The sequence below is a fragment of the Bos mutus genome, chromosome 6, assembly GCF_027580195.1.
Source record: "Bos mutus isolate GX-2022 chromosome 6, NWIPB_WYAK_1.1, whole genome shotgun sequence".
NCBI classification, from domain to species: Eukaryota; Metazoa; Chordata; class Mammalia; order Artiodactyla; family Bovidae; genus Bos; species Bos mutus.
The window spans coordinates 83,539,276-83,759,742 of record NC_091622.1 but is presented as its reverse complement, the minus strand read 5'-3'; the positions used below and the strand labels follow the sequence as shown (position 1 = coordinate 83,759,742).

At 37.9% G+C, this 220,467-nt stretch overlaps 3 protein-coding genes across 3 annotated transcripts; all 3 read left to right on the top strand.

Annotated features, from left to right (window-relative positions):
* Window positions 1-13,777: 13,777 nt before the first annotated feature.
* Window positions 13,778-59,949, top strand: LOC102279830 (transmembrane protease serine 11G). Its single transcript, XM_070371890.1, has 11 exons — window positions 13,778-13,848; window positions 22,013-22,044; window positions 39,427-39,585; window positions 40,218-40,336; window positions 41,622-41,689; window positions 42,315-42,475; window positions 49,847-49,885; window positions 50,810-50,981; window positions 51,959-52,218; window positions 56,961-57,103; window positions 59,276-59,949. Exons 1-11 carry the CDS (start codon window positions 13,778-13,780, stop codon window positions 59,435-59,437), a joined length of 1,386 nt encoding a protein of 461 aa, XP_070227991.1. The 3' UTR covers window positions 59,438-59,949.
* Window positions 59,950-71,029: 11,080 nt separating this feature from the next.
* On the top strand, window positions 71,030-134,168 carry TMPRSS11A (transmembrane serine protease 11A). Its single transcript, XM_070372957.1, has 9 exons — window positions 71,030-71,135; window positions 83,891-84,012; window positions 85,861-85,979; window positions 104,502-104,569; window positions 106,507-106,667; window positions 113,761-113,932; window positions 126,269-126,528; window positions 130,975-131,117; window positions 132,995-134,168. The coding sequence occupies exons 1-9, from the start codon at window positions 71,128-71,130 to the stop codon at window positions 133,154-133,156; spliced, it is 1,215 nt and encodes a 404-aa protein (XP_070229058.1). The 5' UTR covers window positions 71,030-71,127; the 3' UTR covers window positions 133,157-134,168.
* Window positions 134,169-152,461: 18,293 nt separating this feature from the next.
* TMPRSS11D (transmembrane serine protease 11D) lies at window positions 152,462-212,639 on the top strand. Its single transcript, XM_070372956.1, has 10 exons — window positions 152,462-152,563; window positions 175,707-175,828; window positions 177,796-177,914; window positions 193,053-193,120; window positions 197,477-197,631; window positions 200,766-200,804; window positions 204,148-204,325; window positions 207,612-207,871; window positions 209,014-209,156; window positions 211,159-212,639. Exons 1-10 carry the CDS (start codon window positions 152,556-152,558, stop codon window positions 211,318-211,320), a joined length of 1,254 nt encoding a protein of 417 aa, XP_070229057.1. The 5' UTR covers window positions 152,462-152,555; the 3' UTR covers window positions 211,321-212,639.
* The last annotated feature ends 7,828 nt before the right edge of the window (window positions 212,640-220,467 follow it).

Below are 220,467 nucleotides of genomic sequence, written 5' to 3'. Positions count from 1 at the left end.
CATTGAAGATGGGAACATCATTTTCCACAGGATATGAAGTGCTGCCAGGGCTCTCAAAATCTTACCTCATATAGTACCTGGAGCACTTGGGATTCATCTAACAAAATATGAAACAGCAACCATCCTTGAGGATTCAGGGCTCCAGTATTCTAGGACTGATTACTGGACCTTCAATGGCTTGAATGGAGTGTGTGAGATTTGCAATATAACTTGAATTCTAACCTGGGTTTACAAATAATAATACAGAATAAATAATAAATACAGAATAAATACAAAATAATACAGAATAAATAAATAATAAACCATGAGAATTGCCATGTAAAAGGTGTTTAAATATATCTGAACTTGCTATTAACATTGGGTTATACACATCAGTACTAACTTCAGGATGCATGTTGTATTGTTAATAAGCATTTCTGCTTTATTCTTTAACAGCATCTTTCCATTCACACATCATTTGAAGCTAGACTGAAAAGGAGACAACTCCTGGGAGCAATTTTTCATGGGTATAAGGAGGATAAAAAGAACTAATGGAACCTAGGCCATCAGAGATGTTTCAAATGATTACTAACAAAACAAGCACTCTTTAGATTTTTGGTGGAATGAAACATCCAATTATCATTTAGATATACCTATGTCATATACAGTGCTTTTATAAGTCTTCAGTTCTCTGACAAGTCAGATGTCTACTAGAATGTCAGGTTAGGAAATCTGATTTGTGAAAAGTACTTGGCACAGTGTCTGGCATATATTATACACTATATAAAAGTTTGTTATAATGGGAAGGAATGCCTTTATGAATTTTAAAGTTAATGAACTTGTTTAATGAGTGAATGACCTGGGGCTTAAAACAGCCCCAGGTCTAGTAGGAGAGAGCACAGGCTTAGAACCAGACCACTTGAGCTTGAATGTTGACTCTGACATGGGTAAACTATGGGTCCTTAACATCTCTGCATTAGCACTTTCATCTCTACAGTGAGAATAAAAATGATACCTACCTCATATCATTATGAGGATTAAATGCATTCATACAGGTAAATTACTTGGAACAGGATCTTTATACAACAGGCTCTCAATATGGAATATGTGTCATGCCATGCGTGCATGCTCAGTTGTATCTATCTCTGTGACCCCATGGACTGAAGCCCACCAGGCTCCTCTGTCCATGGAATTTTCCAGGCAAGAATACTGGAATGGGTTGTTGTTTCTTATTCCAGGGGGATCTTCCTGACCCAGGGATCGAACCCATGTCTCCTGCACTGACAGGTTGGTTCTTTACCACTGAGCCACCTGGGAAGCACATATATGGATTAGCTGCTATGAATTATTATTAATGTGCTTTGGACTCAATAAAACAATATACTTTTTAAAAATTGTACTTTGCTTCTTTAAAATCATGTAATTGATTTCAGAATAGTTTAAATTACATTGTAAAAAATTAGGTGAATTACTAGGTTTTCAAAATCAGTTTTGTATGCCTCAGTAATGTATGTCTAACCAAGTTTGCTTATACACAAGTAGTCGTAAGATGCTTGGTCATCTGTCATCAAGGCTGTGGCCACAGAGGTGCAGCTGGATTCACACTCAGGTCCCAAACATGAGGTCTCAAATTCTAGACTTGTTGCTCTGATTTATCTAAGAAAAATCTAGCCTCTTAGTTTCTTTAATGACCAAAACTTTAAATTTGCATGTATGTGTGTTATATGTAATATATATGTAAACAAGATAAATGTAACTAAACAACTCCTAGTCATTTAATGTAAATGTTAAGATATAATAGTCACAAAATGGTTATTCATATATACTTCCTTTTTGAAAACAAAAGATCACCAAATTTCTGATCTGATGACTCCTAGCAACTAAATATCAACAGAAAAAGCAGAATAAAAATTTAAATCCTTATGCTTCCTTTTATATGTAGAGATACAGCCAAAGCTTTTTGGAAAATATTTAACATATTCAAAATGTGTTTGATTGATGATGTAAGTTCTTTATATTAAACCCTAACACAGCCTTTGGTAGACACAAGAAAACAAATCTGTCTAGATTGGATGGATATGTGCTTTTGTGTACCTATATTTTTATTTCAGAAGACTGTGGCTACTCTTTGCATATAAATATCTGTGAAACTACATATACTTATTTAAATTATAATACAGTTAATTTAATTCAGCCCAATGACATTTTGACACATATGAGAGGAATAAATGCAATAGACTATAAAAATCTAAGAAATGGAAAAGCAGATTTAAAAAATAGATTTATATATACTATTTCTAGTTTGATTCTGATCTGTTGTGTGGTGATATGAGGATCATGCAATAGCTTCCTCATGTTTTCCATCTACTATTTGGGACATTGGGTGATCTAGCACATGGCATTGTTGTAAAGCTTTCTTGTAAAATAATAGAGTTGAAAAAATCAAAGAATGTTTAAAGCCTGCTCAAAAAATGCAAAGTATATTACTTCAAACTGATATTAGTACAGATGATGCTGTAAATGCATTAAAATTACACAGAAGTGGGTTTTTTTACAGTGTTATTTTTATTTATCAATAGTATTGCTTTGTGAATTTTGCAGATGTTTTGTGGTTAAAAAAAAAACAAAAAGCCTGGGCTGTGTCTTGTATGCTGTGAATACTATAATAACACACACATCTTTTCATAGAAAAAAAAATAACAACTCTACAATTTGTCTGACTCATTGTTTTTAAAAAGACAGGTCAAAGCCATTTTAGTTGACAGTAAATTATGACAGCACATAATTCCTGTAGAATCTTGGTAGAATTTGGGGTGCCATGTGGATGAAAGGGTTAATTTTTAATGCTAGAACAAGATTGAAACAAAAATTTTGCAATGTCTAACCACCTCTCAGGAAAATCTTCATGATTCAATAACACTAAGAGCAAAAATACATTAATAGCAATCATCCAGTGAACTTGATGCTTTGCTCATATATTTATTTGACAGAGATGGGATGTGTGCAAGGCATTCATTCATGTCATCATGGAAGTGAAAAATGAACCTGTTACAAATTATTGAAATTAATGCTGGAGTTATAGCTGTTAGAGCTAGACAGGACCAAAGAGATTATCTATATGAAACTTCTTTTTCAAGAATTCAAAGCCAAGAGAATTTCCCCAGGAAACACAGTAGATGATAATCAGTAGAGGAAAAGAATGCAGGAACTCATTCATCCAATTCAGTCATGAGTTATGCATGTTCACTAGACAGGGATATTGTGGTTCTAGAAGTCACTGGAATGAAATGATTATTGCTAGACCAGTGTTTCTCCTAGGAAAAAAGTTCAACTCATATCGTGTTTGGCAAAGTATGTCATTTAATCTAACCAGCTTTATGGTTAAGATAAACAATACCACTTAAAACTATATCCAACTATACCTATGGAAATGAAGGATGATTTTAATGTAGGTGAAGTTGTAGAGCTACTTAAATTAGCAGGTCAGAATAATCCATGGAAAGTTTCCCCTACAAATATACACAATATCCCTTCTCTTTCTCATCCCTCTACACTAAACTTTCTAATTAAAGCCTTTATGTGGTGTAAATTAAGAATCTATACCATATTTTAAAATGAGGAGCAGCAAAAGATTTCAGATCTTGCTAAAACAAAGTGTTTGCTTTGAACAGGGAAATGGCAACCCACTCCAGTATTCTTGCCTGGAAAATCCCATGGACGGAGGAGCCTGATGGGCTACAAGTCCAAGGGGTCGCAAGGAGTCGGACACGACTGAGAGACTTCACTTTCACTTTCACTTTGCTCTTTTTAAACTCTGAACTTCTCTAGTGGCTCAGAGGGTAAAGCGTCTGCCTGCAGTGCAGGTAGACCTGGGTTCGATCCCTGGGTCCAGAAGACCCTCTGGAGGAGGAAACGGCAACCCACTCCAGTACCTTTGCCCGGAAAATCCCATGGACGGAGGAGCCTGGTAGGCTATAGTCCATGGGGTCGCAAAGAGTCGGACATGACTGAGCGATTTCATTTTGCTCTTTTTAATGCCTCATTAGAAGATCTGTTTTATAAACTAAACTACAGGAAGTGCACTAAAATGCAGCAAACTAGAAGTTTTGATTAAGATGATTTTGTGAATGCTTAAAATGAACATTCTTTTACATGTTTCAGTATTTTTCTTGCTTGAAAATTTTAACTATGGCTAATAAGAAATGAGAGAAATGTAATCATGTCAGGCAATTAAGAGAAATATATCTTTGCTCCCAATTGCCCTTAACTTTTTAAATGGAACGTTAACCTACCTACCTCACAATGTTGTGAGATTTTCTTCTTGAATGAGAGAGTCCAAATTCAGAGAACGTTTCAAACTGCTTGAAAAGTGCCAAGTATATTATTATAAACATAACAGCACAGCTGATGCTGCACATGCACTAAGATTTCATTAAGTTTTTTTACAGTCTTAGCATTTGTGTTTATCATTAGTATTGCTTTATGTATTTTTCAAATACCACTGTTTTGTTGAAATTATAGTTATCATTTTCTTGAAGAGAAACAATATATAATATAGCTCATACTGGTTGTTCAGTCACTTAGTTGTGTCCAACTCTTTTTGACCCCATGGACTGCAGCATGCCAAGCCTCCCTGTCCTTCACCATCTCCTGGAGTTTGCTCAAATTCATGTCCATCAAGTCAGTGATGCCATCCAACCATCTCGTCCTCTGTCATCCCCTTCTCCTCCTGCCCTCAATCTTTCCCAGATCAGGGTCTTTTCCAATGAGTGGACCCTTCTCATCAGATGGCCAAAGGATTGGAACTTCAGCTTCAGCATCAGTACTTCTTATGAATATTCAGGTTTGATTTACTTTAGGATTGACTGGTTTGATCTTCTTACTATCCAAGAGACTCTCAAGAGTCTTCTCTAGCACCACTGATTCGAAGGCATCAGTTCTCTGGGGCTCGCTCTTTTTTATTGTCCAGCTCTCACATCTGTGCATGACTACTGGAAAAATCATAGCTTTGACTACATGGTCCTTTGTCAGCAAAGTAATGTCTCTGCTTTAATACACTGTCTAGGTTTGTCATAGCTTTTCTTCCAAGGAGTAAGCATCTTTTAACTTCATGGCTAGAGTTACCGTCCACAGTGATTTTGGAGCCCAAGAAAATCAAGACTGTCACTGTTTCCATTGTTTCCCCAATTATTTGCCATGAAGTGGTGGGACCAGATGCCATGATCTTTATATTTTGAATGTTGTTTTAAGCCAGCTTTTTAACTCTTCTCTTTCACCTTTATTAAGAGGCTCCTTAACTCCACAGCTCATATGAGTAATATTAATTTATCTTGAAAAGTACCGGGCAAATCAAATTGTTGTTCACTTGATAGCTTTAAGGATGAATACAGTCCCAATTCATTTTATTTACAGCATATTTTGGGCTTCCCTGGTGGTTCAATAGTAAAGAATCTGCCTGCTAATGCAGGAGACACAGATTTAATGCCTGGGTTGGGAACAACCCTTGGAGAAGGAAATGACAACCCACTCCAGTATTCTTGCCTGGGAAATCCCATGGACAGAGAAGCCTGGTGAGCTATAGTCCACAGGGTCACAAAAAAGTTGGACATGACTTAGCAAACTAAACAACATATTTTACCATAACATGTTGGAGAACTTTATAATCAATCAACTGGGAATATTGTTAAAGCTACCTTATAACTGACAGTGGAAAATATCAAAATCACTCCAAAGTCATAATTTAACAAAGTATATTTCAAGTACTCTGCTTAGTACTGCATTCTGAACCATTTAAGATTCTTTAACTTAAGTCACTGCTGCTGCTGCTAAGTCACTTCAGTCATGTCCGACTGTGTGACCCCATAGACGGCAGCCCACCAGGCTCCCCCATCCCTGGGATTCTCCAGGCAAGAACACTGGAGTGGGTTGCCATTTCCTTCTCCAAAGCATGAAAGTGAAAAGTGAAAGTGAGGTCTCTCAGTCATGTTCGACTCTTGGCGACCCCATGGACTGCAGCCTACCAGGCCCCTCCATCCATGGGATTTTCCAGGCAAAAGTACTGGAGTGGGGTACCATTGCCTTCTCCGAACTTAAGTCACAGAGCTATGTAATTGTGAATATGCTATCCAGATGTTAAAGTTTTCCTGCGAAGTTCTACTTGTATACATTTTGTTCCATTGTCAGAATCTATGTCCCAACTTTTATTAAAATTTAGTTTTGGAGATGAGGAGGGCATTGTTAGATCTTTCTTCCCTTTCTACTCCCAAACATCAGTACTCTCCATAAAAGTTGTTCAGATATACCCCTATTAAGTATTTTCAGGAGGACAAATTTCAGAAATACATAGGATTACCTTCCTAATGGTTTCAGCTACCCTTCATCTGTATTCAAAACAAGTGCCTTCTTATGAACATCAAACTCATACCTTCCTGCTTAGATCTAGGTGGAGATTAGTGAATGCTTGGGAAATTTTTAACAATCCTGTAGTGTTTGTCCTATAAGTAGTAATCCTTAGGGAAAGAGGATTAGGAAATTAATGCTTGGTTGAAATCCACAATGAAGAAAAGAAGAATTTAAAAGTGGAGAGGAGAAATAAATAGAACCTCAAAGGGAAAAGGAAACCATTGGAAAGACAAATACATTAAACGAAAGCCACTTTATAGAATTGTCATAGAAAAAAAAAAGTAGGCTACAGAATAAAAGCTTTTCTTTTTTTCATTACAGGAAATGAATGATTTATTTATTCCTTTAGAAAAACCTACAGGAATATTATAATTAATACTTTTTGAGAGGATGAGGGCACACAATTGTATCGACTTATAACTATTTTTATCTTCCTATTTTTGTATATATGCATACATGTATTTAATGAAATTGAAAAAGTAGCATTTTTAAAATTATTTATTTCTCCATCTAAGACAATATATTTTTCAATGACCACATGTTAGGATACTCGTCATTTTTAATGGCTACCTTTGAGTTGATACATAGATCCTTACACCACATAGATCTTACCCAGAACATCAGGCTAGCCTGCTATCAGCTAAATTTTATACCAGGGTCATGAGTCATAAAGCATGGCATCCTCTCCTTCCTCACTCCATGAACTCTCTTTTACTGCATGAAGGAAGACCCCTAATACTCACCTATCTTTCCCTCTACGTTGCTTCTCTTTCATAAGACCTGTGGTTTCTTCTCCTCATACAGTTCTTTGCCTTACCCATGGGCTTAACACCTCACTACTACCCCTTTTCTCAGCTGATTCTGCTTAATCTTTCTTGTTTTTTTTAAAACCAAAAATATTCCTATACCTTCAATGTTTCACAGAATGTTTCCTCATCCTCTTACTTGAGTCTGGATGTCTCTAACACATGCCTTCACTGTAACCCTCTCAAGTGATTGCTCTTTCTCTCTGGTTCTCATACTAAGTCAAGATTCTTCCAACTCCCCATTAAAAGCTTCCAAATATTTGTGTTCATCCAACAATTACTGTTGCACAATAGCATAAACATATAAACTAGTATTTTTAGTACTTAGGCTCATACCTCTAGCTATACCACATATTGTCCCTCTTAATATTCTAGGCTCTGGACACCCCCCCACATTAGCTGAGGTACTAGGCATCTGCTCAAAATAGACCTCTCTGTCTGACTCTTAATTTCACTCTGGTCAATTTCAACATCCAAATGGATAATCCACACCTAGCCTCAATTCTTTGAACTCATAAATTCAAATGACCTTAATTTCTTCTCCACTTCTGTCACTTCTGAATTATTGGAAGAACTTCAAAATGATCTTTTCCCAAACTTGCAGTCCTCTATTTCATGCTCCTGCACCTCTAATTTCAAACACCTATAGTTTCTCCAACTCCTATAAGAAGTACTGAATCTAGAGCACAACAACTTAGATAGGAAAAATAAAATCGTCTTTTTTTATTTTTTGAATTTATTTTTCATTGAAGGGTAATTGACTTACAGAATTTTGTTGTTTTCTGTCAAACCTCAACATGAATCAGCCATAGGTATACATATATTCTCTCCCATCTCCCTCCCCATCCCACTCTTCTAGGTTCATATAGAGCCCCTGTTTGAGTTTCCTAAGCCATACAGCAAATTTCTGTTGGCTATCTATTTTACATATGGTAATGTAAGTTTCCATGTTACTGTTTCCATACATCTCACCCTCTCCTCCCCTCTTCCTGTGTCCATAAGTCTATTCTCTATACCTGTTTCTCCATTGTTGCACTGTAAAGATTCTTTATTACCAATTTTCTAGATTTTGTATATATGCGTTAGTATGGCACCCCACTCCAGTATTCTTGCCTGGAGAATCCTGTGGATGGAGGAGCCTGGTGGGCTGCTGTCCATGGGGTCACACAGAGTCGGACATGACTGAAGTGACTTAGCAAACAATATATATCTTTCTCTTTCTGACTTACTTCACTCTGTATAATATAGTGTGTAGGTTCATCCACCTCATCAGAACTGACTCAAATGCATTCCTTTTTATGGCTGAGTAATATACCTTCGTGTATATGTAACACAACTTTTGTATCCATTCATCTGTTGATGGACATCTAGGTTGCTTCCATATTCTAGCCATTGTAAATAGTGCTGCAATGAACAATTGGATACATGTGTCTTTTTCAATTTTGGTTTCCCCAGGGTATATGCATAGGAGTGGGATTGCTGAGTCATACGGTGGTTTTATTCCTAATTTTTTAAGGAATCGCCATACCATCTTCCATAGTGGCTGTATTAATTTACATTCCCACCAATAGTGCAAAAGTGTACCCTTTTCTTCACACCCTCTCCAGCATTTTTTTTTTCTTGTAGACTTTTTGCTGATGGCCATTCTGACCAGTGTATGGTGATATATCATTGGAGTTTTGATTTGCATTTCTCTAACGCTGAAGAGGAGAAGGCAATGGCACCCCACTCCAGTACTCTTGCCTAGAAAATCCCATGGATGGAGGATCCTGGTAGGCTGCAGTAGATGGGGTCGTTAGAGTTGGACACGACTGAGCGAATTCACTTTCCCTTTTCACTTTCATACATTGGAGAAGGAAATGGCAACCCATTCCAGTGTTCTTGCCTGGAGAATCACAGGGATGGCAGAGCCTGGTGGGCTGCCATCTATGGAGTCGCACAGAGTCAGACACGACTGAAGTGACTTAGCAGCAGTAGCAGCAGCAATGCTGAAGAAGCTGAAGTTTAACGATTCTATGAAGACCTCAAGACCTTTTAGAACTAACACCCAAAAAAGATGTCCTTTTCATTATAGGGGACTGGGATGCAAAAGTAGGAAGTCAAGAAACACCTGGAGTAACAGGCAAATTTGGCCTTGGAATATGGAATGAAGCAGGGCAAAGACTAATAGAGTTTTGCCAAGAAAATACACTGGTCATAATAAACACCCTCTTCAAACAACACAAGAGAAGACTCTATACATGGACACCACCAGATGGTCAACACTGAAATCAGATTGATTATATTCTTTGCAGCCAAAGATGGAGAAGCTCTATACAGTCAGCAAAAACAAGACCAGGAGCTGACTGTGGCTCAGATCATGAACTCCTTATTGCCAAATTCAGACTGAAATTGAAGAAAGTAGGAAAAACCACTAGACCATTCAGGTATGACCTAAATCAAATCCCTTATGATTATACAGTGGAAGTGAGAAATGGATTTAAGGGCCTAGATCTGGTAGATAGAGTGCCTGATGAACTATGGACTGAGGTTCGTGACATTGTATAGGAGACAGGGATCAAGACCATCCCCGTGGAAAAGAAATGCGAAAAAGCAAAATGGCTGTCTGGGGAGGCCTTACAAATAGCTGTGAAAAGAAGAGAAGCGAAAAGCAAAGGAGAAAAGGAAAGATATAAGCATCTGAATGCAGAGTTCCAAAGAATAGCAAGAAGAGATAAGAAAGCCTTCTTCAGCAATCAATGCAAAGATAGATGGAAACAACAGAATGGGAAAGACTAGAGATCTCTTCAAGAAAATTAGAGATACCAAGGGAACATTTCATGCAAAGATGGGCACAATAAAGGATAGAAATGGTATGGACCTAACAGAAGCAGAAGATATTAAGAAGAGGTGGCAAGAATACACAGAAGAACTATACAAAAAAGAGCTTCACGACCCAGATAATCACGATGGTGTGATCACTGACCTAGAGCCAGACATCCTGGTATGTGAAGTCAAGTGGGCCTTAGAAAGCATCACTATGAACAAAGCTAGTGGAGGTGATGGAATTGCAGTTGAGCTATTTCAAATCCTGAAAGATGATGCTGTGAAAGTGCTGCACTCAATATGCCAGCAAATCTGGAAAACTCAGCAGTGGCCACAGGACTGGAAAAGGTCAGTTTTCATTCCAATCTCAAAGAAAGGCAATGCCAAAGAATACTCAAACTACCGCACAATTGCATTCATCTCACATGCTAGTAAAGTAATGCTCAAAATTCTCCAAGCCAGGCTTCAGCAATATGTGAACTGTGAACTTCCTGATGTTCAAGCTAGTTTTAGAAAAGGCAGAGGAACCAGAGATCAAATTGCCAACATCCGCTGGATCATGGAAAAAGCAAGAGAGTTCCAGAAAAGCATCTATTTCTGCTTTATGACTATGCCAAAGCCTTTGACTGTGTGGATCACAATAAACTGTGGAAAATTCTGAAAGAGATGGGAATACCAGAGCACCTGACCTGCCTCTTGAGAAACCTGTATGCAGGTCAGGAAGCAACAGTTAGAACTGGACATGGAACAACAGACTGGTTCCAAATAGGAAAAGGAGTTCGTCAAGGCTGTATATTGTCACTCTGCTTATTTAACTTATATACAGAGTACGTCATGAGAAACGCTGGACTGGAAGAAGCACAAGGTGGAATCAAGATTGCTGGGAGAAATATCAATAGCCTCAAATATGCAGATGACACCACCCTTATGGCAGAAAGTGATGAGGAACTCAAAAGCCTCTTGATGAAAGTGAAAGTGGAGAGTGAAAAAGTTGGCTTAAATCTCAACCTTCAGAAAACGAAGATCATGGCATCTGGTCCCATCACTTCATGGGAAGTCGATGGGGAAACAGTGGAAACAGTATCAGACTTTATTTTGGGGGGCTCCAAAATCACTGCAGATGGTGACTGCAGCCGTGAAATTAAAAGACGCTTACTCCTTGGAAGGAAGGTTATGACCAACCTAGATAGCATATTGAAAAGCAGAGACATTACAACAAAGGTTCATCTAGTCAAGGCTATGGTTTTTCCAGTCTTCATGTATGGATGTGAGAGTTGGACTGTGAAAAAGGCTGAGCACCAAAGAATTGATGCTTTGTACTGTGGTGTTGAAGAATACTCTTGAAAGTCCCTTGGACTGCAAGGAGATCCAACCAGTCCATTCTGAAGGAGATCAGCCCTGGGATTTCTTTGGAAGGAATGATGCTAAAGCTGAAACTCCAGTACTTTGGCCACCTCATGCAAAGAGTTGGCTCATTGGAAAAGACTCTGATGCTGGGAGGGATTGGGGGCAGGAGGAGAAGGGGACGACAAAGGATGAGATGGCTGGATGGCATCACTGACTCGATGGACGTGAGTCTGGGTGAACTCCGGGAGTTGGTGATGGACGGGGAGGCCTGCGTGCTGTGATTTATGGGGTCGCAAAGAGTCGGACACGACTGAGTGAGTGAACTGAACTGACTGAACTGAACAATGAGAGATGTTGAGCATCTTTTCATGTGTTTGTTAGCCATCTGTATGTCTTCTTTAGAGAAACGTCTGTTTAGGTCTTTTTGCCACTTTTTGATTGGGTTGTTTGTTTTTTTAGTATTAAGTTGTATGAGATGCTTGTATATTTTGGAAATTAATTCTTTGTCAGTTGTTTCATTTGTTAGTTTCTCCCATTGTGAGGGCTGTCTTTTCACCTTGCTTATAGTTTCCTTTGCTGTGCAGAAGCTTTTAAGTTTAATCAGCTCCCAGTTGTTTACTTTTTATTTCCATTACTCTAGGAGGTGAGTCATAGAGGATCTTGCTTTGCCTTATGTCATCGAGTGCTCTTCCTATGTTTTCCTCTAAGAGTTTTATAGTTTATGGTCTTATATTTACGTCTTTAATCCATTTTGAGTTTATCTTTGTGTATGGTGTTAGGAATTGTTCTAATTTCATTCTTTTTCATGTAGCTGTCCAGTTTTCCCAGCACCATTTATTGAAGAGGCTGTCTTTGCCCCATTGTATATTCTTACCCCTTTGTCAAAAATAAGGTACCCATAGGTGCATGGGTTTATTTCTGGGCTTTTTAATCTTGTTCCATTGGTCTATATTTCTGTTTTTGTGTCAGTACCACACTGTCTTGATGACTGTAGCTTTGTAGTATAATCTGAAGTCAGGAAGGTTGATTCCTCCAGCTCCATTCTTCTTTCTCAAGACTGCTTTGGCTATTCAGGGTCTTTTGTGTTTGTATATGAATTGTGAATTTTTTTGTTCTAATTCTGTTAAAAATGTTATTGGTAATTTGATAGGGATTACATTGGATCTGTAGATTGCATTTGATAGTATAGTCATTTTCACAATATTGATTCTTCCTACCCAGGAACATGGAATATCTCTCCATCTGTTTATGTAGTCTTTAATTTCTTTCATTAGTGTCTTATCATTTTCTGTGTACAGTTCTTTTATCTCCTTAGGTAAGTTTGTTCCCAGATATTTAATTCTTTTTTTGCAACGGTGAATGGGATTGATTCTTTAATTTCTCTTTCTGATTTTTCAGTTAGTATATAGAAATGCAAGTGATTTCTGTGTATTGATTTTGTATCCTGCAACTTTGCTAAATTCACTGATTAGTTCTAGTTATTTTCTGATACTATCTTTAGGGTTTTCTACGTAGAGTATCATGACATCTGCAAACAGTGAGAGCTTTATTTCTTTTCTGATCCAGATCAGAAAGCTTTTTTGCTTCTCCGAAAAGCTTTAATTTCTCCATTAATTTTGAATGAGATCCTTGCTGGATACAGTAATCTTGGTTGTAGGTTTTCCCTTTCAATACTTTAAATATATCCTATCATTCCCTGCTGGCCTGCAAAGTTTCTGCTGAAAGATCAGCTGTGAAGAACATGGGGTTTCCCTTGTATGTTAATTGTTGTTTCTCCCTTGCTGCTTTTAATATTCTTTCTTTGTGTTTAGTCTTTGTTAGTTTGATTAGTATGTGTCTTGGCATGTTTCTCCTTAGGTTTATCCTGTATGGGACTCTTTGTGCCTCTTGGACTTGATTGACTATTTCCTTTTCATGTTGGGGAAATTTTCAATTATAACCTCTTGAAAATTTTTCTCATACCCTTTCTTTTTCTCTTCTTCTGCTGCTGCTGCTGCTAAGTCACTTCAGTTGTGTCTGACCCTGTGCGATCCCATAAACAGCAGCCCACTAGGCTCCCCGTCCCTGGGATTCTCCAGGCAAGAACACTGGAGTGGGTTGCCATTTCCTTCTCCAATGCATGAAAGTGAAAAGTAAAAGTGAAGTCGCTCAGTCGTGTCCGACCCTCAGCGACCCCATGGACTGCAGCCTACCAGGCTCCTCCATCCATGGGATTTTCCAGGCAAAAGTACTGGAGTGGGGTGCCATTGTCTTCTCTGATTGGACTTCATAGTGCCGATAAAACCAACAACTACAATAGAGGTGGAAAAAGGGGGGGGGTGATTAAAAAAGAATCTACAGAACAAGTTAAAACATAAGAATAAGAAACGTTTTCTTGAGTCATTGCTGTCAGAGTCCTTTCCCTAGCTGGGAGTCACAGTCCACCTTAATTCCCTAGGATGCCCTCCATCACTGTGTTGATCTCTGGACCTGCACTGGGGGCAGCTGATTCTAATCTGGTCCTGCTCCTGTATGTCCTTGCCTCCAATGTCCACAGCTATCAGAACTAGTGTGTTTTATTTTGTGGGCACTCTCCCATGACCTTTTATATATTCCATAGACACAGAGTCTGCCTAGTTGATCATGTGGATTTAACCTGTAGCTTGTACAGCTGGTGGGAAGATTTTGGGTCTTCTTCCTGAGCCACACTGCCCCTGGGTTTCAACTGTGGTTTTATTTCCACCTCTACATGTGGGTTGTCCACTGGGGTTTGCTCCTGAGGCTGCCATGGAGGACTTGGGTTTGCCCCTGTGAGGGCCAGGTGTGGAGGTGGTGTAGCTGCTTGGGTCACAGGGGTTCTGGCAGCACCAGGTACTCAGGGGAGTTGACGGCTAGGGCCACAGGAAATATAGTGGTCTAGAAGGGTATGGTAACCAGTATGGGCCAATAGGCTCCAGTATTCTTGCCTGGAGAACCCCCCTCCCTGACAGTGAAGCTTGGCAGGCCACAGTCTACGGGGTCGCAAAGAGTCGACACGACCAAAGCGACCCTTCATCCATAGACGAAAGATTTTTTTTGCCTGTGGCAGCTCTGCCCCAGTAAGAGTTGAGCGTGAAGGTGGCACAGCTGATTGGCTTTCAGGGACCCTAATGGGACCAAGTGTGCAGGGACACAGATTGCCTATGCCACAGGAATTATGACTCTATCAGAGTCTTTTTTTGAACTTCTTGTAGCTGGTGCTCAGAAGGCCTTTTTGGCTAGTCTTTCTCCATAGCTCCACCCATTCAGGCACTTAGAGGGCTCCCTTGCCTGGGGTCCTTCTCTGTTGTTTGGCACATCAGGCTTATAGAGGGGTCCCCTTGGCTGGGGTCCTACTCTGTAGTTCCGTGTGTCAGGTGTCTGATGGGCCAGACTCTTTATTGTTCAGCTGCCGATGCTTGCTGGTGGGGAAAGAGAGGCTATGGTGATGGCTCCACCGGCTATGTGTGACTCAGCAGTATCACCTTGCTTTCATGGCTGCCAGGCTTTCTTCCACCAGCATGTGCCACCACGATCTCCTCCCTCACATCCCCTCACTCCATCTCCCCACAGTCAACAGCAGCCCTCGCCCTGGGATTGCTTCACAATCCCTAAACTCCAGGCCCCAGCCACTGTGCCTTCCAGGGGACCAGCGTTCCTGTCCAGGATATATATGACTATGGCAAGGACTGTCTGATTCTCACTCCATTTAGGCTGCCTCAGATTAGCTGTTTCACTCTCAGCCTTAAATGTGTCTCCTCTGACTCAGACAATTGCCCCAATGTGGGGATCAGACCGCTGCTTCAGTTTCCCCACCCACCGAGGGCAGGTCCTGTCCTACTAACACTCCTGCTTTTTCCCCTAATGCCTTCGTCCTACTGAGTTTTTCATGGTTCTATATATTCTTTTCCAGTGGTCAGGTATTCTTGTCCACTGTCAGCTGGTGTTCTGCATGCACTTCTGTGTCTGAAGGTGTATTCCTTATGTATCCATGGAGAGAGATGTACTCCACATCCACCTACACCTCCTCCATCTTTTTACTTTTAAAATCATCTTTATATTTATTAACTTTTAACAGAAGCTTACTATTTCTTCCCATTACAAAATAGGCCAAAAAAACAAACAAACAAAAAGAAACCCTCCACAACCCTGTAACATAAGCTGTATCAGTGACTTTTTCACCAAGAGAAATCATAGATATTTTCATTTCATTTCATAGTTGTTAGATATGCATCAAAATATATTTATACTCATTACAGCTTTGAAATTATTTTATTAGACTCATTGCTATATCCCATTATCTAACATTTTAAAACAGAAGCATATTTACTTATATTAAAAATTGTAATGGACACATATATAGGTATGGCTGAGGCCCTTCTCTGTTCACCTGAAACTATCACAACATTGTTAATTGGCTATACCCCAATACAAAATGGTTTTGGTATTTAAAAAATTTAAATAAAATTTAAAAAAATAAAAATAAAAAATTTTTGATAACTACGTTGCTCTATACTGTTTTTTATATAACCCTATGTATTTTATCTTATGCATCTAAAAACATTATTATGAGAAGGGGTCCATAGTCTTGACCAGAGAGCCAAAGATGACAATGGATATGGCACAAAAAAGAAGTAAAGAGCCTTTAACCTATAGGGTAAAGACAAAATATAGTTTCAAGACATACAAAAATTTAATGATTATCCTCTTCCTATTTTCCATTTTAATCTCTCATCTTGGCTCTTTCCTTTTGCTCCTATCCTTAATTTTCATTTTTTTAAAGGTATTTTAGTGCTGTGAACACACTATAATGTTACATGCACACATGATTCCCTTTGCATAGAATTTCTTTCTTCCTCATCACTTCAGCAAGTTTGCATTCTTGAAAGGGATATACCAACTGACCATACCCTTAGAGTATGTGAATGTTAAATTTTTACTAAATATCCACTATTGTTAAACATATAGTTTAAAAGATAGAAAACAATGCTTTTTTTATATTATTGTGCTAGGCAGGATTCTAAAATAGTCCTCCAAGATCTTCTGCCCTAATCTTACTGCAAATACAGTGAGATATCATAGCCATGCTTATGCTACTGCTGCTGCTGCTGCTAAGTCGCTTCAGTTGTGTCCGACTCTGTGGAACCCCATAGATGGCAGCCCACCAGGCTTCCCCATCCCTGGGATTCTCCAGGCAAGAATACTGGAGTGGGTTGCCATTTCCTTCTCCAATACATAAAAGTGAAAAGTGAAAGTGAAGTCACTCAGTCATGTCCAACTCTTAACGACCTCATGGACTACAGCCTACCAAGCTCCTCCATCCATGGGATTTTCCAGACAAGAGTACTGGAGTGGGGTGCTTATGGTACATCACTTGGCAAAAGGCATTTTGTAGATATGATTCATATTACTAATCTCTTGACTTTGAGTTAATAAAAGAAGGAGATTTTTCCAGGTGGGTTGAAGTCCAAGCCTTTAGAAGTAGATTTCCTTAGAAATAGAGAATGTTCTCTTCTGAACAGCAGAAAAATCAAACAGATTCCAAGTGTGAGAAGATGCACCACTGCTGGCTTGCAGACAGAGGGGACCATTTATCAAGGGATGCAGATAGCCTCTAGAAACTGAAGGCAGCCCAAGCTGACAGGCAGCAAAGAAACCAGGACCTTAGTCCTTCTGCAATGAACTTAATTCTACCATCAGACTAAATGAGCTGGCAAGTGATTCTTTACCACAGCCTCCAGATAGGAGCCCAGCAGAGCCCTCACCATGCTTTTAGTCTTTAAACACTAAGCAGGGAACAACAATGAACTCACCTGGACCTCTGTCCAACAGAGTGAAAAACAGATAATAAATGGCTATTGTTTTAAGTGGTTATGTTTGTAGCAATTTGTTATACATGAACAAAAAGTGGACAAAGGCATAGAATTTTTAATTTATTAGCCAATATGTTCATTTATTCATTGCAATTATATGTGCCTGCTTTGCCAAAAACTTCTTTTCAAAGCAAAAAGGAACTTGAAATATGAATTCAAATGTTGATTTCCAAATCCACTAAAAGAAAGATTGAGTAAATGTTGAATATCAAAGTGTTTGCAGAAGTGCTGAAAATTCCATTCATTCATAGACATCACAATTTCTGGCCTCAAATCTTTCATTATCTAGCAGAAGGAATATTTTGAAAATAATCAAAACTAAAACTAGATGCCTGCTTGAGGGGAAAACATGGGTCAAGGGCTATTTAGAGGAAATTAGAGGAAAACATCCTGGGGGGAACACAGGCTCTCAAAGTCTAGGGACCCTGTGTAGTCAGATTCTAATTAAATGACTTGAATCTTACAGTGAGGTGGGTTTTTAGCTGAGAACTATACTACAAAGAGGGGAAACAATATTTTAGGTATATGGGCAAAGACACAGTGGGGAAAAAAAGGATCTGATCTACAGAAAACAAAGCTCTAAGTCAGAATGTAGGTGCTGATGTTGTTGTTTAGCCGTGACTGACCCTTTTGTGACACCATGGACTGTAGTCCACCAGGCTTCTCTGTCCAGGAGATTTTCCAGGCAAGAATACTGGAGTGGGTAGAATAGAAGGTCTTCTTGACCAAAGGATCAAACCCACATCTCCTGCATTTCAGGCAGTTTCTTTACCACTGAGCTATCTAGGAAGCCCAGGTGCTATTTTAGCTACAAAGAAAATCACAAGATGAGTTGGGAGAGCCCTTGAAAATGGCAATTGGCACAAACATCAATATATTTTCACTTTCCCATCTTAAAGTTAGATCTCTCTTTAAGCAGACACCAAAGAATTACTGGGCCAGATCCAGACATGTCTCAGACTATTGCACTAACAAAATCAAGTGAACAACTATCCAACCTTTTATGAAAAAGGTTGATCTTGCTCAAAGGTTGATCTGATCGTGTTTCACACCTGTCTCTAAAAGGGAAAAGGGCAGGGCCTGAAGACCAGACTGTCCTGACTCAGAACAAAGAGTACCATCTCTTGAAAGACAAACACAAAACTGCTCCAAGTATTAAGGGTGTTGCTTAGGTTTTGAACACAATATTTTCTCATTTAATTAGCCAGAACCAGGAAATTCTTACTTGCTATGACAAAGGTTATCAAGTGATTCTTCACCTCAAATCACACTATTGGTTAAAGTTTACCCATCCCAACTTGTTCAACTAGTTTATTTTAAATCCTTTAAGTATCCTTTCTTTAGTCAGCTGAAAGAATGCCCAGAGTGCTACTCATTTGACGAGAAATCACAAAGCAGCACAGAGGTGGAAGAGTTTGCATTCTTGACAGTGGATGATGTATCAGTAAGTTTAATTTTATTTCATGTTTAAAAGATATGTTTCATATTTGTGGCTTCCAATTCAGGAATTATTCTGATTTGTGAATTTAATAGTTTTTTTTCCCTCTACTATTGGAGAAAATAGTAACATAGTAATATTAAAACTCTTTATTTCAGGAAACCATGCTAACAATTTTTTTTTTAATCTGAAAATTCCACATGTTGGATTTTAATAGGGAAATTTAAATTTAATGTGAAAATGACATAATAACAGAGAAAGGGAGGAAAAACACAGAGCCTGAGGTAAAATTGTGTACGTTTTCAGCATGGAAAGATAGAGTAAGTAATAAAGTGTTTTCTCATCCCAGCTTAGAATGCTGTTTGTGATCTTTCTAAATTATGCATTTTTTTTTTTTTTACAAGTTAGATACTTTTTATTCTTAGAGGTTTATATGTATTTCCCAACATACCATTATTAAAACACAATGAAAAATGCAACTAAAACTCAGTTTCAGTGCCAGAGGACATTAGAGTGTAGTGGGACTGTAGCAAACTATCCTCTGGGGGTGCTCACTACTAGCTTGGGCCAACTCTTGCCGTCCAAATGAACTTTAATAGATACACTGAAAATAGAAGAAGTATATAAGTCGTATGTGTGTGTGTGTTAGTTGCTTAGTCGTGTCTGACTCTTTGCAACCCCATAGACTGTAGCCCACTAGGCCCCTCTGTCCATGGGATTTTCCAGGCAGGAGTACTGGAGTGGGTTGCTATTTCCTTCTCCAAAAGGAACTATAGAAAGAAATAAAGTGAAGTCACTCAGTATGTCCAGCTCTTTGCAACACCATGGACTGTAGCCTACCAGGCTTCTCCATCCATGGAATTTTCCAGGAAGGAGTACTGGAATGGGTTGCCATTTCCTTCTTCATATAAGTCATATGGGAAGTATCATGTTATAGCCCTTCTTCTGAAAATGATAATTATTATTAAAACTTCAAAAAGCAAATAAGAACTTTAATGTCCTTTGATAAATTCTTTCTTTTAAAATAAAAAATTAAATAACAATATAAGAATAATTTATACATATGACTATAAAAAGTGAAAAGCAAAAAATAGTGAGAAGTGAATAAATCTAAGATTTTGTTCTTTAATAGATTTGGAAGGAAATCTACAGAAAATAAAGCTTAAATGTTTTAACCTCCATTTCCCTGTCCTATCTATTCTTCATTTTTCTACATTTTCCAAATGTTTCATTTGGAACATTAATTCTTCTTACATAAATATGATGTCAATAAGTACAAACTGCTCAAGGTAATAAAAGAATTACAGATGTCTTTTCTAATGACTTTTAACTGGAGTTGCACTCTTGTCTTCATTGGTAATAATAGAATATTGTCTATAAAATTCAAAATACATGGATTTCTGGACCACAATCCCCCCCCAACAAACTCTTTACAATCACTCAAAATGTTCCCCTTTCTCCTTGCTCACCTTAGAGACACAAATTAAGGTTTAAGTGGTTAAAAAAAAAAAACAAAAAAACTTTTCACACTTGACCTTATTTCTAGAACAGGCACACGCTAGCAATTTTCTTTTCAAATGGACAGTAATAGAAACATAATGATGATACTATTACCAGTATTTTTATTTTTACTTCAAAGTATTTCTAATCTGTAGGGGAAATATGATGATTTTATACTAATAATGATAATTCAATTAATCAAATTATTTTTTGCCCTTCAGTATATTTAACTGTCATGTATTTATGCAAGACCTATTTGCTATGTACCAGTCACCATTTTTTGATATTGAAATGCTATGCTAAGTCACTTCAGTCGTGTCTGACTCTGTGCGACCCCATAGATGGCAGCCCACCAGGCTCCCCCGTCCCTGGGATTCTCCAGGCAAGAACACTGGAATGGGTTGCCATTTCCTTCTCCGATGCATGAAAGGGAAAAGAGTCAGTCGTGTCTGACTCTTAGCGACCCCATGGACTGCAGCCTAACAGGCTCCTCCTTCTCTGTGATATTGAAAAGATGGGAATAAATAAACATAAAGTTTTTAAATTTTTACTTATTTTTTAATTGAAGGATAATCGCTTTACAGTATTTTGTTGTTTTCTGTCACACCTCAACATGAATCAGCCATAGGTATACATATATCCCCTCCCTTTTGAACCTCCCTCCCATCTCCCTCCCCATCCCACCCCTCTAGGTTGATACAGAGCCCCTGTTTGACTTTCCTGAGACATACAGTAAATGCCCATTGACTATTTTATATATGGCAATGTAATTTTCCATGTTACTCTTTCCATACATCTCACCCTCTCCTCCCCTCTCCCCATGTCCATAAGTCTGTTCTCTACTTCTGTTTCTCCATTGCTGCCCTGAAAATAAATTCTTCAGTACCATTTTTCTAGGTTTTGTATATATGTGTTAGTATACAATATATATCTTTCTCTTTCTGACTTACTTCACTTTGTATAACAGGCTCTAGGTTCATCCACCTCATTAGAACTGACTCAAATGTTTTCCTTTTTATGGCTGAGTAATGCTTCATGGTGTATATGTACCACAAGTTCTGTATCCATTCATCTGTTGATGGACATCTAGGTTGCTTCCATATTCTAGCCATTGTAAATAGTTCTGCAATGAAAAATTGGATACATGTGTGTTTTTCAATTTTGGTTTCCTCAGGGTATATGCCTAGGAGTGGGATTGCTGGGTCATATGGTGATTTTATTCCTAGTTTTTTAAGGAATTGCCATACTATCTTCCATAGTGGCTGTATCAGTTTACATTCCCACCAACAGTGCAAAAGTGTTGCCTTTTCTTCACACCCTCTCCAGCATTTATTTTTTGTAGACTTTTTGATGATGGCCATTCTAACTAATGTAAAGTGATATATCATTGTAGTTTTCATTTGCATTTCTCTAATAATAAGTGATGTTGAGCATCTTTCCATGTGTTTGTTAGCCATCTGTATGTCTTCTTTAGAGAAATGTCTGTTTAGGTCTTTTTCCCACTTTTTAATTGGGTTGTTTGTTTTTCTGGTATTGAGTTGTATGAGCTGCTTGTATATTTTGGAAATTAATCCTTTGTCAGTTGTTTCATTTGTTATTATTTTCTCCCATTCTGAGGGTTGTCTTTTCACCTTACTTATAGTTTCCTTTGCTGTGCAAAAGCTTTTAATCAGCTCCCACTTGTTTACTTTTTATTTTATTTCCTTTACTCTAAGAGGTGGGTCATAGAGGATCTTGCTTGGTTTGTGTCATTGAGTGTGTCATTGAGTGTTCTGGCTATGTTTTCCTCTAAGAGTTAAACCTACAGTTTTAATTCAGCTTCTTTTAGGATTTATGTAAATTTCAATTCTGGTTAAATGTTACAGCTGGTTAATGGAAAATGAAATCTACCAGAAAGGTAAGGAGAGAAATAAAAGTGATATAAAGAGACAAAAAAAAAAAAATTGAAGTAAAAATCAAAGAAAAGCAAGAGACCTACATCTGGTTAACAGACTAACAAACCATTTAGATCTCTCCATTCTTATTACTGTCCATTCTCAAGGTTTTCAAATTTTTCACCTCCAGGACCAAAATTCTTAAAACCTTGACAGTCCCATCCACTATTCAGATAAGTCGTATGCCTACTTTACGTATTTTTGCCATATTAGCCTTGGCTTTCTTTGGCTTTGTGCCTCACAGGAGTAGTAAAGGATGAGGGTGCTGGAAAGAGTTGGAAGAGGTGTTGTTGAAAAGCTGTCTCTACTCTTTCCATTGATGATCCACGCCCCAGAGTAATTAAGTCTCAGAGGATTTTTTCCATTTGGAATATCCAAACATTTAGTAATTCGTTTTTGTCACCCATGGCCAATATGGAGAAAACATATCTTATTCCTCATTGTGCATGCCAATACCAAGTAGAATGCTTGAGACATGTTAGTTGAACCACTATTCATTCTTCAAATTTATTTGGGACCAATTTCCAACTAACAACTCATCAACTACTGGTTGTTTGAATATTCTCTGTTATCTTAATATCCACGTAGTTAGATTTCATACTATTTTTAAAGACTCCTTTCTATAGAGAAATATTTTGTTTACTTGTCTAGTGAGCCATTCTGTATTTAGATATAGTAACATACGTGCTGTGCTTAGTTGCTCAGTTGTGTCCAACTCCACGACCCCATGAACTGAAGCCCGCCAGGCTCCTCTCTCTGGGGATTCTCCAGGCAAGAATACTGGGGTGGGTTACCTTGCCCTCCTCCAGGGAATCTTCCCAACCCAGGGATTGAACCAAGGTCTCCGGCATTGCAGGCAGATCCTTTACCACTGAGCTACCAGGGAAGCCCATGAATACTGGAGTGGGTAGCCTATCCATTCTCCAAGGGATCTTCTCAATCCAGGAATTGAAACAGTGTCTCTACCAGGGAAGCCCCATGTATGTATGTATGTATGTATATATATATATATATATACATATATATATATAGAGAGAGAGAGAGAGGCATAAATATATTTCTAATATTTAGTCCTTTTTTCTTTCCTGAAAATGAATATCTATGAACTAGATTCCCTGGATTATTGCATTCTTACAGTGAAGTTCTGAGTAATATTACATTATTCTTTACCCCACACAGAAATATTGCAGTCTTTTTCCATTTTTAAAAAAAATTAAGATACAGTTGACATATAACCTTACAGTTTCAGGTGTATGACATAATGATGTAATATTAGTATTAATATATCTTGTGACCACCACAGTGACCACCACAGTGACCACCACAATGATCACCACAATGATCACCACAATGTTTAGTTAACATCTGTCATCATACATAGTTACATTTTTTTCTTGTGATGAAAACTTTTAAGGTGTACTTCAGTAATTTTCAGATACAAAATATGTTATTATTAATTATGCTGTACATTACATCCTCATAACATTTATTTTATAAAAGTTTGTACCTTTTGATCCCCTTCACCCATTTCACCCATCCCCACCCCTACTTCTGGCAGCCACCTAGAATCTCTTTTCACGTAGTAACACCCATCAGTGAATTTTACGTCCCACAATGATTGTTTAAATGAGGTTTATGTTTTATACCAATAGGCATAAAAGAACTCTGTCAAGTGAAAACATATCAATGTAGAAATCAGGGACTAATGATTTTAATTTAAAAACCAAACTTGCTTTTAAATGAGAGTCTTTCCTCAGCTTCAGTAATAGTACCTTATGTCCTAGGAGTTCAGCATTATCAGTGGAGTACTAGGAATAGATATCAAAAAGGTGAGATGACTGATGGCCCCCAAAATGAATAATTAATATCTCTGATGCTTCTAGTTCAAAAATGCACTTAAAACTTTACCAGAACATAGACACATATAATACATATATATATATGTATTGTCTTTTTATAATATATATTTTTAAAAATAAGAGTTAAGATACAAACATATCTATTTTATCTATCATGTATTTTTTACAGGAAAATATCATGATAGATTATCCATAATTTAAAACTCTTCTGTTTAAAACGTTTTTAATCTTGGAATAATTGATACCCATTTTATAAGAAACACCACAATAATGAACAACCCTCTGGCTAATTTTTGCATGCATTCAAAATTATTTCCTTAGAATAAGTTATTTTCTGCACTTGCACAATTTCTGGAGTACCATCCCATAATTACCAAATTGCTCCATGTCCCAAATAATTTTTTTCTCTGAATATTGCCTATGTCCCTGTAAAACTGAAATATAATCGTTCCTCAGGACACAGCATTGTTTACAGCCCTCTCAAGTAAGAGCTTATTATTGAAGATTTTGCCTTGTCCTCACTTTTTAATGCCACCTCAGATCATTCCTTTCCACATTCCTGTAAACCTCCTTATTCCTTTGAGGCTCACACAGTTCTGCTCGTACCCTTTTCCTTCCTCATCTTTGTCCTCATGGATCCATGATAATGCCTTTTACGTATTAAAGGCTGACACTTGCTTCCCTATATCATTCTTTACTCCAAGTCCTACATTTACCCTAAGTAGCCTCAGTGCTCATGCTGATTGACCTTGAAATCCTACTCATTCATTTCCTTGTCTCATCACTACAACCTTCTCTTCAAATATTACTCTCATCCCACACCCTAGACTTTGTCATGATTCTCTGAATCATACTTTTGGACAGCTATCACTATCTTAACCTTCCTTCTTACAGTCTCAGTTACTTCTAATGTATAAGTCATCCACTTTTTAAAAATTATTATTCATTGGTTTTTCCAGTCTATGAATTCTTCCTATCCTTCAGCTTTCCACCTCCACCAAACATATACCACACACACATACATACACTCCTCTTGGTTTCTCTTGTGATCCTTAAATTCATCAATGGAACAAATTTTTCAATGTCTCAAACTCCACTAAATTCTCTTGCTGCATATTTTCCTTCATCATTTATACCTGGATAAATTCTAGAGAGAACGTACCTCTGAACAATGGTTCACCTCTGCCAAGACAGAACTCTGGGAATGCAACAAGCATGTATGACGTGCCTGTTCATCTGAGCCCTCAGCCCTAATCATTACATCCCCTTATTCTATGCTCTCATTTTCTATAATTAGTATTTTCAATTTCTCTAGCCTCCTCAAACTGCCATTTCTCACCACCTGTCCTCTCATGTTTCTAAGATATATTTTGATGATCAGTTAGACGAGAATTCCTTCGGCTTCCTTACCTCAAACCAACAAACCTACCTATATCCATTCATACTCTCAAGAGGATGCTGCAGTTTATTCAAGTTCTCCAATCTATTAGATTGAACCATATGAAGCTGTCAACATATCACCAGTTTTGTCCTACACAAATGGCAATTTTATATGTGTGAACTTAATAGTTTAGAATTCATGATCCTTCAGCTGTGCTCTCAACTCAGTCCTCCTCCAAACTTCAGCTTCTCTACAAGTTCCCTCGTGGCTCAAATGATAAAGGATATGCCTGTAATTCAGGAGACCTGAGTCTGATCCCTGTGTCCAGAAGATCCCCTGGGGAAGAGAATGGCTACCCACTCCAGTATTCTTGCCTGGAAAATTGCATGGACAGAAGAGCCTGATGGGCTACAATCTATGTGATCCCAAAGAGTTGGACGTGACTAAGCAACTAATATTTTGACTTTCACTTTTCAAGTATACTCAAAACTTACATATTCTTACGAAAAAAAAAAAAAATCTTCCATCAACCCCATAACTTCTCTCTCTTCTAATCTATAATTCAACTCATAAAAAAATTGTTGATATCCACTGTTTCATCTCGTTTCTTCCAGTTATTCCTCAAACCCTTGACATTTGGGTTGTAACTTTGGTTTGCTACTCTGTTCCTTCACCTGTTGTGGTCACCGTGATCCACTATTATTTAATCCACTAGTTATTCTAAACTTTTGTCAAGTTTGATTTCCTAACCACACTGGACATTTTGGATCAATCTCTCCTTGAATATCTTTTATCCTTTATTATCATATCACACATGTTTTCATTAGAGAGTGAAGAGGAACTAAAGAGTCTCTAGATGAGGGTGAAGGAGGAGAGTGAAAAACCTGACTTAAAACTCAACGTTCAAAAATCTAAAACTATGGCATCTTGTCCCATCACTTCACAGAAAAGAGAAGGGGAAAAAGTGGAAACAATGACAGATTTTCTTTTCTTGAGCTCCAAAATCACTGTGGGTGGTGGCTGCAGCCATGAAATTAAAAGACGTTTGCTCCTTGGAAGGAAAGTTCTGACGAATCTAGATAGCATATTAAAAAGCAGGAATATCACCTTACCAAAAAAAATCTGCATAGTCAAGAAACTATGGTTTTTCCAGTGGTCATGTATGGATGTGAGTTCAGTAAGTTCAGTTCAGTCGCTCAGTCATGTCCAACTCTTTGCGACCCCAGGAACCGCAGCACGCCAGGCCTTCCTGTCCATCACCAACTCCCAGAGTCCACCCAAACTCACGTCCATTGAGTTGGTGATGCAATTCAGCTGTCTAATCCTCTGTCGTCCCCTTCTCCTCCTGCCCTCAATCTTTCCCAGCATCAAGGTCTTTTCAAATGAGTCAGTTCTTCGCATCAGGTGTCCAAAGTATTGGAGTTTCAGCTTCAACATCAGTCCTTCCAATGAACACCCAGGACTGATCTCCTTTAGGATGGACTGGTTGGATCTCCTTGCAGTCCAAGGGACTCTCAAGAGTCTTCTCCAACACCACAGTTCAAAAGCATCAATTCTTCAGTGCTCAGCTTTATTTACAGTCCAACTCTCACATCCATACATGACCACTGGAAAAACTGTAGCCTTGACAAGATGGACCTTCATTGACAAGGTAATGTCTCTGCTTTTTAATATGCTGTCTAGGTTGGTTATAACTTCCTTTCAAGGAGTAAGCGTCTTTAAATTTCATGGCTGCAGTCACCATCTGCAGTGATTTTGGAGCCCAGAAAAATAGTCAGCCACTGTTTCCACTATTTCCCCATCTATTTGCCATGAAGTGATGGGACGAGATGCCATGATCTTAGTTTTCTGAATGTTGAGCTTTAAGCCAACTTTTTCACTCTCCTCTTTCACTCTTATCAAGAGGCTTTTTACTTCCTCTTTACTTTCTGCCATAAGGGTGGTGTCATCTGCATATCTGAGGTTATTGATATTTCTCCCAGCAATCTTGATTCCAGCTTGTGCTTCCTCCAGCCCAGCATTTCTCATGATGTACTCTGCATATAAGCTAAATAAGCAGGGTGACAATATACAGCCTTGACGTACTCCTTTTCCTATTTGGAATCAGTCTGTTGTTCCATGTCCAGTTCTAACTGTTGCTTCCTGACCTGCATACAGATTTCTCGAGAGGCAGGTCGGGTGGTCCGGTATTCCCATCTCTTTCAGAATTTTCCACAGTTATTGTGATCCACACAGTCAAAGGCTTTGGTTTAGATGGATATGGGAGTTTGACCATAAAGAAGGCTGCTAACTGCTGCTAAGTCACTTCAGTTGTGTCCGACTCTGTGCAACCCCATAGACAGCAGCCCATCAGGCTCCACCATCCCTGGGACTCTTCAGGCAAGAACACTGGAGTGGGTTGCCATTTCCTTCTCCAATGCATGAAAGTGAAAAGTGAAAGTGAAGTCGTTCAGTCTTGTCTGACTCTTAGCGACCCCACAGACTGCAGCCTGCCAGGCTCCTCCGTCCATGGGATTTTCCAGGCAGGAGTAGGGTGCCAAAGAATTGATGCCTTCAAATTGTGGTGCTGGAGAAGACTCTTGAGAGTCCCTTGGACAACAAGGAGATCAACCCTCAATATTCACTGGAAGGACTGATGTCTGAAGCTGCAATACTTTGGCCCCCTGATGTTAAGAGCTGACTCATTGGAAAAGACCCTGATGCTGGGAAAGACCAAAAGCAAAAGGAGAATAGGGTGGCAGAGGATGAGATGGTTTAGATAGCATCACCAACTCAATGGAAATGATCTGAGCAAACTCCAGGAGACAGTGAAGGACAGGGAAGCCTGGTGTGCTGCAGTCCGTGTGGTCACAAAGAGTTGGACACAACTTAGTGACTGAACAGCAACAATAAGATTTATGGTAGGTTAGAGACCAATGTCAACAGGAGAGTGACAGTGAAAAGATGGTAGGTTCTGTGGCTTATAAATCTCAGTAGGATTAAAGTCAGGGTACTAAGGCGGTAAACTAGAAGGATATGTCATGACAATTGAAGAGTTTGATGACTAAATTAACATTTAGTTTATGGAGAAATAGAAGCTTTTGGTAATGACAAGATATAGAGTTTGAGTATGAAGGTGGGCAGCTAAGGTAAAGAGAAGGACAACGTCACTGGCACAAACAGCCAGAATATAAAATAGGACATGATCACTATAACAAAATAGACAGCAACAAAGCAGGATAGGCAGCGTCAAGGTAGCTGTTAACTGGAGTGGGATAGCTGTGAATAGATCAATGGTTTTGGCCCTTAGAGAAGGCTTTAGAGCAGCACACTGAAAGGTTTTCAGAAATGGAAACACCAGGGATTTCCCAGGAGGCTCAGTGATTAAGACTTCAGCTTCCAATGCAGGGGCTGTGGGGTCAATCCCTGGTCAGGGAGCTAAGATTGCACATACCTCGGGGCAAAAAAAAAAAAAAAAAAAAAAACAGAAGTAATATTGTAACAAATTAAATAAAAACTTTAAAATTGGTCATCAAAATATTTTTTTTTTAATTGAAAAAGAAATAAACAAATGGAAATGTCAGCCACTGGAGAAAAGGAGGTTAGAAACACAGAGGGAGAGAGGATATTTTAGGTAGAGCGGTGCTGTGAGTGGAACAGGGGTGGGTGGCTGTAAGAAAGAGAATAGCACATGTGAAGGGAAGTGCCATACATTAAGAACCCAAAAGTGAATTAGACACAGCAAATGAAAGACATTTTTTTAAACAAAATGTAAAGTATATCAACATCCCTCCCATATTACTGCCCACTGGGTTCCTATAGACCCTCAGAATTAATAACACCTTGCCATGGGCTTCAGGGACCCCATGATTTGGTCCTCGCTTGTCTCTCTAGCTGAACCTTTTCTACATTTCCCTGGGCCCACTGTGATCCAACACATTATGTTCATTTCTTCCTGGGACTCAACAAACTCACTCCTGTTCCAGCTCTAGGAACTTGTTACCACTGGGTTGCTCTTTGCCCAGTTCTTCTAGATGTTTCCTCACTATTTACCACTTAGCTCAAAGGGCATCTCTTTGGGGATGATTCATTAAATACCCTCTCCCCCTGGCTTCCAGTCACTCTTTATTCATCAATGTGTTTAACTTTCATGAGCTGAATCTTACTTTTTGGCTTGTTTAAGTATTTCTTGAATGAATGAATGAATATTAATCTAAAGAGTACAGTCTATGTAATGATAAACATCTGAGAGTTTTTATACAAGGGTATCACATTAATAGAGCTATATATTTAGAATATAGTTCTCACTGGTACACTGTAGAATGTAAATATTTTATAGGAAATCATCTGGAGATAAAGAGATCTATTAATGGCCACTCTACTTGTTCAGATAAGACATAATGAATGCCTAAGTTTGGATGGTATTAAGCAAATGGGAAAAAAGACAAATAAGAAAGACAATTCAGCAGTGACTGATGAGGTAAAGGAGTTGTTGAGAGGAAGATGTCTGTGATTTCAGGTTTCAGAGAATGGGTAATCTAGAAAACTGCAAATAATATTGTTAATACATATATTTGCTTTCTTTATTTGATTAAAAGTTAAAAGGAAGTAAAAGGTGATGGGAATAAGAAATGAACAGACTCAAGTGGAAAAAGAGTGATATAATAAGAATGAGTCAGAAGAAACTAGAAGATAGAAAAGACAAAAACCACTGTGCTGTGCTGTGCTTAGTCACTCAGTTGTGTCTGACCGTCTGTGACCTCATGAACTGTGGCCCTCCAGGCTCCTCTGCCTATGGCTCTGTCTATGTCTTCTCCAAACAAGAATACAGGAGTGGGTTGCCATGCTCTTCTCCAGGGGCTCTTCCCAACCTAGGGATCGAACCCAGGCCTCCGGCATTGAAGGTGGATTCTTTACCATCTGAGCCACCAGGGAAGCTCAAAAACCACTACAGCACAGCAAAGAAAAAAAGATTAGTTGAAGATGTGGAGAAATTATAATATTTTTAGATTGTCAGTGGGAATGTAAAATGCATAGACACTTTGGAAAAGTTTAGCAGTTCCTCTAAATGTTAAACATAGATTTAGCACATGACCATATTCAACTCTTTGATATGTATGCATAGAAATGAAAACACGTACATACAAACTTTGAACATTAATGTTCACAGAACCACTATTTATAATAGCCAAAAGTAGAAACAATTCAAATGCCCATCAGCTGATGAATACATAAATAAATCATAGTATATCCATAAAATGGAATATTATTTTACAATAAAAAGAAATGAAGCTTTACCTTTCATTATGGAAAACCATATGGAGGTGATACATGCTACCACACTGATGAATTTTGAAAATACTACATTAAGTGAAAGAAGACAGATAGCAATCACTTCATATGATTTTATTTATATGAAATATCCTTAATAAACAAATCCACAGAGACAGAAAGTAGATTAGTGGTTGTCTACAGTGAAGGGCTAGGGGAAAACAGAGAATGACTATTAATGGGTATGGAGTTTCTGTTTGGGGTGATGAAATGTTTGAAAATTGATTGTGATGATGGTTGCACAACTTTTGTGAACACACTGAGAACAACTGAATTGCATACTTTAAGTGAGTGAAATGTATGGTATGTGAATTACATCTCAAGAAAGTTGTTAAAGAAATAAAGGAAGGAAAGAGACAAAAAGAAAGAAGAAGGAGGGAAGACACCAAAAAGTTCAAAAGCTCAGAAGGGTGTTTTCATTAAATATGAAAGCTCCTGAAGGCTATTGTTCACTGAAGCTGCCAGTTGCCTGCCTCTCACCATCCCTCCAATTTGGCATTCATGAGACCTCTACATCAGTATCAAACAGTTCCTTCAGTAATTCTTTCTGACTCAAGAAAATCCTCAGTTAATTGTCTTTTCATGTTTTAAACTTTATTTTTTCAAATAACTATCTCCCAATGCTCAGATATAGCGACCGAACTCTTTCGTTAGGAAGGATTTGTAGCTAACACATTAGGACATGTTTCAATGTTCAGAGAAGGCCTGAGTCCTTGTGGAAGTCAAAATTTGTTGGTAAATATCAGTAGGAAGAGACATGATTAAAGATAAATGATGCTTAATTGAAAACATTAGTAGGAAATCAGGAAAAATTGAAGCCAAAGTGGGTGGGAAGTACTGCTCCAGCTATCTTCTTCAACAGCCCAGGTCAATGGCATATGCCCTCTTTTTGGTTTTCATCAGGCTTTAATGACCTCAGTGTTCTAAAATTCCCTTCAAAGAACAGCTTCTCATAGAGATTCACCATGTAAATTTGCATTAATGAGCAGAGCTCTGAAGAGTAACACTCTCTGACCTTGTTTATTTCCTTTTGAACTCTTATCAACTAAAACACTAATTATTTTAATCACATTTTAATTATGACATCCATCAACTTTTTATCTATGAAACATTATATCTTTCTTATTTGCATTATGTGGGGTTATGTAAATAATACACACAGCTTGTCAGAACACGAAGCATAAAAAAAAGCACAAATCACTTAATCTTTTACACAACTTTGAATAAGTCTATCCACATTATAGATTTAATGAAAGTCTCATAATGTCTGGTGGTACAATTGAAATGATGATGATTATCATTGTTCAGCCACTGTTATTATGAGTAATAACACCAGCGCCTAAGGATATTTGCATAACAACTTTCTTCCAGAGTTATTCCGTCTTCCTCAGGTGATGAATTAAAACCCCAGCTAGATGATTCATCTGTATTATTTTGCCTTGAATTTTCCCATACCCATTATTTTTGCCCAGTAATTCTTTCCTCATGGATGCTCACTATGTGAGCATCAAAATGTGTTCACCACATAATGTCTACTTCTGAATCCTGTGATTTCTCTTGAAGGCTCTAAAGTCCTTCCTAAACCCAGATAGAATGATTCTATCTGCTGGAACTCTCCGCGGGGAAAATCGGGGCTTTGCTAGTCTCCCAAGCTGCTTCCCTATCTCTGTGTATTTTGTGCCTAGTGTCGTCACTCAGATTCTGAAGTACTGGACACCAGTTCTCGCTTTTTTCTTTCATGAACAGAACATCCAATATCTAGTATAAACTTTCCACCAGCTCACTCTACTCCATTTATGTACAAACTCCTTGCTGACATTTTCAGTTGCTTTCAATAATAAAAATAAGACAATAATCCAAACTCCTAAGTCCTCACCTTGTTTTAGATACAGTTCTAAATGCCTTTTCATACATTAACTCATTTAATGTTTTCAATAAATCCCACAAGGTGGGTATTATTACTTTCATCTTACCATAAGGCAGCTGAGGCACAAAGAAGTTGAATGGCACAAAGACTGTCCAGGGTCCTGCAGTGGGAAGTCAGGATAAAAACTCAGGTAGGCTGGCTGCAGAAACTACACTCTTAACTGCTCTGCTGGGTACCCTCTTTCAGAGACCAGAAGCCCTTCAAATCATGTGGTGGCTGCTGTGCAGAAAAATCACTTTATTCCTCATATTTGAATTATTGGGCTTCCCACATGGTACAAGTGGTAAAGAACCCACCTACCAATGCAGGAGACATAAGAGAAATGGGTTCAAACCCTGCATCAGGAAGATCGCCTGGAGGAGGGCATGGCAACCACTCCAGTACTTTTGCCTAGAGAATCCCATGGACAGAGGAGCCTGGACACTTACAGTCTATGGGGTCACAAAGAGTAGGACACAACTGAAGTGACTTAGCATGCATGCACATTGATTCACTGACTGACAACATTTTGATTAAATAAAGCATTTGAAAAAGCTCCAGAAAAAAATAATAGATGCTCAGAGAGCCATGTAAGGTGAAATAACCTGAAGATGTACCTTGGTAAATGTTGTAACATTGAAAGAGAATGGTTGGTAATGAAAAGAGAAGGATAAGTTCTTTCTATACTGAGGTTTGGTTGAATACCTCTGCATGAGCTGGTCTGGATAATGTGTCTGTGAGTGCTCAGTCACAGCTGACTCTTTGCGACCCTGTGGACTATAGCCCACCAGGCTCCCCTGTCCATGGGATTTCCCAGGCAATAATTTTGGAGTGAGTTGCCATTTCCTCCTCCAGAGGATCTTCGTGACCCAGGGATCAAACCTGTCTCTCCTGAATTAGTAGGCAGATTCTTTACCACTAGAGTCACCTGGGAAGCCAGTCTGGATGATAAGCCCCCTCAGAATTTAAACAAAAGTAGAGAACGTCAAAAGATGAGATGGCTGGACAGCATCACCGATGTAATGAACATGAACTTGGGCAAACTCTGGGAGGTGATGAAGGACAGGAAGGCCTGGCATGCTACAGTTCATGTGTTGCAAAGAGTTGGACATGACTGGACTACTGAACAACAACAACAAGAGGAGGGATTAAAAGGCTGACATAATCAATGACTATAGTAAAGTTGCAGGATATAAAATCAACACACAGAAATCCCTTGCATTCCTATACACTAATAATGAGAAAACAGAAAGAGAAATTAAGGAAACAATTCCATTCACCATTGCAACGGAAAGAATAAAATACTTAGGAATATATCTACCTAAAGAAACTAAAGACCTATATATAGAAAACTATAAAACACTGGTGAAAGAAATCAAAGAGGACACTAATAGATGGAGAAATATACCATGTTCATGGATTGGAAGAATCAATATAGTGAAAATGAGTATACTACCCAAAGCAATATATAGATTCAACGCAACCCCTATCAAGCTACCAACAGTATTCTTCACAGAGCTAGAACAAATAATTTCACAATTTGTATTGAAATACAAAAAACCTCGAATAGCCAAAGCGATCTTGAGAAAGAAGAATGGAACTGGAGGAATCAACCTACCTGACTTCAGGCTCTACTACAAAGCCACAGTTATCAAGACAGTATGGTACTGGCACAAAGACAGAAATATTGATCAATGGAATAAAATAGAAAGCCCAGAGATAAATCCACGCACATATGGACACCTTATCTTTGACAAAGGAGGCAAGAATATACAATGGATTAAAGACAATCTCTTTAACAAGTGGTGCTGGGAAATCTGGTCAACCACTTGTAAAAGAATGAAACTCGAACATTTTCTAACACCATACACAAAAATAAACTCAAAATGGATTAAAGATCTAAACGTAAGACCAGAAACTATAAAACTCCTAGAGGAGAACATAGGCAAAACACTCTCCGACATACATCACAGCAGGATTCTCTATGGCCCACCTCCCAGAATATTGGAAATAAAAGCAAAAATAAACAAATGGGACCTAATTAACCTTAAAAGCTTCTGCACATCAAAGGAAACTATTAGCAAGGTGAAAAGACAGCCTTCAGAATGGGAGAAAATAATAGCAAATGAAGCAACCGACAAACAACTAATCTCAAAAATATACAAGCAACTCCTACAGCTCAACTCCAGAAAAATAAACGACCCAATCAAAAAATGGGCCAAAGAACTAAATAGACATTTCTCCAAAGAAGACTTACAGATGGCTAACAAACACATGAAAAGATGCTCAACATCACTCATTATCAGAGAAATGCAAATCAAAACCACTATGAGGTACCATTTCATGCCAGTCAGAATGGCTGCGATCCAAAAGTCTACAAATAATAAATGCTGGAGAGGGTGTGGAGAAAAGGGAACCCTCTTACACTGTTGGTGGGAATGCAAACTAGTACAGCCACTATGGAGAACAGTGTGGAGATTCCTTAAAAACTGGAAATAGAACTGCCTTATGATCCAGCAATCCCACTACTGGGCATACACACTGAGGAAACCAGAAGGGAAAGAGACACGTGTACCCCAATGTTCATCGCACTGTTTATAATAGCCAGGACATGGAAGCAACCTAGATGTCCATCAGCAGATGAATGGATAAGAAAGCAGTGGTACATATACACAATGGAGTATTACTCAGCCATTAAAAAGAATACATTTGAATCAGTTCTAATGAGGTGGATGAAACTGGAGCCTATTATACAGAGTGAAATAAGCCAGAAGGAAAAACATAAATACAGTATACTAACGCATATATATGGAATTTAGAAAGATGGTAACAATAACCCTGTGTACGAGACAGCAAAAGAGACACTGATGTATAGAACAGTCTTATGGACTCTGTGGGAGAGGGAGAGGATGGGAAGATTTGGGAGAATGGCATTGAAACATGTAAAATATCATGTAAGAAACGAGTTGCCAGTCCAGGTTCGATGCACGATACTGGATGCTTGGGGCTAGTGCACTGGGACGACCCAGAGGGATGGTATGGGGAGGGAGGAGGGAGGAGGGTTCAGGATGGGGAACACATGTATACCTGTGGCGGATTCATTTTGATATTTGGCAAAACTAATACAATTATGTAAAGTTTAAAAATAAAATAAAATTAGAAAAAAAATAAAAGGCTGACACTTTTTAAAAATACTTTGACTCTTTGTGAAAGGCTTTCTAAAGCCTGCTGAAATGACAACTTTTGTCACTGCTCATCTTCACTTTGATGTGAATGCCTCAAAGGTGAGGTCACTTAAATTTTTATTTTGTTTGGATGGCAAAGGCTTTTCTAAGGCTGGATTTTCCTAATTACAGTGAACTTGTTTAGTCATCTTACTGGAACAGTCTGACCAAAATTAAATTCTTTGTATCTGAAGGGTTGGGGGAAGGAGAAACCAAGAAGGGAAGAGGAGAAAGCTGCCCATTAGCAGTTTTTAAGTACAAAATGTACAATTGTATCTTGATTCCAAGTAAGTGCTTAATCTGATTTTTTCCCCTGCCATGTTTGAAGTGATTCATCTCTAGCAAAACTCTCTACTAAAAATAGTTTTTCTGTTGCAAGTAGTTTAGGGTCGCTTCTAACTTATAACACAATATTTTCTTTAGTAAACAAATATCTACCAAGAACCTATGAGGTATAATCTCTACCAATATCAAACAACCACTGAAATTAGTCATTGAAATTAGTCAGTGTTTAAGATAAAATTGGGTTAGAACTAAAATAAATCAGGAATAAAGCATTGTTTTATTTAAAACAAAAACATATATTGGTAAATATTTGAGGGCATGTCAGCATGGTTTCCTGGTAGCTCAGACAGTAAAGAATCTGCTTGCAATGAGGGAAACCCAGGTTTGATCCCTAGGTTGGGAAGATTCCCTGGAGAAGAGAATGGCAACCCACTCAAGTGTTCTTGCCTGGAGCATTCCATGAACAGAGGAGCCTGGTGGGCTACAGTCCACAGGGTCACAAAGAATCAGATGCAACTGATTCTTTCACTTTCTGCATGGTTAAGGAAACAAACAATTTTTAACTACGATCCTTACATAAAATGGTAAGTAAGTCACAGTGATTTTCTGGAGTTCAAAGAGTTCAACAAGAAACCCCATCATTTTGATGATGAGAATTTTGTTGCAAAACAATTTCCCTCTTCATGAATGGTTTTCTATATCTGATACAGAGGGGAAAAGAATGAGAAGCGGATCTAGCATTTTCAAGTTTTAAAAAAGTATTATTATTTTTCAGCCATTATTTCCTCCAAGGAGAAATTGTGAGTTCTCTGAAACTCCATTAGAAATGCTCTGCAAATCTGGTACAATGTGTTACACTATGCTCCTCCTTTAAAATACTATAAGTTAAAGTTCCTGGAGGGGAACATTGAAGATTCTTTTCTATGTTCCCCTGCATTTCATACATATGTAAATAAGTGCTAGTCACTCAGTCATGTCTGACTCTTTGCAACCCCATGGACTATAGACCTCCAGGCTCCTCTGTCCATGGGATTTCCCAGGCTAGAATACAGGAATGGGTAGCCATTTCCATACATAGTACTGCTCAATAAATATCCACCAAGCTAACTAATTGCTCCCTGTTAATTAACTTCACCTCCATTCTCATTTATGACCTCTTTTATGACTTTCTCAAGTATGTTCTTGAGACATTCTTGTCCTTATCTCATATCACCTTAATTTATACTATTCCCTCTGCCTGTGATACATCCATTCTTGCCAGCCTTCCTTCTCAGCTTTCAAGAAGCAGTTCACAAGACAACTTCTCTAAGGCAAAACCATGTGCCCACTCAGCTTCCATAGCATACCAGGCATAATTCCATCATGACATTTATCACTTCTATTACAGTAGTTACTTAATATGTTTCTAGATCACACATTCTTTTAAGATGGGAACCTATATATTATTCAGTTTTGAGTCTTAAGCAGAAAGTGGCACACAGAAGGAACTCAGCAAATCTCAACTGAGTTCATGATTGCCCATGATCTTCTATTAATAAATGTGATGAATACATTCACCAGCACTTGCCTGGGCCCAAGCAGGATCCCAGCCCTTTTATAGACTTCAAATGTTTGCAGATGTAATACTCTTCCCAAAGAGTATTACTCTGTCCTTCAACCAAAGAGTAGAAGGCCAGAGTAACTTTAACTTTAGATCTTTCCAGAAACACAGAAGAACTCAGATTTGGTGCTACCTGAGATACATATAAGAGGTCAGGTTAATGGTTCTGAGTGGGGAAACTGCTTCTATCTTCTTGCCCAGATACAAAGATGCATTGTTGCTATTGTTTTTCAGTCACTAAGTCTTGTCCAACTCTTTACAAACTCATAGACCGCAGCCCACCAGCCTCCTCTGTCCTAAACTATCTCCTGGAGTTTGCACAAATTCATGACCTTGAGTCGGTGATGCTATCTAACCATCTTATCCTCTGCCACCCCCTTTTCCTGCCCTCAGTCTTTCCTAGCATCAGGGTCTTTTCCGGTAAGTCAGCTCTTCACATCAGGTGGTCAAAATTTTGGAGCTTCAGCTTCAGCACCAGTCCTTCCAGTGAATATTCAGGGTTGATTTCCTTTAGGATTGACTGGTTTGATCTCCTTGTAGTCCAAGGGACTCTCAAGAGACTTCCAGCACCACAGTTCAGAAGCATCAAGGATCCCTAATCCTTCTAGATCGCTGATGCCAAAAGGCACATCTCAGTTAATATCTTTAATTTTTTAGCTGGAGCCTATTTTCCACCATCTACCAACTCCAGGGAAGAAAATTCCTTATTCTTTTTTTCCATGTGTAATTTTTAACAGAACAAGAACTGGTACCTTTAACTTTGTAAAGGATATTCCTGTTCAGTTCTCCCATAGATTAGATCCTCCCAGACCATGCATGTTCATCACAACCCTGTCATTGTTCAGTTAGTCCTTAGACTCTGGGCCCTGACATTAGGATGGAGACAGGCTTTGCCACATTTTCCCCCTTCCACAAAATTTTCCCAAATATCAGTCATTTGCATTCCACTTTCATTCTTTCCATTATATTTTCAATATATTTCAATATATTACTGTCTTAGTATTTTTCTTTAAATCTATTATTTATTCAAAAAAATCTCTCCTTATCCTGTGCAACATCACCTATAAAAGTCACAAGTTTAAAATCTCATCATCTTATGAAATAGATGTTTATTATATAACACCAGTGGTTCTCACACCACATAATTCCTTGGTCCAAAATGCCAAGCTATCACTATTTATTGGTTTATCATATTAACGATATCATTTTGGTTCACATATTATTTTTTTCCTTATAGTTCCATTCTGTTTTCTTTTCTTCAACCTGTCCTATTTCAGATGCTCTTCGTATGCATTATAGATTACTTGTCTTATAAATAGGGATTATGAGTTTAAGAAGTGTGAAAGAGTCCCAGAATCCATGTCCTAGTGCCAATTCCTCCAATATCCAATTTGAGGATTTAGTGATCTCTCTGAGTCTGACTATTTATGCTAGAACGAGAGGAGTGTCCCAGAAGCCCTCACTCTTTGAGGCTCATATGATTTGAGGCACATAAACCAAATATAAAGTATTAGTCCATTTATAAAAACAAAAATATTTCAGAACATCTAGTATCATGAACCAGAAACAAAAGAAATAGTAGTCAACTATAGTACAATTCTGAATTTTTTAAATAGAAATGTAAAGTCAAATGCCAGTGAGACCTTTAATGGTACTTTTTCTAATTTTTTATAGAAAAAATATATTCAAATGTTAGTAAGTGCAGTAAGGGCTAACTATGAATTCCAGAAAAAAAAATTCTATACCAAAGCTATGTGAAATTGAGATTCTAGTGTTTAAGTTCTATTTGTTTGTAACATACCACTCTTTCTCAAAAGGCCATCAATTCTTGGTAGAAGAACACATTCATTGAAACCATGGATGATTGCCCTTATTATTACAGCTGTTGTGTTGGTTCTAGCAGTAATCATCGGTCTCCCTGTTTATTTTTTGGTATTTGGTAAGAATCTGATTGCATTATTTTGAAAATTTAAAGATCTAGACAATTGGTTTTAAAATCTTAATATTTTAGAAACCCTTTTCTAATATTTTCAAATGTAATTTTCATTGCAATAATAGTTTATATAGATGTATATATACTTTGTATAATTAGATATTTATTTGCATAAATTTATCTACATTTGGGAAATATAAACATTTATGTGTAAAAATTACTTCTAGCATTTAAAATTTTGCTTGGTTCATATAATATTTTCTCTCAAACAGTGCAGTAGAGTCATAACATATGTTATTGTATGGTTTAATAATATTTAATGTACTGAGAGCAAAATATTATTTTAGTAGCAATTCTAACTTTGAGGTCAGCTTTTTTAATATAATACAGTCTACTATTATTATTTAATTAACAACTTAAATTTATAAGTTACCACTAACAGGTGGTAATTGTGTCAGGATACAACTGACAACCATGTGACTATGAGAAGGTATGATCTTAATAAAGAGTTAAAGGAAGTGTTAGCTACAGCTGTTGTGTTTAATTCCCAACAACTTGTCAGTTACAGGAGTTTTCTGCATATCATTCCTTCTGATAGTTACAGAACTCAAAGGATCCATTTCTGTTTTCCTTTCCAGATCAGAAGGTTCATTATTACCAAACTTCCTTCCAGATCCCTAGTATTGAATATAATCTTGATTTTTCAGTGGAACATTCAAAAAATAGGACAGACCTGAAACAAAAAATCAGTAGTGAGGTAAGTCTGAGCTTCTCTGCTATCATTCCTACCTTGATAATATTATTATGAGGGAGTTTAAATTATAATAAGAGGCAATTTGAGAACATACCAAATTGCAGTTATGTTAGGGTTGCCAGAAAAACAAAGAATGCCCAGTTAGATTTTAATTTCAGATTCTCCTGAGTATATATTTCATGCTTATACTAAAAAAATAATTGTTTATCTGAAATTAAAGCTTAACTACATTTTTATTTGCTAATCCTGGCAATTCTAACTGTCTCAGGAAGATTGGAACAATACATTGGAGAAAGGATAATTGTACCATATGCTGAACAACATAAGCCCAAGAGATAAATGGGTAGCTCAAATACACACACACAAAAATATATTAGATTTATCTGGAGACATAACTTAGTTAGGTACAAACATTACCACACACTATATAGTAAGCTCTTACTGTGTGCATGACCTGATACATTTCCCATTAGGCAACTTATACTGAACATTTTAGTCCTGAAAATATACCACAGAAACACACACACTAGCTCTTTCACTGAAGACTTCAGTTTATACACAGATTCTACAGAATATAGCACTGACCAAAAACGGCAGATCTTTGCCACGTTTAGAAATACTTCTTTCGATCTTTCCCAACCAAAAGCAGAAGCTGATGAGATGAGTCGAAGGATGCAACTGAGCGGGATTGGTGTGCCTTTCCAAAAATACATCCTAAGAAAATACTTAGGCGGAAAGAAAAATTGGTGCAGAATATATACTATTTTGTTATATGATTCTAGGTAAAGATTTGATGCTTTTTTCTTGATAAGTAAATTAATTTTTAAAAAGTGTTCCCCAAAATACACATTTTCCTCCTCTTCCCCATTTACCACAGTTTCAAAACACAGCCTATAAATTTTTACCAAAGCCTAAAAAGTTTATTTTTAATCACACTCATGGGGATGATAATTATGTTTGAATGATAGTGGTTGTTAAGTCCATTCATAGCAAGTTTTCAATGAAATTCCGTCTCTGTACTGGCTGTTGAAATATGTGACTTCATACGACACTTTATCATTCATCTTTGACCAGGTGATAATTTATTCAAATACCAACATTCAGTTACAGAGATGACCTTTATGATGAGATTATGCCCAAATGAGCTTTCTGGGCATAGCTGTAAACAAACTTAGAAGTAAATGCTATTTGAATCACTGTACATTTTATACAAGCATTTTTGTAATATACTGAAATGTGCAAAATTCATATTTAACAAAGTTCTACACTTCTTTTTTTCTTTTCTCAGATAGATGAGATATTTCAAAGATCCAGTTTAAATCATCATTACATCAAGTCTCATGTTTTCAATGTTAGGTAATTATAGCTAATTACTTTGATGAAAAGGCAACTTTGTATTATTTAGTTTTTCTTAATTATTTGCTTTCTGGATATGATGTAAAAAATTAAAATATACTGAGAGTAAAAATAATTTAATATTATTACATTTAATTGTTATTTCTCATTTACAGAGTACATTTAGGGAGAGAGTGCTGTAACTTGGGTAGTGATGAAATATATTCTACTGGTTGTCCTTTTAAAGTGTTTTGTATTTCAGTTAAAGATTCTTACAATCATTAAAACCTCCTCTCAATTTTACTTACATTTTAAAAAATAAACAAATATAATGGATTTTTTAAATCAAGAATAAAATACAAGTTTGATTAATTTAACAAGTGCTTTTATTTGTCCAGAAAAAAAAAAAAAGATTTTACCATTTTCAGATACTCTCCCCTCCCTAAATATGATCAAGTTTTACAAACCAGGAGTAATTCAGGTATTAACACCTATATGATACATAAAGGGAAAACATCCATGACAACGAAGAGTATAAAATATTTATGTTGTATTTTCTTGAATATATAACTATATTTATGTAATAAGTTATAGTAATTACTATGCTACATCCTCACTCATTTATTCTGATATTTTTGTTTTTCAGGCCAAGTAATAATGGTTTGAAAATAAACGTATTGCTCAAATTTCAGTTTACCTCTAACAATGCAGACACAATAAAAAGAGAAGCTGATAGCATTTTGCATCAGAAGTTGAAATTAAATGAAAGCTTCTTGAAGATAGATACTTCATTGCCCTATCTTAAAGGCAAGAAATACCATTTTTCTTTCTTTGTTACAGTTTATCATTTTAACAGTCTTCTCAGCTACAGAGAAATCTTTATTTAACCATAAAATTAAATCACTTTTATTTGTAAGTCTCTTATTTACTTGATAATAAACAAATCTCCACACAATCAACACTTCCTTTGGTTAGTATGGACACAATTGTAAAACAAGGATAACATGATAATCCAAATAGAGTAGTATGTCTTACTCTTTAAAAAATATTTTAGTGGAATTTTTTCGACTAATTAACCATTGTTGTTTTTGTTCAGCTGCTAAGTCTTGTCCAACTCTCTGTGACCCCATGAACTGCAGCATGCCAGTCTTCCTTGTCCTTCACTATCTTCCAGAGTTTATTCAAATCCATATCCATTGAGTCTGTGATGCCATCCAACCATCTAATACTCTGCTGCCCACTTGTCCTCCTGCCCTTAATCTTTCCCAGCATCAAGGTCTTTTCCAATGAGGTGGCTCTTCACATCAGGTGGCCAAAACATTGGAGTTTCAGCTTTAGAACCAGTCCTTCCAGTGAATATTTACAATTGATTTCCTTTAGGATTGACTGGTTTGATCTCCTTACTGTCCAAGGGATCTCAAGAGTCTTCTTCAACACAATTCAAAAGGATCAATTCTTTGGCACTCAGCCTTCTTTATGTTCCAACTCTCACATCTGTATGTGACTACTGGAAAAACAGCTTTGACTATATGGACCTTTGTTGGCAAAGTGATGTCTCTGCTTTTTAATATGCTGTCTAGGTTTGCCATAGCTTTCCATCCAAGGAGCAAGTATCTTTTAATTTAGTGGCTGCAGTCACTATCCACAGTGATTTTGGAGCCCAAGAAAATACAATCAGTCACTGTTTTTACTTTCCCCCATCTATCTGCCATGAAGTGAAGGGACCTGATGCCATGATCTTAGTGTTTTGAATATTGAGTTTTAAACCAGCTTTTTCATGCTCCTCTTTCACCCTCATCAAGAGGCTCTTTAGTTCCTTTTCACTTTCTGCCACTAGAGTTGTATCATCTGCATATCTGAGGTTGTTAATATTTCTCTCAGCAATCTTGATTCCAGCTTGTGAATCATCCAGCCTGGCATTTCACATACTCTGCATAGAAGTTAAACAATCAGGGTGACAATATATAGCCTTGACATATTCCTTTCCCAATTTTGAACCAGTCTGTTGTTCCATATCTGGTTCTAACTGTTGCTTCTTGTCCTGCATACAGGTTTCTCAGGAGACAGGTAAAATGGTCTGGTATTCTCATCTCTTGAAGAATTTACCAGTTTGTTTTATCCACATAGCCATAGGCTTTAATGTAATCAATGAAGCAGAAATAGTTATGCATGTGATAAAAATCTACTCTCTCCTACTAATATAGTAATACTTAATGCTTGGGTCTTTTTGATGCAATACTCTCTCCAATCTGAATTCAAAATGTAAGAATGGTCTGCACACAGATATCACAGTATGTGAGGTATAGCATGATTTGGCTCCAGTGAAAAGAAGTCTGATATTTTTTCTTGTACTCCCATAACCTTTTCTAGGCATGTAGGATAGGACTGGCCTAGGGAATAAAAGGAAAAGAAAAATGACACACCCTGATAGTACCTGTCTCAGGCATAAAGACACCATCTCATTTACAACAGACATATTTCTAGGTGATGAATGTTTGGGGCCTGAGATTAAACAAACCTTATTATAATTTGAAGACTACTCTTCAGTTCAGTTCAGTTCAGTCGCTCAGTCGTGTCTGACTCTTTTCGACCCCATGAATCGCAGCACGCCAGGCCTCCCTGTCCATTACCAACTCCCGGAGTTCACCCAGACTCACGTCCATCGAGTCAGTGATGCCATCCAGCCATCTCATCCTCTGTTGTCCCCTTCTCCTCCTGCCCCCAATCCCTCCCAGCATCAGAGTCTTTTCCAATGAGTCAACTCTTCGCATGAGGTGGCCCAAGTACTGGAGTTTCAGCTTTAGCATCATTCCTTCCAAAGAAATCCCAGGGCTGATCTCCTTCAGAATGGACTGTTTGGATCTCCTTGCAGTCCAAGGGACTCTCAAGAGTCTTCTCCAACACCACAGTTCAAAGGCATCAATTCTTCCGTGCTCAGCCTTCTTCACAGTCCAACTCACATCCATACATGACCACTGGAAAAACCATAGCCTTGACTAGAACGAACCTTTGTTGGCAAAGTAATGTCTCTGCTTTTGAATATGCTATTTAGGTTGGTCATAACCTTCCTTCCAAGGAGTAAGCGTCTTTTAATTTCATGGCTGCAGTCACCATCTGCAGCGATTTTGGAGCCCCAAAAAATAAAGTCTGACACTGTTTCCACCATTTCCCCATCTATTTCCCATGAAGTGATGGGACCAGATGCCACGATCTTCATTTTCTGAATGCTGAGCTTTAAGCCAACTTTTTCACTCTCCTCTTTCACTTTCATCAAGAGGCTTTTTAGTTCCTCTTCACTTTCTGCCATAAGGGTGGTGTCATCTGCATATTTGAGGTTATTGATATTTCTCCCAGCAATCTTGATTCCAGCTTGTGGTTCTTCCAGTCCAGCGTTTCTCATGATGTACTCTGCATATAAGTTAAATAAGCAGAGTGACAATATACAGCCTTGACGTACTCCTTTTCCTATTCGGAACCAGTCTGTTGTTCCATGTCCAGTTCTAACTGTTGCTCCCTGACCTGCATACAAATTTCTCAAGAGGCAGGTCAGGTGGTCTGATATTCCCATCTCTTCAAGAATTTTCCACAGTTTATTGTGATCCACACAGTCAAAGGCTTTGGCATAGTCAATAAAGCAGAAATAGATGTTTTTCTGGAACTCTCTTGCTTTTTCAATGATCCAGCGGATGTTGGCAATTTGATCTCTGGTTCCTCTGCCTTTTCTAAAACGAGCTTGAACATCAGGAAGTTCACGGTTCACATATTGCTGAAGCCTGGCTTGGAGAATTTTGAGCGTTACTTTACTAGCGTGTGAGATGAGTGCAATTGTGTGGTAGTTTGAGCATTCTTTGGCATTGCCTTTCTTTGGGATTGGAATGAACACTGACCTTTTCCAGTCCTGTGGCCACTGCTGAGTTTTCCAGATTTGCTGGCTGGCATATTGAGTGCAGCACTTTCACAGCATCATCTTTCAGGATTTGAAATAGCTCAACTGGAATTCCATCACCTCCACTAGCTTTGTTCGTAGTGATGCTTTCGAAGGCCCATTTGACCTCACATTCCAGGATGTCTGGCTCTAGGTCAGTGATCACACCATCATGATTATCTGGGTCATGAAGATCTTTTTGCACAGTTCTTCTGTGTATTCTTGTCACCTCTTCTTAATATCTTCTGCTTCTGTTAGGTCCATACCATTTCTGTCCTTTATTGTGCCCATCTTTGCATGAAATGTTTCCTTGGTATCTCTAACTTTCTTGAAGAGATCTCTAGTCTTCCCATTCTGTTGTTTTCCTTTATTTCTTTGCATTGATCGCTGAAGAAGGCTTTCTTGTCTGTTAGCCTTCTAAAAATTAACTTTGAAATGTTCATATTTTACCAGACTAAGGTGTGAAATGAGATTAATAAGCTGACAAGTTACCAATAAGTCTTCTCTTGGTACTTTTTTTCCCCAAATTGTTTAGAGGGCTAGAACAGATATATTATAATATGTTGAAGAGGAGAAAAGCATTGTGGATTTGACTAAAGAAGAAAAACAGCTTGAAGATAAAGACATGAAGTCTCTGTAAGTGATGTTCAGCATTCAGTTCTGCTAGTCGTGCAAATAGAACAGGGTAGATTCTGAATTCAGTGCATTGGGTTTAGACAGCAAAACAAGATTTTCTGAAAGAAACATTTTGTTAAAGAGGTGGAGGTATGTACAAAATTTTAATTTCAAAAAATTTAGATTTTGGCCTCCCATTAAGACAACTGTTAGAAACTGAAACTGCCTCATTTCTGTGTCTGTCCCCCCCAGTCTTACCCCCACTCTGTGATGTTAGTGGATTTAAGTTGTATACAGAGTTGCTGGATCAGGGCTGGGGGACTGGTCCATGCAGGCATCTGCTGGTGATCCATCCATCCAAAGATTTTCAGTTGCCTGTCTAAGCAAGTTACTGTTAAGACATTCCTCATTCCCATGGGAAGGTCTCCTAAGATTCATAATTTATCCTGAGACACTTCTGTCCTTATCAGGGTGCTTGAAAATTAATTCATATATTATTTTTAAAAATTTACTTCTCTGCAAAAGAGTGGTAAGTCCTTGAATACAGGAAATGTGTCTTCTGTAGATGTAATCACCTTCAGAAGATTAGCACAGAACTCAGTACAGGACAGGAACAGAGTATTTGCAAAACACTGTCTTTAACTCTGTAAACTAACTCAAGGTTTCAAAAAGTAAGCATGAAACAAAAGTAGTGTTTTAACATTAACGGATACCACAGAACACTGAGGAACCTGGAATCCTTCCTTTTCTCACCTAAGAGTTTTACAACTATGCTTTAGAAAGTAAGAGGTTATATATATATAATTTAAAAACCAAAAGTCGCATTTTATAGGGTAAGAGAACTCATTTAAATACATATAATATAAAGACAAATGCATGGAATGCACACTAGGAAGGACTGTAGGTGGTAGTGAAAAGAAACCAAGACTTGAAACCAGAAGACCTATGCCCTAGCAGCAAAAGTTGTAGCCTTCGATAAATTGTCGGACCTCTGTGTCTCGATTCCTGTTTCGCAAAATGAAAATAATAAGTGAAACTTATTCTTTAGGAAAACGTAAACATTTTGAAATGTACAAGAACAAGCAAATTAATGTAAAGTATCATTAAATGGATTTTCTTTGATATCTTTAACAATGTTGATCCTGAGAAGTTGGAGAATTGATTAACTTGTCTTTTTAAAAAAAAGAGAGCTTGGAAACTAAACACACAAATGGCTCCAAAACATAAATATTGAAAGAGTTATCTGAGAATATCTTGAGTCCAGCAGAAATCTGTTAAGCTTAGTCTTTTAAAGGTATTTTTTCCAGGATTATGATAAAGCTCAAGGAGAAGCTTTGAGTTTAGCCTTCAACTAAATTTTGTTTTGGGTAATGAATATTTAGTTATAATAGGAAAGGAATGACAACAAATCAAAAAATTATCTAAATATCATGTAATTCAGAAAAAAGAATGCTTTTTAAAAATCAATTTTAATTGGAGGATAATTGCTTTACAATGCTCTGTTTATTTCTGCCATGTAACAACATGAATCAGCCATAAGTATACATATGTTCCCTCTCTCCTGAACTTCCCTCCCACCCCTCACCCTATCCCATCCCTCTAGGTTGTCACAGAGCACCAGGTTAAGCTCCTTGTGTTACACAACAACTTCCCACAGCTATCTATTTTAATATGATAATGCATATGTTTCCATGCTACTCATTCAATTTGTCCCACCCTCTCCCCTTACTGTGTCTACAAGTCTGTTCTCTATGTCTGAGTCTCTATTCTTGCCCTGCAAATAGGTTCATCAGAATCATTTTTCTAGATTCCATATATATGCGTTAATATATGATATTTGCCTTTCTCTTTCTGACTTACTTCACTCTGTATAACAGGCTCTGTGTTCATCCACATCAGTTCAGCTGATTCAAATTCATTCCTTCATTCCTGGCTGAGTAATCATTGTATATGTGCATTGCAACTTCTTTATCCATCCGTCTGTTGTTTGTTTGTTTGTTTTTAAGGAATGTCCATACTGTTCTCCATAGTGGCTATGTTCATTTATATTACCACCAACAGTGCAAGAGTTTCCTTTTCCCCACATACTCTACAGCATTAACTGTTTATAGATTTTTTGATGATGGTCATTCTGACTGGTGGGAGATGATACCTCATTGTAGTTTTTATTTCCATTTCTCTAATAATAAGCAATGTTGAGTATCTTTTCATGTGTTTATTGGCCATCTGTATGTCTTCTTTGGAAAAATGTCTTTTTAGGGCTTCAGTACATTATTTGCTGGGCTGTTTAAAAACATCCTTTTTTTATTTGTTAGTTACTTCATGTTTCTCTGTAATATCTTACTATTTTTCCCTTATCTCTTTTTTTTTGCTGTACACTCTTCAAACATCAAAATTTTTATATTATTTTCTACAGAAAAAAGAGAAAGATAATTCAGACTTTCTACCAGCATGTTTGATAGGCTTTTAAATTATTATTTTGAAATAATTATAGATTTACATGAGGTTGCAAAGAAATTAATAGAGAAATCTCATGCACTTGCACCCTTCCCCCAGCCTTCCTTAATGCAGTACATTAAAACCAAGAAATTCAAATGGATACAATGCACAGAATTTATTCAGATTCCACAATAATATATGAACTAATGTGTGTGTGGATTTGTATGTACAGCTCTAGGCAATTTTATCACATATTGTATAACTACCATCAGCATCAATATATTCAACTGTACAATGTCAAGGATCTCTAGTGTTACTTCTTTAATGCCACACCTATTTCCTCTATCTATACCTAGCCCAACTACCACTAATCCATTTTTCATCTCTGTAGTTACATTATTTTATAGATTTCACATAAATAGAATTATATACTTGGTATCCTTTTGAGATTGACAATTTTTGTTCAACATATTTTGCTTGAGGTTCATCCTTCTTATTGTATCAATAGTTTGTTCCTTGTTATTGCTAGGCAGTTTTCATAGCATTCCGGTTTGTTTAACCACTCCTCTGCTGAAGAGCTTTTGGGTAGTTTCAAGTTTTTGGCTTCTACAATGAAGCTGCTATAAACATTCATGTCCAAGTTTTTTCATGAAAATGTCTTAATTCTTTGGGATAAATGTCTAAGAGTACAACTGCAGTTGATAAAAACATTTTTAGTTTTGAAAGGAACTACTAAACTATTTCTAAGAGTGGCTGTACCATTTTGCATTTCCTATTATATGAGTTACCCAATTTCTCTTCATCTTTGCCAAAATTTGGTGTTATCACTATTTTTCATTTTAGCCTTCCTGATAGGTGTGTAGTGATATCTACCTACACCCTCTTCTGTTTAACTTATATTTTAATAAATTGATGTGGGATTAATTAATTAGATGTAGTCATCCATTATGGCAAACAATATCCTTCCCCACGCCGATGATTTTATAATTATGAACAGGATTTTCCCAGAGGCTACATATAGTCAGAAGAAGAGTTTAATCTATGTCTAGGCCTCTACTTTTTGTAGAATTTTATTTAAATTAAGAATTTATTGACTCTTCAATTCCTCCGAAATAGAAACATTCATGTCGTGTAGACAGAGTATTTAAATTATAATTGTTCCACTGCTGACCAATTATCTTGTTTTTTTTTTTCCACAGCTATGAATAATGTACAAGCAGAGCACATCCTGAACAGCTGTAAGTTCAACATTATTATTGAGATGTACATAAATCAAATGCTTGCACATGTGCTCAGTCGTGTCCGACTCTTTATGACCCCATGGACTGTAGCACCAGTCTCCTCTGTCCATGGGATTTTCCAGGCAACAATATTGAAGTGGGTTGCCATTTCCTCCTCCAGAGTATCTTCCCGACCCAGGGATCTAACCCACATCTGCTGCATTGGCAGGCAGATTCCTTACCACTGAGCCACCTGGGAAGCCCACATAAATCAAATAATATAACCCAAAACACTTTTGGAATATCACTATTCCCATATAAACTTTTTCCTGGAAGTATATAACATCTTTTAATGGATACATAATTTAACTCTCCCCAAGGGGAAAAATTACTAATAATTGGAAATGTCTATATGGACATACTTGCTCTACTGCAAAGAAAATTTTGCTGATGACTTTTTTTTAACAATCCCTTTTAATTTTATCTTGTTTTTATTTGACACATTTTGTTAAAGCAGAAGATTTTGCTTAGAATTTAATGACATCCACTAACTTTAAATATGTGAACTTTGACATTTATGCTATTGTAGTGTAATGATTTTTTGTAACACTAGAGAAGTATTTTAGAAGAGTAAAAATGGTATTTTTCTGCTATAAGTACTGTACATTTCACACTCAAAATTGTAAAAAATCACTCGGGTAAATTTCTGCCTATAAAAATGTGATTCAGAAAATATGAAAAAATATTTAAAATGAAATTGCTGTAAGATGTATCAAATACTTTTTTAAGTTAATCCTTTTTTCAGTGTGAATAATTATTATTCTGTCATGCAGTTTTGATTAATTTTTAAGGTAAGGCAAGGTTACATTTCTGTCTTAATGTGCCAAGCATACTCACACACATTTATAACTCTGGAAATAACCGTCTAATTCCCTCTGACAGGTTGCGGTTTAGGGAGGGAGTTCCCATCCATGGAAAGAATTGCTTATGGTAATGTTGCAAAGAAAGCTGATTGGCCTTGGCAAGCCAGCCTGCAAGTTGATGGCATCCATTTCTGTGGAGCCACTTTGATTAGTAAAGTGTGGCTTCTGACTGCTGCTCATTGCTTTGATTCGTAAGTCCTCACCTGTACCAAACTCTCCATATATAACAGATCACCAATTTCATCTCCTCACCTTCACATCCTGTAATTATTATCCCCTTTTCATTGGTCATCTTAGACCTTAAAATGGTATACATAATTGTTCAGCAGACTTAGAAGAAGTAATAATTACTGCAGAATAGGAAAAACTTAGAATATTTTCAATTCCATCTGAATATAGATTCTCCAACAACCTCAACTTTAAAAACAAGTTAACATCACCAAAAGTTAAACACATACACACACACCAGTTTTCCTGAAATATACTGTACATTTCTTAAAATAAAACTCAGATAATAGTATCCCAACCCTCAAACTTACATCTAATTTTCCCACATGAATATCTGGTGCTGTGCTTTTATTATTGTATGCTTTTTGGTGACTTAACATACTGAACACTTGGGGATACTAAAGAGGTACAATAAACCTATTGAAATTCATATAAAATGGGAAAATATTCTGGATAAAATGTTTACTGAAAAGGAAGGATGTGAAAACAATATGAAAGTGGCTCCATCTCTCTCTCCTTCCCTCTCTCTTTTCTCTCTCCATAGATATACATACATTTATGTGCACAGATATGAGTACTTATGTGTGTGTACATGTGGGTACATAGGTCTAATTTTTATTTACTCGTATACTCATCAACTAATCTGAATTACTTTTACAACCAAAACGGTGATAATAAAGTTTCTTTTAAAAAAAATACAAACTTTCCCTCAAGGAGAGTGATTTTAAGCTATTTTAGAATGGGGAAGGGTTATTAGCAAAATGAAACAAAGCAGTCCCAGGGAGAAGCCACAGATAAAGAAAGTGGGAGGATCCCAAGCAACTACCACTTTAAACAATTTGCCCTTCCCCACCGTTATGTCCATGCTCGTTCAGAGTCCTGGGCAACTTCTGATCAGAAATGATCTAAACCAACCATAATCCTTTTAATCTGTGATCAGGTACAAAAACCCCAAACGCTGGACAGCTAGCTTTGGAACAACTCTAAGCCCCGCACTAATGAGACAAGAGGTGCAGTCGGTTGTCATTCATGAAGACTATGCTTCCCATAAGCATGATGATGACATCGCTCTGGTGAAGCTCTCCGCCCCTGTCATATTTTCGGATGAGGTGCACAGAGTCTGTCTCCCGGATGCTACTTTTGAAGCCTTGCCTGAGAGCAAAGTGTTTGTCACTGGATGGGGAGCTCTAAAAGCAAATGGTGAGTATCTCAGTAAAAACGTACAAATGAAAAAAGAAAACTCATCCTCCATTGGAATGCATGCGTGCATGCTAAATCGCTTCAGTCATGTCCAACTCTTTGTGACCCTCTGAACCATAGCCTGCCAGGCTCCTCTGTCCATGGGATTCTCCAGGCAAGAATACTGGAGTGGGTTCCCATTCCCTCCTCCAGAGGATCTTCTCCCCCATTGGAAGAGATATAAGATACAAAATCAAAATATAGAAAATAGATGAAATCAAGATGTCACATGAAAAATATGGCTGAAACAAGATATAAACCCTTGGTGATGGACAGGGAAGCCTGGCATGCTGCAGTCCATGGGGTCACAAAGAGTCGAACATGACTGAGTGACTAAACTAATGGTAAATTATTAAAACTACTATTAAACAGTGCCTGCATGTATTATCTTCTTTATGGGGTATTTTGGAATCTATGTAGCTATAGCTTTCCTTTAAAAAAAAAATGGTAACCTACTCCAATATTCTTGCCTGAGAAACCCCATGGACAGAGGAGCCTAGTAGGCTACCCTAGTAGCCTGGGGTGTCAGAAGAGTCAGACACAACTTAGTGACTAAACACAACTTTCCATATAATGTTATTCTTTCTTTTGTTGCCTTTTGTACACAGAGATTGTTATGGTTGATGATTCTTAAAGTATGTAATTTGTGAGCAGTAATAATGACAAGGTTTCTGTACTGTACACAAATACAGTTAAACAGAAATACCTTAGGCAAGCAATTTGAATGGTGTTCTTGATGCTAAACATTAAAGGAGCCCTTTGTATCCATGTCGGACACAACTGAGTGACTGAACTGAACTTGTATCCATGTGTCTATGAAAGAGTTTTTGAGCCTGAGACTTTATAAATTTGACAGACATAACATTTTTCTACACTTAATAATATACAATAAACTACAAAGAGAGAACTTTAGAGCCTGATTTTAGTTTCCAGGTCCCATGTCTCTTGGTTGGCTTTATTACATATAATTTAATCTGCTTTTGAATTTCTGACTCTTATAGGCTTCCCTGGGGGCTCAGTGTTAAAGAATTTGCCTGCCAATGCAGGAGACACAAGTTCCAACCCTGGGTTGGGAATATCCAATGGAGAAGGAAATGACAACCTAATCCTGTATTCTTGCTAGAAAATCTAATGGACAGAAAAACCTGGTGGGCTCTAGTACATAGGGTCGCAAAAGAATCAGACAAGAGTAAAATACGAGCAGCAATATAGACTCTTATAATGGCATTACAGTCTTGTTTGTGTCCTTGCTCAAGGTATAGCTTTTATCTGAGTCTTTATCAAGTAGCAGTTAGTATTTTCCATCAATAAGATTTTTAAATTAACATGTATATATATACATACACACATATATATATTTAGACATAATGCTATTGCACACTTACTATCAGTGCAGTTCAGTTCAGGTGCTCAGTCGTGTTTGACTCTTTGCGACTTCATGAATCGCAGCATGCCAGGCCTCCCTCTACATCACCAACTCCCGGAGTTCACCCAAATTCATGTGCATCGAATCGGTGATGCCATCCAGTCATCTCATCCTCTGTCATCCCCTTCTCCTCCTGTGCCCAATCCCTCCAAGCATCAGGGTCTTTTTCAATGAGTCAACTCTTCATATGAGGTGGCCAAAGTATTGGAGATTCAGCCTCAGCATCATTCCTTCCAATGAACACCCAGGACTGGTCTCCTTTAGGATGGACTGGCTGGATCTCCTTGCACCACAAGGGACTCGCAAGAGTCTTCTCCAACACCACAGTTCAAAAGCATCAGTTCTTCGGCACTCAGCTTTCTTCACAGTCCAACTCTCACATCCACACATGACCACTGGAAAAACCATAGCCTTGACTAGATGGACCTTTGTTGGCAAAGTAATATCTCTGCTTTTCAATATGCTATCTAGGTTGGTCATAACTTTCCTTCCCAGGAGTAACCATCTTTTAATTTCATGGCCTCAATCACCATCTGCAGTGATTTTGGAGCCCAAATAAATAAAGTCAGACACTGTTTCCACTGTTTGCCCATCTATTTGCCATGAAGTGATGGGACCAGATGCCACGATCTTCATTTTCTGAATGTTGAGCTTTAAGCCAACTTTTTCACTCTCCTCTTTCACTTTCATCAAGAGGCTTTTTAGTTCCTCTTCACTTTCTGCCATAAGGGTGGTGTCATCTGCATATCTGAGGTTATTGATATTTCTCCCAGCAATCTTGATTCCAGCTTGTGCTTCTTCCAGCCCAGCATTTCTCATGATGTACTCTGCATATAAGTTAAATAAGCAGGGTGACAATATACAGCCTTGACGTACTCCTTTTCCTATTTGGAACCAGTCTGTTGTTGCATGTCCAGTTCTAACTGTTGCTTCTGACCTGCATACAGGTTTCTCAAGAGGCAGGTCAGGTGGTCTGGTATTCCCATCTCTTTCAGAATTTCCCACAGTTTATTGTGATCCACACAGTCAAAGGCTTTGGCATAGTCAATAAAGCAGAAATAGATGTTTTTCTGGAACTCTCTTGCTTTTTCCATGATCCAGCAGATGTTGGCATTTGATCACTGGTTCCTCTGCCTTTTCTGAAATCAGCTTGAACATCTGGAAGTTCACCGTTCATGTATTGCTAAAGCCTGGCTTGGAGAATTTTGAGCATTACTTTACTAGCATGTGAGATGAGTGCAATTGTGCAGTAGTTTGAGCATTCTTTGGCATTGCCTTTCTTTGGGATTGGAATGAACACTGACCTTTTCCAGTCCTGTGGCCACTGCTGAGTTTTCCAGATTTGCTGGCTGGCATATTGAGTGCAGCACTTTCACAGCATCATCTTTCAGGATTTGAAATAGCTCGACTGCAATTCCATCACCTCCACTAGCTTTGTTCATAGTGATGCTTTCTAAGGCCCACTTCACTTGACATTCCAGGATGTCTGGCTCTAGGTGAGTGATCACACCATCGTGATTATCTGGGTTGTGAAGATCTTTTTTGTACAGTTCTTCTGTGTATTCTTGTCACCTCTTCTTAATATCTTCTGCTTCTGTTAGGTCCATACCATTTCTGTCCTTTATCGAGCCCATCTTTGCATGAAATGTTCCCTTGGTATCTCTAATTTTCTTGAAGAGATCTCTAGTCTTTCCCATTCTGTTGTTTTCCTCTATTTCTTTGCATTGATTGCTGAGGAAGGCTTTCTTATCTCTCCTTGCTATTCCTTGGAACTCTGCATTCAAATGGGAATATCTTTCCTTTTCTCCTTTGCTTTTCGCTTCTCTTCTTTTCACAGCTATTTGTAAGGCCTCCCCAGACAGCCACTTTGCCTTTTTTGCATTTCTTTTCCATAGGGATGGTCTTGATCCCTGTCTCCTGTACAATGTCATGAACCTCAGTCCATAGTTCATCAGGCACTTTATCAGATCTAATCCCTTAAATCTATTTCTCACTTCCACTGTATAATCATAAGGGATTTGATTTAGGTAATACCTGAATGGTCTAGTGGTTTTTCCTACTTTCTTCAATTTAAGTCTGAATTTGGCAATAAGGAGTTCACGATCTGAGCCACGGTCAGCTCCCGGTCTTGTTTTTGCTGACTGTATAGAGCTTCTCCATCTTTGGCTGCAAAGAATATAATCAATCTGATTTCAGTATTGACCATCTGGTGATGTCCATGTGCAGAGTCTTCTCTTGTCTTGTTGGAAGAGGGTGTTTGCTATGACCAGTGCATTCTCCTGGCAAAACTCTATTAGCCTTTGCCCTGCTTCATTCCGTATTCCAAGACCAAATTTGCCTGTTACTCCAGGTGTGTCTTAACTTCTTACTTTTGCATTCCAGTCCCCTATAATGAAAAGGACATCTTTTTGAGGTGTTAGTTCTCAAAGGTCTTGTAGGTCTTCACAGAACTGTTCAACTTCAGCTTCTTCAGCGTTACTGGTTGGGGCATAGGCTTGGATCACCGTGATATTGAATGGTTTGCCTTGGAAACTAACAGAGATCATTCTGTTGTTTTTGAGACTTCATCCAAGTACTGCATTTCAGACTCTTTTGTTGGCCATGATGGTTACTCCATTTCTTCCTAGGGATTCCTGCCCACAGTAGTAGATATAATGGTCATCTGAGTTAAATTCACCCATTCCAGTGTTTACACTATACACTTACTATAGTATAGTGTAAACATTACTTTTCATATGTACTGTAAAGTAAAAAATATTTGTATGACTGGCTGTATTGAGATATTAGCTTCAGTGTGGTGGTCTGGAACCAAACTTGCAATGTCTCTGAGATATGCTTGTATAGCTGTGTGGTTTGTCAAATGATGAGGCAGATTTTCAGATAAGGTAAGGTAAACTGTCACAGATTATCCCAGGTGGTGAGGAATCCCCTGAGTTTAAATAACATTATCCTTCATGTAACTATGTGATCACAGCTAAGACTCAAAACCAGGTGAGCTTTGGTTTCCTCATCTGAAAAAAAGAACATTCACATCTATCTTTGATGATGGTAGCTAAGATTAAATAAAATAGTAGGAGTCAGTTTGCCAAGCATGGTACCTAGCACATAGGAGATACCCTAGAAATAAAACTTGAATCTGAACACTGTCATCGAGTCCAGAGTTATATTACCTCTAGAAATATGTTTTATCACTGGTTCATCATTGGCAAGAAACAACAATTAACTATCATAAGCAATAATATGGAAATTCTTCATCTGTTTATTTTTTTCTCTTTAGGTCCCTTTCCCAATACTCTGAGAGAAGTTGAAGTAGAGATCATAAGTAATGATATATGTAATCAAATTCATGTATATGGTGGAGCTGTATCATCAGGAATGATATGTGCTGGATTCTTGAAAGGAAAACTAGATGCCTGTGAAGTAAGAATATATTCACATCTACAAAATGAATCTGTTACTAGAGATGACTTGACTGAACATAGACTAATGTCACTTTATGTGACTCTATGAAATTAAATTTGTGGAGGAGAGAGAATAGCAGAGTATACAGAGTTACATTAAAACAGATAACCAACAAGGACATACCATATAGCACAGGGGATTCTGCTCAATATTCTGTAATAATGTAAATGGGAAAAGAATTTGAAAAACCATAGATACATGTATATGCATAACTGAATCACTTTCTTGTACATCTGAAGTTAACACAACATTGTTAATCAACTATACTCCTATATAAAATTGAAATTTAAAAAACTTGAATAAAATTTTAAAAAACAGGCATGATTAGAAATTTTTTAAAAAAGTTACAGGGACCAAAAGAGCAATAAGAAATCGTCCTCGTTTCCTATTGTCTAGTGCTGTGCTTAGTCGCTCAGTCGTGTCCAACTCTTTGCAACCCTGCGGACTGTAACCCACCAGGCTCTTCTGTCTGTGGGGATTCTCAAGGCTAGAACACTGGAGTGGGTTGCTGTGCCCTCCTCCAGGGGATCTTCCCAATGCAGGCATTGAACCCAGGTCTCCCGCATTGCAGGTGGATTCTTTACCATTTGAGCCACCAGGGAAGCCCAGAGCCATGTGTAAAGAATAATCACCAGCTGCAAACTGGTGGGCTCTGATTAAAGAAAAGCACTTCTTGTAGAAGAGAGATATATAATCATTGCTTCAAGCCATAGTCAGACTCTCTAGTTAGGTATCTTATCCCTCTAATTGCAAGGCGCTGTGGCCTGGGACCTGCAGATGTCTCCACAGCCAGTAGAGCATCATCCCACCAGTGCTTGAACCTTTGAACTTAAACAGTGTACATCACATAGAATTATACTACTTAAGTGAGAAATATCTATATATTCATTTTAAAGTGTTATCTCACAAATCATGTACTAATTAAATAAATTACATTTCCCTCAATCTTACAGAGCATTAATTTTAATCATTAAGCATTTAAAGAAAACACATTGTAAAGTATGGCTATTTCAAGGACTGAAAATAAATAATTAAACCTCCTGCCTATAGCATTGGAAACTGAATCCAACGGTTTAGCGATTCAATGTTTGAAATAGATTCAGCTCCACAAAAAAAGGAATCTGTTGAATAGAGACTTGTATCTGAGTTTATTTCGTAAGAGAGCAGATGTTCTCATTCTGTTGGTTCATGCTCCCTTGCTTCCTTCACCTCTTGTATACTAAGAACCTAAATTAGGATTTAGGACTTTGGGAAAGAAGATCAGGATGATTGCTTTTGGTACACCAGCAGGATTGCTTTTGGTAGACCAGAGTTCTTACTCTCTGTCCACTGGGCATGAGAGCGTACTAAGAAGTATGTGATGGGAAGAGAGTTTAAAGGCACAAGACTCTAAGAACCCTGCCTTCTTCAAACAGAATCAGCTCTCTTTTTTAAAAGAAACATCTGGAAGGAGTTTCCACATAATATTTCTTTTACATGAATAAACTCATTGCTAAAAGATAAAGTTAAAAATCATTTGTGAAAGGGTTAAATACATCAGGGAAGCCTTCTTGATTCCTACACTCAAACCAGTTCACTTGGGAGCAAAACTCTGTGTGTAATCAACGATGCACATTTATTTGGAATGTCCTTTGCCTATCTTTCTCCTCTCAAACCTATTGCTACACAGTGATACAGTGCCTCAGACACTTTCCTATCAACTGGTGGAGCAAGCTGGGGATTCAGATTCAAAGCATGAGATTATTCCTACCTAACAGATTTAGGAGAGGCTTCATGGCAGAAGTGACACTTGAGGTCACGTTTATGTAAGAAACTGATGCTTAGACCTAGGTTCAACTTGTGCTGTCTGCTGAGACCAAGCAAAACTAAAAACTATACAAGGATAAAACTGAAACCTCAACTTTAGTCACACTACCTTCCAGAAAGAGACATTAATAGAGATAAACAGAGATAATCAGATAACAGATAATAAGAACCTCAACTATTAAATTAATGGTGAGTAAAACAGAACTTGTCTTTCATATTTCAACTTAAAATGTTATTTATTAGACATTCAGATTCTGATTAACTTGTATTTCTGACACCCCTTTATTTATCACATTGATCTTTTTTTTCCTTCCCACTTGCCAGGGTGATTCTGGAGGACCTCTGGTTATACCACGTGATGGAAACATCTGGTATCTTATCGGAATAGTAAGCTGGGGAATGGACTGTGGGAAAGAAAACAAGCCTGGAGTCTATACCAAAGTGACTCGTTATCGGGACTGGATTAAGTCTAAAACTGACATCTAATGTAATAATCACCTCTACATCCAAAATGTAAATGCCATGTGTGGCCTCTGGCAATATCATGTGCTGCTATGTATATTGTCAAGATGCAAATAAGCCTGTTCTGACAACTCTCCTCTAACATGTGAGGAAAGAAGGCTTTCTTTCACATCACCTGAAGTGTCTCACTGACCATAGTGTTAACTCCAGTAAGATCTGCCATTGCTGCTAAGTGTCTCTGATTGCCTCCTGGCTCATCTTTTGGTTTCTACTACACACTTTCCATTTTAGAAAAATCCAGCAGTTTAATCAGATGAGTACCAGCTGGCTAAGTATTCCTTATTTTTTTCCTGCACAGCATACTGCCCTTCCCTGACTTCATAGTTTTTAGCTTCCTCCTCAAATAATCCTCATTCAGGATCTGTAGGTTCACTGCACCAGACAAATCCAGGTGATTCATTTTGGCTGACATTAATGCAAACGATGAAGAGGCATTAGACATGAAACCAGGACTCAAGAGATGGCACTGCAAGAGTCCTTTCCCCTTTGCCCTCAGATGTTCATTTAACCTCTTTCTGAAACTTGAAAAATCTTGACATTTAAATTTACACCCAACAATGCACATTTTAAACTCTTTAAACAACTACAATAATGTTCACTTTAGAACAATGAATAAATCTTTGGATCAGATAGTAGGAGAACTGGAAATATTGCCAAGGACAGGATTTGTTTCAAACTATGTAAAAATGACTTTTGATATTCAGGAAATAAAAGCAGTTCCTTGGCCTTTTCGTCAGGTGGGGAATGAGAAGAGGCAAGGACTTAGTGAGAGAAGTTACTTTCCAGCTCTAAAAAATGGAAAATGTTCTGGTTCTGGTGTAACTGTACTTTTTACTTCTGTTTAATTACTTACTAATGCAGTTTATTTCTTAAACCATTTTATTTTCAACTTCAGAACACTTAAGGGACCCACAGAATGAGATGCCAGTATAAATTATACATTCATAAATATATGAGAAATCAACAGAAAATTAGAAATTCATTTAGTTTGATATGAGTTTGGGAAAGACTTTATTGTATAATATTTAAATTTACTTTTACAAATGGTAGTCATTCTTTGCAGAATTGTATTTATAAAGAATATTCAAATAAGAAAGCATCTTTGGAATGGTTTAGTAATGATATAGTCATTTTATATGTATTTAAATGCATATTTTGTGGCACTGTACATGACTAGTGTTCAGCAAAACTCAAACTTTTCTTGTGCATCTGAACTTTATTTGGCTCCCCCTCCTGTTACAATTAATTTAGTTGATGAAATAACTGCCACGTGAAGACATTTTGAGTTTTATATCAAGTAAGAGTCTTTCTTCTCCCACATAATATTATATTGTAAATTAAAATGTGTTTATAATGATAAATTCAGACTCATTATCTTTGAATCATCACTACAGGGCAGGGTTTCTCAACCTTGGTACCATTGACATTGTGTCAGGTAATTCTTTCTTGGGGCCGAGGCGGAGGCGGGGGAGGTTTGAGGGGCGGCAGAATCTTCTACAGTGTAGAATGATTAGCAGCTTTCTTTCCCTCTGTACCCTAGGTGCCAGTGGTAACTCTATCAAGTTGTAACAAATAAAAATGTACCCAGACATTGTCAAATGTCCCCCAAGGAGCAAAATCACCCCCCAGGGGAGAACCACTGCCATGGAATCAATAGAGAAAAAGAGTCATTGTTAAAAATCTTGCACCCACAATTGCCTTACATGAGTTTGAAAATATCTTTCTTCTCATCCTTTATATAATGTTGATACACTGAGAATGCCAAAATGCCATTTATCATGATGGTATTTAGACACTCATATCTAAACAATCCAAGCCAAATTAAGATCATTTGGGAATTGAAACTAGTTGGATAAAGGAGGCAGTTTGAAGACTGAGTTGCTACAAGCAAATAATTCATCTCTAGTTGGGCAGATGGGTGGATGGATGGATGGATGGTTGGATGGATAGATATAGACCTAAATAGATAAATCTATTTATCTAGAGATATAGAGAGATTATATAGATATTGATATAAATATTTATCTAGAGGCATAAATGTCAAATAACTAAATCCTGAGTAATTTTTATCTATTAAGTATCCTTGCAATATATAAACAGATACCATTTGAAAGAGTATTACATAATGAGTTGAGGCAGAATGTTTCAGACCATCATTCACTAACACTGTAGACTGAAGAATAGAGAATCATGTAGCATTACTATGCACTAAAATCTGGATTGTCTAATATAGTTGACACTAGCCAGTTGAGGCTATTTAGATATAAATTAATTTAAATTAATACAATTAAAATTTATTTCTTCAGTCATACAAATCACATTGTTTTCAACAATTAAGGTCATTTCCTTTTTTCTAAACAAAAAATTGAACAAGAACCATATTTCAAATCCCTTTTCTGCTGGAACCAGAAAGATGTAGATACAAATATGTTTTAAAGCATTACCCTGAACACTTTTACACTCATGTAATTTAACTTCATAAAAATCAGAGTATAAAACACATATGTAATCTAAATATTCTTAAGCCCCAAGTGAAACTGCATAAATGTTAGTATTCATCAGCTACATAAACAAATCACAATTTAAACACAAAATCACTACCTGTGACTAGCGGCTACCAGATTGGGTAGCACAGATATACATCATTTTCATTGCAGAAAGTTTTATTGGACATCACTGACCTAGCATATTTGATGCAACTACTTACATAATAACTTATTCATCTAACAAACATTTCTTAAATCTCTATGCTTTAGACATTGGGTATTCTAGACAATGGGTACACCGTTGTATATAAACCTGAGTCCTATGCTCAAGACCACTTAAAGAACAAAAAGTATTTTTTTAAACTGCTGTTGAAAGTAGCAGACCCTTTGGAGAGTATGGTTAGGCAGGCAAAGCATGACCACTTTTGGCCTCTCGTTCCTCTGGAGCTGCTGACCCACTAGTGGAGAGGGGATCTGTATGATCTACAGCAGGTCCACAGGGACCCACAGGTAGAAATGGGGCCTTCCAATTTCCCTTAGATAAAGATCCTAGAACTTCCTCAATTAGTAGCGTATTAAAGAATCAAAGAGAGGTGTTTTTTTTGGTTACTTTTTAAATCAATAGGGAATTTCTTGTAAACACAAAAGCTATGTTAAAGGCAACCAAACAAGAGTAGCAAATAATGAGGTGTATGAGAGTGACTTAGTCACACAGAAAAGAAATATCAAATTACAGGTTAAGCAAGAAGTCAACCCAAGAAAACAAGGATTGGATTGTGCAATCTGTTAATGTAGATTTATTATAGATGAATCTATAAAATATGAAAACAACAAATCACTGTGACCCACACCTATGTTTATTCAAACGTTGCAAGGACCTAAGAAACTTAGGAAACCTAAGAAACTTAGACCAAATGTTACTATGCTGCCATCTCCTGGTTCATATTATTTTAAAATATATTTTATTGTTGTTTCATTTCAAGATATGAAATTACAGGAGCTGTTTGCTAAACATAAAGCAGTACAGAGATAACTCTGGCAATACCTCTCCAATTTTTTCCTAAGATAACCAAGTTTAAAGTTCTATATATGTTTCTATTGGGCTGGACAATAAGTTCGTTCAGGTTTTTCTGTTACAGCATATGGAAAAATCCGTACAAATTTCTTGGTCAACCGATTATGTTGTTTTCTATAATATAAATGAACATATAATATATACGAACATATCTATTCACTTATAAATAACTTACCCACCTTTTCCCCCCAAAATGATATTATTTTGGCCTATCTTGAACCAGAGTATGTAGGAGGGTGGGCCACTGAAGCCTAGAATGTAATGAGCAAATAGTTGAAAGAAGTTTTTTTAAGTTTTACTCAGTCCCCCAGGACCCTGCCTTGCCCTATACTACCTTGAGACAACGTTCACCTGTTTTTCATACCAGTCTAGACTCAGCAACCCAAACCACCAATTTTGGAAGTATCAGGGAAAATTCATACAAAGGAGAGAAACTTCTGGAAAAGATAGCAAATGATCAGCTGCTTTCAGGTCTTCTTTTCCTCACCCTCCCTCCTCCAGCCTTCCAGCACTGGTGAACTGAAGTCTAAGAACAATATGACGTCTCCTGAGTGCTGCTTCACTCTGAGAACCCAGATCTGTAGCTATTAGTATCATGGTCAGCCTTCACCTGCAGAGGAGCGCCAACACTGAACTTCTTAACTATGCTCAAGCCCCTCCCACCAGCTCAGTTTTGGTAAGCGGCATGGGCCTGACCATGGTACATATCCACCGGTGGGTCTCCTGGTTTCATATAATACCTGTTCCAGAATGGCCATTTTCCTTGGCCTTTTTATTTCTTTCTCCAGTATCTGCCCGGCCAACTAGGGAATTTCTGCTTCAGTCAGTCTTAATTGTGCTTCTTCCAGTCTGTTAAGATCTACTCTTCTAAGTGTGCCTAATCTCCTTGATCCTTGCCAGGATGTTAAATTCCCTACCTCAAGAAGGTCAATGGATTCTTAGTTATCCCATCTTCAGTTCAGCCCTCCTTCATCAGGCAACTTCAGAACCCAATGCCAGGAACAGGAATACTCCTCTGCCAGCACATACTCACTAATTCTTATAACTTCTTCAGTGCATAGTCTCCTTACCTCCTTCTCAGGCCCAGCACATTCTTAGCTGAGTTAATGGTATGGTTGTCAATAGAGGAGGGGGGCTATCTCTTGAGGAGCCATTGGTTGCCAGGTGAGGGAAAGGGCTCTGCAGCTCTTCCAGCATGGGAGAAGTGTTGGCTCCTAAAAGGAACAAGGGGCTGAGGTTCAGGAAATCTGCAGGACTAATACCAATATCTTTCCACCTGTCTCCATCTTACATTTCAAGATTCCAGGTTTTCTTTGTGTGTGTGTTAGTTACTCAGTCGTATCTGACTCTTTGAGATCCCACAGACTATAGCCCACGAGGCTCCTCTGTCCATGGGATTCTCCAGGCAAAAATACTGGAATGGGTTGCCTTGCCCTCCTCCAGGGAATCTTTCTGACCCAGGGATTAAACCTGCATCTCTTACGTCTCCTGCATTGGCAGGTATGCTTAACCTTTAACTGATTTTAAACAACCTTCAATTTCTCCTTATCTCTCTGCAGGGCAATGATACAATTTAACAGTAACCAGCCAATTCCACTATCTTTGTAGGCATTCTTCCTTCTCATCCCTTAATTGCTGAACCATCACCCCTACAATCATGTCCCCTCCACCAGGAAGTTTTCCGAGATCACTGTTGGCGAAATCTTTAGCAAATTAGATGTCACCTCCTGCCACGGATTATCTGTGCCTCACATGCCACTCAGAATGTCCTCTTTACCAATAGGTGGGGAAATAAGTTTTTTGATCTTCAATTTTCTGAAATCACTCAATCATACCCCATAGTTGGATTTAAGGCACAAGAGATTTATAGGGGTAAATTTCTGTGAAAAAAGTGGGACATATGTTGGAAGAGGAAAAGAGACCCTTCAAGATGCAGTTCAGGTCCAAAATTTGTGTAGTAAAGGGGAAAAGAAGAGTTTGGGAAAAAAGTATCACTTGGCAGTGCGGGTGCAAGAAAATTTGGCCAAGCCTATGGGGAGTCTTCAAATTAAAGTCAACCATCAGAGAAGTTCCACATTTTCTAAGAATATGCTTGCCTTAATACGCCTGCTGTGTGCTTGTATACTGCTTCTATTAGGTAAATAACACCATGGATAGAATGGAAAAAAGATATTTAAAGTGTTTAAAATTGAACAGGTAGTGATGTCTTTAGCAAAATATAAAATACTCTTGCAAATCAACAAAGAAAGGAACAACCATATTAGAAATATGGACAAATGATATGAAATGGCAATTTATAAAAAAGAAGCAAGCATATAAAACAAATGCTTAAAGAATTAGTATTCAGATTATTCAAATACAGTTAAAGCAAATGTAAGGCAGGGCTTTATACCTAATAAGCAAGTAGAATAATAGCAAGTGCAAGGAAGGATGTAAACCTTCATGAACTACTGATATTTGCATCAGTTTTAGTTAAATTATGTATACACTTGTCCTGCTGCTGCTGCTAAGTCACTTCAGTCGTGTCTGACTCTGTGTGACCCCATAGACGGCAGCCCATCAGGCTCCCCTGTCCCTGGAATTCTCCAGGCAAGAACACTGGAGTGGGTTGCCATTTCCTTCTCCAATGCATGAAAGTGAAAAGTGAAAGTGAAGTCGCTCAGTCGTGTCCGATCCTCAGCGACCCCATGGACTGCAGCCTACCAGGCTCCTCCATCCATGGAATTTTCCAGACAGGAGTACTGGAGTGGGGTGCCATTGCCTTCTCCAATACACTTGTCCTATGACCCCCAAATTCTAAAATATATCATATCATGCACAAAGTCAATTTCAAATTGTTTCCTTCTACATTTTCTTCAGATCAGATAACTTGGAAAAGTTTTAATTTTCTCATATAATTTCATGTTCAAGCTAAACATCAAGAACACAGGAAATCTTCATTTAACAACAGTTTAGCTATGAGAGTAGAAGACTTATGACAGAAAGAAAAGCATGCATTCTCAAGTAATGCTGTTAGCCTTCACAGTCTTGAGAATTGATGACCCATCTCTATTGTTGAAGGAAGGAGAGAGTGTTTTCTCACTTTGAATAAATTTCCCTAGGCTGTTAGAGTAAGCAGTAAATGATGACCCTGGCATTCTATGCAAAATAAATGACATATTTTCATCTTTCAGAGATGCAAGGAGTAGAGGGAAGGTTTTGAACATTAATCTTTAATTTTAATAGATTCTTATATTTATAACTAATACCTGTAACTGCATTAACTCACAATTTTGATTGAAATTAATACATTATCAAATTTTCTTCCTTTTTTCTACTTAATGTAAGATGTAAACAGTATGATATCCATGCCAATGATATTCCTAGATTATAATGCAAGCCACGTTCTTTCTTTTGCACAGAACAGGGTAAACAGGCTTCTGAAACCTCTAGGGCAATAGCTTTCATGGGGACCATCTCTCAGGAGACAGAGATGCTAAGTAAGTGGGATTCCAGTTTTGTCCTGCTCAACTCAACCAGAACTACTTCAGTGTGATTTGCTCATGTATTTAACTTCAGCATAAAACTCATTTAGAGTAAATGGTTCCATTACTTCATCTCCCCCACCCCCAAATAACTGTTGTAATTCATCATTTTAGGAGGATGTTTGTTAATATTTTGTGACTTAGTGGAGGTGGGGTATAGATTCTTATGTTAATGAGAAGGAGATTTTGAAGAGAATAAATGCAAGTCATTACAATTTAATAGATGTAGAAGACCCGAGAATGGATGAAGGGAAATTGGAGAACAATATCTTGTTTGGGCATTTTAAATTTGAGATATCAGAAACAATACCATATAGAACTATTCCAGAAAACAGAACTTTAAATCAGAAGAATTATAATAAATATTTAAAGAGATTTGTGGGTCAGATGCTTATAGATGATATCTGTGGCAGTGGATTAGAAAGTATGGAAGACAAATTTCATGATATGAATTTGGCAGTAATTTCTTAGACATGACACCAAAAGAACAGGCAACAAAAGAAAACAATGGATAAACTGGACTATGTCAAAATTTAAAACTAGATGTCCATCAGCAGATGAATGGATAAGAAAGCTGTGGTACATATACACAATGGAGTATTACTCAGCCATTAAAAAGAATACATTTGAGTCAGTTCTAATGAGGTGGATGAAACTGGAGCCTATTATACAGAGTGAAGTAAGCCAGAAAGAAAAACACCAATACAGGATACTAATGCATATATATGGAATTTAGAAAGATGGTAACAATAACCCTGTGTACGAGACAGCAAAAGAGACACTGATGTATAGAACAGTTTTTTGGACTCTGTGGGAGAGGGAGAGGGTGGGAAGATTTGGGAGAATGGCATTGAAACATGTAAAATATCATGTATGAAACGAGATGCCAGTCCAGGTTCGATGCACGATACTGGATGCTTGGGGTTAGTGCACTGGGATGACCCAGAGGGATGGTATGGGGAGGGAGGAGGGAGAAGGGTTCAGGATGGGGAACACATGTATACCTGTGGTGGATTCATTTTGATATTTGGCAAAACTAATACAATTATGTAAAGTTTAAAAATAAAATAAAATTTTAAAAAATAATAAATAAAATAAAATAAAAAAAAAACTTTGTACATCAGTGGACACTATCAACAGAGTGAAAAGGCAACCCATGGAATGAAAGTACATATTTGAAAATCAAATAAGGGGTTAATAGCCAGAAATATCAGAGAAGGCAATGGCACCCCACTCCAGTACTCTTGCCTGGAAAATCCCATGGACAGAGGAGACTGGTAGGTTGCAGTCCATGGGGTCGCTAAGAGTCAGACACGACTGAGCGACTTCACTTGCACTTTTCACTTTCATGCATTGGAGAAGGAAATGGCAACCCACTCCAGTGTTCTTGCCTGGAGAATCCCAGGGACAGGGGAGCCTGGTGGGCTGCTGTCTCTGGAGTCACAGAGTTGGACACAACTGAAGTGACTTAGCAGCAGCAGCATCAGCAGCAGCCAGAAATATATAAAGAAACTCTATGACTCAGCAACTAAAAATCAACCAACCAAATTCAAAACTGGGCAAAAAACTTAAACAGTATTTCTCTAAATATACACAAATGGCAATAGGCATATGATGTGTTGCTTCCCTGGTAGCTCAGCTGGTAAAGAATCCGCCTGCAATGCAGGAGACCCTGGTTTGATTCCTGGATCAGGAAGATCTGGAGAAGGGATAGGCTACCCACTCCAGTTTTCTTGGGCTTCCCTGATGACTCAGTCAGTAAAGAATCCACCTGCAATGCAGGAGACCTTGGTGTGATCCCTAGGTTGGAAAGATCCCCTGGCAATCCACATCAGTATTCTCACCTGGAGAATCCCCATGGACAGAGGAGCCTGGCAGGCTGCAGTCTATGGGGTCACAAAGAGTTGGACATGACTGAGCAACTAAGCACCCACACGTGTTGCTCAATATCACTATCATTAGGGAAATTCAGATCAAAACCACAGTGAGATACCACTTCACATCCATCAGGATACAAAAAAAAAAAAAAAAAAACATAAAATAGCAAATGTTGGCAAAGATATGAAGAAATTAGAATACATGTTCATTATTGGTAGAATATAAAATGATATAACTGTTATGGAAGGTGGTATGACATGTCTTAGTTCTTTCTGGCTGCTATAACAAAAATAGCATGGAGTGGGTAGCTTACTAATAAACATTTGTTCCTCACAGTATGGAGGCTGGGAAGTTCAAGGTCAAAGTGCTGGCAAATCCATGACTGTTGAAAGTTTGCTTCGTGGTTTTTAGATAGCCATCTTCTTGCTGTGATCTGACATGGCAGAAGAAGAAACAGAGTTCTTTGGAGTTTCTTTTATCAGGGTTCTAATCTCATTCATGATGACTCTACCCTCATGACCTCATCACCTGTGGAAGGCCCTACTTCCTTTATCATCACATGGGGGTTAGTATTTCTACATATGAATTTTGAGAAGACACAAATAGTCCATAACCAGTAGCTCCTCAAAAAATGAAACAGAGAATTTCCATATGAACAGTGATTCTATTTCTGGGTATATATCCAAAAGAAATGAAAACAAGGACTGATATGTGTATACCCATATCCACAGCATCATTATTCTCAATAACCAAAAAGTGGAAGTAACTCGTTACTCAAGTACATCAACAGATGAATAAACAAAATATGATATGTATGTATACAATGGGATATAATTACAGTTTTAAGAGGAAGGAAATCCTGACACACGCTATAATATGGATGGACCTTGAGGATGTTAAGTGAAGTAAGTCAGTCACAAAAAGACCTACTATATGATTATACTAATATGAAGTAGTTTTAAAGTCCTTAGAGTCATCAAATTAATAGAGACAGAAAATAGTATAGCGGTTGACAGAGTCTAGGGGAAGTGGGAAATTAGAAATTAGTGTATAATGGGTACAAAGTTTCAGTTTGGAAAAATGAAAAAGTTCTAGAGATGGATGATGATGATGGTTGCAGAACATGTGGGTTCAATCCCCGGTCAGGGAGTTAAGATCCCACACATCCCAGAGCCAAAAAATCAAAATATAAAACAGAAATAATATTGTAACACATTCAATACTTAAAAATCATCCACATCAAAAAATCTTTAATAAAATAAATAAAATGGTAAATTTTGTGATCTGTATATTTTATCACATTAAAAAAGAGAGACAGGAAAGGAGGGAGCACAAAGAGAACAAAGAAATCCATGTCAAGACTAAAACAGAGATTGGAGATTTTTAGATACAAGCCAAGGAATTCCTGGAGCCACCAGGACTAGAGGAGGCAAGGAAGGGCTCCCTTAACCTTTGGAGGGAGTGCAGCTCTGATGACACCTTAATTTCAGACTTCTGTCTCCTGAGCTGTGAGAGATTAAATTTTTGTGTTTGTTGTAATTTGTGACAGCAGCTTCTGCAACCTAACATAATCATGTAGGAAGCAAAGTCATCAGCTAATAGTGAGAAGTGAAGGGATTTGAGTAAAGAAGAGAGGTGAAAAATTGCTGTTCAGGAGTGTGAGAAAAGGAAAGGCTGTGAACTATAAATTGACTACCTGCAGCACTAGGAGCCACTTTAGGATGACAGAAATTTAAAATTGGATCTATCAGTTTGTGTGTTTTTCTACAGGTTTGTATATCTGCATAAGTTACAGGTGTAGAATCATAAAAAGTTGGATTTATCTAAGGTTATAAGTGAGAGAGAAGTTGGCAGCATATGAAAGTGAAGTGAAGTGAAAGTCACTCAGTCGTGCCCAACTCTTTGCAACCCCAAGGACTATACAGTCCATGGAATTCTCCAGGCCAGAATACTGGAGTGGGTAGCCTTTCCTTTCTGCAGGAGATCTTCCCAACCCAGGGATTGAATCCAAGTCTCCCACATTGCAGGCCAATTCTTTACCAACTGAGCCACAAGGGAAGCCTGAGAATTCTGAAGTGGGTAGCCTATCCCTTCTCCAGTGGATCTTTCTGACCCAGGAATCAAACCATGGTCTCCTACATTGCAGGTGGATTCTTTACCAACTGAGCTATCAGGGAAGCCCCAGCATACGGAAGGAGGCAATTTTTTGCTCAACAAAAATTTAACAGCATTTCCTGAGTCATATTATAAATCTAGGCTTTAAGAATAGCTGATTGTTTTTATTGAGAGCTTTTTATGTGAAGGTTTCTTTAAGATATTTGTATACCTACCAATAATCTTCTTTAAACTCTTAATCCTAGTGCATTCCTAAGGTATTTCTCATGCAAATCCCTGTAACCAGTTTCTTCTACCTTAATAAAATTAGTCAATATCCAAAAAAAAAGAAAGAAAGAAATATTGCTTTCTTGTTGGGACTGTGCTCTCTCTGGGCTCTTTTCTTCAAGCTGTTCTATGGGTTGAGGCTTCTCTGTTCAGACTTGTCAAACTAGTTTCATTTCAAGTGCTTGTAATTCGTTTCCTTATTTCTTCCAGCCTTAGACCTCTAATATATCTAGAGATGTCATATAGTTGATTAGAAGGTCAGATTGAGTGGGTGCACACCTTGAGATCATATTCTTCCTCCTACAGATAATGTATCGGTAAGTTCAGTTTTGTTTAGTAATGGCTTGTTTGTCTACTCTCTGTCAATGGCTAGATTCTAGGTGTATCCGGAGGACTGCCTTGAGGTGTCCTCAGAGGATTCACTCTGCACTGGATGTTGTAAGATTTCAGAAATTATTATAGCAGCTGGATTAATTATTCTTTATAGTTAAAATGAATATTTTTGTATTAAAATTATTATTAGCTTTATTTCATGTTGCCAAATTCAATAGTTGGGATTTTAGAAGAAGTTAATGAAAAAGTATATTAAGTTGTGTCCTGATTGCTTCTGATTTTGGAGGGGATGGAAGAAGGTGTTAATCTGACTTAAGAAAAGCCTCCTTTCAGCAATCTGATTAAACTTATCTTCTGTAACACTTTACCTTCACCTGCTTTTTCTTGCACCTTATAGTCAGACACTGGGAACTAATGCAGATTGGGAGGTCAAAAGCTGCCAAGACACTTACCTTTATCTGGAAATGTTAGGACTTCTTGATGAGAGAAAGAAGATGAATTAAGTTTGGGGAAAATATGTTTACTCTTTAAAATTTTTCCTATTAAATATTAAAGATAAAAGAAAACTAAATGATTTCAAGGTTTTTATTCATAGTAAGGTTTGCTTACTGGCATAACCTTTGATAAAATTAAAATAGTGGTTTTAAACATCCATGATGACAATAATATTTCACCATTGCTTATATGTATGCCATTTCCAAAACATTTTTACATATATTATTTCATTTATATGTATGTGACTATATTTCATAATAGTCAGGACAACCTTGTAAAATCAGCAGAACAGAAATCAACTACCATTTTAAAATGAGGAATCTGAGGAAAACAGATGTTAAGGGCTATGATACCAGAATCAGAGCACTGCAACCCACAAATCCTTAAGTCTGGTCTTCCTGGACTCTTGCAGCCTCTCTAGGTGGCAAGGATTCCACCTGGGGAATTTCAAAGATGAGAGCTTGACACAAGATCAGCCGCTAAGCCCAGTGAATTTCACTGGGTTTCCTTCCTCACTAATAAAATACACATTTAGATCAGTACTTTAGTGAGCAAATAGTAGCTGTCAGAGGGTCTCTGAGATCCTTAGATGGGGTCTACAATGCTTCACACAAAATTGGCACTCCACAAATATTTGTTGAACAAATTCATGAATAAACAAATGCAAATGTCTAGCATTAGTGTTTTGTTTATTAAAATTCTTTGAATTTGAAAATATATATTCCATGCCTATAGAAATCATGATATTGTAAAGCAGTAGTTCCAACCTTTCCTATTTCACATTTTCCAAAGTATTCTTTTAAAAATATCAAGTTTCATGATTATAAACACCAAAAATCCTCTTTTTTTTAATGAATATGTGTTTAGAGGAATGTTTTCAGTTTAAAGGAAGTAAATTATAAGAGTAATATGGGGAATCAGTGCTATTATTTAGAACCTCCATGACAAAGGGAACAGTGAGAAACACTGAATTTTTATGGTTTCTTTAAGATAAACTCAAGGAACATTAATCCAGGATTTGGAGGAATTGCAGGAGTTGGCCAGTCAGGCTTAAAGATTGAGGCAAAGCAAATGCTTAATAATTACTATGACGCCCTATGTCTCACCTACACAAATTCTACAACACGCTCTAGAGTCGTGCTGACCATCCTTACTTCTCTGCTAACAAGAAACTCAATGTGGAAACTGTGTCAAAGCATACTTGATTCGTATCATCGCCATTTCTGTCTGTTAAATCTTGGACTTTTTTGGGGGGGTTTTGTGACCTTCTTCTTGACCTTTCAGAGGTAGTCCTTAGTGTTCCAACTTTGCAATGAATATCCACTTGCATTTGCTTTTAGCGATATCCTTACCCCTACTCTTTCCTATAAATTTATTAGTTGGGTGATGCATTCACTTAAAATCTCAATTATTTCTCTTATAAAAGATAAAATATCAAATGACTTCTTCATCTGAGATTTCTGTCCTTTACCCAGACAACTGGCATCTCTCTCTTCCTGGGCTTCCCTCACAGCTCAGTTGATAAAGAATCCACCTGAAATGAAGGAGACCCCAGTTCAGTTCCTGGGTTGGAAAGATCTGCTGGAGAAGGGTAGGCTACCCACTCCAGTATTCTTGGGCTTCCCTTGTAGCTCAGCTGGTAAAGGATCCGCATGCAGTGTAGGAGACCTATGTTTCATCCCTGGATTGGGAAGATCCCCTGAAAAGGGAAAGGCTACCCACTCCAGTATTCTGGCCTGGAAAATTCCATGGACTGTATAGTCCATGGGACCCCAAAGATTGGACATGACTGAGCGACTTTCTCTCTTCCTATCACTTCATAAATGCAAAAATTAGATTTCTCCTTGTCATTATCCTCATTTAGAGAAAAAGTCCTGGAAAAGTCTTTGCAAGCATTCATGTTTTACACTTTAATTCAATTTTGAACACTCATTTTAATCAGCTTGTTAATTTGCCAAGTTCTTTCTCTAATATTGGGTTTCTTTAGTGGCTCAGAGGGTAAAGCACCTGTCCTCAGTGCGGGAGACCCAGGTTTGATCCCTGGGTTGGGAAGATCCCCTGGAGAAGGAAATAGCAACCCACTCCAGTACTCTTGCCTGGAAAATTCCATGGACCGAGGAGCCTGGTGGGCTACAGTCCATGGGGGTTACAAAGAGTCGGACACAACTGAGAGACTTCACTTCACTTTCTCTAATATACTCAAAAACTGTATCTTCAGAGTTAAAGTCAAAATACAGGCTAAAATTTCCATGTTACTTACTGATCACTAAATTTGTATAAATTATCAATTAAATTTTACTGTCTTGTTAGATTTTAGCAAATTCATAGTGCTTGCTAGGTGCTGCATATGCACTACATTATATTAGCTCATTTAATTATCACAACAATTCTTTGATCAAGCAGTATTATTATCTCTATTTTATAGAGGAAAAAGTGACTAGCCCTACATCACAGGCTAATGAGTAGAAGAGTTGGGATTTGAACAATGTAGAGCCAGTACATGTGGGTTCAATCATGTTGCGTTAATGAAAACATGTGACTCTGTTCTACCTCTAATCTGAAATCTAAATTCAACGCCATTTATTTAGACTTTGTGCTAAACTACCACAATAAAACTCCCTGTTTTGCTTATATATGAAGGTTGAGAGAATTAAATGCCAGTCATTTAAAAAAAAAAAAAATCCCAGTCATTTCTCAGATTAAGGCTAGAGAAATCCCCCTTACTGAAACAGGACAGGGAAATCTAGAAGGGACTCATTAGGGCTGGGTAGATGGTAGAGGAAAGACAGAGCTGCCAGGATTCAGAGCAAATCCAGCCCAGCAGGAAGATATGATAAGCAGTGAGTAACTGTCTATGCCAGGAAGAGGCAGGGGTGGGAGGATCCCTCCAAGAGGATGATTACATCCATAGCGATTCCAGGAAAGGTGTTCTTAATCCCCTTTAGTTCACGTTTTCTTCTTCCAGACTCAAATGTTCAGTTTTGTTCCTTTTTGGTCAGTGCGATCATTTTTTTTTTTTGGACCCAGGGGAAGGTATTTCCCCAAATAGGTGAAGAAGTAGGGTCTTGTCTCTTCTGGTGTTCTATTTTCTTTTTCTGAGTCACCTGAATTCAGTTCAGCTTGAATCTCTTCATTATTTTCTATAGACAATCTTCTTTGGTCTGAAATCACAGTGATGTTTTATTCAATTTTGCCCCTCCTTCTTTGTCACAACCCTCACTTCATTCATAGCTGAAAATTAAATACAGAAGGAATATTAGAAGTTTTCTTTGTTTCTTCTTTTGTTGTTAACCTTCTGACAATGAAGCATTGCATGGAGTAGCTGCTGCTGCTGCTGCTGCTAAGTCACTTCAGTCGTGTCCAACTCTGTGCGACTCCAGAGACGGCAGCTCACCAGGCTCCTCGGTCCCTGGGATTCTCCAGGCAAGAACACTGGAGTGGGTTGCTATTTCCTTCTTCAATGCAGGAAAGTGAAAAGTGAAAGTGAAGTCGCTCAGTCATGTCCAACTCTTAGCAACCCCGTGGACTGCAGCCTCCCAGGCTCCTCCGTTCATGTGATTTTCCAGGCAAGAGTACTGGAGGCGTGGAATAGCACATTGGTGTAAATACATCTGTTGTTGTTGTTTAGTCTCTAAGTCATGTCTGACTCTTTTGCAACCTCATGGACTGTAGCCTGCCAGGCTCCTCTGTCCATGGGATTTGTCAGGCAAGAATACTGGAGTGTGCAGCCATTCCTTTCTCCGGAGGATCTTTCTGACTCAGGGATCAAATCCAGGTCTCAAGCATTACAGACAGATTCTTCAGCATCTGAGCCCAGATAAGCCCAAATGTGATTATTAATTCTCCTCATACATACCTGCTTTTACAGCCTTCTTTCATTCCTCTTCCTCCCCTCTAGATGACCTCTGCTACTGTCTAGAGAAAGAAAAGCCAATATTATACTATAGTATAGTTTGAGAGTTCTATACCCACTATACTCTGAGAGTTCACAAGCATTTAAAGTCAGTAGAAAGGAAGAAGATGTGCAAGCAAAAACAAATTCAAGGCTTGACCACAAAGGAGATGGGTCGTTCCTCTGACCAGTAAAACACCCTCTGCCTTCACTTTATAAAAACTTCACAACACTTCATAGAAAGTGTTGATTTTATCCTCCAAACATTCTTGTCAGACTCCTCCCCAAAAAGTTGGGCCAGAGGTAGGTACTATCTCTGCAACTGGCTGCATGATTTGAGCAAACCGTAACTGGCTGCATGAGTTGAGCAAACCGTTCACCTATAAAATGAAGATAAATAATTCTACTAACAAGAGCATTTGGAGGATAAAATCAACGCTTTCTATGAAGACAGCAGTTGCCAAATAGTAGCGCTTGATCTTATCACCTTTAGTACTCAGTGTCATTCTAAAATAGTCACAGAGTACCAGACAGATACTCACATATCAGGGCCTATTCGGTCACCATGAAGGGTTGCTTTTCTGTAACAAATGACTGAGTTCAGCTGCTCAAAGGGAATGATGATTTTTATTGATGGAAGGAGAGTTTGGCACTTTGGTTTATAAGAATGTTCCTCCAGGGATGGGTGCCAGGCTAGGAAAAGAAGAGCAAAGTTTTCTATACTAATTGGCTCCCAGGAATTCAATGCATTTAGCACCTTTGACAATTATGTTATGAGTTAAGTAGACTATAGTTTGGCCTGGGAAGCTAACCAATAATCAAAAGGTTAGCAATAATAAACCTTTTCAAATCATTTAGTGTATCTTAAACCTCAGAAAATTGTCTCTATGAAGATTTATGGGAATATTGCTGCTGCTGCTGCTGCTGCTGCTGCTGCTAAGTCGCTTCAGTCGTGCCCGACTCTGTGCGACTCCATAGACAGCAGCCCACCAGGCTCTTCTGTCCATGGGATTCTCCAGGCAAGAACACTGGAGTGGGTTGCCATTTCCTTCTCCAATGCATGCATGCATACTAAGTCGCTTCAGTCGTGTCCGACTCTGTGCGACTCTATGGACAGCAGCCCACCAGGCCCCTCTGTCCATGGGAATATTACCTGCCTGTAAATTGGCACTTGTATAATGATCACATGTATCTAGACTTTTATAATGATAACATGCAACTACAAGAAAGCAGAAAACTAATGCTAAAAAGTAAAGATTTAGAACTTGTAGATAAAATGACAAAGGGCATGTAGTTGACTATGGAGTAAACCAAAGTGACTGCCTTCAGGGGAGGTCTTTTTAGGAAGGGAAAAGTGAAAGTGAAGTTGCTCAGTTGTGTCCGACTCTTTGCGACCCCATGGACTGTAGCCTACCAGGTTCCACCATCCATGGGATTTTCCGGGCAAGAATACTGGAGTGGGTTGCCATTTCCTTGAGGAGGATCTTAATGGAGGAGGGGATCCATGATGTCTTTTGCTAACTCAAGTCAACTTTGAACTCACATATTTAAAAGTCATCAGCTTAGAGTTTGGTTACTGAGAAAATGAACATCCCAACTCTGATCATTAACAATTCACTCTGCTTTGTATATTCTTCAAGGTGTATATCCTTCAGTCTTCAGATTTGCAGAAAGCAAAGTTACAAAATTATTCATATTATCACCATGTTTTTATTGATAACATCTTTGGAAAAATCATACCATAAATAAACTCTTTTAAACAATGAATAATCAAACTTAATGAAGGTAATGGATAAACTGGATTTCACACAGATTATAGGTTACATTAGTCTAAATAAATGTCTTCTGTACTTGTGCTTTCTTTAAAGGAATGCAACGTGCTAATTAGGTCATGACTAGGGATTACTTTCAGCTCTTTTCCTACTTTATTAGAGTTCACTTTGTATTCTCCCAAGTTGTTACTTGAATAAAATAGTCTTATAATTGTATCATTAAAATAGAATTCCCTTTTAATAGTCTTCTCCCAACTCCACAAAAATTACAGAATATTTTATATCTCACTAAGGCTACAGATTTCTGCCCCTTTTTATGAAAGTTACATTTTCCATTGCAAAAAAAAATTCTAAGATCCTCCAAGATTCCCATATGTCTGTGTATGCATTCTTTCACATTTAAACACTAACCTAGGTGCTGTTGTGAGAGGATTTTGTAGATATAAGGAAGATCTTAAATCACTTTTTTTTTGGTAATATTTATTTGATTGCATCTGGTCTTAGGTGGTTGTGGCATGCAGGATTTTCATAGCGTCATTCAGGATTTTTCCTTTGCAGTGGATGGACTCTCTGGTTGTCGCATGTGTGCTCCAGAGCACACCAGTTCAGTAGTTGAGACACACAGTCCTAGTTGCTTTGTGGTATGTGGGATCTTAGTCTTCCAGCCAGGGATTGCACCCACATTCCTTGCATTGCAAGGTGAATTCTTAACCACTGGACCACCAGGGAATTCCCAATCAGTTGACTTTTAAATGGAGAGATGACAATTAGTAAACCTAACCTAATCAGATGACACCTTTGAAAAGAACAAGACTCTACCTAGAGAAAGATTCAGAATGTGAGAGATTTGATGGGAGGAAGATTCCCCATAGCTGGCTTTGAAGATGGAGCGGGCTACATGACAAAAACGTGGGTAACCTCTAGGAGCCAAGAGAGGCCTCTGACTATACAGTCAGCAAGGGAATAGGAATCCTGGTTCAGTGTCAAGGAACTGAGCTCTGCCTAAAACCTAAGTGAGCTTGGAGGAGGGTCACAAATGTTAGATGAGACTGCAGTACCAAACAACAGCTTGATTTCACCTTCATGAGATCCTGAGCAGAGAACTCAGCCATGCCATGTACTGAACTGTGAGTGAATAAGTGACTGTTGTTTTAAGTTGCTAACTTTACGGTAATTGTTACAGCAACAGAAAATTAATACACCAGTGTTTGTTTAATGGGTGCAGGTAAAAAAACATGCTTAAGCATCTCTACTTACAAACAGGCTAGATTCCAAAAGGCTTTATGAAATATATTTCTTTTCAAATCTGAAATGATATCATGCAAACCACTAGCAGAACCTCTTCATAATGGGTGGTTGATGATGTATATTTGCTTTCATGCATTTCTTGTTCATATTCATCAAAGTCGATATTGAGTTGAAGTTTATTCATATAGGATTAAGTAGCTATGGCTTTAACCTATGAATCCTGCAACTTTTGCAGTTTGGCATTGTGCACCCAATACATAGCCCAAAGGTTTTCTGAAAAAGGAGACATGCTCTAGATGATAATGTATCACCCCTGTCTGTTGGCTACCATTTGCCCCTCAGTGTTCACAGCTCCTTGTACGGGATTTGTGGACGTGACTGCCAGGGCACTTGAAGAAGCATGTCAATGAGTGTTGAACATTTTCCTGCCTACTGTCTCATAGTCTGTAATAGTGTGAGTCTGCATAACTCTTGATGGCAGGGATGCGATCTTGCTGTGTCTACTTTCTCCATTTGTACTACTCAGAGGAACTATGTCATGATGGGAAGATAAACTTGAAAGTTTGTGAATCTCCGTGAGATCTAGCCTTTCTCTTTGGCCTATTTTTAGTCTTGAATGAAGATACACTGATAAGATTCTCTAGGAAAATAAATGATCATATATGATCATAAATGAAGAATGAACTGACTCTTTGTGACCTTCTCCAGGGGATCTTCCCCATTCGGGGATCAAACCTGGGTCTCCTGCATTGCAGGCAGATTCTTTACCATCTGATCCACTGGGGAAGTCTGATATGATTACATATATAATAATAATCTAGTTAAGCATTAAATGTAATCAGCATGGTGGGGGGGGGGGGTTGTTACTCTGGCACTGAGAAAAAAATAGTGTACCTGAAGTTAGAAGACATGAGTTTGAGATGATTGCTAGTTCTTCTATATTGAAGAAGTCACTTAATCATCTGTAGGCCTCAGCTTCCTTAACTGGAAAATGTGCTGCATTGTACTAAATAGTCTATAAGTTCATCCTTCATTTCTGAATTTAGATTTTATCCTTCATTTCTGAATTTAGATTTTAAGTCAATTAAGAGGCTAAGTAATTTAATATCTCATGAAGCTTCTATCTGTTGCTTTTATGTTCTGGCATCTTAGCTCTTGTGGAAAGAGCTTTCCACAGAGAATTGTCTAGATTCTTTTTAATCAGTCAAATGTGCATTGTCAGTATTTTCCATAACCAACAGAATTCAGGTCTCTCAAATTCTACTAAGTTTATTGGCTAAATGTAATTTTTATGCCCAAACTATCACCTTAACTATTTAGATCCAAATAGTTTGTATAAAGCCGGCATTTATATATGAAAATATTTTAAAAGACTTCCTGTAAATCAATTAATATTTGTTTAAAAGTCTATTAGAGTGGCCTTCCTTGGTGGCTCAATGGTAAAGAGTCTGCTTGCAATGCTGGAGACTCGAGTTTGATTGCTAGGTTGGGAAGATCCCCTGAAGAAGGAAATGGCAAACCACTCCAGTATTCTTGCCTGGAAAATCCCAAGGACAGAGGAGCTGGCTGGACACAGTCCATGGGGTTGCAAAGAGTTGGATATGGCTTAGAGATTAAACAACATCTACTACTTAGAGTAAATCAATGCACTAAATTTTGTAAAACATGAAAAATAGCTTCTGCCCCCAAAGAATTTAGGTTATCAGTACACACACACACAAAAGATAAATTCTAATGAAAGGGATAAATTGACTACAATGGCAAATGGCAGAGAAGGAACACTAGAAAATGAGTTACATGTCCTTTCAAGACTCTTGACTCTAACAAATACCATATCCTCTCTCTCAGCCTCACTTAATTCATATGTAAGGCTGATGTAATACCTGCCTGATTCTCATGGATTTATAAAATTTTCACTTTGTACTAGATATGTTATTAGATCTTAATAATAAAAAAAAATGAATAAGACTAGTTTAACTCATTGAGGAAAGTGTTAGCTACTCTGCAACTAACACACAGAAAGTGTATCCGACTCTGCAACCCCACTGACTGTAGCCCACCAGACTCCTCTGTCCATGGAATTCCCCAGGCAAGAATATTGGAGTGGATAGTCCTTCCCTTCTCCAGGAGATCTTCCCCACCCAGGGATCAAACCTGGGTTTCCTGCATTGCAGGCAAATTCTTTTCTTTTTTTTTTTTTTAATATATTTTATTTTATTTTTTAACTTTACAATATTGTATTGGTTTTGCCATATATCAACATGAATCTGCCACTGGTATACACGTGTTTCCCATCCTGAACCCTCCTCTCTCCTCCCTTCCCCTACCATCCCTCTGGGTCGTCCCAGTGCACCAGCCCCAAGCATCCAGTATCGTGCATCGAACCTGGACTGGTGACTCGTTTCATATCTGATATTATACATGTTTCAATGCCATTCTCCCAAGTCATCCCACCCTCTCCCTCTCCCACAGAGTCCAAAAGACTGTTCTATACATCTGTGTCTCTTTTGCTGTCTCGTATACAGGGTTATTGTTAGCATCTTTCTAAATTCCATATATATGCATTAGTATACTGTATTGGTATTTTTCTTTCTGGCTTAGTTCACTCTGTATAATAGGCTCCAGTTTCATCCACCTCATTAGAACTGATTCAAATGTATTCTTTTTAATGGCTGAGTAATACTCCATTGTGTATATGTACCACTGCTTTCTTATCCATTCATCTGCTGATGGACATCTAGGTTGCTTCCATGTACTGGCTATTATAAACAGTGCTGAGATGAACACTGGGGTGCACGTGTCTCTTTCCCTTCTGGTTTCCTCGGTGTGTATGCCCAGCAGTGGGATTGCTGGATCATAAGGCAGTTCTATTTCCAGTTTTTTAAGGAATCTCCACACTGTTCTCCATAGTGGCTATATTAGTTTGCATTCCCACCAACAGTGTAAAAGGGTTCCCTTTTCTCCACACCCTTTCCAGCATTTAATGCTTGTAGACTTTTGGATCCCAGGCAGGCAGATTCTTTACCATCCAAGCCACCAGGGAAGCCCAATACATTTAGGAGTTCACAGGTAAGTATAGGTTAATATACATGAAAATAAAGTTAATACAATGTGATTAGCACTATTCTTGAGCATATCTAGAGGAATAGCAAAGGTTTACTTTTTTCCTCCTAAACTGTGGTAATTTCCTCTAATCCAGAGGTGATGCAATATAAAATACACAGTATCACTTTTGAAATATTTTGCCAAATGAATTTAAATCTAATCAAGTATTTTAGATCTAAATTTAAATTCACAAGAAATGACAAATTAAATGAGATCAGAGATCACATGAAAACATTCATACAAATTCAGAAGCTGGTCATTCTAAAGGAAAATTGGCTTGATCTCTTCAACAAGTCAATGTCATTAAAAATTAAAAACTGATCAATACTCAAATATTAAAAAAGACTTAAAAGACATAACAACCATGCTACTATGAGGTCCTTGATTTGTACAAAACATTTCTAAATATAATAGGGACAAAAAAGGAAACCAGACCATGGATTTGGAAAAAATTATGATTTCCTATTTTACATTAAAATACAGAAGAAAAAAATGAGTAAAGCCATTATAGCAAAATGTTAACAACTGATAAAATGATGTGATGAATATAGGGATGTTCTAGTATAATATTTTTTCTAAATTTCTGTATCTGAAAATTTTTATAATAGTTAAACATGAAAGATAAAACAATAGATTTGAAATCACTTTGTAAACTTTAAAACTATAGATAGATAAAGAGATTTTTAAAAAGACTATTGGAGAAAGAAGGAATAGTTCTTTCTCAAGCACAGGTACCACTTTGTACCACATGCTAAGACTGGCCACCACAGCAATCCATCCAGTGCCCCTAGAAATAGAAGCTAGGAGCACTAGCATGGATTCTCAGATCCTGATCTTCTTAATACCTCCCTTAATGTCAATGTGACCTTGAAAAGTGCTCAGTCACTCAGTCGTGTCCAACTCTTTATGGCCCTATGGACTGTAGCCCACCAGGCTCCTCTGTCCATGGAATTTTCCAGGCAAGAATACTGGCGTGGGTTGCCATTTCCTGCTCTAGGGTATCTTTCTGACCCAGGAATCAAACCCACCTCTCTTACATCTCCTGCATTAGCAGACAGATTCTTTACCACTATCACAACCTGGGAAACCCCAATCCTGACATAAATCCAAGACAACTGTCTTCTTGCTGCGGTCAGTTAGTTCAGTCGCTTAGTCATGTCCGACTCTTTGCAACCCCATGAATCACAGCACACCAGACCTCCCTGTCCATCACCAACTCCCAGAGTTTACTCAGACTCACGTCCATCGAGTCAGTGATGCCATCCAGCCATCTCATCCTCTGTCGTCCCCTTCTCCTCCTGCCCCCAATCCCTCCCAGCATCTGAGTCTTTTCCAATGAGTCAACTCTTCGCATGAGGTGGCCCAAGTACTGGAGTTTCAGCTTCAGCATCATTCCCTCCAAAGAAATCCCAGGGCTGATCTCCTTCAGAATGGACTGGTTGGATCTCCTTGCAGTCCAAGGGACTCTCAAGAGTCTTCTCCAACACCACAGTTCAAAAGCATCAATTTTTTGGCGCTTAGCTTTCTTTACAGTCCAACTCTCACATCCATATATGACCACTGGAAAAACCGTACCCTTGACTAGAGAGACCTTTGTTGGCAAAGTCATGTCTCTGCTTTTCAATATGCTATCTAGGTTGGTCATAACTCTTCTTCCAAGGAGTAAGCATCTTTTAATTTCATGGCTGCAGTCCCCATCTGCAGTGATTTTGGAGCCCAAAAAAATAAAGTCTGACACTGTTTCCACTGTTTCCCCATCTATTTCCCATGAAGTGATGGGACCAGATGCCATGATTTTTGTTTTCTGAATGCTGAGTTTTAAGCCAACTTTTTCACTCTCCTCTTTCACTTTCATCAAGAGGCTTTTTAGTTCCTCTTCACTTTCTGCCATAAGGATGGTGTCATCTGCATATCTGAGGTTATTGATATTTCTCCCAGCAATCTTGATTCCAGCTTGTGCTTTTTCCAGCCCAGCGTTTCTCGTGATGTATTCTGCATACAAGTTAAATAAGCAGGGTGACAATATACAGCCTTAACGTACTCCTTTTCCTGTTTGGAACCAATCTGTTGTTCCATGTCCTGTTCTAACTGTTGCTTCCTGACCTGCATACAAATTTCTCAAGAGGCAGGTCAGGTAGGCTAAAGCAATATATGCTTATCCAAGGACAACCAGAAAGCCTGTAACCATTGCAACATGAGAGTAACTAGTGAGTTTTCCTTTTTGCAGAGCAGCAGTATTTGATACCCGAAGCAGAGGTTTGAAACCATGGATGATTGCCCTTCTCATTGTATTGTTACTGACAGTGGTGGCTGTGGCTATCGGTCTTCTGGTTCACTTCTTAGTCTCTGGTAGGTAAAATTATGGATTTCGCTCAGTTTGATTCATTTTTTCTGTAAAGCTTCATTTTTACATATGTAAATTTAATTCCATCCAAAAACAATGTACTTTCACTAGTAAATGTACACATTTTGAACTGTTTAATTTATTCAATCATTTCATCACCTACTGTCTAGTATGTCCGAGTATTTTTCAGGGCACCAAGAAACAGCATTAAGCAAAGTAGATAAATTTCTCACCTCCTTGGAGGTCACAATCTAGTATTCTTTTGAGAGTCTACACAAAAGATCAAAATATTAATTGTCTAAAATTTACCAATAATCATAATAAACTCTAATCATTTATGTATATGCAAGTGAAAATTTTTGATGAATTAGTGATTAAAATTGGATTTTTTACTCAGCATTTTATATTAGCATTTCTAGAGGAAAAAAAATACATGTCCAATGAGATAATGAATTTTGAAGTGATTAATAAACTACAAGTATGGTGTAATATGATTACTAATTTTTACAGAAAAAAATTTACCCTTTCAAAAAGAATATTCAGGGATTATTTTTCTATTACCTGATATATTTATAATTCCACAAAAATTCATTTCAGAATTCTCTTTATATTTCATTACTCGGCAGAATGCAAAACATTTTGGATAAATGCCCACAATGTCAATCTCACACAGATGTATGTGATAAAAACAACTAGTTTTTACTGGAATGGACTTATCTGTTGTCATCTTCCCCAGACTTGGTGGAACAGTGAAGATTCTTTTAGGAACTTTACAAGGCTTCTAAAAACATAGTTCTGGGCCCCATATAATATCTGTAGTTTACACCAATGGCAAAAGATTCTCAAGTCAGTTTATTTAACACATAGAAGCCCCTTTACTATGAGTATAATGTTCAGTTATAATATGGACCATATAGATTAGCTATTGGAGGGGCCAATAAAATTGCTACTGAGTCCAGAGATGTCCCTCTGAGACAGACCATCCTGAGGTTCCCTTTCTTAACTAGATCCATGGCTTCCTAAGGAGAGAGGTAGTTCTGTGGTTGCTCCATTCTCTATCTTTAACTCTGTAGATTTCTTGCCCACTAGTACCATACTCCTAAGATTATCACATTCCGCAGGAGTCTTCACCGCTCTGTTTTCTTACCTTTCCTGAGAGACAAGCAGAGATCTGATTGATTCATTCCTATTACACACTGTTCTCACCTCCAGCCTCAGACAATCTTTTCCTTGCCTTTTTTTTCACATCTTTCTTAGTGTCCCTGGTTCTTCCACTACAAATCAAAATTTACAAAAATACTTATTTACCTCTCCTTTCGGTAGGGTATAAGGTGGTATACATTTCACTCAGCAAGAAGCAATATAGTAATTAAATATGCCACCTCTAGAGCTACACTTGTCTGGGTTTAAACTTGGATAGCCACTCACTAGTTGTATAGCTCAGAGCAAGATATTCAATGTCTCATGCCTCACTTTCTTCATCTGTAAAATGAAGGTGATGCCAATCTTAGATTTGGTGATTGAACAACAACAACTATTATTAACATAGAGCATTAATCATTATTTTTATTGTATTTACTATTAAACTAAAGTATGATGTATGGCAAAACCAATACAATATTGTAAAGTAATTGGCCTCCAATTAAAATAAATAAATTTAAGTTAAAAAAATAAATAAATAAAACCAGTCCAAAAAAAAAAAAAGAAAGAAAGTCTGGACTAAAAGCTGCTGAAAAAAAAAAAATCTCAGATATATATTCAAGACTTCATATTGGCCCTATCATAGTTGAGCCTTAGATCCCAAAATCTTTCCTCAAAACCTCTTAATTTCATGACTTTTCTTTTCATCACAGACCAGAAAATGGAGTATTATCATGCCACTTTTAAAATTTCAGATCTACGAGGCAACGGTAATTCTAGACAAAACAGCCCATATCGGTTTATGGAATTACGGGAGATTAGTGAAAACCTGGTAAGTCAGATAAAATTCTATCACAAAATAATGCAGGTGGAAGGAATTTTTGTTAGCTGTTTCCCCTACTATTTCTTAAAACATGATTTTAAGACCACTTGCAGCATTATCATCTTGTAGATTCCAAGGCCCCACTCCAGACCCTCTGAGTCGGTGTCTGATAGGATGGATGGGTGGGGATAGGGGACTAAGGGGGTCTACAATCTGGCAAATTCGTGATTCTGATAAATCACTCTTTATAGAACTCAACCACCTCACTTAAAAGTGAGAGAACAGAAGCCAAGGTATCCCATTCCATCACTCCTCCATTCTACCACAATATTACCCAAATGAAAAGCTTAATCATACCAGAAGTGGTTATATGTAAAACCACATGCTTTTTTTAGACCACATTTAAAGATTTAAACTATTTTTTAAGAATGAAAAAAGGAAAGAGGATTATAAATGTTCATTTTATCTCATAAACATGCTAATTAAGATAGAAATCATAGACATATTGTGAAATACTGAAATGTAATGCCAACAACTTTGTTAAAATTGAAATACAGGACAGCCTTTACATCCCCCCAAAAGTAACCTCATTCGCGTAATAGCTCTGCTCATGATGTGTGTGAACCCTTACTCAAAAACTAAGGTCAAGTTAACTTCCTTGACAAGGAGCCACAGAGCATAGAGTTATTTTAAAAGAGTGGAAATGTCACGTATGTTGGTTTGTTTTAGTCAAAGAATCTTTTTTTATTCAAGATTTCCTTTCTTTCTCAAACCAATTTCATTTTTTTATATCACTATTTGATCTTTGTCCATGTGGATACCCAGTTGCAACATATTTACAGTAATATTACTGATGCAGTTTATAAGTTATATTTTCAATTCTCATTAAGTTATTCACATATGTTCTATCTTGCAGTCTCATTTCCCCAAATCAATAATTACATTTATAGACTGATATATACCCTCCATTCTTCTATATTCAGAGTACCTTAAAAATTAGCTTTAGCAATCATTTCCTGAGGAATGCCAGAAAAAACTTGGTTATATTACCCCAGTACCCCTTTTCTTCTTCTGACCCTGAGTGACTCCACAAAACCTCCTCAATGTGAAAGTACTAATAATTAATTAATCTTAGTTAAAAACACGCATAATTTCTTTGAACATTGAGAAATATTTATAATTTATCAGGAAAATTTTAAATTTATGTTTTACAGCCAACATTGTTGGTGTTGCTTTAGGCTGACATTGTTTCTACTGAAGTAAATGGAGAGGAATGCAGTAGATCTTTTCAAAGAAAGTGAAAGAAATGCACTTATAGAGGTTCATCTATAAGTGTTAGAAAGTGGACTTTGAAGCTTCAGTAAAGCATACATTTGTAGATGTGAAAGAACTTCAGATACAAATGTTAGGTGATAACACATTACCATCATGAGAGCATGCAAGTCCCTTATCTAGTTGTTTTTTTTTTTGTTTGTTTGCGTGTGTGTTCAGTCAAGTCTGACTCTGCAGCCCCATGGACTGTGGCCCTCCAGGTTCCTCTGTCCATGGGATTTTCCAGGCAAGCATTTCCTTCCCAGGTGATCTTCCCGACCTCAAGGTTGAACTCACGTCTCCTGTATTAGGAAGCCCTCCTTCTCCAGTTGCTACTATTTATTTCTTCTCCTTTATTCTCATTCACCTCCCCCTGCAGGCAACCATAATATATTTCACATATATTCTTTTGTTTGTAATAGTTCTTACAAAAGTACAGTTTTTGTTTTGTGTATAGCTCATGTTCTTACTTTATTCTTTGTGTTATAAATTCCTTGTTTTAGTCAGTTTGGACTGCTATTAAAAAGCACCATAGTTTGAGTGGCTTACAAACAACAGAAATTTATTTCTCACAGTAATGGAGGCTGTGAGAAGACTGAAGTCCGGACACTAACATGCTCAGGTACTGGAAAGGACTATCTTGCAGATTGCAGACTTCAGACTTCTTGGTATATCCTTACATGGTGGAGAGCAGGGAGGCTAGAGGTCTCTGGGATATCTTCTAAAAGGCACTAATCCAACTCATGACCTAATCACCTCCTAAAGGCCCCACGTCCTATGAAAGTGTTAGTTGCTCAGTCGTGTCCAACTCTATGTGACCCCATGAATTGTAGCCTACCAGGCTCCTCTGTTCATGGCATTCTCCAGACAAGAATGCTAGAGTGGGTTGCCATTCCCTTCTCCAGGGGATCTTCCTGACCCAGGGATCGAATCCTGGTTTTCTGCATTTCAGGCTGACTCTTTACTATCTGAATCACCAGAGAGAAAGCCATCTCCTGTACATGGTCTTTATTATGTTAAGTTCCCTCTATGCCCACTATCTGGAGAGGTTTTTTGTTTTTTGGTTTTTTTTAATATGCTATCTAGGTTGGTCATAGCTTTTCTTCCAAGGAACAAACATCTTTTAATTTCATGGCTGCATGAAATAATGGTGTATGATCCTTTTAATATATTCTTAGATTCAATTTGCTAGCATTTTGTTGAGGATTTCTGTATCTATATTCATCAGTGATGATAGTCTGTAATTTTTTTTTTTAATTTATCTTTGGTTCTAGTATCAGGATGATGCTAGTCTCAAAGAATGAGTTTGGGAGTATTCATTCCTCTGCAAATTTTGGAATAGTTTCAGAAGAATAAGTGTTAAATCTTCTCTAAACATTTGACAAAATTCAACAATAAAGTCATCTGGTCCTGGACTTTGTTTGTTGGGAGTTTTTTAATCATAGTTTCAATTTCAGTACTTGTGATTAGTCTGTTCATATTTTCTTTTTCTTTCTGGTTTAGTCTTATAAAGCTGTACCTTTCTCAGTATTTGTCCATTTCTTCTAGGTTGTCCATTTTATTGGCATATAGTTGCTTGTAGTAGTCTCTTTATGATCCTTTGTATTTCTGTGTCTGTGTAACTTCTTTTATATTTCTAGTTTTATTGATTTAAACCCTCTCCTTTTTTGTCTTGAAAAGTCTGGCTAAAGGTTATTCAGTTACTTCTGTCTTTTCAAAGGGCAAGCTTTTAGTTTCATTGATCTTTTCTGCTTTCTTCTTCTCTATTTATTTCTACTCTGATTTTTATGATTTCTTTCCTTCTACTGACTTTGGGTTTTGCTTATTCTTCTTTCTCCAGTTGCCTTGGTGTAGAGTTAGGTTGTTTGAGATTCTTATTTCCTGAGGTAATATTGTATTGAACTTCCCCAATATGTTTAGGAACATATTGTTTAGCCTCCATGTGTTTATAATATTTAGTTTTTTTCTTATGTGTATGCTAAGTCACTTCAGTCATGTCTGACTCTTTGCAACACTATGAACCATAGCCCACCAGACTCCTCTGTCCATGGGATTCTCCAGGCAAGAATACTGGAGTGGGTTGCCATGATCTATTTCTAATCTCATACTGTTGTGGTTGGAAATGATACTTGATGTGATTTCAATCTTCTTAAATTTACCAAAGCTTGCCTTGTGACCCAGCATGTGATTTATCCTGGAAAATGGTCCATGTGCACCTGAGAAGCATGTGTATTCTGCTGTTTTCAGACAGAATGCTCTATAAACATCATTTAAGTCCATTTGTCCTAATGCATCATTTAAGACCTGTGCTTCCTTATTGATTTTCAGCCTGGATGCTCTGTCCACTGATGTAAGTGGGGTATAAAAGTCCCCCACCATCATTGTGTTACTGTCAATCTTTAGATGTGGCTGGGGGCTCTGGAAAGCTTTAGGAAGCCCATCTATTGATGGATGGGGCTGTGATCCCACCCTGTTGGTTGTTTGGTCTGAAGTATTCCAGCACTGGAGTCTACAGGCTGTTGGGTGGGGCCAGGTCTCCATACAAAAATGGCCACCCCTGGAGCACACACCAAGGAATATTCCTTAGGGCCTCCATCATCAAAGTCCTTGCCCTGCCAGTGGGCCACACCTGATCCTTGGCTCCCCAGGAGACTCTGTAAGACTTGCAGGTAGATCTATGGGCTCCTATGGAGTCACTGCTTTGCTCTGGGTCCCAGTGCATATGAAAATTTGTGTGAACTGTCCCAGAGTAGAGTCTGTATTTCCTCAAGTCCTGCGGAGACCCTGCACTCAAGCCCTGCTGACCTTCAAAGACAAATGCTCTGGGGCCTCCCCCTCTCAATGCCAGAACCCCAGAGCCTAATGTGGGACTCAAAACTTTCACTCCTATTGGAGAACTTCTGCAATGTATTTATTTTTCAGTTTGTGAGAGGCCCACCGAGCCAGTATTGGGTTTGATTATTAGTAATTGTGCTCCTTCTAGCATCTCATGATATGCTTTCTTTGTCTTTGCATGTAGAATATTTTTTCTGATAGATTCTACTCTTTTTGTGGATGCCTATTCAGCAGTTAGTTGTGATTTTGGTGTTTTTGTGAGAGAAGGTGAACTCACATCATTCTATTCTGCCATCTTTTCTCCAATCTCACTTACTGGCCCCACCTTCTAAGACATTCACGTTGCGGGTTAGAACTTCAACATATAAATTGAAAAGTGAAAGTGAAGTCGCTCAGTCATGTCTGACTCTTTGCAACCCCATAGACTATACCTGCCAGGTTCCTCCATCCATGGGATTTTCCAGGCAAGATTACTGAAGTGGGTTGCCATTTCCTTCTCCAGGGGATCTTGCCAACCTAGGGATTGAACCCAGGTCTCCTGCATTGTAAGCAGAACTCTTTACCATCTGAGCCACAAGGGGGCTTCTATGAATTGGGCAGGAAGCAAATATTTGACCATTGCGTCTATTTTTATTTAATAATTTTTTACCCAGATCTGTTTTTTTAACTCTATCCATATTGATAAATGTACATTTAAATCATTTCTATTAACTCCTATATAATGAGTTATAGTGTATATCTTGGAGAAGAAAATGGTAATCCACTCCAGTATTTCGTCTGGTAAATCCCCATGGACAGAGGAGCCTGGCGGGCTACAGTCAATGGGATTGCAAAGAATCAGACATGACCTAGTGACTAAACAACAACACCAATAAAACCTTGTTTTCTTTGGAATCCGAACTCTATAATTACAGTCACTAAAATCCACAATGGAGGAAATGTGGGTTCGATCTTTGAGTCAGGAAGATCTTCTGAAGAAGGAAATGGCAACCTACTCCAGTACTCTTGACTGGGAAAAAATTCCATGGAGATTGAAGTCTGGTGGGCTACAGTCCATGGGGTTGCAAAAAGTCAGACATGACTTAGAAACTAAACAAGTGTATATCTGCAATACTGATCTCTTGTCTATCATCTCAAGAAAGACTGTACTAAACATGCTCCTACTTATCCTTTTATGGATCCATTCCAGTTCTTCTGGAAGCAGAATTACTGGCTCATTGGGTGTGCATACACTTAATCCAACTAATTGATGCTGGATTGCTCTTTAAAATGGCTGAATTAGTGTGCACTCCCATCTGTAGTGCATGAGGATTCCTATGTCCCCTTATCTTGGTCAACACTTGGTAACGTTTGGCTTTCTAATTACTACCAGTGTAATAGGCATTAAAAGTGTATATTATTCATAGTTTAATTTGCATTTTTCTATTGCATATTTCAATTGTGCATCACTGCCATATACTTGTCAGCTTTTCAGACTTCTGTTTCTAAAAACTGCCAGTTCTTCGAATTTGAATCAGTTCTAGTAAGGTGGATGAACCTAGAGCTAGTTATACAGAGTGAAGTTACTCAGAAAGAGACAAATATCATATATTAATACATATATTTGGCATCTAGAAAATGGCATGGATAAACCTATTCACAGGGCAGGAATAGAGACTCATATATAAAGAATAGACTTATGGACACAGCAGGGGAAGGAGAAGGTGGGATAAATTGAGAGAGTAGCATTGAAATACATACATTACCATGTGGAAAATAGATAGCTAATGGAAAGTTGCTAATGAGCAGGGAGCTAAGCCTGGTTCTCTGTGACAACATAGAGGGGTGGGTTATGGTGGGAGATGGGAGGGAGGTTCAAGAGGGAGAGGACATATGTATACCTATGGCTGATTCATGTTGATGTATGGCAGAAACCAAGAAAACATTGTAAAGCAAGTGTCCTCCAATTAAAAATACATTTTTAAAACTGTTCTTATTGTTTGCCTATTTTTCTATTATAGCTGTTTTATTAGATTATTAAAATCTTGCTTTGCAAGATTTTACGTTTTGTACATGGGAACAGTTTTTTGTAGTAGACATTGCACTTATCCATTCCATTTTTTATTAATTTGAGCCATACTGTCCTTCAGAAAACAGAAGTCCATATTTACCAGTTTTGTCTGCCCATAAGTTTTTAAAAGAATTTATTTCCTCTTTTTAAGTCATAAAATTATTTTACCATATTTTCATTCTATTAAACTTATACTTTTACCTTTAACAGAAGGTTTTTAAATGCATCTTAAGTCTACCTTTGAATGTGATGTTAGATAGGAACCCAGGTAGTGAGCTAGTTTTTCCAATGTAACTAACTAAACAATCTATGAAATATATGATTATTCAGCTCATGACAATTCTTAGCTCCTGAGTCTTACAGTAAAGGAAACACAATCCACCTCTTCAAACTCCTTTCCATCTCTTTGGAGTGATGACAGTAACACACATTAAACTGAACAGCATGACATGATATAATTAAGGACTAAATTGTACATTGAGGACAATAAGTGCAGAAGAACTTCAAAGAAGAGGATCAATTAGGGTTCACATGGTTAAGAAAGGCTGTGTATTATTTTAGCCCTGTTTAAGTTAGATGGTGTCCCTTTCTTTCCACTCCCCATGAATTTACCTTTAGGAGAATTCCAGGAAGTGTTCAGGCCCCATCCAGAGCCACCCCTGTGTATTGTTGCTAACTCCCAATGAATAAACCAGATTTTTCTCTCTGATCTATGTGAGTGCTAATTAGACAGCCAAGAAAGACAGGTTGTAGATCTTGTTCTTCCTCATATTTGGGGATTTACTGATTTGAATGGAAATGGAGATGCAAAACTGAAATGAGTTCATGCTCAGATTCTACTAAAATCCATTCCAGTTACTAGATAGCAGCAAGGACATATCTCATCTTTCATATTATTCTTCAGATAAGACTCCAGTAACCAGACACTATGATCTTCCCAAATAAGTAGGTCTTTTTCATTATTATTATAAATTTGAGTAGGATCACTGATTAAGGGAGCACTTCCTTTGAAGAAATATATTTCATAAATATTTTTAAAGTATAGCATCATTACAAATGTGAAAATCAAAAACTTGTAACATTCTAACAATAATATTAGTTAACATGTATTAAATGCCAAGCTCTCAATTAGCTTAGCACCTTAACCACTGTATCTGTATTATTTTAGTTAATCCTCAAAAACAAACTTATTAAGTAAGTACAATTATTATCACAGTTTTATAGATGAGGAAATCAAGGTATCAAAGTTAATTTACCCAAGATCATTCAGCTAGTAAGAAATGTAGTTAGGATTTGATATTACACTTTCTTAATAAATTTTTGTCATCTGTAAGAATCATCTGCATACTTTTATTTCGTATCTACCATCCCACAAAACACCAGAAATCAAGTAATTATCTGTGTTATATTTTTCTCTTTCAATTACCGTTGACCCTTGAACAACATGGGTTTGAACTGCACAGGCCCACTTATATGCAGATTTTTAAAATAAATACATGCTATAGTGCTGCATGATTAGTCCTTGGTTGAATTCACAGATGCAGAACCAGGGATACAGAGGACCAACTATGAGCTATATGCATATTTTTGCCCTAACTATGTGACCACCATCTGAATTGACAACGGTACTGGTTAGAAACTTTCTTAGGGTTGTCTCCAAAAAAAACAAATGACTCCTGTATCCAAAGTAGTTCTAAATTTTATCTTCTTTGTTCCCAGGAACACCAGAAACAGGACCTAAAATGATTCTCAAACTATCCTTGAGATTATGTGTCTAGAGTTGCAGAGACAAAGAACTTGGAAACAGAAAGTGATGTAAGGAGATAATATAGTTTAGGAACACTCTATAAAGGATTTGAAGAACCAGTGAGAGACTTGGCTCACTGAAGCAGGATGCTCTCCTCTTGAGAAAAGGCAACTGGGTCAAAGTAAAAAATTTCGCAAAGGTATTAGACTATCTAAAGTTTGGAGTTGCTTAAGGTAATAGGAGTAAGAGGCCCAATCCCTGGTGTAGGGCTATGGTCCTCTTCTGAAAGGAGTGATTGAACTTGAAAGTCTAGAGAAGAAAATAAGCAGCGAGTATTTAAAAACAAGAACAAGAACAACAACAAAAGCTTTGTGTTCAGAGGGTCAGAAAAATTGGATGAAGAATGTAACTGAATTCTTACTTGGGAGCTCAAACTCACATTCATTTTGTAATTGAAGATTAGGAATGACTAATAGAGGAAAAGTGTATCACAACCTCTGCCTTCAGTGTGTTTAATTTGAATTCTGAAAGAAAAAAGGTAATTGTATATTTCATGTCTGATCTTCAATAAAACATTGCAAAGGAGGCATTGTTATTCACACTTTATGATAAGAGAATTAAGCTCCTGAAGCTAAAGTCCATAGTTTGTAAATCATGTAGGTGAGATTTGGAGCATATAGGTTAACTCTAACATGTGCTCTGTCCAATAAATTTTTCTACTTGTCAGGAAGGGACTCAACTATAATAGAAAGTTCAATTCTACATCAGTTCTTCTCCCATTTAATTTTTAAATCCATATATATTATAAATCTACGTGTTGTATTAGATCACTTTTACTCAGCCAACACATTGGGATGACATTACTAATTATATAAAGATGTCTTCATCTTTAGTTTCTTCATTTTCTTGTATCAATTTTTTCAGCTTTCTTAAGATATAATTGACATATAACATTGTGTAAGTTTAAGTTGTGAAATTTGATGATATGATACACTTACATTGCAAAATGATTACCACTGTAACATCTCCATCATATCACATAATTATTTCCTTTTTTGGGTGAGAACATTTAAGATCTACTCTCTTAGCAGCTTTAGGATATATAACACAATGTTGTTAAGTATAATCACTACAATGTACATGAGATCCCAGAGCATATTCATTTTATAACCAGAAGTTTTCAATATTTCCATATTTTCCCCATCCTCTAGCCTTGGTAACTACCGTTCTGCTACCTGTTTCTTTGAGTTCAACTTTTTAGATTCCAGATGTAAGTAACATAGTAAAGTATTTGTCTTTGTTTGACTTATTTCACATAGCATAATGCCCTTAAAATCCATCCATGTTGTCATAAATGGCAGAATTTCATTCTTTCTCATGGCTATAGAGTGTACAGCTGACCTTTGAACAATGCAGGACTGATTTGCAAGGGCCCACTTATATGCAGATTTTTTTTCATTAGTAAATTCAGTAGGATTACATGATTCAACCATAGTTGGTGGAATCCATTGATGCAGAGCCATGATTAGAAAGAAAACATTTATATGGGAACTGTGGATATGTAGGGCGAACTATTTGTTTTATGGGGACTTTCAATTGCACAGAGGTTCAGCACCCCTAGCCCCAACATTTTTCAAGGGTCAACTATATCTTTAACCATTTATTTTTTCATGAACAGTTAGGCTGTTTCCATATCTTAGCTATTGTAAATAATGCTGTGAGAAACATGGGAGTGCAAATATCTCTTTGAGATCCTGTTTTAATTTCCTTTGAATGTATATCCAGAAGTTGATCCAACCAGCCCATCCTAAATGAGATCAGTCCTGAGTGTTCATTGGAAGGATTGATGTTAAAGCTGAAACTCCAATACTTTGGCCACCTGATGTGAAGAGGTGACTCATTGGAAAAGACCCTGATGCTAGGAAAGATTGAAGGCAGGAGGAGAAGGGGACAACAGAGGATGAGATAGTTGGATGGCATCAGCAACTCAGTGGACATGAGTTTGGGTAAACTCCAGGAGTTGGTGATGGACAGGGAGGCCTGGCATGCTGTGGTCCATGGGGTTGCAGAGTCAGACACGACTGAGTGACTGAACTGAACTGAACTGAGGATTGCTGGCTCATATGGTAGTTTATTTTTAATTTTTTGAGGAATGTCCATGCTTTTTTCCAGAGTGGCTATATCAATTTACATTCCCAAAAAGAGTATGTAAGGGTTCCTTTCACCAAAGTCTTGCAGTTTTAGTGTTAAGATCTTTCACCTCCTCGGTTAAATTTATCCCAAGGTATTTTATTGTTTTTGATGCTATTATGAATGAGACTGCTTTATTTATTCTACAGATATTTTGTTGTTAGTGTATAGAAACAAAACTGATTTCTATATGTGAATTCTATATGTTTTATTTCTCCATTGATATATATGCAACTTTGTGGAATTCACTGAGCAGTTCCAACAGCTTCTCAGTGGCATCTTTAAGATTTTCTATGTAAAATTATATTATCTGCAAATAAGGCAATTCTACTTCTTCTTTTCTGGTTTTTATGCTTTTGTTATTTTTCTTGCCTGTTTCCTCTGGCTAGAACTCCTAGTACCACAGTGAATAGGAGTAGTGAGAATGGGCACCATTCTTGTCTAGCTCCTGATCATAGAGGGAAAGTTTTCAGTCTTTTATGGTTGAGTTTGGTGTAAGCTGTGCCTTTGTCATATATGGCCTTTATTGTGTTATGTTCCTTCTACATGTGGTTTGTTTAGTGTTTTTATCTTAAAAGAACCTTGCATTTTTTCAAATGCTTTTTCTGCATCTACTGAGATGATCATATGATTTTCACCTTTCATCCTATTGATGTGTTATGTCACATTTATTGTTTTTTGCATATGTTGAACCAACCTTGCATCCCAAAGATTGTTGTTGTTAAGTCACTAAATCATGTCCAACCCTTTGTGACCCCATGGACTACAGTATGCCAGGCTTTCCTGTCTCTCACCATTTCCTAGAATTCATCCAAGTTCATGTCCATTGACTAGATGATGCTATGCAACCATCTCATCCTCTGCCACCCTCTTCTCCTTTTGCTCTCAATCTTTCCTAGCATCAGGGTCTTTTCCAATGAATCGGTTGCTCGCATCAGGTGGCCAAAGTACTAGAGCTTCAGCTTCACCATCAGTCCTTCCAATCAGTATTCAGGGTTGCTTTCCCTTAGGATTGACTGTTTAATCAATTTTTCTCAGAGATAAGTCTCACTTAATTATGGTGTATTATCCTGCCAATATGCTGTTGAATTTTGTTTAATACATCACTGAGAATTTTTGCACCAGGAATATTTGTAGTTTTCTTTTCTCGTAGTATCCTTACTGGCTTTGATACCAAGGTAAAGGCTGGCCACTCAATTTGAGTTTGGGAGTGTTCCTTCTTCTCTGATTTTTTGGAAGAGTTTGAGAAGGAATGTCATCAATTCTTATTTAAATGATTGGTAAAATTCACCAGTGAAACCATCAGGTCCTGGACTTTTCCTTTTGAAAAAGGCTTTTCCTTTTTTATTACTGCTTTATCTCCTTATTCATCATTGGTCTCAGATTTTTTATTTCTTCATGATTCAGTCTTCACTGTATTTTTCGAGAAATGTATCCATTTCTTCTAGATTATCCAATTTGCTGGTGTATAACTGTTCACAATGGAAAATTCTTAAAGAGATGGGAATACCAGACCACTTGACCTGCCTCCTGAGAAATCTGTATGCAGGTCAAGAAGCAACAGTTAGAACTGGATGTGGACCAACAGACTGGTTCCAAATAGGAAAAGGAGTATGTCAAGGCTGTATAGTGTCACCCTGCTTATTTAACTTGATACAGAGTACATCATACGAAATGCCAGGCTGGATGAAGCACAAGCTGGAATCAAGATTACTGGGAGAAATATCAATAACCTCAGTTATGCAGATGCACCACCGTTATGGCAGAAAGTGAAGAAGAACTAAATAGCCTCTTGATGAAAGTAACAGAGGAGAGTGAAAAGTTGGCTTAAAGCTCAACATTCAGAAAATGAAGATCATGGCATCTGGTCAGATCACTTCATGGCAAATAGATGGGGTAAAAATGGAAACAGTGACAGACTTTATTTTGGGGGGCTCCAAAATCACTGCAGATGGTGACTTCAGCCATGAAATTAAAAGACGCTTGCCCCTCGGAAGAAAAGCTATGACCAACCTAGATAGCATATTACAAAGCAGAGACATTACTTTGCCAACAAAGGTCCATCTAGTCAAAGCTATGGCTTTAGTAGTCATGTATGGATGTGAGAAATGGACTATAAAGAAAGCTGAGCACTGAAGAATTGATGCTTTTGAACTGTGGTGTTGGAGAAGACTCTTGAGAGTCCCTTGGACTGCAAGGAGATCCAACCAGTCCATCCTAAAGGAAATCAGTCCTGAATATTCATTGGAAGGACTGATGCTGAAGCTGAAACTCCAATACTTTGGCCACCTGATGCAAAGAACTGACTCACTGGAAAAGACCCTGATGCTGGGAAAGATTGAAGGTGGGAGGAGAAGGGGATGACAGTGGATGAGATGGTTGGATGGCATCACCGGCTCACTAGACATCAGTTTGAATAAGCTCCAGGAGTTGGTGATGGACAAGGAAGGCTGGTGTGCTGCAGTCTATGGAGTCACAAAGAGTCGGACACAACTGAATGGCTGAACTGAACTGAACTGTTCATAGTAGTCTTTATGATCCTTTGTATTTCTGTGTTATAACATCTACTCTTTCATTAGCTTTTCAATTTTTTTATCCTTTCAAAAACACAGCTTAGTTCTGCTGATCTTTTCTATTGTTTTTATGATCTTTATTTTATTTATTTCTGTTCTGATTTTTGATACTTCTTTCCTTCTGCTATCCTTGAGATTAATTTGTTCTTTTTCTAGTTCCTTGAGGGCTAAAGAGACAAGGAGACCAATAAGTCTCTAAAATCCTGTGAGCACCACCTGTGCTCAAGTTGGCCATGTTGCATATAGGCTTAAGATAATCATTCACCGTTCTTAAATCTTGGATTTTGAAAAAGTCTGGATTTTATATAGATAGTTTAGCAACCTTAAAGGATTTCAATAAGGACTATCAAGATTATCATCCTTATTTTTAAAGGGCAAAGAATATAGACTGCCTTTGGAGAGGGGTAATTATTACACATTGCTTGTACACTTCAGGAATCAAATTACTGAAAAAGTCAACTAGGAGAAAAAATTCCTCTCAAATATTCATGGGCAGTTTTATTTTTTCTCTAGAAGTATTGATCTCAATCTGGCTAAATCTCATTAAAAATGCTAATAAAAACTTCTTGGTAAATAAATGCAAGCAATATTGTTGTTTAGTTGCTAGGTCGTCTCTGACTCTTTTGTGACCCCATGGACTGTAGCCCACCAGGCTCCTTTGCCCATGGAATTTTCCAGGCAAGAATACTGGAGTGGGTTGCCATTTCCTTCTCCAGGGGATCTTTCCAACCCAGGGACTGAATCCGCAATTGAATCTACAGATTCACCTGCTTTGCAGGCAGATTCTTACCACTGAGCCACCAGGTTTGATCCAAATGCAAGGTAAATGCAAGGCTTTCTAATAAATTTTCACTTTCTTTTATTAATTCATTCAAAAAACCATGCTACATTCCTACATATTGTAGAGTATGAAAAGACTGATTGTCCCTATCCATAAGGAGTTTGCAGTTTAGTAGAGGTCTTCCCTTGTGGCTCAGCTAGTAAAAAATTTGCCTGCAAGCAGGAGACCTGGGTTTGATCCCTGGGTTGGGAAAATCTCCTGGATAAGGGAAAGCCTACCCACTCCAGTATTCTGGCCTGGAGAATTCCGTGCACTGTATAGTCCATGAGGTTGAAAGAGTTGGACACGACTGAGTGATTTTCACCTTCAGAGGAGATAATGTATTTGCGTAAGCAACTATATTAAAAGATATAAGAGGGATAAGAACAATTAAGAGAGAAAAAGGAAAGATTACTTTAAGGTTTAAGGAATTAACCCAAAGCAGGTCTTATCTGAAATAGACCTTGAAGGAGATTCAGAAAAGCAGAGCTAGCAGGATGAGAGAGAGAGCCACAGACCAAAGGAATAATCTGAGAAAGGCAAGCATACAGTGAAGCAAGAGCCATGCCTGAGAACAGTGCTCCCAAGCATGAAAGATAATGGTGGTGCTGATGGGTGGCAGGGGGGATCAATGCAGATGGTGAAAGCATCTAAAATGAAAGACAGGCTACATGTGTGAACAGAGTTAGTTTGGGAATGAGAGCTCAATGGCTGGGTGTGTCTATTTGTTTGAGTTGAAAGCCTCTCCCTAACTCTTTCATTAAACACACAACTAAACTTCAATTGCCCTCTTATAACTTAATCTCAGTTCAACTTCCAGTATTTCAAAATCAGCATACATAAACAGGTACTACCCTGAAAGAGGGTCTTTTGTTCAATGTTAGGAGACTAACTCCAATCACAAAACTGCAAATGCCCCCAAAAGGGAGAAAGATAGATTTATAAATCACTAAATCTATTAAATTATGCAAATAATAAATTTATAACAAGTTGGCACACAGCTTTAAAAAAAAGTGTCCTTTGAAACTTCTGAGAATTCAGAATTAGAATGCCAAAGTATTGGCAGATTATTTGATGAAAGAGGCCTTAATCTGCCAGGGAAACATTTTTAGGGGATCTCTAGAAAGCAGATTCATATATAAACTCTATTCAGCAATAAAGTTTACATTCATGTTTTCTCTGATTTCCCCTGTTTTAAATTCCTTTGGCGTAGGAACTTCTTAGCCAGTCTCTGTGCCCCAGTATTTCTCAAACTGTTTTCCTGGCTACATGGATCACCTTAAGATTTTGGGCTTCACACCAGACCAGGCTATATGGATCACATAAAATTCTGGGCTTCACCCCAGACCCAACCAATGAGACTTTACAGGGACAGGTCCTGGAATTTGAACTATAGAGAAGAAACTTCTATATTTCTGTGATTACAAAAGTTACTTCTACCTAGATTCTTCCTGTGTTATTCTTTTATTGCTTACCTTCCCAGACACCTGAACTATTCAAAGATGGAATGGATGCTGGGGATGGATGTTCTTCTCAGCAGGCGCTTTGCCAGATGAATGATGTCATCTGGAGTCAAAAACTTAATCCAATACTTTTACCGACAAGTCACAAACAGCCAAGGGATCTACTGTGGGTAGAATTTCAGAGGATAACTACAAACCAGACTTCTTTAAATGCCTAAAGAAATTTACTTTTATTCCTTTTAATATTGATCAATTTTCTCCCCTTTGTTTTTGGTTAGCCTTTTCTTTTCTTTTGTATTTCCCCCAGATATTGAGTAACAGGACTGGCTCTGAGTACCACAAATGAAATGATTAAAATAATATCGTTCTTACGAAAACATATCTTACCAAACAAGTTCATTTCTAACATATGAACCCCACATTTCTTCAGCCCATTTAAACTTTTCTTATTTAAAGTCAAATAAGTGTATATTCTGGATACAAGCAATTTCTCTGTTTTCTAAATACTGCCTTGGATAGAAAGTGTAAAAAATATATTACCAAATATATCTTTACAAGTTTTACACTTTAAGTCAATCAACTGTTTATGCTATAACTTATTGTCATATGTTCTTTGATAGAAATTCAAGTAAAATGTATATTATATGTAACAAGGAGGTTGTGTGATTGATAAGAGATGAATGTAAAGACAGAAACCTACATTTAAATCCCAGTTTATTAATCCACATGATGCTAGGGAAATTCACACAATGTCTCCAGGTGTCAGTTCTGTCTTCAAATGAAATAAGAATCAAAAAATTTCTTATTTCATAGTTATTATAAGGAGTAAAGAGTTGGCTTAAAGCTCAACATTCAGAAAACTAAGATCATGGCATCTGGTCCCATCGCTTCATGGGAAATAGATGGGGAAACAGTGTCAGACTTTATTTTGGGGGGCTCCAAAATCACTGCAGATGGTGACTGCAGCCATGAAATTAAAAGACGCTTACTCCTTGGAAGAAAAGTTATGACCAACCTAGATAGCATATTCAAAAGCAGAGACATTACTTTGCCAACAAAGGTCCGTCTAGTCAAGGCTATGGTTTTTCCAGTGGTCATGTATGGATGCGAGAGTTGGACTGTGAAGAAGGCTGAGCACTGAAGAATTGATGCCTTTGAACTGTGGTGTTGAAGAAGACTCTTGAGAATCCCTTGGACTGCAAGGAGATCCAAACAGTCCATTCTAAAAGAGATCAGCCCTGGGTGTTCTTTGGAAGGAATGATGCTAAAGCTGAAACTCCAGTACTTTGGCCACCTCATGCGAAGAGTTGACTCACTGGAAAAGACTCTGATGCTGGGAGGGATTGGGGGCAGGGAGAAGGGGACAACAGAGGATGAAATGGCTGGATGGCATCACCGACTCGATGGATGTGAGTTTGAGTGAACTCCAGGAGTTGGTGATGGACAAGGAGGCCTGACGTGCTGCAACTCATGGGGTCACAAAGAATCAGACACGACTGAGCGACTGAACTGAACTGAACTGACTGAAGGGAGATCATGTATATTTTGTTTCCTAATTAAGCTTTTTATGAATGCCTGATAGTGCTAAGAAAGTCATAACTTATTCCTTGATCTCTGAAACAGTCTTCTTTTTATTTTCATTGAGTTAAACTTTCCCTGTCTCCTCCTTAAGGATTTAGGATGTAGTTTTTTCACATTTGGCTCATCAATCAAATATGAAAATCAGTACCTGGATTCAGATGACACTGGTCACTAGGGGATACTGCAAGCCAAAATCTACATGTGATAAGTCACAGCATCATGGTGCCTTGTTGCTGTTGTTCAGTTGCTAAGTAGTGCCCTATTGTTTGTAACTCTATGGACTGTAGCACACCAGGCTCCTCTGTCCTCCACCAACTCCTAGAGTTTGCTGAAATTTATGTCCACTGAGTCAGCGATAGATCTAATCACTTCATCCTCTGCCGTCTCTTTCGTTTGCCTTCAATCTTGCCCAGCATCAGGGTCTTTTCCAATGACTCGGCACTTCATATCAAGTAGCCAAAGTATTGGAACTTCAGCTTCATCATTAGTCCTTCCAATGAATATTCAATGTTGATTTCCTTTAGGATTGTCTGGTTTGATCTCTGCAGTCCAAGGGACTCTCAAAAGTCTCCTGCAGCACCACCATTTGAAAGCATCAATTCTTTGGTGCTCAACCTTCATATGAACCAACTTTCACATCTGTTCACAAATACTAGAAAAACCATAGGTTTCACTGTACGGACCTTTGTCAGCAAAGTGATGTCGCTGCTTTTTAATACGCTGTCTGCGTTTGTCATGGCTTATCTTCCAAGGAGCAAACATCTTTTAATTTCATGGCTGCAGTCACAGTCTGCAGTGATTTTGGAGCCCAAGAAAATAAAATCTATCACTGCTTCCACTTTTTTCCCTTCTATTTGCCATGAAAGTGATGGAACTGGATGCAATGATCTTAGGTTTTTGAATGTTGAGTTTTAAGGGACATTTTTCACTCTCCTCTTTCACTCTCATCAAGAGACTCTTTAGTTCCTCTTCATTTTCTGCGATCAGAGTGATGTCACCTGCATATCTGAAAATGAACGTGAAAGTGAAGTTGCACAGTCGTGTCCAGCTCTTTGTGACCCCATGGACTGTAGCCAACCAGGCTCCTCCATCCATGGGATTTTCCAGACAAGAATACTGAAGTGGGTTGCCATTTCCTTCTTCAAGGTCTACTTCCCTGTTGACATAAACTGAATAACACAACTTTGACCTAAACCTGCAAGACCACCTTACTCTTTCTTCCCCCCTTGCCCACTCTAGGGCTCACAGTCAACAACAATTAAAAGATCGTTGCCTTTCCTAAATCTCTAATACTTCTTCCCTGTACTCACAATCCAAAGACCTGCAAAGAAATCTGAGACCTGCAATGCCAGGATGGGGGTTAACCTGATCCACCAACAGGCTACTATCAAAATGTACCCAGCATTTTATATGTGTTTAATCTTTACAATCCTATGAGTGAGCATATTAACATCTTTGTTTTAGATGTTAGGATACTGAGGCTCAAATTGGCTCAGTAACTTTCCCACAGTCACCCAGTTCAAGAGTAGCAGAAAAGGTTGGCTTCAAACCCAGTACTAAGCCAGGATTCTCTCCACCACCTCTCCAGGACTCCCTCGATATCCCATCTCTGCTCTGCATCTTTCTGCTTCACTTTCTATGGAATTTTAGGAACATAATGTCTACCCCAAACACCTGCATCAACATATTAGAGTCATCTGGGAGACTTTTACAACTACAAATGCCTAGGTTTCCTCAGGGTCATTTATAACCAAAACTCTGGCAGAGGCACCAGCATCTTTAAGTCTTTTTTCTTTTTTCTGCAAATGATTCTGTTGCACTGTTAGATTTGAGAACCAGTGGTTTAAATAATGATATTACTCATGTTAAACATTTTTACTTTGCTTTAACATTTAATCAGTGGTATGTTCTTATTATAAAATATCTTATTAACACATAGTTTCTCTTTATTGTCATAACAGGTGGATGAGACATTTATAGATTCGGCCTTGAACAAGCATTATATCAAGAACCAAGTAGTGAAACTGACGTACGTATGCTTGGGCAAAGGTGACTTCACAGTCTAGAATGACCAAAAGCACGAGAGACAGGAACCTTTATACACTGTTGCCTCTATGAGACTGGCTTTTGGCCAGGATTTCTTATTAATATGATTGCAACAACATTTACCATCATTTTATAAATGCAAAAACTGAGACTTTGGGAAGTTATGTGAAATGTTCAAAATTCCTCAAGTGACAGAACAGGATTCAAATCCTATCAAGTGATGGTAAGGCCTGAGACTACCAGAAACCAGGGCCTTGAGAAAACCCAGCAGCATGTCACTGCATGCACCAAATGGTATTCTTTCAATACATATGTCATTTCAAAAATATTAAGGAGCCAAAGTTGACTACAAAATGAGGTCACAAGTCTTTCCTGTATTGAACCCCTAGTGACAGGAGGCATGCCCAAACACAAAGAAATAAATTTGAAATAAATGTTGAAATAAATTTCCATTTGTGGAGATGGAGGAAGAGACTCATATAGTCTGAGAAATTACTCAGAGGTTTCAGTTGTCTTATTTGGAAAGTTCATAGCAGAACATGTATGTAACATACAAACATATGGGCCTGTGTGACTCATCTTCTTAAAAAAAATGAGAATATCCAGATGGATATATTTGAAGGAAATAATGATCAGTTTTATTACCTATAGGCTAATGCCCTATTGGCAGAATGACTCCAAGTTTCTTACACCTTTACCGAGTAACTAGTGACCTCCAGAAGGATTTTACAATATAAATTTGATACATTTTATGATATCTAGGAGAGGAAAAGCATGTTTTTGCTGAAACTTTCTAGATTTCATGCCCTCCATTTTCAAATTCTGACTTGCCATAACATCCTAGCAAAATTATCATAGCCTTATGCACTCTTTTGAATGTGTAGTCATTATCATTTTGTAAGTTTTTGTGTGGGTGCATTCCACCTAGTAAACCATGTTTTCCCTCTGATTTAAGAAGAGGGAATATTTGCCAATTTGACATAAAATTCTGATTATTTATATCTTCACATTCCAGAGCCTAAATGAACCACAGTATATAAAATCCCTTCAAATCGATACCATTTCCTCTTTTTTTAAAGTCAAGGGATTCAGGAAAATAGGGCTTTCATGCTTTTATAGCTTCGATCGTTTGAAGTGTAAAAATAAGAGATGTGGCAGATCAACATATAGGTTTCCATTTTTTAAAAGACCTTTAACTGTTTGATTTTCATATGTTAAGTATATATGAAAATTCAGCCCCTCAAGTGAAGGGGCTTAAATGTGTTTATATGGAAAAAGTTCAAGGAATTGGATATACTTAATTTGGAGAATACTCAGAGACCAAAAATATCACTGTCTTCAAATATTACACATGGAAGAGAGGACTGATGTTGTATGTATGTCCCAACTGGTAGACATAAGCCTACGGAATGGAAGCTTTAGGGAGATATGTTCAACTCCAAGTGAAGAACTCTCTTAAAATCAAAGCTGACCAAACAGAAATAGCCTCTTTATGGAAGTAAATTTCTCATTATTTTAATTACTTGCTGGGATGAGATGACCACTTATCATGGAAGCTTAGAGCTAACGAAGGTATCACATGAGTGATAGATCAAAGACACCACTGAAGTTTTTTCCAATATTCAGGGTTTATGATTTTGCTGACAACATTTTAGTGTCTGAGTCTTATACAAATGCTATAACAAGCCTTCAAATTAATGGCAAAATTCACTTAAAGCAAAAAAGAGAACATGAAGAGAGAATATATGAAACAATCTTGAGTCAGAGTGACATAAATGAGTAGCAATGTGAGATAATCAGCTGCTGACACTTTCAATTGAGGCATAATTCAAGGGAATAAAATACAGAAAAAAAAAAAAAGAGTGTAGGATAATACTGGATGTATTCTTTGAACAAGTACCTTTCTATTCTGTGTCACAGTCCAGAGGAAGATGGGACGACAGTAGATGTCATTATGGTATTCCAGTTCCCCTCTGCTGAGTCAAGTGCAGTGAGAAATAGGAAAATCCGCAGCATCTTAGATGAGAAGATAAGGAACACCAGAGCCTTGTCAATAAACACCTCATCAGTTGAAGTTAATGGTAAGTAGGTACCTTTCACGGAGAGGGCAATGGCACCCCACTCCAGTACTCTTGCCTGGAAAATTCCATGGATGGAGGGGCCTGGTGGGCTATAGTCCATGGGGTCGCTAGAGTTGGACATGACTGAGCGACTTCACTTTCACTTCTCACTTTCATGCATTGGAGAAGGAAATGGCAACCCACTCCAGTGTTCTTGCCTGGAGAATCCCAGGGAGTGGGGAGCCTGGTGGCTACCGTCTATGGGGTCACACAGAGTCGGACACGACTGAAGCGACTTAGCAGGTACCTTTCTACGTGATGTGAAGTTCTCTATTAAGTCCATTTTATGTCTAATCATAAATTTATTTACTATTATTTCCATTCCAAATAATAGCTAGAATTCAAATGAAAAAAAATTCAAGTTAAAAAAGTGACTTTTAAAGGTTTTATTGTTCTCTGATAAAAGCATATCTGAAATTAGTCAGGTGGCTTTTCCTGTAGTAATTGACTGGCACTCATCCTGAAATAAAAGCAAACCTTTACCACTAACAGAGTTCATCTGATCCAGTCACTGCCTCCATGACTAGCAATTGAAAACACCAAGTGTTGAGCAATGGCTGTTTTTCTGTTTCAGAAACATAAACCCAGTTGCTGCCCTTTAAAAAAAAGAATAGTTTCTGTGAATAGTGAAATTGTGAAGTTTGTGTTAACTTTTTTCCTGTGGGCATTTGGGAAAATGGTAAACTAACTTTGGAGCCAGTAAAGCCATCTTACAAGTAATGATTAAAAAAAATCACAAAACTAGAAATCATAGGAACCATTTTATCTTCATTGCTTCTTTAAAAGAAGTAACTTTTACCGAGGCCCTTCTCTACGCCTTTTACATGCAGCATTTAACATCTTTATTCTTATGAATTAGGCAAATTCATCTTTAGAGATGTGAGAGAGGGGCTTTAGACCTTCTATCTATAGTGAAAGGACTCTGGTAACTAAAAAGGGCAAAGATTTAGTTAAGGACTCCAGTAATTAAAAAGGGCAGAGATTCAAGTCTATTGATAGATTGCTAATTTCTTGAGAAGCTTTATGCAGAAAAAAAAAAGTGTTCTTTGGTCAAACACTTTTTAGAAATGCAGTCTACAATATTGATCTCTTAGAAATTCACCCCGTATATTAGCATACCAAAAACTCTCAGGAGTCCAGCCAGACAGAAACCTGTTTGAAAGCGAAAGTGAAAGTCACTCAGTCCTGTCCGAGTCTTTGCGACCCCGTGGACTATAGTCTGCCATGCTCCTCTGTCCATGGAATTCTCCAGGCAAGTATACTGGAGTAGGTTGCTGTTTCCTTCTTCAGGGGATCTTCCCAACCCAGGGATTGAACCCAGGTCTCCTGTATCACAGATGGGTTCTTCACCATCTAAGCCACTAGTGAAACCTGAAAACCTGTTTACCCCTGTTCATTAAGCTGCTTCGACAAGTATCTATTCCTGAAAGACAAGTACAGATTTCCCCTACACATTCCAGTGGACACCAGACTTAAGAGTCACAGAAGAGAATCAGAGTAAGTGTGATTCATATCAGACATGAAACAGAAAGCCCTGCCCTTTCAAGGGTCTGGCTGACTCTTTAGGAGGAAACCTGACCAGGAAATAAAATCTGTGGGAATGGGATGGGCAGGGATTTGCTGATGAGACAGAGTCAGTTAGTCAGGAAATGAACCCGGGGACCTCTCCCAACCCAGAAGGGAAGAACCTCTCAAGGGCTTAATCCACCTTCTTTGTTTTCTCCTTTGTGGAGAAACAAATGAATCGAGGTTGTGAAATAGTGGAAGTTCTGATAAGTTACAAGATGTGTTCTACATAATTTTAAATAACCAGTTAATTTGGAAGGAACTTAAAAGCCTGAGCTATCTGAAACCAGAAATGAAGCATGAAGTGGTCATCAGGTATCTGGGCTTTTTGTTTCTTATAGGTCAGCTTGTGACCTGTAGTCTGTTTTAATGTCTATAGTACATTAAAGGGCAGGATGTGCTGATGAAGAACCTGATTTGAGAGTTACCTGATTCTAACTCTACTGAGTCACTACAGGACTACCCAAGTTCTGGAAAGGACTTGTATTTACAAAGTCCACCAAAGGGCTACCATGCCTTGTCCTCCACTTTCTCATCTATAATCTTGCAAATATAATATTTGTTCTTCCTGAAGTCACAGAAATATCAAGAGGTGGGAGGGGGGTTCAGGAAGGGGAATACATGTACACCTGTGGCAGATTCACGTTGATGTATGGCAAAACCAATACAATACTGTAAAGTAAAAAAAAAAAAGAAATGTTAGTAAGTTACAAAAAAAAGAATATATACAAGGAAACAGAAAATATAATATTGAACATATAGGCTATTAGAAAGCTAGAAAATTGTGCATATGCTTTGGAAACCTGAAAACATTAATGCAAATAATTGGTAGTAGAAAAACCTAGAAGCCCGAATGTTTCCAAATTTCCAAATGTGAAAAGAGCAGCATTTACTAGTAATTAGGAAAGACTCACTTGGTAGAAAACTGATTAGAATCCTAAGGCAATCCTTGTAGACAAAAAAACTGCTCTCCAGCAATACTTAATTTGGGGGATTTCAAATGAATGGAAAATTGCAGAAATTCTAGACAAAGTCTAGAAATAACATTGCAGCCCCAGATTTATCCATAATCTGGCAAGAATCTGTGTTTTGGTTTGACAAATAACAGTGCAGTATGCGCCCTTCCTGTGATGTGATGTCAGAACAAAACTAATATCGACTCCTTTGAATTGCAAATGCCATGGATGTGGAAGAGCTGCTCATCACCCATGGGCTGTTGATGTGGGCCCCAGTCCTCACCATTTTACTTGTAGTGTGTTCAGCCCTGAATACCATTACTGTCAACTCAGAAGTGTGTTAGAGGGTCATGTTCAAAACTAAGGTGTTAGTGTTTGTTTTCACTCCTACACATAGAAAGTAAAACCATTTTGTCAAAATTGGTAATTTGCAATAGTCAGTCACTTGTATATGGGCAGTTTATTTCCAGGTATAATCATTCTGTATAAAATTCTTTCCTCGAAAATCCAATGAAACTCCCAACTATTACATGTACCCTGGTCTCATTCCTGGAAAGGGCTGAGTTGCATTTTGCTCAAACTAAGCAGAAGAAGCTCTAACTGAAGAATTCTAAATTTATACCATTGTAATGCATTACTAACATGGGGCATATTCAAATACCTCATTTTATTTCACTTCACTTTATTGCACTTCACAGATGCTGTGTTTTTACAAATTGAAGGTTTGTGGCAATTCTGTGTCAGATGATAGTTAGCATGCTTTAGCAGTAAAGTACTTTTTAATTAAGGTATGTATATTGCCTTTTAGGACATAATGCACACTTAATGGACTACAGAATGGTGTAAACATAAACTTTTAAATGCACTGAGAAACAAAAAATATTTTGACCTGCCTTATTGTGATATTTGCCTATTGCAGTGGTCTCAAACTGAACCCACAAAATCTCCAAAGTATGCTTATAATTTAAAAAAATAAAACAAGAAATTTACTACCTTAAAACTACATTTGACCAAAAATTGAGTTTCTTCTATAAATAAAGACTGAGGATCTGTACTGAGCAACTGATTCTTCACTATATAATGATTTAGTCATGCCTTTTATGAGTTTATTGGATATTCTCCAGAGCTCCCACTTTGTATAGTTCATCATCATTAGTTTCCCAAGTGAAATTTATAGAAGGTAAGTGGAAAGAAACATTCTTATTATGCATAATGGGAAGTTAAATGTAGAGAATAGGAGTCTGAGACATGTAGCACTGGTAGAAATAAGTAAAACCATCCATCCTCATTCTACCTATTAAGCACTTTTATTTTGAAAACCATCCCACTTTTCATACAACCATTCATCAACTTAATTTTATTTATTTTTTAAATTTTATTTTATTTTTAAACTTTACATAATTGTATTAGTTTTGCCAAATATCAAAATGAATCCATCACAGGTATACATGTGCTCCCCATCCTGAACCCTCCTCCCTCCTCCCTCCCCATACCATCCCTCTGGGTCGTCCCAGTGCACTAGCCCCAAGCATCCAGTATCGTGCATTGAACCTGGACTGGCATCTCGTTTCATACATGATATTTTACATGTTTCAATGCCATTGTCCCAAATCTTCCCACCCTCTCCCTCACCCCCAGAGTCCATAAGACTGTTCCATACATCAGCGCATCAACTTAATTTTAAATGTTTGTATTTCCTTTATCAGGTTACCAACTTTGTTGGAAATGACAGAATTTTATCTTAGATTCTGTCCAATAATTAGCCTCTACCAGTATCCAGCAGGTGTTTGATAACAATATATAGTAGTTTATTCCTCAGGGAGGGGAACATTTTGATAATTTAAGAACTGTGTTTTAGAAGTATTTTAAATATACTTTCTGTGGTAGTTTTCAAAGTTTGTTTTTTTTTCATCCTTAAACCCTTGCACCAAAGAAAGGCTTATGTGAAATCTTAAACAGAAGAGATAAAAGCAGACTTGTTCTAGTTGAGGCTGAGTTTGAACCTAAAGACTCCATCAGTTGTTCCCTCTTTCCCTACTTTCTCTATATACTTAAGTAAAATCCAAAGATTTATCCTAAGCCATTGGAAAGCCACTGTTCTGTATTACTACAAATGATTTGTGGGTTTTGATTATGTATATTTGAGCCTTAATCATTCACTGCTTATTGCCTATATGTGCAGTGCTTAGTCACTCAGTCGTGTCCGACTCTTTGCGACCCCATGGACGGTAGCCCACCAGGCTCCTCTGTCCATGGGAACTCTCCAGGCAAGAATACTGGACTGGGTTGTCATGCCCTCCTCCAGGGGATCTTCCCAACTCAGGGAATGAACCCAGATCTCCCACAGTGCAGGAGAATTCTTTGCCATCCGAGCCACCAGGAAAGCCTAGAGATTGCCTATAAATCTCTACCAAAACCATACATATATCCTGTTATATCAGCTGTTTTCCTGACTCATCCATACGCTCAAATTTCTGTACTCCATATATGATGAATATTCTCTGATAATTTCTGGTCATTGAGACCAACTAGGAGAATATCAAATTATCATTCTTTGTTCTATCTTGTTTTTCAGCAATGAGCTCATCAACAGGGAAGCTAACTGTCCAAGCATGTAAGTCTAGTTAGCTTATAAACACAAGTTCCATTTCCATCTCAGAAAGGATAATATCTTCAAATATTAGCTCATAATTTCCCACTCATTTTCCACATTTTCTTTTGGAGAGAATAACAATTGTGTAACAAATGAAAATACTTTTTTTTCCCTAACTCTAAAATCAACCTTTTTTGTCATCTTCAAGAAAAATATTTTACATGGTGGAAATCTAGGAGCAATTTGAAGAAATTTTATATTTCTGATTTGGAATAAATGGACTTGCCTTGATAATTTTTAAATGCTACTAATTATGCTTTCTACTGAGAAGTAAAATAATGAGAAAATGATAAGTGGAAAAGAGATAGACCCCTTTACTTGTGATTGTCTATACAATTTACTGATCATACTCGTCTTCATGGTTGACAGCAGCTCTACTCACTCACTTCATATTATCACTTGCTTCATATCACTGTGGCCTAAATTTTGAAAGAATTTTTTTTAAGTGGTGATGACTTTGAGCAAAGGTGTTCATTCATTTTCATCTGTCTTGCAAATATACTATATATTTTTATTCATTCAATAAATATCCTTTTAAAATCTACCAAGTGCCAGAAAGTGAATACAAGTGTCACTAAGACATGATTCCTCCTCTAAAATTAAGGGTTTGAATTTAGAGGAAAACATAAATAAATCAGGAAATGTTAAAACAGTGTGATAAATGCTATGACAGAGATAGTGCAGTGAAAGTCAATCACAGAGTCAGCTAACCTGACTTGGTCTTGTGGGGTCTGAAAGTAATCCTTGAGACAGGAGAAAGGAAGGACCACACAAATCAAGTGATAAGTGGGATGAATGTCCTGGGCAGGGAGAATAGTATGTAAAAATGTCTCTAGAAAAGCAAGAATATGATCACTTCTTATAAATGAAAAATGTCAGTGTGGCTGTAATATAGGATTGGGGTTTGGGGACATGAGAAAGGGGTATGATTAATAGTCATCAAGGACCAGAATCATGCTAAAACATTTCAACTTTATCTGGAATGAAAAGTCACTAAAGGGTTTTAGACACAACAGAAAGGCCACTCGGGTTCCAGGGTGGAGAATGGATTGGAGGAGCAACACTGGAGGCAAGGAGATGATCAGGGAAGCTGTTGCAGTCCTCCAGGTGAGAAAAACAGTAGTCTAAACTAGAGATGGCAGTGATGGGGATTTCTAAACGACCGGCCACAGTAGCAGTGTCATCAGTACCAGTAAAGTGAATTTCCTCTTTGATACCTAATTTTTTGGAATAAAAATTGAACCTACCATATTTTATTTATTAGCAGCATGCTTTAAACAGGCTTCATTCTTAGCAGGAATCCTAAGCAGCAAACTAATCTCTGATCTGACACACATAATAGAGTACTTATTTATCCCCACCTATAGTGAATGTGATATTTATGTGGCAATATAGAGTCCTCCATCCTAAAGAGCAAGAGACTGGTCATGATGCATTAACCATGCCACTTGAGGAACTAGTCACTCAGAAAAGTGTATGAGAGAAGGAGTTCCAAGGAATTGGCAATTACTTCTCTGATCAGTTCTTCTGGTGAGGACTTTTATGTCAAAATAACATGGTGGGATCACCTAAAACTAGGAAACAATAATCTTAGTAGGAGCTCCCAGAACATCTGGATAATTGACACTGCAAGTCCTCAAGACATACACTTTGAGTTGTGTCGATACTTCTCAGACTTATGTAGCTTCAGTGGGCAATGTATATCCATTCTATAAATAGAGGGAGTGAGCAAAACATCAATGAGGAGAAGGTGGATATTAATATTGTACATGTTTATATAATGACTGATGGAAACATTGCACTGCAGCACTCTACTAATTTCTCTGTATCAAGAGTTATAGAGACATTTCTTATAATTTAACAATCGCATCTCTTTCAGGTTGTGGTAAACGAGTTGTTCCATTAGTAAGCAACAGAATAATGTCCGGAGAGATCGCAGGCAAGGCTGCCTGGCCTTGGCAAGCTTCTCTTCAGCATAATAAAATACATCAGTGTGGGGCCACCTTGATTAGTAATACTTGGCTTGTTACTGCAGCGCACTGCTTTAAGAAGTAAGTGATTGATGTTACTACTACTTAAAAAACCATCTGAGTTTTATTGTCTTCTAAGTAATAATCAACATTCCCAAGTATTGCTGAGGTAAAATAAGAAAAGCATCTTTCACGTCTTTTTCTAAAGTATAGTGTTGTACTTGAACTTATTTGTAAAGTTCCTAGGGGGAGTAGTCACAATCCTGCTGCTGCTGCTGCTGCTGCTGCTGCTAAGTCGCTTCAGTCGTGTCCGACTCTTCGCGACCCCATGGACTGCAGCCTACCAGGCTCCTCTGCCCATGGGATTTTCCGGGCAAGAATACTGGAGTGGGTTGCCATTGCCTTCTCCGAGTCACTATCCTAGTATATGCTAATCAGGTGCTTAGGGTTTTAAATAAAGAAATTATGGCTAAAGAAGGTTTGGATATAACACTGATGGTGAAAATGTAAATTGGTGCAGCCAGTATGAAAAACACTATGGAAGTTCCTTTAAAAAAAAAAACTAAAAATTGAGTTGCCACATGATCTAGCAATCCCACTCCTGGGCATATATCCAGAGAAAACCCTAATTCTAAAAGATACACGCACCCCATGTTCATTGCAACACTACTTACAGTAGTGCCAAGACACGGAAGCAACCTAAATGTCTGTCAACAGATGAGTGGATAAAAAAGATGTAGTATATATGTACAATGGACTAGTATTCAGCCATAAAAAAAGAATGAAATAATGGCATTTGCAGCAACATAGATGGACCTAGAGATTATCATACTAAGCAAAGTAAGTCAGAGAAAGACAAATATCATATGATGTCACTTATATGTGAAATCTTTAAAAAGATACAGATGAACTTATTTACAAAACAGAAGCAGACTCACAGACATACAAAACAAACCTACAGTTATCAAACAGGAAAAGTGGGGAGGGATAAATTAAGACTTTGGTATTAACAGATACTCACTACCATATATAAAATAGATAAACAACAAAGACCTACTGTGTAGCACAAAGAGCTATATTCAATGACTTGTAATAACTTACAGTGTAAAAGAATCTGAAAAAAGAATATATATAACTGAATCATTTGATGCATTTCCAAAACATTTTGAGTGAGTAAAAGTCATTCAGTTGTGTCTGACTCTCTACAGCCCGCCAGGTTCCTCTGTCCACAGGGATTCTCCAGGCAAGAATACTGGGAATTACCATACCCTCCTCCAAGGGATCTTCCCAACCCAGGGATCGAACCCAGGTCTCCCACATTGCAGGCGGATTCTTTACTGTCTGAGCCACCAGGGAAGCCCAAAATATTATACATCAAATATAATTCAATCATTTTTTAAAAAAGAAATAATTAGGTGGATAAACAAGTATCTATATGCACAGCATCTGTATCTCTGCCTATTCCTCTTCAATGATGTTAGTTCAGTTAATTAGTTAAGGAACATTAGTCAGTTCAGTTCAGACGCTCAGTCATATCTGGTTCTTTGAGACCCCATGGACTGTAGCATTCCAGTCTTTCCTGTCCATCACCAACTCCTGGAGCTTGCTCAAACTCATATCCATTAAGTTGGTGATGCCATTCAACCATCTCATCCTCTGTCATCCCCTTCTCCTCCTTCAATCTTTCCCAGCATCAGGCAGGATCTTTTCTAAGGAGTCAATTCTTTGCATCAGGTGGTCAAAGTACTGGAGCTTCAGCTTCAATATTAGTCCTTCCAATTAATAGTCAGGACTGATTTCCTTTTGGATTGACTGGTTTGATCTCCTTGCAGTCCAAGGGACTCTCAAGAGTCTCCTCCAACACCACAGTTCAAAAGCATCAAGTCTTCAGCATTCAGCTTTCTTTATGGTCCAACTCTCACATCCATACTTGACTACTGGAAACACCATAGCCTTGACTAGATGGACCTTTTTTGCTCTCTAGGTTGGTCATAGTTTCTCTTCCAAGGAGCAAGTGTCTTTTAAATTCATGGCTGTACTCACCATCTGCAGTGATTTGGGAACCCAAGAAAATAAAGTCTCTCACTATTTCCATTGTTTCCCCATCTATTTGCCATGAAGTGATGGGACCGGATGCCATGATCTTAGTTTTCTGAATGTTGAGTTTTAAGCCAGCTTTTTCACTCTCCCCTTTCACTTTCATCAAGAGGCTCTTTAGTTCTTCACTTTCTGCCATAAGGATGGTGTCATCTGCATATCTGAGGTTATTGATATTTATCCCAGCAATCTTGATTCCAGCTTGTGCTTCATCCAGCCTGGCATTTCACATGATGCACTCTGCATATACGTTAAATAAGCAGGGTGACAATATACAGCCTTGACGTACTCCTTTTTCAATTTGTAACCAGTCTGTTGTTCCATGTCCAATTCTAACTGTTGCTTCTTAACCTGCACACAGATTTGTCAAGAGGCAGGCAAGGAGGTGGATAGTTGCCAAGGAACTTTAATCTTATTATTAATCATAGGTTTTACAGGGAGATGGTATCGAATAAAGAACAGAGAGAGTCAAACAGACATGTGATACTAGGCATATAATTTAAAACATCTAGGCTCTATTTTCCTTAAGTATAAAACAAAGCCTTTACTAGATGACCTCTCATTACTAGATGATCTTTCCATCCCTACATGTGCCATGATCCACCAGCTTCTCAAGCCGACAAGCTAGAAGTCACTCACAATCATCTCTCATAGGACCTCGACAGCTTTACCTAACCCACTCTTACCTTCTAACAGTCTAGTCTCTGGAAAGAACCAATGTGATTTTTTTTATTTTATTTTATTTTATTTTTAAACTTTACAATATTGTATTAGTTTTGCCAAATATCGAAATGAATCCACCACTGGTATACATGTATTCCCCATCCTGAACCCTCCACCCTCCTCCCTCCCCATACCATCCCTCTGGGTCGTCCCAGTGCACTAGCCCCAAGCATCCAGTATTGTGCATTGAACCTGGACTGGTGACCCGTTTCATACATGATATTATACATGTTTCAATGCCATTCTCCCAAATCTTCCCATCCTCTCCCTCTCCCACAGAGTCCATAAGACTGATCTATACATCAGTGTCTCTTTTGCTGTCTCATACACAGGGTTATTGTTACCATCTTTCTAAATTCCATATATATGCATTAGTATACTGTATTGGTGTTTTTCCTTCTGGCTTACTTCACTCTGTATAATAGGCTCCAGTTTCATCCACCTCATTAGAACTGATTCAAATGAATTCTTTTTAATGGCTGAGTAATACTCCATTGTGTATATGTACCACTGCTTTCTTATCCATTCATCTGCTGATGGACATCTAGGTTGCTTCCATGTCCTGGCTATTGTAAACAGTGCTGCGATGAACATTGGGGTACATGTGTCTCTTTCCCTTCTGGTTTCCTCAGTGTGTATGCCCAGCAGTGGGATTGCTGGATCATAAGGCAGTTCTATTTCCAGGTTTTTAAGGAATCTCCACACTGTTCTCCATAGTGGCTGTACTAGTTTGCATTCCCACCAACAGTGTAAGAGAGTTCCCTTTTCTCCACACCCTCTCCAGCATATATTGCTTGTAGACTTTTGGATCGCAGCCATTCTGACTGGCATGAAATGGTACCTCATAGTGGTTTTGATTTGCATTTCTCTGATAATGAGTGATGTTGAGCATCTTTTCATGTGTTTGTTAGCCATCTGTATGTCTTCTTTGGAGAAATGTCTATTTAGTTCTTTGGCCCATTTTTTGATTGGGTCATTTATTTTTCTGGAGTTGAGCTGTAGGAGTTGCTTGTATATTTTTGAGATTAGTTGTTTGTCAGTTGCTTCATTTGCTATTATTTTCTCCCATTCTGAAGGCTGCCTTTTCACCTTGCTAATAGTTTCCTTTGTTGTGCAGAAGCTTTTAAGTTTAATTAGGTCCCATTTGTTTATTTTTGCTTTTATTTTCAATATTCTGGGAGGTGGGTCATAGAGATCCTGCTGTGATGTATGTCGGAGAGTGTTTTGCCTATGTTCTCCTCTAGGAGTTTTATAGTTTCTGGTCTTACATTTAGATCTTTAATCCATTTTGAGTTTATTTTTGTGTGTGGTGTTAGAAAGTGGTCTAGTTTCATTCTTTTACAAGTGGTTGACCAGTTTTCCCAGCACCACTTGTTAAAGAGATTGTCTTTAATCCATTGTATATTCTTGCCTTCTTTGTCAAAGATAAGGTGTCCATAGGTGTGTGGATTTATCCCTGGGCTTTCTATTTTGTTCCATTGATCTATATTTCTGTTTTTGTGCCAGTACCATACTGTCTTGATAACTGTGGCTTTGTAGTAGAGCCTGAAGTCAGGTAGGTTGATTCCTCCAGTTCCATTCTTCTTTTTCAAGATAGCTTTGGCTAATCGAGGTTTTTTGTATTTCCATACAAATTGTGAAATTATTTGTTCTAGCTCTGTGAAGAATACCGTTGGTAGCTTGATAGGGATTGCATTGAATCTATAAATTGCTTTGGGTAGCATACTCATTTTCACTATATTGATTCTTTCAATCCATGAACATGGTATATTTCTCCATCTATTAGTGTCCTCTTTGATTTCTTTCACCTGTGTTTTATAGTTTTCTATATATAGGTCTTTAGTTGCTTTAGGTAGATATATTCCTAAGTATTTTATTCTTTCCGTTGCAATGGTGAATGGAATTGTTTATTTAATTTCTCTTTCTGTTTTCTCATTATTAGTGTATAGGAATGCAAGGGATTTCTGTGTGTTGACTTTATATCCTGCAACTTTGCTATAATCATTGATTAGTTCTAGTAATTTTCTGGTGGAGTCTTTACGGTTTTCTATGTAGAGGATCATGTCATCTGCAAATAGTGAGAGTTTTACTTCTTCTTTTCCAATCTGGATTCCTTTTATTTCTTTTTCTGCTCTGATTGCTGTGGCCAAAACTTCCAGAACTATGTTGAATAGTAATGGTGAAAGTGGGCACCCTTGTCTTGTTCCTGACTTTAGAGGAAATGCTTTCAATTTTTCACCATTGAGGATAATGTTTGCTGTGGGTTTGTCATAGATAGCTTTTATTATGTTGAGGTATGTTCCTTTTATTCCTGTTTTCTGGAGAGTTTTTATCATAAATGGATGTTGAATTTTGTCAAAGGCTTTCTCTGCATCTATTGAGATAATCATATGGTTTTTATTCTTCAATTTGTTAATGTGGTGTATTACATTGATTGATTTGTGGATATTGAAGAATCCTTACATCCCTGGGATAAAGCCCACTTGGTTATGGTGTATGATCTTTTTAATGTGTTGTTGGATTCTGATTGCTAGAATTTTGTTAAGGATTTTTGCATCTATGTTCATCAGTGATATTGGCCTGTAGTTTTCTTTTTTTGTGTGGGATCTTTGTCAGGTTTTGGTATTAGGGTGATGGTGGCCTCATAGAATGAGTTTGGAAGTTTACCTTCCTCTGCAATTTTCTGGAAGAGTTTGAGCAGGATAGGTGTTAGCTCTTCTCTAAATTTTTGGTAGAATTCAGCTGTGAAGCCGTCTGGACCTGGGCTTTTGTTTGCTGGAAGATTTTTGATTACAGTTTCAATTTCCGTGCTTGTGATGGGTCTGTTAAGATTTTCTATTTCTTCCTGGTCGAGTTTTGGAAAGTTGTACTTTTCTAAGAATTTGTCCATTTCTTCCACGTTGTCCATTTTATTGGCATATAATTGTTGATAGTAGTCTCTTCTGATCCTTTGTATTTCTGTGTTGTCTGTTGTGATCTCTCCATTTTCATTTCTAATTTTATTGATTTGATTTTTCTCCCTTTGTTTCTTGATGAGTCTGGCTAATGGTTTGTCAATTTTATTTATCCTTTCAAAGAACCAGCTTTTGGTTTTGTTTATTTTTGCTATGGTCTCTTTTGTTTCTTTTGCATTTATTTCTGCCCTAATTTTTAAAATTTCTTTCCTTCTACTAACCCTGGGGTTCTTCATTTCTTCCTTTTCTAGTTGCTTTAGGTGTAGAGTTAGGTTATTTATTTGACTTTTTTCTTGTTTCTTAAGGTATGCCTGTATTGCTATGAACTTTCCCCTTAGGTCTGCTTTTACAGTGTCCCACAGGTTTTGGGTTGTTGTGTTTTCATTTTCATTAGTTTCTATGCAAATTTGGATTTCTTTTTTTATTTCTTCTGTGATTTGTTGGTTATTCAGCAGCATGTTGTTCAGCCTCCATATGTTGGAATTTTTAATAGTTTTTCTCCTGTAATTAAGATCTAATCTTACTGCATTGTGGTCAGAAAAGATGTTTAGAATGATTTCTATTTTTTTGAATTTACCGAGGCTAGATTTATGGCCCAGGATGTGATGTATCCTGGAGAAGGTTCCATGTGCGCTTGAGAAAAGGTGAAATTCATTGTTTTGGGATGAAATGTCCTATAGATATCAATTAGGTCTAACTGGTCTATTGTATCATTTAAAGTTTGTGTTTCCTTGTTAATTTTCTGTTTAGTTGATCTATCCATAGGTGTGAGTGGGGTATTAAAGTCTCCCACTATTATTGTGTTATTGTTAATTTCTCCTTTCATACTTGTTAGCATTTGTCTTACATACTGCAGTGCTCCCATGTTGGGTGCATATATATTTATAATTGTTATAACTTTTTCTTGGATTGATCCTTTGATCATTATGTAGTGACCATCTTTGTCTCTTTTCACAGCCTTTGTTTTAAAGTCTATTTCATCTGATATGAGTATTGCTACTCCTGCTTTCTTTTGGTCCCTATTTGCATGGAAAATCTTTTTCCAGCCCTTCACTTTCAGTCTGTATGTGTCCCCTGTTTTGAGATGGGTCTCTTGTAGACAACATATGTAGGGGTCTTGTTTTTGTATTCATTCAGCCAGTCTTTGTCTTTTGGTTGGGGCATTCAACCCATTTACGTTTAAAGTAATTACTGATCAGTATGATCCCGTTGCCATTTACTTTATTGTTTTGGGTTCGAGTTTATACACCATTTTTGTGTTTCCTGTCTAGAGAATATCCTTTAGTATTTGTTGGAGAGCTGGTTTGGTGGTGCAGAATTCTCTCAGCTTTTGCTTGTCTGAGAAGCTTTTGATTTCTCCTTCATATTTGAATGAGATCCTTGCTGGGTACAATAATCTGGGCTGTAGATTATTTTCTTTCATCATTTTAAGTATGTCTTGCCATTCCCTCCTGGCTTGAAGAGTTTCTATTGAAAGATCAGCTGTTATCCTTATGGGAATTCCCTTGTGTGTTATTTGTTGATTTTCCCTTGCTGCTTTTAATATTTGTTCTTTGTGTTTGATCTTTGTTAATTTGATTAACATGTGTCTTGGGGTGTTTTGCCTTCGGTTTATCCTGTTCGGGACTCTCTGGGTTTCTTGGACTTGAGTGATTATTTCCTTCCCCATTTTAGGGAAGTTTTCAACTATTATCTCCTCAAGTATTTTCTCATGGTCTTTCTTTTTGTCTTCTTCTTCTGGGACCCCTATGATTTGAATGTTGTAGCGTTTAATATTGTCTTGGAGGTCTCTGAGATTGTCCTCATTTCTTTTAATTCATTTTTCTTTTATCCTCTCTGATTCATTTATTTCTACCATTCTGTCTTCTAATTCACTAATCCTATCTTCTGCCTCTGTTATTCTATTATTTGTTGCCTCCAGAGTGTTTTTAATTTCATTTATTGCATTATTCATTATATATTGACTCTTTTTTATTTCTTCTAGGTCCTTGTTAAACCTTTCTTGCATCTTCTCAATCCTTGTCTCCAGGCTATTTATCTGTGATTCCATTTTAGTTTCAAGATTTTGGATCAATTTCACTATCATTATTCGGAATTCTTTATCAGGTAGATTCCCTATCTCTTCCTCTTTTGTTTGGTTTGGTGGGCATTTATCCTGTTCCTTTACCTGCTGGGTATTCCTCTGTCTCTTCATCTTAAATTGCTGAGTTTGGGGTGTCCTTTCTGTATTCTGGCAGTTTGTGGAGTTCTCTTTATTGTGGCGTTTCCTCACTGTGTGTGGGTTTGTACAGGTGGCTTGTCAAGGTTTCCTGGTTAGGGAAGCTTGTGTCGGTGTTCTGGTGGGTGGAGCTATATTTCTTCTCTCTGGAGTGCAATGAAGTGTCCAGTAATGAATTATGAGATGTCTATGGTTTGGGGGTGACTTTGGGCAGCCTGTATCTTGGAGCTCAGGGCTGTGTTCCTTTGTTGCTGGAGAATTTGCTTGGTATGTCTTGCCCTGGAACTTATTGGCCCTTGTGTGGTGCTTGGTTTCAGTGTCGGTATGGAGGCATTTGATGAGCTCCTGTCAATTAATGTTCCTTGGAGTCAGGAGTTCCCTGGAGTCAGGGTTTGGACTTAAGTCTCCTGCTTCCGGTTATCGGTCTTATCTTTACAGTAGTTTCAAAACTTCTCCTTCTATACAGCACCACTGATAAAACATCTACATTAAAGATGAAAAGTTTCTCTACTGGGGGGTCACCCAGAGAGGTTCACAGCATTACATGGAGAAGAGAAGAGGGAGGAGGGAGTTAGGGTGACTCGAATGAGATGAGGTGGAATCAATAGAGGAGAGAGTGGGCTAGCCAGTAATCACTTTCTTATGTGCACTCCACAACTGGACTGCTCAGAGATGTTCACGGAATTATACAGAGAAGAGAAGAAGGAGGAAGGAGACAGAGGTGGCCAGGAGGATAAAAGGGGAGAATGAAAAGGAGGGAGACAGATCCAGCCAGTAATCAGTTCCCTAAGTGTTCTCCACCGTCTGGAACACACAGAAATTCACAGAGTTGGGTAGAGTAGAGAGGGGTTAGGGAGGAGACACAGGCAACCTGGTGGAGAAAAAGGAGAGTCCAAAGGGAGAGAGAGCAGTCAAGCCAGTAATCTCGCTCCCTAGTGAAAAATGGGTACTGAAGATTGGGTTCTTAAAGGTACAGAATTGGTAACAAATACATAAAAGCAAAAATTAAAAATCTAGAGTAGAGTTTGGAATTTCAAAAATATGATGTTAAAGGAAAGAAGAAGGAAAAGAAAGAGAGAAAAACCGAACAAACAAAAACAAACAAGGTCACAAAAATTATAAAGAAAATGTAGGTACAAAATTGATAACTAATACCAAAAAGCAAAAGTTAAAAATCTAGAGTAGAGTTTGGAATTTCAAAAATACAATGTTAAAAAAAGAAGAAGGAAAAGAAAGAGAGAAAAAAACAAACAAACAAACAAAAACATACAAAGTCACAAAAATTATAAAGAAAATACAGGTACAAAATTGATAACAAATACCAAAAAGCTAAAATTAAAAATCTAGAGTAGAGTTTGGAATTTCAGATATACAATGTTATATAAAAGAAGAAGAGAAAGAAACAGAGAAAAAAAAAAAAAAAAATAGTCACAGAAATTATAAAAAAAACTATAGGTACAAGATTGATAACAAATACCAAAAACCTAAATTAAAAATCTAGAGTAGAGTTTGGAATTTCAAAAATATGATGTTAAAGAAAAGAAGAAAAAAAAAAAGAAACAAGGTCAAAAAATTATAAAAAATATATATATATGAAGTTTGCTTTAAAAAAAATAGGGTCTTTTTTTTTTGCAAAGTAATATGTTATAAAAAGTGAAAATTAAAGGAATAATAGAGGACTTAAAAAATTTTTTTAATTTAAAAAAAAAAAAAAGAAAGAATGATCGTAAAAATAGTAAAAATATATCTAGGACTTTCTCAGGTTTTGTTGTGAGTATTGTGGGTTCAGTTGATTTTTGGCTAGTTCCTTGGTCCGACTTATATTTCTCAAGATCTATAGGCCCCTTCCTATGTAGTCGGTACTAACCACAGGGTTTTAATCTATTGCCTGTAACTTCCAAGGCAGTTCCCTCTGTTATAGCTTCTTCTGTTTGCTGGTCTCTTCAGTGTCTGGTTTCTGCCCTGACACAAAGGGGACAGTGGAGGATACTTTTTTTTTTTTTTTAGGCTCACTTGTTCAGTCGCGCTGTGGGGAGGAAGGGAGGGATGCTGCAAACAAATAACTCTGGCGTGTGCTCACAGTGCCTCAGCCACACTGGGTCTGCCCCCACTCACGGCGCGTGTAGCCTCCCTGCCCACACTGCTCAGGCTCTAGGTTGCTCTGCTGGGAACCATCCGTGGCCGGCCTTGGGCTGCCTGCACCTCCCAGGTCCAAGCTGCTCAGGTTCAGGCACTCGGGTAGTCCTCAGAGGCCCAGACTCTCTTGGGCCTGCGTTTTGTGCCCTTCCCAGGTCCGAGCAGCTCAGGTGATGAGGTGTTTGGCGAGGGCGATTGCTGCGACTTATTGCCTCCCCGCCGCTCGGTTATCTAGGTGTACAACCAGCACACCTTCTCAGGAAGATGTTGACCGCCCAGACCCCCAAGAAGTTTTAGTTAGCAAAGAAGCCTGCTTATAGTTTTATAAATAATGTCTCTCTGGGGCTGCGATTGCCCCCTTCCAGCTTTGCCTGCCTGTCCCCGGAGGGTGATGGTCTGCAGCCAGCTATCTCTGTTCAGTCCTTTGTTCTGTGCGCGGGCCTGGTGGTGTCTTAGATTAGGGCTGGCTTTTCACATGGTAGATATCCCACAGTCTGGTTTGCTAGCCCAAATTATTTCGCTCAGATAGCGCTCTGGGTATCAGGACAGATCCTTACTCTAAGCGATGCAGCCCGCGCCGCGCCTCCCTGCCCAGCCCCCGCTTGCTAGTGGCGTGTGTAGGCGTCTGCGCTGCTTCTCCACTGGGGGAGTTACCGTAAGGCTCGCAATCTGCAGGTTTTAATTGTTTATTTATTTTTCCCCCCTTTATGTTGCCCTCTGTGCTTCCAAGGCTCGGCACAGATTCGGCAGTTAGGTTTCCTGGTGTTTGGAAACTTCTCTCTTTTTAAGACTCCCTTCCCGGGACAGAACTCCGTCCCTCCCTCTTTTGTCTCTTTTTTTGTCTTTTATATTTTTTCCTACCTCCTTTCGAAGACTTGGGCTGCTTCTCTGGGTGCCTGATGTCTTCTGCCGGCATTCAGAAGTTGTTTTGTGGAATTTACTTGGCGTTTAAATGTTCTTTTGATGAATTTGTGGGAGAGAAAGTGTTCTCCCCATCCTACTCCTCTGCCATCTTCTCCCCAAGTTCTCCCAATGTGATTTTTTAATGTAATTGAGAGTACATTACTCTCAGTTAAAATCATCCAGGGAATTCCCATATTATTTGAATAAAATTTAAGCACTTTATTCAAGACCTATTTGTTGTCATTCAGTTGCTATGTTCTACTCTTTGCAACCCCATAGACTGCAGCATGCCAGGCTTCCCTGTCCTTAGCTATCTCTCCCAAAGTTTACTCAAACTCATGTCCATTGAGTCATTGATGCCATACAACCATCTCACCCTCTGTTGCCCTCTTCTCTCCCTGTTCTCAATCTTTCCCAACATCAAGGTCTTTTCCGGTGAGCCATCTGTTCGCATCAGGTGGCCAAAGTCTTGGAGCTTCAGCTTCAGCATCAGTCCTTCCAATGAATATTCAGGGTTGATTTCCTTTAGGATTGACTGGTTTGATCTTCTTGCAATCCAGGGGACTCTCAAGAGTCCTCCCCAGCACCATAATTTTAAAGCATCAGTTCTTCCACACTCAACCTTCCTTATGGTCCAACTCTCACATCCATACATGACTATTGGAAAAACCATAGCTTTGATTATCTGGACCTTTGTTGGCAAAGTGATGTCTCTGCTTTTTAATATGCTGTCTATGTTTGTCATAGCTTTTCTTCCAAGGAGCAAGCATCTTTTGATTGACGTACAAAACACTCTAAAATCTGGCCCCTGCCTACCTCGCCAACCTCATTTCCCATCATTCTTCCTTTGTTTCCTGAACTGCAGCCAGTCTCTTCTTGGGATATTTGCCTGAAAACTTATCCCATCTTCCCATAGCTGACTGCTCATCAACCATGTCTCAACCCAAGTGCCATATCCACTGCCCTATTTACAGTCCTTATCACTGCTGTAAGTTATTGATCTAGTCATTCGTTTTGCTCTTTTTCCTTCCCTGGAATCAAATGTACCCACCAGCAGGGGCTTTTCTGACTTGTTCACCACTTTATTCCTGGCACTTCAAATAAGGTTCAACATGTAGATGATCAATAAATATTTACTGAAGAAATGAATGAACAACATTTTATAGGCTTTACAGCTCTAAAATTCAATAATTCTGTACTGGATTCCAGCTCGAAGATGCTCTTCATATATATTTTATCTTTCAAAATAGTAGCAGTAGACTATATGGTCAAAGAAAGCTATCATTGAATCCAAGTGTATTAGGGTGGAATTTTCTTTTTTTATTAACCTACATGCAATTATTGTAATGCAATTCATATATTCTGTTACTATCTAAACTTTTCCAGTAAAGCAAACCCACATCAGTGGACTGTTAGCTTTGGAACAAAAATCAACCCTCCATTAATGAAAAGAAACATCAAAAGAATTATCGTCCATGAGAGGTACAGCTCCCCAGCAAGAGAGTACGACATTGCTGTTGTGCAGTTCTCTCCCAGAGTCTCCTTTACTGATGACATCCGTCGAATTTGTTTGCCAGAAGCCTCTGCGTCCTTCCAACCAAATTCAACTGTCTATATCACAGGATTTGGAGCACTTTTTTATGGTGGTGGGTATCTAAAAATGAATCACGGAGCTCTAAGCTCTATTCATGGCAATGTTATTTAATGTCCATCAGTAATATCCTGTCAGACTTTTCCACACAGTTTGGATTAGGGCTCTTGTTTTGCAAGTGACAGAAGCTCAACCCAAATTAACTAAAGTAAAAAATAATAATAATATGGCAAATTTGACCTTTGTAATTTGGAATTAAGAGGTGATATGAGTCTGGCTTCAGGTATGTGTGAATTCAGGAGTTTGTGTAATGTCATCAGGCTCTGAATCTCTGAGTTTTTGCACGGGTTGGTTCGGTTTTCCCCAGGTCACCTTCATTACAAGGGATTCTAGCGCCACATAGTGGTGAGGGTGGCCAACAGCAGCTCAGCGTGTACATCTTCACCTAGCTGACGCCAGGGAAGAACACGTCTCTTCCTTTGCCAGAATCTATGTTAATCCCTGAAAAGGTCTCTTTTGGCCCAGCTTGTGTCCAGGGGTACCAGACTGACTGGTTGACTCAATTCTCACTCTTACAACTACAGAAATAAAGGTAGATATGTGATTGGCAGCTTGGTCAGAATCACGCGTAATGAGGGAAAGAGCTCCAACAGGAAAGGCTTCAAGGAAGATATAAAGGGAAAGAAGGTTCCCTCAGAAACACTAAAGTCTATCTCTATGTACCATTACCTATGCAATGCCAGGTATACACTAGATATGCTAAAATACTCATGCCTACCTTCACTCTGACACCTTCACTTTGAGCCTCACCTCTGTGAGCCTCCTCTCTTTTTCACCTGCCCTTCCCCTTAGTTTGCTCCGTCACTTAGTATCACTTTTCTCAGTCACCTCAAAAATGTTTCCTTTGCTCAGCTATAATCTCCAGTTGCAGCAAAATCTGCTTCAGAACTAAAGAGGCTAATTAAGAGTGATTCGGGGTAAGAATACTGTATAGAGACAAATCATCTCTGAAAATAAAGTTTCCACTGACCTCTCTAAAATGATTTAACTTGATATATTAACAATCTCCTAAAAAATAAAATTGGCTTCATGTTTTAAGGTTTTCAAAACATACTCAGACATACTCTGGATTCTGAAATTTGGTCCAGGCGCATACATATAACAACAGCAACAGGGTTTCTTTGACTCTAGGCTTGAGAAGATAAGAAAGGACTTTTTGAGAAAGAAAAAATTCATTCACCGAGCTCTATACAATTTATTGATATACAATAAACTCTAAAGAATAAATCATTAATTCTCATTCTTCACTAAGGAACCAGGAATACCTTTCACTAATGTGGTTGATGATGGGCTTGATGGTCTTTAGATTTTTCTCCAGATGTCCCATGTGGTTTCTTTAAGGTTATATTTCCAATCACAGAAATGATTACCCATAGTTTAATAAGCCCAGGGAGCTATAAGCCTGACAACAATATGTCTTCTCTCTCTCTAATGGATCTTCTCCTAAGATAGAGTTGCATTCTTCATTTGATGAGAGGAGCATCTCAGATTCCCTTTGGCTTGATGGAAAGAAATCATTTCTGACCTGGAGTCTCAGGTTGGCACAGAAATATATCTGCCATAATAGTTTTTGAGTAGCAATACAATCTAATTTATGTAGAACACTATAATTAGCAACAGGATACCTACTTTTTTAAAGCACCAATGGAACATTCACCAAGATAGACTATATCTACGTCTATAAAACATTCTCCGACAAACTTAAAAGAATGGAAATCATATATAGTATGCTCTCTGATGGTAATGCAATCAAACTAAAAACCAGTAACAGAGAGATAATAGAAAAATCTCTAAATGCTTAAAAATTAAACAACACACTTCTAAATAATCCATAGGTAAAAGAGGAAATCTTGAAGATAATTATAAGTATTAATAGAATGAAATGAATGCAGGATGCAGCTAAAACAGTACAGAGACAGGGAAACATAGCAAAATGCATTATAAAATAAGAAAGCTCTCCTTTTAAGACACTAGAAAAGAAGAGAAAATAAACCTAAAATAAATACGAGGAAGGAAATAATATAAGGGTGGCAATGAATATAATAAAAATGAAAAAATGGAGAAAATTGAATTTAAAAACTGATTCCTTGAAAAAAGAGCAATACTTTCTGGGAAATGTCATTAAGCATTCTCACAGTAGTTGAGAAATAGTTGAGGGATGTACAGGATTTGTAGGCTAAACTTTTTATAACTCCTTGCCAATGAGTTTTATTAAAAAGCTATGAATTTATACTGTCACCTACACTGTGCATTTCATCTTACCTTTCCCAGCACTGGGCATGAATTATTTTTAATTGGTAATGTAATAGCCAAAAAAAATTACACTAGTTGTACTCAAAGAACAGAATATCTTGAGCATTTTTAAACATTTTAGCAAATACCTGTCCAGAAAAAATCCCGAATTGACATTCTACAGAAATTAGTGTCCATTATTAGTTTCTGAAAGAGATCAGCCCTGGGGTTTCTTTGGAAGAAATGATGCTAAAGCTGAAACTCTAGTACTTTGGCCACCTAATGTGAAGAGTTGACTCATTGGAAAAGACTCTGATGCTGGGAGGGATTGGGGGCAGGAGGAAAAGGGGACGACAGAGGATGAGATGGCTGGATGGCATCACTGACTCGATGGACGTAAGTCTCAGTGAACTCCGGGTATTGGTGATGGACAGGGAGGCCTGGCGTGCTGGGATTCATGGGGTCGCAAAGAGTCGGACATGACTGAGCGACTGATATGATCTGATTAGTTTTCTACTACTGTGTAACAAATTGCCACAAATTTAACAACTTGAAAGAAAATGCATTTATGATTTCACAGTTTCTATGGGTCAGAAATCCAGACATAGCATAGCTGGCATCTCCTCTCAACATCTCATTAGCAATCAAAGTATTGGCTGGGGTTGAGGTCTCATCTATGACTCTTTTCCAAGCTCACTGGTTGTTGATGGAATTTAGTTTCTTGCACCTACAGAGTTTATGGCAGCTTGCTTCTCCAACACTATTGGGAAAAAGTCTCTGAACTCAGGGAAAGCCTAGTTCAGTTCATTTCAGTCGCTCAGTCATGTCCAACTCTTTATGACCCCTTGGACTGCAGCACTCCAGGCTTCCCTATCCATCAGCAACTACCGGAGCTTGCTCAAACTCAGCATTGAGTTCGTGATGCCACCCAACTATCTCATCCTCTGTCATCCCCTTCTCCTCCTGCCTTCAATCTTTCTCAGCATCAGGGCCTTTTCCAGTGAGTCAGTTCTTCACATCAGGTGACCAAAGTATTGGAGCTTCAGCAGAAGGCCTAAACCCCTTCTAAAAAGGCTTATCTGATTCAGTCAGGCCCATCTTGAATAATTTCCCTTTTAATGAACTCAATATCAAGCTGACTACATCTTAATTAATCTTCAATATTCCCTCACCTGTGTCACAGAATATAACCTAATCATGAGAATGACATCCATTATATTCACAGGTCCCACTTAGACCTAGGGGGAAAGACATCACATAGGAATCTTGGGGATCATAGTAGAATTTTGTCTACTGCAGGGTCAGTTTCCCAACCAGCATGTGGCTGATACAAAGAACCCCTGAATACTTGTTATATTATTGGTTTCTATCATAAATAGTTGTCTTCTGCATTAGTATTGGTTTCTATAACTCAGGCTCTAGTTTATGACCTGGGGTTCCAAAATTATAATACATAATGAAATCATTGCCTTTACCTGTCATTATGTGTGTGAGAGTTCCCCATAAAATATAAAGGATAAAATAAAGATATATAGTTATTTTATCAGGCCAAAACTGTCTAGGCCTACAAAGTTTCTGGGAACAATCTACAAATAAAAACTTATTAAAAAAATAATACCTTCCTAAATATACAAACTGATTGTTTTTAAGTAAAGGTACAAAGGTTTCCCAGAAAAAAAGAAACAAAATGTTTTCTTTGCTAGTATAGATATTTAAAAATGAGATAAAGACAATTTTCATTTACATTTGCCAGAGAATAAATAGAACTTATTTCCTTAAGAACTTCTTACATTAACTTCATCTTGTTTGACAACTTTTGTTGTTGTTCAGTCACTCTGTCATATCCAACTGTTTGCGAAACCACAGACTGCAACGTGCCAGGCTTCCCTGTCTTTCACCATTTCCCAGAGCTTGCTCAAACTCTTGACCATTGAATCAGTGATGCCATTCAACCATCTCATCCTCTGTCATCCCCTTCTCCTCTGGCCTTCTATCTTTCCCAGCATCAGGGTCCTTTCTAATGAGTCGGCTCTTTGCATCAGGTGGCCAAAGTATTGGAGCTTCAGCTTCCACATAAGTCCTTCCAATGAATATTCAAGATTGATTTCCTTTAGGATTGACAACTTTAGTTTGAAATAAAAAGGTCTGCACTTCATTCTAGCTAAGAATACTGCTTGTAAACACTAAAATTACTTTGCTTTTCCTTAAGGGGAATCCCAAAATGATCTTCGAGAAGCCAGACTGAAAATCATAAGTGATGATGTGTGCAAGCAGCCACATGTGTATGGCAGTGATATAAAATTTGGAATGATGTGTGCTGGATATCTGGAAGGAATATATGATGCCTGCAGGGTAGGTGGAGAGAGATTATTTTGATGCCATTAACTCAAAAATATTTTATCTGGCTCAAAAATATTCTATGCTCTTTATATTAGTAAAATACAGAGATTATGTCCATGCAAAAATTTATAAATGCTAATTTCAAACACAAACATTTTAATGTTTTATTAAGCAAAACAAACAAATTAAGCAAAACAAAATAACCAAAAAGCTTCCTTGATGTTATCAAACTAACCAATAAAATTTAATTTTAATATCAGAAATCCAGAGTTTCATAAAGCAGAGTCTCTTTCCTTAAAGAGCTAACATCTAGAAAGGAAATAATCATGAACAATAAACTATGATGTAATAAGTTATATAATAGAGAACAATTTTTTATTTAAAGTATAGTTGATTTACAATACAATGTTAGTTTCAGATGTGGAGAATAAATATTTTTAGCTTGAAGGGAACATCTTTGGAACAAATATGAGAGAGATAATACTTCAATGAGGCCTGAAAGATAAAGAACATTTAGCTGGTTATAGAATAAGCAGAGAATATTATAGAAAAGAGATAAAGCACAGCCATATTATGAAGGTGTGAAATTACAATTCATATTTGAGGCAACTGCAAGTAATCTGTTGGGTCTCAGCCTAAGGAGGATGAGAAGTGAGAAGCAGTTAATGGTGAGGCAGATTAGGTCAAGTTGTATCTAGTCCCCTTTCCAGGGCCCTCCTCTTGTCCAGCATCTGTCCTGCATGTATATTTTCAGACAAATGCATTTGTAACACATGTTTCATCCTGTAGGCACTTGCTTTATAAGTGTTTACAAGAACATGTGGGGGTTCTTGAAAACTCCAAGGAGGTGATTCCATATGGTGAAATGATGGGAATTGTATTGTCATCAGGTGGCAGAAAACTCTGCCCAGAGTCCCACAGATTACACAGCATAGACAACCTCTGTCAGAAAACCAGCAGGGAGTTGTGCAGCACATGGGCTGGGCCAGAGCAGAATCTGGTATACATCTAGGCTAAGAGTGTGGAGGGAGGCAGCTAGCATTCAGGGATTCCAGAGAGAGGTTCAGGCTATGACAGACAAGTGGAAGGTGGCGACTGGAACACAGAGAACCCGGGAATCTAGGCGAATGGTGAGATTAGTGGTAAGTCTCTGGATAGAGTGGTGGTCATAAAATAAAGAGCTTTCACTGCATTGGGGAGCACAGGTAAGATTCCTGCCTTGTGACTGTGCTGTGCATATAAGGCAGCTCTAGGCAGTTCTAGTCATAAAAAAGTTGGGGAAATCATCAAGGAAGGGACTCAGGCACAATGGAAGCAGGAATACAAGGATGGCTACTAGGGTTCATGGGGAGGGGTTTGGTTCATCTGATAAAACGGCAGCCCAGGCACCCTACTTGGAGTCAGGAAAAAAAAAAATCACAGCTTGAAGCCCAGGCACCCTACTTGGAGTCAGGAAAAAAAAAAAAAGTCACAGCTTGACTTTCTGTGTTGTATACTTGAAATCTGCTAAGAGTAGACCTTAAGTATTCTCACCACACACACACACACACATACACACCAAGTAACTATGTGAGGTGATGGATGTGTTAATTAACCTGATCATGGTAATCATTTCACAAAGCACATATGTCAAATTATCACAATGTACACTTTAAATATATATGATTTTATTCATGAATTATACATCTATAAAACTGAAAAATAATTTTTAAATGTGGAAATTGAACTTTAAGGCTTTTATAATTACTAAAACCCATGTTTCAATGAATTATCCTGCAGTTGGTAGTCTATAAATATACTTTCTAATAATAAAATATGTGGTTCATCAAAATATCTTAAGTAATGAGTTTCATATTTAATTCATTTTCTTTCTCTTTTTTTCTTTTCAGGGTGATTCTGGGGGACCTTTAGTTGGAAAGGACTTTAAAGATACCTGGTATCTCATTGGAATTGTGAGCTGGGGAGATAACTGTGGTCAAAGGAACAAACCTGGAGTCTACACAAAAGTGACTTATTACCGAAACTGGATTGCTTCAAAAACAGGCCTCTAATGCACTATACAACTTAAACACTGAGAGCTGTATGCAGGTCATACATGCATGAGAATCCATATATTCTGTGGTTGTAGTACAATGAAGTGAGATTAAATGACATGATTTATTTCCAAATCACTTTAATCAACCAAAAAACCCATGGCCAATTTGTAAAGGATTTAAATTTATAAGGTAGTTAGCCAGTTTAGCCTGGTTTGAAAAATACAATAGAGATACTGGGCTTTTTAAGTCAGTGAGCTAGAGTATAGAAGACAAGCAATGCAAATTTTTGAGGATAATCCATAACATTTTTAGGATGTATTTGTTAGGGATGTCTTCTTAAACAAAAAACTTTTTAAATTCTCAGAGTTTAGGAAACCCATGTATAACTTTATCATTTCTTCAGAGCTCACAAATACTTATTTTCCCCTTTTTTTTCTTGTTCTTTCATGTTTTCCAAAGAGATTTTACATATTTTCTATTTATAAATCCATTGGAAGGATTTTAATTTAAAAAAATTATATCTAAGAAACAAAGCATGGTGATAAATTAAGCCAGAGATCTTCTGACCTTTGTCTGCTGTGAAATCTCCCTAATTTTTCAGTTATAAAGATAACATAAAGACACACACATACCCCACACACATGTGCACATACAGAATATCCCTACCTTCAGATATTCACAGAAAAGCATGATTGATAAATATAGACAGCAATTAGCTAGTCAAAAACGTATTTTTGTTTCAAATATTTGGGGGAATGTGATAGTAACTTCATGAGCCGTCCCAAAACAATGGCACAAAAAACTGAACATTTTATAGGTGCATTTACATGCTTTGACCACCAGGGGGAAGTTTTGTAAATTATTGTTAAGGTTAAATGCCTAGAAAAAAATGAAGATTTGTTAATATGTTGAAGAATTAATGAGCATTATCTTTCCACATGGGATTCCCTGATAGCTCAACTGGTAAAGAATCCGCCTGCAATGCAGGAGACCCTGTTTCAATTCCTGGGTTGGGAAGATCCGCTGAAGAAGGTATAGGCTACTCACTCCAGTATAAAAGTTTATTCCTTTGTATTACTGTAGCCAATTGCCTCCTAAGGCTTGTGGCAATAGCCTATTGCAACCATGAAATACCAAGTATTTTTTTCTAATTTAATAAATGCAGATTTTGATGACCTACCATACAGAAGATATGAACAAAGTGCTTTGAAATAGCAAATGAACCCATAAGTGTCGCATGAAGATATTAGGAGAGTCACACTCATGTATTCCATAATATTAATACATTTAGATGATGATTTTGTAGAAACTGTTACTCTGTGTGACAATACTGGTTAGACATCAGGGTTATGCATCATTTACTCATGTAAACCCAAATATAAACCAAGCCATTAGACAATTGAGCTATTTTATAATTCCCATCACACGCTATTGATAAGGCATAAAAATAATCCTAAAATAATCCAAAGGAGATTTAAAATTTACTCACATAAAAATTAATCCATAAGTTAGACTCATAGAATTTGAAGCTCAGAAAACACTACAAGTCCTATAGGCCAGTACACTTAGAGTTCAGAGAACTGAAGCCAGGAAAAGTAAATGATTTAGTAAAGCTGTAGGTAATTTGTATCCCCAGTGGGCCTAGGGCCCAGGGCCTAAGCTAAGCTAAGCTAAGTCACTTCAGTCATGTCCAACTCTGTGCAACCCCATAGACGGCAGCCCACCGCCCAGGCTCCACCGTCCCTGGGATTCTCCAGGCAAGAACACTGGAGTGGGTTGCCATTTCCTTCTCCAATGCATGAAAGTGAAAAGTGAAAGTGAAGTCGCTCAGTCGTGTCTGACTCTTCATGACCCCATGGACTGCAGCCTACCAGGCTCCTCCGTTCACGGGATTTTCCAGGCAAGAGTACTGGAGTGGGGTGCCATTGCCTAGGACCCATCAATTTCACATATCCTTTTGTTACAAAGTATCTTTATGATCATCTATATTATTGAATCATCAGCTGTATAAAAATCTCAGTGAGTTCTACTGAATCTGTTTTAAATTAAGAAACTCAAGAATTTTAAATGAGTGATTCACTTAGGCAGCTGGCTGCCAATTCTCAGAACTCACTTCAGGATAACTCACTTCAGGATAAAGCTACTTCTTCATACATAAAGATATACACAGGCACATGAATTATTCAATATTATGGTGGTAAGAAACAATTTCAATTTCTAGTGTTAAGATTCAAGGAACGACCTTAGAGTTATAACTTTGTGTTTCTAGTCTTGTGAAACATTTAATCCTGGATCACATATAAGCAAATATTGGCATATCATTTAAAATCTAATAATACAGTTGGTGATCAGAGAATTCTACAAATAATATCATTGAATCTGTGTTAGGCCAACTGAATAAATCTTTCTTTCAACTTTTGTTTAAAAATTACATTTCTTTTAATTAACTAGTTTGGGTCACTCAACCTAGTTTGGGACCTAACAGAAGCAGAAGATATTAAGAAGAGGTATCAAGAATACACAGAAGAACTGTACAAAAAAAGATATTCAAGACCCAGATAATCACAAAGTGTGATCACCAACCTAAAGCCAGACATTCTGGAATGCGAAGTCAAGTGGGCCTTAGGAAGCATCACTAGGAACAAAGCTAGTGGAAGTGATGGAATTCCAGTTGAGCTATTTCAAATCCTAAAAGATGATGCTGTGAAAGTGCTGCACTCAATATGCCAGCAAAAAATCTGGAAAACTCAGCAGTGGCCACAGGACTGGAAAAAGTCAGTTTTCATCCCAATCCCAAAGAAAGACAATGCCAAAGAACGCTCAAACTACTGCACAATTGCACTCATCTCACACACTAGCAAAGTAGTGCTCAAAATTCCCCAAGCCAGGCTTCAACAGTACGTGAACCATGAACTTCCAGTTGTTCAAGCTAGATTAGAAAAGGCAGAAGAACCAGAGATCAAATTTCCAACATCCATTTGATCATCAAAAAAGCAAGAGAGTTCCAGAATAACATTTACTTCTGCTTTATTGACTATGCCAAAGCCTTTGACTGTGTGGATCATAGCAAACTGGAAAATTCTGACAGAGATGGCAATACTAGACCACCTGACCTGCCTCCTGAGAAATCTGTATGCAAGTCAAGAAGCAACAGTAGAACTGGACATGGAACAACAGACTGGTTCCAAATCAGGAAAGGAGTACGTCAAGGCTGTATATTGTCACCCTGCTTATTTAACTTGTATACAGAGTACATCATGTGAAATGCCAGGCTGGATGAAGCACAAGCTGAAATCAAGATTGATGGGAGAAATATCAATAACCTCAGATATGCAGATGACACCACCCTTATGGCAGAAAGTGAGCAGGAACTAAAGAGCCTCTTGATGAAAATGAAAGAGAAGAGTGAAAAAGTTGGCTTAAAACTCAACATTCAGAAAACTAAGATTACGGCATCCAGTCCCATCACTTCATAGCAAATAGATGGGGAAATAATGGAAACAGTGACAGACTTTCTTTTCTTGGGCTCCAAAATCACTGCAGATGGTGACTGCAGCCATGAAATTAAAAGACGCTTGCTCCTTGGAATAAAAGCTATGACCAACCTAGACAGCATATCAAAAAGCAGAGACATTACTTTGCCAACAAAGGTCTGTCTAGTCAAAGCTATGTTTTTTCCAGTAGTCATGTATAGAGTGAGAACTGGACTATCAAGAAAGCTAAGCACTGATGTATTGATGCTTTTGAACTGTGGTGTTGAAGATGACTCTTGAGAGTCCCCTGGACTGCAAGGAGATCCACCCAGTCCATCCTAAAGCAAATCAGTCCTGAATATTCATTGGAAGGACTGATGCTGAAGCTGAAACTCCAATACTTTAGCCACCTGATGCGAAGAAATAACTCGTTGGAAAAAACCCTGATGCTGGGAAAAACTGAAGGCAGGAGAAGAAGGGGATGATAGAGGATGAGATGGTTGGATGGTATCACCAACTCGACGGACATGAGTTTGAGTAGGCTCTGGCAGCTGGTGATCGACAGGGAAGCCTGGCATGCTACGGTCCATGGGGTCACAAAAAGTCAGACACAGCTGAGCAACTGAACTGAACTGAACTGAATTTGGGTCACTCTGAAGCAGGATTTTTCAACTTTAGCACTCCTGACATTCTGGACTAGATAATTCTTTGTTTTGAGAGGCTACCCTGTGCATTGTAAAATTTTAGCAGCATCCCTGACCTCTGCCTTCTAGACATCTGAAACACACTTCTCTCCATCCAGTCCAAATTATGTTAACTGAAAATATCACCAGATGTTGGCAAATGTCTCATAAGGGGTGAACTTCTTCCTTGTTGAGAACTACTAATAATCAAAGGCATTTGATTATTTTCAAAAATTCCAGAGATAATCTGAAAATTTTCACAGAGTATTCAAAAACTATAGTCTGCTGGTCAAACTGTGTGTTCACTATCATGTTCCTAAAAGAAATGGCAGAGGAAGTGACAGATACTTTAGTCAGTGAGTATTTCAGATACAGAGTGATTGCCTCACACACAATGTGACTGAAGAGTTTCTCTTACTCCTGCTTACAGCAAATTCATAGAGCACTATCAGCTATTGCTATGAAGACAGGCTTTCTATGAATACACCCTCTAATAAGAATTTCTCTACACTGACCACAATTCACAGTAAGAAATGTCTCATATCACAGCTCCATAAATATGTAACAAAATACATATATAGATTAAGAATTGAAACAGAAGATTCATAAAACAATGCCTCTCTTACTAAATACAATAAAATTTATTATTTCTATTCTATTCTGCTTTTAAAAAAATGCTTGACCCACAAATTAAACTGATTTCACAATCTATTAATCACAGGTTGTAACCTGTGTTTCCTATAACACATTCTGGGATAATAATTCACCATTATTAATGCCATAGTATTATTATCTCACCTGTTCCCACTACATTCCCTACCTTCAAACTATATTTTTAGCAAACTGTAGCTAGATTATGGGGCTTCCCAGGTGGTACTAGCGGTAAAGAACTGCTTGCCAATGCAGGAGACGAGACTCAGGTTCAGTCCTTGGGTTGGGTAGATGTCGTGTAGGAAGGCATGGCAACTCACTCCAGTATAATTGCCTGGAGAAGCCCATGGACAGAGGAGCCTGGCGGGCTAAGGTCCATAGGGTCACAGAGAGTTGGACATGATTGAAGCAACTTAGCACAGCACAGCACAGCTAGATTATGACACTGTTCAATACTGCTAGTCCCATGCACTCAAATCTTCACTGATTTCCCCTTTGCCTGATAAACAGAGTATAAATCCACATCACCATAGCTTGTAAGGCCCTTTACAATCTGCCAACAACCAAGTAAAATTTTGTTTCACTCGTTCTCAGTGTTCTTGTAACACTGAATGTTACTCTTTATTTCCTAACACATAGATAGTAGGTTATGCAAGATTCTCTTCACTCTACAAGATCTAGCTCAAATATCACCTCTATCAATAATACCTTTACTATCCAATAAAAATTACTCTTCATCCAAAGTTTTTTGAATGCTTTTTTTTTTTCCCTAGAGCTTTTCTCATACTTTACTTTGTATGATAACTTTTATGTACATTTATTATCTCTAAAAACATACTAAGTTCCATTAGGCTAAAGACTGCTTTATTCATTTTTGTATTCCCCACAGCTTTTAGGAAAATAATCTGTATATATTATGGTTCATGAAAGAATAAATTAACAGGCTAATCATGATTTCTAGGAAGGAAAGACACCTCAGTTCTCAGTTACTAACTGCTTCCCTCAGCTCACTTTCTTTTACACTGCTTTCCAATCTGTGCTGGCCCCATCTAGCATATTCTTGAATGTTTCTAAGGAGGTCCAGCTCTCTGTCTACATTAGAAGCAATCAAAACACAGTAAGACAAGTCACTAACCTTTCAGGAGCCCCTCTAAATCAAAAACTTTGTCCCGTATTCCCTTAACTGAGCACATTCCAAACCTATAGGGATATTTGGAGATAAGATCAAAAAGCACATCTCCCATCTTCTTTTTTGTGTTTTTATTTGATCTACGAGGACTGTCCTTTCATCTTTTTTCTTTCATGGACCTCACAAATATGGGTACTTCCAAAAGGTCATCTTAGATCTCCATGATTGTATTTTTGCAGTTTAGGCTCTTCTTTGTTGAATTTGCCCAATGAGAGATAATAGAGATAAAACTAAAATTCATATACAATATCCACTTTTGAATACTCACAGAAATAAAAGGTTGGAATTTCAGGAAAAAAAAAAAAGATGACATTTGGTTCACCAACTTTAATTATCCATATGCCTGTCCTTTCTTTTCCATTAGTAATCAAGATTTAAATGATAAACTAACATTTTTAAACTGATTTTATTCTTTTCTAAGTTCAGGAGACTCCTCTCACACCAGAAGTCAATTAAAAAAAAATGAAAAGAAATCCCAAATGTCACTTAGAAAGTGAGGGAAAATCAAAGATAAAAATGTAGGCTTCAGGAGTCAGAAAAAGAACTGAAGAGCAGTTCTTTAGATCACCCTACACTGTGTTTAGCCTTGAAACAGGTGTTACGGGTTAAAGCATATAGATGACTCCCTGGGGAAGCTTAAATTTTTTCACTCAACCTTGATGATTCCCACATATTAAACTGTTGTCAGTCATCTTGCTGGGATCATGGGTGGGTAGAGACAGCATTCAGGATTCCTATCAGTGCTTTCTTGAAACTGTATTATGCTGCTGCTGCTGCTGCTAAGTTGCTTCAGTCATGTCCAACTCTATGCAACCCCATAGACGGCAGCCCACCAGGCTCCCCTGTCCCTGGGATTCTCCAGGCAAGAACACTGGAGTGGGTAACTGTACTATAAACAGTAACATAATCTGGCTCACGATACACTGCACAGTGGGGGTCAGCACAAGCCTTTAGCTGGGCCTCTAACACCCGAAGCTCCTCTTCCTTTCCCTGGAGGGACAACTGGGAAGTAGGATGGAGACCATTCTAGGTCAAAAGTCATGCCACGGCCGACCACTGTTCTGTTTCTCTCCCTCTCGTGCAATGAACACTATTCCTGGTACAAAGGCACAATCTTTTCTGGCTTTTCATGAAAACCACTCCAAAAACAGCCTAGCCCTCACATTGCCTTTCATGGGGTCATTTTAAGAACCTAACCATCAAATAGGAGATGCTTACACCATCTCCTAATTCAGCTGCATTCCTTATTTCCTTCTCGTTTAGATGCCTCTGGAAAAAATCAGATCAACAGATTCTAGCACAAGACAAATAAACAAATTAAAAAAAAAAAAAAAGACTAAATTCCAAGGTGATCTGGTAACTTTTCCCTGTTCCATGACTACAGACTATTCCTAATCCTCAAAATGATCATAGTATTAAATGTGCTTGTTCAAAAGCCTTGGAAAACAAATAAGGATGAATCAGTAGAAAATCACCAGTATTACTGATAAAAAAAAAAAAAAAACTCAAGTACAAGCTATTTAAACAGTAAGTGAGAACTGTTATCTTTGTGTCAAAAGGATGTTACGACGCACTTTCATGGTTCCAAATGACCTCAAACTCTGTTTAAGTACCTCTCTACTATCACGTATTTCACACGCTGCTGAAAGAGTGCATTACTAATACAAAGCTAGTACACTGATGTTAATTTAAATCAACTGGATTATTAAATATAGGTTTAAATAATCTTGAACAAACAAAAGGCTATGTGGCAGTCTAACATAACATTATGCTATGTTAATGTTACATATATGTATATATTATATAGACATATATAATGTTTTATATATGCATGTGGAGGGGGAGCTGGGGGAGGAATTTGTACACGTATACGTATGGCTGGATCCAATGCTGTGCACCTGACACTATGACGACGCTGTTAATCAGCTATACTTCAGTACAAAATAAAAAGTCTTAAAATATTAAAAACTTTTAAAAACAAAATCCTGTCTAGACTTTAAAAGGAAACCAGAATTGAAAGAGACACGTGTACCCCAATGTTCATCGCAGCACTGTTTATAATAGCCAGGACATGGAAGCAACCGAGATGCCTATCAGCAGACGAATGGATAAGAAAGCTGTGGTACATATACACAATGGAGTATTACTCAGCCATTAAAAAGAATACATTTGAATCAGTTCTAATGAGGTGGATGAAACTGGAGCCGATTATACAGAGTGAAGTAAGCCAGAGAGAAAAATATCAATACAGTATACTAACGCATATATATGGAATTTAGAAAAATGGTAACGACAACCCTGTATGCGAGACAGCAAAAGAGACACAGATGTATAGAACAGTCTTTTGGACTCTGTGGGAGGTGGGGGGCATGATTTGGGAGAATGGCATTAAAACATGTATAATATCATATAAGAAACAAATTGCCAGTCCAGGTTCGATGCAGGATACAAGATGCTTGGGGCTGGTGCACTGGGATGACCCAGAGGGATGGTATAGGGAGGGAGGTGGGAGGGGGGTTCAGTATGGGGAACATGTGTACACCCGTGGCAGATGCATGTTGATGTATGGCAAAACCAATACAATATTGTAAACTAAAAAATAATAATAATAATAAAATGAAACACAAACCAAAAAAATAAAACCATCAGAGAACCTTTACTTTTTACTACATTTGTTGAAACTACTCATGTATACTGGCATAATTTTTACATTTGGTATAATGCCATCACCTTTCTATCATTTATCTCATATTTTTTAGCTAATTTCTTCATAATCTTTATTTTATTCCACAAACACGCACCCACTCTCAGCAATAAAGACCTTAATAAATATTTCTAGGTACTTTTTTCCCTTGGTAGGAGATTTTATATATCTTAATCATAATAGGCTAATCATTCTGTTTTAGACATGTATATACTATTTCTTTTAAAGCATCTAAAAACAAAAAATGAAAAAAAAAGTTTTTAGCTAATACTTAATGTAATTTTATCTCACAAAACACTCCTACTTGCCTCACCTCTCCAGAGAAATTTCCCCTACTGTGACTTAATCTTGGTAACCGGCCTGGCAGCCAGGAGAGGAGATGTCTGCTGTTCCTGGAGAGAATGGCTATCAGCTTATGAAGAAGAGGCCTGTGACAAGTCCCTGCACAACGTGAATGCATGCTAAGTTGCTTCAGTTGTGTCTGACTCTTTGTGACCCCATGGACTGTAGCCCACCAGGCTCCTCTGTCCATGGGATTCTTCAGGCAACAACACTGGAGTGGGTTGACATGCCCTCCTGCAGGGGATCTTTCCAGTCCAGTGATCGAACTTGTGTCTCTTACACCTCCTGCACTGGCAAGCGGATTCTTTACCACTAGCACCACCTGGGAAGCCCATCCCTGGACAATGCTAGCTCTCAAAGGAGAGAAAACTCACTTCTGCAGACTCAGAAGGCTCAAACAACAACAACAAAAAGTCTACAGAGTCAAAAACTTCAGGTTTTCTTGCCCAGTAGCCACATCCCATGTTCAGGTCCCAAGTTTTACCAACTAGGTCTCTGACTGGATCAACAGATCTGTCTATGTTGAGCATCCAACTATCACTGGAGTTCAGACACTCTATCCAATCCTGCGCTTTATATTCAGCTTTACCTGCTCACCCACTGCATTAGATGAGAGCTTCTCAGTCCACTGAGGATAATCCCTGGATCTCATACTCAGCTTTCAGTTATGTTAATTTCCCTCAACTTTTCATTATCCACCTCTTGCACACACATGCAAACTAGTAGCAACCATGCAATTCCACTGTCTTTATGTGTATCATCCTCACCCTCATTCCTTTCAGTGCATAAATTGGCACTGGTCCATGCACTCACCTCTACTGTCATGCTGGCCTGGCACCAGGGCTGAGAGTTGTAACAATCATACAATCATACCACCACCTTGTGCTGGAAGCTATTGGCATGCCACCTAGTATCCAGTTCTCACTACCAGCTGAGTGGCGATTGATCCAGTTCCCAAATCACATCTTAACTTCTGTTTCCTTGGAGCTCTTTCAGTACTACCTACTACAAATGGGCCTTTCTGGGTAGCAGAAACTTCGACAAAGTAAAAGAAAAAAGGTTTATTGAGAACTAAAACCTGTGAAAGGAAAAGAAAAGAAGAAGGATCTGCCAGGGAAAGTTATCAGATGGCAATACCAACCTGACAAAAATGTCTTTCAGATCATCTGGGAAACTCTGAAGTAAATATTCAGTTCAGTTCAGTCACTCATTCATGTCTAACTCTTTGCAACCCCATGGACTACAGCACGCCAGGTTTCCCTGTCCATCACCAACTCCCAGAATTTGTTCAAACTCATGCCCATCGAGTCAGTGATACCATCCAACCATCTCATCCTCTGTCTTCCCCTTCTCCTCCTGTGTTCAATATTTGCCAGCATCGGGGTCTTTTCTAATGAGTCAGTTATATGCAACAGATGGCCACAGTATCGGAGCTTCAGCTTCAGCATCAGTCCTTCCTATGAGTAAATATTACCTGTTGAGAAATGCACACTAGGTGGAAATGACAAGACCTTTATGCCACTACCTTGCTCAATCATTGGCTGAGTGCTACCCAGAAAAAAAAAAAAAATGCTTTGAAAACTGAGGCAAACCCTGACAAAGTTAACAGCTAGAATCAGGTTATTTTAAGCATATCTTCTTATTCTGATACTTCAATATGTGAGGGCTTGCCTTGGAGGGACTTCCTCTTCCAGGGCTAGCTAATTCCCAGAGACAGCAAATAACTACACAGTGAGTATGTACTCCAAATGCAAACCGACCGATCCAGAGCCTATCCCCCTCCTTTTTTGAGTTCTTACACTCTGGGCCATTATTCCTCTGCCAGGGAACAGTATTCACATAATTACAGTGTACCCATGCCAGAGTCAGATATGAGACAACTGGCCACAGCCCTTGTGTCACAGAGCCCACTGAAACTATTCAAACTAGCCAGTCTTAAGCCTGCTCCCCTGACTTGCCTGTTCTTTCGACGGAAATCACAATGAAGGCTCTCGTACACAGTTGTTCCTTTTTCCCTCTGTCTCTGAGTGACCCTGTGCTTCCCCATGTGACCCTGTGTGATGTGCATGTCCCCTTCTCGGGAGCAATACATAACAAACTATCTTTTCTATCAATGCAATCATCTACTGATCTGCTAGCCTCACTTTACTAAATAAAAATGGAATCTGTGCTGTAAAACACTCATACTCATACTCTTTGCAGCTGAGTAGGTTGTCTCGAAGGATGATCTGAAGGCTACTTCCATGTGTCTTACAGGAGTGATTTTTTAAGCGCATCAAAAATAGCTATAATACTTCAGAGAGAAGTAAATTTTTATTCATCATTTCATTCAATAATTTTTTTAATTAACCTAGTTACACATGTTAGTTACAGATGATTGACTCTCAAAGCATAGCATTCTTTTCCCCGTAGGCCATTATGGTCTACTATAGAATAATTTCAAAAATGTGCTGACAATGAAGGAAACTATAAGCAAGATGAAAAGACATCTCTCACAATGGGAGAAAATAATGGCAAATGAAACAACTGACAGAGGACTGATCTCCAAAATATACAAGCAAATCATGCAGTTCAATGCCAAATAAACAACCCATCAAAAAATGGGCAGAAGATCTAAACAGACATTTCTCCAAAGAAGACATACAGATGGCTAATAAACACATGAAAATTCTCAACATTGCACATTATTAGACAAATGCAAAGCAAAACTACAATGAGCTATCATCTCACACTGGTCAGACTTGTTGTTCAGTCGCTAAGTCATATCCACCCCTTGGCAACCCCATGGACTATTGCAAGCCAGGCTTCCCTCTCCTTCATTATCTCCCTGAATTTGCTCAAACTCATGTCCATTGAGTCAGTGATGCCATCCAATCATCTCATCCTCTGTTGCCCCTTCTTCCCTCAAGCTTTTCCAGCATCAGGGCCTTTTCAATGAGTTAGCTCTCTGCATCAGGTGGCCAAAGTATTGGAGCTTTAGCTTCAGCATCAGTCCTTCCCAAGAATATTCAGGGCAGATTTCCTTAAGGATTGACTGGTTTGGTCTCTTTGCTGTCCAAGGGACTCCCAAGCATCTTCTAGACTCCTGCTTCAAATCAAAATTTGAGAGCATCAGTTATTTGGCACTCATCCTTTATGATCCAACTGTTACATCCGTACATGACCACTGGAAAAACCACAGCTTTGACTATATGGATCTTTATCAGCAAAGGGATGTCTCTGCTTTTTAATACACTGTCTAGGTTTGTCATAGCTTTTCTTCCAAAGAGCAAGTGTCTTTTAATTTCATGGCTGCAGTCACCATCTGAGGTGATTTTGGAGCCCAAGAAAATAAAATCTGTCACTGTAGAATCTGTCACATTCTGTCACCAGTCAGAATGACCATCATCAAAATTTGTACAAGCAATAAATGCTGGAGAGCATATGGAAAAAATGGAACTCTCTTGTACTGTTTGTGGGAATGTAAATTGATAGCCATTATGGAGAACAGTAGGAATATTCCTTAAAAAGCTAGGAATAAAACCACCATATGACACAACAATCCCACTACTGGGCATATACCCTGAGAAAAATCATAACTGAAAAAAGACACATGTACCCCAATGTTCATTGCAGCACTATTTACAATAGCAACCAAGATGTCCATTGGCAGTTGAATGGATAAAGAAGTTGTGGTACATATATACAATGGATTATTACTCAACTATAAAAATGAATGTATTTGAGTCCATTCTAATGAGATGGATGAACCTAGAGCCTATTATAGAATGAAGTAAGTCAAAAAGAGAAAGACAAATATCATATATTAACACATATTACAAAATCTAGAGTGATAGTACTGATGATTCTACTTGCAGGGCAGCAAAGGAGACACAAAAAAAATAGACTTTCAACACAGTAGGGGAAGGAGAGGGTAGGATAATTTGAGAGAAGAGCATTGAAACATATACATTACCATACATAAAATAGATAGCTAATGGGAATTTGCTGTATGATGTAGGGAACCCAAAGTTAGTGCTCTGTGACAACCTAGAGAAGTGGGATGGGGAGTTGGGGTGGGAGGCTGGTTCATGAGGGAGGGGACATATGTATACCTGTGGCTAATTCATGTTGATATATGGCAGAAATCATCACAATATTGTAAAATCAGTTCAGTTCAGTTCAGTTCATTCCAGTCACTCAATGTTGTAAAATAATTATCCTCTAACTAAAAATAAAAATAAAAGTGTGCTGTAATGAGCATGAGAGGAGAAGCAAACAAATATGGGATCACATTAGAGAGAAGCCAACATATCCTAGGGACTTCCCCAGTGGTCCAGTGGCTAAGACTCCACGCTCCCAATGTAGGGGGCCTGGGTTCAATCCCTAGCCAGGGAACTAGATCCCACATGCTGCAAACAAGACCCGGCACATCCAAGTAAATAAGTAAATAGTAAAACATTGGAAAAGACCCTGATGCTGGAAAAGATAGAAGGCAGGGGGAGAAGGGGATGACAGAAGATGAGATGACTGGCTGGCATCACTGACTCAATGGACATGAGTTTCAGCAAGCTCCAGGATACAGTAAGGACAGGGAAGCCTGGCGTGCTGCAGTCTGTGAGATCGCAAAGAGATGGACACGACTGAGTGACTGAACAACAAAAACAATAATAATAATAAATTATTTGTTGGGGCTTCCCAGTGGCGCTAGTGGTAAAGAACCTGTGTGCCAATGCAGGAGACGTTAAGAATTGCGGGTTCAATTCCTGGTTGGAAGACCCCCTGGAGAACGGAATGCCAATCCACTCCAATATTCTTGCCTGGAGAATCCCATAGACAGAGGAGCCTGGCATAGTCAGACATGACTGAAGTCCAAGCATGCAAGCTATCCTAAGGGTGAAGAAGCCCTCATAGAGGGAAAGCATACGAGCAGTCCTGACAGACTATTCAGAGTTGGAAACTAAGAAACGTATCAAAAGAGACATAAAACAATGGGGAGAGCTGAAGAAACAGAACTGAAGGAGACAGAGAGGGCAGTGTATTCAAGTAACAAAGGATATTCAGGGTATAGACTGTAGAGTTCAAGAAGCAGGGTGGGAAGGAGGGTGAGAAGGTAGGCAAGGTCCAGCTGCTTCAGGGCTCTGCCACCTGTGTTAAGGAGAATGAACTCTCTTACCTGCAAGGGAAGCTACTGAAGAGTTTTTAAGAGGGTAGCAACATAACTCAATCTGTAATAATCACTCTCATAGTGTCAAGAAGAGACTAGATTGGGAAAATATTATGGGCAGAAAAGCTAATCAGAAACTGTGGCAGTAATTCAGCTGAAAGATCAGAGTGGCTGGAGTCATGTACTGGCAGTGGATATAAGGACAAGGGGAAATGGGTTCAATAGCTATTTATGCACATAAGGCATTGAGAAATGAGATAGAGACAAGGATGACACCCAGATTTCTAGTTTGAGAAACTAGGTGAGTGGGAGGTGACTTACAGAGATTGAAAGTACTGGAGAAGCGGATTAGGAAGAAGGAGCACAAAGATGTGCATATTAAGAACAAGTGAAAAAAATGGCCTCCCAACAGAGGACAAAAACCTCTTCCACTATAAAAGGAAGGATACAGGCAGAGGCATAAAATTTACAGATTCAGTGACAAGTAGTTGAGGGAGTGTCCACCTAGAGGCTACCATCTTTTTCTCCAATGGTAGAACTGTTAAGTCATCCGTTGAAAGCAAAGGTAGAAACAAGAGATAGAAAATAAACACTTGGAGAAGAATAGATACAATATGAAATGGTTTTTGTGAACACTAAACCCTGAATATTCATTGGAAGGACCGATGCTGAAGCCAAAGCTCCAATACTTTGGCCACCTGATGTGAAGAGCCAAGTCATTGGAAAAGACCCTGATGCTGGGAAAGACTGAGGACAGGAATAGAAGGGGACAACAGAAGATGAGATGGTTGAATTGCATCACTGACTCGATGGACATGAGTTTGAGCAAGTTCTGGGAGCTAGTGAAGGACAGAGAAGCTTGGCATGCTGCAGCGCATGGGGTCACAAAGAGTCGGACACAACTTAGCAACTCAACAACAACAAAGCACTGATCAGGGAAACCTGGCTGTATTGCTGGGTAGTATTGAAAAGCCAACTAAGACTAAAAGTCATAAACTGATAATGGGATAAATTTTAAAATAGATACTTACAATGGTTATGTGTATTCATAGTGTTTCTGCTGCTGCTAATTCATTTTAGTCATGCCCAACTCTTTGAGACCATATGGACTGCAGCCTGCCAGGCTCCTCTGTCCATGGGATTTTCCAGGCAAGAATACTGGAGTGGGTTGCCATGTGCTCCCCCTGGGATCTTCCCAACCCAGCAATCGAACTCCAATCTCTTACATCGCCTACACTGGCAGGCAGGTTCTTTACCACTAGTGCCAACTGTTCCTATTATCAACAAAATAAAAGATCACTTAATTTGAGTTTACCAGCCAGGCCTTTGAATTGATGAGATGATTTACATTGTTTATTAATATGTATTATATTTATTTGCCTTGATTGTCTCTCTGAATGTGGGGGAAAAGGGAAAGAGTCAAATTTTCATATATATGTAGGATGATGGAAATTACTTTTTATAGGAGAAAACAAGTCTAGGCAGCCCAAGGGCAACTGATGTGGAGAACTTAGGCAAAGGGTAAAGAATACAAGTTTCTTGCTCTAACAAGATAAGGCTTATGACCAAGCTGCTTCTTTGACCGCTTACTATCAGAAACTGGCTTTAAAAAATTTACATGTGAAAAGCATAAGAAAATAGTTGGCTCTCAACATAAAAGCAATTACAGATTTTTAAAAAGCTTTGGATTTCTTAAACCATGTTTGAAGGAATGCTATAGAAATCAGATTATTTTGATGAATCACAGCCAAAAATGGGAAAGAGTGTATTTTAGAAACACTCAGGGCCATTTTCAAACTGTCTGTGCTTTCCACCTCTCAGTAATTGTGACTTCTACACATGTACAAAAATACTGTCTTGAGAATCAGTGCAGAAGGAATGACCACATAACTGTTGCATTGCCAGGTGGTTTATCTTGGTTAGTTCATTTGATTTGATTTCTTAGAATTCTCACTTCTCCATGAGAATGGTACTTTAACATCATTTTTAAATGTAAGAAACCTGAGGCAGACACAGATAAATAATTTTGCTGAACCCTGTTGGATGGTAAGTAGAAGAACCAAGATTTGATTCTGGGTATATTCTAACTCCAAAGAATGTACTCCATCTATCACATGCCTTTTGAATAGACAAAAGCCTTTGAAACATAATGCATGTGTGCAAGCTCAGTCCCTCAGTTGTGTCCAACTTGCAATGGACATGGGCTGTAGCCTGCTGGGCTCTGTAGCCCCCAGGCTCCTCTGTTCATGGATTTTCAAGACAAGAATGCTGAAGTGGGTTGCCATGTCCTTCTCCAGTTGAAACATAATAGAACACACTTATCTGCATATGTCCCCTTACCTCTCGCTGCCTACAGGTCATAATCCACAAAATTAAACTTGGCCACACTGAGAAAATCAAATTACTACCCAACTTTTAAATTTACACTTACAGTAAATATAAACATGCATATTTAAACAACATTTTACAATTTTTCAGCACATCCATTATCTTTTTTGTCTATCTATATAATAACTCTATGAAGGAGGTCATGACAAATTCATTACCAACTATAGCCATATGACTGTGCTGCCATGAACATGATGACTAAGAAAACTCCAAATTTAAAGAAAACACCCTGGCCCACACCTTCTTAGATCATCTGCCTTTTGGTTGCTTTCTTTGCTCTTATTACTATGACAGGTTCAATTGAATGACTCATACTTCTCTCAAAGCTAGAAGTTTTTTCAGACATTTGTGTACCTGAAGATACTGTCTTTACCATGGTCTCCCCTCTCAGCCTAGGCAGGCAAAAGAACCAACCTCAGCAGTGTGTACACTACATGATTTATCCTCCATCTAAATAAATGATATCATCTATTTCCTTGAAGCCTGTTCCTGTCAGTCCTAGGTCACACTATCTCAGTCTTATGAATGTACAGTTGTAAGAATAAAGTCAAGCCCATGGCAGACAAGAAGAGGATTCTGATATTTTTTGTACAATGTCATTCTATATACCTTATTCTTGCAATGGCCACCTTTTGTAGGATAGAAAAGGTCAAGCCCTATCCTGCCACTCCCTGAGGATCTGAAAATTAAGAGTCAACATCTTTTGAATTAGTCCCTGTTAAGAGCAATCCCTTTGCTTCACAAACCGTAATTTCATGCTCCACCTCCCCTTCCGTGTTGAGCTCATCACAGGAAAGCAGGAAGATGCTTTCAGACTGAATGCAGTTTTCCCCATGCCTTTCCCCTGACTCATTCCCAATTTCTGTGTGAATAGTGATGGGACACCAGAATCTGAATTAATTCATTTAGTTATTAGACAGTCAAACAATACGTACTGACTAAGCACCTTCTCATTAAAAAGGACTTTGCTGATTGTTCTAGGAAATACAGAGAAGGAAAAGAAAGAACACGTATAGTTGGAGGAAAGTGCTGTCAACAAAAACCAGAAGACAATATACTTCACATCCTTAAAAAAAGTACTGAAACAAAAGCAAATTTTAAAGGTCATTAAAATATTTAAATAATTTGCCCCAATAAACAATTTTTCTTTTCATTTATTTCAAGGAAATATTTAGCAATGGGGTTAAAAAAGCATGTTCATGAAGGTGGTCAAAATACTTCATATTAGGAGATGGTTTCAGTATTTTATGATGAATCTATTTGGTGTGATATGATTCTACATGGTTACATATGATTAAAATGCAGCCATTAAAATTCTTAACAATTGATGGATCTAGGTCCTATATTTGCAAGTTTTCTGTAAACTTGAAATTGTATTAAAATAAACTATAATACAGCTTCATATAATACATAGTATCATATATATAATTTAGTATAGTGTATAATGTTATATATCACTTATGTAATAAATCATAATACACCTGTACAGCTATTGGCTACATACGTAGCTACTAGAAATAATACAGAAGCCATTAGAAATAAAAATTAGTAACACAGAGATATACCTATGAAATAATATTGAGCATAAAAAGCACAATACAAAGTTATACACTATGATATAACTTGTGAAAAAGATCTGTACATTCAAGGTTAACATGTAAAATGAAAATGGCTTGTTTAGGTAACTTTGTTCAACTGTTTTGATATGTTGTTTTAGTCTTTTTACTAAAAAAAGAAAGGTCCAGATGTCAAGCGTGAGATATGAAAATGTATAAAGGAATGGTAGGGAGGAGCCCATGCATTCCTATTCCTGTTGTATGCAAAGCTTTGCACATTATATTTAAAAAATGCATAATTGAACACTTCTTGAGTTACAGTCCTGGAGGGAATTCATTAGCTATCCATGATTTACAAGATAATCATAGAAGACCATGTAATCAGCACCTAATTTTTTCAGCAAGTAAATGAGACTCATAAAGGCATAAGTAATTTTTTGCTTAAGCTTCACAATTAATTGGTGAAAAAGTTGAAATACAAATTCAAATTTCCTAATTCTGTTATACAATTCCAATAATTTAGTATTCATTATTTCTCACAAAGTAACTTCAGCATAACCTTCCAAACTTATCTCCTGTCCTTCCCAATACAATACACAGAAATAGCTTTTGTCACTTCCATGCTACTCTACATGGAATTCTCATTCTACACTCTGCTGCCCACTCATCTACTGCAATACTGAGTTAGAATATTTTTTAAAGACATACTCAGAGAAAGACTAAGTGAATTTTAGTATGAATTGTTCTTCTTGCTTATCTGACAAATTTGTGTACATACTCAATTACTTCTCTGAATATTTCAAATGCTGTGAGAAAAAGTGAATTTTATCAAAGAGAAGGGAGTATTACCAATTAATCTATGGAAAGCATTTTCTGATAGTCTTTGGCTTGCTGTGGCAAAAAATAAGGTGTGGTACAACATAATAACATGGGCAAGAGTGTCACATCCTTTTTAAATTAAAAACTATGATGCTTCAGCCTATGGAGTAGTTATAGCCTTTCACAAAATACATATCACCTGTTATATTTAATCATAAGTTACCAGTATAAATAAAATATTTACTGATTTGCAAGATTTCCTGTCCATTCCACAAGTCATATGATTGGTTTAAGTTGATTCCTTCAGACTTGTTTAACAAGTTAGGTTTTAATTGTGTGGAATTTCCTCCTTTGCTTGAGTTCTTTTATAGATCACATATAACATATGAGAGTCATTCATTTGAGTGGAAATCTCAGAGCAGTTGCATAGGCAGAAAAAAGGACTTCATTATTAAGGATTAAAATGTACAGGTAAGTTCTGTTTTTGTTTTGAAATTTTGACTTTATCATAAAGCATATGAAAAGTATACAGAAGCTTAAGAAATTTTGGTTGTTAGTTACTTCTAGTTACTATTCTCAAAACTTCATTGAAACTTACTAGTTAATGTTTTAGGTAATATGCTTGATATTGTTTAAATAAGGTGCTTCGCTGCTTGACTGAATTTTTAAACAAATTGAATAAACCTAAATAGATGACTTAGTATTATGAAAACATATATTTAAATCAGGAAGTGTTTTTGTTTTCTCATGTTTAACTTCTCAGAAAACTGATGTGTGGTTTTAAAATGTAATCAGTAAAAAATTCCTTTGCTGTTTTAAAGTTTTTAAGGGTTCTGTGTTTTTACTTCTGTCAAAATATCACTTTAGCTATTAAATATGAAGTGAATTCTGAAGCCCTTTTTAAGAAAGCAAAAACTGTATTTGTCTACCTTTTATATACTATGATATCATTACTTTCAAGCAAGTTTTTGTTGATTCTTAGTATTTGCCTAGTTTTCTTTTCAATAGTTGCTTATCTTCATATACTTCCACATTAAAAAGCAATAAATTATAGCACAATCTAGAGTCAGATGGTACAATCTCAAAATTATATAATTTGAGATGTTTGTGCTTGCATCTGTGAGTATATTGTTCATTTTGTTTTCCCATGAACACAAAAAAGTGTGATACAAATAAGTCATTTTAAAAGGGAAATAAATGAAATATGGATAGTTGGCCATGTCAAATGTAGTTGAGTTTATTTTAAATCTCTTGAACTTTAGGAAGGAAGAAATCCAATCAATATTCAAAAAAATTTTAGTAAAATATATGTACAATTATATGCATTTAAATATATATATATAATAATAAAAATGGGTGGCAGGAACTTCCATGGTGATCCAGTGGTTAAGATTCCGTGCTCCCAATGGAGGAGTTACAGATTTGATCCCTAGTTGGGGAACTAAGATCCCACATGGTGCAGCCTTAAAAAAACAAACATGTGTAGCAGCCTAAGCTTTCCAAAATAAGTATTAATTAGTAAGTAATAATATAAGAAAATAATAAAAATAATTTCATATTCATACAAGGATAGTATAAAAACCTATTAAACTAGGATAAAATCTATGAAATAGCACATATTGTATGCTCTCATTTATGTGAAAATCAATCACAAAATTGTATTTACTCATTGACTTACCTCTGAAAAACTATACATATGAAAATGTCTAATGAGAAATATAAAATATTAATGTTTGTTGTGTTACAGTGGTGAGCTTATGAATTATGTTTTTCCCATTATTCCTAAACTTTTTATGACAATGTGGAATTGTTCTAATAATCACAATACAATCTGAAATGATTTTGCTAAAACATTTTTAATTTTGTGAAGAAATTCCTCTGATTAAAAAAAGTATCCTCATAAATAGCTAAACGTCTTTCAAAGAAAAATAAAAGGAAACTTGTAAACAATGTAAATAATGAAATTGTACAATTTCAGAAAGCCTTGAATCAATGTAATTTCTAAACTGATCCATCCTTACACTCAATAAGACCCAAACTTTACAGTTACAAAAATAAAAAACAACAAACAACAGCTCTTCTGTGGAACTTGGTTTCTATGCAGCATACTTTAAAATATTTTCTCTCTTAAAAATAAGCTGTATCTCCAAATAATCAGTTTTTCCTTTTTTATTAACCTAAAAGTACGTAACTAGAAATTAGTTTTGCTCATTGGTTGGTTGATTTTTATTGTAAGAAGATAATCAGAGTTACTACGCCAAATTGGTGAATTTTGAGAATAACAACCCTTGTTCATCAATTTGAGGACCCATGACTACGAAACAATGTCCCTGTCAACCTGAGTAAACAGAATTTTCAGTGGAAACAGGAAACCTGTTACTCAAATGGCATGGGTAATTTAAAAACAGCAAATTTTTATTTTGACAAGACATATGCCTGAGTTTAATGGTGGGAGGAATTAATTGAAATTTTCAGTTTCCTTTTACTGGAATATCCCCATCAGCATAAAGACACACCCTACTATCTTCAATTTAAAATAAATAAATAAATAACTCAAGCTTCACTATTTTCCAGTTCCTCCATATGCTCTGAGGGAGCAACTGGGTAGAGGAAGTGACATGAAAGTAATGTTTTTAGGTAATTCTAGGTCATTTTTAGGTAAAATAATCAGGTAATTTTGTGATACTTTTGGTTGACAATGGGATCTCTTAAATGGTTTGTGTGTGTGTGTGTTAGTTGCTTAGTTGTGTCTGACTCTCTGCAACCCCGTTGACTGTAGCCCACCAGGCCCCTCTGTCCACGGGATTCTCCAGGCAAGAACACTGGAATGGGTTGCCATTTCCTTCTCCAAAAGGAACTATAGAAAGAAAGAAAGTGAAGTCGTTCAGTCATGTCCGACTCTTGGCGACCCCACAGGCTGCAGCCTACCAGGCTCCTCCATCCATGGAATTTTCCAGGCAGGAGTACTGGAGTGGGTTGCCATTTCCTTCTCCTTAAATGGTTTGATTACTTGCATATAAACTCTAAGACCTCTTTTAGGTTGTCCTCTCCTAAAGTTTGCAAAGATGGTGTGTTTCTTTTTTTACCTACCTGTTCACCTCTCTCTGAAAAGGGAAATCCTATCAGGGGACCCAGGCAGTGGAGTTATTGTGACATAATTATTATTCTTTTCAAATCCTTAAGTACCCTAGATTTTCTCAGGTGCTCTAAGAGAGTGTGTTTTCCACTGGATTACATGAAAATTGTGAAATGAAGTTTGGAAAATAGGATGAAGATTCAAATTTGAAATTTAGCCTGTAGTTTAAGGAAAGATTAAGGTAAATGAGAATATCTCAGCTCAGGAACAGACATGTCTTAGAAGGACTCCTCGCACCATAACAAATCTTATTTCCATTTTCTTCCTTTTTGTTCACGCTCACGATATGATTAACTGACCACACAGATGTGTCAGTCAGTCAAAAGACATGGGGAAAAAAGCTATAACTGTCAGAAATACTTTCCAAATTCTGCCTGTTGATTCAATTCTGGTTTGTGAATTGCTATTTTAATTTTCAAAAACCATGCTTAAAATTGTAAACCATTGGCACCCCACTCCAGTACTCTTGCCTGGAAAATCCATGGATGGAGGAGCCTGGTAGGCTGCAGTCCATGAGGTCGCTAAGAGTCGGACATGACTGAGCGACTTCACTTTCACTTTTTACTTTCATGCATTGGAGAAGGAAACGGCAACCCACTCCAGTGTTCTTGCCTGGAGAATCCCAGGGACAGAGGAGCCTAATAGGCTGCTGTCTATGGGGTCGCACAGAGTCAGACACGACTGAAGCGACTTAGCAGCAGCAGCAGCAGCAGCAGCAGACAAAAGATATATTTCTCAATAGAAATTAGGCAAGTGAATACCAACTTATCTTTACAGTAACAGAGCCCAAAACGGTGCTTTTAGAGTACAAGTTACCATGCATAAGAACCAAGCCACAAGCTGAAAGAGCTACCCAATGGGCCAGCCCAGAATGTTTAAATAAAAAGGAATGGTCAAGGGTATGAAATGTTGCTAAAGGTCTATGAGACATGTGTACCCCAATGTTCATCACAGCACTGTTTACAACAACTAGGACATGGAAGCAACCTAGATGTCCATTGGCAGATGAATGGATAAGAAAGCTGTGGTAAATATACACAATGGAATATTACTCAGCAATTAAAAAGAATGCATTTGAATCAGTTCTAATGAGGTGGATGAAATTGGAGCCTATTATACAGAGTGAAGTAAGTCAGAAAGAAAAACACCAATACAGTATATTAATGCATGTATATGGAATTTAGAAAGATGGTAACGATGACCCTATATCAAGACAGGGAAAGAGACACAGATGTAAAGAACAGACTTTTGGACTCTGTGGGAGAAGGAAAGGGTGGGATGATTTGAGAGAATATCATTGAAACATGTATATTATCATATGTAAACTAGACAGCCAAACCAGGTTCAATGAATGAAACAGGGTGCTCAGGGCTGGTGCACTAGGATGACCATGAGGGATGGGGCAGGTGGGAGGGGGTTCAGGATGGGGAACACAGGTATACCCATGGCTGATTCATGTGAATGTATGGCAAAAACCATCACAGTAAAGTAATTAGCCTCCAATTAAAATAAATAAATAAACAAAAATCTAAAAAAAAAGTCTATACCTTATCTTCCCTTAGAAAGTCATGACTGCCTTAAAGCAAGGACAATTGGCCATTTTTTAAACGTCCCCACTGTCTTACAGAGTGACACAATAAGTACTCGATATCTATTGATTTTTTCCACTATGCATTCAATAAACATTCAATTTAATGTTTCCACCATTCATTCTGTGTAAGAGAGTGCCCACAATATCCTAGGTTGATTAATTAATTAATTTAAAAGAGCACAGACAAAAAAATTAAGAGACAACTCCATACCACCAATTAATCTCTCTTTAGATCAGTTTATTCATCTGGATAATGGATAAAGTGAAGTAGGAATTCCTGCAGTTCCCTTCTACTGCTAACATTCTGTGATACTGCAGAAGGTTATCACTCTTACAAGATGCCATTACAAAAAAAATAAATAAAATGTTACCTGCAGTTAAAGTTGGGTTTTACCTAAAAGAAGAATATAAAATTTGCCATTTATTGAAGGCAGGCCAGAGTTCTAGGTACCTTACAAACAGAAACACCTTTAATTTTCACAACCCTTTGAGGCATGTGATTGGCCCTATTCTATGAATGAGGAACTAAGGCTTGGAAAGATTTTTTTGTCACTAACCCATGGTCACATTGTGTCTGTCTGGATACAAAACTTGTAATTATCATTACTGTACTATATTATCTTTCTGTATTACTTGTAAAATAAAATAGAAAAAAAACTAAGTAAATAGATCCATTTATCCAGGAGACAGAGAGGGATCTCTTACGGCTCTTCACGCCCATGCTAGAAGCCTTAACAACGTTCACAGAGTAGACAGGACCTCACTTCCACCATCTAACCCACCTCTCACTGTACAGATACACTTAAACACAGACCATCAGAAACTTCAGGGGACACAGTGGAGAACTAACCACAATCAGTCCCTCCCTCGTGAATTTGATTGGCTGCACACTGACAAAGGGCCGAATGTCAGACAATAACTCTAGCTGTGTTAACACATTTTTAACTTCTTTATCCTCACAACAACCTGGAGGTACCATTATCTCCTCTATTTTGCAGATAAGGTAATAAGGAGAAGTAAGGCAACTTCCCAGGTTGGTGCAGCAAGTAGATAGCAGAAATAGAACTTGAACTCATGTAATCCAGCTTCAGAGTCTATGCTCTCAACTGTGGCTCCTCTCACAGAACTTAATCTACCAGGGAGGGGAGGGAGGTGATGTGGGAATGGGGAGATAAGAAAAATATAAGCAGACAGACATTCTTAAGGGAATAAAGTATTTGCAGAAATTTAATGTGTAGTAGATGTGAGAGAATCTACCAAATAGAATGGTCATGGAGTGAGAAGGAACCATCTATGTGAAGCAGGAGAAAGGAGAGAATACTGTGAAGGTGGTCAGGAACTCACTGATTTTTCATTCAATGACAAAGGAGAAAACTCAAGTTCATAGAAGTGATTTGCCTAATGTCAAGTAGCTTTGCTGATCTCTTCCAACAGTGTTTTCCTCCACACTATGTAAACTGCTTCCCAAGAAGAGAGATATATCTGCAGCATTTTTACTAAGTTCTGAGGAATATATTCTATTGTGTAGGTTTCAAAAAAGTTAGTACCAAGACCCTGGAACTCTGCTCATTTCATATGACACGGAATCCTCCTGGGAAAATGATACAGAGAATCTCAATTTTTTCCTCTGCCTCTTTAGAAATCCTGGGCAAGAAGCCACTAGGATTAAGTTCTGAAGGGTTGTTGTTTTAAAGATGTTGTTTTAAAAAATATACTGATGCAACTAAATATTACTCAAGAGCATTTGAAACAACTAATCTTGGGTTTGGTCCATGATTCATTAAAAGCTACTTCTTTTCCCTATGAGAACCATTATCATGTACTGGATATAGTTAAACAGAACTAACCATGAAGAATACATACAAGGTTCTGATTTCAGTCTCCATTCTTTCCAAGTTATGGGTAATAACACTTAACTAGTAGCTCTGAGAGAATAGTGCAGTCAATTTCCAGATTCTCTATTCTATCATGCCCACTAACTTATTCCATCAGCTTGTGCTGAAATGTCTTTCTTGCTTTAGAACCTACCCTAATACATTTTAACTTCCCTGGTGGCTCAGACGGTAAAGCGTCTGTCTACAATGCGGGAGACCCAGGTTCGATCCCTGGATTGGGAAGACCCCCTGGAGAAGGAAATAGCAATCCACTCCAGAACTATTGCCTGGAAAATCCCATAGACAGAGGAGCCTTGTAGGCTACAGTCCATGGGGTTGCAAAGAGTCGGACACAACTGAGCGACTTCACTATTCACTAATACATTTTTACTTAACTTGTACATTTCTTTATTCTTTCTTCCACCCCATCATTCACTGTACCTCTTCTGTCCCCCTACAAGTAAACAATGTTAAAAATCTAGTATATATGTTTCCACACAAATTAAACCAGATTGTCTCATTGGCAATTGTTAAAATTTTTAAAATTTGGGTTTATAAAGAATAATCAAATCAAACACTGTATGATAAACACATTTAGAGCACACACAAAAAAATGCTTCCTTGTGTTTCTCCAGAGTGTGATATACCAAATTTCTCACCTCACTGGGACATGCTTTTGAGAAACAATGAAACTGGAAATATCCTGATGCTCTCAATTTGGTATTACAAATCAGATCACGTTGAGTTAGGAGTAAGAGCCCCTAAATACTACACTCATTTATTTCCTATAGAAAACAAATACATATCTGGTTTTATATTAGGGTCAATATATTTGACAAAGCAGTAAGTTAAGGTTTTCAACATTTCATAATGATCTTATAGGAGGATTATCTCCATTGTACTTGGATTTCAGGAAACAGAGAAGAAACTAGGCTGCCTTTACTAAAGATCACTCTTCTCTGCCTTGGAGCTATTCTGATCTAACTGTATCCAAAAGCTTTGTTCCACAAAGTGTGGTCCTTGGACCAATAACATCAGCATCACCCTGGAACTTGTTAGAAATGCAGAATCTTGGGCCCAATCCCAAATTCACTATTTAAATTTGCATTTTAACAGGCAACTCATATACACATTGAAATATAAGTACTAAACAAACCAACTGAAACTAAACAGCTACAAGGTAGTTTCCCAAGTATTATTCAAAATGAAAGAGAGTTACAGCAAGGCGTTCTTCTGTGTATTTACATATGAATGAGCATGCCCTCTCAGCTGGGTGTGCAGTAGCTCTCCCATTCCTTTCCTGCAGAAACACTGAGTGATTTAAGCAAGTCAGAACTCACAGAGGAGCATTTTCTTAACTGAGCTCCAGGAACACTGTGCTCCTCAAAATGTTAGGTATTTCAGAAAGAAATGTTTGTGCACTCAAATAAGTCTGAGGGACACTGTTATTTAGTCAGTTCAGGCTGCATAAGAAAGGAAGAAATGGGAGAACTGGGGAATGTGTAGAAAATGAATGGGTTTTTTTGGTCATTTAGCAGCTGGAATTTCAATATAAGTTTTTCTCTAGGACTGCTTACCCTTTTTTTTTTTTCCTACCCTGACAAGTAACAGTAATATGTGTGACAGACTTCTGTAGATCTAACCAGGCTTATAAGCAATTCCCAATGCACTCCTTGTAACTCGACTCAAAAAATAAATAGATAAAAGGAAAACACAAATGAGTGAGAGCAATGTTATGGTGGAATTATGCTTTAAATTGTGTATAAATAATTTCAAAACTCTGATGCTTTAACTATGACTTGTAACAATTCGCTTGCTATTGTTGCTGTTGTCATTAACTGATAACACACCACTGCATTCTAACACCTAGCTGAGAACTGCTTTGGAGGAAACGGCACAGAAACTTGAATGGGTTATTGAGCCCTTTTTTGTCTCTGTGAGTTCAAGTCCACCCTCACTGTCAATCATTCTTTGAAAGTTTGGTAATTTTGTTATTGCAGTAAGTTGAGAATCATAAGAGATAAACATTTTAACAGCTTTATTGAAATGTAACTACGTATAATAAAGTTCACCTAAAGTGTACAATTCAGTGGTTTCTAGTATACTTATAGGGTTGTACAAGCATCATCAAAATCAAATTTCAGAACATTTTCATCATCCTAATAGATTTAATTTTAAAAACTAATTTCAAACATACATTTTTAAAAGAGCATTTTGACAATAAAATATCACATCACATGCTTGACATATATACACTACTATGTGTAAAATAGCTAGCTAGTAGAAAGCTACTATATAACACAATTTGTTCAGCTCGGTGCTCTATGATGACCTAGAGAGGTAGGAAGGGGGAATGGGAGGGAGGTGCCAGAGGGAGGGAATATAAGTATACACATAGTTGAGTCACTTTGTTCTATAGCACAAATGAACACAATATTCTAAAGCAATTATACCCCAATAAAAAATAAAATAAAATATCACATGCATATAGTATCATGAATATTTCTTTGCAATTTGCAGAAAGATGGCAAAATAATGTTGGTGCCAATAAAGGTTAAATATTATCTTTAGGCTTCCTTTGTGGCTCAGCTGGTAAAGAATCTGCCTCCAATGCAGGAGACCTGGGTTCAATCTCTGGCTTCAGAAGATCCCCTGGAGAAGGGAAAGGCTACCCACTCCAGTATTCTGGCCCAGAGAATTCCATGGACTGTATAGTCCACCAGGTCACAAAGAGTCAGATGTGGCTGGGTGACTTTCACTTCAGTTTAAAAAAAAAAAAATTTAAAGGAAAGGAAATAAAAGGAAAGAAAAAATAAAAAAAAGTCTAGTCTTTAAAAACTAAACCTATATAGGAAAAATACTATTTGGAAGAATACAGACAAGCAAATCTTCAACTAAATAGTTATTTCTTGCTCTGAAACTACTCTGAGCTCAATGACTCAGTCAGTAGCTACCTATACTTTCTAGAGTTCAGATGGAGTACTAATACGGACAGCAGTGCCCTCTAGAGTACATGCTAATCTTTCTCTAACATTAATCAGGCAAGAAGACAGGGAACCTGTCTTCTTTCTCTGTTACAGTTGTCTGTACTGATACACCAGGTACATGTGTTTCAACAGTGGTAGAGTCAAGAGAGCATGACTCCATGACTGTGGGTTTGGTGATTTCTAGAGAAATATTCTTAAAATATCAGCATCTCAAGTTCCGGAAGTAGCTTACTGTTCCATTGTTTCAGATCACTGAGGCAGGCTCACTTTTGCTGACACTATCACTGTGTACCATAGCACCACTGTGCCTGTTTGCACACTGAAAAAGCTCCATCATCTCAATTATGAAAGCAGAACCTACCCTTTGGGCAGCTGTACAGTTTCAGCAAAGTTGACTTTCCTTATAGAAGCATATATATTAAGTTTAGCAGCACTGTGCTGAATCACTCAGTCATGTCCCTCTCTTTGTGACTCTACAGACTGTAGCCCACCAGGCTCCTTTGTCCATGGGATTCTCCAGGCAAGAATACTGGAGTGGGTTGTAATCCCTCCTCCAGGGTATCTTCTAGACCCAGGGATCGAACCCGCATCTCTTATGTCTCCTGCATTGGCAGATGGGTTCTTTACCACTAGTGCCACCTGGGAGGCCCGAGTTTAGCAGAGCAGTAACTTTTTAAAAAATGCCTTTAGGTCTTTACCAGACTCTGTCACTTAGGAGTCATCAAATACCTTCTGTTAATAATTATACAAGTCTAATTCTATTCCTGAATATGGAGATATATTCTGAGTAAGGAAAACCTGGCAAACTTTACTGATCTCAGTCCAGCAGCAGTCCTCAAACCCTCCTCAGCAGTCTACTCCATTCGATTAACCAGATTGTCTGCTTGAGAAAAATGAAGCATGAGTGGGACAATTCAGATAAACCATTTCCTTCCTTAGGCTAAAATAAGATAAATATCAAACAAAGATCAGAAACAAGCATCTAGAAATGCTTACTTTAAAATAGTGGGAGCAAGGCTGTATTAGAGTTCTGAGTTGAACAGGAAGAACTTTGATTTTCTTTGGATGAGTCTTCCACAGTCAAGAATTTATTTCCCTGAAAAAGTCTTTGAAACCAGCTTGACTTACGAACAAAGACTCTTGTTTTTGGTATATGTCACATTCTTTTATAGTCTTTTCAATATTAGAATCAGTTCCTGAGTCTAGTCAATGCCTTTCTTGAAAGATTTCTTGACTATGTTGAACACACAGAAACCAGAGTAATGGGGCCAGCCTTCTTAAAATAAAGACATTATTCAAGAGAAGGAAGGTAGAAGGAAAGGTGGGAAAGAAGGAAGGAAAAACCTAGGGAAGGAAGGAAGGAAAGAAGGGAAAATCCCCACCTTCATGAAGCTTCGAAACCAAAACAGCAAATAAGCAAATTTTCATAATAGCAAATAAGAACAAAGTCTCAGCCTATAGCTGTGAACTGGTTGGGAAAATCTATCTACAATGAAATTATTATGATCTTGGTCTCATTATATTATGCCATAAGTAATAAAATAATTAGCTACTGAAGGGCCACTCTTACTCCATTAAACCATCAATCAATTGTTTAAATCATCATACACCGAAGCACCCAGCATGAGTAGTCATTTATGTTGGTTCATTCATTTGACTATTAGTGCCTCTTTAAAGCATAGGCTAGTAAAAAAAAAGTACAGAAAACAATTTGTATTTCTTTTCTATTTGTCAGCCACAATAAAAGTTCATTTCTTCTGGGTCATGGTTCATTGCATTTTTAGCCTCATACATAAAAATTATTTCACTTAGGACAATGGTGTGATTACATGTATTTTGTTGTTGTTTTGTCACCAAGTCATGTCCAACTCTTTTGCAACGCCATGAACTATAGCCTGCCAGGCTCCTCTGTCCATGGGATTTCCCAGGCAAGAGCACTGAAGTAGGTTGCCATTTCCTTCCCAAGGAGATCTTCCTGACCAAGGAATGGAACCCATGTCTCCTACATTGGCAGGCAGATTCTTTACCACTTAGCCCGTTGGGTTACCCTTACAAGTGTTTAGTAAGTATTAATTGATGGCTGCCTAAATTATACATACACACTGATTTCATAATACCAGGTGCTCATACTTATTACTGGATACCTAAGGCTGTGATAACAGAAAGCTCTATATGACATCAAATTCATGTGTGTTTGCGTATCTTTCTGGACATTTACATTGTAGTTTTTTTTAATCCAAATTTAGTGAAATGAGTTGGTTTCACAGTCTATTTTTCAGAGCTTTAAATTGCTGTCTCTCAGAAAGTAGCTTCAAAAAGGATATCTCCAGTCCCAAGATCTTTTCCCAGGCTAGTTACCTTTCCTGCTAACTGCTGGGAATTATCATACAGATATTATTAGTTACTAAAATTAAATATTACTAAAATATCCAAAAAAAACCCTCAAATTGTCTGCTGATATAACTAGTATAACTAATTCCTAAGTTACTCAGGTTGAACTTTCAGTCTCATTTTGGGCTGCCACTCTTGCCTCTGGCACTGACTCCTCTATCAGGAAATGGCCCTAGTTTTCCATCTTCCATGTTTCCCTCAATCCCTCCTTTTCCATCCCACAGTCTCTACAGGGTCCAAGGCCCATCCTATCCCATTCATGGATTAATGGGTTAGTCTCCCCAGTAAGACCTCCTGCCTCCCAACTCCCTCCCATTCATCCCAATCAAACCACCAGATTGGCCTTTCTACAACATTGCTGTTTTGCTATAACTCAAGCCTGAGTGATGTCCTAAAGCAAAGACTCCAAATCTATTACACTTAGTCTCTTCCATAATCTCGACTGATCTCGTTTTTCTAGATTATTTTCCGTTTACTCCTCTATAAGTGCAATACATGCCAAGTACTCTTCCCCAAGCACACTTTGTACTTTCTATCTCTTTTGTCTTTGTTTATTTGTCTACTCAGATCTCCTGTCCATCCCATAAAGCAGAGCTCACATGCCACATGGTGTATGATGCGTGGAAACAATTCCTCCTTCCTCACCCAAAAGTTACTTCTCTGACCTCTCAATTTTCTATACCGTTTGGCATCCTTACATGCCACTATCACTCTCAAGTCATTTAAGGACTTTTTTTGCATGTCCAGAAAAATAATAGGTATGTAAAATCAACAAATATTTCTGAGTAAAGCAACTGATGACTATAGAAGAATAGAAAATTAATATTAAATTTCTTCTACTACAGAACTATGGACATGTCTATAGCTATGGACATATCCCTTTCCTTCAGTATAAAGTATATGTGTGATAACACCCAGGTGTCAGTTGGAAGATACTGGAGTTCATGAAAAGCATTATAACAGACATGTGGACACAGGAGGGAAGGGGAGGGTGGGATGAATTGAGAGATTGGAACTGACACATATATAGTGCTTGTGTGCATGCTAAGTCGCTTCAGTTGTGTCTGACTCTTTGCAACTCTATGGACTGTAGCCAGCCAGGCTCCTCTATCCATGGGGATTCTCCAGGCAAGAATACTGGAGTGGGTTGCCATGCCCTCCTCCAGGGAATCTTCCCAACCCAGGGATCAAACCCAGGGTTCCCATGGCTCCTACATGGCAGGCACATTCTTTGCCACTGAGCCAACTGGGGAAGCCCTGTGTAAATAGCTAGCTAGTGGAAACATGTTATAAAGCACAGGGAGCTCAGCTTGGTGCTCTGTAAGGAGCCTGAGTTCCAGGACACAGCCTGAGTCCTAGGAAAGGAAGAACTTGACTAGCCTATGAAGCGATTGAACCCACACTCTTGACTTCACGGGCAGTAGGTTCTCCTGAACCATCATCAAGCCCCCAGTTCAACTACTATATATGCGCCAACATACACACATGCTTACATACATACCTGTTAGCCATTTGTCTGTATCAATTTGCAAAGTTTATAAGAGAAAAATGAATCCTAGGTTGGCGTATCCCACAAGCAACAGATTCCAAAGTTTTGATACATCATTTCTGGTCTGTTGTATACAGCTATGCAGCTTGTCTAATGCACAAACATTCTGGTTCAGGGGGAGACTGGAAGCCAAGATTGTGCCTATGCTCCTTGCCAAGCTGTCTGGCTCAGACTAGAGCTGCACGTAGCCCAAGGAACACCTTATGTCTGTTGCCCAGAGAAGTTGCTTTTTTCCTAATTTTCACAAAAACATTGTACAGGCTTGCTCAGGTACCACTTGCCCAGTCTCTGTATACTCAACTGGTATTAGTTCAGTTGCTCAGTCTTGTCTGACTCTTTGAGACCCCATGGACTGCAGCATGCCAGGCCTCCCTGTCCATCATCAACTCCTAGAGCCTACTCAAACTCATGTCCATTGAGTCGGTGATGCCATCCAACCATCTCATCCTCTGTTGTCCCCTTCTCCTCCCACCTTCAATCTTTCCCAGCATCAGGGGCTTTTCCAATGAGTCAGTTCTTCACATCAGGTGGCCAAAGTATTGAAGTTTCAGCTTCAGCATCAGTCCTTCTAATAAATATTCAGGACTGATTTCCTTTAGGATGGACTGGTTGGATCTCCTTGCAGTCCAAGGGACTCTAAAGGGTCATCTCCAACACCACAGTTCAAAAGCATCAATTCTTCGGCGCTCAGCTTTCTTTATAGTCCAACTCTCACATCCACACATGACTACTGGAAAAACCGTAGCTTTGACTAGACAGACCTTTGATGGCAAAGTAATGTTTCTGCTTTTAATATGCTGTCTAGGTTGGTCACAGCTTTTCTTCCAGGGAGCAAATGTCTTTTAATTTCATGGCTGCAGTCACCATCTGCAGTGATTTTGGAGCCCAAGAAAAGAAAGTCTGGCACTATTTCCATTGTTTTCCCATCTATTTTCCACAAAGTGATGGGACCAGATGCCATGATCTTAGTTTTCTGAATATTGAGTTTTAAGCCAACTTTTTCACTCTCTTCTTTCACTTTCATCAAGAAGCTCTTTAGTTCTTCTTCACTTTCTGCCATAAGTGTGGTGTCATCTGCATACATGAGGTTATTGATATTTCTCCTGGCAATCTTGATTCCATCTTGTGCTTCATCCAGCCTGGCATTTTGCATGATGTATTCTGCATATAAGTTAAATAAGCAGGGTAACAATATGTGATTTATATCCTCAATGAATATAAATGTATTTGTTACCCAAAATTAAGTTGGAAAATAAACCATTGAATTAAAAGAAAGTCACGCAGTACATTCCAAAGGTATATGCACATAAAGTCTCATGGATATGTGATTCAAGGATAGGAATCTTATCTTCCATATGAATCCAGTGTTTTAAGAATGCATCATGTTTTAATAAAACAAATATATCTAAGAAAACTTAAAACTAGAGCACCAACTCTACCATCATCCAGTTGTGCAATCTTAAATAATTCTGTGTCTCTCTTTTCTTTTGGAGCACACTAAAGCTAGCAAGAACAACAATAAAAAAAATTTTCTTAATAACACTTAAGAAATTAATAAAAGTGTTGGGCTAGATCAGTGATTTGTTAGAAATAGGAAAGGGCCTTTTTTCCACAACTCTAAATCAAACGGAGAAGCTATTCCATTTTCATCTGTTTTAATCATTAAGCTTTCAAATTTTTTAAGACCTTGTTTGAAAAAAGCATTCCTCAACTTAAAAAATTAAATCATTGAATTGGATAGTCTCTAACGCCTGCCTCATGACAACCATCAAGATTTAACGAAAGGGGCTAAAATAGAAAAAGTCCCTCTTCTTTGGAACTATTTCTCATATTCTGCATAACACCAACATATTAATACACACTGAAATAACTTTCTTTGCATATCCTGTAATATAAGGGCTATAGAAATATTTTGAACTTTCTGTTTCTTAGTACTAACAAGGTAGAAAATGTGATAGAAATTAATAACAACATAATAATTAACAGAAAATGTCTTCCCATCTGAAGTGGTCATTTTGTAGTTTGAGCTTGACAGATCTGGGTTTGCATTCCAGCCCTCTTACTAGCTGACTAATTAAGCTTCTATTTTATTATCTGTAAACTAGAGAACCTGGTGTGCTGCAGTGCATGGGGTTGCAAAGAGTCAGACATGGCTGAGCACCTGAACAAGGATTTTTAACAGGGATTAAATTAAATGATGTTGAAAAGATCAGCCAGTACATTGTAAGCACTCAATAGATATTATTGAGATTATTCTCTGATCTGTATTTTTTTAGTATTTAAAATAAGAATGCACAAACTACAGTGTTAAAGTCCTTCCAAACAATAGTAAAATTATTTTTTAAATCCCTCTTTGCAGTCATTCATCAATTTTTCTATTGCAATGCCCAATATGGACTCACTGTATAATAGGTATTGTATATAAATGAGGCATATCCTGGCAGACAAGATGCATCTCTACGATCTTCATGAGTTACGGCAAGGGTCACCAACCCCTAGGTCAAAGATTGATACTGGTATGTGGCCTGTTAGGAACTCGGCTGCACAGCAGAGGGTGAGCAGTGGGTGAGCAAGCGAGGCTTCATCTCTATTTACAGCCAGCCCCCATCACTCGCATTACTGCCTTAATTTTGCCACCAGTCAGATCAGTGGCAGCATTAGATCCTTATAAGAGTGTGAAAGAAAGTGAACCCTAACCCAGAAGTCAAGGCACAATATACTGAGATTGCCACAAAATAGAAATAAAGTACATAAAAACTGTGATGCACTTGAATCATCCCAAAACCTCCCCCACCCCCTCCCCGTCATCTGTGGAGAAATTGCCTTTCAAAGAACTGTTTCCTGGGTAAAAGAAGCTTGGGCACTGCTGAGTTACAGCCTAGATGTGGATGCAGGCACATGAAGGGATAAGGATTGTAGTAGAGAAATTCATTGAGCATTATGAGATCAGATGAGGGGCAGCAAGAGGAGAAAAGAGTAACTACCTGGTGAGAAATGAAAATGCTTGAATTATTTTAGGATAAAATGAGAAGTATACAGATATGACATTCTCCAGGCAAAAGACATCACAAGCAGAACTGACTGTGACATTTGATCTGGATGAGGTCAGGTGGGCAGGTGAGGATGTGACAGAAGATAAAGTTGCAGAGGTTGGCCTTAAATGCCATGGACAGTTTGAATGCCATTTGAGGATTTTTGACGAACTGTAGATAAATTTAAAATGAGGTATTATTGGAAGGGAGGATATCGGACCCTAAGATTCACATTTTTCAAAGCACTTGAAGGATTTTAAAGGGTTGATTGGAGAGAGGAAAAAATCCTGAATTCAGTCTGGATTCCTCTTTTTCCCACATCTTGTAAGCAAATCCTCTAAGGCCTAAATTCAAAATATATATAGATTCTTACCACTTTTCATCATCTCCACTTCTACCACCCTTTTGTAAACTACCATCATCTCTCACTTTAGTTATTTAGTGACCTCCTGCAAGGAGATCCAACCAGTCCATTCTAAAGGAGACCAGTCCTGGGTGTTCTTTGGAAGGACTGATGCTAAAGCTGAAACTCTAGTACTTTGGCCACCTCATGCGAAGAGCTGACTCATCGGAAAAGACTCTGATGCTGGGAGGGATTGGGGGCAGGAGGAGAAGGGGTTGACAGAGGATGAGATGGCTGGACGCCATCACCGACTCGATGGACATGAGTCTGAGTGAACTCCGTGAGTTGGTGATGGACAGGGAAGCCTGGCGTGCTGCGATTCATAGGGTCGCAAAGAGTTGGACACAACTGAGCGACTGAACTGAACTGAACTGACTGAAGAGGTTTCCCTGGAGGAGGAAATGGCAACCCACTCCAGTATTCTTGCCTGGAGAATCCCATAGACAGAGGAGCCTGACAGGCTACAGTCCATAGAGTCACAAAGAGTCGGACACAATTGAAGCATCTTAGCATGCATGCAAGAGGTCTCCCTCTCCATCCCAGGCCAACTACTCCCCTTGAAGTACCCAGAGTGGGCACCTATTAAAGAAATAGATCTGATGTCATGCCTTTGCTCAAAACCCTCAAAGATCCTGTCTCAGAATAAACATCAAAGTCCTCAAGTGCAAAATCCTAAATGATTTTCCCCCAACCACTGACACCCTGCTCCTTATCTTTCTGACTTTATTTTCTTTCAATGTCCCCCACCCCTGTCTCACTCTATTCAGTTCAGGTGCCTCTCTTAATGGTCCTCAAATTTACTCTGTGAGTTCTTGGCTCACGGCCTTCAAACTGCTGGTCTTCCACCTAGATAATTCTCCCCCTGATATCTTCATGGCTTGCTCACTCACCTCCTTCTGGTCTTTACTCAAATGTCAACTCCTCAGCAAGGCCTTTCCTGGTCACCCTATTTAAATTTTCAGCATTCCATATATATTCCGTTTCTCATCTCTTTGCTTTTATTTTTCCTTTATTTTACTTACTTTTCTTACTCATTTCTCTCCTCTCACTATTAGGATTGCTATGATTGTTTCTTTTCATTGTATTTCCAGCAATTACATTTTGCCTAGACCACTGTAGGCACTCACCAAATGTCTCTTAATTAGGTAATGAAAGAAAGGAGACCAGTTAACAGGCATTTCACATAATACCAGATGATAACATCCAGAATTAAGAGAGAGAGGATGAACAGAAAGATTTAGGCTATAGGATAAACACCATTCACTGACCTCTAGAAAGTGGAAAATTATCAAAAGACAGCAGGTACAACTAAATCTTGGGTCTTTAATTTATGGTACCAGATAGATGGTAGGGACGTTCCCAATATTAGAAATAGCAGGGAGGAGAAAAAACCTGGAGAAAAAGATAGCAAATTCAGTTTTGAACTGAACTGTTATACTTAAGGAGGCTGTAAAACATTCATAAGATGTCCAATCCACAGCTGGAAATAATGGTGTGGAGCTCAGAGACTGAGATCTGAGGGGGAAGATCTATCTCAGAAAATATTACCTTATTAAATGCTACCTGAAACCAGGGTGTAGGATGGGATCAGCAAGGAAGAATACGTATCAGGAAAAAACAATCATGGACCAAATCTTTATATCATACCTGAAATCTTATTCAAAGAGACACAAAACTGTCTGAAAGTCCTCTTTAGACACACTGTGTATATCTAAATTTGTAATTATCTTTCCCTGTTTTCCTCTATTCTTACAAATAATGGAAAGCCATTGCCAAGACTCTATTAATCAACAACCATATATTGTTTCTAACTATGTATCGATGGACAAAATTAACTAGTATTCTTACATAAATCTGATATGTTAATCTAAGATGTACTCTCAAATTAAACCAACAATTATTTTATTGCACATATACTATGTGTAAGAACAAAATCCTAGCGCTCAATTTAATAAAAACTAAAAACTCAATAGATGTTGATTCTCTTTGCTTCATCCAAGAGATATCAGGAGAGATAAGAGTCCCAAAGCTTTTCTGTCTCTTGTAGTGTGAGGCAGGAAGTATACATCAGAGGAAGTCCATGTTCTTACATTCTAACCGCCCTTTCTATTTCCAGTTTCTGTTACTCCCGAGAAATTATGAGTTATTTATGTTTCTCTGAGCCTCAGTTTTCCTGTCTTCCAAACAGAGGTCATAATATCCACCTTATAAGACTTTTACGAAGATTGGCAATAAACATGTATAAAGTCTGCCGCTTAGGTTCTCATAAGAACACAGAATATGTTTTTCAACATTCTTGTAATTTTCCAAGTCAATGAGAGAAAGAAAGAGGCAGAAGCTCGTTAAACATGTCGCAACTATGTATTTGTTTTTCTGTTTAAACACAAGCACTAAAAACTTCACTGATTAAGATCCTGCTTTAAAAGCAAAGTATTTACTTGCAGATTTCCACTGCTTATGAGTCAAAATTCAGACAGTGTTAGCAAACTTATTTTCCCTAAGAATTTGCAAAGCAAACATTGGACACAATTTAGTGTGTGTTGTCATAAGCTTTATAATCAGCCACATACAGAGGTTCAATGACAAGTTGAACCTGTAACAACAGAGCAGATACCAACAAAAGAACAGATACTTTAGTTGTTTCTACAAAGTGGAACAACACATTGTTATGTAATTAAATACAGCTTGTGAGATTACACTAATTTGAGGTCCACACCCTTTGTTTATTGAGTCATGTCTCATGGTGTTTTTCAGCCACTGAGTTTTAAGATGTTTTCCATGAACTAAAGCAAAGTTGCCTCGAAAACCATTCCCATGAGAGGCTCATCCAAGCTAAAGCATATGCTGACTCTAGCCTTTGGTTTGGGGTTTTGTTTTTGGTTGGTTTTTTCGTTGTTGTTATTTTAGCTTTCAATTTAAGCCTAGTTCTTAGTAATTTCTTACTCTACACTAATAAATCTTGACACTTCTACTCATCTCTGGAAATACAGCTGGTTCCTGGTAGTTGAGGTGATACTTTGGGATGGCTTGCTTCCAGCTCTTCTTTTGGCTCTACCCTGCTGAGCACCCCCTGACATTCGCCGAACTTGCAAATGTCAAACAGTGTGCAACTGTGACCACGTATCACCAGCCACAGCAAGACCACAAAGAAACAGAAGAGTAAACCGAGGCTTAAAAAGTCAGCAAGTATCAATGTACCAATTTTATCCTACTTAGAAAATGACTACAGTTCAGTTCAGTTCAGCTGTTCAGTCGTGTCTGACTCTTTGTGACCCCACGGACTGCAGCACGCCAGGCCTCCCTGTCCATCACCAACTCCCAGAGTTTACTCAAACTCATGTCCATTGAGTCAGTGATGCCATCCAACCATCTCATCCTCTGTCGTCCCATTCTCCTCCCGCCTTCTATCTTTCCCAGCATACAGTTAGTTATTCCCAAATGTTGGACTCTGGACCAGTGTTAGTGAAAGTCAGTTTTCACTAGCATAGCAAAATTAATAAGAGCAATGTGGTAAAAAGACATCATTAAGCTAAGGCTAAATTATTCATCTTTTTTATTATTCTGAGATTATGTTATTCCTATTTTCATGAATTTAAATGCCCTTTTATTAAACAATAATATTTGAGCTGGTCAATTTTTATAATGTTTAATGTGTTTATTCAACAAAAAAGTCAGCAAGTCTATGCCCACCTCCAATAATCTTCTGAAATGATGTGCTTAGCCATTCAGTCATGTTCGACTTTTTGCAACTCCATGGACTGCAGCCTGCCAGGCTCCTCTGTCCATGGGGATTCTCCATGCAAGAATACTGGAGTGGGTTGCCCTGCCCTCCTCCAGGGGAATTTCCCAACCCAGGGATCGAACCCAGGTCTTTCACATTGTGGGTGGATTCTTTACCATCTGAGCCACCAGGGAAGCCCAGAATACTGGAATGGGTAGCCTATCCCTTCTCCAGAGGAACTTCCCAACCCAGAAATCAAACCAGGGTCTCCTGCATTGCAGGCAGATTCTTTACCAGCAGAGCTACCAAGGAATTCCTCTGAAATGATACTGGTCCCATATCCAAGGCCTTCAAAGTACAAGTGATACAAAGTAAAACACCAGGAGACGCCTTCATCAGTGTGAGCTGCATAAAGCCCAAACACCAGGCAACCCTGCTGTGAAACCTACACTCTGAGAGTCACTGAGTCTCAGATCATCCCCTTCCCATACACACTAGAATGTAAGCAAAACAAATAGAAAGAAATGGAAGTCTGACTGTGTTATGGCAAAATGTAACTGCTTCTCAGTTCTGTTAAGGCTTTTAAAACTGAAACACACCCAGGAGTTAACATATACAACAAATATTTATAAATAGCATAAATCCTAGGTGGTCCTAGTAGTAAAGAACCTGCCTGCCAAAGCAGGTAGACATAAGAGATGTGGGTTTGCTTCCTGGTCACTCCCTGGGTCAGGAAGATCTCCTGGAGGAGAGCATGGCAACCCATTCCAGTATCCTTGCCTGGAGAATCCCATGGACAGAGGAACGAAAAGTCAGACATGACTGAAATGACTTAGCATGCTTTCATGCACCACCTATATATACCAAGTAGCCTACAAAGTGTTAGAAACATATGCATGAATACCAACTTTATTTTCAAAGTTCTCACAGCCTAGTGAATAACATATTTAGTAGAAATATCTACTCTATACACTTTACATAGCCTACATAACATAACCTCATTGATCTTCAAAACAGCCTTAAGAAGCAAGTATTAGTCCCATTTTTCAGATGAAGAAAATCTCAAATAAATGACAATATCATCTTCAAGCAAACAGGATAAAATAGGAATTCATACAGAGTACTTCTGGTGACCATCCCAGTGTGAGTGTTTGTGGTGGGAAAGGAGACAGTGAGGAAGTACTTGGATTATATGCCTAATATAATCCAAGGAATCAGATACTACAATCTAGAAACCAGATACTGTGTTAGTACAAATCTATTGGCTTACACAAGCTGGAATCAAGTTTGCTGGGAGAAATATCAATAACCTCGATATGCAGATGACACTACTCTTATGGCAAAAGTGAAGAGGAACTCAAAAGCCTCTTGATGAAAGTGAAAGTGGAGAGTGAAAAAGTTGGCTTAAAGCTCAACATTCAGAAAATGAAGATCATGGCATCTAGTCCCATCACTTCATGGGAAATAGATGGGGAAACAGTGCAAACAGTGTCAGACTTTATTTTTCTGGGCTCCAAAATCACTACAGATGGTGACTGCAGCCATGAAATTAAAAGACGCTTACTCCTTGGAAGCAAAGTTATGACCAACCTAGATAGCATATTCAAAAGCAGAGACATTACTTTGTCAACAAAGGTCCATCTAGTCAAGGCTATGGTTTTTCCTGTGGTCATGTATGGATGTGAGAGTTGGACTGTGAAGAAAGCTGAGCGCCGAAGAATTGATGCTTTTGAACTGTGGTGTTGGACAAGACTCTTGAGAGTCCCTTGGACTGCAAGGAGATCCAACCAGTCCATTCTGAAGGAGATCAGCCCTGGGAGTTCTTTGGAAGGAATGATGCTGAAGCTGAAACTCCAGTACTTTGGCCAACTCATGCGAAGAGTGACTCATTGGAAAAGATTCTGATGCTGGGAGGGATTGGGGGCAAGAGGAGAAGGGGACGACAGAGGATGAGATGGCTGGATGGTATCACTGACTCAATGGACGTGAGTCTCAGTGAACTCTGGGAGTTAGTGATGGACAGGGAGGCCTGGCGTGCTGCGATTCATGGGGTCGCAAAGAGTCGGACACAACTGAGCGACAGGTCTGATCTGATCTGATCTGATTGGCTTACACTGCTATTGATAAATTCACGGGTGAACAAAATCACACAAATCCACTGCTGCTAGTGCAGTTCTAATTAATTATAAGTGCTTGTTACTCTCCTGGATCTCAGCTCTCAGCCTTTGCTGCTGCTGCTAAGTCGCTTCAGTCCTGTCCGACTCTGTGCGACCCCATAGATGGCAGCCCACCAGGCTCCCCCGTCCCTGGGATTCTCCAGGCAAGAACACTGGAGTGGGTTGCCATTTCCTTCTCCACAGCCTCTAGCCATATCCTCATTTTAATAATATAGAGGCTATTACTGTGAGAAATGCTACTATTCTGACTCCCTCTGCCCCTCTTCCCACAAAAAAAGATCTCTCTTCAGCACATCCCTGGGGATGGTGCCCATGTAAGGGAGCTTACTACAGTAATGTCCAACAAGGGTCTTAGAAGTTGTAGTAAAACAAAAAAGAGTTGTTATTCTTGAGAAACTTATCAACTGTCAGAAGAAGGAAAAGCAGTTGCAAACCATAAATCATATTTCCTTATTCTTCTATCAAACTACCTAAATGTCAACATTTTAGTGCTTAATTAATGGTAAGAAATACCATTAAAGAGAGTGTTGTTCAGTTTGATTTCATTTCAGAGTCACATTCCTATTTGTATGGTGAAAGCCAACATGATATTGTAAAGCAATTATCCTCCAAATAAACAAATAAATTTTAAAAAAAGAACCAATCAATTTTCTATGATAGAGCCACATGCAACCTAAGAGACTTCAGAAGTGCTGAAATGATGGCTTCTCTGAGTGAAATATATGGGCTTTGATCTTTTCCCCTTGTTCTAAGGCCAGCACGAGTGACATCAGCCTCAAGATCCCTGAATCCATATCTAGTATTTTTTGTTGTCGTCGCAGTGGTGGTGATCCTGGCAGTGATCATAGGTCTACTTGTCTACTTTTTAGCTTTTGGTAAGTACCAAAATATTGGAAATACCACTTCTCAGATGAATTAACTGAATATACTTTCAAAGTTTGGCCTTCTTTCTTTTATTGCCACTTTTATTTTTTTAATACAATATAATTATATATTTTATTTATATACCTCTAAATATATTCTCATGTTTATATTTTCTATAATTCAGTATTTTTTTCTTCTGTTTTATTTATTTATTTTTGGTCCTTTTTAGTATACCAAACAACATTATTACCCAGGTAAGGATTATTCTAGCTGACAAAAAAGACAATATTTATCTGATGCTAAAGTTCACTTGTTTTGTTTTTCATTAATCCTATAATTTGCTTCTTTATTTAAAATATTGGGGAGGGAGGAGGGTGGAAGGTTCAGGATGGGGAACACGTGTATACCTGTGGCGGATTCATTTTGATGTATGGCAAAACCAATACAATAAAATTAGAAGAAAAAAAAATAAAATATTGCAAAGCACCCTAAGTTTCAAAATCTAAAAGTTGGATGTACCTAAATATTCATTAATTCATGACCTGTGTCCTGAAAACAATCTTAGGAGCAGGACAGTTATGATAGGAGATGAATTTTCAGTTAAAAAGTAGAAAGAGGTTAAAAACAAACTTTAAAAATGATTCTGTTCTTTTTTGTTTCTCTTATTTTCTTTAACTTTTTATTAAAAATAGGAAACAGAAAGAAACAACATTAAGAATGCATATACACTCTTCATTAACACACAACTTAATATCCCAGTGAATATTCTCTCAGAGGTTTTAATGTAGATAAAATGTGTCAAATTTCACTAGATAATATATGCTATAACCTGTTTTTTTTCATTTCAGCTATAATCCCATTGCATTATTTAAATAACTGGGGCTGGGGTAGGAGGAGAATGAAGGTGTATGGGTATATGTAAGGTTAGAGACTAAGTGAGAACAAATTTATTCCAGTAACGAGTAATAGTTTTTTCACTCAACTGAATTATAAAATTGTAGCTAAATTTTACTTGGGACTATATTTTGCTATCAAATCACCTAGAGACTATTACGTGCAAGATGAATTACAGAAGTAGGAAAAACCAACATCAAGTTTCAGATTTAATGGATTCCCTCCTAACAACACTGTATTGTCACACTTAAACACAAAGACAGGAGCCTAAGTCCTCTTCAGAGTGTATTCAGTGACCATTCATGACCCTAGAAAGACTTGTCCTTCTGCCACAAAGGACCATACTACCCTGTTCCCGGGATCTCAAATGCTTTCCCTGATTGAGATATTTCTCTGTATAAATTATGTATATGCATGATCAGATGGAAGCAGGGATTTTCTTCCTGAGACAAATTAGGTTATGTCCATGTTCATAATGTTTCTAAGATATGTACAAGTGTGTTAGGAATTTTCATTTCCTTTATAAAACTTAACATATCCTTTGGAAGACCATTTTTGATAGAAAGAGTTTACAATGAACAACCAGATTAGCTATCTTGTCAGAATAGTTATTTTCTGGACTAGCTTAGTCCAGAAAACTGACAGGTCACTAATTCCTCTAAAAAGAATGATATTTGAAATAATTTTTAAAACTATTCAGAATCATTTTGGATTATTCCTTAATAATAAATGAATAACAGCATATTATAGACATCAATAATTCTTGAGTGAATATATCTGCAATCACAAATATCCCTAAAATATATAGTAGGAGTGAAAATTATGATACTACTGAACAATTTAATTTCTCAAATAATGCTGCTCTGATTTTCATGCATTTTTAATGTTTCAGCTTTGCCAATCTTTTTAAAGACTGAAGGAGAAAATAATTTTATTATAGTTACATTTTTACTGTTTAGAATTTTTTTATTTTAAAGGAATTAATTTTTTTAATTGTACAACATAGCCTAAATAATTCTGTATGAAATAAAAATTAAAGTACTTAGTAATGTGAGACTGATTCTGCCTTTTCCTTGTTTTTCAGATCAAAAATCTTACTTTTACCAAAGCAGCATTCAAATCTTGGGTAAACAATATAGTGATGAGTTAAGTTCACCAGCTACAGAGAAATATAGGACTTTGAGTGGAAGAATTGAATCTATGGTAAGTTAATATTTGTCTTTGTTCTTTATTTTATCATAAAACAAATATGATAATAAATCTAATATTTTGTGATATATTTACAACTGCTAGATGCATATTTTCCTTCCCTGAATGGTGAAGGATGTGTTTCATTGTACTTCTTCCAAGTCAATTTGCTTGTACATTGGTTCTTATTCACATTTTCTTACATCATGAGTGAAGAGCTTTAGGTCATGAGTAAGTATATTTTTTATGATTATGGCTTCAAAAACTGGAAGTCTATTGTTTGTGCAATTTGAGCATTTCTCTATCCTTGAGTTTGTTTTTTTTTTAATCATTTTCATTTTGCCTTCTTTCCTTTTTTCTTATGCAACTAAACACACAGGTAGTAAGTATTAAAATACACGTTAATGTAGTTTGGACAAATAATACTTTGCTTCAATGATGAACATAGACAATAAACAAAGCAAGTCTGGTTTCTCAAATGAAGAGGTCCCGAGGCTGCCTGCCAAGAAATCTCACAAGCAGACACTTAGTTTATCATCATAGACCAGGGTTTGGCCTTCAGCCCTGCAGAGTCAGAGCTGACCAATCTCAGCTCACTTACATTACCTTTTCTGAAACTCTTAAGAATATAAATTAATCCAATGGTTCTAAAACTTCGGCATGTAACAAAATCACCTGGAAGGCTTATTAAAAAAACAGATCTCTGGGCCCCAATGTCAGAATTTCTGATTCAGTAGTTAGAACTTGCATTTCAGCAAGTTCCCAGGTTATGCTGATGCTAATTGTCCAGGGACCTCACTTTGGAATCATTGAGTTAAGTTATAATGAGGCTTATGATGGATGGGGCATTGAGTCATCTGCTTGTCTGACAACCTTTACCCTTAGAGACAAATTAGACTGGGAGCCAAGTTATGAGAAAAGTGCTTCATGAGCATAAAATTAGAGCAAAGGAAGTTAGGTATATTGTTTAAGTGTTTAATGAGATCAGAATGAACAACTGAACCAGAATAATTTGGGAACAGAATCTAGGCCAGGAGGCAGAGGCAGGGCTAATACTGGGGAACATCAGTTGGTTATGTCAGAAGTGGGAGCCTCCTGTTCCTTCAATAAACATTAAACATTAATCCTGCCAAATGCAGTGGACATACAGAAAGTGGAATAGATATTAGATATTGGATGTAAGTTTGTGCTAAGAGGATAAATTATATCCAATCATGGAGATGAGAGATGGTCTCTTATAAAAGAAGATTTTCAGGTTGACTTTTAGAATGAGTAAGGCATACCACAGCTAAAACATAAGCCAAGACATAGAGAAGAGAATGTCCTTAGCTAATAACAAATTGGGGTTTTATTTTGTAGACAAAAAGTCTTGAGCTACAGGCAGAATGATGCAAACAGGATCTGATAGATTCACATTCACAATGTAAAAATTAGATTATAAAGAGAAGAGCCCGCACACAGTAAGACTAGTTAGAAGCTCATTACCCTGGTCCAGAAGAAAACCAAGAGGTTGAAAGCTTGAATTAGGGCATATTCCAGAAAATGTGGAAATGCATTTTAGGCTTACCTCCCGAACTTCACTTCATGGCAAGTAGATGGGGAAACAGTGGGAAAAGTGGCTGACTTTAATTTTCTGGGCTCCAAAATCACTGCGGTTGGTGATTGCAGCCATGAAATTAAAAGACGCTTGCTCCTTGGAAGGAAAGTTATGACCAACCTAAACAGCATATTAAAAAGCAGAGACATTACTTTGTCACCAAAGGTCCGTCTAGTCAAGGCTATGGTTTTTCCAGTGGTCATGTATGGATGTGAGAGTTGAACTATAAAGAAAGCTGAGTGCAGAAGAATTGATGCTTTTGAACTGTGGTGTTGGAGAAGACTCGTGAGAGTCCCTTGGACTGCAAGGAGATCCAACCAGTCCATCCTAAAGGAGATCAGTCCTGAATAGTCATTGGAAGGACTGATGCTGAAGCTGAAACTCCAAAACTTTGGCCACCTGATGCGGAGAGCTGACTCATTTGTAAAGACCCTGATGCTGGGAAAGATTGAGGGCAGGAGAAGAAGGGGATGACAGAGGATGAGAGGGTTGGATGGCATCACCGACAATGGACATGGGTTTGGGTGGACTTCAGGAGTTGGTGATGGACAGGGAGGCCTGGCGTGCTGTGGTTCATGGGGTTGCAAAGAGTTGGACACGGCTAAGCGACTGAACTGAACTGAACCTCAAATTCCTACTATCACTTCCCAACCTGTTGTTAAAAAATCATTAACAATATTTAGTCATATCATTTGCGTCATAAGAGCCCATTGTTTAGGCTTCAAACCAATGGCCATTCTTAAATTTCTTGAAGAAGCTGCTAGAGATAAACATCTCAGGAAGCCAGTCTGAAGACCATTATAATAATGAAGCCCTCATACCCACACAAAAACATCTTGTAATGTTTCAGCTGTACACCTAGTTTAATAAAAGGGAGTAAACTGAAAGTGCGTATTTTGAAAATCCCAGCTTCATTCTAGGGAATTAGAACCCGGCTACCAGTCATTAGAGCAAGATGACAGAGATGTCCTCAGCCCTAAAGAAGTCGTTCAGTTTCTGTCAGAGAGACTAGATATGTTAGGTGAGTTCATCTTTCATACAGCACATGTAAAATTGCAAAACACTATTTTGGAGAGAAATGGCATAAGGCATAAAGCACAACATATAGCACATTCAGCAATGTGAAAACATAAACTAAATAAGTTTCTTTGAAAAGTACTACCAGCACCTTTGGAAGATATTCAGTAAGTCTTTAAAATACAACCTCCAATGCCAAAAAAATTGTACAATCTAACTTGTTATTTTTAATTTATTCCCAAAAATGGTCTAAAAGCAAATGATAATGTATGTACAAATTTTGTCATCAAAATGAAAATAATTTTAGTAATCTCTTTTGTTGTAAAGATAAAACACAAATGTAGAAAATTCAGGGCATTCAAGAAATATAAAAAAAAAACCAGAAACATGCACGGAATCTCAATACTCATATATCCACAATTAATATTTTGATATTCCAAGTATCTTTCATGTACACTTCATAATCATACATGCACAAACACATATAACTTTCTGTCAATGGAATAAGACTATACATGCTTGCTTTTTCCTACTTTTTTCTCAAAACTCTCATAGAAGTATTTAAGTATCAATGAAGAAATCTACCATTTTAAATAACTAAACAGTATTATAGTGTAAAAAGATACAATATTTTATTTAACCACTCTTTTGTTGACAGATGTTTAAACTGTTTCCAGTTTTTCACTATTATATTCAATATCTGATGACCATTCTTGCTGATACTTGCACACCTGAATGATTATACTATTGGGACATATCCCAGAACTAGAATTATCAGAATATAGGTTTATGCATTTATTTCTCTCTAAAGATTTTCAAATTTTTCTTCAGCTTTAACAAGTATTTTATTTTGGAAGCATTTAAGATTTATAGAAAAGCTGCAAAGATAATATAGAATTCTCATACACATCACACCCAGTTTCCTCTGTATTTAACACCCTGTTGTTCAGTTGCTAAGTCATGTCCTACTCTTTGTGACCCCAAGGACTGCAGTATGCCAGGTTTCCCTGTCCTTCATCATCTCCCAGAGTTTGCTCAAATTTATGTCCCTTGAGTCAAAAATGCTATCTAACACCTTACACTAGTACATTTATTGCAATTAATGATTAAGTGTTAATAAGTTCAGTTCAGTCACTCAGTCATGTTTGACTCTCTGACACCCCATGGACTGCAGCTCACCAGGCTTCCCTGTCCATCACCAACTCCCACAGTCTACTCAAACTCATGTCCATCTAGTCGCTGATGGCATCCAACCATCTCATCCTCTGTCATTCCCTTATCCTCCTGCCTTCAACGCTTGCCAAAATCAGGGTCTTTTCCAATGAGTCAGTTCTTTGTATCAGGTGGCCAAAGTACTGAAGTTTCAGCTTCAGCATCAGTCCTTACAATGAATATTCAGGACTGATTTCCTTTAGGATGGACTGGTTGTATCTCCTTGCAGTCCAAGGGACTCTCAAGAGTCTTCCTCAACACCACAGTTCACAGCATCAATTCTTCAGCACTCAGCTTTTAGTTCAACTCTCACATCCATACATGACTACTGGAAAAACCATAGCCTTGACTAGATGGACTTTTGTTGGCAAAGTAATGTCTCTGCTTTTGAATATGCTATCTAGGTTGGTCATAGCTTTTCTTTCAAGGAGCAACTGTCTTTTAATTTCATGGCTACAGTCACCATCTGCAATGATTTTGGAGCCCAAAAAATAAAGTCTGTCACTGTTTCCATTGTTTCCCCATCTATTTGCCATGAAGTGATGGGACCAGATGCCAAGATCTTAGTTTTCTGAATGTTGAGTTTTTAGCCAACATTTTCACTCTCTCTTTCACTTTCATCAAAAGGCTCTTTAGTTCTTGCTCACTTTCTTCCATAAGGGTGGTGTCATCTGCATATCTGAGGTTATTGATATTTCTCCAAACAATCTTCTGCTTCATCCAGCCTGCCATCTTGCATGATGTACTCTGCATATTAGTTAAATAAGCAGGGTGACAATATACAGCCTTGATGTACTCCTTTCCTGATTTTGAACCAGGCTGTTTTCCATGTGCAGTTCTAACTGTTGCTTCTTGACCTGCATACAGATTTCTCAGGAGGCAGGTCAGGAGGTCTAGTACTCCCATCTCTTGAAGAATTTTTCACTGTTGTGATCCACACAGTCAAAGGCTTGGCATAATAAACAAAGCAGACATAGATGTTTTTCTGGAATCCTCTTGCTTTTAATGTATTAACTCTAACATTAACACATTGTTATTAACAAAATTTCATATTTTATTCAGATTTCCTCTTCTTTTACTTAATGTTCTTTTCTGTTTCCTGATCCCATCCACGATAGCAAATTATATAATTGTCATGCCTTTTTAGGCTCTGAAAGTTCCTCAGATTTTCCTTGTTGGTGATAATCTTGACAGTTGAGGCATACTAGTCAGGTATTTTATAGAAATGTCCCACAACTAGGGGTTTTCTGATGTTTTTGCTTATGGCTAGACTGGGGTATGGGGATTTAGGGAGGAAGACTATAGAGGAAAAATTTCATTTTCTTTACATTGTATGAAGTGAGGGTACATAGTATCAATATGATTTATCACTGTTGATGATCACCTGGCTTAAGTAGTGTTTGTCAGATTTCTATTAATACACTAAAGTTCCTCCCTTTTCCATATTATACTCTTTGAAAGAAAGACACTATGTACAGGCCACACCTAAGAAGTGGAGTGAAAAGTCATGCTTTGAATATTTAAAGTATATTTAAAATTCTTCTATTTGTCTAGTCTCTCCACGTATTTGTGCACCCATTTGTTTAGATCAATCTAGTGGTCTAAGCATTTTTAACAATTATTTTAATTTCTAGATTGCACTCAAGTGCCCCACCTTACAGTCTTACCACCAGTATATGAGTATGCATTCACTTCAGTTCAGTTCAGTCACTCAGTCATGTACGACTCTTTATGATCCCATGGACTGCAGCACGCCAGGCCTCCCTGTCCATCACCAACTCCCGTAGTTTACTCAAACTCATGCCCATTGAGTCAGTGATGCCATCCAATCATCTCATCCTCTGTCATCCCCTTCTCACATGCTTTCAATCTTTCCCAGCATCAGGGTCTTTTCCAATGAGTCAATTCTTCACATCAGGTGACCAGAATATAGAGTTTCAGCTTCAACATCAGTCCTTCCAATGAATTTTCAGGACTGATGTCCTTTAGGATGGACTGGTTGGATCTCCTTGCAGTCCAAGGGACTCTCAAGAGTCTTCTCCAACACCACAGTTCAAAGCATCAATTCTTCAGTGCTCAGCTTTCTTTATAGTTTAACTCTCACATCCATACATGACTACTGGAACCACTGCTTTGAGTAGTTGGACATTTGTTGGCAAAGTAATCTCTCTGCTTTTTAATATGCTGTCTTGGGTTGTCATAACTTTTCTTCCAAGAAGTAAGCGTCTTTTAATTTCATAGCTGCAATCACCATCTACAGTTATTTTGGAGCCTCCAAAAATAAAGTCAGCCACTGTTTCCCCATCTATCTGCCATGAAGTGATGGGACAGATGCCATGATCTTAGTTTTCTGAATGTTGAGCTTTAAACCAACTTCTTCACTCTCCTCTTTCACTTTCATCAAAAGGCTCTTTAGTTGTTCTTCACTTTCTGCCATAAGGGTGGTTTTCCAAATTTGCTGGTATATTGAGTGCAGCACTTTTACAGTGTCATCTTTTAGGATTTGAAATATCTCAACTGGAATTCCATCACCTCCACTAGTTTTGTTTATAGTGATGCTTTCTAAGGCCCACTTGACTTCACATTCCAGGATGTCTGGCTCTAGGTGAGTGATCACACCTAGTCATCTGCATATCTGAGGTTATTGATATTTCTCCCAGCAATCTTGATTCCAGCTTGTGCTTCATTCAGCCTGGCATTTTGTATGATGTACTCTGCATATAACTTATATAAGCAGGGTGACAATATACAGCCTTGATGTACTCCTTTTCCTATTTGGAACCAGTCTGTTGCTCCATGTCCAGTTCTAACTGTTGCTTTCTGACCTGCACACAGATTTCTCACGAGGCAGGTAAGGAGGTCTGGTATTCCCATCTCTTTCAGAATTTTCCACAGTTTATTGTGATCCACACAGTCAAGGGCTTTGGCATAGTCAATAAGGCAGAAATAGATGTTTTTCTGGAACTCTCTTGCTTTTTCTATGATCCAGCGGATGTTGGCAATTTGATCTCTGGTTCTGCTGCCTTTTTTAAAACCGGCTTGAACATCTGGAAGTTCATGGTTCACATATTGCTGAAGCTTGGCTTGGAGAATTTTGAGCATTTCTTTACTAGCGTGTGAGATGAGAGCAATTGTGCGGTAGTTTGAGCATTCTTTGGCATTGCCTTTCTTTGGGATTGGAATGAAAACCAACCTTTTCCAGTCCTGTGGCCACTGCTGAGTTTTCCAAATTTGCTGGTATACTGAGTGCAGCACTTTCACAGAGTCATCTTTTAGGATTTGAAATAGCTCAACTGGAATTCCATCACCTCCACTAGTTTTGTTTATAGTGATGCTTCCTAAGACCCACTTGACTTCACATTCCAGGATGTCTGGCTCTAGGTCAGTGATCACATCATTGTGATTATCTGGGTCATGAAGATCTTTTTTGTACAGTTCCTCTGTGTATTCTTGCGTCCTCTTTTTAATATCGTCTTCTTCTGTCTGGTCCATATCATTTCTGTCCTTTATTGAACCCATCTTTACATGAAATATTCCCTTGGTATCTCTAATTTTCTTGAGACATCTCTAGTCATTCCCATTCTGTTGCTTTCCTCTATTTCTTTGTACTGATCACTGAGGAAGGCTTTCTTATATCTCCTTGCTATTCTTTGGAACTCTGCATTCAGATGCTTATATCTTTCCTTTTCTCCTTTGCTTTTGGCTTCTCTTCTTTTTACAGCCATTTGTAAGGCCTCCTCAGACAACCATTTTGCTTTTTTGCACTTCTTTTTCTTGGGGATCGTCTTGATCACTGTCTCCCATACAATGTCACGAACTTCAGTCCACAGTTCATCAGGCACTCTGTCTATCAGATCTAGTCCCTTAAACCTATTTCTCCCTTCTACTGTATAATTGTAAGGGATTTGATTTAGGTAATATCTGAAACGTCTAGTGGTTTTCCCTACTTTCTTCAATTTAAGTCTGAATTTGGCAATATGGCATTCATGATATGAGCCATAGTCAGCTCCCAGTCTTGTTTCTGCTAACTGTATAGAGCTTCTCCATCTTTGGCTGCAAAGAATATAATCAATCTGATTTTGATGTTGACCATCTGGTGATGTCCATGTGTAGAGTCTTCTCTTGTGTTGTTGGAAGAGGGTGTTTGCTATGACCAGTGCATTCTCTTGGCAAAACTCTACGAGCCTTTGCCCTGCTTCATTCTGTACTCCAAGGCCAAATTTGCCTGTTACTCCAGGTGTTTCTTGACTTCATACTTTTGCATTCCAGTCCCCTATAATGAAAAGGACATCTTTTGGGGGTGTTACATTCAACTTCAGCTTCTTCAGCATTACTGGTCAGGGCATTGACTTGTATTACTGTAATACTGAATGGTTTGCCTTGGAAATGAACAGAGATCGTTCTGTCATTTTTGAGATTGCATCCAAGTACTACATTTTGGACTCTCTTGTTGACCATGATGGCTACTCCATTTCTTCTAAGGGATTCTCACTCACAGTAGTAGATATAATGGTCATCTGAGTTAAATTCACCCATTCCAGTCCATTTTAGTTAGCTGAATCCTAAAATGTTGACGTTGAATCTTGCCATCTCCTTTTTGACAACTTCCAATTTGCCTTGATATGGACCCAACATTCCAGGTTCCTATGCAATATTGCTCTTTACAGCATCAGACCTTGCTTCTATCACCAGTCACATCCACAACTGGGTGTTGTTTTTGCTTTGGATCCGTCTCTTCATTCTTTCTGGAGTTATTTCTCCACTGATCTCCAGCAGCATACTGGGCTCCTACTGACCTGAGTTCATCTTTCAGTGTCGTATCTTTTTGCCTTTTCATATTGTTCATGGGGTTCTCAAGGCAAGAATACTGAAGTGGTTTGCCATTCCCTTCTCCAGTAGACCACATTCTGTCAGAACTCTCCACCATGACCCATCTGTCTTGGGTGGCCCTACACAGCATGGCTCATAGTTTCATTGAGTTAGAGAGGACTGTGGTCCTTGTGATTAGACTGGTTAGTTTTCTGGGACTGTAATAGATATGCTTATTTTCCTACAGCATTAACACTATACATTGTAAATGTTATTCATTGCTGCTAATCAAACAGATAAGAAGTGATGTCTCACTATTATTTTGGTTTGCATCTCTTTGAGTACTAGTAAGATTTAATCTGTCTCCATATATTAATAGGTTATTTTTATAATTTCATTTGTGAATTTCCTGGTCATGACCTTCCCCACTTTCTTACTGGAGCATTTGTGTTTTCATGTAAATCTGGAAAAAGATTATTTCCTTATTAGAACATCAGAATTTGCCTGTTTTACATCTGCATATATTTCTCTAACTTGTTATTTGACTTTCAACCTCATGTATAATCTAGGATTTTTTAATGCCAAATAGATTTAATTTTTTATGAAGCCAAAATTATCAATCCATCTGTGATTTATTTGTAATAAGATACAAATTCAGCTTTTTCCCCAAAAAATAACTAGGTGGTGGTACCAAAGCAGTATATTAAACAGCATAATGGATTTATTTGTTGTACCACTTTTATCATACACTAAATTCTCCCTTTATTTTTCTGTATTCCCCTCTCTTTCACTGACTCATCTTTTCCTGTACCAGTACCAAACTATTTACTGTGGCTTTATAATTGAACATCTGGCAGAGAAAAATTCCCCTTGAAATTCTTTTGACATGTGATTTCCATAGTTAATCTCATTTATTCATACTTCTGTAGAAACACTTTGAATAATACTCTAATATAGTGCTTTATAGTTTATAAAGTACTTTTACATATATCATCTAACCTTCAGTTCATAATAGGTATATTATTTTTATAGATGGGTAAGTAAAGATAGTGAGCTTAAGAAACATGTCAAAGGCCATTCAACTAGAAAGTACTAGAAAAAAAATTCAAACCAAGGTCTCCTGATTTCAAATATAAGAATCATACCATTCACCAGTGGTAATATGAGTCACATCATTATTCTTGTTTCATAGTCAGTAGTGTTATACTTAATGAGCAGTGGAATAACCCCAGAACTTTCTATTATATTAAATAATTCACTTATCTTTCCTGGTTCTCAGTTTATTCATTAGTAAAATAAAATCATTTGACTAGATGATTCTTATAATATATTCTAACTCAAAAAGCCCATGATTATGTGATTTTTGCCCAAGATACCATGCTGCCCATTCACCTGTTTTTCTCATCCTGCTTCTCTGGCCATTACTCCTCTGTACCTTTTATAGTCTCATCCTCCTCTACACTGACATTAAATGTTAAAATTCCCCAACTCTTTGACCTATGCCCTCCTCTTCTCTCACTATTTTCTGTCTCTAGATGATCTCAACCCTGACCAACTTCTACCAACACTTACATACTAATGTCTCATTCTGTCTGCAGCCCAAACTTTTCTTCTGTACTTCAGACCTTTTCACCCAACTGCCAGCCTAATAGCTCTACTTGGCTCATGTAAAAACACCTCAAATATGTTTGTCCCCAAATCAAACTCATGATCACCCCGTGCCATACTAGCCTTCTTCCAATAATTCTATCCCCATTGATTAAAATGTTATTTATTGTTTTCCAAACCAAAACCCTAAAACTCATCTTTGATATACTGCTCTCATTCATTCCAAATATCCAGTCTATAGGTTTTAGCCCCTATTCTTCCCCTCAAATCCATTCATTTCCCTCCATATCTACTACCACCAGATCTATCCAAGCCATCACCTCTACAATGAAGTACCAAAATACCACCATAACTAATCTGTCTTATTTTGTACCTCGAATTGTTTATCCAGATGCAGCCAGAGAAATTGTTCTCAAATTGCAAATCTGATTTTATTACTCACTTGTTTAAAACACTTCCCATTATTTAAGATAAAGACTAAATGCTTCACAGACTATCAAGACTTTCATGATCTGGTCTTTCTATCACTCTAGCCTCCTTGCTTCCTATGCTACAATCGCCTTGCCCTTTCATTCCTTAAACACAGAGTGTTTGTTCCCAACCTAAGGGTTTTTTATGTACCATTCACTCTACCTGCGTAGCTGTTTCCTTCCTCTTCAACCAGCTAACTCTGCTTTTTCTTTAAGATCTCAATTAATACACATGCACAATAATGAACATGTAAATGAACAGTTAGTTAGGTAATAAAAACTGACACTCTTCTATTCCTGGCTATAGCCACACTGCCAGGTAAAGCAATGTCTTAAGTAAATCAATATACTTCTTAGAAGATTAAAAGAGAAAAGAAAACAAAAGCTTCATCAAATAAGAAGGTATTGAAAATAAGATAGTGATTTACCTTCTTGGAATAGCTAACAAGATCTTTTAGCCCTTAAGATGAAAAACATGTAACAGCTGTAGGTATAATATGTATAATGTTTTATCCTTCATATGACTTCATCTGTTAACAGGTTGATGATGGTACTTTGTAAGAATTTATCTCAATAATCCATATCTCACTTCAATTCTTATCAATTATGAATATGACTGAGGTTTAAGGATCCAAGGCTATTCTATATTTCAAAGGTAGTATTGTCAACCAGGAGAGAAACACAATCAGAATGGCTGCGATCCAAAAGTCTACAAGCAATAAATGCTGGAGAGGGTGTGGAGAAAAGGGAACCCTCTTACACTGTTGGTGGGAATGCAAACTAGTACAGCCACTATGGAGAACAGTGTGGAGATTCCTTAAAAAACTGGAAATAGAACTGCCTTATGATCCAGCAATCCCACTGCTGGGCATACACACTGAGGAAACCAGACTTGAAAGAGACACGTGTACCCCAATGTTCATCGCAGCACTGTTTACAATAGCCAGGACATGGAAGCAACCTAGATGTCCATCAGCAGATGAATGGATAAGAAAGCTGTGGTACATATACACAATGGAGTATTACTCAGCCATTAAAAAGAAAACATTTGAATCAGTTCTAATGAGGTGGATGAAACTGGAGCCTATTATACAGAGTGAAGTAAGCCAGAAAGAAAAACACCAATACAGTATACTAACACATATATATGGAATTTAGAAAGATGCTAACAATAACCCTGTGTACGAGACAGCAAAAGAGACACTGATGTATAGAACAGTCTTATGGACTCTGTTGCAGAGGGAGAGGGTGGGATGATTTGGGAGAATGGCATTGAAACATGTATAATATCACATATGAAACGAGTTGCCAGTCCAGGTTCGATGCACGATACTGGATGCTTGGGGCTGGTGCACTGGGATGACCCAGAGGGATGGTATGGGGAGGGAGGAGGGATGAGGGTTTAGGATGGGGAACACATGTATACCTGTGGCGGATCCATTTCGATATTTGGCAAAACTAATACAATATTGTAAAGTTTAAAAATAAAATTTTAAAAAATACTTTTTTCATTGTTTACTTAATTTTTGCCCATTGTAATAAAAGGGTCAATAATACATGTTCCAAAATCAAAGAAGTGTGAAAACAAACTCACCTGACTCATTAAACAAATAATTTTGAAGGGAAGGGAAAAGGACAAAAAGTTGTACATAAACTTCACTGAAAGTAGATGCATAGCCTCTAGGAGTTGCAGCAGCCAATTGTGCACAGATCGATTTTTTAAACATACTTTGGACTGTTCTCCTCTTACAGATGAAGATAACGAGAGGAAGCAAGGTTACAAGATTCATTCACGTTCCCAGAGCAAGCTAACTTCTCTCCGTATACCCTGTGTATATACTTCCCATCTAGCCCATTTTCTTCCTATTCAAGCATCTGTTCACTGATTTTCTACCAAGAATTTGATAAGTTCTAATGGAAAATTCTGAAAGAGATGGGAATACCAGACCACCTGACCTGCCTCTTGAGAAACCTATATGCAGGTCAGGAAGCAACAGTTAGAACTGGACATGGACCAACAGACTGGTTCCAAATAGGGAAAGGAGTACGTCAAGGCTGTGTATTGTCACCCTGCTTATTTAACTTCTATGCAGAGTACATAATGAGAAACGCTGGGCTGGAAGAAGCACAAGCTGGAATCAAGATTGCCGGGAGAAATATCAATAACCTCAGATATGCAGATGACACCACCCTTATGGCAGAAAGTGAAGAAGAACTAAAGAGCCTCTTGGTGAAAGTGAAAGAGAGTGAAAAAGTTGGCTTAAAGCTCAACATTCAGAAAACTAAGATCATGGCATCTGATCCCATCACTTCATGGCAAATAGATGGGGAAACAGTGGAAACAGTGTCAGACTTAATTTTGGGGGGCTCCAAAATCACTGCAGATGGTGACTGCAGCCATGAAATTAAAAGACACTTACTCCTTGGAAGGAAAGTTATGACCAACCTAGATAGCATATTAAAAAGCAGAGACATTACTTTGTCAACAAAGGTCCATCTAGTCAAGGCTATGGTTTTTTCCAGTGGTCATGTGTGGATGTGAGAGTTGGACTGTGAAGAAAGCTGAGCACCAAAGAATTGATGCTTTTGAACTGCGGTGTTGGATAAGACTCTTGAGAGTCCCTTGGACTGCAAGGAGATCCAACCAGTCCATCCTAAAGGAAATCAGCCCTGGGTGTTCATTGGAAGGACTGATGCTAAAATTGAAACTCCAATATTTTGACACCTAATGCGAAGAGCTGATTCAGTGGAAAAGACTCTGATGCTGGGAGGGATTGGGGTCAGGAGGAGAAGGGGATGACAGAGGATGAGATGGCTGGATGGTATCACTGACTCAATGGACGTGAGTCTGAGTGAACTCCGGGAGTTGGTGATAGACAGGGAGGCCTGGCGTGCTGCGATTCATTGGGTCACCAAGAGTCGGACACAACTGAGTGGCTGAACTGAACTGAAATGAATGAAAGAGTCCACAAAATTTTCATGTTCTCTATGAAATACAGAATCTTAGCCATAGGCTTCTTCTTTTATCCTTGTATATGGATATCAGCCAATTAATCAACTTTCTTTATGTTGCTTATTATCTTCACCAAATTACCTCAATATTTTCTACATAGCAAAAATGTAATAATTAAATTTAACACTTTGGTCAAGTCTAGCCTGTGCTGGTACAATACTAAATCATGAAATATAATTACAAGAAACATTTAGTTAAATTTTAGCAATTCCTTCAGTTTTAGGTCAGATCTTTCTACTTCTGTTAAAGTCAAGTAATATTAAACTTACCTACTGCCTACAATATACCATATAAACAAACACATTAAAACCCATCCTTCTACAAAGTTAACTAGAATATGGCTGACCAAATGGTAGCATCCTATAATTCTAGATCATAGAATTTTGAGTGACTTTTTGCTTTCTTCTTAACACTTACTAGTACTTCTTGAATTTTTAAAAAAGGAAATTATTATTATAAAATCAAAAGCCTCATAATTCTTAAAAATATTTAAGACTTCTAGAAGGAAAAAAAGTTATCATATTTTCTAACAACTGGTTGGTTCAATATCAGCCAAAAAAATGGATAATGAAAAAGTAAGATATAATATGGTGTGACAGAGATTATGTAAACTTTACAGTCTCAAGAATTGACTTCAAATCCTGGCTTAATGTAAGATTCAGCATGCTACTTAATTTCCCCATTTGAACTTCTTCACGTTCACCTCAACCTTGGTCCAACCTCACAGTACTAGCCAACAGAATCCACTCCACAATATGATGGCTTAGTACATCTCACCCTGCATCTTGGTAGAACTATTCCAGTTACAGAATCACTACTAGTTCTCTGTGAAGCTAAACCTTATACCTCAAGAGAATCATCCTTGCTGGCACTGAGCAATGATTCAGGGGGAAGATTAAAGTTAGGTCAGGAAATAACAACTGATGTTAAAAATAACTTAAGATGTTTAGGCATTAATCAGAAACAATAAGGAAAAGACTATTCTTTATTTCTCTTCCTCCTTCTTATCAGGCTCTCCATTGCTACTCATTTTAATCTGATTTTAACCTATTTAAAAACAGTTGCTGCAGGATCACAGTGTAAGTTGTATAGTGTTGGGCTGGCTCATGCCCCAACCTCTTCAGGAACAGCCACAAAATCAAATAACATGAACTCTCATTGAGCAAAATGTCTGCTGTGTTTAGAATGGCTTCTAGTGAAAATGCATCCTGTCCATTATTATCTTTGTGTAATAGATGAAGAACAGACCCTGCTTCAGAAGGTTTTTAGCCTGTCTAAATCGATCCCAGGTGTTCTAAAGTGGAACTGAACTAAAAAAACTCCAGTCTATATTCCTCATTAGCATAGTCCCATGTTTCAGTGTTGGAAAGAGGAAGGAGAGAAAGAACTGTAATTACAGAAAGGTTTTTTTTTTTTCCTTTCTACAGATTACTAAAACATTCAAAGAGTCAGATTTAAAAAATGAGTTCATCAAAGCTCATGTTGTCAAACTGAGGTAAGTGGAACTACAATATATATATAAGCCTAGATACAATTTGCTTCATTTGGCTTTGTTCATAGCATAGATAATGAAAGAGACATTCATACAAGGTGTTGCAATATCATGAAAATAGTATCATGGGCAGCTTAAAAAACAATGTCAAATTATCACATATGGTCTATATATCTAGTAACATGAATGACTGTTACTTCAATTCTTCATGGGAAAAGGAAGAGAGTTGGGTGATGGTACAGTAACAAGGCTATTTATAAATTCAGGGGATACTATTCACAATGCATTCTGTGCAAACAATGCCCTGTGGAGATGTGCAATGCTGTGATCCTGGGCATATTCATCCAAGATTGGAACGCTAAACCAACATCAAAAGTGGCTTTTCAGTTTTTGTCTCCCTGGAATGTTTTAAAGGATGCTATGGCCAGATACAGACACGTCTGAGATGAATCAGTAATAGGGGAAGCAGCAGCATGCATGTTCATTATTTTTCATGTCTACCTGAATGGAATACAGACCTATTCTTGTGATGTGATGAGATGTGATGTGATATCTCTCCCAACTAAAATAGTTACCTTTACTGAAGTGAAAGTAAAAGTGACTGGCCCTACCACTAATGTCTCAAATGTCCACACTGCTCAGTCCTTCAAATAATGTAAAAAAATTCTTCAGAAGAAAGAGAAATTATACTAATTCTTTCTCAAATACCAATACCACAAAAAGATTAATTTTTCTTATTCTTGGTAGAGTTACCTAGGTAAGTACAAGCATGGCGCTCTGGTCAGTTAAGTTTTGCTGAGGAGCTCGAGAAGTAAGAAGAATTCAGGGGAAGAGTTTGTTTCAAAATGTATTTCAGTCAGTTCAGTGCACATTCACCTTAGTACTTTCTTGAGCAAGTCTCTGTACTAGCCACTAGCTGGCAATACTTGTAGAACTGAATCTGTATTTCTTTTCCTTTTGTTCACTTCCCACTTACTGCTTAATCTACTGCCCTCTGGCTTCTGATCTCACCACAAAATACTAGTTGTCCTTCCCAAGTTCAACAATGACATTTGAATCACAAATTCCAAAAAAACTGTATCAGTCCTCTTCTTGAACCTCTCAACAGAATTTAGCACTGTTGAGCTTTTATTCTTTTTTGAAATAGTGCCATCCCTTGGTTTCCATGACCCTCTACACTCTGATTTTCTTTTTACTTCTCAGTTATTTCTTCTCAGTTTTCTTTGTTAGCTCTTATTCTTTCTTTTCACATTCCTCAAATGTCTGACTGTGCAGTGAGCCTCTCATCACACTGAAGCTCCTTTTAGGGGCTTCCCTGCCTCTTATGCTGGGAAAGACTTGAGGGCAGGAGGAGAAGGGGACGACAGAGGATGAGATGGCTGGATGGAATCACCGACTCAATGGAATGAGTTTGAGTGAACTCCAGGAGTTGGTGATGGACAGGGAGGCCTGGTGTGCTGCACTCTATGGGGTCGCAAAGAGTCGGACACAACTGAGCGACTGAACTTCCCCCTATATGCTAATTATTATCAAAGTTGTATCTCTGGGGCCAGACCTCTTTTCTCATCTCTAGATGTGAACCTATACAGCCATCTACTTGATATCATAATATGGCTATCTTGCAGATAACACAACTTTAATACATCCTGACCTGAACCTATCCTCTGTCCCCAATAAAATACGTTACTCATTTAGTGTTGCCTACCTCTGTCAGTGGTTTACCTTCAACCTAGTTGCTCAAGAAAGAAATATGAGAGCTATTCTCTAATTCCTGTCTCTCCCTCAACCCATACATACAATCATCTAACCTTCAAAGTTCTGTTACTTAAAATGTTTAAGATCCATAACTTCACACACACTGTCCTCAGTCATCTCTCTTCTGGACTTACACCACCTCCTAATGCACCTCCTCTCCTCTAGTCTTGCTCCATTCCACATTTTACATAGCAGCCAGTAAGATTTTTTTTGAAATGATAAAGCTAAACATAGTACTTGCTTAATGTTCTTCTAACTGCCACTCCTTACCCCTACGATATATAAACATATATTATGTCTGTATGTATAACATTATATGTGCACATACATACATGTGTAACACAGTATATTTTAAAACAGAAGAGGAAGAGGAAAAAGTGGTGTGAGTGTGTTTATGTGTATTTCAGGCAGAAAGAATAGCTTATGTATGAAGTTTTTGAGGTTAAAAAGAGTGAAAAACTGAAAGCAGTCTAGTGGGACTGGTGAGTGAAGAACAACATCAGTTCAGTTCAGTTCAGTCACTCAGTCGTGTACGACTCTTTGCGACCCCATGAACCGCAGCACACCAGGCCTCCCTGTCCATCACCAACTCCTGGAATTTACCCAAACTTACATCCATTGAGTCGATGATGCCATCCAACCATCTCATCCTGTCGTCCGCTTCTCCTCGTGCCTTCAACCTTTCCCAGCATCAGCATCTTTTCCAATGAATCAGCTCTTCACATCAGGTGGCCAAAGTATTAGAGTTTCAGCTTCAATGTCAGTCCTTCCAATGAACACCCAGGACTGATCTCCTTTAGGATAGACTGGTTGGATCTCCTTGCAGTCCAAGGGCGTCTCAAGAGTCTTCTCCAATATCACAGTTCAAAAGCATCAATTCTTCTGCACTCAGCTTTCTTTATAGTCCAACGCTCACATTCATACATGACTACTGGAAAAACCATAGCCTTGACTAGATGGACCTTTGTTGGCAAAGTAATGTCTCTACTTTTTAATATGCTGTCTAGGTTGGTCAGAACTTTCCTTCCAAGGAGTAAGCCTCTTTTAATTTCATGGCTGCAGTCACCATCTGCAGTGATTTTGGACCCCCAAAAAATTAAGTCTGACACTATTTCCACTGTTTCCCCATCTATTTCCCATGAAGTGATGGGACCAGATGCCATGATCTTCGTTTCCTGAATGTTGAGCTTTAAGCCAATTTTTTCACTCTCCTCTTTCACTTTCATCAAGAGGCTCTTATTTGTTCTTCACTTTCTGCCATAAGAGTGGTATCATCTGCATATCTGGGGTTATTGATATTTCTCCCGGCAATCTTGATTCCAGCTTGTGCTCATCCAGCCCAGCGTTTAGAGTAGTAAAAGACTAGCCCAGAAATATGGTAGGAGCAAACTTGATATGGAAAGTTTAGTAAACCTTATAAACACACACTACTTATTCTCATTCCTCTTCTTTTTTAAAATACACTGTATTACAGGGAACCATACTGAATATCCTGTAATAAACTATAATGAAAAAGAATATGAAAAAACAAATGTATTTATATAACTGAGTCACTTTGCTGTACAGCAGAGATTGGCACAACATTGTAACCCAGCTATACTTAAATATTAATTTAATTAAAAAAATACTGTGTTATCAGAAAATTTGAGGTACAATAAGGCCAAAAAATCAGATGATGACTTCTGAAAAAACAGCTTGTTACTCACAGTTTCCAAGAGGAAGGGATATGACTCTTAGAGTTGTTATTAAGATCAAATAAATGATGTATAAACAGAATCCTGTTTCATCTATTTACACGTTTCTCTTTCACCAAAGGTCCCTCTTCTTTGAATTGTTTTTCTATTGTTTGTCTTTTCCTTATTAATTTGTAAGCATTCTGTGTTTATAGGAGGCACCAAGCATTTCTTATTTTGAGTTCCGAATATATTCTCCCTGTCTATAGCTTATCTTTACAGTTTGTTTATGGAATCTTTTGTTGTAGAATATCAATTGCAAAATGTCTTATTTAAGAATCCCTTCCTTCTCCTATATATAAAGACATTCTCTCATACCTGCTTGTAAGTTTTAAATTTGCGCTGTTCACATTCAAATGCTTTGTGTGTGGTATAAGCAGAGATTTCTTGCACAACTTATTTTCCCTCAGATTTGTGATACTACTTCTATAATATGTTGTTATACATGTCTATGAGTCTGCTTCTGGACTCCTACTGTATGCTATGTACTCTTACCAAAGTTTTATATATATTAACTCATATAACCTTCTTGATAACCCATTTTAATGTGAGGAGACTGACATAGGTTAAGAAGAAGAAAAAAAAAGCCACAAAGTCCAACAGTAAATGGTAGAGCTGGTACGCAAACTCTGGCATTCTGACTTCAAAAACAAGCTATCCTGAATGGTGCGTACAGTGTCCTATGCATTGAAATCAAGTGTTTGTAGGATACCATTGTGATATATCATTACATATACAAACACTGTGTGTGAATCTGTTCTAATGTTAAATTTCTTAAGTAATTTTTTAAATGCCTAATCAAGAAGAAGATGTAAAAAGAACAGAAAATTATCATAATTGTACACTTAAAAATATTTTTATGGCTATTCAGGCAAAGTGGCAATAATGTGATAGCAGATATTATCATGAAATTTAAATTCACCAGAAGAATCAATGAAGCATCAATGAAAAGCAGAATTGAGTCTATTTTACGCCAAATGCCGAATAACTCTGAAGACTTGAACATGCATCCAACTCAGTTAATACGTAAGTATTTTTTTATATACCATTTCATTTCAGTGTATCCCTCTACAAGTTCTATTTCATGTTTTTATTTAATGAGGGACTCTTTTTTCCTGAATTAAATTTTGTGAAAACAACTTACTATGAAGTTAAATGTAATATATAGTTCTCTAATATAAAATATTCTGATGTTTTAAAGAATCATATTCATATCATAACTTTTATTTGCTAAAAATTCTTTATTGTTTTTCCCCTCTCAATATTCTTTATGAGGGACATTGCTGTCAGATGTTCAATGTGTAGTTATGTTATAAGAATGATAAATAGCTGTTCAAGGTCAGAGAACAGTTTAATTTATGATCCACCTCATTAAGAAAAAAGTATGTAATTGGAAGGTGTCTGGTAAATACTTGTAGAATAAAGAAGGAAATTAGATTTAACAATATCTCTATCTCCTCTCTGAAAATCCACACTACTTCTGCCTGGAATGGAATTCTAGTTCCATTGTTTTCCATCCCTATTGCGATCACTGTGGTCCAAGCCAACATCATTTCTTACTTGAACAACTGCACTAGCCTCCAAGCTACACTCTTTCTTTACTTTCACAGCCCTTCCAATGTACTGTCCACATACTGATCAAGGAAATATTTTAAAATATAAATACAATCTTGCTTAAAAGTCTCCCATGTATTCCCACAAAATGAAACAAAAACACCACCTGTAAGCAGAATACCATATTTCCTGGTTTACTCAGGACAGTAATGGGGACCATGTCAATTGTCTAAGAACCATTATTAATATTACCCTTTACATGCTCTGATTTGGACAATAAATGATATGGTGATTTCATCTAAAGCACTGTATGATCTCATTCATGCTTACCCCTGCAGCCATTTATTATGCTATTCTCTTCCTCGTTTACTACAATCTGGCCACACCTTTACCTTCTCCATCTGCAAAGATTCTCTCCTTCCTACCCCAAGCCTTTGCATACATTGGTCCAGTTTCTTATAACACTTCCTAGATCACTCCCTTGCATCTGGTCAAGTATCATCTGGATCATTTCTTTCTAATGTAAGCCTTTTCTGACTTCCACTACTAAATTGTTTATCTCTGTCACAGACATCTTCATTTTCCTTCACAGCATTTATCATAATTGAAACTATAAACTTGTTTCCATGAGTTTGTATTGTCTTCATACTACTCTGTTTTCTGAAGGCAAGAACCAGTCTGCCTTGTTAATCCTCCTTACTTCTCTTACTCAGTATCTAGTATATAATAAGTACTCTATTAATATTTGTCACATAACTTTTAAAAAAGAAATTACTCAATTCATGTATAAACACTCCTCCAACTTTGTCATGTACTACTCTCTTAAGAAACCATGATTCACCTCATAATAAGCTCCAGATTAAAGGGTTTTGGTGACTCCTATATTGGACTAGTAGTTAACCAGCATACACTTGTTATAATTTTACCAGCGGTTAAAACAATGAAATTCTTTCCTATCTGTTGGCAAAAAACCACTACACCAGGCCCAAAAAGTTGCCCCTCTAACCCCTCCAAATTCTCCTATCCCTATCCTGGACTCCCAGCTCTTGACCCTGAAACTACAGAGTTCATGCTTAGCACAGCAAGGACCTCCAAGACACTGCTCCAGCTCTGTGGGTGGTTGTGTCCTGCCTGAATTGCTGATGTTTATTCAAGTTTGTCTAATTCCCACAACAACCACATACTATAGATCCTTTTATTGTCCCCACTCAGAAAATATAGATAATTGTCCAAGGCATATAGGCAGGATGAAGGCTATTGTTAAAAGTAAAGGTGTCAAAAAAAAAAAAAAGAATATAGGTGTCGAATGATGAAAGCATGTACTCAAGTAGTAGCTAAAGGGATGGGAAAGATGGGGCTAATTCAAAGGATAGTTAGATGCTGGAAGGTACAAAATTCGGAAGCCACTAAGATGTGGGAAATAATGAGAAAGGAGTTAGAGACCGTTTCAGATTTCTAGCTATTGGTGGAAGTGATGTCATTTACTAAGTGTGTGTGTGTGTGTTAGTGGCTCAGTCGTGTGCAACTCTTTGAGACCTCATGGACCGTAGCCCACTGGGATCCTCTGTCCATGGGATTTTCCAGGCAAGGATATCAGAGTGGGTTGTCAGTCTCTTCTCCAAAGGATCTTTCCAATCCAGGGATCAAACCTGCAGTTTGATCCTGCAGTGCAGGCAAATTCTTTATCATCTGAGCCACCAGGGAAGTAGTAAATTGGGGCTAAAATTTGGTGACATTGAGTTTGCAATGGCTCTAGGACATTCAGAGGAAACAGCTCTGTAAGCAAATATTGAACTGGAATAGATAGGCCTTCAGTGTCTGGTACCAACATAGTTTCTTTCTGTGCTCCCCCATCACTTTCCTACATGCAACATTTGTATTATCTCTACTGACTTCATTGCTCTACAAACATCTTATACCTTCACGCATTTGTGCCACTATACCTTTCACCTGGAATGCCTTTCATCTCTTGGCTGTCTGAAAAATTGCTTTTAGGTATTCAAAATACAATTCAAGTATTATTTCACCACGATAACATCCGTGAATCAGACAGAATTACTAATGCTCTCCTTTCTCCTCTCTACTTTGCATTTAAATTTATTTGAATGATTCCTTAATTAATTTCTTTCTATAAATTATGTGAGAGCAAACCCCCTGTATTTTGTTATACCTGCAGTACTACAAATAATATCAGTCGAGGAATACAGATATAGTTATATATATACATATATATTAGAATAATTGAAAAATTAATTTCTCTTAGAGATTTATTGCTTTGTATCTCAATGACTATGTTTCTGTTTTCCCAAGTAAACTGAGTGACTTGAGAACAGAAATATCTTTTAAATATCTTTTAACTGTTTGATGAGAAGTTAATGCACAAACTTTAGTGTGATTAATGACAAATTGGGGCAAGATAATAAAGGCAGGTTTTTGGGACTCAGATTCTCTCAGCAGGTCTGGAGTGGAGCCTAGGAATCTAAATTTAGCAGTCCTACAAATGATTCTGATTATGGTTGTCTTAGGACTACACTTTAAGAGATTAATGTGAAATGATATACAGTCTTTTTTGTATTGATCTGACTCCCCCTCTTTTTTAACACTAGCAATAACTGACCAGGATACAGTACAACTGTTCACTCGAGGTAAGATTTTAAATTACTTTGTAAATGTGGTTTACCAAAATAACAAGGGTAAATGTTCAAGTGATTTGTACTCTTTGCCAAGGAAGTATCTATTGAGATGGTATCAGTATTCTCAGTTTACTCATGTAGGTTGTTGTTGAAATTAGACACTGCTGACCTCATTGGGCTATGAAGTGATATTTAGGTTTTCTCCTATTTTTAGAAGGAGGAAGAAGTATTAGTGCCATTCCACCCACTCTGTATCAAGTTTGGTCTCATTAAAGTTTTCTTGGCAGCTTTGGAAAGTTTCTCCAGCCCTGATTCTATGGTCGCATTTTAGCAGACTTGCAAATTACGTTTGGCTGCACCATTTATATAGCTTTTCCTAATTACCAGAATAGTTTGCTTTGTGATAGATTTAAGTTAATCATAGAGTATAATAAAAAAATTACAAAAAGCATTGTGAGTTTTATGTCTATAACATAACAGAAAAGTCAGGGTTTTCCAATGTCATTATATATACTCTCAGGCTAGGATAGCAGACATATGCTGCTGCTGCTAAGTCGCTTCAGTCGTGTCCGACTCTGTGCAACCCCATGGACTGCAGCCTACCAGGCTCCTCCATCCATGGGATTTTCCAGGCAACAGTACTGGAGTGGGGTGCCATTGCCTTCTCCTAATATATCTTGATAGCTGGCCTATCTCAGATACTTAAGTAATATAAGTTAATACTTCCTCTATGGGTGTTTTTCAACTTCACATATATTTATTTTAATAATTAATGCTTCTTTTTTATCAGAATGTGCTTAAATAATTTACTAGGGGCTTCCCTGGTGGCCCGGATGGTAAAGAATCCACTTGCAACTGGGAGACCCAGGTTCGATCTCTGGGTCGAGAAGATCTCCTGGAGAAGGGGATGGCAACCCACTCTAGTATTCTTGCCTGCAGAATCCCACGGACAAAATAATTTACTAGAGAACTTCCTTGGAGTATGCAGCAAAGGAACCTATATGCCATTTATATTCTTAATAGAAGTCTATTCCTCCTTTATCTGGGAGATCTGTTGGAAAATAAATGCCTTTGGATGGCATCCTATTGAAGTCATATCACTTACCTTAAAGCTGGTCAGCAAAAGAAATTTTTCATGGTGATTTACCTCTACATTTCTTAGTAACATACTAACCAAGAGGAAATAAACCATGAAAGTAGGAGTTGAGTGATCAAGCCCACTCCAGCGCATTTCAGCTTTGGCCACTGGAGTGTCATGGGCTTTCTTAAGATGTTTAAATAAACCTAATCTAGATACTTAAAAACCCTCAATCACCCTCGAGAATATTCTGTGGACCTAAAGTAATTCCTTTTCTGGGGCCCATTTGGTAAGATAGAGTCAGTTATGGATGTGGACTGGGTCGTCCGTGATGAACTGCATTACCACCACAGCCTTCATGATAAGAGTAGTTTCCCTCTAATGTCACTATGCACATGAATCACTTGTTAAATACAGCTGCTAAGAAGTTCTGGGAACCTAATGTATGGCTTGGTGACTCTAGTTAGTAATATGGTATTATACATTTGAAAGCTGCTGAGAGTAGGTCATAAGTATTCCTACCAAACATACACACAAAAATGAGTTAACTGTGTTAGGTATTGTGGGCTTCCCAAGTGACTCAGTGGTAAAGACTCCACCTGCCAGTGCAAAGATGCAGGAGACCGGGGTTCAATCCCTGGGTCAGGAAGTTCCCCTGGAGGAGGAATGACAACCTACACCAGTATTCTTGCTTGGAGAATCCCATGGGCAGAGGAGTCTGGTGGGCTACAGTCCATAGGGTCTCAGAGTTGGACACAACTAAGTGACATGCCCATGCATGCATGTGTGAGGTGTTGCTGCTGCTAAGTCGCTTCAGCCGTGTCCGACTCTGTTCGACACCATAGACAGCAGCCCATCGGGCTCCCCCATCCCTGGGACTCTCCAGGCAAGAACACTGGAGTGGGTTGCCATTTCCTTCTCCAGTGTATGAAAGTGAAAAGTGAAAGTGAATTTGCTCAGTCGTGTCCGACTCTTAGCGACCCCATGGACTGCAGCTTACCAGGCTCCTCCATCCACGGGATTTTCCAGGCAAGAGTACTGGAGTGGGATGCCATTGCCTTCTCCGTGAGGTGTTAGATGTGTTAATTATATTGAACTTGGTAATCATTCTGCAGTGTATTTGTATGTAATATCATCACATTGTACACTTAAAATATATACAATTTTATTTGTCAATTCTTTAGTAAAGTTCGAGGAAAAATGCAATTTTTGATTTGTTCCCTAAGGTGGGTCTGAGAGTCAACATTTCTTTTTGTTGTTGTTCATCTTTATTGTGGTATTATAATATATTTAAAGTGTACAATGTCATGATTTGATATATATATATATACATATATATATTATGAAAAGGGTTCCCTCATCTAGCTAATTAACACACTCATCACCTCATGTATTTATTACCTCCCTCCCTTTTTTTTGGCAAGAACATTTAAGTTCTACTCTCCAGTAAATTTCAATTATATGATACAGTGCTGTCAGACATAGTCATAATGTTATACATTTGATTCTCAGACCTTATTCAGCTTATATCTGAAAGTTTATATCCTTTAACCAAACTCTTCCTATTTCCCCTACACCCTGGCAACCACTTTCTACTGTTTCTGGGTGTTTGGCTTTTTTTTAAATTTCCACACAGAAGTGATACCATGCAGTATTTGCCTTTGTCTGGCTTATTTCCTTAGGACAATACCCTACAGTTTCATCCATGTTGTTGCAAGAGACCGGATTTCCTTCCTTTTTAAGGCTCAAAAACATTTCAATGTGTGTGCATGTTTCTATGTGCATATATACCACACTGTTTCTTAATCCACGCATCTACTGATAATCACTTAGATTGTTTCCACTCAGAGCCAACATTTCTATCAAGCTCTTTGGGGACACTTATGTTGCAGGTCCACAGAACACACTTTGAATAGCAAGGCTATTGAGAAGATGGATATTCCCCAGGGAACATGTGGCCTCAGCTAGTTCCTCTAGCACTGACCTACCTTAACCCCCACTCATGACAAATTCCAAAGAACTCTGAATCTGCTCCACAATTTGAAGCCTCCATGACAATCAAGTTCAGAAATGTTTTCTAAAATGAAATCTATAGGTAACAGTCAGATAAGTATTCTAAAAGTATAACATATTGATCATGCTTTTGGAAAGCCTAGCATGTCCTAAGAAAGAATACATAAAAGACATAAAAGTCATAAATTATGGTGAAATTCTTACAGCATCTCCCAGATGTAAGCGTCATGATCTTCCTTGCACATTACTTCCCTTTCCCATTAGAATGTGGGGTCCGCTCAGACCTGATAACCTTGTCTGAGGAGAGAATCATAGGAGGCAGTAAAGCTGAGGAAGGAGACTGGCCATGGCAAGTCAGTCTACAGTGGAGCAGTTCTCACCGCTGCGGAGGAGCCTTGATCAGTAATAGGTGGATCCTGTCAGCAGCTCACTGCTTCAGAAGGTAAGACTGCAGTTCCCTATCCATCTTAGCATGCCCTAGTTGTTTCAACAAATACTTACGTCTGTGTTAGAGGGTATCAATCAATCACATAGTACTAGAGATACTAACTTGCCCAGAATAACACTGCTAATGTGCAACACAGGTAAGGTTCATAAATTCAACTGGTTCCAAACCTTGCTGAAATAAAGGAAAAGAAGGGTGGGAGAGAGGCAGACAGAGAAGAAGAAGAGTACCTTTTAGCATCTTTACTAAAATGACCTGAGTAAAAGAAGTTTAGTGTAAAAAAAACATCCATGTACTTGTTTGTTGTCAAATATTTTTTCTTTAGAATTTCTAACTAGCACTTACTCTTCTGCAAATTGCTATACCTCACAAAAGTATCTCCTGGACAATATATATAATTTCTATTTTTTCATATAACTCCACTATCAAAACTCCACAAAACTCTCAAATTATTTGGTTACATTTTGTTTTTATTCAACCTTAAGAGCATGTTGAATTATCAGCTTCCAATTCACAGAATCTTATTTTCATCAGTTTGTATAAGACTTTTCTCTCATTTTATTTTTCTCCTGTCATACCTGAATTCCAATTCTAGTGCCTTCCCTGCCCCCATAGGCCTCACCCAAATACTTGACATGTGTCTTTAAATATGCAATTACCTGTAAAACCTTTAGTTTGTGTATGTGCTTCTTTAATTTATATAAGTAAAACTGTGTATCAGTCTCATATTGTTCCTTAATGTTTTTGCTCAACACTTGCAATTTTAATCTGGTCCACAACTACATCCACCATATCCCTTCATCCAGCTAGGCTGCGCCAACTTCCTACAGCCACAGATTGCAGCACATACAACTTTTTCTCATGCCTGCATATGAGCCTCTCTACAAACCTTCATCACATCACTGCAGATGGTGACTGCAGCGATGAAATTAAAAGATACTTGCTCCTTGGAAGGAAAGCTATGACAAACCTAGACAGCATATTCAAAAGCAGAGATATCACTTTGCCAACAAAGGTCCATATAGTCAAAGCTATGGTTTTTCCAGTAGTCATGTATGGATGTGAGAGTTGGACCATAAAGAAGACTGAGTGCCAAAGAATTGATGCTTTTGAGCTGTTGTGTTGAAGAGGACTCTTGAGAGTCCCTTGGACTGCAAAGAGATCACACCAGTCAATTCTTAAGGAAATCAACCCTGAATTTTCACTGAAAGGACTGACGCTGAAGCTGAAGCTCCCCAATACTTTGGCCCCCTGATGCAGAGAGCCAACTCACTGGAAAAGACTCTGATGCTGGGAAAGACTGAATGCAGAAGGAGAGGGAGACGACAGAGGATGAGATGGTTGGATGGCATCACCAACTCAATGGATATGAGTTTAAGCAAACTCCAAGAGATGGCGTAGGACAGGGAAGCCTGGCATGCTGCAGTTCATGGAGTCACAAAGAGTCAGACATGACTGAGAGACTGAACATCAACAAATAAACCTTCAAGAATTTCTTTGACACATGCACCCAGAAGTGTATATACAGTGTGCTAAATACACTGCAGTGCTTTCCAGAATTTTGTATCTTCACATTTAATGCAAAAGAGTTTGAACTTCTTTCTCACCAACACAATATTATCCTTTTTTAATTTTTTCTATTATTGTGAATATACATTAGATGCTCATTACTGTTATAATTTTCACTTCTCCACTTACTAGTGAGTTTGAGTATTTTTCATGTCTACTGGCTGTTTGGCCTTCTCCTCCCATAAACGCCTATTAATATTTTTGTTCATTTTATAATGGTTCTCTTTCCATTTATTGTTGGCTTATAGAATTCTGTTTATTCTACAAAAATTTTAGATGTTAAACATTGCAAGTATTTTCTCATGGTTTTTCATTCATCTGATAAATATATCTATGGTGCAGTTAATTTTGTTTTTAGTTTTATATATCTTTTAATTGATTTGCTTTTTTAATGTTCAGTTCAGTTCAGTCGCTCGGTCTTGTCCAACTCTTTGCGACCCCATGAATCGCAACACGCCAGGCCTCCCTGTCCATCACCAACTCCCCTGTCCATCACCAACTCCCAGTTCATGCAGACTCACGTCCATCAAGTCAGTGATGCCATCCAGCCATCTCATCCTCTGTCATCCCCTTTTCCTCCTGCCCCCAATCCCTCCCAGCATCAGAGTCTTTTCCAATGAGTCAACTCTTCTCATAAGGTGGCCAAAGTACTGGATTTTCAGCTTTAGCATCATTCCTTGCAAAGAAATCCCAGGGCTGATCTCCTTCAGAATGGACTGGTTGGATCTCCTTGCAATCCAAGGGACTCTCAAGAGTCTTCTCCAATACCACAGTTCAAAAGCATGTTACAGACCTTTTTACTGAAGTATAGATGATGCACAATATTATATGTTATAGGTGCACAACATAGTAATTCACAGTTTTTAAAGGTTATACTCCATTCATTATAAAATATTGGCTACATTCCCTGTATTGTACAATATATCCTTATAGTTTATTTATTTTATACACAACAGTTTATAGTTCTTAATCCCTGCTCTATCTTGTGACTCCCCCTCTTTCTCCCCCTAGTAACCATTAGTTTGCGCTCTATGTACGGCACACTTAATACTGATTTCATGAAATTCATTCTTCTTAACTGTTCAGTTTGTATTTTGGGAGTTTGGCAAAAAGTCCCTATTCCTAGATCATAAAGATAATGCCTTACATTTTGTATATATTAGTGCTCTCTCTCTCTCTCTGTATTCATACACACAAACATATGCACCAAAATCTTCAACAAGCAACATATTTAGTACAGAAAAATCATTTATCCACTGATAAGACAGGGAGCTCATTCATCACTACTATTTAAATGGAGCTTCTACCTAAAGGAAAGGAAAAAAAATAACAGAAGGAATCAGTTAAAACTAAAGTGAACATTGTTTCAGACTTCTTAGTTGCTTAAATGGAAGGATGTAGAAAAGGGAGAAATAAAAGAAAAGTTTTGCTAAACTAGTGTTCATCGAAGTACCAGGATATCCTCATTGGAATAACAGAATACCAGGATGTTCATCACCCCACAATATGTTTGCTAAAGCATTTCTATGTTTCTTTAGACCAATGATCATTGTGCCAGTAAAGAGTTACAGAAATAGATCCCAAAGAAATGTCGATTAAATAGTTCCTAGATTGGGAGGGGGTGGGGGGCAGGGCTGGATGACAAACGCAAAATCCAAACATTTGAAATTCTCACAAGTTCTCTATTCAAATAGCATGTTTTCATATTTTTTAGCTACTCTGATCCTCGCCAATGGATTGCCACCTTTGGTACTTCCACAATATCTCCTCAAGAGAGAGTAGGAGTAACGAATATTTTAATCCATGACAATTATAAACCTGAAACTCATGAAAACGATATTGCACTCGTACAACTTGACAGAGAAGTCACCTTTAACAGATATATTCATACAGTGTGTCTCCCAGAGGCTAACCAGGCCATTTCACCTGGTTCCACTGCTTATGTAACAGGATGGGGATCTCAGAGTTATAGCGGTAAGTATCTCAGGAAAAATCAAAACAAAGACAACAGCTGTATCTCCTGGTACTTGCCACTATGCATTTTTTCTAATGAAGGGACACCTTAAAGGCAGGTTTCTACAGAGAGAACTATCCTACAGTTTGATCATCCTAAGCTCTAACAAGAGTTCCCTCAGCAAAGAAAGTGCTGTCCCTAGAAACTATAGGGAATTCTCAAATATAGTAATAGGGAAATGTGAAAGGAAGCGACAAAAAAATATGAGTTCTCCAATGATCCAGAGACTCTATAAGGACTCAAGTGGCTCCCCTAAAAGGAAAATTTTAAAAATTTAAGATAGAATTTGGATAGGTATCCTTTAAGGGTTTTAACAACTTTTAAGGTATTACCAGCCATTTAAGTTATTCTGAAATGAAATAAAATTCTGCCTTTACAGCAAGAAATTCTATGTGTCCACAAGTGTTTTTCACACTTGTTTTTGAAGTGAATAAAATCAGATAAAAAATAAGGATGACATGAAAGAGCAAATATGACCAAAGGGAAAACAAGAGTATCAGCTAGGGACTGGAAGGGTAGAATTAACAATATGTGCATGTTTCTACCCATGTTGTAGACCATCTCTCCAAGGAATAAAACAAAAGCCTCATTGTCCTAAAAAAAAGTTCATTGTATTTCCATGGCCCAAAGTAATTTGGTATAATAGATAAAATTTGTGCCAATAAGAAAAAATGGCAATGCCATTGTGAAGAAACATCAATATGCAATAAATTCATTCTTTAGCCTTGAAACCAGATTGGTTACTCTTTTGTTACTAGATTAAAGGTTACTCAACATGTAATTTTCTAATTCAGAATCACTCAGTGGACATTTCAGAGTCTACTAATCTATTTTAAGGAAGCAGACGCTTTTCCCTAAGGGGCACTATATGACAAAGCTAAAATAAAACAAACAAAACAAAGATACTGATGTATGTAAAGGGGTTATCCGTCTCTAATGCAGAAATCATTGCTAAGGAAAAGACTCCTAGGACATCTTCAGTAGCCTTCTTTGCTGAATAAGAGATATATTTGGAGTACAAATATTCTTTCCTATATTCACCATAGTTTCATTAATTCATCTACCCTGAAGTCCATTTTATTTCTCCCTTTATACTTAATAGGCAGCACAGTTTCAGATCTAAACCAAGGACGGGTCAATATAATAAGTAATACTATATGTAACGCACCAGCTGGTTATAATGGAGCCGTCCTGTCTGGAATGCTATGTGCTGGACTACCTGAAGGTGGAGTGGACGCGTGCCAGGTAAGTTCAAGACAACCTTATCCATGTCATTGTTCAAGTTTATAAGCACTTACTAGCATGTCTTACCATGACAGACATAGTAGTAGTAGTAGTGTTAGTTGCACAGTTGTGTGCAATTCTTTGTGACCCCATGGACTGTAGCCTGCCAGGCTCCTTTTGTCCATGGGATTCTCCAGGCAAGAATGCTGGAGTGGATTGCCATTCCCTTCTCCAGGGGATCTTCTCAACCCAGGGATCGAACCCAGGTCTCCTGCATTGAAGGCAGATTCTTTACCATCTGAGATACAACATAATTTCACCCTAAATGTCTAGATTTTACAGATTCTTATATGAAATTTTCCTGCATGTTCCATTCTGGGCCTCACTGATTTTCAGCTAAAATACTATAATGCCTAGAGTTTATGTCTCAAAGTAGCACTTTACGTAAGAATTTATGAGATCTTATTTGTTTTTGTTCATTCATTCATTTTTTTAATTGCATCACTTAATTTCTATGTGCCAGTCTTTGTACTTATACAACATCACTTGAGCTCAGCAGGTGTATGGTTTAGAAGAGAGAACACAGGCATAAATGTCTGTTCATTGAGGCGGTAGAGCTGGCCAAATATAGGAAACATTGCATCTATTAAACTAAGTCCCTCTTAGTTTAATATTTGCTTGCCCTCTCTTGGTAACATGTTTTGTAGAGAAATCTCTTACTATAGAAGAAACAGCAGGAAAACACAGTGATGGGAAAGTGCTGAGAACTGGCAAACTGGAGCCAGGAGCTAATCGGCTCCACACAGGGACTGTCATGCAAGCTGGTGATTCAGACACTAAATTTCTCCCCATATAAACCAGTAATAAAGCACTCATGGAAGAACTAACTACTAAGAGCAGTCAAATGAATACCAAACTATTCTATAAGCATAGCTGGTGATAATAGCTGACTTTTATTAGTACTGACCATTTAGCAGGATGTACTCAGAGTGCTAGGTGTGTTAAACTCTATTAAACACATAAAATTATTATTTACAGAGGAAGAAGCTGAAATACAGAGGGCTGTTATGTGGCTTACTGGAAATCATATAGTTATTAAGTAGAGGATTAAAACCTAGACCAATTCAAGAACCTCAGACTTAACTCATCATGCAACATGGAAGATATACCAATTTTTCTCTCCATATGGACTAATACATGTAAAAATATTTAGTTGGTTGATTTATTATCAATATTATAAGTGGCTCATAAACATTTCATAAGGAATGCTTTACTCATTGCCATATAAATTTCTTTTCTATTATTCACCAAAAGGGTATTTTTGATATATCAATACTATACATGAAACACTATGCATTATGCTATGAATAGGAAGATAAATGAGATTTCTAAAAACATGTTCATTCAATAAATATTTTCTTAGCCTTCCCTTTGGGCTAGAAGCTTAGAGAATAGCAGTGTCCAGAACATGTATGCCTCCCTTCCCTGATAAACCTTACAGTATAGCCTGAAAAATAGACACTGAACAATATCATAAATGCAGTGAGCGTTGCAGAGATGTGCAACTGCTACAATGAGGGGAGCTGACTCGGTGGGAGTAAATTCAAAAGGCATGCAAATGTGCTTGTATAAAATAAAGAAGTAGCAATGAAGGAGATATACACAGGGTGTGAGAACACTGGCAGTAAAAAATAATCTAGCCCAAAGCTAGAAGGGGTGACACTGGGGAAGAAAGGTGGAAGTCAGGGGTAACCCCCTGGAGGAGGGGAGCCTGGTCAGGGTAGCAGGCTGGTGAAGTCTAGGAGATGTGCTTCTCATCTTCTTACACTTGCTGAAGGAACAACATGTGTACTTGGAGGATTTTTTTAATTTTTGCATGACTTAGTATATAGCATTTCAACAAGAAATGTAAGACTAACTTTTCTGTCATTGTGTATGTGATTTCTACTATCATAGGAATAAACTTCTTCATACTTTGGGGTTGTCTTCAAGTTTAAATAATCTTTCATCCTATTTCCTTCAGGGTGACTCTGGTGGCCCTCTAGTACAAGAAGACTCACGGCAACACTGGTTCATCGTGGGGATAGTAAGCTGGGGGTATCAGTGTGGTCTGCCAGATAAACCAGGAGTATACACTAGAGTGACAGCCTACCGTGACTGGATAACCCAACAAACTGGGATCTAGTGCAATAAATACAACTTGGTTCAAGAGTCTGAATGCAGACATGCCTGTCTAAAATTCTAAAACTTTCCAGCTGCAAAAGAAACTAAGTGTTCTATTTTAAGTTTCACACTATTTAATCTTTCTCTGTTACTATGGGTTTATATTTTCTCAAGAAAATTACATGAATGTTGCATAGTACTGGGGCTATATGCCAGGGGAAACAAAATAAACTAGTCACAGAGGTAACAATTATGCTATACTTGTGATAACCTAAGTACTACTAGTGAGAAAAGCAGGTACCCAGAGAGTGAAAACTAGAGGCAACTGCACAAGTCTCCAGGGCCAGAGGAGTTTCCTCTAAGGAAACCTCATCGAAGCTGAGAAAGGGGCAAAGTATAGAAACTTGCAAAGGAAAAACTTGTAGATAACATTCAGGACAGAATACCGTGAGGCAAGAAAAATACTAGTTTTTAAAATTTCTGGTTACTTAATATTTTATATGAGGTGTGAGTCCTAAAAGTTATGTATGAAGTCACTGTAGTCACACAGCAATCTTAATTATCCTGTAGCAACATGCTCCCATGAGAACTAACCAATGAATTTCAGGCACTTAACAATCCAAACTAGAATATTCACTCCTCATCAGAGAACCAAAAATTATAATTTTCATAACTATTATTTAAAATACCTTCATCTATGTGAATGAGAGAATTTGTCCCCTCCATAGAGAAACTGAGTAAATATACCTAACACAACATTCTCAGGTAACTTACAATTGTGTACATACACGTTGCTTTTTAACAACTAAATATGAGTAACTTTAAGATCTAAAGATCACCAGTGGCAGTTATTTTTGAAAGTTTAGGGATCCTCTGTAGCTAAACTCAAGTAATGAAAGTCATGAGGGAAAAAATAGGAAGGATTGCTTTGCAAAAAAGTAAAAATAAAAAGGGTAAATAGCTTTATTTCAATACAATTATCTTAGTGAAGAAACTTTTCTCTATCTCCTTTTTCCTCCCTCTTTCTCCCCCCTCCCTCCATCCCTCCCTCTCCCCATCTCCTTCCTTCCCTCTTTTAATAGATGCACATCCAAAGAACATGCATAAAATGTATTAACATTTAATGGCACAGCAATTTATGTAATATGAATTATGAATGTTACTGAATTTTTATGGGATTCTAGCATGATCATCTATGTGTCAGAGCGTCCACCTTTTAAAAGCCAATTCATGACACCTGGATGTCAGAACAACTACATGCATTATGATGAAAATGTCTTGTATTTACTCATGTAAAATTGTGAGATCATTTACTTTATAGAAGCTGAAAATTTAACTGACTCTCAGTGAAATGTACAAATAAGTACTGGTACACATTATTCCAAATAAACTATTTTAAAATCACTTCTATGCCTAAGTATTTATTGAAAGTTATGGTTTATGAAAGACAATCCAAAACAATTTACTTAATTGGTTCTTCAACAAGAGAATTGACAGTTAGACTCTACAGTCTTGGCACTTTCAACTGCCTTATAATCAAGCTCTATAACTAAGCAAGCATCTAGTTTGACACTTCCTGGCTGCTCCCAATGAGGACAATATTAAACTGGTCATTTAGAGTAAGTCTCAAGGGAATGTGTTTGTGCAAGAGTGTTGGTGTGTTTTCATGTTTGTGTGTGTGCCTTCACATAATCATAAACATACTAGTTTCTATTTATTGAAACCTATAAAGGAAAGTACTTCTTTAGCAGATTTGATTATTTCTTCAAAATATTTAGCAAATATTCATATCTTTATGAAGAGACATTTGAAGAAATCCACCTGTCACATATCACTTCATCTCCAAATTCTCTCATGATGAAGCAAAAACTTTAAATTCACCGGATCAAAACAAATTATCCAGAGCAAAGAAATCACACTGATCAGAATTCAAATTAAGTAGAAAGCCATTCTGGTGAAAAAGAGAACTGAACTAAATGAGAAATTAATTTAAAAAGCAAACAAAGCTCAGGATTTTCCTACCTCCAATCACACAAGTTAGACTGGAATTACTTATGCAATAAAATCTGTTGATACAGTATTAATAAATGATTTTTTCCTTGCAAAATTCATCCATCTAATGAGTCATTCATTTTTTTACTCATCGATTTGTTTGCCAATAGATTTTGAGCACTTCCAATTTGCCAGGAAAATTGTTGGCCAGCTGAGTCAACTTCAAGGAAAGAATAAGGTAAGCAGAAGAAGATGCAAAAGTCCTGAGGTGATTTCAAGTTTACGGGTTTGAGGAACACTAAGGGGTTTCCCAGGTGGCACTAGTGGTAAAGAACCCACCTGTCAATGCAGGAGACCTAAGACACATGGGTTTGATCCCTAGGTTGGGAAGATCCCCTGGAGGAGGTTCGACAACCCACTCCAGTATTCTTGCCTGGAAAATCCCACGGACAAAGAAGCTTTGCCAGTTACAGTCCATGGGATCGCAAAGAGTCAGACATGACTAAGTGACTAACACACAAAAAGTCAGCATGACTGGAGTGAAACTAATAAAAGACTGGTGTTAGGGGAGGTTGAAGAAATAAATGCAAAGGTAAAATTCTGAAAGGAAATTAGATGATTTTTTTTTTTTTTTACTTTCTAGACTTCCCTGGCAGTCCAGTGGTTACGACTTCACCTTTCAATGAGGGGGGCATGGGTTTGATCCCTGGTCAAGGAGCTAAATCCCATATGCCTTGAGGCCAGAAAATATAAAACAAAAGCAACATTAAAACAAATTCAATAAAGACTTTAAAATGGTCCACATCAAAAAAAGTCTTTAAAATTTTTCTATTTTCTGAAGTCTACACTGGTGAAACTGAGGTTAATCATCAGTTGGATCTATTAAACCTGGAACCTACCTTCACTGATTGAATTCGTTTTAATTGCTACTACAAAACTTGTATGTCCTCCAAGTGGCATGTAATCCAAACAATATAATGTTTTCCCAAGTTGTGTCCAGTTCAAGCTCCAGTTGCTTAAGAGTGGTGGAGACGGCAGACCCTCCAACCTGGAATGCCTGAATGACCACTTAGTGACATTTTGATGTCAGAGGGCCAGATGCTCCATCCTCAGAAGATGCCAACACCACCATTTTATGACCATGAGTTCTATGATGAAGGCTGTAGCTTAGTTATATCTGTGCAGAAACACAATTACCTTATCTCTTTCTTATTTCCAATCATCTTTCTCCATTCTCCCTGCACTTCAGACCACCCTGTTTGCTTATCCCAAGTCCTTCCCTTTGGGAAGTCCAATTTAATATTTTGTTCTCCCATCTTCTCACTTGGCCATCTCATGAATATGAAACAAAGACCCCCTGAAGCTGAGTTCCTCTGCCAAATTTATGATTAACCTCTCTATCCAAAACTATTTTCCCTTTCTTGTCCCATACCTATTAAGGAAAGAGGAGATTCAAAGAAAAGAGGAGATTGATATTGAGCAAGACCCTATGGGGTCCTCCTGGGAACAAAAGTACTTCCTTGTCCCCTCTGTTTCTTGTTCAAAGACTTTCCCTGAGTTCCAAAGAGCACATTTAAACTGCTAATAATTAGGAATGTGAGTGAAAGCAAAAACAAAGGAAAAGCAGCCAAGAAACCATAGTGTAATGATAAATAAGAAAATTAGTTCCTCTTTAAATTATATACATAACAATTTGATACTTTTCTTTGAGTTCTTTGACAGGAAGTAAGGCGCTGACCCAGATGAAGAATGGTAACTTCAGGCTAAGCACAAGCATGTAGACCTCAGATTGGTTGGAACCAGAAGGCTGCTGATTAAGATTCCCGGACCACCACCCTATAACCTCACTACTAACCAATCAGAAGAAACTCATGCATCCTGCAGCCCTCCCCTTAAGTTTGCCTTTAAAGATTCTTCCCTGAAGACTATTGGGGAGTTTAAGTGTTTTGAGCATGAGCCTCCCATACCCCTTGCATGGCCCCTGCAATTAGCCTTTCTCTGCCCCAAATTCCAATGTTTCAGTTTGTTTGGTTCCATTGTGCATCAAGCACAGGAACTTGGGTTCAACAACAAATAAACACTTTCTCTGTTGCAACACTCCATGGTCTCAGCATTTGGCTTGCTATGCATCAGGCAAATGAACCTCGTTTGGTTACACTGGCTACTCTGTAGAGAAAGGTAAAGAGGACAAGAGAAGAAGGGATACAGTCAGAAGACTAATGAAGACTAATGCAGTAATCGAAGGAAAAGATGGGACTGATTGGATTAAACAGCTAACAGTGAAGATGATGAAAAATAATGCCATTCAGAAAATATATGTGGGGAGAAACAACAAGAGTTTCTGATAGACTAGATTTAGAGGCTGAGGAAAAGGAAAAAATCAAGGTTGACTCAAATTAGGAGTCTGAATCACTGAGATGAAATTTGAGAGGAGTAAGTTTTGCTCAGAGTTGGAGAAGTGACAATTTCTTTCTGAATCTGTTACATTTTAAATATACAAATAATAAGGTCAGGTAAACAACTGTAAATGTAAATACATATCTGTAGCTCTGGGGAGAGATTGAGACCTGAAATATCTATTTGATGACATTTACAGTTTCAGGGAAGTGGGGGACAAAAACCATGCTGGATGACTAGAAGAGGGAGTGGGAAATATAGCTTTTGGAAAATGGAAGGAAATACCTTGAGGATCAAGGAATATTTTGATAGCTAAAGAAGATGGAATGATTTTAGCATCACAACAGAAAGGGATTTAAATGAAAGAAGTTAAATTTGATTTTCTTAAAATTAAGAACTCTCTATCCAAAATACACTATTAGGGAATAAAAAAGTCAAAATGACAGAGTGAGAAGATATTTGCCATATACATAACAGATACCGTATATCTAGAATGCATGGGGAATGACTACAGATCAAAAGGAAAAAGATAACTCAAAAGAAAAATGGAAAAAGATTGAAAAGGCATATCAGAAAAAAAAGAAGTTTAAGTGGATGATAATGCAAGATGAGGGTTTAACCTTATTAGAAATAAAGAAATGTAAAATAAAGCTACTGTAATTTATCACAGCCACACATGTACCAATGGATAAAACTGGACAGTCTGACGATATCAAGAATTGGTAAGGATGTTGTTGTTTAGCCACTAAGCCATATTCTGACTCATTTGTGGCTCCATGGACTGTAGTCCACCAGGCTCCTCTGTCCATGAGATTTCCCAGGCAAGAATACTGGAGTAGGTTGTCCTTTCCTTCTCCAGGGGATCTTTCCAAGAAAGGGATCAAACCCACCTCTCCTGCATTGAGAGTGGATTCCTTACAACTGAGCTACCAGGGGCTCATTGGTAAGGATGGGAGAGTGTAAATTTCTTTAACGTGAAAAAAAAAAAATGACATTATCAAACAAAGAATATCATATGCATATCCTACAATACAGCAATTTTATTCCAAAGTGAACACTCTAGAAATGGTTGCACATGTGCAGGAATATTCAAAGCAGTATTATTCTTCGCCAAACAGTGGAAACAACCAAATGTCCTTCAACAGTAAAATGGACAAATAAATCTTATTTTTCACACAATGGAATACAGTGCAGCAATAAAAATGAACAGACTAGAGTCACACCTAATAACATGGCTGAACCTTAATATGCCAGCAAATATGGAAAATTCAGCAGTGGCCACAGGACTGGAAAAGTTTTCATTCCAGTCCCAAAGAAAGGCAATGCCAAAGAATGCTCAAACTACCACACAATTGCACTCATCTCACACACTAGTAAAGTAATGCTTAAAATTCTCCAAGCTAGGCTTCACCAATACGTGAACCGTGAACTTCCAGATGTTCAAGCTGGTTTTAGAAAAAGCAGAGGAACCAGAGATCAAATTGCCAACATCCGTTGGATCATGGGAAAAAGCAAGAGAGTTCCAGAAAAACATCTATTTCTGCTTTATTGACTATGCCAAAGCCTTTGACTGTGTGGATCACAATAAACTGTGGAAAATTCTGAAAGAGATGGGTATCCCAGACCACCTGACCTGCCTCTCGAGAAACATATATGCAGGTCAGGAAGCAACAGTTAGAACAAGACATGGAACAACAGACTGGTTCCAAAGAGGAAAAGGAGTACATCAAGGCTGTATATTGTCACCCTGCTTATTTAACTTATATGCAGAGTACATCATGAGAAACGCTAAGCTGGAAGAAGCACAAGCTGGAATTAAGATTGCCGGGAGAAATATCAATAACCTCAGACATGCAGATGACACCACCCTTATGGCAAAAAGTGAAGAGGAACTAAAAGCTTCTTGATGAAAGTGAAAGAGGAGAGTGAAAAAGTTGGCTTAAAGCTCAACCTTCAGAAAACGAAGATCACAGTATCTGGTCCCATCACTTCATGGGAAATAGATGGGGAAACAGCGGAAACAGTGTCAGACTTTATTTTGGGGGGCTCCAAAATCACTGCAGATGGTGATTGCAGCCATGAAATTAAAAGACACTTACTCCTTGGAAGAAAAGATATGACCAACCTAGATAGCAAATTGAAAAGCAGAGACATTACTTTGCCAGCAAAGGTCCGTCTAGTCAAGGCTATGGGATTTCCAGTGGTCATGTATGGATGTGAGAGTTGGACTGTGAAGAAAGCTGAGCGCCTAAGAATTGATGCTTTTGAACTGTGGTGTTGGAGAAGACTCTTGAGAGTCCCTTGGACTGCAAGAAGATCCAACCAGTCCATTCTAAAAGAGATTAGTCCTGGGTGTTCTTTGGAAGGACTGATGCTAAAGCTGAAACTCCAATACTTTGGCCACCTCATGTGAAGAGTTGACTCATTGGAAAAGACCCTGATGCTGAGAGGGACTGGGGCAGGAGGAGAAGGGGACGACAGAGGATGAGATGGCTGGATGGTATCACCGACTCGATAGACATGAGTTTCGGTAAACTCCAGGAGTTAATGATGCACAGGGAGGCCTGGCGTGCTGCAATTCATGGGGGTCGCAAAGAGTTGGACACGACTGATTGATCGAACTGAACTGAGAAGGCTTCTTGAACACTTCATTCTGCTTTACTAACTGCCTCTGCCTTAAAATCTAAACAAACTTCTCATTATAATAAAAAATGTTCTGTTTTTGGCCTTGACTCCTTTAAGTATAGACAGTGCCAGGGACTTGACACATACCCTGAACTCCATTTAGCCACTGCCTCCAACAAAACTCCCTCCATGCAAGAAAAGAAAACTAAAGCTTCCATAAGTGTCAGTGCAATCAAACAGGGAATCTGAAAGTACAGAGTGAAGTCGCTCAGTCAGGTCTGACTTTTTGCAACCCTGTGGACTGTAGCCTACCGGGCTTCTCCGTCCATGGGATTTTCCAGGCAACAGTACCGGAGTGGATTGCCATTTCCTTTTCCAGGGGATCTTCCCTACCCAGGGATTGAACCCCCATCTCCTGCATTGCAGGCAGACAGTTTACCCTCTGAGCCACCAGGGACAAAAGGTATTGGTAAACTGGGTTTCAAGTGAGTTGGCCAGAAGTGTTTTACTATAACTTTTAAACTACCGTACTTTTTTCTACAATGTGTGCCTTTCAGTTCTAATGCTGTCCTAACTCAGTACCTCTCATACTTATTATGGGCCACCTGAAAAAAAAACACAACTGCATTTTGATCCTTTCATGATGATATATCCATCCTTATAAGGTAATTTCACTAACATTTTTTTGTCCTGAACAGGCTTAGGATGCAACCCTGTTTCTTTTCAACCGTAAATGTACCACTTTCTACTTTTGACAGTAAGAGCAATTTCATGAACTCATCAACATTGGCTCATAAGATATGTGTTTATCATCCACTTAGACTAATTAAAAGAAAAAAAAAAAAACCTTTAAAATTATCCCACAGATGTTGAAGTCTGTATAATTATATTATTCTGGTTTAAAAAGGAAATCTCCATTTGGTTTATAGCATTTATCAGAAAAGAAAATATTTTTTTCCTCTGAAACGCTGAAGCTTTTTATAATCCTTTCTCTAAAACTTTTCTCTATAGAAGACTCAGCAAGCAGTAGTAGTCGTCGTTAGTCGCACAATTATGTCTGACTCTTTGTGACCCCATGGACTGTAGCCTGCCAGGCTCCTCTGCCCATGGGATTCTCCAGGCAAAAATACTCGAGTGGATTGCCATGGCATTGTTATTAAAATTGACGGTGACTTCATTCTTTTTCCCAAACCTGACTCAGGAAACATCAGTTGCAAAATGAAACGCCTTTAAATTTAGGGTAACGCTTACCTCTGGTACTTCCGGCAACGCCCACAGGAAAAATAAGATGGAATCTAGGCGGTAAGGTCGACCTTCCTTTGTGCTTAGTCTAGTTTCATTTGCTCATAGAGGCCCCACACAGAGGCCTTACACCTAACACGCTGGATTAGCATTCCCAGCACAGAACCACCAAGCCGACCACTTGGCACGTGTGCAGAATCTGCGCACAGCGCTGGAATCCAAGATGATGGGAGGGGGCCGGGTGAAGAAAGGCTGTGCCTAGCACTCCTAATCTAGAGTGTGAGCCCTGTCAGAATAGCACCCACCTTGCAAGAACTGTGCGCACCCAGCAGGATCTCCTCCAGCTGAGGAGAATTCTGTAAATCTACCCTGCTGCCAGCTTGTCAGGGAGAATATACAGACTAGAGCAAGAGCTCACAAATCTCCATTCTTGTTTAGTTGCCAAGTCATGTCTGACTATTTTGCAACCCCATGGACAGTGGCAGGGTCTATGTGGAACAATATTTCCACTTGATCCTATAAGTTTGAGTTTCTTTAACAAAGACTGTTGTCCAAGGAAGCCTTTGCTCCCAGAGCAACTGGATTCTCCCTTCCTGCTGGTCCCTGGCCTCTGGCAAATTCTTTTTCTTCCAAGTGGCTAAACATCAGAATGTTTCCTATCTAGTCTCCACAACATTATCTAAATTGGCTGCTAAGAACCAGAATGATGTCTAAAAATCAGAAAACTTACTGGTTATTCCATATATACTTTTATTTTTTTTAATTTTATTTTATTTTTAAACTTTACAAATTGTATTAGTTTTGCCAAATATGAAAATGAATCCGCCACAGGTATACATGTGTTCCCCATCCTGAACCCTCCTCCCTCCTCCCTCCCCATACCATCCCTCTGGGTCGTCCCAGTACACTAGCC

Bases quoted from the DNA above. Each gene is read 5' to 3' on its own strand.
- TMPRSS11D (XM_070372956.1), top strand. The intron at 177,915-193,052 runs GTAAGTTAATAT...TCCTTTCTACAG, and splicing joins GTGGAAGAATTGAATCTATG to ATTACTAAAACATTCAAAGA. The intron at 197,632-200,765 runs GTAAGTATTTTT...TTTTAACACTAG, and splicing joins GCATCCAACTCAGTTAATAC to CAATAACTGACCAGGATACA.
- TMPRSS11A (XM_070372957.1), top strand. The intron at 84,013-85,860 runs GTAGGTAAAATT...TTTTCATCACAG, and splicing joins GGTTCACTTCTTAGTCTCTG to ACCAGAAAATGGAGTATTAT. The intron at 113,933-126,268 runs GTAAGTGATTGA...AAACTTTTCCAG, and splicing joins GCAGCGCACTGCTTTAAGAA to TAAAGCAAACCCACATCAGT.
- LOC102279830 (XM_070371890.1), top strand. From the start codon at position 13,778: ATGCCCTCCATCACTGTGTTGATCTCTGGACCTGCACTGGGGGCAGCT. The intron at 40,337-41,621 runs GTAAGTCTGAGC...TTCTTTTCTCAG, and splicing joins AACAAAAAATCAGTAGTGAG to ATAGATGAGATATTTCAAAG. The intron at 52,219-56,960 runs GTGAGTATCTCA...TTTTCTCTTTAG, and splicing joins GGGAGCTCTAAAAGCAAATG to GTCCCTTTCCCAATACTCTG.